This window comes from Podarcis melisellensis, assembly GCF_964234715.1.
Source record: "Podarcis melisellensis genome assembly, chromosome: 12".
Lineage (NCBI taxonomy): Eukaryota > Metazoa > Chordata > Lepidosauria > Squamata > Lacertidae > Podarcis > Podarcis melisellensis.
In genome coordinates this window covers 30,633,441-30,921,798 of record NC_138544.1, presented here as the reverse complement: position 1 = coordinate 30,921,798, position 288,358 = coordinate 30,633,441, and the positions used below count along the sequence as shown (strand labels likewise).

The following is a 288,358-nucleotide window of genomic DNA, read 5'->3' as shown; positions in this document are numbered from 1 at the left end:
TGTATAAACACTACACAAGCAATGAGGATGAATGCTCATTGCTGTTCTACCATATTTTTCGCCCTATAGGACGCACTTTTTCCTCTCCAAAAATGAAGGGGAAATGTGTGTGCGTCCTATGGGGCGAATGCAGGCTTTCGCTGAAGCCTGGAGAGCAAGAGGCTTCCCCCACGCCAGCCCCTGTGCCTGGGGGGGAAATATTTTTTTCCCCTTTATTCCCCCCACCCCCCCAAAAAACTAGGTGCATCCTATGGGGCGGTGCGTCCTATGGGGTGAAAAATACAGTACTTCCCTGCCAAATAAAAAATAAAAAATCAGAATGAATGCTCAATGAACCAGTTGTCTGGAGAACCCCACAGTGACTTGGCATCCACTGACTCAGCCCTTTCAAAGTCCAGAGGTAGGAACAGGACTTGAGAGATATAAAGGTTGTTCCACTGCAGATCATTTGAAGAAGCTAGTAGTAAAGTTTAGAGTTGCCATATTTCAAAAAGTAAAATTCCCACAAAGTTGTGTTTCCGATGCTTTTTCCATCACGTTGCCATACATCCTTGTGTTCCCTGACATTTGGGTGGCTGGGCAAAATTTCCCTCTGACACCCGAAAACCAGGACATGTCAGGAATTTTCCTTCTTGGAACCCTTCTCACCTCTATGCTCCTGTCTGGGGACAGACAGTAACTTCTGCTGGGGAACTCAAGGAAGATTACAATATTTTGGTTTCTGTTTTAACCCTGCTGCAAAAGTACATTTCATGAGGCCCTGGCGGGGGAGGTCAGGTCAAAAGGCAAAGTCATTTCAGCAAAAATCATGGGACTGCCAGTGATGGCTAATTATATATTTTTTATCTCCATAGGAAGTACATCCCATATTTTTTAGTATCGCTAGTATTTAGTGGGAGGCTTTGCTTTATTCCGTAGCTTTGCTGCTTCCATTCTTGAGGCTACCTATACAAATAAAATTAAAAGACATGCTGCCTTCTGCATTAACTTGAAAAAAGAAAAACCAATCTGTATTTGCAGTTAATCAAGTGATTTTTCCCCCCCTTCCACCATCTTTACGATAGTAGCCTAGCAACTTCCTGGAGGAAAAGGGGTGTCCCTGGTGATGTTGCAAATGATTTGATTGTTATCGCCTTTGCTTGATCTGACTTTTGCAAGTGTTTCAAAGTGTCCTTCTGCATAACTGGAAAAGTTTGATGGGAAGTTGAAAGGAAAAGGATTAGTAGGCTTGGCAGAACTCCCCCAGCCGCTCAAAAATTGTTTTAAAAAACAACTTCCCAAGAAGTAGTATAGGCATCTCACACAACACTTAAGGAAAAAACTCCACTCATATACTATGTAAAGAATGAAACTTTAACGTCTCTCTCACCCACTTTCCCCACTTCTATTTTTCTTTCTCCATTTTCTCCTCTCTCCCCCACAACCCCACATTACCTACAACAAAAATGTCTTAAACTATTATTATTATTATTATTATTATTATTATTATTATTATTATTGGAGGACTCTATGATTTGAAACAGGCACACTGAATGTAGGGCTGCCTTACTTCCGGAATTTCCTGGACACAGCCGGGATTCGTCCGTGGGAAATTGTGTCCTGGCAGAATGTTTGAAAACTGGTTAAAATGCCTGTGCAAACCCCAGTTATATGGCAGCCCATACTGGAAATCTTGATATATATATATTTTGTGAATTTCCTTTTTTAAAAAAGAGCTTAGATAGCTCAACGACTTTGGGGAACAAGCAGCAACTTGTCCTTTGCCTCAGGCAGCAAAATATGTTGCGCTCACCCTGGCCTAGACTTAGAGAGAAGAGCATTCACAGTGGCACCCTTGTCCTTGACTGTTGCCCTTGTCTTCTTCTCTAAGCTGAGCACTCTCTCTGTGGAGCTACACATGGAATCCTCCTCAGCTGCTTCAAACACGGCATGACGGAGCACAATGCACTCCTGGGGGTATCAACCTTAGCAGGAAACACCCTGCTCAAACATCGGTCCCCTCTAGAAGCAGTGCCCAAAGTGATGCAGACATAAAAGCAAGGCTATGGTTTGATTCGACATTGGAATGCAGGCAAACTCATCTCTGCAAGAGTGTGGCTAATTAAAAGGCTTTTTGGCACTGGTAAAATTTCCGAGGCCTGATTTGGTCACACTCACACTTGAATCAATTGCACTGGTTTATCTGCCTTCAGTGTCAGGGTTTGATCCACATCGACGAATGCACCCACCCTTGGATTATTTCAATTTATAACAAGCATTTAAAGGCTGCCAGTTCATCTGCTAATGGCTGCCAACTGGGACAGGGAACAATTCTGCTTTCCTTTCATCCACCTTTAGAAACCTTTCCGGGTCAGATTTTGTAGGGCAACATGGAAAAGCTTGTGCATCACTCTCCTTCTTCTGCAGGTAATTAGAAGGTGTTTTGTCTCCACTACTGTCATTTCAGCACTTTTAAAGAACACTGCATTCCCCAGGCATTCTTTTTAAAAAGGTGAGTTACATACTTAGTTCAGTGGAGGGTGGCAGGAAAAGAAATCCCTCAAGATTTTCAGAGCAAAACAGTCTTCTTGAGGCATGACTGGCTGATCCAGTGACATTAGCTATGGTACTACGAGTAGCAATGCACAAAACCATGACATGCTGATCGCAATAAATATATACTTTGCTGCACCCAGCTTAGCAAGGAAGGAAGGGGCAGGCCTTGTTGGAATGGGCTTGGTATTTGCATTGATTGATTAATCAGATCTGCAGGTACCTTGCTCATTATTAATGTTGCGAAGGAGGATTAAAGATTAAGGATGGGAGGAGAGAAGGGTTTGCTTTGCTAGATAAATAAAAAATGAAGCTGTTTGTGGCTGGTAAATGTGCTAAAGATAGCAAGGTACCACACACCTCTGGAGGAGCCTTATGCAAAACAGACACTCTTAAATACACAAAATGCATTCTCCTGAAGACAGCTGGTTAGGAGGAATCTCCCACTTTTTCTGAGTAGCTGTTCTTTTAACCTCCTTTCTAAATTGGACCTATTTATACTGCATCTGATGTGTTATATTCAATGAGTGACACGTTTCACAGCCATCTGCTGTTGCATCCCCAATGCCCACTTCTGGCAGGTTGGGAACTGATGCAGATCTAATGTTAAGGAAGGGTTAAGGAATGGTTTTGATAATGTATATTGACACATGACATCCTACATTTAACGTTCATAATGCACTATTAAAATGTGACACCCGAAGGCACTGCAGAGCAACCAGTAGTAAGAAGACATTGTTTTGATGGGGGGACGCTTTGATTTACAAGTATGCCCTGTGGCGTTTTAGAATGACATATCTAATATCGTTCTAATAATGTTAAACAGGTCAGTGTAGATCCAGCCCAGGTGTCAGATGTTGCTGCGAATCTGCGTGTGGCTGCCCCATGTGGTGAACCCCTGAACTGCAGTTACCCCTTCTTAGTGGGTAACCTTCCACATTGACTCCGCCCACCCAGACTGACCATTGGATTTTTTGGAGCAAGAAGAATAGAGGGTTCTATATTATGCCATTGTAACATGGGAAATTCAAACAGTACCCTCAGCTGGGGCTGACATTTATTTTCCCACAATGCCGTATAATGATACTATGTCAGAGGCATTATGGGGAATATAAATGGAGGGTGCTAGATGCTAAATGTTAGGGGAGAATAAAGGGAAACCCAAAGCAAGTATTAGCTGCAAGAGGGTGAACATTTTGACTCCACAACAAAGATGCAGTCTTCAATTATAATCATTCAAAAAATCCTTCTATCTAATAAACCATAACAATACATGGGAATCCCCCCCCCTGAAATCTACCAGCAGTGGAGAACAAAATAATAGGGAGTTGGCATGTAATCTGGACTTTCCTAGATAATGAACTGGAATTCCATTTCCCTTCCCCCTTCTCTCTATTTTAAACATTCATGGTGTCACAAAACTTCCACCATAAAATACCTTTTCCAGACTCTACAATCCGTGGAGCTGTAAATATTTTACAAGCATACTTCCAATTAGAGATATCCTTGTGTCGTTAGTTTGAATGGCACAAAATGTAAAACCATTTGGGTTGTAATCCTCAGAAGGGAAGGTCAAATTGGAGAAGTTTGGATGCTGTGTTTCCTCCTAAGAAGACCATGGTAGAGAGTGAAAGAAAGCTGTTATGATGGGGCAATTTTCCTGACAGTTTGCCTGCAGAAAGATGTAGGCTCACATCTATGTAGCAGGGCTTGAGCTTCTGCTTGCTCCATGGGGAAGAGATTAAGACCACATTCACTCCACACATTTAAAGTACTATGATGCCATTTTAAACAACAATGGCTCCCTCCAATTAATTATGGGAGCCATTGTTTGTTAAGGGTAAAGAGAGTTGTTAGGAGACCCCTGTTCCCCTCTCAGGGCTACAGTTTCCAGAGTTGTCTAATGATCCCTCCTTCTTCACAAAGAACTCTGAGGATTGTAGTTCTGGGTACTTTAAAGGTATGGTATGAATGTGGCCTAAGTAGACATGATTGTGATGGATTTGTCACTGGCATTTTATGAAGCCAGCATGAGAAATTATACCTGCAAAGATCTAAAACCCTGACAACCAAAAAGGATGGAGCAACTCCCTATGAGGAAAGGTTATCACATTTGGAGTGGTTTTTTTTACTTACAGAGAAGGCAAGTAAGAGGAAGCATGACAGAGGTGTATAAAAGTTTGGATATTGTGGAGAAAGGGGAGAAAGAAGGGTTGTTTTTTATCTCTCATAACCCTGGGACTGAAGGACATCCAACAAAGGTGATGGTTGGGAGATTTGGGATAGATAAAAGAAAATACTTCTTCACACAACACGGGGTTAAACTAGGGAGTTCACTTCCATAGGAAGCAGTGATGGTGACCACCATGGATGGCTTTAAAAGAGGAATGGGCAAATTAATAGAAGATAACCATGTATTACCCATGATGTTTTTCCTCCACTGTCAGAGGCAGCATGCCTCAGAAACCCATTTGCTGGAAATCACAAGTGAGGAAAGAATTCTTGCATTAGGTCCTGTTTTGGGGCGTCCTGCAGACATCAGGTTGGCCACTGTCAGAACAGGAAGTTGGACTAGATGGGCTATTGGCGTGATCCAGCAGGCTCTTCTTATGTTAATCATTTCCACCTCTGTATAGAAAGGTGGACAGGAATATGCTAAATAAATAAATACTAAGAATCCTAGAATCCTAGAATTGGAAGGGACCCAAGGTTCAAGCTTGGGTCTCAGCTAAAGCATCCATGACAGATGGCCATCCAACCTCTGCTTAAAAACATCAAAGGAAAGAGAGCCCACCACCTCTCGTGGGAGTCTGTCCCACTGCCAAACAGTTCTTACTGTCAGAATGCTTTTCCAAAAATTTAGTCGGAAACTCCTTTCTTGTAATTTGAAGCCATTGCCTTGAGTCCGACCCTCGAGAGCAGGATAAAACAAGCACGTTCCATCTGCCATGTGACAGCCCTTAAGATATTTGTAGATGGATGTCGTATCTCCTCTCATGTCCACTTTTCCAGGCTAAACACACCCAGCTCCTTCAAGCGCTCCTCGTACGGCTTAGTTTCCAGACCCTTGATCATCTTGGTTGCCCTCCTCTACACACATTCCAGTTTGTCAACATCCTTCTTAAATTGTGCTGCCCAGAATTGGACACAGTATTGCAGGTGTGATCAGACCAAGGAGTGCTGATGTGGCAAAAACACAGGTTTGTGGCCACCTATGTTCTACTCAGTGTAGACCCACTGAAATTAAGTGATTCATGTCCATTTATTTCAACGAGGCTACTGTGAATATGACTAGCACTGGATACAACCTACACGTAGTGATTATAGTATGTGTTTAGTTTGGCCTTGAAAGCACATCTACAAGATAACGCTATACAAAACCAAGAGTTGATTTAACCAATATAGCTGTATAGAAACATAGGAAGACAGAAAGATGCCTTACACCATTGGTCTAGCCCAATATTGTCTACAGTGACTGGCAGTTGAGGAAATCTATTTTAATTGTTATTTAGGCACTCTGATTTAAAGTATGGTCTGCTCCTGATATAACTATTTCAGTCCAATAAACTATGATGCACTGGACAGAGAATTATTCTACCCACAAACTTCTTCTTTCTGCAGATATAAAACCAGATTTTGCCAGTTTGGACATAGGAAACTATAGTGTAACAAATCCTGACAAGCAACCGAAGGGAGGAGGAAGGGAAGAAGGGGGTCAGGCACATTTCTACTTCTTGGATGATTGAATCATAGTTTATAAAATGGATATTGTTATACAAGAGCCAGACCTATATCAGAATACCTTAAGGGTGTTGATCTACATTATGGGAATCTTTATACATGCTCCCCAGTGTACTTTTCCAAATCAAAATCTCAGAAAAAGCTTGCCACGTTGTATGATTCTATGCTTTGTGTGTAGCAAAGGGAAATCTTGATTCTTTAGCAATTAGATTGCATGTTGAGAAGGAAAAAGAAGCACTGCAGAACCATGGACCGATTAAAAAGTTCAGAAAACAATATTCAACTTCCCCACATCCTCTTGTCTCTCCTGTCCTTTGGCGAGTTATTTAATGCTTGCTATAAAGAGCAACACTTACTTTAAAAAAGAAAAGAACACCCATACCAGATAAAGTCAAATGTTCCCATGCATTGTTCTCGTTTCATTTATTTATTTTATTTATTAATTCACAGCACAGCCTCTGTTCTCCAGCTGGTTCAAGGATATGATCAACGGAGGCATATACTGGGGGACTCTAACTGTCCTTTTTGCCGAACTGATTTATGGAGCAGCTTTCCACTTTCCTTCCACTGCCTGTAATGTAATATAAAAGGAAATATAAAATGGAGCCATAAAATAATTGATTCACTGGCATATACTATCAAATGAACCAGCAGTTCAAAAAGGCAAGGGAGCACGATAGATGATTGTCACTTCTAACAGTGACAAATGCCAAGAAAGGGTTTAGAAAATGAAGCTAATGCTAAACTTATTTGCGCAGCAGATAGGAAATATGACAGTGCCAACAAGAAGTTGCCTTCTTTCAAATATATCAATTTATTGTAGCTCCTCTTGGGTTTTATTGTCCTTGAGTCTAATAGATTCAAGTGTGGGTGGGTGCTAAGCATTTTTAGGTTGTGGCTTAAATGGATGAATGGATGGTTCATGGTTTATTAAAAGATTAGGGGTCTTTCTAGATTGATGGTGCTTTTTGCCCCACGAACCCAAACAAGGTAAGTAGAACTTCTTTGTATTGCTGACGACCAAGACCTTTAAGGCATTGCTGTGTGTAGTCATGAGAACCTAAGAGCCCATCTAGTCCAGCATCCTGTTCTCCCAATGGCCAACCAGATGCTTGTAGGAAGACCACAAGGAAGACCTATAAGCAATAGCACACTCTCCACTTCCCAGCAACTGGTATTTCGGCAGCATACAACCTCTTGACAGTGGAGGTAGTACATAAGTCATGATAGCTAGCAGCAACTGATAACCAGGTATTTGTCTAAACCAGTTTTAAAGCCATCCAAGTTGGTCGCCATCACTACTTCTTGCAGGATCAAATTCTATGGTTTTTCTATGCACTGTATGAAGAAGTACTTCCTTTTGCCTATCCTGAATCTTCCAACATTCAGCATAGTTGGATGGCTGTGAGTTCTAGTATTATGATATTGAATGGCATTCTTGGATAAGGTATACTGGAAGCTGCCTCATATTGAGTCAGACTTGGACCACTGAGCTAACTTACTTAGTTAATTTATTAAACCCAACCTTGATCCAGAGGAACTCCAGGGTAGTGTACAATCACAAGTACATAAAAACATAATCCAACATAATAGAAATTAAAAACAACACCAGACTACTGGCTAACAAAACCCCATCAAATCTTGACCCCGTGCCAAAAGGATGGTGACATAGAGAGGGTTTTTCCAGAGCTGGGATTCTGCCACAGAAAAGTTCCCCTCTGTTTTGCAAGCATAACACATTTCAGCAAGTAAAGCCCTCAGAGAAGGACCTCGGTTGAAGATTAGTGTGCACCTGGAATGGGCAGCAGGTCTCACAAATCTCAGAGATCTTTCCCAGCCCTACCACTTGAAATCAATGAATATGACTTAGGACCATTAATTTCAATGGGTCTACTCCAAGTTACACATCTTTGAACACCACCCATTAAATGGAAAGCCTAAACCATGCGGTGAATAATCAATGAAACTTTGACCAAACTATGACCGCAATAACATGAGAAACTAAGGCAGGCTAAATTTCTATGCTTACATGCTGGATTAAAACAATATCTCTTTCTATTACAATCTGTGAAGCAGCACTGTTTTAAGCAAGCTGCAGAGTTTTTCTGCTCCTTAAGACACGAGACATCAATAACTAAAGATAAGAGCTGAAACAGCATGCATCACAGATAGCACAGTTAAGATGCTAATCAATCTTTCAATAGCTGTATCCTTGCATTACTCCGAAGCCTATAAATAATAGCCTGTGCAAGTCTTCCCCAACCTTCTAGATGTTGTTGAACTGCAACTCCAATCAACCCCAGCCAGCATTGTCAATGGTCAGGGATGATGGGAGCTGCAGTCTAGCAATATCTGGAGAGCAGATGAAGGCTAGTGTATGCAATACAATAGGTGCACACAAACAAAAATCAGTTTTGTTAGCCTACCTGAAAGAATAGGCTCTGAAATACTTTTTTTATTCCTGTATCCTGCCTGTCACAATACTCAGCACAAAACATGTACTTAAGAATCTGTGTTGCTTTGTTACAGCAATATTCCTCAGGCTTTATTCACCAGTAAATATGTGACAGTTTTTGCCTCTTGATCTCATTCTGTGCATTAAAAAAGGCATTAGTACTTTTTTCATTCTCAGTCTGATTGATGAGCCCTCATCAAAGTTCTAAAACCAATTTTTAAATGTATAGTATCAGCCGAGCGAGGACAATCTAGCTGATTGTTGTTTTCTAGCCATCACTGTCACCTCTGGATACTGGATATGAGCTGATATGAACGTTCTGCATTACATTGGTAATGTGGTCCACTGTGGCATGGAAATCATCAATGGACTTTACAGTTAACAAGGGCCACACATGAAACTGTGAACCTACCCTGAGATCCTGCCATAGAAGCAGATTGGTATACTGGTATACTGAAGTAAACCAACCAAGACCGTTTTGCGCAGGACTTACGTTCCTGAGCATGTTTTGGGAATGTAACTCCCACGTAAATTGGGAGTTGCCTGTACCTCTATTATCGCTAGCGCCAACTAGTAGTGCAACTGTAACTACATGAACTTTAAAACTCAGATTCCGTATACAGTGGTACCTCGGATTAAGAACTTAATTCATTCTGGAGGTCCGTTCTTAACCTGAAACTGTTCTTAACCTGAGGTACCACTTTAGCTAATGGGGCCTCCTGCTGCCGCCACACCACTGCCACCACACGATTTCTGTTCTCATCCTGAAGCAAAGTTCTTAACCCGAGGTACTATTTATGGGTTAGCGGAGTCTGTAACCTGAAGCATCTGTAACCTGAAGCGTCTGTAACCCGAGGTACCACTGTACTGCAACACTGATGCACATAGATGGCATTTTATAAATCTTCTGCTCTTCATCTCTTAACATGTTTGGTCCAACTCACAGGACTATGAAAAGACCACAGGCAACTTTTTGCGAGGAGGGGAGCAACCTACAATAAGTCACATTCAATTTCCTTTTCTACACACACACACACATACACATACACACACACACACAGTGCTTTTTCTGGGGGGACACAGGGATACACATACCCCTAAACATTTTTTTAGGGGGAAAGCAGTGTGTGTGCGTGCGTGTGTGTGTGTATGAGAACAAATTATACAGGATATAAACTGAAATGATTTTGTAAAACTTACTGCAGGGTGCAAGACGGCAGCAACAGTGACCCTGAGAATAAAATGTCCAAAGGAACATTTCACACAATGTTTTGATTAAAAGAAACTGCTTGAGTGGCATGGGAAGGCAACAGAGAATAAACATCCTTTTAACCTCAATCACTCTCAAATCAGAAGCGTATGTGCAAAAAAAAGGGGGGGGGAGAAGAATGCCATTTGCCAGTTTATTTCTGTATTTTATGACTGTGCCCACTGTATTATTTTCCCAAACCCTTTGCATTTGCTAAAGCACTTCAGAGATTATGGGGAAAGTCAAGCATGGTGCCTGTTTTATAGTTAAGTAAATGGTAGCTGATGTGGTGGAGCAATAAAATCATGACCTGCCTTTGTGAGTTAACTTTTTACCTTTTACAAGTGCTTTCAAAACCAGCCCCAAATTCCGTAACTCAAAATATTTATACTCCGGGTGTGTGTGAAGGGTCACTGCGTGTGCATCTTCAAGGCATCAGTTACGTCCTTTGCTTCATGAACTCTCAGACTAATTTGTCTGGATCTGAAGGAAAGGATGGAAAATATAGCAGCGGAGATTGGGGTGGGGTGGGAGAAGGCTAGACTACACAAATGTGGCAGTAAAAACCGTATTTATGTAGTTGGTTATAAGATTTCTTACCCTGCCTTCACCATAAGAGAGCCTGTGGGGTGTAATGGTTAGTTTGTCGGACTGGCGCCTGGAAGACTAGGGATCAAATCCTGACTGGGTGACCTTGAGCTAGTCTCTTAGTCTAACACACACACACACAGCTTTATTGTAGTCCATAGACCCAAAATACACAGTACAACAATGGTATAAAATAAATCAACAGTCATTAAGGTGGAAGGTTGGCCTTGCTAGCCATCAGAGGAGCTTTAGCCTGTACATACTGATTTCTGGTTTTTACTGCCTCTGAGAGGAATTTTGCTTCTAAGCCTAATCTACCCCACAGGGGATTAAATGAGGAGCAAGAGAAACTAAGGTGGGTCACCTTGAGATTCTTGGAGGAAAGGGTGGGTTATAAATGCAAGAAATAAATAAAATAAGTTCCCCGAGATGCAATTGTAAAAGCAGATTCAACGGTTACAAGGATAAAATCATTCCAAATGCAACATAACAGCATAAACCTGAGTGGTGCTTGGTAGCAGTCTGTGCAAGCAAGCGGGGTGGGTTGGATCCAGGAATCACCCAGAAATGGTAGGGGAAATGGTCGTGCCAGTATTAGAGGGGGAAATGGCACTATTGAGGAGGGTGAATTAGCAACTGAGGAACACAAAATACAAAGCTGTTTTGAAAAGACCTACTCCTGAGCATCTGTCCCCCTACCAGCTACCCCTGGACAAAATATTTATTTCAGACCAAGAATAGATCTGTAGTCCAGGTGTTCTTGGACTATAACTCTCATCAGTCACAACCAGCATTGTGAGTGGCCATGTATGGAGAGGGTTGTAGCCCTGGTTTAGAGAAAGGGAGGGGGTAACTGGCATTTGGGATGGCAGGCCTGAGAGAGGCAGGAAATTGCTGGAATGACATTTCCTGATGAGGAATAGAGCGTTTGTAGTTGTCCTTACCTTCCAGGCTAAAAGGGGAGGCAAAGGAAATTACAGATCCCATGTTCCCTGGCACAAAATGATAGGCATCATTTCCAGTTCTTAAGAGACTAGACCAACCTCTCCTGTCTCTTGTGAACTCACTGTTGCTCCACAGCACCTCTGCTGCCTAAGGCAACTGCCTCATTTTGCCTAACGTTAGGGCCAGCTATGGAGATGCATTTGATTTTTTTTTATTTTAAAGGAGCCACAAAGCTGTTTAGCTCATCCCCTGGATTATATACAAATTCCAGTAAGCTGCTTTAGAAAAATATATTTAGAAGGAAAAGTACAATTCACTTGAATGAATAAATTGGTAATATCCACTTATATTTTCTCTCTGACATAGTACAGCTTTCTTTCTTTCTTTTTTGCAGTCTGCTTTGCAATGACCCTTTCTTTATGCCACATACTCATAAAATTGTGAGTCCATAAAATTGTGAATGTGTTTTAAAATCCTGCCATCGAGTCAATATTCTTTCTTTGTTTCTGCAAATATAATATAAAAGGTTCCCACATGTCAGGGAACTGCTATCAGCTCAGAGGTGAGAGGTGGAAGGGCAGTTGTCTTACAGGGAGCCTCCGAATATCTTGCGAAGCAGTTCTTCCTCTGGCGAGGAGGGAAGCCCCACCTCCAGCGGGGAAGGGGTGCAGGGATCAGAAGATGTTAGGGAGAACCTCAACACCGAGCCTGAGCAAAGTGGAGGGGAGGAAAGTCCCCCTTTGCCAAGGCCCACTTTGTGCAGTAGGTTTGCGCGCAGAGAGGGGAGGAGAAGGATGGGGGTCACACGACTGTTATTCTGGGGAAGGTATAAGGACCACCCACTCCCAGATTCTGCTAGCGACTGAGCAGACATGGACTTGCGACGCTCTGCACTGTAAAATAGTTTGTACAGATAATAAAGCCTGGAAAAGACAGGTTGGAGTCGTGCCTGTTTGCTCTCAAGCAACCACACCAGCACTTGACACCACTCTTTTCCAAAATCACTACAGTGGTACCTCTGGTTACGTACTTAATTCGTTCCAGAGGTCCGTTCTTAACCTGAAACTGTTCTTAACCTGAAGCACCACTTTTGCTAATGGGGCCTTCCGCTGCTGCTGCGCCACCGTCATGCGCTTTCTGTTTTCATCCTGAAGCAAAGTTCTTAACCCGAGGTAATATTTCCGGGTTAGCAGAGTCTGTAACCTGAAGCGTCTGTAACCTTCATATGTGACCTGAGGTACCACTATATTGTCCTTTTCCCGTAGTCTGTCTGTCAGCTTTGCCAACTCCACATAGTTCATCAGTTTTTCTTGCCATTGTTCTTTAGTTGGAATTTCTCCAGTCTTCCAATTCTGTGCTATCAGTATTCTTGCTGCCGTTGTGGCATACATGAATAATTTCCTTTTCTCTTTCGGCAAGTCTTGCCCCAAAATACCCAACAGGAAGGCTTCTGGCTGCTTAAAATTTTTTATTTTAAACATTTTTTTCAATTCATTATATATCATTTCCCAATATATTTTAACACTTTTACAATCCCCGCCCTCGCCCCACCCCTATGCTCGCCACGCCCCTGGCTTCCTCTGCCACTGACCTGACAGCTCCCCCAAGATTTCAGCACTGGTTGCAATCCAAAGGATTCCTCATATAAACTGAGATTTCTTCATCAGCTTACAGGAAAATGTTGCAGCGTGAAGTACTACTGACCAGAATTCCAGCCACTCCATTCCCTCTTCTTACTACCAAGGTTTCCCATTTCCCTCTGACAGTCACTCAGCTTTCTATGGCTACTCTAAGCATACTCAGTCCTCACTGGACTGTTTTTGTCCTCATTTGGGCTCTGGAGATCTTTTGAACTTCTGCAAGCCTTGAGTTCCCCCCAAGCCTTCTCGTACATACACATTGCCATTTCGTCTACATGAAGGAACAACACTCAACAGTCTCCATGCTGGGAATGATTGCAAAGATAGCCAGGCCCTTCACCCCTCCCTCTCCCACCCATCTTTGGAAACTCATCTCCATTTCAAAAGTGCTTTGCTATGCAGCACAGGTTAGTGCTTTTCAAACCAAAGGTCAAAAACATCATACATATGCAGAGTGAATCATGCAGTCCTTTAGACTGCAGCCAGTATCTATTAGGTTGGATATGCATGGCTCAAATGGAATAGTACAATACCTGATAACGACCATATATCATGCAGGGATCTGAACGTCTTTGTATTTTATCGTTATTAGTTTATAATCCAACTTGCAAGAACACACTGCGGACAATATCTGCCCACTGTGACATGATGTGTTATAGGAAATTAAAAGGTGTGTGCGTAGAAAAGATCTCTGCCATTCGGAGATGTTACCTTTCATGTTCCAGTACCAACGGTCATATATCAAATCTAACCTAGGAAGCCTTTTAAATTAAGTCCCCATGTCAGGATCAGACATGTGGATTGGAGAAAGCAATTCAGAGGCTCAGTAGCCCACATTTTTAATCATAATATAACACTCCTTCAACTGTCTAACTAATGCCTTTTAAATGTCAGTTTATTCATAGTCATAATTCTTCTTCTAATTCTCCCTAATATTTGAAAGACTTCCTCATGAGATTGCATAAAACTGCAAAACTGGTATGTGGCTTAAATTATCACAGCAGTTATTAGTTTCTTTTTGTGTATTTGGAGCATGCATTACATAAACTTTACTTTTGGAGGTGATGCTTTTTTATCATAAAGGAATGCAACATGTTTGGACCATTAATGTAAAACTGGAAAAAACCTCTTGCTGTCCATATTCTACTATTCATCTCAAATATGGAACACCATTGGGTATTTTATACCACCTAGTATTAAATGCTGGAAGTTTCAGGACAGGGGGGAAAGAATGTACTTCTCCAAGCAATGCATAGTTAAAACATGGAACACACTTCCACAGGAAGCAGGAATCCTGGGATGTCCCATTTTTTAACGCAAGAATGTGGCGGCCATTTTGGGTGTTGCGATCTTGTGCTGCGATCTTGTCCCGAAAAAGTGATTTTTGGGGGTGGGCTGTGATCTTGTGCAGTGCCCCAAAGCCCTTTTTCAGTGCAAGATCACAGCACGAGTCACATGATTTGCCCGATAGCATGTCCAGGAAGATGCACGTCCCAGGTTTTGACAGGAATATGTTGGCCAATATGTACTAGCAGAATGGCTATGGTCTCCCTCCATGGTTGGAGGCAGTATGCTTCTGAATACAGTGGTACCTTGGAAGTCGATCGGAATCCATTCCAGAAGTCCGTTTGACTTCCAAAACATTTGGAAACCAAGGTGCGGCTTCCAATTGACTGCAGGAAGCTTCTGAAGGCAATCAGAAGCTGTGGAAGCCACATCAGACATTCAGGTTCCAAAGAACATTCGCAAACCAGAACACTCACTTCCAGGTTTGTGGCGTTCGGGAGCCAAAACGTTCAACTCGCAAGACATTCAGGAACCAAGGAACGACTGTACTGGTTTTTGGAGACCGCAGGAGGGGAAAGTGCTCTTGTGTTCAGGCCATGCTTGTGGGTTTCCTACAGGCATCTGACTGGCGACTGTGAGAACAGGATGCTAAACTATATTGGCCATTGGCCTGATCCAACAGACTCTTCTTATTGTCTTATGTTACTTTGTTATTCAAAAATTATTTGATTTTTAAAAAACAATGTATACCTACCTTCTACATATTGAAGCAAAGGAATCGCCACAATTTGATTGGTTAAGGTGACACGCACACACACAAGCACAAACTCCCAGAAGCCTACATTTAATTCAAATTAAACCTTAAATGAATACCAGATACATGTATAAAACTAATGAATAAAAATCCTGTTTACCAATTAGTTCAATCCAATTAAAACTTAAGCTGATAATTATAAAAACCTCTGAAATTAAAAAGAAAGGGGAAAGAAGACTACAATATGTATTGGGAGATACATTTATTGGAGAAACGAGCTATTGTAAAGTGTGAAGGTGATTAGAGACTTGGAGGCAAGTTCAGCCCCCATGTTACTCTACCTTGGTGGTATGTATTGTGATGGGTTGCCAACGTAGAAAACACCCAAACAAAAGGAGAATCTCCGTTCAGAACATTTACACAGCTGTGCCCCTGGATGAGCAGATCTTTTCAAGGAAAACAAAAAAAAACCTCATTAGCTTGCTATGCTTCATGTTCAGTTTGTAAATACAGATTTCCAGTGGATAAAATGAATCTGGGTCTTGGAATCTAAGAGGTTCAAACACTGGCCAATGCAGAACTGTATGTGACGTTTAACATGGATGGAGCCAAAAATGGCAGCCCCGTATGAGATTTTTCTTTCTCCCAATAATGTTTACACACATGTTGTGATGTTGTCCTGTTGTGCATTTCCATACTCACACTCTGTGTCGAGATGGGGAAGCTGTGGCTCTTCTGATGTTGCTGGAACACTTCCCTGAACATGGACTGTGCTCACTGGTCCAACAACGTATATTCTTTAGTGATCGCTCATAGCCGAGTAAGATTGCTTGGATGGGTTTTTGGAAGATGCCTGTGCATGAATTTATGTGTGTAGATCAGTGCACAATGACCAACACAGTCTTCGCAGTAAGGCTCTATTCTGATGGCATGAGTATCACAATGACTGGTAGATTCTTATTTGCTGCAGCCTTCATCTGCCTTCACAGCCATTGTAACTTACCACTTGTTATCTTCCACCTGTTCTGCCCTTGAGGACTTCTTGGATCATTCTTTGTCTAGCTCCTTCCCTTTGACCTTACCACCTTGGGTGACCCTGCTGGGAGTACAAGACTCCCGACAGCTTCGATCACAAGCAGGGATGGATTTAGGTTTGATGAGGCCCTAAGCTACTGAAGGTAATGGGGCCCTTTATATCTCCAGCCGTCCTTTGTCAACAACAAATTGTCGCTGTCTTTTGTGTTGAATATATGCTATATGGTAATTTATGTACCTAATAGATATCTAAAGCCATTTGCACATAGAAAATAGGAGCCTACACAACACTAAACACTGTTGCTGTATGTAGGTTTTATTTTATTTGTTTTTTATCTTATATTTTGGAAATGTACATCCAGTTTTTTTCCTTTATTTTTTTGCGGGGCCCCCAAGAGAGTGGGGCCCTAAGCTATAGCTTCTTTAGTTTATACGTAAATCCAGCACTGATCACAAGAGTAACAGGAACATGCAAGCCCACTCACCACAAGGTGATGATCCAGCGAGTCAGCCAACAACGCATATCTAGAGGGCTGCAGGTTCTCTGCATCATTGAATGGCAGAGGTGGACAATCACAGAACAGAACAATGTCCCACCTAGATTGAACATAAGCTTACGTGTCACATTTAAATAACCTGGGCTCCTTATAAATAATTTTAATATAAATGTAATAAACAAATAACTAATACATACATACATAAAGTCTATGATTGTAATGCAGTAACATGCCATTGGATTTTATGAGGAAGGGCCTTAGATTTGCAAGCCTTACACTTTGTCCCCAAGCTGGACCCCCTAGCTGCACACTCGCTCTTGAGGCAGACATCCTAACCAAAACAGATTGCCTAGTTTGCTGTTCTGTGCCGAGCACATTTAGAATATATGCTTTCATGGATCTCCTCAAGCATGTCAGTTCCTACCATGGGATGCAATATTTTCCCTGCTTTCTGACTTGAATAGGGAGGCAAAGCAAACTGCAGATCCCATGCTCCCCAGCAGAAAATTGTATACAGTGGTACCTCAGGTTAAGAACTTAATTCATTCTGGAGATCCATTCTTAACCTGAAACTGTTTTTAACCTGAGGTACCACTTTAGCTAGGGACGCGGGTGGCGCTATGGGTAAAACCTCAGTGCCTAGGGCTTGCCGATCGCATTGTCAGCGGTTCCAATCCCCGCGGCGGGGTGAGCTCCCGTCTTTTGGTCCCAGCTCCTGCCCACCTAGCAGTTCGAAAGCACCCCTAAGTGCAAGTAGATAAATAGGTACCGCTTTATAGCGGGAAGGTAAACGACATTTCCGTGTGCTGCGCTGGTGCTGGCTCGCCAGAGCAGCTTCGTCACGCTGGCCACGTGACCCGGAAGTGTCTCCGGACAGCGCTGGCCCCCGGCCTCTTAAGTGAGATGGGCGCACAACCCTAGAGTCGGACACGACTGGCCCGTACGGGCAGGGGTACCTTTACCTTTACCTTTTTACCACTTTAGCTAATGGGGCCTCCTGCTGCCACCACCCCGCCACCGCACAATTTCTGTTCTCATCCTGAAGCAAAGTTCTTAACCCAAGGTACTATTTCTGGGTTAGTGGAGTCTGTAACCTGAAGCGTCTGTAACCTGAAGCGTCTGTAACCCAAGGTACCACTGTATGTCCTTTCCACTTTACAAGGAGACAGCCTGACTCTAGTGGATCTTTTCTGCTATTACCAGTCACCCCACCCTGCACACCCTTCTTCTCAGTCTTAGAAGCTGGCAGAGAGGTGGCATGAAATCAGCAGTGACTGGCTTTTTTCTTTTTCTTTAATCAGCTCTTAGCCATTATAGCTGACATGAGTTGTGGGGTGTGTCAGAAGCAACATTGTTGAAGGGAAATGTACTTTTGTGGCATTTCAGAACTTTGTGAGTAGAGCAAGGATACGAAGCAAATCCAGTGAATGTTGAATGCAGGGCCCTTTCTGCCTTTCCTTTTTAAATTTCTCTATAACTAATTGTTTCTAATCCTAGACTACACAGAAATTAATTCCTTTTCTTTTCTGATGGGCTTTTAGGCAAAAGATCCAGTAATCCCTGTTAAATTATTTTGAATGATTAGATTCCTATTCTCCAGTTTCTCAGGCATATTTCTAAGGCATGTCTGGACAGCAACGTGCCGGCTGGCACTCGGCCCACAGTAATTCCCCACAGGCCGCACGCAAACGTAGCTCTGTCCTGCTGTGCTCCTCTACCCCTGACTGACCATCTGCAATGCAAGCAGCAGTAAAGCAAGAGTCCAGTATGGGATCTGTAGTCTATGTGTAGTGTGGCCCTGTGTCCTACTTTACACAGGACAATCCTCTATTTGACAAGTCCTCTCTATGAAGGTCTGTGTAGACCAAGTCTGGTTTAAAGATCAATAACCACAAGAAGGGGCTTGGAAGTCCCCCACAAAAGTTAGCACATTGGTACTGAACCTTGTTTTCAGACTGAGGGCAACCTTCCAGTGGTGCAGTGACCGACACATACCAGTTGTGGATGGGCCCAAGAAGCATGGAGCAACAAATGTTGATTTTTACCTTTGTATAGTAGGCAAATTTCCACATACACAAAATCCATTTCTGTCCTCCACCTAGACAAGCATCCAATTCAGCCAAGCAAGAAAAAACCCAAAACAAAACTGAAGGAGGGTGCGAAGCTGGAGAGGAGGTGACCTGGGAAAGAGGTATGGCTTGTGGAGAGTCCCAAGAGTCAGTCAGAGAGACCTGAAGGGCTGCATTTTCATACACTCCAAGTGTCCCTATTTTCAAGGGACGGTCCAGGAATTATGAAAGTCATCCCAGCTTCTGATTTGATCCTGGAATGTCCCTGTTTCCACCACCAGTGCCACCACCGCTGAGCTTGGGGGTGCGGATCAGCCAGCATTTGCCCTGAGCGGTTGCAGCAGCAGTAATAGCTGTGAGGGAGCATCCTGGTGCCTCTCCATGGCTGCTGCTGCTGTTGGCCTCTTCCCTGGCTTAGTTAATAGTGGCTGCTGGCAAGCGGGCAAGGAGGAAGAGAGGCCACCACCACTGAGGCCGCGTCCCAGGTGGTGTGCTGGCTCTGAAGGGCAGGCAGAGGGCAGGGCTGCCGTGGGAAGGAAGAAAAGGGGAGTGGAGCAGAGCACAATGAGTTTGGGTATGTTTATTTTTAAAAATGCTTTGTGTGTCCATGTCTAATCTTGCCCCTTTCTAAAAATAAAATTCAGTCGGGATTAAGAGTTTTCTCAGGAGGGTGTGTGGCATCCGCCCTTCTTCTGATAGGAAATGCTTTTCAGGGCAGAGGGAAACAAAAACTGGGTGGTTGCAGAGCGTCAGTTGGGAGTCTATGAGAAATGTTCCTATTTTCATCTGAGGAATGTTGGAGGGTTTGCATTTTGCCTCCAGGCCTGTGGTTCGGCAGATCAAACAGAACCCCAGGCCAACTGCTCACCATCAACACTGAGAAGTATTGTACCACTGGTTGAATTCTAGTGATAATGTCTACATTTGCACCCATACATGAAAATTGTATGCAAATCTGTGTCCTCCCTTTCATCCTCCCTTTTGGTGAAACATATCCTCTCTGTTTTTTTGGGGGGGGAATACGTAAATGACTGCTGTATCTACGTGATGGGGGGAGGAGGAGTCACACTGGATAACTGGGCGTTCAGGAAAGAATGGAGCAGAGGAAGAAAAATGCCTGCATTTTAAAGATTACCCACATTCCCAGCTTTCTCTCTGGCACATAAGTGCCGAGCCAAGACTACAGGAAGTTTCTGCCTGGACATGTGCCAACTTAATACAGGTGTAGGCCTGTGGGCAGATTATCTGGGCGATTTGCTCAGCAAGAAAAACCGACTCTGCGGCCTCCAGCAAGGTATTACCTCTCGGAGTTGCTGCGAGGACTTACTAAATAAGAATTGTAAAGCATATTTGTAAACGGCACATGAAGGGGTGTTGTTTGTTTGTTTCTGCACTTCAGTGTTCTTGGCAGTACAGTAGTACTGACATTTTCAATTAGCATGATATTTTAGAGCTGCCAGGAGGACTGAGGCGGGAAAGAAGGGGAAATTGACAGCGCACAATGTCGCTTTGAGATGTAACAAATAAACACAGCTTCCTTGTTTTGTATCTACAAGCCCATTGACAACCATTTTGCTGCCCTCAAATGTCAGGCCTTAAGTTGACTTTTAGAATTTTAATTTAAAAGAAAAGAGGGAGAAATTCTGTTCGGCTGTTAGCAAGCCATGTAAATCCAAGAAGGTCCCGCCATAGTCGCGGCCGTTGCTCTGGATTTAATCCACAGGGTTTGACCCAAAGATCCCAGCTGCCTTGATGCAGTAATTGGGAGATTTACTATGTGGGCCATGCCCTGTATACATAACACAGTGTGTCATACTTGTTGATCTCCTTACAGATTGAGTAAGCGCTTTATGTTTGACAGAGCTGAAAACTCTTGAGGAGGGGGGGAAAAGATTGTAGGAAATTCCTCAGTGAGCAGCATTTATCAAATTTCGGCAAGAGAAAAATAGAGGAGTAATTCCTCTACCCCTGCTAAGCTGGATTGGTGAGACGGGGGGAATATATTGGAATTATTCTACTGCAAAGCGTCCGAAACAGATAACCAATATAAAGAGGATGGTTTGATCAAGGATCTTTAATATTTTCCTGGTTAGAAGCCGCAGCAGCAGCATTAAAGGTACAGAAGCACTGTGGCGAGGTGGGGTGGGGGCAAAAAAGCATGCTCACTGACACCCACAAAACATTATTGAGAGAATCTTTGTGATGTACTGAATATCGGTAAGAGAGAGAGAAAAGGCAAATAGTTCAAGAATCCCTTCCATGGAACAAGCTAGCTGAGAAATGCAAGAATAGTAGGTTATATCCAATGCTTGTCTTACTCAGAGCAGATCCATTAAAAATTATGGGTTTAACCAGTGCTATTTTTCTAGAAAAAGAGGTGCTGGAATTCACCATGAATGCCTCCCTGGTTCTCTTATAATAGCAATGGCACCCACCTGAGAGGTGCTGAGTTCGGGTGAGTTGCAGCTGAAAAAAGCCCTGAGTGTAACTAACATAGGTCCATTAATTTTGGTGGGTCTGCTTTAACATAGCTGGATAAAAGCCAATATTTCAGAAGCTTTATAAGTTGTGCAGATAAGTAGTAAAATGTTAAATAAGTTAAATGTTCTAGTTGAGGGTTTTCACTTGCTGTTAGGTGTATTGTCAACGCCACAATGTGTTAAATGAAATATTAAACAAACTCTCCAGAAGGGGAGTTTGCTTGGCTTAACCATCTTCACTTTTATAGCTAATCCAGTCCTTTGATATGTGCACCAATAAGAGGAAATGTTGGTTTTGTGTTTATGTATTTGAATGTAAACTTCAACATATTGGCTGGGGTAGAAAAAAATATTTAATAAACCAACATAGTGTTGTAAGTTCTACATAGAGTAGACCCAATGAAATTAGACCCATGGATCTAAGTTAGGTAAGGTAAAGGGACCCCTGACCATTAGGGCCAGTCATAACCGACTGTGGGGTTGCGGCGCTCATCTCGCTTTACTGGCTGAGGGAGCCGGCATACAGCTTCCGAGTCATGTGGCCAGCATGACTAAGCCGCTTCTGGCGAACCAGAGCAGCGCACGGAAACGGCGTTTACCTTCCCGCTGGAGCAGTACCTATTTATCTACTTGCACTTTGACGTACTTTCGAACTACTAGGTTGGCAGAAGCAGGGACCGAGCAACGGGAGCTCACCCCGTCGTGGGGATTCGAACCGCCAACCTTCTGAACGGCAAGTCCTAGGCTCTGTGGTTTAACCCACAGCGCCAGTCATGCCATTAATTTAAATGGTTTGCCCTGAGTGTGATTATAATTTATATAGTCCATAAGAGCTAATGAGATTTTCTAAGAACCAGCCTGGAGAGTAGGAGAGAGTGACAGAAGCCTGAGCATGCCAGTGAGAGGAGGAATCCTATTCTCATAGCAAACTGCATGATTTCAGAAATGTACCCAATATTATTGGTTAGACAGCGTGGTGCTGATATTGCCAGGGTTGCAGGTTTGATCCACATATGGGACAGCTGCATATTCCTGCATTGCAGAGGGTTGGACTAGATGATCCTCAGGGTCCCTTCCAATGCTACAATTATATGATTCAATGTTTCTATTTACTCTCACGGACAGCAGCTCTCCAAAATCTCAAGCACAAATCATTCCCACCTCCTTTTACACAATTCTTCTAATTTCAGATTGGAAAACCTTTCAAGCCCACAGGTTACATCATCTCCTAAGCAGTTGTTGGGGTGAGGAACACATAACGGTGGTGGGGGAGGCCATAGGCAAAAGTGAGGAGAGGAGTGAGTGTAAATTTTATCTTTTCTACCTGAGGATACATTCCTCACCCTTCTCTACCCACCAACCAGGCAAGCATGAGGCCTTCTGGCGCTTCCCTCACTATGAGAAGCCAAGTTACAGGGAACCAGGCAGAGGGCCTTCTCGGTAGTGGCACCCGCCCTGTGGAACGCCCTCCCACCAGGTGTCAAAGAGAAAAATAACTACCAAACTTTTAGGAGACATCTGAAGGCAGCCCTGTTTAGGGAAGCTTTTAATGTTTAAAAGGTTATTGTATTTTAGTGTTCTGTTGGAAGCCACCCAGAGTGGCTGGGGAAACCCAGCTAGATGGGTGGGGTATAAATAATAAATTATTAGTATTAAAGGATGCATCCCAGCCAGGCAAAAATGCTCAAGAAATGTGTAAGGGAGAAATGGTAGAGGATGTTGAGGCAGTCTGGAGGGGCATAAAGAGCGGCTGGGGGGGCCACATTTGGCTCCTGAGCCTGTGATTTAAGTGGACCTTTCAAGGGATTGAATTGGGATGCTTGACCACTGAGCAATGGTGCCACCCTCAGTAGACCAGGACCTTCTTGTTGGTGCCTAGGACCTTAGGCTCCCTGAGCTCTTCAGCAGTCCTGATACCAGTTACCTGATACCTGATCCTCCTCCACCACCATACCTTCCAACATTTTCCCGACAATAATAGGGACATCCTAATTAATAATAATAATAATAATAATAATAATAATAATAATAATAATAATAACCACATCCACCTGACTGGGTTGCCCTAGCCACTCTGGGTGGCTTCCAACATATATAAAAACATAACAAAACTTCCCTATACAGAGCTGCCTTCAGATGTCTTCTAAAAGTCTTATAGCTACTTATCTCCTTGGCTCGAGGGGTCGCATAATTGCGGCTCCATGAGGGGACTAAGAGTCTCCTCATAACTCTCCACACATCCTTATCCAACTACAGCTGCAATAATTCAGGGTGGGGGGAGCTATAGCTATTTAAATGGCATCAATGTGCTTTAAATGTAAATGCGGCCAAAATCTAAACTGAAAACTGAAACCCCAAGATTCTTCACACTCTGAGGCACTGATATCACCTAGCAGGATAATAATCAGTGTGACTTTTCTTTGGGGGCCCTCACAGGTGGACCGAGAAATTTTGCGACCAGGAGTCAGAGTAGCAAATGCCTCTCCCCACCCCCAAACAGTGTTGCATCACATACCCCCCCCCAAACATTTCTCTGATGAAAATAGGGACGTCCTAAATAAGGGGACATTCCAGGATCAAATCAGAAACCGAGACGGCTTCTGTAAGTCCAGGACTGTCCCAGGAAAACAGGGAGACTTGGAGGGTCTGCCCACCACCTTATTTTTAGGCATTGGTGTCTTCCGGAGGACTATAGTTTTGCATCTCATTGTCTCGGTATTGTGTCATGAGAGGTATAATTGGGGCGGAAAGAACAAAGACGGCTTTCCAGACAGCACTATGAGGACAAACACCAAAAAGAGGTGGCTGAGAGAAAGATAAAGTAACAGTCTCTTATGTGTCCCCCATTCATTTCAATGGGATTTGCAAAGGAAACATCCAACTGGATTGTGCTCCCATGTTCCTAGCAAACATTGCTATTTTGGGAGCAAAATAAAAACACTTGATTTTCTTCTTTTTAAAAAAAATCCACCAAATTATCTCCCACTTCCTTCAGCTGCTTCTTTAAAACTCAAATGCTGCTCTAAAGCTGTTTTATGTTTGGTTTCAAAGGCAACTGGTAAAATATTGGAGGACCCTTTTAACAATATATATAGGGGGGGGAATAAAATAAGAAAAGTACCTTTTCCATTTGGGTTAGAACTGAGATGAAATGAGGAATGCCTGCCACCAAGCAGAAAATTTGTTCACTTTATGTGTGCCAGTTAATTACGACACTTCAGAGGCGCTTCTGAAAGGATAAGGCAAGCTGCATAAATTTAGCTGTAATCCAGGCAGGCAAAACTAATTTGCAGGGGATGGCCTTATCTAGCTGCTGCAGCTTTCTCAGAAAATTAACCTTGGATATTTGGGCCCAATTCAGAAAGTGTTTGATTTTCCCCCTCCCCCTCTCTGCTCAGCACAGGGAAAATTTTAAATTCAACACAATACCTGATTTTTAAGAGACACCGTGAATGCTGTAGGCAATTCAGAGTTATTACTGACAAGCAAAATTATATATATATATATATATATATATATATATATATATATATATATAATCACTATATATATAGATATCTCCTTCATTCCGGTTACCCTGCTTTCTTACATGTGCATCAGTGGGTTTATTGCCATATGTACAGGGGATTCTTCCGATTTGCCAGAGGATGCAACTCATTTTAATGTACTTAGAAAAATTCATCAAAGTTCATTGCAGAATAAGTCATGCATACTGACTTGTTCATTCCAGCAGAAATGAAGAAATCCCCATAAAAATAGAAGTTTAATGAAGTGTTGGACCAGAGTCCTGCCTGTCATTCCAATTACCACTGATTTAGAATCTTCCCCGATATGCCACAATTAATTGCTCTTACTCAGCACAATTAAAAAGTTTACCTTTGGTTTCACCAGCTTTTGCCAGTTTCAGGGTAAAAGGTTTAATTAAAAACACAGCCAAATCCATCAGAAAAGCTTCAGGCACAATAATGAGCATCATAAGCGCTACTGGCTCCTGAATATTTTACACAGGGTATATAACTGGAGACTGAGATTTTATCTTTATGTGCAGGAGTTAATCAGCCTACTGTTAAAATCAGTGCATTCTGTAGGTAAGTATTCCATATAGCTCTTCTCTTGGCATATACGTACATATATTGTCTGTGGTAGTTATCCTATGTCACTATAATAATAGTCATACGTATTTAGGGATTTTTTTTAAAAAACCACACACACACCTCATTACTAGGACCAAACCTGAACCCCAAAATATCACAGTGGCATAATGCAAAGTCACTTAGATCCACTGGAAAAAATCTATCTCAAGAACACCAAGACAGATTTGGTCTTCCCACTCATCCATCGATTCTGACTTTGGCCTCACTACAGCAGATCTGGCTGAACTTCCAAAGGGTGCCTGGAACTTCTTATTGCTGAGGAGAGCATAACAATACGTACTTCTGGTTAGATGCATTTGCGCAGAAGAAGCAGCAGTTTCAAAAGCAGTAGAACAGGGTGGATACCGTTTAAACAGGAACTGAAAGATTTATCCCATTGTGTGAATATTGTGTTGTTGTTGTTTAGTCGTTTAGTCGTGTCTGATTCTTCGTGACCCCATAGACCAGAGCACGCCAGGCACTCCTGTCTTCCACTGCCTCCTGCAGTTTGGTCAAACTCATACTGGTAGCTTCGAGAACGCTGTCCAACCATCTCGTCCTCCATCATTCCCTTCTCCTTGTGCCCTCAATCTTTCCCAACATCAGGGTCTTTTCCACGGAGTTTTCTCCTGAGGTGGCCAAAGTATTGGAGCCTCAGCTTCAGGATCTGTCCTTCCAGTGGGCACTGAGGGCTGATTTCCCTAAGAATGAATAGGTTTGATCTTCTTGCAGTCCATGGGATATTGTGTAGCTAGCTGTAATTGATTCTATGGTTATGCAAATTATTGCAGCTATTATTGCATCTATGTTTAATCTCACTGTAAACAAGTGGTACAATGACAATAAAGTATTTCTATATTTCTATATTCTATAGGGGGAAATATGCATGGACATGTCCTTACTAAAGTTGTAGTCAAAAGCAATATATCCCACAGAAACCTCATGCGAAGGCACTCTGGATTACATGGGTTTTGCCTTGCAATCCATGTATTGAAGACTGGGGTGAAATCTAGACACATACAAAAAACGCTGTGAAAATGCTTTTTTGAAAAATATATTGAATTTGCCATAAGCTCACCATCACCACTAGTGTCACATTTGTATAATTCACTTAAAACGCACTTAAAACATTATATTTGCAGCTGTGTAGCTGAGTCCTGGTTCTACTGAACTATGGGTTGCAACCAACTAAGTCATACTGAGTGGAGACGCATTGAAATAAACAGACCTAAGTTAGTCTTCAAGAGCTCTACATTGTGGCACTTGCTTCCACATAAATATGTTTAGGCTTAGTTGGAAGTATCCCAACTAAGAGGAAAGATATGTAGAAACAAATCTATATTTTGGGATTGAAGGTATGAGCAATCTCATAATGATGGCCACAGAACCCTTCATATTAACTGATGTACACGCCCTGCCACCGCTGCTGCTACTGCTGTCCAATGATCAGAAAGGATCGGCAGAAAGGCCTGGCAGTTTGGAAAAAGAAAAAGTGGCACAAAGGTGAACTGGTAGACTAACCAATTAGTACCCACAGATATAATGTGAAAAATAGCACAGAGGTCAGTACAACCAATTTGTTGCAGAGAAAACATACTGAGACATGGCCATGACAAATGTTCTGACAACAGTTTCAGTTGGGTAGAGAAGAAAGAAGATGCATTAATAATAAAATACGTGTAAAAACAGGCAGGACAAATGAAATTAAAGCAAGTAGTGACAGAGGCAACTGTAGCACAACTGGGTGTGATATCTCTGTTTTCTGCTGAGAGAATATTGCAAAATTTTATATTTGCATTTCAGTTTTAACACTTGTAGTTCTCATTTCCACTTAAATTTTTTTTGGCTTTACTTCTCCCTGTGTCATGTGGATAAGCCATTAGGTAAAGATAAAGGTACCCCTGCCCGTACGGGCCAGTCTTGACAGACTCTAGGGTTGTGCGCTCATCTCACTCTATAGGCCGGGAGCCAGCGCTGTCTGCAGACACTTCCGGGTCATGTGGCCAGCATGACAAGCTGCATCTGGCAAGCCAGCGCAGCACACAGAACGCCGTTTACCTTCCCACTAGTAAGCGGTCCCTATTTATCTACTTGCACCGGGGGGTGCTTTCAAACTGCTAGGTTAGCAGGCGCTGGGACCGAGCGATGGGAGCACACCCCACCGTGGGGATTCGTACCGCCGACCTTTCAATCGGCAAGTCCTAGGCGCTGAGGCTTTTACCCACAGTGCCACCCGCGTCCCTGGATAAGCCATTACTTTGGGTAAAATGAAGTCGACACAATATTAGTTGTCTATTAATTGTGGTAGAAAATAACAAGCAATGAAAATAGTTCAAGTTTCCAGCTCTCCATCTTTGTGAAAAGGAAAAGGAAAAGAAAAGAAAATGGCCAATCTCATCTTTAACTCATGAAGGAATGTTCCAGAAAAATGTTCACCATGGAAAAGTGAATTTGGTTTCAATCCAGTCTACAAATCAGTTAAGCTGCAAACCAGTTAAGCCATATTTGTCCTGTGGTGTGCGGTGCAGGATTTGGACATGCTTATTATTGTTCTTGTTCTTCTTGTTGTTGTTGTTAGGTTAGGCTGAACAGGATAGTTAAGAACTTAGAAATCAGTCCTATGGAATAAGGCGAGACATAGGACTTATTCACACTTAGCTTTTCTTGCACTTTTTCCAGGCACAGGTCTGCATTTTAAAGTTCCATGATTGAGCTCTCTCTCTCTTTTGCCCCAGAGAAAGCCCGCTCTTTAAAGCTTAATCACAACAAACAGCAATTCAGGTTTTGCCATTTGCTCCGATTCAGCTTTAAAGAACAGATTTTCACATTTATGGAATGCAGTCCCCAGGAAGGCCCACCTGTCACCAACCTTATCATCATTTCACTTTGGGTCTCTTCCAATGGGAAGCGACGTCTAAATTTAATAAACTAAACATAAATCAACCCAGCTCAAACACAAACTACTTCACAACCCAATCCTACCTTGGCTACACATAGACCGTGTACATACCATAAATTAGCACATCCCCCCCACCCAAAGACACCTCGGAACTGTACTTTGGGATTGGGAATTGTAGCTCTGTGGGTGGTAAACTGCAGTTCCCAGGAGGAGGGAAATGTGCTTTCAATGTATATGCTGCGCTCTCAAATTCCAGGTGGAATCTCAGAACCAATGGAAAAGAAGCGAATCAGACTCTGCTGCTTTGTAATTGTGGGGGGGGGGAATCCCTATATATGTTACAGGGGGTAGATAGGGGATGAAAAGAATGGCCACTGTGTGTATGGGCAGGTTTATATTAGTGGGTTGCTAAAGGATGCTAGTTACTCAAAGCTACATTGCTGGACCCAACCAAGCTTGCGCAAAAAGGCATCAACTCAATAACTGCAGCAATGCTAGATGCTGCTATAGGGAAGACAATCCTACACATCCTGGACCCAAATGGTATGACTTGGTCATTTTGTGGATCAGACTTTTTTAAAAAAACATCCTTTCCTCCAAGCATTCAGTGACAGAAACAGGCAGTAAAAGGAATCTTACTAACAAGATATCAACACACCAAAGAGTTACTTTTTCTTTTTTTAAAAAAATAGCCCAAGGTAGAAGACTGCAGTTTAGAACTAGTGATCCTTTGATAAATTCAATTTCCCGAATGTTTAATTAACTACTATGTGCAGTTTAGTGGTGTTTAATTTGGTATGCACATGCAAGATATATTGTGCCTATTCTTTCTTTTTCTTTTTTTCAAATAAAATCCTGATAGGCTACTAAAAGAATTACTACATATATTTCTCTGTTCCTCTGAAAGTGTCCTTCAGCCTTTCCTCTCATCGAGTTTGTTTCAGCCATTAGGAAGTGGGTGCACTTACTACAGCAGTCATATGAGAAACTGCTCGTGTGCACAGACTTACCATTTCAATTAGGCCATTTCCCTCCAAATCCTTCGGATGCAGGTGGTCAATAGGAATGGGGGAGATAATTCCGGTTGCATCTAAAGGCAACCCTATATAATTTGAACTTTCTGAAACAGTACGGGAACCAAAACACACCCATCCTTTGGAATTCTCACTTCTCCAGATCTTGCAATGCAGATCTACAGCCAAGAAATGCATATGTCCATAACACACCTGTTTGTGAAAATAACATACACAAATTCACTAGGTGAAATTGCTTTCCAGAAATGTGTATTTTAGTAAAAAACAAAACAAAACAAATTGAACCATTAAGTTTGCATTAAATGCTGATGAATTTTCAGGAGGTCATTTAAAAAATGGGAAATGGAGAGAAACAAAAAAAATTACAGGTTTGCCCATCCCCAGTGATGGGCTGGTGCATGATGTGAGCAGTTCACCATTTAAAGACAACAGTAATATGTGTTCAGGTCCTCACTCACACTGATAAAAACAGCTTAATATTTGAAATCCTCCTGGTGGGGTTTTAATTTGGTCCCATACTAAGGCAAGGGTAGTTCAACTTTTGCAGACCAAGGGCCGCAATGACCCATAGTCAATACTCCAAGGTCCACTTGTTAAATTTGACACCTTGGAGGAGCCTCATAGTATCACAGTGGGTGCAGACAATTAAAAAAAATTAAAATGGAAAAATTGGAAAGGAAGAGAAGCCACACACAAAAACTACCTTAGCACCATTGCATCACAGCAGGGGCCCCGAGGCAGAAGTCAATAAGGTTTTGTGGGAAGGGATTGATGGTCTTAGAGGCACCTGGCGAAATAGGATAGCCATGCTTTCTTATGACGCAACAGTGATACTGTGGTTTTAGGAGCAATATGACGATTGAAGATAACAGACTGATTTCCCTGTTGTGCATGGAGTAGGTACAGAGAAACTTACACCTTTAACTCCTGCCCTTTACAGAGTTGCCTTTTGTAAGATTCTAAGCTATATCCATATTTCTCACTTAGTTCATGCAATTATTTGAAACTTTTTCTGCATAGCTTGAATATTGCAGGAAAGTTATTTTTTTAAATGGCTCTGACCTAACCTTAGCTACAATGGACAGATAATTATTAGCTGTCAAATTAGTATGTTTAATCAAGCTGCTGTACTTAAGTGTGCTTTAAAGAGAGAGTGAGGAATCTGAGGATGTCTGAAAGGCTTACTTTATGATGCTTTGTAATGGAAATCTATTAATGATTTTCTCTATTCAGTCATTGGTTTAATAGGATTCATTAATTGTTCCAAATTTTATCAATGTGAATTAAGACCTTATTAGTCGATGCTAAACATTCAAATACTCCATGGGTTGAAGAATATATGCTTGAATGAAATGTATGTACTGACATCACTTGCTAATTCTTCTTTCACACACACTGGCTTCTCAGTTGAGTAAAACTACTACTGCTTATAATATTTAGTTACTCCATTATCCTGTCCCTCCTCCATGGAGTTGAGGCCAGCAAAACTGGTGAGTGTCCCAAGTTCACCCAGAGACCTTCGCAGCTGAATAGGGATCAGTTGTACAAGCCATTATGTTGTACAAATCATTATGCCAAATGAGCTTTCAATCAGATTTCTTAATAGTCAGCCATATAGTATTTTTTTCTGAAATGCTCAAACCATTTCACATATTTAATCCGAAAAATAATTTCAAACAATAGCCGTGTGGGGCAGATCCCATATGATATAAATGGAGGAGGAACATGGAGGGGTGGTTATTATTTTTACTATTATTATTATTATTATTATTATTATTATTATTATTATTATACCCCGCCCTTCCGGCTGGGTTGCCCCAGCCACTCTGGGCAGCCCCCAACAAAATGTAAAAACATGTCTTCTAAAAGTTGCATAGTTCATTATCTCTTTGACATCTGACTGGAGGGCATTTCACAGGGAGGGCGGCACTGCCGAGAAGGCCCTCTGCCTCGTTCCCTGTAACTTCACTTCTCACAGTGTGGGAACCCCCAGAAGACCCTCGGAAATGGAGCTGTGTCCGGACTGATTGATGTGGGTGGTGACGCTCCTTCAGGTATACTGGGCCAAGGCCGCTTAGAGCGTTAAAGGTCAGTACCATCACATTGAATTGGTGTTTCTTGGTTTAGGGTCATTTGCTGTGCTCATGACTACGACTGCAATCCTAATCCCACTTATCTGGGATTAAGCCCCACTACTGATGACTACGGCTGCAATCCTAATCCCACTTATCTGGGATTAAGCCCCACTACTTCTGAGTAGACATGGTTAAGATTGCACAGGGCTGGAAGTGTATTTGGTAACTTTTAGGACTAGTTTTGGTGCTAACTTTCCTTTCTTTGAAAAGAGAAGTCTCTCCCCACCAGCACTGTGTGAGAAATAGAAAGAAAAACTCAAAGTAATTTATGGCTCCAAGGTGCCATTTCTTATATATTTAGCAGTTTAAATTAAGGGAGAAAGTAAGGAGAGGAAAATAATGCACCGCATGGAACTGAATATTCACTGCGAACCAGTCACAGATAGCAGCTGTTCATTTGCTTTTGAGGGAAGCAGGGTATGTATTTAAAAAGACCACAGGTAACCAAGGATTATGGGAGAAGCATTGCTGAATAGCTCTCTTTCTTTGAATATATCATTTACTTTCTGACACATCTTCTTTCAGTTACACCTTTCAAAACAGTGATGATCCGTGTAGCAAACTGTATTCTGTTACCTGAATACCCTGGAGTACTGCATAGCCAGATGTCAGCCAGAGTGCCAAAATGAAATGTCTCTCTTGCATTTTATTTTCAACCCCTTCACATGGCTATCAGGGAGGCTTGCATATGATTCAGATGACTGGATAGCAAACAGGATTTCTGTACAATGAGCAGTTGCCAAGTAAAATGAAAGCCGGTGCTTTCAAAACAGCACTGTTCAGTTCGCCATAATAAAGACTCTCTGTGGTTTCATCTAATGTTGGAGCTTTGCAGCCAGGTAAGATCATTTTGTTATTGGTGCCTTCTTTCAGTTTCTCTTAGTTTCTCATTTTTTCCCAAATCTTAAGATCAGTTTGCCAAATTTATATATGTAAAAAAAAGCCTCACCAGCATTTTAATGTGCATTTATCCTAATATACACACATTGGCAAGCAATTTTCCTTAATAAAATGAATTTGGGGGCATATTATTTTCACTAGCACATACTTTTTTATACCCATCTTCCTCTAACAGATGCATTTTTTGTACGGAATTATGTTGCTGTGTTGTTTTGTACGGAATTGTGTTGGTGTGTTGGAGAAGTGCGTTGCAAAATTTGCAAACACATGAATTTAAAAGGATAGCCACATATCAGTTTGCATATTTTTGTGGGGGGAGTGCATATTAGGTAGGTTTACCATGAAATATGATTTGAGCTGAATCTGTCCCCTCTCCCTGTCCCTCCTTCCCTCTTTCTTCTTCTAAGATGCTTCCAGCTGCAACTCATCTAAAAGTGACATCAAGGTGGCCTTTTTAGGAGTGTTAATCAATGTGAGCATTCACATTTATAATGTAGAGTGAGGAAGGAAGAAGCAAATGAACTCAAGAAATTGACATCTGAAGCAGTTCTGGCAAACTGCACACCCTCCAGTTCCTGAATTGATTCAACAAATTCCATTGTACATCTGGCATTTGGGAAAAGAAACAAAGAGCAGAGTGAAGCAGAGGAATATAGTAACTTTGTCTTATACCAGGCATAGGCAAACTCAGTTCTCCAGATGTTTTGAGACTACAATTCCCATCATCCCTGACCACTGGTCCTGTTAGCTAGGGATGATGGGAGTTATAGTCCGAAAACATCTGGAGGGCCAAGTTTGCCTATGCCTCTTATATTGACTCAGAGCTAGGGATGCTCAAGAAACAAGAGCAGAAATTACCAGTGTTCACTTATTCATCCCATCTCCATAATGGAAATCAATCTAGAAAATATGATTGGTTTTCAATGTTGGTATTTTCAGTCTGCAAACATTACGGAATTGATCATTTCCCCACATAGCACTTGCATTCTGTTTCCTTTGCACTTAAATGAATGGCCTCTGTATTGTGATGAATGGTGAGGAATAATATGATAAAAGTAATTACATGAAATTCCACCAAGGCAGACAGTGAGATGAAGAATGTTGTTTTTGTCAGAAGCCAAACTGCAGCAGAATGAAAGCAGCGCTGCATGCAATGAACACAGCTCCGAATGGAAACTGATGTTGGACAAGGACCTGGGAGACAGGGTTCAAATGCCCACTCAGCCATGAAGTTCACTAGGTGATCTTGGACTAATCACAGTCTCTCAGCCTAACCTACCAGTCTAACCGAGTTGTGGGGATCAGATGGGGAGGAAGAGAAGCTCCGTATGCCACCTTGAGTAATTTGGGAGGAAAGGTGGGATAGAAATGAAATGAAAAATGAAATTAATTGCTCTATCTCAGTTTTGACTGCACCAACCTCCCCCCAAATTCCAGGTGTTTTGATTAAAACTCCCATTGTCCTTGTCTGATGGCTATGCTTGATAGGGCTGATGGCAGTGTATTGCAGAAGCACCTGGAGATCACCAGGTTGGGGAACACAGGTCCAAGCTGGCTGGCAACGGCCCCCCAGACAGTGTTGTTGTTGCTGCTGCTGCTGCTGTTGTTGTTGTTGTTGTTGTTGTTGTTGTTGTTGTTGTTGTTATAATTTATATACCACCCTATACCCAGGGTTCTCAGGGCGGTTCACCAAATAAAATCAAGATATAAAACCACAAAATACATAATAAAAAAACAACAACCACCCAATAGCCATTTTAAGGGCATAGGATGTAAACCAGATCAACCAAAGGCCTGGTTAAAAAGGAGCTTTTTTGCCAGGTGCCTAAAGGTGTATAATGAAGGCACCAGGTGAACTTCCCTGGGGAGAGAATTCCACAAACAGGGAGCCACTGCGGAGAAGGCCTGTTCTCATGTTGCCACCCTCTAGACCTCCCGAGGAGGAGGCACATGAAGAAAGGCCTCAGAAGATGATCTCAGGGTCTGGGTGGTTCATGTGGAAAGAGGCGGTCCTTGAGGTTCTTCCCATCCCATGCTGAGGATAGGACCTGGGCCCTGACGTAAGCAATACAAGAGCTATACCACTTAGCTTTGTACCTTTGGTAAAGGAATGGAAGGGTGGGAATCCTCTTGCCCGTAACAGCTGTGGTGTGGGGTCATGGGCAGTTGAAAACCTGTTACTATATCTGCAGCAGGGTCCCTGTCTCTAGCATCCTAGAACCATCCAATCAGCACAAAAGGGGAGCCTTTTAGCCCCTGTATGCTCCAAAGCAAGCATTTAGGAGCACTGAAATCGCACGGTGCTTCAAGAGACTGGTGTCCCAGTGCTGCTATTTACAATGGAGTGCCACCCAAAAATGCAACCAAAGTCACACCGGAATAAGACATTGGAGCACTCCAAATCATTTGCCCAGCTGATCGTGCGGGAAAGCAACACATGTAGACCTGCACTGATGGTTGTAATGCATCCCTAAGTACTATCACGGTATAACCTTAGGATTGTTGTATAATCCTAGAAGGGTTGTGGCTATGAGGGGACATGGCCAGCAGGTGAAGACTGGTTTATTCTGGCAGGTTTTGGGGACCTGGCTGTTTCTGAGGAGTTTTTAATAGTGATGTGCTGTCCGTCTCCCGTCCGCTGTCCCCCCCCCCCCACTGGATTTGTTTACTAGATTTTGTAGGTTTGTTTCTATATAATTTAATTTAATTTTAGTTTAATTGCTTTTTAACATTTTTATTTTGTATATTTTTAGCTTTCTGTGTTTTATCTATGTTTGTTTAATTTTTATGAGGCACCTTGAGTCCCAGTTCTAGGGAAAAGGCAGAATCCTAGTATTAAAAATAACAATAATAATAATTCATAAATAAATAAGGGACTTGAACTTCTGAATTTGTCTACACTGCCTACACCCACTTTTTTACCATTTTGGGGTAACATGATGCAGCTCATTCAAAGTGGTGATATATGGTATTAGTGTTATATTGAACTGTGAGGCCAACTTGTGTGTGTTAGGTGCATAAAATGTATCCCTGAATAGAACAATATTGTTTTAGCACATATTTAGATAACAGTGAATAACAATATCTGTTTTTTTCGCTTGAAGGGAAAGATACAGGTTATGCTTCATAGCACCTGCTGTGGTACCAAAGGTGATTTAAATAGGATCACCCCATAGCTGATAACCTCCTGAGTAAGATTAGCGGATGTTAAATCTGCAACTGATACCCAACCAGTGCTTTCTTTTGATGCCTCTAGAATGAAAAGGCTTCATTTGCATATGGGCCTTCAATTTAAAATGATGAAGGGAGCATACATTTGCATCCCCCTCCCCAACTTCACAGCAATGGAACTAGAAGTAGACCAAAATGTTTATGCAAATGCTAATGAAAATGTAATTATTGCATCACTCACCTGAGAAACAGCATATGGCACAGAGCTAGCTGCTCACACAAAGCTTGTTAAAATGCATTTTAAAAATTAATTTAAATGCATTTGCCAACATTCATTTAAAAAGCCAGCATGTGGATGTTCTTTTCACTTTTTTTTACATAAGAAATAAATGGCAAATTAATGCACATTAGAAAATTAGATGAAAGAAAATAGCTTCAGTCAGAAATAATGGCCACCATGAGAAATGACAACATTTCTTCCAAGTCACAACTATCGCCCAGTGCTAGGTGTAAATATCTTGTTGGATCAGAGGCTTAATCCTGTGTCTTTGGCTTATACCAAAGTTGGTACACAACAAGATGAAGCAAAAGTCCAAGTACTAAACAACTCAGCTGTACGGCTGTCAAGAGTTCATCCAGAGTGGAATGTCCCTTTCTTCTGGTGAACAGTGCAATCCTATATAAGAAAACAACAAATAGTTTTTTGGCACCTTAAAGACTTACAAATTTATTATGGCATATGTTTCTGTGGACACTTGATCAGATGCATGAAGCATTACCCTGAGTTGTGGTTGCATGGATGGATGGATGGAGGGTAATTATAAACAGTGAGGTCAAAGGGAAATGTCGAAAAGTACAGATGGTGGTAATTAAGCTATTAACAGAAGCCATTCAACAACAACAAATGTCCTTGATGGAACAGACATCCCAGCATTGGTAAGCCAATAAACACATGTAATGTGGTTATTTTAAAAAATCCTTTGTTTCAGTCAGTACACAACTGATAATATTTAAACTCTTGCAGAATTATAATTCTGTGGTTTCACATTGCAGTATGCAGCTGAAATTAATTTGTCACAGTATGGCCACCTTAAGAGTATCCTAGGTGGTTGAAATCATACCCAGTGGATATTGCCATTTTTAAGATCCTATCTGTGTCCATTTATTAATTTATTTTGCATTGAGAGCAACCTGTTTGTCCCATGCAGACTGCGGAAGGACACTGCTTGCAGGCAATGGCATATGTCACATTGGAAGACGAGCAGCTGGTGCTATAGATGACATTATTAGGTCCTGTAACAGTGTGGTCATGAGGACACAATTGGCATCTGCTTCATGATCTGGTCCCTGGGTCTCTATCATCACTGTGTGGCCTGTTGTTGCTGGTCTGTATGATGAAGTGATGTTATAATAAATGTTGCTCATCTTCAAGGTGCCATAAAACTCTTTGTTGCTTTTGCTGCAACAGCCCCCCCGGCACAATAAACATGTCTACTCACAAGTAAGCCTCATTGAGTTAAATGGGGCTGACGACCAAGTAAGCAAGGCAGTCTGTTGTTTTTCGCGTGTTCAAGATATGTGCGACCATGTATACATGCATTGCACTGAACCCGGAAGTAACCCAGAAATGTCATAATGTTGTCACTGAAATGTCACTAAAAGGGTGAAACAGGGTGTTTGCAGGCCTTTTCAATGGGTTTCAATTACACACAATTTCACTGATGCACGCAGTACCTCAGAACATAACCCCCCAGTAAACAGGGGGCTGCCTGTATAGGACCATAGTCTTGGTGCTGCCAAGTATAACAGGGAGAACAGTTGCCCCTAAAAGGGGTTTTAGCTTCTCACCCAAGATATGTCTTAGAATGAGCAGGAATGGAAAAAGCAGGCATATGAATTCCATAGCTCAAGCCAGTCCTTTCCTGGTCCTGTTAGCTGTTACTGCCATGGAAGGAGGCCAAGGCAATTGGAAGCACTGATTCAGGACTCTTGTTCCCCAAAGTGAAAGCCATCTTGATGAGTTCCAAGAAATAACTTAGGAATACTATATCCAAGGGACTTAATTCATAGTCACTCTTGGCCAATACCTGTCCACCCATTATTCAAAACTTTCCTCCCCCTACAAAAGACGTTTTATTTTTTCCCCCGTCTCTCTCTCTTAGAATTTGTTTATCATTTTGGCAGGTTATGTACTTCAGCTTACCTAATTGTTGTGAGGTGCCTGTGAAGTTTTCCCCCTTTACTTTAAACATTTCCCCAGTACTTGGCAGCCTCTCCAGCTGCCTGTTTTATTCCGATCTGAAAAAGCCACAGAGGAGAAGCTTTTGTTTTAATTTAAGCACAGGAAGTCAGGGAGGCTGGCTATGGAATGCCTGAGATTGGCATGCCTATATTTTTGTTTTGTTTTTGAGAGAGAGAGAAGTCCTTCTTCTAATTTCTTTTTCTAGAAAAATAGCACTGAAAAAAGAAACAAACCATCGACAGGTGCACAGTAGGCAGCCTTTGCATCTTCCCGAGCTTAAAAGAAGGCCAGGCTTAGCAGATCATTGGGTTTGGGGAAAATATAGACACCTAAGGAGGCTGCAGATCACTGGAGATATGATTTGTAGATTGAAAGAAAGAATATTCATATTGTTAGCCCCTTCAAAAGTTAGATAAGCACACACAAAAACTTGCACCATAACAATTTGACTGAATCACACACCCCTTTGATGAATTTAGAATGCAATTCTTTTCTCATTAACTGCTGGAAAATGCTTGTCGGGGAGAAGGAAACATAATAACAGGAACCTCAGAAAACCAAATATCTCAACTGGGAGTGGGGGGGAGACACACCTAGATGCAACACACACACACACACCCCTTACAGTCCTTCTTCAAGGTCATTTTAGCACAGCAAGGTCACAGAACCTTTCTTCGAAAAAGAGCAGAGTTGTAGCAGATCAGTTGGGACTGTGCTGCTTTTCTGAGCAAAGCATCTGCAGTATCTTCCAATTTCTCACACCGTTGCTTTCATGGCTGAGGAAAGCAAAGCAAAGTGTGGGCAGGGAGCAGCAGCAACCATCATATTTAAGATCAACGCTTAATGGTTCTTTATTGTGCCCTTAGGAAGCCAGACCAACATTTCACCTCCCTCTGTATCTCTCTGTTAATGTCCCACACAGACAACTGTTCAACAAAAAAACAGTGCTGTGAGACTAAATATCTGTCTGCTATGCTGACGAACCTGTATATTTGTGCTCACATCTCTTTAGTTTGTTTATTCCATTTGTCAGTCACAATAGTAATCTGAGTGGCATGCAAAATATTCCATTGTATTTTTCATGCATTGCTTTTCCCATGAACACATTAAAGCAGGTTAAGTATACCCATAACAATACAATGTGCTGCTAGCCATAAATTACCCGAAACTTTGTTTACAGTCATATTCCAGAAACCTAAAGTATTTAGTAGTAGTAGTAGTAGTAGTAGTAGTAGTAGTAGTATTAATGCTAAAACTTCCAAAGCTACCCTCCTTCCAACAGATTCCCTGTTGATATGGAACAATAAAAAGGCAATGTCATGGCGAAACAATACAATATAATTCAAATAATAATACCTAAACTAAGAGGCAACAAAAATACGTTCACATTTAAGCAGAACAGAGACCATGCAAACAATTTGAAACACTTTGGTGATTAAAACATGTATTAGGCTGAAATCCTATACATGAGTAAGCCACACTGAAGACAGCATCTTAGGCACCTCTTGAGCTTCCCTGGGGAGTTCAAGGTATTCCAAAGTCAGGCTGCTCCCAAAGAAGGCCATCTCCCTTGCACCTACGTTTTGTTTTTCACCAGTTGTACTTGTAGAAGGACCTCTGTGATGCTTTTTCATGCTACAGCCACTTTGTGATGTAGGCCAGTTGTGCATATAGTATTGTCTAGGTATTTGATTCCCAAAATGATGCCCATGGGGCATCCCATGAGGAGTTGGAGATTTTTTGGTTGGGGGGATCTCCGTTTTGGGGGTGCTGCTGTTGCTCTTTTTGCCTGTGTGGTTTTGGACCATATTCAATATTCATGGGATCTGGACCTGGTTGGGCTGTGAATTAAAGGGGTTTGGGGTGCAATTGCTGGAGCTAAGCTGCACATATTCAGTAAGGTGAGGGCAGCACCTTTGGTGAACCAGAAGGTGAAATGACTGAGGTATTAACTACCAAAGAAATTGCTGAGCCTTTTCCTGCAGAACAGAATATCTCTACACGGTGGCCAGGTTATGTACTCCATACCCTGCAAGTGTCCTGAAAAAACTGGGACATGCTTTTTTTATTGTGAGTGCCATGCCCAAAAAAAGCACTGGGGTGTGGTGGAACTGCGGTGGGAAGTCGCATGAGATCACAGCAACCCAAATGTTCACCGTGCATTCACGATAAAAAAAATGGGAAGATAGCATCCAGGAAGATGGCGCCCCAGATTTTGGCTTCAAAGTGTTGGAGGGTAAAGTATTCCAAGGGGCAAGATGCAAGTGACTTGCTCATTTAGACCGAATGGGAGACTGGAGACAAGAGAGTAATCCTGAGAGGTGGATCAGCCTCACACCTCATTTGAAGTTCTTAATACAGAAGGGGGCTTATTATATGACACCTACTTTGTAAAAGGGACAGGAAGAAAAAAATGGAATAATTTGCTGCCGGGAGTAGCTTCTGTACCTATGCGGAAAGCTATTCAGGGGAGTTCTTCTTTTCTGAAGTAAACAAAAATGCATTTGGATTCTGGTGAAGCTGATTGGCACCTTTGTGCTGACATATGTGGATTCAGGTGGAATTATATTGGCATAAAATTGGGAAAGCATGCTGGCAAATCATGCCTTCAGGTCACCTCTTAAAGCTGTGTTATGTATATGTATGAAGAAGTGCTGGATTCTTAGATATGTTATAGGTTAGGATGAAAGTACATAGCTCCATTTATTTCAAGGCAGCTATGATGCTTCTAACAAGGTGAGGAAATAGCAATGTGGAGGGTGGGCAGTTGCGTGTACAACCATGCACACTTACGGCTAGCCACTAGTTCTTATCAGATAATTGCTAAAGAGTAAACTATTTCCCATATCTTAGTTTAGCAGCTTGCCAAGGATATTTAACATGCTCTAGGACTGCTTACTTTGAGTTCAATGTTGGGTGTTGGCATTGCAGCCCCTGTTTTTGAGTGAACGCTTTGTATTACGTGTTGCAAATAAGTATTTAATTTGCACTTCAGTTGAAAAGCATTTATTGTACATTGAGAATCAATTGACTGCTACAAGAGCCCTTTTTATGATTTAATCCATCAGAAGAAAGCCTGCTTGCTATCGCGCCATTCTCAAAATGGCATAAACAATCAATGTAAAAATTAATATATTATTAGCTGTGCTCTGTGGGTACCTAATTGACATGGGACATGATATATAGAGGAAATTAGCTCCCAATTTGCATTTTCCTAAAATGTCAATACATGTTTTAATTAATTTATTCTTTCATGAATTAATTCCAATCAGATGCCCTGATGCTGCATTGTTAAACGACAATTAAAAGACGAAAAGAATTACTTAAGCTTTCATGCGGGGTGGATGCAGTTGAACGTTCACAAAATATGGAAGCTCTGTTGAAAGGAGTTGGACTTGTGCAAGAGCAGGCGCATGGAAATCTATGCACGGCTTTCTATTTTCTTTCAAGAATATTGAGATGCAGTATCAGCACTGTATGGCACTTACAAATTTGGACTTGAACCCCAAAGCCCTAGCCTGATATAGTTGTCCAAGGACAACTCTCCTGATACAGTTTCCTATCTCGAAAATAAAAGTAATTATGCCATAAGTTCATTTTAAAAACAGATGTGCCAGCTATTTAAGTGTGATGTAGCCTCAAGTTGTCAGGCTTCAGGGAATCTGATCCCTCCCCCTCACGGCAGGCTGCCAGTAATAGATAGACAAATTTCACAGAGAGAGGCTTGGAAATGCTGGCTCTTTGGGTAATGGCGTTGCTCTGAGTAATCTTCTCCTCCCCCCCCCCCTTCCCTTCTCAGTCATCAGCAGCACCGCCACCCTTACAGTGGTTCCTTAAGGCCATTTGTCTCTTCGATTTCTACTCTCCCACTTTCACTGCCCACCGGGTTCTGGGAGAAGGGGGGTCTGGAATGCTTTCTAATGATAATGATAGCTCTGGCTCTGCTCCCCGCCTCCTCTTCTTCCATTATTTCCTAGCTTTGTCCCTCTTCTATCTCTGAGCCGTGACCTTCTGCAAACCACTGTTGTAAATCTAAACTGTCTTCCTCTTCTCTGGAAGGTTCAGGAGGAGGGGGAGGCAGTCTCTACCATTCCTCCGCACTCCAGTCCCTGACACTAGGGAAAGTTCAGCAGTGAAGGATCACCCATTCCAATTGCTGTTCTTTTGCATTCTTGCCTGAAGGGTGAGGAACAGTGCTCAAAGTAAAGATAGGTGCTGGTGGGTTGTAGTGAGATGGCATCCCACTCTTTTCAGGTAGACCCATAACACATCCTATTTTTCTTCCCTTTCTTTGAAACCACCCTACTTCCTTTAGTTTCCGCTTGTTTCTCTGGCAGGAATCACTGGGAGGCAATTAAGAGAAGAATCATTTACCAGAATGGTTCTTGCCAGAACCATTTGGGAACCATTTGGGAGGAAGAAGATGAAACAGGAGGTACAGTGGTACCTTGGTTCTCAAACTTAACCCGTTCTGGAATTCCCTTCCAAAACCAAAGCGTTCCAAAACCAAGGTGTGCTTTCCCAAAGAAAGTAATGCAAAATGGATTAATCCGTTCCAGACTTTTAAAAACAACCCCTAAAACAGCAATTTAACATGGATTTTACTTTCTAACGAGACCATTGATCCATAAAATGAAAGCAGTAAACCATGTACTGCAGTCACACAATCAATCAATCAATCAATCAGTAGCTGAACTGAGTTCCACACAGTCACAAAAACAAAACAAAGAAGTGCCGCAAAAACAAAACTGCAAAATAAATAGCAAAAACAGACCTCAGCATAACACTCAAAACAGAAGCATAACAGTCAAAATGGAGCATGTCCGGCTTCTGAAACAAGTTCACAAACCGGAACACTTACTTCCAGGTTTGCAGTGTTTGAATTCCATGTTGTTTGTGTACCAAGGTGTTTGAGAACCAAGGTACCACTGTATCTCAGGCAGCCCTGTGCAAGTGTGTGGTTGCTGCCTGGGAAGCGGCCCCTGCTAATGTCAGAAGCGAGAGCACGCATGCCAGCCAGCAACTTCACACTTGCTTCCAAGTCTAACCCTCTCATAAGACATGCTTTTCTCTCCACCCCACTCAGTTATCCCACAGTGATTCCTGCTGGGATAATTACTAGCCAGTTACCACCTACGGTTGAGTAAAGACCAAACAATCTTGATCCAGCAATGGCAGGACAAATCCATATCATTTCACCAACAGTTTTTTTCCCCTGTGTTCCCTGTTGACGCACCAAGTTGTACAATGGATAACCTAACTCCTACATTCCAGTTTCCAGGCTTCCCCTTTTAGGACAGAAAAGGTACTTATGGGGAAAAGCAGAAGTGCTGGGGTGGAGCCACAACACTAACAGAAAAGAAATGGAGGCAGTGAGAGATTTTACTTTCTTGGGCTCCATGATCACTGCGGATGTTGACAGCAGCCAACATCTCTTGGGAGAAAAGCAATGACAAACCTAGACAGCATCTTAAAAAGCATCAGCTTGCCAACAAAGGTCCGTATAGTAAAAGCTATGGTTTTCCCAGTAGTGATGTATGGAAGTGAAAGCTGGACCATAAAGAAGGCTGATCGCCGAAGAATTGATGCTTTTCAATTATGGTGCTGGAGGAGACTCTTGAGAGTCAACTGGACTGCAAGAAGATCAAACCTATCCATTCTTAAGGAAATCAGCCCTGAGTGCTCACTGGAAGGACAGATCCTGAAGCTGATACTCTAATACTTTGGCTACCTCATGAGAAGAGAAGACTCCCTGGAAAAGACCCTGATATTGGGAAAGATGGAGGGCACAAGGAGAAGGGGATGACAGAGGACGAGATGGTTGGATAGTGTTCTCGAAGCTACCAGCATGAGTTTGACCAAACTGCGGGAGGCAGTGGAAGACAGAAGTGCCTGGCGTGCTCTGGTCCATGGGGTCATGAAGAGTCGGACACGACTAAACGACTAAACAACAACAACAACATGGTAAACACAAACATCCCATTGCAGCAAGCCACTTTTGGGGGAAAGCTTGTTGGGATCAGTCCGGGCGTAGACAACTTATGATCCACAAAGTCCAATGCAACCCACCAAACAAAGATGTAAGCAAAGAAGTGCAAAAACGGAAGGAGAGGAAGTGAAGGATTTGGGGAGGTTACCAAACATGGCTGATCTTAAGCTTAGTTGTAATGGACTAGGAAAGTATCATTATTTTTAAAAATGTTTCTTCAAAGGAATTAATATAAAGATTCCATGCTATGAGTTAACCATCTTCAGTACTGAAAATAAGCTTGAGCCATGAGTTTAGGTGCAAGGAAATATTATAATTTGAAGAAAATTCTTTCCCCCCCTCCATGGTTATCCTCTGCAGACTGTAAACATTTAGGAACAAAGTATCAGAATTGGCTCATTGAAGTCTGCGTCCTGTTTTTCAATGTGAAAGCACACTTTGGTCCAAAGAGAAAAATATTAAATGTCAAGCTGTACATCAATATCCAAATCCTGATTATCACTGTGTTAAATGCCTAGACGGTGCCACCCTAACTATGATTACACAAAAGTAAATTCTGTTGAACTTATGGAGCTTACTCCCAGGTAAGCGGAACTAAAATTGCATCCTAACACAAGGAAATGTCAGCATGAGTTAAATATAATGATTACTAATATTGCTCATCTAGACTTAATTCTCTTTTGAACAGATTTTGAAGGGTCTTAAATTGCTTAGATTTTATTTTTTACTGCAGATTGTAAAACAGGATGTGGCAAATAAATACTAGATTAATTAAACTCCATATTTAGAAAATGGCACAAACCAGTAATCTGCTCTTTCTTTACCTAAAACTTTGTCTTTAGAAAGATCCAAAGGGCCTTTGAGGTTTTCCTGTCCCATCTTAGGAATGCTCTCCCCAACTCTTACTCAGACAACTTCTTGGTAACAGGCAGAGTCCAGGTTTCTAAAACATCATCGTTTCATTTTATGCTGCTTAAAATAAAAATTAAAAAAACTTTTTAAAATTGTTTTTGTGCCACTGATGTTTTGCTATTTTGGTTTACTGTATTACTTGTTATTGCTTTAGTAAAATCACATATCCTACCCTGGAAATATTGAGTGCAATATAAGTGATAAATATAAAGTTTAAAATGTCTCTAGTACTTGCATCCAGCAAGTCCTCTTCTTCCTGAAAGAAGCAAAAACTTCCCCTAAAGACAAAGCTTGTATTTTGGGTCAACACATTCCATTTATTGCAAGACACAATGGAGAAAATTATAAAGGAAGCAGAGCAGAAATTGCTTTCTTAGAAGGTGTTTTTACAGGGCAACCTCCTAAACAGAAGGTCATTTTCAGGTGGAGCTGGCTGTGGCCTGGTGGTACAGAAAGTTAAGCCGTTGTCAATTATGGGAGATTATGATAAATTAATAGTCTGATTAGAATCCCAGACTCATCACAGTCATCATTCCCTCTATTACTGATCTTCAGGCATGAGTGCTAATCCTTAAGTGCTAATCCTTAAAGTAAAATGGCACCACACACAAGAGGGATGTATCAGCAGGCTCAATGGAGTCCTTAAAGTATAAAGAATTACAAACATGCAGGGACTAAAGAGAAGTGGAAATTCTCAAATAGCCCAATGAGAACTGCTTGTGCCCTGTGCCCATGGAATGCTGACTGACTGTTGAAGGGGCAAATGGGAAATCAGATCAGAAATGGAATGGGGTATTTGTGTAGCATAGCATGGGGAAACACTCCACACAGCAACATCTTGTTACGAATCCCACTTGTAATGAAAAATTTTTTTGCCTCTTACATAGTTGAGGCATCCCATGATAATTCCAGAGCGCCAGTTTTTGCATTCTTGGGAACTTAGGTCTTCCATGCATAGCAGGAAGAAATGAGGCTATAGTTCAAGGGTGCTGAGAGAGGAGCCCTCTATTTTCCTTCTGGAGCTACAATATTCCCAGAATAGTTTAACAATCAATCTCTCTTCATGGGGAATTGTAGCTCTGGGAGGAGAGAGGGTCTCCTCTCTCAATACCCTTAACAAACTACAGTTCCCACAATTCTTTGAGGAAGCCATGAAGGTTTAAATTGGTGCCATGTAATGTGTGAATGTGGCCATAAACAGAGAAAACTGTAAAGGTAAAGGTAAAGGGACCCCTGACCATTAGGTCCAGTCGTGGCCAACTCTGGGCTTGCGGCGCTCATCTTGCTTTACTGGCCGAGGGAGCCGGTGTACAGCTTCCGGGTTATGTGGCCAGCATGACTAAGCCGCTTCTGGCAAACCAGAGCAGCGCACAGAAACATCTTTTACCTTCCCGCCGGAGCGGTACCTATTTATCTACTTGCACTTTGAGGTGCTTTCGAGCTGCTAGGTTGGCAGGAGCAGGGACCGAGCAACGGGAGCTCACCCCATCATGGGGATTCGAACCACCGACCTTCTGGTTGGCAAGTCCTAGGCTCTGTGGTTTAACCCACAGCACCACCCGCGTCCCTAGAGAAAACTGTAGGTGGCAAAAGGCCGGGGCAAAATTTCCACAACAGAAAAACTCTTTTTTGAATTGATTCCATTCACTTTGTATTCCCCAACTTTTGTCAGTCAGGCTGCGTACACACCATACATTTAAAACACACACACACATACTAAGAATCCTGGGAACTACAGTTTAAGGGTGCTGAGAATTGTAGCTATGTGAAGGGATAACTACAGCACCCATGATTCTTTAGTGGTAGGGAATGTGCATTAAAATGTCCCAGCCTTTGTGACAGGGACTGTATGCTGGGGTAGCTGACCTGTGGGCTTCTAGATGTTGTTGGCTGCCAGCCAGCATGCCCAATGGTCAGGGACACAGGGGAGTTGTAATCCAACAACATCTGGGGGCCAAATTTGTCAAAAGTTCTTCCAAGCTTCCTGTAAGAGTTGTGGGAGGGTGAGTTCTGTTAAAATGGCAGGTGGTAAAATTATCTGTTTCATCGAGGCTTTATTTTAATGGAATCTTTTAAAGTTGGCTTTTCTTATTTCCCAATAAGAAAGAAACCTGTTTTTAATAAACACATCTTTTCTGTTGCCGTGATTCTGTTTCATCCATCCTCCCCCCCCCTCCCTTCAGTTTCTATCGACATTATCGACATTAACTTATCTCAAAAGTCTTCATTAACTGGGGTTGTTGATTATTTCTTATGCCGGCCGTTCTTCTGCGTTTAGCATTTTTAATCACCTATTCCATTGAGGATGGCTTTGAGGATTTTTCTCTCCCCCCCCCCCCCCACCGCCTCCGATTTTGGGTCACACCGGGGCTATTTCTGTGAAATTCAATTAGAACCTTATAACAGTTCTCTGTAAATTTCATCACATCAAACACAAACGGTAAGATCTTGAAAGGAACACTCAGTAACTGCCAGAGAGGGTTTATTAACACTTTGTCAGAAAAGTGTATTTGTTTTAGGCAGATCAATCAAATCTACTTGAAATGACGTCCTTGAGCTCTTAATGGTGTGGGCCAAGCATTCATATTATAGAAGGGGGAGAAGGCGAGTGTTCCATTTTAGCTTAAAAGAACAAGGAGCAAGCCAGCAAAATCATTAGCTAGAAGCATTTTTCTTTCTCCTTCAACTCCAGGTAAATGAGAGGACATTCAGCTCCCCCACTATTTGCGTTTTCACCTTGTTTCCAAGCCATCAAAGCTTTGCAATGTGACAGCTTGCCATCTTTCAAACATTCATTTTGCACAGAGAGAATCTCCTCTTGCAGGCTTGGCTAATTCTTGTTGTAAATTATCTGCCAGAAAGGAGAACTGCACTGGAGCGGGGGGGGGGGGGGGAGAGATGACTAGAAATGGAACCTTGAAGCAAAAAATAAAAAAGGTTCAGGAGCAGCTCTGGTTGAGGTATGGGGAACACATGACACCCCCACCTCAAGTTTGATAGATTGCAACTCCCATCAACCTTCCTCATTGCCCATACTGGTTGGCCTTTACATAAGCTGGAGTTAGGTGCCAACTTGAATAAAATATTGGGGGGGGGCAGGTAACCCCACCATGCATAATCGATCACATGACGTGGTACATGCACCCCATTTGAATGGCAATGCCCATCAACTTTGCCCCGGCTCCCTCAGATATTTTATTGGGGAACCAAAGCCCCCTTGGCCCCTCGGAGTTGGCTCCTATGGCTGGAGGCCAGTAACTTCTGAAGGGTCTCAGGGTCTACACCCCCATTTTAAGTAGATGTGATGTCCACATTTGGAGCATGCATTAGTATCACTTCCATAATAGCCCAGTGCATACCATTATGAGACTGTTGTCTGATCACTGCAACCAAGGGTAAAGGACAGCCACTGGCTAAGGGGCAACAGGATTCCGTGGAAGCCATGCTATGCTGGCAAAATGTGACCTAGCCCACCAGAGCACCTTAGATACACTGACAAAACATGGCACTGGCTGTCATTCTGCTGATGCTCAAATGGCCCACTTTATTTCCTTAAGTAGTAGGCTTAAGAAGAACAGCTCTTACATGGATAAAGAGTTGACCAAGTACAGGTGCTTTGTTGTCATATGAAAGCAGTAGCATCAGTGTAACGTTTAAAAAAACAAAAACTTTTTTTCTTTTCTTTTTTTGAGAAGCCAAAAAGGACTCATTAAATTGCTGTGAAAACTGAGGCGAGTAATTCAAGGATGGGCTTTGGAGTGCAAGGACAGCCAAAATTCATGAACAACAGAAATCTGAACTTGCAGAATTTCTCAGACACGTCATGGACCCAATTATATATGTAAACATCCATAGTTCTTACCTTCTTCCTTCTTTTCACTTTGCTATTTAGTTCTCTGTCTTTCTCAAGGCTAAGGGACGTGGATGGTGTTGTGGGTTAAACCACAGAGCCTAGGACTTGCCAACCAGAAGGTCGGTGGTTCGAATCCCTGCGACGGGGTGAGCTCCCGTTGCTCAGTCCCTGCTCCTGCCAACCTAGCAGTTCAAAAGCACATCAAAGTGCAAGTAGATAAATAGGTACCGCTCCGGCGGGAAGGTAAACGGCGTCTCCATGTGCTGCTCTGGTTCGCCAGAAGCGGCTTAGTCATGCTGGCCACATGACCCGGAAGCTGTACGCCGGCTCCCTCGGCCAATAAAGAGAGATGAGCACCGCAAGCCCAGAGTTGGTCACGACTGGACCTAATGGTCAGGGGTCCCTTTACCTTTACCTTTCTCAGGGCATATCTACATTGCTGATTTACTGATTTAACAGTCATTCCTTCTTGCTGTGGCCATGGGGTTGGTAGTTCTCTGGTGGTGGTAAATTAAAAGATTTAACAGGATTTTGAGCACCTGAACTCAACTACATTTCCCCGAATTGAGAGAGTAGGGGGGTCCATGGTGATTAAATTAAGCATAGAACCAGTTTGTATTGATAGCATAAACATACCATTACTCTCCCACTTTCTCCTCCTCGCCCCCCCTATCTTTTTACTTCTATTTTATTTTTAAAGTTGAAGGCCAACACAACAGATAACCAAAGGATTTGTAGTTATTGCTACTGCTTAAAATGAAAGGTTGAGTGGAGAACTGGGAATGTGAGGAGTTGATTTTTATTGGATTAGACATTCTAAATTTCCAATACAAATTCCTTTCCATCTACATTCGTTTTACACACCTTTTCCTTAGTTCATACTTGCATGCATTTTTTATAACCGCGACTTTAAAATTGGCCGCTGTTTGCTGAATACATAATGCTGGCGAATGTGTTTGTGGGATGTACACAGTTTCAATGATTTCCATGTTGTACATGGAAATGTTGTGCCTGTTTTTTTTTTACACCTTAAGGTCAGCACCAACATCCCATTTTCAGTACTGACACGATGTGCATTTAATGATGCCTTGCTTGGTCCAGTAATACCCCTTATCTGTCAAGATTCTTAATGCATTTGCTGCCAGAGTAATGAAATCACAAATGGCGCTGTCTGAGAAAGTTTGCTTGTGGAAGATGTCGTGCAGTTCTGCAGGTAAACTTTGTGCTTTTATATTGCTCTACAGCAGCCATCGCCAACCTGATGCCCTCCAGATTGTTTTGGACTGCAACCTTCATCAGATCCAGCCTGTGTGTGTGATTTCAGCAGGTAGTCCGATCTCACCTGCAACACCTCACCCAAGTAGCAGCTTGAGGATATATTTGCCCATAGACCACATGACACACAGAGAGATAAATGAACCCACTCAAGCACTGGTAAGTGAATCAACTAATCAACAATCTAGTGCAGGCATAGGCAAATTCAGCCCTCCAGATGTTTTGGGACTACGATTTCCATCATCTCTGACCACTGGTCCTGTTAGCTAGGGATCATGGGAGTTGTAGTCCCAAAACATCTGGAGGGTCGAGCTTACCTATGCCTGATCTAGTGATCACTTGAAGTGTGAAGGGTTTAGGAAACAAATTGAGAATGTATAGCACAAATACAACCTGTAGTAAAATGTTGCAGTGTGGACTGTCCTTATTCCACATCCCAGAGCTTTTTTCAGGGAGAACTCACTGGAACTCAGTTCCAGCACCTCTCAGGTGGGTGCCATTGCCATTCAAAGGGAACAAAGGAGGCGTTCATGGTGAGTTCCAGCACCTCTTTTTCTAGAAAAATAGCACTGCAACTACCCAACACAATCCATTTCTCTCCTCTTCTTAGTTTTCTATCCCAACCCATGCAGAAGTCCCTCAGCATTCCAGATTCAATAAGCATGTTCAGTTCTCGCTGGAGTTCACTGTGTAAGGGGTGGGTGGGTGGGTGAGTGGGTGTCTGTGGGTTTGTTTGGTTTTTTTGTCCTCCTGCAAACCTTGGCCTTAAGCCTACTGATCTATCCCTCTTCTGCATGGATGGTACCTTTTGGGTACCCAGAGAACATGTGTTTTCTGTTTGTAGACTTCCTGTGATCCAAAGGTCTGTTCTGAAGCAGATTGATACAGAAATAAATGGAGCTATAAAACAAATTAAAGCACAGACAATCCCAATGTGTTTGTCCCTCAGAATTGCTTCTCGTTTATTCAAACACTATTTAGATGTTGTCGCCATTGGTTTTCTAGATGTGACATCTTAGACATTGTTTTGCTCTCATTGTACAGAAGCACCCCGCAGAAAACGCTTACCCTTTCCTGATTGCATTGTCATAACATATCCTGCTTAGTTATTAAGAGTACTACATATTGTCAACCACGGTACATTTGCAACAACAGCAGCGGCGAATCCTAACTTCATAAGGCTATGGGATGGGCTGATCTTTCTTGTTCCTGTATTTTGGGTCTCATCATGAGGAGGACTGAAGGAATGTCCTGGAGGTTCCTGACTTCCCCTGTTCTTGGTCCCAAGTCTTACTTCTACTCAGGGGTGGCTAATTTGCACCAGTCCCACGTGCAGCCCCATTAGGCAATGTGAGCCTGGCAGCTTTCTCAGGGTATGAACAGCTGCCAGTCCTGTGTTGTTTAATGAGGCTGCTTAAGAAGATGAATCAGCTTTGGGACAGCCTCATTAGGCAAGAAAAGCCTCAGCATCGCCTGTGCCTGAAGCTCTGACTATCAGGGGCTTGCAGCAGCTTGCCCCAAGAGATCGATCTGTCGCAGGCCTGGCCCTAACATTAGGCAGAGTAAAAGGGCTGCCCAAGACAGATGAGCTGGGGTATCATGAAAGGGCAGCAAAATGTTAGCTATATTATTTCATTATTGTTGTATTTTTACTGCGGAGAAGTGCCTGCTGGGTTTTCAGCCATAATAATTCGGCCAGCATTGGGTGTGTTGCCAGACTCTCCTTGTGTCCCTATTTTCCAGGGACAGTCCTGGATTTACAGAAGCCATCCCGGTTTCTGATCTGATCCCAGAACGTCCCGTTTTTCCTCAGGACGTCCCTATTTTCATCAGAAAAATGTGGGAGGGTATGGAGTTATGCGAACCCTGAACCAAGGAGATAGGTAAGTATACAACCTGTAGAAGACACCTGAAGGCAGCTCTACGTAGGGAAGTTTTTTATGTTTAATGTTTTATTATGTTTTTATATATGTTTGAAGCTGCCCTGAGTGTGTGGGGCAACCCAGTCAGATGGGCGGGGTATTATTAGTAGTAGTAGTAGTAGTAGTAGTAGTAGTAGTAGTATGGAATGGGATATCCCAATTTTAATTGGGAAAATGTTGGAGGGAATGCAATGTAACATTGTTTAGGGGTGGGGAGAGGCATTTGCTACTCTGAACTCCTGGTCGCAAAATTTCTCGGTCCATCTTTGAGTGCCCCCAAAGAAAGATTATTATCCTGCCACGTGATATCAGTGCCCCAGAGTGTGAAGAACCTTGCGTTTTCTATTTAGATTTTGGCCACATTTACATTTAAAGCACAATGATGCCATTTAAATAGCTATGGCTTCCCCCCAAAGAATTATTGGAGCTATAGTTGGATAAGGATGTGTGGAGAGTTATGAGGAGACTCTTATTCCCCTCACGGAGTTGCAATTCCCAGAATTCCCTGTGAAGAGGGATGGATTGTTAAACCTCTCTGCAAATTATCTAAGATCTCAGGATCGTTTATCTTTATTTCAGAGCATCCAATTTGGCTGAGGCAGTAGCATATGGGGAACGGACTAACACTTCCCACCTCATGCTGGTGTCCCAGTACACTTTGTGAACTTAATCCGTTCCAGAAGTCCGTTCTTATACCGAAACCATTCTTAAACCAAGGCGCGCTTTCCCTAATGAGGCCTCCTGCCACAGGTGCCCTTCCACCATTCGGATTCGGATTTGTAAACTGAATCGTTCTTAAACTGAGGTACCACTGTATAAACAGTCCTCTCAATGCTGATATTAGCACAGTGGGGACACGGGCAGGAAAAATAGATAGCCATGTTGTTGCCTGCCTTTCCCCCCTGCAGGGCTAATGGCACCTGAGGGGAAGGATATTGATACCAGAAACAGTTATGTGGGAAATAATGTAAGCCTCCCTCCACCAGAGCCAATTGCCCACACCCACCCCTTAAATTGACAGCGGCTTCTTTTTACAGTGAAGAATAGTACATCAGGGTGATCTGGTCAAAAATCTATCGCACAGGGCCAGCCCTACTATTAGGGCAGGTAAGGCAACCACCTCAGGCACGAAGTGCTGATGTGTTGGAGGGCAGAACTCTTATTGTAGTGGTACTAACATTAATGTAACAGCAATAATGGTGTTGGTGTACAGCTAAAGGCAAATTAAGGAGATGCCATTGAAGAGATGCAGGTTCCAGTGGCCCTTCCTTAAAAATATATTTCTCAGCATATCCAATGATCTCATCCTTAAGGATTTTTTTAGTAAAAGATTACACCTGTGTCTCCATCTGGAAGTTGCTGTTCCCTCACGGCCACGTGATACCAAACAGCGAGTGAAATACTGCAATTTTCTGAATCAGTTTCAGCTCCAGAAACAGGTTTCGGCATAATAGAATATATTTTTAGTCACTAATTGCTCCTGATTGCTATTAATGCTGCTTTTCTCTCATCTTTAGAATGTTAGTTCCTCATTTCAATATGCTTTCTCTCCCCCCCCCCACGCGCTTTCCTCTTTCTCCTCCCCTCTTTTCCTCATCCTTTAAAGAAACGAATTGCTAAAGCAAGCCATTTATGCTAAAGTAGCCATATATCATTTCGGCACTATCATAACTGATAATCTCATATTGGGCAAGAAAAGCAAAACTAAAATCCTCTTAAGCTAACCTCAGACAGAGGCATTCCACTTGAAAGGGATATTTAGGCTGGGGATTTGTTTTTGTTTTCTTGCAGAAATCGCTGAAAGGTCCGGGAAAATCTGGACGTATAGCAGCCCATTTTGGAAGTGACAAATTTCATTAAAAATAGCTCAAAGTTCAAAAACATTTTGTCCAGATTTTTGCTTTTTGAAATATGGCGACCCTATATGTGGTCACATATTGATACTTATATGGCACCACTAATCTTAATGGATAGTGCATAAAAACATATTGACAAGTTGGTACTTAAATCCTGTTAGATTATTTTAGACCTATACAAGTTATAAATGAACAGGGCTGACTTATTGCATTTCCGGTGGACTTGTTCCATGGCAAGAGACTTCTTGTAGGTGATCTTAGGGAAAATCCAGATGGTTTGAGCATGTATCTTTAGATCCTAAATGATTTATCAAATTATTTGAAAGCTGTATCTCCAAAGGAAAAAGAAACATTATTATTTTATACAGTTGCAGCAGCAGCAAGGATACTTTATGCACAGTATGAGAAGAAGAAAGAGCCTCCTCGTTCTGTGAGAACGGTACATTAAATTGTGAGACTTTGCAACATTAAGCAAGATCTCTTGGCTCTTATAGGTAAAGCAAGGCAAAAAAAAAAATGTAATGGTTTTAAACAAGAATGGGCTTCCTTTTAAATATTTTGAAATAGGAATCAAGGAGAGGCAATCTCTAATGTTAACCCTTTCTTTGTGAGAATTACAATTAAACAGATTAACAGAAAGTCAATTATTACTCACAGCAACAGCTCTTGCTTTGTGAGGAATTTTTAGGCCCCATCTGCACTACACATTTAATTATTTTGTTTGTTTGTTTGTTTGTTTGTTTGTTTGTTTGTTTTAGTTCTATACCATCCTTCACCCAAAGTTCACAGGGTGGTTTACAATATAAAAACACAAAAATACCTACCATAATAACAAAGAAAAGCAGTAAAAAAAATAATCCACACACAGTTTAAAAGGTCATAGATTGTTTAGTTTGCCAAAGGCCTGGGAGAAGAGGTATGGTTTTGCTTGGTGCCTAAATATATGTAATGAAGGAGCCAGGTGAGCTTTCCTGGGGAGAGCATTCCACAAGCAGGGAGCCACCACAAAAAAGGTCCATTCTCATGATGCCGCCCTCTGAATTATATGTGGAAAAGGCATACAAAGATTTGAAGCAGTATCATACCATTTTACACTGTATCTACATATTTAAGTCTAGATTATTTATTTCAAATTGGCTGCTGAATTGTCCTTTTTGTCTTGTTTGAATTTAACAATATGTTTTGTAAACTGGTTGTTCACTGGTGGAGGAAGAGGGGTGCTGGGGAGCACACAGCCCCCGGCAACGCAATCCCAGTGAGGTGCCATTGTGGCTCCACCCTGCATGCTGGGTGCCACGCCCCTGCAGGCAGCACGCCTTGCCCCCGGGACGCGTACCAGCCACGTCCCTGCTTGCTCTCTGCCCCCCAGTGCCGGAGCATGAAGCTCCGCTACTGTGGTTTCTCACCCCATTCCTACCCCCCAGTTCTATATTTTGATGATAGGTTGGTGTTTGTTATAAGTTTCTTTGGGTCCAGCTCACTGTGGAAAGGTGACATATAACTACATTCAAGTAAGAAAGCAGACAGGACCTGTAAACACAATACAAAGAATATAAAAACCTAGATGAATTACCCTGGATATTAATTTAAATTACACTGACAAGAGTGGACCTGAACTTGCAATGGAGAGAATTTCTCACTGTTTTCTCCACTAGATCACTAGGAAATGAGGTGCATAATGTTTCGATGACAGCTGAACCCTCTGAACATTTTAATTAAGACTTTATTAAATATTGCAGCAAAGCAACCACGTATTTCTTTTATATGTGGCATTAAGACGAGAGGACCAATAAAATGAGAGACATTCAAATGAAACTTAAAGTGTTGCTGAAATTAGCTTGAAGTTCAAAATCTGTGCATAGAAGAACTTCATGCAGTCTGCTCTTGAGGAAACAGAAATTCAGCTCCCACCCAGAGGAGTGGCCCCTTACTAAGTTGACTGTGCTTAGTTCCACTCAAAGCTATGGGGCTTCCCTTAATCATGACTCCCTTTCACATTAATTTTCATGGGACCTAAATAGGGATGGAAGAGAAATTCAATTCGCAGTTTAAAACCAAAGCTGCAAAATTCATAATACATGAACCAAAACACAACCATCCTTTGGAACTCAGCATTCTCCAGATTTTGCAATGCAGTTCTCCAGACACGTAATGTCTATAAAAATCCATATACATGGATAAAGTGTGTGTTAAAAGGCATATATTTGTGAAAATAACCTAGTGCATTATATTACGGGAAACAATTTTGCAAAAGTTTATACATTAGGCAAAAATGTATGTACTGAGATAATTTATCACTAAAATGCTGCCGGATCTAACTGGAATTAATTTAGGATGACATCCAAGGATGTCCTACTGCTTTGTGCAATGGAAAGCACAAGAAATGGGACTTCCTGATTTTTTTTCTCCTTGTGTGCATCCCTAAAATCTTCTCAGAGGGTCCTGCAACACTCCAGAACAGATACTGAGGGAACACAAGAGGACAAACACTCCCACCCTCACTGTGTTGGATCTCACCCTCTGTCTGGATCTATCTGAATGTATTTATTTATTTAATGACAAAGGCTGTGTTTATTTAAAAGATTCATAGCTGTATGTAACATATAACATGTAGCTGGGTCCTAAATCATCTTAATTCAAGCCCACGTGGGGTACAGGAGAGTTTTCTGTGCTTTTTTCCAATTTCATTTTGAATTAACTTACTCCGCTAGAAGGCATATCATATGCTTGGGGCCAAAAGTGCACTTAAATTATTTCTAACAGACCAGGAGAAGAGCATGTGTATCAGCAATATAACAGGGAAGAAATGTTGCATTTGATGAAAGCTCTCCAACTGTCACAGACCACACACAGGGAGCATTTGGACTGGCTTGTAAGAAGCAAGACTTGACAGAGCAATGTGCTCCAGTGAGCTTTTCTACATCATCCATCCCTGGGGGAAAAGAAATACTCTTGTCTAACATTAAAATCACAGACATTTCTTTGGTATCACAACAAGAATGGCAGAGATCCTTATCCACAAGTCGTCCCCACACACACTGCTTTCCAAGAGAATATGCTCTGCTGAGTTACTCTTTATTCTAAATGTGTCCATAACAGACTACAAAAAGATCAAATTCACTGTCTAAGCTATTTTTCCATGGAGGTGCATTAATGCAAATTAGACAGAATGACTTTCCCAAGTTATAATTGGGCTGAAATGAGGTGGAAGGAACAGAAAGACAATTAACTTTAGGGTTTTTTTCCCCCTTCTATTTTTTCCCCTAATCTGCAGCGGTTCAGAGTAGGTTTTAGCGCCCGATGGCGGTAGGCTTGTCAACGCTGCCAGGCAAAATTATTCGAAGACCTTCAAGGGCTTTGTTTATCTCATTTTTCAATTAACCTCTGTGTTTTAACTTCATCATAATGCCTGCACCAATTCACACCAAAGAACGAATAAAAATTCTCTTTTTCTGTCATTATTTCTTTTCCTTCTCAAAATCAAGGTTCCCCCGCCCCATAAGGGGGAAAGTATGGGGTGTGTGGAGAGAGAGAACCTGCATGAAATAAGAGGATGTAAATTTCCAATTACAAGAGACCACTACCGGTCACAAACAATTTAATATAAATTATGTTTCTGTATTAGCCTCTCACTCCCCCCCCCCTTCTCGTTTTTTATACGCTTTGCCAAGCATGGATTGTTAGAATACAGTTCTATTGTATTACAATTATTTCACATCAATGTTCAGTGCTCTCGGCAGGGAACATGTTACAGATGTTACAGATGGAATTTTAGGGCGGGTTCAGCAGAAAATGTTGCCTTCTCAAGGCAACCAATCCTAGCTTTCCCTGGATACACATTTATGTAGATAAGAAGAAGAAGAAGAAGAGTTTGGATTTGATATCTTGCCTTTCACTCCCTTTAAGGAGTCTCAAAACGGCTAACATTCTCCTTTCCCTTCCTCCCCCACAACAAACAATTTGTGAGGTGAGTTGGGCTGAGAGAGTTCAGAGAAGTGTGACTGGCCCAAGGTCACCCAGCAGCTGCATGTGGAGGAGCAGAGATGCGAACCCGGTTCCCCAGATTACGAGACTACCGCTCTTAACCACTACACCACACTGGCTCTCAAAAATGTGAAGCAAGCTACAGATCATGGAAACTTGAGAACCCTGTGTGTAGCACTTTGCAATCCAGAATGATCAGCTGGTATTTGAGGCTTGCATAGTGCTATGCCTTTGCCTGCCCAGTTTGATTTCAAACCACACATGCAAAAACAATGTCGCTGTGGCATCAGTAACCTGCCAACCTGTCAAGCTTGGTCAATGAGGTATGTGAGTCATAAGGATGTAGTATGCTGTCATTTTCACTAATATGTGCAATTTTATGCACAAGTTCCTCTACCAGACACATTGGTGCATACATTATTTGCTTGGAGAACTGCATCACAGCATTCCTAGATGCATTTATTATTATTATTATTATTATTATTATTATTATTATTATTATTATTATTATTACCCTGCCCATCTGGCTGGGTTGCCCCAGCCACTCTGAGCAGCTTCCAACACACATAAAAATATAATGAAATATCAAACATTAAAAACTTCTCGATACAGGTCTGCCTTCAGGTATCTTCTAAAAGTTGTGTAGTTCTTTATCTCCTTAACATCTGATAGGAGGGCATTCCACAGGGTGAGCGCCACTACTGGCCCTCCGCCTGTTTCTCTGTAACTTCACTTCTCGCAGTGAGGGAACCGCCAGAAGGCCCTTGGAGCTGGATCTCAGTATCTGGGCCAAATGAAGGGAGTGGAGACACTCCTTTAGGCGTAAAGAGCCAAAGCCTTTTAGGGCTTTAAAGTTCAGCACCCACGCTTTGAATTGTACTCAGAAATGTACTGGGAGCCAATGTAGATCCTTTAGGACCAGAGTTGTATGGTCCCAGTGGCCGCTCCCAGTCACCCAGTCTGGCTGTGTTTTGATTTGCCTTTTTAAAAACTGATTGCATCAGGATGGTAACATGTCAAGTTTGTGGCATGGCCAGTTTTTAAAATTATGTAAAAACTTAGCTGGCATGGTTAGTAAACAAAAATTAAACTCTCTGGCTCATAAGGTAAATGCTCTTCCAAGTCAGCAGAGAGACAGAAGTGCAATATCCTTTGAAACGCCTTTTTGAAAAAATATCCTTGATAAAGGGCTTCACTTGCTTCTGAACTGGGGCTGCATCTAAACATATCAATTTCTTCGCTGAAAACAAGTGGTAGGAGTACAAGAAATTTGCTCTTGGCTTTGTGAGCACTCCTGTCACTTGGCCGGGGCTGGTGGTGGCGGTGCGTGTATATTCAGCATACAGAGAGGAGTTTGCTGGATCAGTGAATCTTGTCTCTTTTCTGACAGGCGGCTTCTGTAAAAGTTACACTAGAACACACCACTGGTCACGGGTTCAGGGGTGTGCTGAGCAGTCATATCTCTTGGCATGTAGTGTGAACAGCTCTCTGAAAAGAGAGGTGGGTTATAAACAGAAAGGACTTTATTCTGTGTGTTGCATTTGAGAAAGTTGGTTTGAAAGTGCAGTGGGAAAGCAGCTATGAATGCTTGTTAATAAACTATGACTAGCAATGACAATATAAGGTTATTTTACTTGAAGATATAGTCATACATATATAACCCCCAGGGGGCACATACCATATATGGGATGTCACAGGCTATAGCCTATGTGAGAAGGAGTAAAAAGGTGTGCCTCGAACTCAATTGTAAATTCCTGCGTTGGGCTGTTGTAAATTCCAGCGTGGGTTCGGCTGCAGGGGAGCCAGGTCAACAAGATAAGGAAGTAGAAAGAGTCTCTAAATAAGGTTAGGTTTAGAGAGTGTAGAATGGATGATGTATTAGTACCATGTCTTTGATGATTAGACAGATTGTAAGCCAAGCTTCGAATGAAGGGCGGCAGCAATAGGGATAAATACACTTGCCCGTCCATTGTTCGGGGCTCTTCGTACCACCCTGGGACGAGGAGCCCGCCTTTGCAAACGCGTTATAATAAAAGGGAAGTAATAGACCTTATCTCGGTGTCTCCTTGTCTCATTGTAAGTCCACGTAAGAAACTTCTCACAATTTTTGGCGCCCCCCAACGTGGGGCTCTCGACGACCTGCTCGGCGGGGGCTGGGGAACGGATCAGCCGGCACTCCGACTTTCGGAGAGATCTGTTGCTCAGGGCCCGCGGTGACAGGTTCCGGGAGCTGGAAGGACGGAGAACCGACTTAAGATATTCTGAAAGACTGGTGGTCTGGGACTGCCGCAGTCGGGGACTGCCTCGCCCTGCAGGGACGCCTGCCAGTTTACCAGCCACCGAGAAGGAGGCACTAGACTGAAGGGGGTGAGTATCTTGGTAATATATCCCTGGGAAGGGGAATATTGGGTGTTGTTGGTGTGTGGTCTCTGTATGAAAGAGAGGTTCCAAACGGACGCGTGAGTGTGGACCGGGGGGCCTGGGACCCCGGCGGGAGGATTAGCTTGCGGTTCCGTTCTCCCGCGAGGGAAACGGCCAGGCGATTCCGCGTGATTGTGTGAGTGAATGAGAAAGAGACATAATAGAGTATGGGAAAGAGTCAGAGTACATGTAGAAGGGGCCCCAGTAATGGGACCAAGGACCCCATAGATCCAAATAGTCCTTTGGGACAGGTTTTGTTGGCTTGGGATGATAAGGCAATTAGACCCAGATAGAGTAAAAGGGATCATGGAACTACGACCACCTAAAGATAAAACTGATGTAAGAAGAATGTTAGGATTATTGGGATATTGCAGATTGTGGATAGATCAGTATTCAAAGTTGACTCAGTTTTTGAATAGGAAACTGACAGGAAAACAAGAGGAGGTGCAATGGGACGAGGAAGATAAGGCCAGGTGGGAAGGAATTAAGAAAACTTTAATAACTAGTCCGGCTCTGGCCCTGCCAAATCTACAGCAGCCGTTCCACTTGTATGTGACAGTGGCTGCTCAGACGGCAGTAGGAGTCCTGGCTCAGAAAAGAGGGGGGCGATATCAGCCAGTAGCTTATCTAAGCGCAACCTTAGAACCAGTGGTTAGAGGATGGCCGGCGTGCATTCAAGCGGTGGCTGCAGCGGCCGAATTAGTATTGGAAAGCAGGAAATTGACCTTTGGGGGAGCACTGATAGTGCACAGCCCTCATCAGATAGGCGCAGTACTGACAGGTGCTGCACCCACCTGGATGACGGACAGGCGCCTAGTGCAATATGAAGGGATACTCAGAACTGGAAATGATATAACCATAGGGACAGATAGAAATTTGAATCCAGCGGAATTCCTAAGAGGGGAGCGGCAAGAATGGGAACTCGAGGAGCATGATTGCCTTAAGGATATAGAATTAATGGCCAAAGTTAGGGAAGATCTAAGCGAGGTACCTCTAACGGAAGGGGAAAGATGGTTCGTAGATGGATCTAGTTATGTGAGGGAAGGAAAAAGAAGGTCGGGATACGCAGTGGTCAAGGAAGACGGGGAGACAATAGAAAGCGGGGCCCTCCCTAGCACTTGGTCAGCCCAGAAATGTGAAGTAATGGCGCTAACCCGAGCCCTGGAATTGGCAACCGGGTTAGATGTGACAATCTGGACTGACTCAAGATATGCATGGGGAGTGGTGCATACTTTCGGTCGGACCTGGAGAGAAAGGGGCTTCATAAAGGCGGATGGGAAACAAATTGAACACGTTGCTTTACTCGAGCGGCTACTAGAATCCCTGATGGGACCTCGGAAGATAGGCATTGTGCACATCCTCGCCCACACCAAAGGATACAGTTCGGAGGAACAGGGAAATGCATGGGCTGATCTCCGAGCGCGAGAAGCGGCGGAGGGGGAACCAAGGAAGGAAATATTTAAACAATGTGTCCTGCAAGTACCTGTGATTGACCCGCAGGATGTAAAAGATTTAGTGTTCACTCAAAAGGAGAAAGAATAGATGGAAAAGGAGGGATGGGAAAGAAAAGGAGAAAGTTGGGAGACTCCGGAAAAGCAAATGGTCCTTCCAAAATCAACTATGTTAAATATATTGGAGAAAATACATGAAGGAAGTCATTTAGGCACGGAGGGAATGGTGAATTTGGTGAAGTCAGTGTATTGGAGTAGAGACATGTGGCCGATGGCGCATGCCATCGCATGGAAGTGTCTGATATGTCAAAAGGTTAACAAAGCCCGGGCAAGGAAAACTGAAAGGGGTGGGCGGCCTCTAGCGGTATGGCCCTTCCAGAGAGTACAGGTAGATTTTACCGAACTGCCAGAAAGAGGGGGGCAGAAGTCGGTATGGAATAATAGAAGTCATAGACTCTGATAGGGGAACTCATTTCACCCAAACAGCAATGCAGGAGGTAATGAGAGCTGTGGGGATCATGTGGAGTTTCCACACGTCCTGGCACCCTGAGAGCAGCGGAAAGGTGGAACGGGCGAATGGGGAAATAAAAAACATTTGACTAAGTTATATCTTGAAAATGGGCTGCCTTGGACGAAAAATCTCCCTTTGGCACTATTAAGGATGAGGGTGGCTCCCCGGAAAGACACCGGTCTGTCCCCTTTTGAGATGATGATGGGTCACCCATATTTGGTAGTATTAGGAAACCCTCAAATCGAGTTCAGGGATCAGTTTATCAGGAAATATTTGCAGTCACTGTCCCAGTCTCTGTTATCTTTCCACAGACAAGGCATACTAGCACAGCGGCCCCCGCTCCTGGAGCAACAGCACACCTTTCAGCCCGGAGACCTGGTCCTGATAAAGGCTTGGCGGATGGAGAAACTCAGCCCGAGTTGGGAAGGCCCATACCAGGTCCTGCTCACAACCGAATCAGCAGTACGGACCAGAGAGCATGGATGGACCCATTACCACCGGGTGAAAAGAGCTCCACCTGAAAATTGGACAGCAGTGACTAGTCCAAATAATCCGCTGAAAGTTACGCTTACCAAATCAGGAACCGGGATCCAGAAGGGCGCACCTAGACTGTGATGTGTTTGTTTTGTACCTGTGTGTGCTTTTTCGAGTGCTGTTGCTGTCAACATTGCGAAGGGTGTGTGCAGTGTGTGCATTGTACTGAAAGGTGCAGCATCATCTTTATAGAGGACGTTATACTCCAATATTGTGAAGTGAAATTAGGAGGGGAGGTAACGTGCCAATTAGCAGAAACCCCAACGGTGAGGCAAGCTTTAATCTATTTGAACCCCACACATGAAAGGTAACTGGCAAGTATTAGGAATAGTATTAATAGGATGGGCCACTTCATGGGCAACCCAATCGGAACCCCAGTGCACCGAATGCATCCAGACAACCCGAACAGGCAATAAAATCACACAGACCCTAATGTATTATAATATAGCGCCAGAATGTGTTCAACAGTTAGATCCTTGTGTTCACAACCAAACTCAATATTATAGATGTAGGGTAAAAGGAAACAAGACGGAATGCTATGAACCCCTGGCGGTGGGACCCATAACTTCCAGTATATATGTTTACGGATATAAGGGCGGAACCGCTAATCAAGCTGGTGAGGGGAGAAGTATGTGTTCCTTGGCCCAAAACCGACAGGGTTATATAGCACATAATACAACAAGGGGAGAGGGCAGGATTATGGTCTGTTTTGATGCTTGTATCGCAATAGATAAAGGACAGGGCCCAAATGGAGGGGCAGGGGTCTGGTGTGGAAATCGTGGTTGGGAACAATCATATTTACAGGAAAGAAAGTACCTTTTCCAGAGAATAAAAGGAAGTAACGTGGGGGCTGGGGCCGGGGTATATAATTATTGGTACACAGAGGGAGTTAATAAACAGCCCACCTATAGAGGCCCTGAGGGAATAAATCTCACTAGGGGAGCTGCCTCCACCGACTGCTCCACAGGAAAATGCAACCCAGTATGTCTATGGGCGAGCGAGAGACCTTCTACTTCGCCTAAATTTGTGCACATAGGTATAGGCATTGATGGGACTGGAAAAGATCCTTATGGATATCTCATCATACAAATACACACAACTAAGGTAACAAGACAACCCATATCAGTATTCGAAGATTTTGAGGAAGAAGTACAGCATTTAAATACCCTTCCCCTACCCCCTAAAGCCCATAATATGCTCCTAAGTTTAGCTGAGACTATAGCCAAGGAATTAACGGTGAAAAATTGTTTTGTATGTGGAGGAACAAATATGGGGGATCAGTGGCCATGGGTGGCTCATGAAGTAAACTATACGGAGGTATATAAAACACAAAACAATTACACTTATAAGCATTTGGGTAACGAGGTATGGCAAATCTCTAATCACCTAGTTGGGACAGAATGCTTCACCAGGAACACCAGCCGAATAAATGGAACGCATGTGGGGACACTCCCTTGTATAGGACAATGGGAGGACAAACAGTGGTGGAGTCAAGGGAATAATAATAAAACTTGGCCCTCTCCCCTCGGAAATATTACCAATATGAGCTTTCTCCTAGATCCGGAGAACAGAATGCTAGAATGGACAACCCCCGATGGGTTTTACTGGGCTTGTGAGAGCTATGCTTACAATAGGTTACCTTTAAATTGGGTCGGCTCATGTGTATTGGCAACCTTAAGGATATGTTTGGTTCATGGTTCCCTAAATTACCTGGTCTGCAGGCCATAGTGGCCCTAATTGGGTTAATTGCGGCAGGATGCGTACTACTTCCATGCGTTCTGCCAATCTTTGTTAGAACTATCAATAATTCTTTGTCCCTCCTAGCAGAACGGAAGGTATCCACATATTTTATGAAGATGCAATATGCCTCAGTACCCACATCCGATGAGGAAGCAGAAATAACAGCCCAAGAATTATTATGTGAGTTCGAGACAAGATACAAAAAGAGGGGGGATTGTGAGAAGGAGTAAAAAGGTGTGCCTCGAACTCAATTGTAAATTCCTGCGTTGGGCTGTTGTAAATTCCAGCGTGGGTTCGGCTGCAGGGGAGCCAGGTCAACAAGATAAGGAAGTAGAAAGAGTCTCTAAATAAGGTTAGGTTTAGAGAGTGTAGAATGGATGATGTATTAGTACCATGTCTTTGATGATTAGACAGATTGTAAGCCAAGCTTCGAATGAAGGGCGGCAGCAATAGGGATAAATACACTTGCCCGTCCATTGTTCGGGGCTCTTCGTACCACCCTGGGACGAGGAGCCCGCCTTTGCAAACGCGTTATAATAAAAGGGAAGTAATAGACCTTATCTCGGTGTCTCCTTGTCTCATTGTAAGACCACGTAAGAAACTTCTCACAGCCTACATCATGAAAAGTAAGGGAGGTCAAAAAAGCAATCTATTTTTCTTCCTATTCTCACTGCTACCCCCTTGTAGTTATCTTGCCCTCAGAATGTCTCCGCTAAACAGCCCTTTAACCTTTTGATATTTAACTGGCCTAGCATATTTCCTACACTAGGTAGAGTAGGGTGGCATGGGGTGAATAACAGGGCCTCAGACCAGATTTTCCCCTAAACAAGGTATGCTTTCACTTAAAGTGTTAGTAAGGCAACAAGTTAAAACAGTTTTTTTGGGGGGGACTAGTTTTACAGTTTGAGTAGTTAACCATAAGTGTGGGTCAGTCAGTGTTAGGGGAAATATCAGTTGAATTGTTAACGTACATCATTACTGGCCACAATGCACATTCATTAGGCTTTGTGGAGAATGTGTGCATAATCTGTACTTGAAGAAAGAAATGGAAACAGTCCCCAGTCACTATATATAATTTCCAACAGGCCTTGGGGAATGTGCATATCTCAAATGAATTTTGGACCTTCCTTTCTTACTTACAAACAAACAGTACTTTCACTCCCTCTTCCAACCTTTTACCCAATCAGAAGGAGAGCAGAATGTGTTTCAAGTTTCTATTTCTCCTTAATTGCCAGATAACCAAGTCAAACTATCCTGTATACCTTTTAACCTTATTTAGCAAAAGCATGTCCCGTTTACTTTCCCATCTGCTACCTCCTCTGGATTGGTCTGTTAAATGCACAAGATGATGGAGTGCTGTGTGTCACCAAGAGTCTAAACTCAAATTCCTGTTCTGCCATGGATAGAAAACTTGGTAGCCTTGGGCAAACTTGCCTTTCTGTGCCTCTGTTTTCAATCTGTAAAATGGAAATACGAGTGAGCTGCCACAAAGGTGTGGTGGTGGTGCTGGTGGTGAATAAGTTAAAGCACTTTAAGGGTGTAACACAATGTACATTTATTAGGGAGCAAAACAGAACTTTCTTCTGAGTAAACATGGGCTACACAGGTAGTAATGCAGTGGTACCTCAGGTTAAGTACTTAATTCGTTCCAGAGGTCCGTTCTTAACCTGAAACTGTTCTTAACCTGAAGCACCACTTTAGCTAATGGGGACTCCCGCTGCTGCGCCGCCACGCAGTTTCTGTTCTCATCCTGAAGCAAAGTTCTTAACCCAAGGTAATATTTCTGGGTTAACGGAGTCGGTAACCTGAAGTGTATGTAACCTGAAGCGTCTGTAACCCGAGGTACCACTGTACTATCAAATAATATTTGAATGGTGCTTTCAAGTGATCAAAATGCTTCACATGCATTATCTACTGATAGCTTTACAACAACCCTATGATGCAGTGTTATTGTCTTCCAGACTGCAGATGAAGGGACTGAGATAGAATAGCTTGCTTAAAGACATCAAGTGATATCATTGGAGGAGTGAAATTTGAACCTGGGACTTCCAGATTCATAGTTCCCTCACCTAGCCACTAGCCCAAACCAGCTCTGACTTTGTTAATAATATTAACTCAGTTTTGTTTTCATGACAGGCCACTGATATAATTCATTTCTGCAGATCCGATGGAGTTAATACTGTTCCTTGAAGTGAAAGAGTCACCATAAGGGGGTGAAAAAACCATTCTGATTAGAGGAACTTAATCCTAATCCCTTTTCTCTGATCTTGGCAGAGAATTTTTAGCAAGAAACTATATTTAAATAACTACCCAGAATTAATCCTTTTGGTTGCTCAAGGCATGAAGGGAAAACAGGCAAAAACAAAGAATTCAGAAAAGTGTTGCAGCTGTTTCATAGAATTCCCTACTTATAATTGAAAAGATCTTTTCGTTTCTTTTTGATGGCACAAAATGTAACCTTCAACTTCTTTACTTCGTCCTTTCTTTTAACAACAGCAAATTTCAAGTGAGACCGTATATATTTAATAATTTGGGGGAGTGAATTTATGTGCTTTACAGTATGTAGTATAATACTGTATGTAGGGAGAAAAGAATATTTTTCTCTATACAGCTGGAAGCTAATTTAATCACATAAGAATACACACATACCCCTTTAAAAAAAACTTATTTGGTAATTGGTTGAATGTTCTGGAGTCATTCCCAGATAGCAAAATCTTCTACTGAATACTTATTAAAAAAGAGATTTATATGAACCACTTGCACCATTTGATTTTATTATAATTTCATAAAACAGAGCATTTTTCACCCTCAGGTCCTTTTTATCTTTATCCATTTAATCCTCTCAGTAACCTTTTTTTGGGGGGGGCAGGAATGGTTGGCCAGTTTCAAATACGCAAACACTGGGCATGTTTACCACAAGCTACGATCCTCACCACTTCGCAGTATAGTATAGACCTGAGCTTTTCCACAGCACCAATTACTACAGGGAAACAGATTTCCATGTGGCCCAGTCTATATGTCGTCTCATTTAAATCAACCATAACATTAGCCTCTTCCAGAACATTGATATTTATTAAACTTATTAGTTGCTTGCTTCCTAAAAACACTAGAACAAATACAATATAAAAAAGAAATACATCTAAAGCACTGACATGTCCATACAACAATAACAACAACAAAAACCAGCCCGCCCACCCCCAAATCAGCCATAGGAAACTTTGGCACCACACTAATCTGTAGCAACCCCTGGGTTGTCTCCAACACTGCATCCACCCTCTCCCTTGCTCCTCACCCCTCTCCATCTCAGGAACTGGCAGTGATGTCCGAACCACCAACAACTACTGGCACTAACAGTATAACAAAATCAGCTCAGTGCATTAAAGGCTTTGGGGGAAATGGTACATCTTTGCTTGGCACCAAAAAAATGTCAGTGAAGGCACCAGGTGGAACTCACTGGGGAGAGCATTCCACAGATGGAAGCCAGATGGAAGCTCCTCTCTTGTTATCGCCCTCTGACACACCCTGAGAATAGGTACCTGGAAAACAGCCCTAAATATAAGCTCGCACATGAGTTACATGCCACAACAGGTAGTGGGATCATGCCACCTAGCCTTACCTCTAAAGTTGTGTTCCTTCAGCTGGTCCCATCCATCACCTTTGTTTTTTTTTTTTTTTTTTTTTTGATATCCCGCTTTATTTTTTTTTATATATAATTTTTATTAAGTTTATAATATACAAAATTCAAATTCCAAATACATGTTTCCATAAATCTAGTGGACTCCCCCCATCTTCCGGACACTGCATTCTCTGTGAAACCAAAACCTCAGCAATTTGTTGACTTATTTTGAACATAATAATATATCTTCCATTTTATCGTGATATCTGGTCTCTAGACATTTCGATCCGAATCCATTAATTTTTAGTTTCAACACAATAAAATTATTACATTACACCACTTCTGTCTTGTTGTGCCTTATTTACCAATTCAAAGATTTACCGATACTGAAGCTATAATTTCCCAGAAAGAAGCATTTTTTAACATTCATACAACTTATAATGCTTTTTCAAATAGTCCTTAAATTTTTCCCAAACTTCCTCCGTTTCTTCTTCTCCCGAGTCTCGAATTCTGCCAGTCATTTCAGCCAGTTCCATATAATCCATCAGCTGCGTCTGCCATTCTTCCAGTGTGGGTAGATTTTGTGTCTTCCAGTGCTTTGCCATCAAGATCCTTGCTGCTGTAGTAGCGTACATAAAGAAAGTTCTATCTTTCTTAGCCACCCTCTGGTCTACCATGCCCAGGAGGAAGGCCTCCGGTTTCTTGGGTAAGGTAAATCTAAGCACCTTTTTTAGTTCATTATGTATCATCTCCCAGAAGGCCTTCACCTTCGGGCAGGTCCACCAGAGGTGTAGAAATGTCCCTTCCTCCTCTTTACATTTCCAACATTTATTATCAGACAGGTGATATATCTTTGCAAGCTTGACTGGGGTCATGTACCACCGGTATGTCATTTTCATAATATTTTCCTTCAAGGCACTACATGCCGTGAATTTCATTCCGGTGTTCCATAACCTTTCCCAGTCTTCAAACATAATGTTGTGCCCCAAGTCCTGCGCCCACTTTATCATGGAGGATTTAACAATCTCATCCTGTGTATTCCATTTAAGCAGCAAGTTGTACATTCTCGAAATTAACTTAGATTTTGGCTCAAGCAACTCTGTCTCTAGTTTCGATTTTTCCTCCTGGAAACCCACTTTTTTGTCCGCTTTAAAAACTTCCTGGATTTGAGCATAATGCAACCAATCTCGCACCTTGTTTTTTAACTTTTCCATACTCTGCAACCTCCATTTATCTCCAATTTTTTCAATTATTTCCCAATATTTAGGCCAGTGGGCCTCCATATTGAGTCTTTTACGTGCTTTGGCCTCCATCGGTGAGAGCCACCTCGGAGTTTTACTCTCCAATAAGTCTTTATATTTTGACCAGACCATAAAAATTGCCCTTCTGACAATATGGTTTTTGAACGATTTATGAACTTTAACCTTGTCATACCACAAATATGCATGCCACCCAAAAGCATTATCAAATCCCTCCAGGTCGAGGACATCGGTGTTCTCCAACAAAATCCAATCCTTCAACCAGCAGAGGGCTGCAGCTTCATAATATAACTTCAAGTCCGGCAGGGCAAACCCCCCTCTTTCTTTCGCATCTGTTAGTATTTTAAACTTTATTCGGGGCTTTTTGCCCTGCCAGACAAATTTAGATATATCCCTCTGCCATTTTCCAAAACATTCCACCTTATCCACGATCTGGAGGGCCTGAAACAAAAATAGCATTTTCGGCAATACATTCATCTTTATAGCAGCTATTCTGCCCAACAAGGAAAGTTTCAGTCTTGACCATGTTTCCAAGTCTCTTTTGATCTCTGACCAACATTTCTCATAATTGTCCTTAAACAAATTCAAATTTTTGGAGGTCAGATGCACCCCTAAGTACTTTACTTTTTTAACCACATTTAGTTCTGTTTCTTTTCTGAACTCCTCTATTTCAGTAGTTGTCAAGTTTTTTGCTAAAACTTTAGTTTTTTGTTTATTCAGCTTAAATCCCGCCACCCGACCAAAGTCAGAAATTAATTCTAACGCTCTTTTAGTACTAGAGGCTGGCTCCTGTAATGTTAACACCAAGTCATCTGCAAATGCTTTCAGTTTATATTGTTTCTCTCCGACCACAATTCCCTGTGCCAACCGGTCATTTCTAATCATGTTCAATAGTACCTCCAGGACTGAAATAAACAACAGAGGAGATAGAGGGCACCCCTGTCGTGTCCCTTTTTCAATTTTGAACTCCTCTGTCACCACGTTGTTTACTATCAGTTTAGCTTTTTGTTCTGAATAAATTGCTTCTATTCCATTTTCAAACCCCCGCCCTACTCCCATCCTTTCCAAATTTTTCTTCATAAACATCCAAGAAATGTTGTCAAAGGCTTTCTCCGCATCAATAAAGATCAACACCGCTCTTGTATTTGAGTTAATCTGTAAAAATTCCAAAATGTCAATGATGTTTCTTGTGTTGTCAAATAAATGTCTGCCAGGGAGAAAGCCTGCTTGGTCCTTATGAATCACTTCATTTAATACTTTCTTAAACCTGCTTGCCAAAATGTCTGCAAAGATTTTGTAATCCACATTTAGGAGTGAGATAGGACGGTAGTTTTTAAGTTGAGTTTTTTCAGTTTCTGATTTTGGTATCAACGTGATGAAAGCTTCTTTCCACGTTTCCGGTGCCTTCCTCCCCTCCATAATCTGGTTACAAACTTCCAACAATGGTTGTATCAATGAATCCTTCAATGCCTTGTAATATTTGGAAGTAAGTCCATCAGGTCCCGGAGACTTGCCCAGTTGGAGGTTCTGAATGGCGCATTCAATTTCTTGGGTTGTAATATTACAATTCAGGGTTGCTCTCATTTCCTGGGGTATTTTTTGTAATCCATTAGTTGTGACAAATTGGTCCACCTCCGAGCCTTTTTGTGGCCTTTGTGAATAAAGTTCTTTGAAATATCTCTGGAAACACTTTCTAATTTCCTCGGGTTTCTGAACCATTCTCCCTTCAATCTCTAGATTTGTAACTGTGTTAAGCTTTTGTCTCTTTTTCAACTGCCAAGCCAACAACTTCCCGCACTTATTAGCAGATTCAAAGGATCTTTGTTTCATTTGTTTAATTTTCCATTCCACCTCTTGATTTATCAGTTTCGAATATTGTGCCTGGAAAAACTTCACTTCTCTCAATACTTCCTTTGATTTAGGCCTGGATCTCAGTTTTTTCTCTCCTTCTCTTATTTTCTCCAAAATCTTCTCCTTCTTTTCATTCCAGAGCCTTTTTTTAATCGTGTTCTGCTGTATTAGAAGCCCTCTCATAACTGCTTTACTTGCGTCCCAGATTGTTCTTTTTTCCACATTTGTCTTTAAGTTTATTTCAAAATAATCCTTTAAAACTTTTTGGGCCTTCTTAACAATCTCCTGATCTCTTAACAAAGCGTCATTCATTCTCCATCTGAAAGATCCGGTTGTATTTAATCTCAATTCCATTCTCAAAGCGTTGTGGTCGGAGCAGGTTTTTGGGCAGATTTCCACTTTTCTGGTCTTAGGTGCCAGCCCTCTAGTTATCCATATTTGGTCGATTCGCGTCCATGTCATGTGGGCCTCAGAAAAGAAAGTTCCTTCCTTCCCTAGAGGGTTCTTGATCCTCCATATGTCAATCAAATCCAAATTGTCAGTCATTTCGAAAAAGGTTTTTGGTAGTCTGCCGTCTTTCGTTATATTAGCACTTTGCGACTTATCCATATTCACTGAGGCGACTCCGTTCATATCTCCCAACATGATAATGTTGTTATAATCCAAATAGTCCAGCATAGTCTCATGCAGCTTCTTGAAAAATTCCGATTTTCCATCATTTGGGGCGTATATTCCTAGAATTAAATACTTTTCTCCTTGTGTCTGAATTTCAATTGCCAAAATTCTACCCTGTTCATCTTTAAATACGAATTTTGGTGACAAGTTCTCCTTTGCATATATCACCACTCCTCTTTTCTTAACTTTGTCCGATGAGATAAATTCTTGGCCTAGCCTTTTGTTAATTAACACTTTTCTGTGGAGTCTTGTCACATGTGTTTCTTGCAGGCAAATAATGTCCAATTGTTCTTTTTTCAAAATATGAAATACTTTTCTCCGTTTTTCTGGAGAATTCCCGCCATTTATGTTCCAACTAAGAAGCTGTAGAGACATCCTGGTCTACTTCTTAAATATCACAGTTAGGTATCTAATTTGTCCTCCGTTCCCGAAGGCTGTGGTGCCGGTCCGCCTCCAGATGGTACGGGTCTTGGTGGTGATCCCGGTGGTGGAGGCCAAGAGTCTACAGCTCTCTTTTGGAGGTCCTCCTCGTTGTCGTGTAGGAACTTCTGGTGGTCCTCTGGTGTTTTAATTCTTACCTTCTTTCCTTTATAGGTGAATGATAGACCTTGAGGAAATTCCCACCTGTAAGGGATTGCGTTGTACCTTAACAATTTAGCCAAGTCTGTATATGAGGCTCTAAGGTCCAACAAATATTTAGGAATGTCTCTATAAATTTCTGCCCTTTTGCCTTCAACTTCCAGAGATTTTTTAAAATGTTGGCCTAGTATCTTGTCTCTTTCCTCTCTTGTTCTCAAACAAACCAAACAGTCTCTGGACTTGTCTTTCTTAACCGATCTTCCCAATCTGAAGGCCGTCACAATTTTGAAGTCTTTATCTTCCTCAACCCCCCAAAATTTAGAAAACAACTGCGTCAAAAATTCCTCTAGGTTGCCCTGCTCCAGCTCTGGGACAGCCCTCAGCCTAAGATTACATTCCTTACTTTTCAGTTCCACCATTGACAGGTAGGCTTGCTGTTCTCCTACCTGTCTTTTCAGAGGTCTTACTTCCCCTTTGATCTCCTCCACCTTTTTGCACGCTTGCTCAGCTTTTTGATTGGCTTCCGCAGCTAATTTGTAGTTCTCCGCCGTAGCTCCTTGCAATTTCTCAATAGCCTGAGTATGCTGGGAAACCTGATCTGTTAACTTGCTGATAGTAGATGTAGCTCTATCAATTTTAGATGACTGATCGTCCACCTTCTTATTCAAAAGTGCCAGTTGTTCCAAAATTTGTTTCAAGACTAGATCAGTTCCTCCAGTTGCCATATCTTCTGTTGCAAGCGTTTCAACTTCTTCCTCCTGCGCCGTCAGCACAGTTGGTACCGAGGATCTGCGTTGATGAGTCAACGTTGTTTGAACAAGCTGCCCAGCTCTCTTATCTTTTTTCTTTTCTTTAGCTTCCTCAGCTAAAGCTTCCTTAGCTTTAGATGCTCTTGTTTTCCCTGGGCCACTCATTCCCCAGCTGCCTCTGTTCAAGGTCAAATAGTCTTTCAATCCATGAGAAAGGCAAGTCCAGAATGTAAACAATTAAACCACAAAAAATCCCAATAAAGTACAGTTCCCAGACCTCTATGCCTCCGCAAATCCACTAGGGGGGGTTTCTTTCATAAGAAAGAAAGTTTCTTTTCCACCATCAAAGTTCCTATTTCAACTTTATATAGTCCCCAAGTTCGAAAAGGAGGCTTTCAGATAGTTCTGTTTCAAAATAGTGCCACAAGGTAGCAGAAAGGTTCCAATATCAGTATTAAAGCGATAGTGTATCCATCAATACAACAATTTGTACTTAAGAAAAAGTTTCAGCAGCCTGACAGTACTCCTTTGCAACACTGGCAGTCCGATAGCTCGGTTATCCCCTTCAATTCCACGTCACTTCACAATAGGGGGAAGATTCCTTAGCGCAATAGACCAAAAAAAAATTTAATCCTTCAATCTTTTTAATTTCTAGAAGAACACAGTCTGTTAATGCCCCTTCATACTAATTTCAAAGTCTCTTTTGAGCGCTTCAGCCCACATCGGGTTCTTTGCTTTGCTCTGATTAGCAGGACCGGGAGACGGACTTCCTGTTACTCGCCTCCCGTTTTCAGCCGAATTAAATGAATTTGAGTCAATCTTTAGTCAATCTTTAGTACCCCTTACTCACGGGTAAATTGCAGCCAATTCCGATGATTTTCAAGAAGAAAGGTCGACGCTCATCAGCAACAGCAGCGCGGCTTCACTTCCGCGAAAAGAGCGATGAACTCACAGCGCCGCTCCCCCTTTCACGTTCCGGAGCCTCTTACGAGGTCCCTTCCTCGTTTCTGGGGGGGCTTCTGGCACCCGCCGAGTCCCACGGCCGCAGGCTCGCTCTGCCTATGGTTTGTCTTAATGGGTCTCCGCTTTGCCGCAGCGGACGACCCTTTTTCGCGGAGCCCCTCTTCACACGGTAAAGAGGACCGCCATTGCCGTTTTGCGCCGCCTCCGGAAGTCCCCCATCCATCACCTTTGTACAGCTGAACACAAAGAGGCTTTGCATGTGTAGTTGTATGGATAGATCCATTGCCCACACACCCAAAGTAAAGACCCAAGGGACATTATAGCAGTATATAGGGGTGGGGGCAGGAAGACTGTTCAGACATCCAACAAATGTTTGTATAACGTGCTACATGATTTCATCCCTTACCACAGTTGCTCATTGAATGTTTAAAAGCTAACATAGGCCACATTCGCACATTGATTTAAAGAACTATGATATCACTTTAAACCCCCCCAAAAAATGGGGGGGGTGTAGTTTCTTAATAGTGCTGAGAGTTGCTAAGAGTCCCATATGCCCCTCTCCCAGAACCAGAGTTTCCAGGGTGGTTAAACAATTGATGCCTCTTCACAGCGAACTCTGGTACTTTAAATGTATGGTGTCAGGGGTGCCAACATGAATAAAATAATGGTGGCCCCAAATAAGCTCTGCCTACATGACGTGGTGCACGCATGCCATTTGAATGGCAATGCCCATCAACTTTGGGTGTGGCCTCCTCAAATATTTTATGGGGGGGTCAAAGACCTGTCAGCCCCTAGGAGTTGGCACCTATGTATGGTGTGAATGTGGTCATATTAAAAAGGCTACATGACTCCTTAATACATGAAACCTTATAGGATATGTTCTGTCCACTAGACCACGCTTTGTGTCAGTATAACAGCAAACTTTGTGTGTCTCTCTCTTGTTGGGCACCCTGCAAGTATTTTTAAAAGTCCTCAGACTTGGGGGATATATGCCATGACAAAGCATTCAGGGCTGCAGGAAATTCCATAGGAACTTAGAGCCCAAAAACAGAATGGGCAAACTCTCCACAGTCTCAGACGATAACATGATAGCAAATGCCCCCAGTTTGGTCAGGGGGCCATTCTATAGCATGCTTAGCATAACCGTTAATCAAGCTTGGCGGATTGGTGAATAAAATGAAGTGGACAGGACATAGTTATTAACTGCACCAAAGATATTGCACCAGTCAAGGGAAAGACAGGGTTCTCCCTGGACTTAGCAATTACCCAAGATCTTGCAGTGTTAAGTGCCAACACACTGCCCAATCGATATCTACTGCAGAGAAATGGTTTGATTTGTGTCACACGTGGCCGAGGCTGTGGCTGCCACAACATACATCAGAGAAGAGGGCCCAATTTAGTCTGCAGCAGACTTGTAAACTAATAGCTACCGAGTGGGATATGGAGAGCAAAAACCTGAGCAATTGCCAACGCAAAGCTGTTTTGACTGTCTGTGTTATTTAAGCACCAGGCATAGGCCCTAATTCATTAGAGTTACAATAAAGCATGGCGTCCACAGTTAAAAATGACACTCGGAAATATTTTCTCCTTTTCCTGGCTGACGCCATCACATGACACACTTAATGCAAGAGGAAAATAAATTCCACTAACTAGCCTCCTGTTTTGTAGTCTATTAAAGCCCAGCTGTCGGCCAGAGTTAAGGAAATGATTGTGCAGTTTGTCCCCAATTCTAATTAATAATAACCAAGGATTAATAAAGCAATTTGGGAAAAGAATGTACCAGGTAAGGATTTATGGACAAATGAAAGTTGCTTTATTGTAAATAACCCTGAATGGAATTAAACAAGAGCAAAAAAAAAAAAGGCATTTTACTGTGCAGCAGAAAATGTTCCATACATTTCTCAAGCTTCGCTTTGTTCAGAAAGACATTAATGGAGCTGGATTGGAAACTTGCAATTTTACCTAAGACAAATAGATGCACCATCTTCAGTATTTTCTTGTGCTTTCCATTATAATCTGTCAACCTGCAAACATTTTTATATTGGTAATCTAATGGTATGTGACCAGTAGCCTTAAATTAAGTTTGCTGAATGCTAAATAGACTCAGGCTATGCAAGGGGGAACACAAAGTGTGTTGTTCCTGTGTTGGGATGTTTTGCCAATTTAGTATAATAGCCTGTTTGTAACGGTGACCAGTTAAGTATATTAGAGAGAGAACAGGAAGGAACAATAGGCTGTACTTGCGGAGAGGACTAGAAACTTTGGTGCATAAGGTAGAGCTGGGAATGGCCCCTGCCCAAAATCCTAGAGAGCCACTGCCAGTAAGTTTAGACAATGGACCAATGCTCTGACTTGGCATGAAGGCAGCTTCCTAAGTTCCTAGAGCTTACATTATTATGAAGATAAGACTTGAAAGCCTGGCCTGGGTTTCCAGTTATGAACACTTTGCTGACGGACGTGGAAGAAATTTTATTTTGCTTTGTGTTGGCCATTAGAGGATGCAGAATCAGTCGGTGTAGCTCTAACCAAGAGCCTTTATGTCAGGAGTAACAAAAGTGGGAGCTCCTTCTGATGTTGTAGGATTCCACCTCTCACCAGCCCCAGCCAGCATGGCCTGTGGTCAGGAATTATGAAGGTTGTAATCCAAAAACATCAGGCTGACTACCACAGCTCTGGGGGATGCTGGATCCACTCCCCAAGTATGGAAGGATGGAAGGAATCACCTCATCATTGTCCCCTGGTGAAAAAGCCCCCTTACACATACTGCTATGGTACTTCTGAGTCACTTCAGGGAAAACCCTGTAGGTCAGGGTTAGGAAACAGGTGACCCTCCAGATGTGGCTTCAACTCTGAGCATCCCTGGTTATTTCCTGGGAGCTGAAGTCCAACGACATCCAGGAGGCCACAAGTTCTCCAGCCCTGCTGTATGCTGCTCCTCTTGTTTCCCAACCTGTTCTCTAACCTCCTGGAGCTGATGGGGGCGCCACCTCCTAACCTCTTGAGGTACAGCCTAAGTGTCTTCTGACTCTGGTCTCTTTTGCCTAGGCCCATAGTATCTGCTTGCATGCTGATGTCCCATGTTCAATGTTCGGCATCTTCAAGCAAAGCCATGAACGACTGCTGTCCAGAACCCTGAAGAGCCACTGTTAGCCTTGTAAACAGTACTAAGGTATTACTAAGCTATATGGACTAACAGTCTGGCTCAGTGTAAGGTGGCTTCCTACATTCTAAACTCTTGGTCTGGCTTTGCTTGCATGCATCCAGTCAGACCAGTTGGTTCCTTGAATGACTGAACGCTTCTGACCAGAAGGTTCTGAACATACACCATAAAACCAATCCATCCAAAGATAGCATGTGGTGGCGCACAACTGTGAGAACCCAGTTGGTCACTTGACTATTAGTAGCTAGCTGGAAAACCAAAATACTATGCAGAGTGTAGACCAGGGGTGACCAACCTTTGGGGGCCAGAGGGCACATTTGGAATTTTGAGAAAGTACTGTGAGTTTCAGTTGCAAAATGCTTGCTTTGGGGGCATGGTTGCCACATCTAAAGGTCTGGGGGACAGAGAGACAGGACCACAAAATGGTATGGGCATGCCACTCTGCCATTGTGGGGGGAAGGCATCTCCATAAGCCACGGCCATGCTGACTCACAGAAAGAAGCTCTTTGCAACTCTCCTTTGTTCAGAAGAGATGTGGCGGTGGGCATCAAAACCTGGCATGCAATGAAATGTGGCGTGTTTAAGGGGGTGTTGATTGCAGAAGAAGCTGATGCAGGGCATTCAGGAACTGAGCAGGAAGAGCCAGCGGCCTGTGGATTTTGGGGGAGTTATTCGCCGAGACCTTTCACTGGCGCCATACAAGTTACTGGCAGGCAAGATGGTGACCCTGTGTCATGCTTTGAATCTCAGAGATCATTACTCACTTTTCAGAATTCTCTCTGACTTCATTAACATGATTTGTTCTGACCTAGATCCATCTCCACGTATATAATACTTGATCTTTCTCTCGTTTGGTGTAAGAGTAGCAGCTATGCTATAAACCTGCAAAGAGCCTCTAGGAGAACAAAGACTATGTGGGCGATCAGGATATCGTGCATATGCATATTCATTATCAATAATATTTCATATTACAATGGGAGATTAGGAGCCATTATCATAAATGTTGCACAGGAGCTAAGGACAGCTGCAGACTTGGGGATTGGGGTGACACCTCCGATTGTATGTTCACAGATGCAGGGCACAGCGCTGTGGGATTCTGCTTGCTAATAATGGGATCCTAGACTTGTCTGCCGGCGCCATATGATATTATTCTTCCAACAGTCACTCCCTTTCCTGCATTTCCCATTTATTTCACACTCCTGCTTCTAAGCAGTGGGGCTTGGCCCTTCTCTTATCTCTCTTTCCCACAATGTCTGATCTCTGGCTTTGCGTTCGGAGGGAAGCTATCATTCTCTGGCAGTGCAAAGAAACTGCACCACAGGGAGAGCCATTGTAGGCACTAATTCAGCTTCAGGGGCCCAGCAACACTCAAGTCTCACATGACCAGATCTCGTTGCTCCATGATACATCCTGAATTTTCCCTGATTTATTTAGTCATCCCATTGTCCTCTTGTACCATGGGCACAAACAGCAGCTGCGACCATTGGCCACAGTTTGACATCCCCACCAACCCCACGACCTTACTTTGCTACTATACGTTGTAGCTAAATCTACATTTTTGGTCAAGCATCATTCCCTTTTCTTCCGTACGACATCTTGATCTCACTGTGAAGTAGCAAGAGGGAAGCAGCACCTAATGCTTGAAATGCAAGCAGCGGGAGAGCTGGAGGAGGCAAAGAAACATAAAAGAAAAATAACATACCCATTAGCAAGAGTAAGTGAGTACAGCTCCATCAGCCCCCTAATAAGCACTCAACGCAGCACCTCATCAGAATTTAGTGTTTACATAGCCATAACAATAGATTGGCATAGGAACACTGAGCCTTCAATCTCAGCGTTCAATATTTACTTGGGACTAAGAAAGTATAATGCTTCAGAGGAAATTTGCACAAGTGTTTCAGTTCCTGGCTGTGTCAGTTTTAGGGTTTTCTGCAGCCTACCACAGTCTAAGGCCATCTGGGTATGTGGGCTACAGCTCCCATCAGTCCTAGTGAGCATGATGGAAGCTGTCCAAAACATGCGCAATGCATTGGATTTGGGAAGGCTGAGCTACCGTGTCCCATCATTTCAGCCTTTCCTGGACAGAAAATGCTTGGCCACCATGACTCATGTGCTGGCAACCTCACACTTGTCTTTCTGTAATGCTATCTATGTGGGGTTTCCTTTGGGATTGGAATGGAACCTGCATCTGGTGCAAAACACTGTGGCCGGTTCTTGGATGATGCAGCTGGGCAGGCATGTGTTATATTTGTGCTGAGGGAACTGCACCAGCCACCAATCAGCTGCCGGTCCATGCTCAAGGTCTTCTTGTTGACACATAAAGCCCTGAACAATTGGGGACCACTTTCCCTGAAAGGCCAGCTTCATTGCAAGAACTCAGTAGCTTTAAAAAGTCCCTGAGTTTTCTTTTTTGTCTCCTTCATCCCTGTCCAGAAGGGCCTGATTTACTTTTGACATTTGTAATCTGCTCTGGGAACTGTTCACTTGGGGAAGGCTCACTTGCCTGTATGCCTGTATAAAAAGGGATGTGCCTTAACAAATGAAACCAACCCTGGGGCCCTTGATGGTGTTGGACTACAGTTCCCATCATTCCCAGCCATCTTATCAAATGGTCAGAGATTATGGCACTTGTAGTCAAACAACATCCGGGAAGCCAAGGTTGAAGAACACTGACCTACGGTTTGGAGCAGTTGTAAAAGTAGGGCCAGATGCCCTCTCGTTACTTTTTAGGTAGAGCTATAATCTTCCTACTTCTTTTCAGGTGGAGCAAACTTGAGTGTCCGGCCTAACCATCTCTCCCACCTGGGGTGCTGCTTGGGACTAATAAACACACTGGAAGTTATGCACAAAACAATCGTTTCTGTAATTCAGCTGTAGGAATAAACCTATTTTTCTAAATTATAACAATGACATCAAGATTCAGTTCTGAAAATTGCTTAATTAAAAGAGCTGGCACTACACTGTGCCCAACTCCGTAACAGCACAGTGCAAAATTTAGGGAAAGAATTACCAGGGTTGTTTCACTGAAATAACAAAAAGGAGAAAGAATATCGAGAACAATGATAGCAGTAGTAAAGAAATGCCCTTAACCTTCTTGCTTCTGCTATCATTCATGGCAGTAAACCGAACAACTGTGTTGACCTCAAAGATATTGTTACCACTTTATGGTTCTGAACTGACAGAAGAATGGAGGAAGCCAGGGCTTAATGGGGACTGGAAGAGGACACTCTGAGGAGATGCAAAAGACTCTCATCTACCTTCTGGTGACAAAATGGGGCACAGCAAAGGTTGCCAAACTATGTATGTTCTGTCAGACACTTAGAAGGGGTTCCTTCCATCTTCTGTGAAGACTTCTGTTCTTTCTGTTCTTGAAAACGGATTTCCATGTTTTGACTGTTAAGATGGGAAAGCATTATATTTGAAGTTTATGGGGATGGCAAAAAAGGAACATTTCAAATAGTGTATTTTTTCCTTTTTATTCCATTCTCATACTTCTGGAGTTTTATGGAGTTAAACAACAAAGTAAGTAAATAAATAAATAAATAAACAAATACATGAGCTACTGCATAAATGCTACATTAATTCAATAACGTGTTATCTGAATCTCAGACAAAAGCAGTGCAGGTAAATTGTCTTAACAACACAGGAGAATAGCCCTTTTGACATAAAAACAAAGAAAGGGAAGCCTCAATTTTGGAATGTATGTATGTGTATCTATCTATAGTTTATCACTGAAGTGAATACATAATAATCAATGAGAGATTTTAAGAAGGCATAACAAGCTATTTTAATTTAAGAATTTTTAAAAGTGGCTTACCATTTATTAATTTTCTTATGCAGCATTGTACTAATTAGGCAGGCATTAATGTTGGCTCCATTTTGGTGACAACTTAAAATCAGGCCTGGTGCCTGATGAAGGAAATCTTAGTTTATTCATTTGAGCTCTCTTGTATTGGGTAGTAAAGGAACAAGAAAGGCTCAAGCAAGCCTCTCAAACATAATACTTTACTACATCCATACTACATATGGAGGGAGCAGGATTGTAGCCGTAGAAGCCTTAGGGTTGTATTTTGAGGTTTTGTAGGCAACAGACTACTTCATTGGCTACATTATGAGAACTGTAAGGACTATGCGGAAGCACTTTCCGATGGAAATTATGCAGCATGGCTTTAAATAAAATTGCATATTACTGATTATTCAAAGGGTGGTGGGGCATGCTCCATTACTTCACCATCCCTGAGCCCACCAAGGTTCTTAGTTTGCTGACTTACAGATCCATTGATAAGGTACATGAAACAAAGGCACACATTTGATTTGGTAAAATGGACCATTAACAATTTATTAGAGGAAGCACAATATATTTTACTGTTGTTCAGTTGCATCTAGCCCAGGGTTCAATTGAGGATTAAATTGTGTGATGCCCCACACATTAATAATTGCTGAGACTGACATTTATGAGGCTCTTATGAAGGATGAGGCAAGCTTTCAGGGGAATGTCATTTAAAAGACTGGATTAGATGCTGACATGCCCAGGTGGCTGCTAATAATGAATTAAATTGAACTCCAATTAATTGCCACTTAGATATGAACCTTTTTATGGCAAATATTAATAAGGTAATCAATAGGCCACCCTTCGTTGCATTTAGCAGAGCATTTCCTGAGTCCCGAGTGCAAATTTAAATTATGCACAACATTCTCTGACATTTTGTGGAAGATTTGCATTTGCAAAAAAAGAAAAGAAAAAGTAATCAAAACTATCTAACTTAGGTAGAGGGGATCATTTTCTGATGCCATCCTAATGGAGTGTGTGTGTGTGTGTTTGTGTGTGTGTATAGTCGTACCTCAGAAGTTGAACAGAATCCATTCCAGAAGTCCATTTGACTTCCAAAACATTAGGAAACCAAGGCATGGCTTCTGATTGGCTGCAGGAGCTTCCAATCAGAAGCCACAGAACCAGTGTCGGACGTTTGGCTTCCAAATAACATTCACAAACCAGTACACTTACTTCCAAGTTTGCAGCATTCGGGAGCCAAAACGTTTGACTTGCAAGGTGTTCAACTTCCGAGGTACGATTGTATAATGGTGCATTCCGACAAAGGGATATTTCTTGTCTTTGATATTGATGATCATCTTCCATAAATGCACAATCATCATTTCATATGTGGATGATGGGACTGATCGTGAGTGGGGGGAGCTCAGACAAGAACATGTTTTCTTTTTCTGAATACAGTGGTTGACTTGGGTACTTGCAAGGCAAAAATTCCTCCCCCAGTCCTTGTGCTGAGTAAGGAGGTACCCAGCTTTGGAAAGGAGGTGCAAGGGCTCTGGCAGGGTCCTAGAGCCACCTCCTTCCCAAAGCTTGGAAAACACTAACTAGACTTTGGGAAGGAGGCAAGAGAACTCTAGGGCCCTGCCAGAGCATCCACATCTCCTTCACAAAGCCCTATGCCTCACTTACCAAACTTTGAGACAGCAGCCCCTCAGCTCAGTTCCAAGTACATGGGCACCACTTGCAAAGTCCTAATCCTGCCCTGGCATTTTAACAATTTGCAAAATGAAATACAGTCATCCTTCAAAATCCACACCTCCAGATTTTGTGATATAGGCCTCCAACCAAAGAAGCTATGCAAAAATGTGTGGTTTAGGGGAAGTGTACTTAAAAGTGCATTTACCCTGTGACCTAGGTTAGGCTGAGACACGATGATGGTGGTGGTGGTGATGATGATATTTGTACCCCACACATCTTACTGGGTTGCCCCCAGGCACTCTGGGCAGCTTCCAACATATATAAAAAAGTAACAGAACATTGCAGGTTGAAAGGCTTCCCTATAAGGAACACCTAGCGAGCTCCTTGGCTAAGCGGGGATATGAACCATGGTCCCCCAGTTCCCAGTCCAGCACTAGCCCTACACCACTCTGACTCCACCCCAACCCCAAGCAGGGTAGGGCAGAGGCTAAGGGGCTAAGTACACAGCCATTCAGATCTCTAGGATTACAAGAGGATTGCAATCATTACAGCCAAAGGAAATGGGTTTTGTGTTTTCATCATCCCAAATATGTATACAGCCGTACCTTGCTTCTCGAATGGAATCCGTTCCGGAAGTCAGTTCGACTTCCGAAAATGTTTGAAAATCAAGCACAGCTTCCAATTGGCTGCAAGAGCTTCCTGCACTCAATCGGAAGCCCGGTCAGATGTTCGGCTTCCAAAAAACATTTGCACACCGGAACACTTACTTCCCAGGTTTGCAGTGTTTGGGAGCCAAAACGGACGAGTACCAAGGCGTTCGAGAACCAAGATATGACTGTATTGGATTTAAATAAAAAATAAAAACAACAATAACAAAAGCAATTGTGATGCAACACTTTGCCAGCTAGTGCTGCAACAGAACAATTTTGTAAATATAAATATATATATATCCATCCTCTGGATTGAACAGCAGGCACGTAGGAAAAACCTATAGGGAAAGCAAAAAAACATATCAACAGTCCTTCTATTAATGAATGTTTGCTCAGCCTAAGCCCTATTTTATCATCTCTATTAGTTTCTTTACAGGCCCTGTCTCTGTTGAATACTGTGGCAAAGTTGGCAAAGAATGTATTACATAAAGTAATTATTGAAAGGTCTACAGACACTAATCAGGTTGGGGTTTTACAATCGGGGCACCTACCTAAGGATTTAGAGATAACAATGGTATTTTAGAGAAAGGAGCACTTTGCAGCCAAGTAGCCATATAATATATGCCGACAAGAGGAGGAGTCCATGAAAAGTGCCTGCATTCAATGTTAGGAAGAAGTCCAAAACTCCACACCATATCTGATGTGCACGTCATGTTCCCATTTACTCATTGCCCCCTTCTCTTCTAGACTGGACTAGACTTTTCTACATCCAAGTTATACATGCCACAGCCTTCTCTATAGACGTCCCCGAGATTTACGTACATATTACAGAATTGTAGAGTTAGGAGGCACCATGAGGAACATCTAGTTACATCTGCCCTGCAATGCAGGAATCTTTTTGCCCGACATGGGACTTGAACCCACAACCCTGAGATTAAGAGTTTCATGCTCTGCCAACTGAGCATGGAACAATCCTTAAGAAAATAAGAACATAAGATGAGGCTGCTGGATCAGGCCTATCTGGTCCAGCATCCTGTCCCCAGTGGGGCTGGCCACATTCCTGTGGGGTGTCTGCAAGCTGGACATGAGTAGCACAGCAGCATTACCATATGTCCTCTTTTTCCAGGACACACCCTCTTTTTCATGGGTAGAGTCGTCTTAGCGATCCATAGTTAGAAGTCAGCACATATGTCCTCTTTTTTGCTCTTCAAAATATGCCAACCCTAACATGCCACTTCCTTCTACAGGGCGGTTCACTCCAACCTGTTTTTCTTCTGTGGGATCTCAGAGGACATAGCCCCAAACTTTGGTATTAGCCATCCCAGCACTCTGGGTTTTCTTTGGCACAGTAGCTTGGCTATAGAGAGGGGAACTCACTTACCGTAATTGTTTGCTGTATGAATTGGAGACTGCCATTCTACAGGTAGGTGCCTCGCAAGTGTTTTCTTCCAATGTGATTGTCTTCCTGTACCCAGACTATCCTCCTCGCCTCTTCTCCTGGCTCTCTCTTATTTTCCATCACTGAAAGGTCAGAGCAGTGTCAAATAGCTATGAAGCAGGCATCCAGGGATCTCTATGCCTTAAGTATAGAGAGGATCAAATGGCTGGGTCCACCTACGGAGCAATTCTCAATATTGCTTGGAATAACTGAACAACACAAAAGTGCCAGGGATCCTAGATGAGACATCAGTATTTGAAGGAAGGAAACAAGAGAGTGGAGATAGTTGGTTGGACACTCCTGGAACAACTGTTATTGACCACAGTTCCTCGGTGCATGTCCACTGCATGCTTATGGACATGGCAAAGGGTCATGGCTTAGTAGCAGAGCATCTCCTTTGCATGTAGAAGGTCACAAGTTCATAGACAAGTATCTCCATTTAGGACCAGGAGAGAACCCTGGAGAGCTGCTACCAGTCATGGTAGACAATACAACATTTTTATGTTCTTGTGAGCCTTCCTGTTGCATCGTATTGCTTTTGTCACAGAAAACTGTGGGGAATGGGTGGCAAACACGGCTTGGTAATATATGAACTGGTCCTTAGTCGTCCTTGATAATTAAAACATAAGAAATGTTATGCCAGTGTGTCATGGAATTCTACTCAATATTGATCAAGAGTAGATTCCAATATATAGTTAGCAGAGTAACAACGTAAACATGTTGCAGGATTCCCCACAAAAGGACCAGAGGCAATTGTATTTCATCCAGCAAAGCTTTACTGCTACTGAAGGCAAATGAGCATAATGGTCACAAATCCAATACATTCAGGACTGGCACTGTCCATAAGAAATCCAGTTGTAGCAGACTTAACGTAAACTTACAGTAACTTATAATAAGACTAAACCTTAATACTTCATACAGAACACCACACCAGAAGGAAAGAGAGACAGAAAGAGAAAGTGAAACCCAGACTCCTTCTGGCCTCTTATTATAGTCAGTATGACCTTGACAGAAGAGATAACAGAACTAGTTTAAGCCAGCTGTACTCAGCTTCTCTGAAGGAATAACCCAAACATCAGGAACCTTCTGCTTGCTTCTTTCACACAGAGAAGCTTCCAGAACCCTCTTGAATTAAGTAGAATAGGAAAGACCTCTACACATCAGATCAATACTTTCTGCACAAAGAAATGCAAATGGACACAGTGGGCAGAGAGTTAAAAGAAAGAAGATGACAAAATAAAAACAACAATATTGTAATAGGTGAAGGAGGGAGAATTCAAGTGGGGGGGGGATGAGAATATAGGCTTTCTTACGCTTTGCCTTTCTGCAAAGGAGAAATGTATCCCACTCCACCAAGAACTGAGTTAGGTTTTGATGCTTGCCTGTTTGCAAACTGAATTACCAGACTGAAACTATCACTTTTGGGTTCTTCACTCTTTGATACGATTTTAAATTTAAGTTTCTACACAGTAACTCTACTCAGGAGGAACATTCAAAGGCAGCATTAAAATGGATTCCCACCCACCCATCTAAGAGCTGTGTGAAATGGATGGGACAATGAAAGCATATATAGAATGGAGTGCTGCCATCTTTTGGTTATACAATTTCCTAGTGTTGTTGTAAGGCAGGTCCAGCAGTGACAGACTTAGGAGAATTTGAAAGCACAACAGAAGCACAGAGTACTAATGCTATTGCAAGTATAAGATCATTTACACGACTCGCTTGGATATAATTTGCAATATTTTCTCCTGTATAAAGTGTCATTTTCTTCAGACCACTGTGAATTCATCTAATGCAGAATAATATATATATATATATCAATATTAGGTAATATAGAGTGGCTTTCACCAGGTGCAGCCATAGGACTGATGAGAGTTGTACTCCACAATATCAGAAGGGCAGCAATTTGGCAAAGGCTGATATGGGGAAGATACTGGCCAGTCAAGATGCAGGAATTTGCAATAGTATATCAAATAAATATATCAAAAGAGGCAGTGTGGTGTATGCTACCTTGAGTGCCTTGGAGAAATATAAGTGCATTAAAATACCGAAAAGATAATGAACTTCCATTTTTAAAAAATCATTAATTGTTGCTGTTGTCTTGTGGTATCCTAAGCCTTCCTGCTGCTGTTGCCTTCTAAACTACACTCAGGGTAGATTGAATCAGTAACTAAAGACCATAGAGTCAAATGGGTCTACTTGGAGTAGGACTGAATTAGAGAGCCCATGATGACCATTACTGCCATTATTATTATTATTATTATTATTATTATTATTATTATTATTATTACAAAAGCTGGCATTTTTCTTATTTTTAACTAATATGGAATGTGTGGGAAGCTCTTTATGCTGCATCTGAATATATATGGATGTGTAGAAACCTGCTGATCTTGCACAGTCATTACATATTATTAGAGCTAATTGGAAATCAAACTGCCATCTTTTAGCCATCTTTACTGCAAAGGCCAACAGTCTGCTGAAAGTACATCAGTATAAAGGCTAGGTGAAAATTACCCTTAACTCAGTTTTTAAAGACTACGTTTTCATCTAAGATTTAAGGTTGAAATCCATTGATAGTCTTAAGCACATACACTAGCCATGATGATTTGTTTTTTTCTTCATTCTACCTGACATCTAGAGAGCTTCCCTAGACACCTCATTTAAAAAGCCTTTCAGTGGACTTTAACTGATCTTCACAGGAAGATAGTCAGTTGCCTTCTGCTGAGTTAGGTCCACCTGCCTCAACATTATAAGAAAAGAGAGGAAGAATTTCAAATGGATTGATGGTTCTTGTATGGCCCCTTGGTTTCCAAACATTCTTGCACCAGGGCTACCATGACTGCAAAAATGCCACTGAGCATGTGCATGGTCCATTTCCTTCACTGCTAATTACAGCTTATTCACTTTCCTCACTCATGTAGAATTAAAGATGCAGTGCACATGGTTGGAATTCTTCACAGGTGAGAGTCCCTCTTTTATTTTACAGTTAAGCACTTCCCACTACCTCTTTTGCCAGCATCATATGCAATCTGATAACCTAGACGTTCTCCCCACAAGAATATACTCCTAGTTCCACCACCACTACCATTCCATCTCCTTTCTAGCCACTCATCTCAAAAGTACACTATTTCCTCCCACAGCTCTCTGCCTCCTGTACTATAGACATTCTCTGCTCCCAGTGTAGGATTGGGAATGGGCAAATCTGTCACTTCCAGTTTCCCCCGGTTTCTCATTTTTTCCAAGCTTAAATGCAGTTTCTTAAATTTCCACATCAGTTTGCGATTAAAAAGAAAGCATTTTAGAATGATTTTCTCCTAATATGCACTTTTTATATGCCACTTTGCCTAATATAAATAATCTTGCAATGCAGTTTCCCACTTTGTATGTTATTTTCAGTAATGTTGGTAGCCTAGTGCATGCATTTTTATAGACAGTATATGGCTGGAGAACAGCATTGCAAAATTCAGAGATGTGCGAATTTCCAAGGATGGCTGTGTTTTGGTTCTTGTATTGTGCTAATTTGTTATGCTCACCTGTAAATGGAAATGGAATCAATTTTCTCCCCCATCCCTTCTCAGGAATATACTTATGTCAGTGCTCAGTCCAGGAATCTTCCCTCCACATCCCTTTTTCCTTTTGTGTCATGTCTTTTCATGATACGAGGCCAGCTATCTGTTGATTTGTAAGATGCTCTGGGAGCTTTTGTGGCTAAATGGCAGGGTAAAAATGCTAATAATAATAATTATTATTATTATTTATTATTTATTCCCCGCTCATCTGGCTGAGTTTCCCCAGCCACTCTGGTCTGGGCGGTTTCCAATCAAGTGTTGAAAACAATACAAAATTAAATATTAAAAACTTCCCTAAATAATAAATCAATACATTTTTCTAGGGGTGGGATCTGTTTCCAGGACCAAAACTAGACCCAGAGGATGAAGGAAACACTCAGCCTTTCCTCCCCACAAAAGAAACTCCATCCCTCTCTCTCTCTTTCACCATTTTCCCACCTCCGCCTGCTGAAACAAATCAAACATTCATGCTTCATGAATATTTTAATTCCTTGAGACTTCTATGTCTTCTTTGTCTTTTTGGAACCCCTTCAGTGATCATTCAGGTTCCTCGCAGATCTGGATTTATTTATTGCATGAATTCTGCTTCCTTGCTGCTGCTGCCTCCGCATGCCATTAAAGATGCTTGGCAGCCTCTCCTCCACATGATGATTGTGTTTTGTCACTTTCTGCTTCTGCTGATGCAGTGATATGTCTTCTGTCAGTGGAGGTTTGAAGGCACATTACCCTGCTTGACAGGAATAGTGAGCTACAAGGATTTCCTGAGGAGAAACTTCCCAGATGCAGGATTGCAAGATGCAAGGCTTCTCATTTCTCAACTGCAGCATTATTATTATTATTATTATTATTATTATTATTATTATTATTATTATTATTATTACTATTATACCACTGGAGGTATAGTTAATGAAACAAACATCCTGTAGCACCATTCTAAATGAAATTGCCGGCTAAACTTCTTCCCAGATGCCTGGACTTTTGTGAAGGCTTTGTCACCGACAAATAATCCATGACGAAACCAAGGGAGTTTACACCAAGGGGGCATTCAGAGATATTTGAACATCTGCCAGTCATGAGAATGGAAAGCTTGTTCTTCTTAGCAAATGTTACTCAATGATGTTTAAACTAAAGAAGCTGATTGGGCCAGCTAGAAAAGGATAGGAAGTTTGTTTCTGTCATCCTCACTTGTGTGACAACAACAACAACAATAAGTTATATAAACAGCCATGTGTTTGACACAGCAGAGCATGTGCTGCATGAAACATGAATTCTGTAATGCAGCCAAAGTCACATAGTACATGAATTCAACTCTATGGCGAGAGGCATTTTGGCAAATGACACCAAAGCATCTTTTTACAAGCATTATTTTGGCCCATGGTTGAATACTCATATTGCAAGGAAAAGGCTGTGTTCAACTGTCACATTTGCAGTCCAAGCTATAAGCGCTTCCTTCTCCTACCTCTCCTTCTGTCCATCCATCCTTCCTTCCACAGTTGGGGACAGTAATGCTTCTGAATACCAGCTGCTGGAAGCCACAGGAGCATCTTGCTTGTGGGTCTCCCATAGGCATCTGGTTGGCCACTGTGTGAACAGGATGCTGGACTAAGTGGGCCATTGGCCTGACCCAACAGGCCCTTCTTAGGTTCTTCTGCCCAATGCTTACTTTTGAGAGAAACTCAACTTTCCAAAACACATCAAACTTTAGTTCTAGGGAATCAGGAGTGCCAACTTGGCTCTGCGACCGTGGCTGCCCAGGGCCATGGATGCCATGCACCATGCATGGCCCTGGCACATAAATTTGTGGGTGCCCAGTCGCTTCATGAGGAATTTTGTGGGTTCTCAGGCACCCATGGCCCCAGGGAGTTGGCACCTGTGTAGGGAATGGTTTCAAAGAATATAATACTACAAAGTTTCTGAAGCTAAGCAGGTCTGGGTCTGGTTACTGCCTGAATGGTCTGAGAACCTCAAAAGAAAGAGGGATATGAATGGTAAGAAATGGGCACAGCTTTCCAAAGCAAGATTTATGAAAGTGTACCCAAGCTCAGGTAAGTGCGGAGGGTGGGGTGGCAAGAGGCTAGTAGTAGTAGTAGTAGTAGTAGTAGTAGTAGTATTTATTTAATCTTTGTACTGTCCTTCATCTGAAGATCTCAGGGCAGTTCAAAGCATAAATATACAAGACAAAAACACAAAATCCATAGAAACAAAAACAAAACAATAACCCCCAACTGTTCCTCCAAACACATTTAAAAGGGTATAGGGTGCTAATCAGCCTATCCCTGCCTGGTGCCTTCAGATATTGTTTGACTACAACTTCCATCATTCCTGAGCATTATCGTCCATGCATTGGTAACCTCCAAGCTGGATTGGTGCATTCTCTGCAAGGCTGCCCTTGAGGTTGGCCGAGAAGCTGCAGTGGCTCAACTGTTCACTGGGGCTGGATATCACTCATATGTTGCTCTCCTGTTGAAAGAATTGTAGTGGCTGCCAATTAGCTACTAGGCTAATGTTATGTACTGAGTTGAATAGGATCCAAAATGCAGCAGTCTGATTGGTCCTAGAACAATAGGATCCAAAATGCAGCAGTCTGATTGGTCCTAGAACAATGCAGCAGTATAACTGGTTTGCAGGAGCCACCCAATCCAGCTCCAGGTGGAAGTGAATCCACAACCTGATTGGCCTACAGGAGAATTCTGGAATTAGCCAATCATGTGCAGCCCATTGTGTAAATAATGTATATAAAGCAGATACTTTGGGGGAACTTCCATTCCTCCTCACCACTATGAGCTGAATAAAGAGCATGAAATCCACTCTCGACTCTGAATATATTTCAGCTAAGTTAGGGTTGCCATATTTTGAAGAGCCAAAAGGAGGACAATATGAAAGCAAATAAATGCAGTTACAGATAGGTAGCCGTGTTGGTCTGCCATAGTCAAAACAAAACAAAATCCTTCCAGTAGCACCTTAAAGACCAACTAAGTTAGTTCTTGGTATGAGCTTTCATGTGCATGCACACTTCTTCAGATACCTATGAAGAAGTGTGCATGCACACAAAAGCTCATACCAAGAACTAACTTAGTTGGTCTTTAAGGTGCTCCCAAATAAATGCAATTTGTCTCAAATTTTACCCCTGAAAAAGAGGACATGTTCTGGAAAAAGAGGACATCTGGCAACCCTACTAAGTTCAATGTGCTTGGGAACAGGATACATGAAAGATTGCCTTGCACATTATATACCCAATCAATCACTGTACTCAGCAGGAGAAGGCCTCCTGCAGATATCATCTCCTCAGGAGGTCCACTCTCCACAATTTAGGAAGTGGGATTTGTGTTGTGGCAACCACCCTTTGGAATTCCCTCCCCTAGAATATTAGACAGGAGGCATCTCTGTTGTCTTTTCAGTACCTACTGAAGACTTTCCTCTTCCAGCAAGCCTTTTAAGTTGCCCGGTATGCATCTGTACCGGAATGGTTTGGAAGATGTTTTTAGGGTGCTTTCTTTGTTTTGTGGCTTGTTGTTTGCCACCCCAGGCTCCTTTGGGAGAAAGGGTGGGATATAAATTTAGTAACAAATAAAATATACATGCTGACTGGGGCTGATGGGAATCGAAGTTCCAAAGCCTGGAGGTCACCAGGTTGGGGAAGGCTACAATAGCCCATCTAATGAAAAGAGTCAATCCTGTGTTATCCCTTCTGCCAAGTAGGCAACATGTCAGTCAACTCATGAATTACCCAGCTTTGCACCAGATAATCCATTTCTCAGCACTGCAATTTCAAGTGTCTGAGTTCCGTACAAGAGAAACGTTTGCTTGCCCAGATCCTTGAGGAGCCAAGGCACCACTATAAATACTATCCCTCATACTCCAGAAAATAAAGTGGGCAGTTTCAGCCCTTTTCTTATTTGGTATTCAGAATTGTCTGCATGTCACGACAGTTTCTGAATAGGGAAAGAAAAGCCTCAAAATGTTTGAGGGCAAAAAAAGCTGGGGTTGACTGGGAGATGTCTCCCCAACTCTGATTTCTTCATTCTTGGGTTTGTTTGTTTGTTTGTTTTTTACTTTCTTCAAGCATGGATGAGGAGAAATTAATTGGAGTTGCATTTTAATGGAGACCTACCTCATTCGCACTTCCTGAACTAATACGCAATCTGGAATCTTTCAGAAATTGAACTTTCCCACTTTTTGTGATGAATAAATAAATTGGGGGAAAGTGTGTACACAAATGCTTGCATTAGGCAATGCTGTGTATACAGTGGTACCTCGGGTTAAGAGCTTAATTCGTTCTGGATGTCTGTTTTTAACCTGAAACTGTTCTTAACCTGAGGTACCACTTTAGCTACTGGGGCCTCCTGCTGCCGCCGCGCTGCCGGAGCACAATTTCTGTTCTCATCCTAAAGCAAAGTTCTTAACCCAAGGTACTATTTCTGGGTTAGCGGAGTCTGTAACCTAAAGCGTCTGTAACCTGAAGCGTATGTAACCCGAGGTACCACTGTATTAGAAGCAATGTGTACCATAATGCTTACAATCTTAAATACTTAAAGGAAAACTGCAAATTGATGTGGAAATGGGATGAATTAATTGGAAAAATGAGATACCAAAAATGACATGCTCTTCCATCCATGTGGTCAGAACTTCCAAATTCAGCTGGTTGTCTCTGACTAGTTTCATGGAAAGCTCCGTATAGCAGATGGATGTGTTTCTATGAAATGAGCAGCAATAAAGTGGAACATGCCACAAGTTCATAGGAAAGCTATTCACAAGCAGAGTCAGGTTCAATCATACAATCCTTATCCAAATCTGTGAAAACATCTCTGTTTCCAAAATAAATGATTGAACTATGATTAAACTGTTACAAATCCTATCAATAGCTTAGTTTATAGGGGATGCGAGTGTTGGGCTGAGGGAGAAAATAAAGATTTTTCTGCTAGCACGGATAAATTAATGCTTGATTTTGTGCCATTGAAGATCAATTTCCAGCCTTGTTCTTTCAGATGCTGGAGCATATGGATGTGCCCTGTGTATCCTTGTTTCATTTGAAACTGTCAAGGCACATAATCATTTCCAAAGAGGTGTTTAGTAAAAGCAGTAGCTTCCAATTCAGAGTCCGTGAAGCAAAAATAGATTTTTCTTGTAGATAATTGAGTCTCAAAAGCCACACAAATCTCAATGACCTCCGAGAAGTTCACATAGTGGAGAAGTGAAGGGCTGTGATGTGAGGCACAGAATCAAGGGATTTGGTGGCTGCATTGGGCATGGAAATGATCAAGTCTAATACTGTGCCATTAGAACAATACCAAAATTAAAAACTAGAGACTTGGGACAACAAATTGAAGGAACATCTTATATATTGGTGTGTCTTCAAAAGCCAGCAGAATGCTAGTACAGATGGGGTGTTTTATGCTTCAGCAAGGATTGCATTCTGTAACACTAACACCACCAGAAGAAAAAGCCTGCCTCTGTATTACAAGTCGCGAATCACTAGCAAAGGCTAACTAAGCTTTTTTTGTTAATGTAGGGACACGGGTGGTGCTGTGGTCTAAAGCACTGAGCCTCTTGGGCTTGCTGATCAGAAGGTGGGCGGTTCAAATCCATGTGACGGGGTGAGCTCCCATTGCTCTGTCCCAGCTCCTGCCAACCTAGCAGTTTGAAAGCACGCCATTGCAAGTAGATAAATAGGTACCACTGTAGCAGGAAGGTAAACGGTGTTTCCATGCACTCTGGTTTCCATCACAGTGTGCCGTTGCACCAGAAGCGGTTTAGTCATGCTGGCCACATGACCCGGAAAGCTGTCTGTGGACAAATGCCAGCTCCCTCGGCCTGAAAACGAGATGCGCTCCGCATCCCATAGTCTCCTTTGACTGGACCTAACATTCAGAGTCCTTTACCTTTACCTTTACCGATTTGTTAATGTTAATGCCCTGATTAGGGAGTGCAGGAGTGTGTGTGTGTGTGTGTTTGTTCGTTTGTTTGTTTGTTGGCTTGCTTGCAATATTTCTTACCAGCTATTCATCATATTAAAACTAGTTAAAACAAATTTTAAAGATTAAAGAGAACGGCCAGAAAGTGAGCAACCCTGCTTCTGAACCATGTCCTTTGTCAGGTTTTTGCCGTTTGGTGACACTTGATGCTAAGACCTTCTACTCCAACTTCCCACCAATTTGACATCAATCCTTTCCAAAAACTACATGTGTCTTGGTGCATACAATAACTGTCCACATTAACGGAGCTCCAGATGAGTCAGCATCTTAAAAGGTGTTTTGCTATTAGCTTTTTACATATTTGTCAATTTTCTTATTTTTAATTTCTTCCCTTCCTGGCTGCCAGGATCAAACTACCTCTTTTCTGTCGACATCCGGGGGTTGAACAGCCAGCTTGCTAGCCCACAGCTGGATCGTCTCCTTCCAGCCATCATGCTGCAAAGATCCCTCGACCTCTGGTTCCTACATATATCAGTGGCCCAGGTCTGCTGGCATGGGCACACTTTACTTAGCAGATCAAACTGCACAAACAGAAGAGGCTTGAGGCTGTGGATACATACTATGACTATAGGTTTATTAAACATAAATCAGGACAAGGAAACATGTCGTCTCTCCTTGCCGTCTCCTTGGAGAGAGAGTCTAAAGAAAAGCAATACAGCGCAAGTTCCATTTACGCCAGCAAACTGTGCTGGAATGTAAACAGACATGTGACATGTAACAATCCCACGTCTGCAACTAAAGATGGAATGGGAAATCCCAACATTTTCTTCTTCAGTTCTGCCTTTTGATGCAATGGCTGATTCCTTGATTTCCTTTCTTGTTTCAAAACCAATCCTTCTTTTTTTCTTCACACCACCACCAAAAGACAGCCACAAGGACACGGAAGCTGCCATGCGCTGCTTTCTCTTTCACCGCTCCTTTCATTCTCACAACAAATCACTGCAGACTTCTGGCTCACAAGGCGCACGTGGAGTTCTGCAGATGGTCTCTTCAGAAAAGGAGGTTGATACCTCTATGAGTGATAAGTCATGCAAATAAATGTGATCGTACTGGGAAAGAGAGTAATAACATGCACTTAACAAAACCACAAACCTGGCTGATCATCACATTACACTCCCAAGGCACCAAGGTGATACACTACATATGTATATACATTTCTCTTATCTTCATCCGTCATATTTATGTTTGTTGCTCCATGCAACAAGTCCAGTGGTGGTGCTATTACAACAATTATTTTTCATTTGTGTTTGTTGTTTTTTTACCTCCTTCCATGCTCATCGTTTTCACCTTATGCTTAGGTTGTTATATTTCCCTTTAATTCAAGGGTGAGGGACCTGCTTCAGCCCAAGGACACACTCCATTCCAGTGGTGGACAGGACCAGAGGCAAATGTTGGTGGAACAGTGGCATACTGTGGCAGGGGATAGAGGTGTATTTTTTTTGAGGGGGCATGAACACCAAGCACCCCAGTGACAGGCTCACTCATCAGAGCCTGGCTCCGAAGCGAAAAGGAGCTACAGAGACAGCTCCCTCACATGACGGTCCAATGCCTCCAGCCACAATTTCACTCCTGGGTCAAGCCTGACCCAGGAGCAGAGAGAGGAGAGTCGGCAGCAACACTGCCACCCACTCTCCTGGGCTGCAGCGCACGAGGAAGCTGGCGGAGAGAGGAGAGTAGGTGGCAGCTTCCCCCTCCCTCTCTTTGCCTGGGCTGCCGAGGTGGCATCTCTGATCCAGGGACAGAGAGAAGGAGAGTCAGGGGCCTGCCCCTCTCCCCATTTGGACTGTGGCACATGAATGCATCCCCCATATCGCTTTGTGATGCCAGCCAGTGTGGGCTCCCTCCGTGTCCCATTACCCTTGGTGGCATGCCCTGTGTGCCCGCTCCGGTCAGCGTTAGCATACATTCAGGGGCGTCTTACCCATAGAGGCTAGTGGTGCAGGATGCCAGGGCGCCAAGTTCTGGAGGGTGCCAGGGAAGAGGCGGAGGCTGGACATGGTGGCTCCCAGCATCAGCTCACCGCCCTCGCCCACCTCCACCATGCCGCTCCAAAGCAGCGCCGCGCCCGGAGCTTCCATCTGCCATGGCCACCGTGGCACGAAGCTGAGCAGGGAGCTACCGCGTGCAGCCTCTGCCTCTTCCCTGCCGAAGCAGCTGCCCTCCAGTCGCTGCCCGCCTCCTCCAGCCCCGCAAAGCTGGACATGTCGCTCCCTAACAAAGGGCAGCAACTCTGGGAAATGGGCAGGGGGGGCGCCAGAGGGATCTTTGCACCATGGCGCCTTATATGCTTAAGATGGCCCTGCATACATTCCACGAATATGATGGAATATCATATGTGATGCTTGCCTATGTGTATTATATTACATTCCTGCTGCGTAAACTTCAGAGACCTCTACACACACACATCCAGACAAGCAAGCAAGAGGCAATTAGGGAAGTTCACAGGCACCTCCCTCAAGGCAAACACATCCAGCAGCCAGACCAGAAGGGGTGGGGCCTGAGGAGGGGGCACTGCCTGGGAAGAGACAGAGGCTGAAAGGCCATCCTGCGCCAGAAGCTCCCTACCCCATTTCAAGGCATTCCTTACTTTGCCTCCTGTGCTTTACAAGCTAGCATTGCATTACCTTTTTGTCACAGGTCTGCAGCAACTCAGCGTAGCACACACATTATTTGGCACTCTTTTTATTGTGTTTAGTGTGTGAGTATCTATCTGTTGTAAATGGAAATAATAATTTGCCCTCCCCTTACTTCCCCTGTGGGACATAGTGAAAGGTTCCCAGCTCTAGGCCACAGCTTTCCAAACTGTGTGTCACGACATGATAGTGTGCTGGCTGCAGTGTGTGGGTGTGTTGTTTGAACACTCCCTGCACTCCTCATGGGGCTGGAAAGGGGTCAGTTTAACCTCCGGGTTGCTAGTAAAACTGAATTACTGTGTCGTGAAATGGTGCATGTCTAAAAAGTGTGTCACCAACACGAGAAGTTTGGAAAGCTTTGCTCTAGGAGGATAGTAAACACCACTATCATTTAGGAACCCACGAAACACACCTGTAATACATTTTACATGTTCAAGGCTGCAATCCTAACCCCAGTTACCTGGGAATAAATCCCATTTAATTCAATAGGACTTATTTCTGAATAGACATGGTTAGGATAGCACTGTTCATTATGCAAGCCTTAGAGCACATTCCAGGTGCATGTCTATTCAGAAGCAAGTGTCACTGAGTTCAGTCGGGTTTGGATTGCAGCCCCAGTCTGTCTCAGGGTTTTATCAGCTGTCTTGCTTTTGTATTTGTTTTATGCCCTGAAATCTGGCATGATGAAGGGTAGCATATAAAAAGATGTTTCAAATAAATAAACGTTACACTCCCTTGCAAGGGGCACCTCACATGCAGCATTTAAAAGTTTGATTTCTACCAATGCGAGCGGTTTTTTTTAAAAAAAAAAAGGAAAGGAAAGAAAGAAAAGGGAGCAACATTTAGTCAGTAAAACACCCATGTTCTCTCATAATGTCATGCATCTCACTCACAATAATTCTTTCTTATTAACTGCTTGGGTACAATTTATTTTCCTCTAGGGCTATGAAGACGAGAGCAAGTGTGGCCGGCTCTGGTTGGAGCTGATAAGCCGCCCTATAGTAGCGGCGCTGCTGGCACAGTGAGATTTGTGAGGAAGACAATATGCCACTGGCTCCAACAAACCAAGCTGTATATCAAAGCTATCGACAATAATATCTACAAAACAATGCCTTTGTGTGTCTGCCAACACCCACAGAAAGCTCTCTGGTGTTCATCTAGAAATGCTACCCTCCCCACCCCTCGAGCTCTCTTGCTCTCCCCAACCCCTTGCTCCCTTTCCTTGCTGTTGTTCTGCTTGTATAAATGGTTGAAAGCATACCTGGCCTAATTTACTTTCAGTATCTAACAAACCTGGAAGATTATTCTTGAAACCCAGCATCTGGATATGCAAAAAATAATAATACACAGACAATTGTGGTGGGGATTGTCATAATAGCCATTGTATTTGGAAAGTAAAAGGGAATTCAGAGCGCTCGCTCCCTTTCTTAAAAACTAACACCACAATCCGGTGAGCTCTGATATGCACCCAAATAGGTACAGATATTCTCCAGCTTGGGTCCCCTTTGGACCACAACTCCCATTACCCCCAGCCACCTTAGCTAATGGCAGGCTCTGTCACAGAGGAAGGAAGAAATAGGGGCACTGAATTGCAGGAACCTGGGTTGGAGGAGGGGGGTGATCTCCCCAAGGAGGAGCAGGGCTGTTGGCTCTCTCCTCCAGCCTTTCTGTGGAGCAGAGAGACTTGGTGGGAACTGAGCTGGGCTTTGAGCAGTGGAATGGATGAGACTGAACGGGAGGTGGCAGCCTTGTCCCCAGCAGCCAAGAACTGCCTTCACAGATAGAAGCAGACCTACCAAACAGAGAGAGTGTTTACAATCCCAAGAGTCTCGCAAGTGAGAGCACCACTCCTCCTCTTTAAAAGTTTGTCGAGGAAAACTTGTTGGAACGACTCCCATGCTTCCATCCAGTGCTGGCTTTCTTGTCCTGCTTTTGAACTGCAAATCCCGAACCCTGTGTTTGCTACTCAGCCTGTACCATTACTTCCCTGGATCAAGATCTATTTCTTATTTAAAAGTAGGAGACTCTACCTGCATGTTTTGGGCTGGATTTTGGGCCTCTTTCTCTCTCTCTCTCCCGCACTTCTTCGTTTGCTCTGTCTCATTGCTCAGATTTATTTCCTTGGGGCAATTGAGCATCACCCCAGATCAATCCTGCAAAACTATATCTCTTTAGCAAAAAGCAAGATGTTCTGCAAGAAACCATACGGTGTCAGGTCGTTGATGCCGCAGCCAGCCAGCAAAATTTATGGTGGAACATGGATTGAAAGTAGATCCTAACTCTGTGCATTGCAGTGTGCTGCCAAGGTACCATAATAACATCACCCAGTCACATTTTAACTTTTTTTGGGGGGGCGGTTGTCTGGCTGCAGTTAGGTCTGCCATTCCCTTTGTTTAATGTCCATGACATTTTTTTTCTGAGAGGTTTCCAAAACAGAAAGAACTATGTGTCTGGGTTTGGACTATTTTAATCAAAGCTCTTTGATGAATGTGAACTTTGCTGTGTTTAAGAGATCTATATGAGCCCCTTCGCCATTCACAGATGGATTAACCAAATGGCTTGCTCATACATCATTTGCTGTAACATCCTCTTGTTATATTTAAAGGTGGCATATTACAACCCAGAATTACGCTGCTTATTTGGATTGCCTTCTTGACATTCTGAAAAGTTCCATTCTTCTGAGTAATTGTTTCCTACTTCCTCCCCTCACCCCGCCCCCATTCATCTTCTTTCAGTGGGCAAGGGGCAGAAGTTATAATTCTTTTGAAAAGAAAAGTAGCAAAGTCTGCTGGAACAGTCAGAGATTCCAGTAACCTGCTTCTGTTCCCAGGCTTTTAACCCTCTGTTTCTCTCTCTCTCCCCCCCCCCTTCTTTTGAAATGAGATGAAAAGCATTAAACCATACCAAGTTTCTGACCTTTGAAGTACTGAGAGTGAAAACTGTAAAACTATAGATACGGTTCTGTAAGATACTCCAAGAAATTCCTCTCTTTCTTGAATATCAGAAAGATTCAGAAAAGTAAGAAGGTAATAAGAGCCTGGTGAATCAGGCCAGTGGCCCATCAAGTCCAGCATCCTTGGGAAAGCTGTGGGTTTTAAGTGAAAAAATTGGATGTCTAAAATTATGTTGCAGTTTGTTTGAGGGATCCTCAGTCAGGGTTGCAATCAACAGTGCTTTCTTCCAACTAAACCTGCTGACTTCCAAGTCTGCAGGAGAATGGCTATGGTTCGGCGTAACAAGTCACCCAAACTAAAGGTTTAGTTCTCCAGGATAAACGGTAAGTTTTAAACCATAAAACAAACCTAGTGACAACTTGTGGTTAGCTAAACCACAAGCCTAGGTTCAGCTTTGCTCCACTCAGTGCAGCAGCAAAATAATCAAGGAGAAGCAAAGTTGCTGTGATCCCTTTCCTCCAGAAACCAACATGCTCATCTGTCCATGCTAAGCCATGGTTTGGCTCCCAGGTTGGTGTATGGTCTGTCCAAATATTTTGGTTCAAAGGCCATGCTTTCCAAGGAAGGCCAGACCTGTAGCTTCAAGGAAAGTGATGAAAAGCCAAGTGATATAGATGCTCCTATAAACTATCACTAGAAATGAGTTTGTGTGAGTGAACCACTAATGTCAGGATGAAAAAAGCTGGGAAAGACCAGCACAAAGTAGCTTAACAATATTGAGGAAAACAACAACACATTGATTTATATATATAGGGTGTGTGTGTGTGTGTTTTGTATTTATCCATCGCTCTGAGCGGAGGAAGTTATGTTTCAACCTCACTGACACTGTATCCAAAGAGAGTTTGTCTGTACTATGAATTGCAAGACTTTAAAAAAATATGTCTCCCAATGTCAAGTAACATTTTTAAAGAGGATCTCTCTTAGATTAGTTTTAGACTTAATTTGTGTGTCTGTGCTGTTATAGGAGGTTGTGAAACCACACTCAATACACAATGTGATACCTACTTCCTTGTTTACTTAATACATTTTGCTACATTCAAGGGGTGGAGACACCAGACTATTTTTAAGAGAATGCTGGAAAATAAGAGGCTTGTTACCTTTACATTTTATCACTTGTTTGCTCTTTGGTGTTTGGCAAGACAAATAGAATTGCACACTGTGAGTGGCTCAGAATGAAACCTCCATATCAATCATCCACCTGGCTCTACATAAATTCTGTAGGGCATTCAGGACATTTTGCTGTCTATGAATATTTAAGAACAGAAGAATCCCTGAGAGCTTCCTGAAGGATTAAGGCAGGAAAGTGGGACTTCTTTTGTAGCTGCTTGCCAAGATGCCTCTGCTATTACGGCTCCTCAGTGTAGACCTGCCTCTTAAAGCAACGCGAGGAAGAAGCTCCATGGAATATTGCCAGCTCCTTTGATCACACACTCCTTGGGAAGTAATGAAATTAGCAGTCTACTCCTTGTGTATGTCTCCTGAAAAAGTGGCCCTATTGAGTTCAATGGGACTGACTCTCAAGTAAGTATGTCTCTAAGACTGCAGCCTTCCTATATCAATGTTGTATGAGCTACACAGAGAACAGGGAATCCCTAAGTTAACTTGGAGGTAATTAGGCTGTGTACACATTATACCTTTAAAGTACATTCAAAGCAGTTTGCTACCTTATTTTGGGTCGGGATTAAAACCATGCCTTCGAAAATTGTTTTTTTTTCATACCCTCCAACATTTGTCCAATGAAAATAGGGACGTCCCATTCCATAATGATAATTTAACTATTTATACCCCACACATCTTACTGGGTTGCCTCAGCCACTCTGGGCAACTTCCAACATACAGTGGTACCTCAGGTTACATACGCTTCAGGTTACATACGCTTCAGGTTACAGACTCCGCTAACCCAGAAATAGTGCTTCAGGTTAAGAACTTTGCTTCAGGATGAGAACAGAAATCGGGCTCCGGCAGTGCAGCGGCAGCAGGAGGCCCCATTAGCTAAAGTGGTGCTTCAGGTTAAGAACATTTTCAGGTTAAGTACGGACCTCTGGAACGAATTAAGTACTTAACCTGAGGTACTACTGTATATAAAAAAATGATAAAACATTAAGCATTTTTTTAAAAAAACTTCCCTATACAGGATTGCCTTCTGATGGCTTGAAGGTCAGATAATTCCATACCCTCCAACATTTCTCCAATGAAAATAGGTACATCCTAAGAAAAAGTTGGACATTCCAGGATCAAGTCAGAAACTGGGATAGCTTCTCTAAATCAGCAACGTCCTGGAAAATGGGGACACTTGGAGGGCCTGTGTTTTCATAGGGTGTGTTTTTTTTTCTTTGTAATTTGAAAGCTCATACAATGTGCTGTGAACAAGAGTGAAGGAATTATTTTACAATCATTGCAAATGTTTGCTGTAATGCACCAATACGGCTGTCTACTTTGGATGCAAAATTTGTGATATGCACTAATAGGGAATTATATGGAACAAAATGTTTACCATGTTTATCACTGTCTCCCTGGCTCCTCACACGACTCGTTGAAGATAGGCCCGAAATAATTGGTTTGAGAGTTGTAGGCATTTGTGTTCAAACTTCATAATTTGTTAAGTGACAAAATATTTTTCTTTATTAGCAAATCTATTAAATGGGCCTCGGCTAGTATCCGTGCAGTACATCTGTTGTTGTAATGGATATGAATTTCCTGAGCTATTCTCTCATTCCGTGAAGTACGAATAAAACAAGCCCAGCCCATTAACAAGGACTAAGCAAATGATCGTACTCTATCATTTTCAAAGGAACTGATGGGATGTGAAATGAGTTTCCTGGCAGTAAAACTGTATAGAACTATAGAAACGGAAGACAGATAGACAGATAGAAAGACAGACAGACAATTAGCACAAATACACCGAGTTAAAGCTGAGCCAAAATTTCTCAATTCATTTTTCCGAGAAATTTTCTGCGATTTCTTTTAATTTTTCTCATCCCTCCGAAAGCAGCACTACTTTGTTGAATTTCCTCAGAATATATTGTAGTTGCTACACATCCGTTCCTGCTCTTCCACCACCATTCCTTCCAGCCACCCTTCAGTCATGGAGTTGCCTCGGTTTTTCAATATAGGATTGCTTGTCTCTCCCATCCTTTCTTGCCTTCAGGAACTCAAGGCAGCTCACTGCAGTTTTCAAAGAAGAAAGAAGCAAATGGATCGACTAAGCAGTGAAAGGAGAGATGGATAAAGACCCTGTGTGTGTGTGTGTGTGTGTGTACACAGCACAATCCTTTCTTCAGAATGTATTCATGTGTCTAGCTACCTATTCAAATGTGTAGCCCACGTAAGAAAAGTCCTACTGGATCAGGCCAAAGGTCCATCTATTCCAGCATCCAGGATCTTCAGATGCCATGGTATTTAACTCCGAGTAGGTTTGCAATGATGTACAAGACTGACTCAGATAAGTGCTAGAGATGCAAAGAAGTGGAAGGAACGTTCTTTTATATGTGGTGGACTTGCAAAAGGGTAAAAGAATATTGGGAAATGACCCATAATGAATTGGGGGGGATGTTTAAAAGTACATTCCCCCCCAAAACCCAGAGTCCTTTCTGCTGGGGATAACTCAGACTAAAATTTCCAGGTGTCAAAAAAGGGTTATTTATGTATGCTATTACTGTGGCCCATGTTTTGTTAGCCCAAAAATGGAAAACACAGCAGAACAGAAATATTTAGTTATTGTGTTTTTATCCCAGCTTTTCCTCCAAGGGGCTCAAGCTTGGTAAACATGGTTGTCCTCCCCATTTTATCCTCAGAACAACCCTGTGAGGTAGGTTAGGCTGAGAGGCAGTGACTGGCCCAAGGTCACCCATTGGGATTCAAACCCTGGTCTCCCAAGTCATAGTCCAACAATATAGCTATGACACCACACAGTAGGGCTCAGCTGAGGCCTGAAACAAATTGAGAGGAATCCAGGCATGGGTTGAGTTGAATTGTGACAGTTGTAGATTGCCATGGGTTGGACTGAATGGCCCTGAGTAGTTCAGGACATTAGGGGAAAGAGACAGGTGGAAAAACCCACAAAAATGCCAGCACCTACCTGACTGCTGGCTGCATCTTCCTGAACAAAGATGAGAGCTCAGCACCATCCTATTCTCCTGACTCCCCAACCCTGAAACACCATTCCACTCAACAGATGCATTGATCATGCAGGATGAACCTTCACAAGCACCCCCACCTCTGAACTAATTTCAGAATGGGTGTGAGGTGGGTGATCCAAGAATCAGTCAGAAGGTGAATTAATTCAGGAGTTGTACTTGGGCCTTTAATACTGGAATGAATAAGCTAATGAGATATTTGTGGAGAACTGTAATCAAAATTTAATAAAGGAGGGGAGGAACGTAAGACATTCTAGCACATAGCAGGACATGGCTTCTGAGTGATGGGGAAATTATTTATTTTCACAACGTCATATTCAATGTTCAAGGTCCAAAATGTCATCTGCCAGGTGTAAATATGAGATGATTCTGTAAATCCCAGCTATTCTCTGTTCCAAATTTCAAGCCTCGCAATGCCTTTTACTTTTTGGTAATGCTATGTAAAATAAATGTATGAAAAAGCTTTCTGAGTTTTCATGTTGAAGGTGTGAAATTAGTTTTTGTATATCAGAGCATGTTTCTGATTGTTGGGGATTTGGAATATCAAGCAGCTTAACCATTGATGGCATAATTACTTCTGTTCTATTGTAGTCATGATAAAGAAATCCATATAGTAAAAAGCAGGGGGAAATAGATTGGTTATAGAATCTGCCATGTAAAATTCAACAGTGTTCTTTTTTAAGAACAAAAAACAAAAACCAGAGTGTTTGGTACTAAGAGCATTTGACGGAAATCCTTCTCGAAGGCAATGAATAGGTTTGTCATTCCATTCGTTCCTACTAATTTCCCCTCTGAGGCTCCTTTACGTCGCAGTTATCACAAATTCTCTATAATAACAAGATCATTTTGTTTACAAAAGCATAATCTTGCCAAACATTTGCATCACTAATGTAATTAAGTACTTGTGAATATGATTATGAGCACTACCTAATCTGAGGTTTAAGATTTTGCATTTCTGTGCAAGGGATAATTTTTTTCTGTCCCCCAATTTTAAGCAAATGCTTCAGGGTTCTATGACAGAGAGAGAGAGAGAGAGAGAGAAGCTTGGCTGACATTGCTGCATTCAGAGTGGTTGAGCATTCTAAACTGAAGGGAATTATTTAACTAGAAGCTGACAGACAAACAAATATATAATAAACTTGCCATCAATTTACATTTCAAAAAAAGGGGGAAATGCGAAACATAGGCAGAACCCAAGTTGCACTATGGAGCAATCTCTTATTGCTTATAGTATAGTCTGTATGAAATAGAAAAGCAACTATTTGGAATGGATTAGAAGCTTGACTTTGCTGCTGCTGCCTGTCTACCCACTATCTGCTGCTTGAGGCTATTGCCTCAGTTTGTCAAATGATAAGGCCCTACTTACAACGATCTTCTGAATTAGGTTCGGTTGATGGACTGGGCCAAAAACCATACAGTGAACAACATGGCTGAACAGGGGTTTGAACTTGGGTTTCCAAGTGGATTGTGGGGTGGAGGGGGTTCTTGTTGGCTGCCTTTGCTTTTTGCATCTTATAAAACTTCCTTAAACTCTAAACTCCTATCTTATTTGGAGACTGCAGAGTTGAGCGCCTTTTTTCAGTATATATTAAGAGTACTCCAGAAAGGGAAGACCAGAATTCTTGACCTATATACTTCACCAGACACTTAGCATACTTGACAGAAACTAAAGCCACCCTGAGTGCCATATAGTACTAAGTAGTCATCGTAATTGTGTTATTAAGGACTTCCCACTTCCTCCAATATTGAGGTTAAATGTTTTTTCCCCCACTGTGTGAACTGCCAGCCCCCAAGGACCACAAATCCTACTTCCATCAGGGACTCAGGAGTTCTTGACTGTGAACTTTCAATTGCAGTTGATTCCAGCAGGGCTGCAGTCAACACTAGCTTCAAATCCTGGCTTCAAATTAGGGCAGGGTTCAGCTCCACTAGGGAGCTCTGGCTTAGCACTACAGTGGTACCTCGGGTTACAGACACTTCAAGTTACAGACACTTCAGGTTACAGACTCCGCTAACCCAGAAATAGTACCTCAGGTTAAGAACTTTGCTTCAGGATGAGAACAGAAATCGCGTGGCAGCGGTGCAGCGGCAGCGGGAGGCCCCATTAGCTAAAGTGGTGTCTTAGGTTAAGAACAGTTTCAGGTTAAGAATGGACCTCCAGAACGAATTAAGTTCTTAACCCAAGGTACCACTGTAATGCCATTTGGTGCGAGAAGACATGGAAGAAGAAGAAGAAGAGTTTGGATTTGATATCCCGCTTTATCACTACCCTAAAAAGTCTCAAAGTGGCTAACATTCTCCTTTCCCTTCCTCCCCCACAACAAACACTCTGTGAGGTGAGTGGGGTTGAGAGACTTAAGAGAAGTGTGACTAGCCCAAGGTCACCCGGCAGCTGCATGTGGAGGAGTGGAGACACGAACCCAGTTCACCAGATTACGAGTCTACCGCTCTTAACCACTACACCACACTGGAATGATACCTCTGTGTTTGAAGGAGCAACTGGGAGTTGCTTATTCCCAATTTAAGCTTCCCAATTGTTCCTTTGCAGCTGTGTTTCACCTGGCCTGCACCTGACACCAGGTGTGGGGGAAATTTGCCTCTTTTTTTGAAATAATATGGTACGGATTTATTTTCTGCATTTATTGGCATTGTGGTTTTTTAATTGTTCTCCCCATGTTTTCCAAACTCTTACATTTATTGTTCATTCCAGAAATGCAATGAGCCATTTGGGGCACAATTTTGTGGGGAACTGGTATACAATAAACAGGCAATGTTGCTGAGGTGGATGTGACTTTGGGAAAATGGCCTCCTGGAATAAATGAGGACCTCCTGCTGGGGCTGAAGTTTCCCCGTATTGGGATCTGAATGTAGGCAAAGGTGCTCCTAATACTGACTGCCTTCCCTAAAGAAGCTCACCTGATGCCAACTTTCATATCTTTCTGACGCTGAGCTAAAGCTTTCTTATTTGCACTGACATGTTTTATAGATGCTTGTAGCTGTGATTTGAGGGTCTTTTCTGAACTTTACTGACTCTTCTGATTATATGGCTGTTGCAGTTTTGTATTGCTCTTTTATTGAGTTTTATTGCACTTGGGGTTTTTATATTATTATTTTGAATTGTATGCTGACCCAGAACTCTTGTACCAAAAGGCAATAAATAAATATATTAGTAAGTAAAAAAGGAATGGCTTCAAGACCTATCGTTGGCGTTTGTAGAAACAAAGGTAGTGGACATCTTGCTTATTGAAGCGCTATCTGTGAAACCTAGCTTCCTGGGTTTAAAAAATAAAATAAAATAAACCTTTAGGCTTAAATCATATTAATGTAAAAGCATGCTTCTTGGTCCATTAAAGCTTAAATGGTGCAGATTGATATATTTTTCTCCTTCCACTAGTCTTCTTTAGTAGGTAATAATTTCTTAAGAAGATAATATTTTAAAAAAAAAAAACCAGTGCACTTTGAGATATGTTTTTAAAAATACGTCCGCAACAAATGTGCCTTGGGGTGTAGGCACATTTGGTTCCTTCTGTTTCGAATATTAAATTCATTTCTCCACATGAAAATCTATCAGCATTTCAATGTGAATTTCATAATACATAACAGTTTTATGCATTTTTATGCATTTTATGCATTTTTGCCTAAAATACATTTTGGCAAAGCGCATTTCCCAAATAGAATGCATTTTGTATGTTCATTTCACCCATGTGGATATCTTTATATGCACATTACCCTAAGATCATATAAGCATATGTAGTATATATTTGCATACATTACTTGAAATATGGACAAGTGTGGATTTCAAAGGACAGCTGAATTTCAGTTTGTGTATTGGTTCGGAAAGTGTGGGTTTGGTAAGTTCACCTTTAGATGTGAATGGAAACAATTTTCTCCCCCATATCTACCTGTGGCTACTCTGTCAAATGACAGGGCCAGTCCTGGAAAAACAACACACAAAGATGTTCCCATCAAATCACATGCAGTCTTTGTTGGGTAGCAGTTAGAGTGTTGGACTAAGACACAAGAGACTGAGATTCTAGTGGCCATGAAGCTTGCTGGGTGACCTTGAGCCAGTCACTGTCTTTCAGCCTTAACCTACCTCACAGGTTGCTAGGATGAAATGGGAAGAGGGGAGAGCCACAGGTGCCACCTTGAGCTCATTGAAAGGAAAGGTGGGCTATCAAGTCCAGATGAAACAAAACATCACTTTGAAATGCAGCTGTAATTGTAAAAGCTTGTTCCTCTGTTATGCGCTGGGTCTGTATGTATTTTGAAAACCAGAGGATTGTCTCTCTTTTCCCTCTTTCGCCCCTCTTTCCCCATCACTTCTGTTTGGGGGAGATTCCTCTGTCTGTGCCACTAGATAACCATGCTATATTTTAAAAGAGCTCATCATTTATATAGAAAGACAAGAGTTGAAATGAAAAGGTGCAGAAGAAAACAGCACTCATAAAATTGTGGGGTGGGGGGGAGCAAAGTGCTAGATAGCAGCAAGATGACATAACATCTATCAGTAAAATGAAACAGCTGTCTTGGGCAACAAAGATAAAGAGCAAATGCCTTCAGAATGGAAGAAACTCTGAGCCACCAGATAATGATTGAAACTTAAAACACCCTCTTTGTAAAGAGAGCAAATTGAATGTTGAGCATTAAGCTGCTACTGTGTGTGTCCAGACCAACAAGATTGTTCCTCTTTCTACTATTAACTATAGTACAAGGACAGCATGCCAGTTTATGTGCCCCATGCTGGGATTTGTCATTGGTTGTACCCTATTGTATTTTACACACACACACTTTAAAGTCATTATAGAGTCTGATTGGCTGGGATAGATGCTTCTGTCATCTTGGTAATGCAGGACTGAATTTAGGGGTGAGTAATATAGGAGATCACTCAACAGCTGGAATAAATACTGCAAGCAACTCATATTTACCCATAACACAACAGTTCTATGCATGTCTGCTGAGACGTTTGTCCCAATGACCTCACAGAAAGGGCATAGAAGATTGCAACCAGAATCTGGCCATTATTGTGTTGTCCTTAAAAAATAAATACAAAAATATTTCCAACAAGTAACCTGTATCTGTAGCGCTAGAAAAATCAGTCAATGTTGTTATTTGATTCTTTTTCACTTTTTTATTATTATAATAAAGCAATAAGGTGTAAAAAAATGGTTTTTTAAAATGAATTTTATTTTTCCAAATGTAATATAAAAAGGAGAGAAATATTGTCCGCTGATATTAACAAAGAGAGTAGAGCTGTGTGTCATCAACATATTGCTCATAACATACTACACAGCTCCAGATGAACCCATCCAGCTGTTCCATGTAGATCTTAAACAGCATGGGGGATAGAACTGAACCCTGAGGAACCCCACATTGAAGGCTCCACAGGGCCAAACAGAAATGGCCCTAGAAATGGCCATCCAAGTAGGACAGAAACCTACTTAATAATGCTACAATAGTGTAACATTTCATAACATGTAAATATACATATTGGTTTAGTGTTTAAGCATAAAACCCTATGGCTGTGTGCATAGGTGGCTCTTGGGTAATTCACAAAATACAGAGTCCATTCATAAAACACAGTGTTCATTCATAAAGTAGTAACATAAATATCCATTGCTACATATTGGGTGTATATTTCAGCGGTTCAATGTACAAGTTTATGTCCATGCTGTAGTGTAGTGCTTATGCGACTGTGAATAAAAGGTGGTTGAGCTGATTGTCTCAGGGTTTGGGAGGGAAGAGGTGACAAAACTGATTTCTAATAAGTGCTCCCCTTTATTTCCATAACAAGTCCTTGAGTCTGTACTCTGAATGGTGACACCAGGGACCTAGAAGGTGCAGGGCTTGTCAGTCCAACCCCTGCACAGTCTGACCTTAAGGCAATTGGAGCAATTTGGCCAAATTGGGCCCTGCAGGCTGCTCCTAAGGGGCCCCCTGCACCAAGGCAGTCCAGATGGATTTTATTTATATCTATAAGATTTTGCAGACTTTGGCTGTGAACTGGGGCCCTACCCCCCCAAAAAAAAATCAAGTTGCACCTCACTGCTTCAAATTGGGCCCCACTGGCTAGCCCTGAGTCTAGTAGTTGCTGGGCCTGAGTTGCCCTGCCCTTGCATGAAGTCTTGGGTTTGCTATTTTGGGAGAGGGGAGACGGCGGCACTGGGGAGCGGGAGGTCTGGTGAGCCCCCCTAAACTTAGAGACCCAAGTTGCCCTGCCCTCACATGAAGTCTTGGGTTTGCAATTTTGGGAGAGGGGAGACTGCCGACTGGGGAGCGGGAGGGCTGGTGAGGCCCCCTAGATTTAGAGGCCCTAGGCTTCAGCCTACTTAGCCGGCACTGATCACAGAGTAAGAGAATGCAGTGGTGGCTCGCAAGATGAAATTAATCCGTTCCACGAGTCTCTTCGTCTTGCGGTTTTTTCGTCTTGCAAAGCACGGCTATTAGCAGCTTAGCGGCTATCAGCAGCTTAGCGGCTTAGCAGCTATTAACGGCTTAGCGGCTATTAACGGCTTAGCGGCTATTAACGGCTTAGCGGCTTTAAGAAAAAGGAAACAAACTTGCAAAAACTCACAAGACATTTCGTCTTGCGAAGCAAGCCCATAGGGAAAATCGTCTAGCGAAGCGACGCAAAAACTGAAAAACCCTTTCGTCTTGCGCGTTTTTTGTTTTGCGAGGCATTCGTCTTGCGGGGCACCACTGTGGTATCATAGCTCAGAGAAAGTATAGGCCCCTGGTTAAATCCCCAGCATTTCCAGGTAGGGCAGGGAGAGACTCTTGCCTAAAATCCTTGAAAGTCACTGCCACTCAGTGCTTCTTCTTCTTCTTTGGCAATCACTCGTAGCCAAGTAAGATTGTCTTCCATGAACACAGTTTTAACAGTGAGTCCGTAAGTGACTGTGGAGGCTGGTTCTGGATCCACATGTCCTTCCACAGTGGGGACATAGGTTTCCAGGTGGGAGTTGATCACGATGAAGGTTTGCCAAGCGTGCCTTCCTCTTAGCATGTTTCTCCCTTTCGTCCTGAGTTCGAGCGTCTTCAAAGCCCATGACACCTTTGGTAAAGGCTGTTCTCCAATTGACATACTCACGGGCCACAGTGTTTCCCAGTTGTTGGTGTTTATAATACATTTTTTTAAAGATTTGCTTTGAGAGAGTCTTTAAACGTCTTTTGTTGACCACCAGCATTAGGCTTTCCATTTTTAAGTTTGGAATAGAGTAGTTGCTTTGGAAGATGATAATCAGGCACAACATGACCAGTCCAACGAAGTTGATGTTCAAGAATCATTGCTTCAACACTGCTGATCTTTGCTTCTTCCAGTACACTGGCATAGGTTTGCCTGTCTTCCCAAGTGATGTATAAAATTTTTCAGAGACACCGTTGATGGAATCTTTCAAGGAGTTGGAGATGGTGTTTATAAGTGGTCCATGTTTCACAAGCATACAGTAAGGTTGGTAGTACAGTGCTGAACTAGGTGGACCAATCATCTTAGTCAGTATATAGCAGCTTTTTGTGTTCCTTGTTCTTGGGATGCTTGTATTCTTTCCTTCCCACATCAGTAGATCAATGATGCCAGACATGACAAGATCAATTGATCCTAGTGGTGCATTGGTGGTGTAGGAATACATTGCATGAAGTCCAAGTCCTGGTCTGGATACAAGATCTGTGTCTTCCACAACTCTTCCCCAAGTTAAACAGAGAAAACCGCTGCATGCATGGCAGAGATATCTCTTCATTGTTATCTGGTTTTTGGGTAGATTACCCATGCAGGACTGGGCACATATATTTAGGGACTTGAAATGCTTTAGAGATGGAATTACTGAAATTCCAATTAAGTCAAAATTAGTGTCAGCTCCCTGAAAGATCCCCTTTAAATTAAGTAAGCGAACAAGAATTAATGTATTGTAGCCAGGATGAAAATATAATTTTAAATGTGCTGCAGCAGATGAAGCAAAATAATCATATTTCAAACATTATGTCATTAAAGTTGATCAGCATGATTAGCTTTGATTGGGTAAGAAATGGCCAAACATGGCAAGTAATATATCTGTCCAAATAAATAGCTAAGAAATCTTTATATTTCTTAAATGGATGCTATGTACACACAAACGAGATTCACAAAAATGCCCTGCTGTCATGATGACAGGTCCCTACTGCACATCACTCCTAAAGTCAAAGCAAAATCAGTTTAGATGCCACAAGCTTTGATATGATAGCACTGGCTCAATGCATTTTCCATGTCAGTTCTGATTGGGTTCTTTTTACAAACTGAACCATTTCTGCACAGGGATGAAAGAAGGCATCCAATTTCATTCTGCCCTGTGCTCGCCACATTTAGCACTGTTTCTGTTCCGCTGCAGTTCAGCTTCTGATACAAACTACGTTATTTGTCTCATTGTCTGGGATTTACATAATTAATTACGTAAAGAATAACATTTTCATTACGTTATTCCACACCATTTCAATGCAAATGAATCGTAATGCAAATTTAGACTAAGAGATTGAGGCCTTTAATATTATTCTTTCAAATAAAGCTGTCACTCATCTGTTGTGCGAGATCCGTTTATTTATTTATTGGGTTTACATACTGCCTTTCTGGCAAGGCAGCCGTGGCAGTTTACAGTTGCCTAGTCTCTGTGTCCCTCACAGCCTCAATCCTGCTATTTGAATTCTCTTGTAAAGGTAAAGAGGTAAAGGGACCCCTGACCATTAGGTCCAGTCGTGACCAACTCTGGGGTTGCGGCGCTCATCTCGCTTTATTGGCCAAGGGAGCCGGCGTACAGCTTCCGGGTCATGTGGCCAGCATGACTAAGCCACTTCTGGCGAACCAGAGCACGAAAACGCTGTTTACCTTCCTGCCGGAGCAGTACCTGTTTATCTACTTACACTTTGACGTGCTTTCGAACTGCTAGGTTTGCAGGAGCAGGGACCAAGCAACGGGAGCTCACCCCGTCGCAGGGATTCGAACTGCCAACCTTCTGATCTGCAAGTCCTAGTCTCTGTGGTTTAACCCACAGTGTCACCCACGTCCCTGAATTCTCTTGCACTTGATTTGAATAAATGGCACAGCTTAGAGTTTGGGGCATTTTATCTGTCATATCATATCATATCCCTGGAGTGCATAACTAAAACAAGTAAAACAAGGGAAGGGACATGTATAGCATAAATATACCACAAGGATAAAAAGACTAAAAAGTCCACATTTACACCTGACTTGAAAGCTCTTTGAAAACCAGTAGTGTGTGTCATTCCTCCCCGCTACCATAATTGTGGCACTACCACAAAGAAGGAGCTACTGTAGATCACAGCTGGTGCAGCTGTGGCACACCAGATGTCAGGCTACAGGTCCCATCATCCCTGACATGCTGGTTGAGGGTGGCCAACATCTGGAAAGCCTCTGAAACCTCATTACTAGATTTTATGGTTGCTTGTCATACTTCTGACATTGGGTCCCTTGCACCCTCCTCTCAATTCACAGGGTGGGGTTGGGGAAGTAAGCAAGGGCATCATATATCTTTGTGGTATTGAAGCACGTGAACGTAAGCAGGTACTCGCTTGGTGTTAAATAAGGATCAGGCAGACTCAGCAATGACGGTGAAGTTTATTGCCAGGCAATAAGGACCCAGTTTGGAATCTCTTCCAAAAGGAACTGGGACCCCGATTGACAGAAATCCAGAGGTCTTTATACCTGAGCAGATCACAGCAAATCATAGATCATGAGACAACCATGAGGTAGTCATGATATTGCCAGCGCAAATTAGCCAATTAGCAAGCTTCTTGCCATGCTACCAGCTCCTGGTCAAGCACTGGTCAAGCACGGAGTTCTAGTTCTGCTTTCCGTTGCTTGCAGTGACGCTCTGTCTAACCTCTCCCCTAGTTATGACAGGACAGGGAGTTTGGAGATTTTGTGGTTTTGCTCTTCCTGTTCTGTGGATTAATTTAGCCTGTATCTGAGGGGATTTTGTACCAGAATCTCTGATTCACGTCTTCCCCTTGTCCAGGGTACACGGATGTTTATAGGGAAAAGGTCAACTCCTAATTTTGCTGTTTCAAGCAATATGCAATTAGCTAAGGCACAGCTTCCCTTTGATTCAAAATGGATTATAAAATACTGTAAGCCCTGATTATGTGTGAGCATATATGAATATATTGATTACTGATAACTGATTATATGGATAGCATAGGGGTAGCCCTTATTCCTTGCCTCAGTATGTGATTCTGGCTTGTTTCCGGAGAAAGAAAACTATTGGGCACAAGCCATTGCTTGTAATTTTGGGGCAGAGTTTAACCGGAACCCTAGAATAGATCAGATAAAGTAAAATATTATATTACATAAAGGTAAGATTTTGTATAGCATGAATCTCCCTCATTATGAATTACCACAGGCCATTACTACTGTTCTGCATAAAATGAAGTGGAGGCCCTACAAAGGGTTCATAAAGAATAAAATTAACAATATAAGCTGCAGGAGACAAAGTCATGTAGCCACCTGCTACATGACTACATGACTTAGTACAAGACTGAAACTGAAAGTGCTGGAGGGCTAATACAGTGGTACCTCGAGTTAAGAACTTAATTCGTTCTGGAGGTCCATTCTTAACCTGAAACTGTTCTTAACCTGAGGTACCACTTTAGCTAATGGGGCCTCCCGCTGCTGCCGTGCCGCCACCACGCGATTTCTGTTCTCATCCTGAAGCAAAGCTCTCCCCCCCCCCCCCCCAGTTTCCACATTTATTCAAAACTCATCATTTTTAAAAAGCAGCATTAAAATCCAATAAATGGTGATGAAGAGGCAGAGGTAGAAAACAAAGACCACAAAGCATCTGTATGCTAGTCTTCCCATGTGTCTTTCATTAAATTTGAATCTTTGTTCTCTTGTATGTTTCAGAAACCCCCAAAATCAAAATTTGTTTTGCTGGTCTGAAATAACTGCAACAGTGCTTGTGTTGATGAGCTTTGTACATTTTTTGTTTCTTATGGAACAGGTAGTTCATCAGCCTGATGTAAACTGAAGCAAAGTTCTTAACCCGAGGTACTATTTCTGGGTTAGTGGAGTCTGTAACCTGAAGCGTCTGTAACCCGAGGTACCACTGTACTCTTCATTTGGATTAATGCAATACATTAAGTGCAGGAAGGAGTGTTGAGCCAGCCACCGCTGAGGCTAAAACAAAAAACAACAAAAACCACACTTGGAGAAGATTCTGGAAACTGCTACAGGTTTCCAAACTTTGTCCTCCATTATATCAGACAAAAGTATATTTGACATCATTCGGTTTGCTAAAGTCTTTCATATCCTGAAGGACAATCCATTGTATTAATGTGTGATGTCGTGCAATTTATCATGCCGCAGGAACAATACTAATCACCCCTCTTGCTTGCATCAGCCATCACTCTTAATGTATCTAAATCAATCTAAGCTCATTTATATTAATCGTGACTTGTTTGTATAGAAAAATGTCAAACAAGAGTAATATGCATAGGTGCCATGCTACAAGGCAGCGCATTATAAAAGGGAGAGGTGGCTCTATGCAACTTTAAAAGATGGGGATTTTTCAGAGCCATTTAAAAATATGTGTGCCTAACACTTGCGCTATCGAGCCTACAGGGGCATCCAGTGTGAGCCATACACATGCCTGGTCTGATTCCAGGGGGTGGGGCTTAAGGTGGAGCCTGTTGAGGACCACCCACCCTCCCTCTGGCCTCTTTACAATTCCAGCATCCATAGCATCCTTCATTAGCCAGATGCCTCAGAGCCAAATTTTTCAGCTGCCTCAGAGCCGTATTTTTCGCTCCATAGGACAAACCTGACCATAGGACACACCTTGTTTTAGAGGGGGAGAACAAGGGGGAAAAAATCTCCCCCTCTCTACGCAGTGCCCCTTCAGCGAAGTGGCAGGAGAAACGGAGCCCCTTCCATTTCTCTTCCCACTTCGCTGAAGGGGCGCTGCACAGTTTTCCCTCTCTGCTGAAGCCAAGAGAGTCTTGCTCTCCTGGCTTCAGCAAAAGGAACCTGAAGCCTCCGGAGCGCAGCGGGAGCTCCTGCAGCACTCCAGAGGCTTCAGGCGGCTATCCCTGAAGCCTGGAGAGCAAGAGGGGTCGGTGCACACCGACGCCTTGCGCTCTCCAGGCTTCATCGAAAGCAACGCGAAGCCTCCGGAGCACGGAGGGAACACTCCCTCTGCGCTTCGGAGGCTTCGCATTGCTATCGCTGAAGCCAGGGAGCCTGCATTCACTCCATAAGATGCACACACATTTCCCCTTAATTTTTGGAGGGGGAAAAGTGTGTCTTATAGAGCATTATGGGCCAGGAAGCAAATTGACATCTTTTCCTTCTATTTCCCCACTGCCTACTCTGGATTGTTTTCATTGTGGTTGTTGGTTTTCTGTAGTGTTGATATAGGACATTAGTTAGGTCAGTTTGGCCACATTTGGGCAGGTAGGTGTGTGTGTGAATATGACAGGCAGAGTGAGGTAAGCATTCTTACTTACGCTTCATTGGTGAAAAGTGAGTTATAGGACCCCTTGGCTGGGTAGGGATTGTCACTGAGATCAAACACAGTTGCCATTCAGAATCTTCTCCATGAGATTCGATGTCCTTTCTGTGGTATTACCCTCTCCTTCTTACAAGCATTTCAGGAAACTCCACCAAGCTAACAGTTTCTTTCCTGAGAATACTTCCAGAATTATGAAAGAGGTGGGAAAGAGCTGCGCAGGACCAAATGCCAAGGGTTACAACTTTCAAGGAGAATGAAAGAAGTCAAAAGTTATTCAGTATGTGAAACTGAAGACTACAATAGACAGAAAGACATTTTTAAAATATCAAAAAGAGATCTTTGTATAAAAATGAACAAAGGTAACACAATGCTTGGAATCAAATGGTCTGTTGCCGGCAATTGTATAGTCTGAAACTTTCAGATATTTAATCACGACAAGTTAAAGGCCTTCCTTCCTCAAATATAGAGTTTTCAGTGTCAGTGTATCTACTTCTGTTTTGATTCTGTGTTTATTCCAAATTGGCACCGCTGATACGATGCTGATGTGACTTCTGATTTTTCACAAAGACTTTATGATTAGACCTTCTTGTATCAAACAGCCATTTCCATTACTGCATGAGGTCTATTTAAGAAGACGTAGGGGGAAATAAAGAAACCATCTAGGCCATTGCTTAACAACCACCTACAGCTCCCCTATCACTTCAAGGCCATAGCATGAAGAAACAGGGGGTCCATATGGATGTTTACCTGGAACAGTCCCCGCAACCATTATCTGCTTGGTGAGTGGTCAGTAGGGAATCTACAGTGCCACAAATAACAAATTTAATCAATGTAGTCAGCTATGAGGAGGCTGCAAGCAGAGGCAATCAGTTCCTGTCTGACATAGAAGCAGATAGCAAAATATGGAGGAAAAGAAGGAGGTGGGGGGGGGGAATGCATCACTATAACATTGTATTAAATTGTATCTTGAGTTTTCTTCTGGGTGCGATGGCAAATTGCATTTCATTTAAAACCATCTACATTATTTACTTCTCCAAACAGAATTTGTAACAGAAATGCTGATATAATGCTAAGCAAAGATATGTAAACATGATGTTCAGTTGACAAAGAATTGCTACAGAGATGTCATATCCGCTCACCACAAGTCAGTGAAACAAAGATCTTTCACCATGCAGAGGTTTTTTCCCCTGCTGAAACCTGTTTTCCATAGTCTGACATTTCATTTTTGTTTGCACACAATTTGTGTCTCACTGATTAAATAATTCCCCAGATCGCCTCAATTCTGTCATCTGCATTTGTAGCTAGGCATAACAACCAACTTGTTGTTGTTTTCTATCAATTTACATATTAAAAGCAAATGAAATAGGCTTCTTCCAAAGAAAGCAACAAGTATAGTTGTGATGTTTTTTTAAAAAAAATAAAATCAGAGGAACTAAGCACTAATGAAAACTGTGTATTTCTGTGTTTCTCTAGGGCAAGTAAGACTTTGCTTCAAGTATCATTTAAATTTGTGGGAGTCTTTTATGCATCTAAATGCATAGCAAGACGTTATTGAGACAGTTCCAGATTTTGTGTAGTATGTGGAAACACGCACATCTCTACCTTATGCTATTAAACTGTTTTTGAACATCAAGCTCAGAATTATCTACTCCAAGAATAATGAATGTGATGTCCTCAGGACATTGCTGAAATCCAACTTTCATCAGCCTCACCCTCCATGGCAAATCCAGGGTTCACGTGAACAGTAGTCCAACAACATTCCGGCTACCTGTGGTCTACTCTAACTGCCAACAGGCTGTCAGGCAGAAGTCTTCTAGTCCCCGATTCTTTCTTAATTAGAGATGCCAGGAATGGAACCTGGAAACTTCTGCATACAAATCATGTGTCCTTTTTGGGAAATGATATATAATGAATTGGGGAAAAAATGTTTAAAATAACGTTTATTTAAAAAAACAACCAGAGGCTTTTCTATTAGGAATTGTAGGTGCTGATATTCCAAGGGAGCAGAAAAGACTTTTAATGTATGCGGCGACAGCAGCACGGATGCTACTAGCCCAGAGATGGAAAGAAGATATCGTCCCTACCAGAGAAGAATGGCAAATTAAACTGTTGGTCTATCCTGAAATGGCAAAATTGACTGGGAAGCTCAGGAACCAAGAAGACCAAAACTTCAACAAGGAATGAGAAAAATTTATAATTTATCTTGGAGACTGCTGTAAGCAGATGGAAACATTAACAGGATTGCAGTAACACTTGTAATGTAACGAGTACTATGGAGGTAATGGAGTTGTAAAAAACAAAACAAAAACATGGATGACTAAAAAAGATGCAGTAGAAACAGTTTAACAACAGAACCCACAAAGGGGAAGGTGGGAAGTCCAGAGATTCAGAGGAATCTTTTAATTATGGATGTGTGTTCTGGTATTATTATAATTTTATATTTGTAAAACAAAAAGGAAAACTATTAAAAAACCAAAACAAATCATGTGTCCTACCACTGAACTATTGTCCCCACTTGCCTATAAGAGGCGTTCCTGTGCTCTGTATGGAGTTCTTCTCTCCCCCCTTGCTCCAGCATCAGTATCAGTTTCTCTTAGTGCTGGGGTGGGGAGCTGTGCTTTACTTGGCTCTTAGCTCATTTAGCCTACCTAAAGATTTGCAGTTATTTCCCCATAAAGTACCTGGTGCATTAGGGATCTTTTTATGAACTTGGAGGTCACAGAATACATACAGTAAAGGTAACACTGATTTTAAAAATCCCAGACAAAAGAATGGGAGGGAGACATTTTAAGTAATGGTTAATCTCTAAGTCAAAAGAAGAAGCTACAAAAATGTGTATTCTGAGATTAATAATAATAATAATAATAATAATAATAATAATAATAATAATAATTTATTTATAACCCATCCATCTGGCTGGGCTTCCCCATCCACTCTGAGCAGCTTCCAACAAACTACAGTAATCCATCAAACATTAAAAGCTTCCCTAAAAACATAAGAAGAACCTGCTGGATGAAGCCAATGGCTCATCTAGTCCAGCATCCTCTTCTCTCAGGGGTGGACCAGATGAAGAATTCAAGCACAAGAGTCCTCTCCACTCTTGTGGTTTCCAGCAACTGGTATTGAAAAGTATTCCTGCTTCCAGCTTGTAGCCATCAACAGCTCTCTGCTCCATGAATTTCTCTAATCCTCTTTTAAAGTCATCCAAGTTGGTGGCCATCACAGTCTCCTATGGGAGTGAGTTCCATAGTTTTAACTAAAGGAGGTAAAGGACCCCTGGACAGTTACGTTCAGTCAAAGGCAACTATGGGGTTGTGGCGCTCATCTCTCTTTTCAGGCCAAGGGAGCTGACATTTGTCCACAGACAGCTTTCCAGGTCATGTGGCCAGCATGACTAAACTGCTTCTGGTGCAACAGAATACCGTGACAGAAACCAGAATGCACAGAAACGCCATTTACCTTCCTGCTGCAGCGGTATCTATTTATCTACTTGCATTGGCATGCTTTTGAACTGCTAGGTTGGCAGGAACTGGGACAGAACAGTGGGAACTCACCCCGTCGCAGGGATTCGAACCACCGACCTTCCGACTGGCAAGCCCAAGTGTGGTTTAGACCACAGCTCCACCCGCATAGTTTTAACTTGGGTATTCTCTGTGTTTTGCGTTATTATACTCTTGGGTATTCCCTGTCTTTGCATTATTATGATCTCACCTTTGAAAACAGATTCAAAATGTGTAAGGAGAAGGTGCTGAATAATATCAAAAGTTCTGTCCAGGGACTCTTTTCATCAGCTTCCAGAGATATGCAAGAGAGCACCACTATCATCATGAAACTAGGACAACATTTCCGCATAAGGTTACCAATTATTACCTGAAGAGTATATTATAGCCCTGTTATTAAGACGAAAAGGTATGCTTCACCGTGAGCACCTCCATCTACCCTGAAAACAGCAGTCACCCTCCCTTTAGCTTCTAAATGAGATAAGACAAAGATTCTCATACTCTCATTCTGCCCTAGAGCAAAACGACTACTGAGATGGGAAAAACTATAAATCTCTTGAAAGCCTGTAACTTTTATTTTTGCCGCAGCTGCAGATTTTTGCAGTGAAAAGCAGCTGGAACATTTCCTCCCCTCTTCCAAAGATCCTGTGCACTTGAAGGCAGAAGTTAGATTATAGTTTTAAGCGGCTTTTTATTTATTCATTTATTTACAAGAATATTTATAAAATGCCAACTCGTTAAACAAAATCATGGCCATTAAGACGTTAGAAAAATTTAAATTTGTTACTAGTCAGAGCTGTGCACATGTTGTGGTCAGTACCCCCCACCACCACAAGACTCTCCAAGCTTTTTGTGCTCTAAATGTACTATATTTATTGCTTGGGACAAGATCTCAGGGACCTTCTGTGTTCCCACGATACATTGAGCTCAAGATAGCATACATACATAGTCCTCCTCCTTATCTTCACAGTAGCTATTGCTACTATGATGGCCAAGTTGCACTGAGCCCAATGGAAGAAAGAGTGTGTGGCCTAAATGCAGCTCAAAACCAGGTGAGCAATATAGTTTCACATACATAGGATTAATGTAAATATATATTACATATACCCTCAGATTTCCAATATCACTAATTTAAGGGAGAACACTATAACTGAAATAATAGGCCAGTGATGTAAGATTTTAAAGTAGAGGAAAGGTATGCAAATACTACAAACAACTGGTGGTGGTGTCTGATTTCCAGAGCCGTTTACAAACCTATCTAGTAGCATTATTTGAAAATATGTGCTTATTAGGGAAAGGGGTGTATCCAAGAAATAATGTGTGCACACGATACTACTAAGCCCATTCCCATTTCTTGCTGGGTACTGCTTTAAGGAGATTTGAAATTAACACTGAAATAACATTCATTGTGGTGAAGATGATAGAATATCAGCCAATGTATACTGATGGTTCTATTCGGAGGGTATGGAAGTTAATAGACATGGTAAAGTTAGGAGATATAGCTTGTTTATAAGAAGGAAGACAACTGGTAAACCACCCTGCAGGGCAGACATGGGGGACCTGTTCCTTTCCAGATATTGCTGGACTCCAGTTCCCATCATCCCTGACCATTGGCCATGTGGCTGGGGCTGATAGGAGCTGGAGTCCAGCAATTTCTATATGGCCACAGGGGCTGAACTCCAACAATGTTTGGAGGGCTACAGGTTCCCCATCCCTGCTGTAGAGCAATGGGCTCCATTTACACCATGTGTAAGCAAAAATATGCCCCCAAAAACCTTATCTATAATTTTGTTTTCTAGAATGGGAAAAAATAAATATAATTTGAAAGGTACAAGTAAGCATTGATAGCGCAAACATTTATATTAATAATTAAAGATGTCAATGAGGAACAAATAGCATTATTTCCTGAGGAACGCATGCTGCCCTGTGTTTAGCAGGACCAGGTTGAGGAAAGCAGAAAGAATAGACAAGTTAATGTATCTTACACACAAAAAGAGCCACCGGGCCTACTTTGGTAGGAAATCAGGAAACAGCGTGGGACAACCCTAAGAGTCCTGCTGACAAGTTGAAGATGGATGAGGTACGACGATTTCCCAAACTAATCAGCCGAAAGCCTAGAAATTTAGCTGAGGAAAAGATGTGGAAATAAGATCTGAAGGCTTGGGATGAGACTTTGGGCTATGTTCCTGTTTACCGCTAGACAGATCCACAAGGAAAAAAAATCTGTTGATTTGCTTCCCCACCCCCTCACCCCAAAGTGTTACAGTATTTCAAGCTGCAGCTTCACTATACTTCTAAGAGTCCATTTTCAACTTTGATGTGCAACATAATATACATTATTTCAACTGCCAAATCATCAGTCATTCTCCAGACATGTTTTGTTTCATTTATCTATCCCAACCCCCGGCTAATGGGCAAACTAGAATCCGTTGTGGAAGCACGACGCAATTTGGGTTGTGCCAGCTTTGGCTATGGGTCCAATTCACATGTCATGTTAAATGAGAGATAGGAGCCTCAAGTCTGGAGGCCAAGCAACCCCCCCCCCCGAATTCCCCCTTTGGCCCTTCTCCCAAGGCTACATCCCCTCTCCAGCCACACATCCCTCTGCAGGACACAACACTTAGCTGCCTAGCTTGGCATCCTCCTTGAGGTTGGAAAGTGTGACTTCCAACATATATGAAAACATAATAAAGCATTAAACACTTGAAAGCTTCCCTATACAGGACTACCTTCAAACGTCTTCTGAAGGTTACTTATCTCCTTGGCTCATGGGGTCGCATAACTCCATACCCTCCAACATTTCTCTGATGAAAATTGGGATCGCCTAAGGAGAAGTGGGACATTCTGAGATCAAATCAGAAACCGAGGTGGCTTCTGTAAACCCAGAACTGAGTAATAGGGACACTTGGAGGGTCTGTGAGTGTGTGTGGAAACTAACCTACTGAGCAAAGGTAAAATGCACGTTCATTGCTCTTACTACCTTTGCCTCTGGGTCAACTACCAGTATAAGGCGTCCAAGAAGATTGCCCAGAAGAAAATGTATTATTATTAATAATAATAAAAATAATAATAAAAATAATTGAATTTTTATACTGCCCTACATCTGGGGGTCTCAGGGCAGTTTATACCCGTCCTACACCTGGGGGTCTCAGGACAGGATAAAATCAAGATCTAAAACCATAAAATAACTAATAAAAATAAAAACACAAAAAACACATTTTAAAAGGGCATAGGATGTAAATAGGATCAACCAAAGGCCTCATTAAAAAGGAACATGTTTGTCTAGCACCTAAAAGTGTAATGAAGGCACCAGGCAAACTTCCCTGGGGAGAGCATTCCACAGATTGGGAGCCACTGCAGAGAAGGCCTGTTCTTGTGTTACCACCCTCCGGACCTCTTGAGGAGGAGGCACATGAAGAAGGGCCTCAGAAGATGATCTCAAGGTCCAGGTAGGTTCATATGGAAAGAGGCGGTCCTTGAGGTATTGCGGTCCTGAGCCTTTTAATGTGAATGAGCATGCCCCTCAAAACTCCTCAGTTCACTCCTACCTTTCTCCTTCTGTTGCCATTGTAAAGAGGAAACAAACCAGAGGCTGGCTTTGTATTATATGAGGACCAGAGCATGTGGTGCGTTTCTCCCCAAACAAGCAGAAGCCATGGTTTCCTCTTGGCACACTGTGGTTTGTTTAGGGGAACTAAACCATGACTGCTGGTTCACCAGGATACAAAGCCAGCCTCTGGTTCGCTTCCTCCTTGGAAGCAAGAGCAAGGGAGGAACAAAGCTGGGTGGGGCTGAGCAGCTCGTATCAGCAGGCTGCTCCTTCACTGCTTCATAAGGTGACGTGTGGACCAGACTACAGCAAGGCAGAGAGTGCAACTCTGGTGGGAACGAGAAAGAAACTGAATTAAGGGTGCCAACTTGAATAGAATATTTGGTGGCCCAGGTAAACCCTGTCCTGCATCACTGATCACAAGAAATCTCTCTCTCTCTCTCTCTCTCTCTCTCACACACACACACACACACACACAGCATTTGAATGGCAATGCCCATCAACTGAGGGGGCAACCCCTAAAATATTTTATGGGTGGTTGAAGGGACCTCAGTCCCTGTTGGTTTCTGCTTTCTTCTCTGTGCAGCGAAGTGCTTGTCACGAGACAGGTTGTTTACATTCCACAGAGTCTGTACTGTTGGGTTTCCCACGGGAACGGGAGACTGGATATGACGTACACTGGTTTCCTGTTTTTCACTGCTCTTTGCAGTTTCTGTTTTGTGATTCTCTCCGTGCTTTAGAGGAGAGATGACGCTTTTCTCTGCTCCGGCAGAGGGAAGATGTTTTTCTGTAACTTACCAGCTTTGAACTGTAAACAAAGTAGTATAGAGCATGTTGGCACATACTTCTCATCATTCCGCTGTGCACTGGACACTGCTTATCCCCAACATTTGGTACCGGGCCCAGAAAAACGCAGTGTTTTGAGGATGGACTCCAGAAGTCGGGCTCCTGGCAAAGGAACAAAGGAGCAAAGAGACGAAGTGCCGGCAAAGTATCGGAACAGCAGCAGAGGGACGGATCGCAAGGTATCTGCTCTGCGCGTCAAAATGATTGATGAAGGTATGTGCTACTGCTCCGGGCAGCCTGCCAGCTTCTAATTAATGGCTTTGTGGCTGGACTTTGAACTTTTAATAGCCGGTTTTTGCCGTGGCACAGGCAAAAGGCTAAAAGGGAACAATTTCCTATGCTGGGGAAATCGAAAGTAACTTTTACAAATGCTGTTGGAGTACAGCAGCTGCAGAATTCAGTGACGCAGCAAGAATTAAGGCAGCATAGAGAAAGCACTTGGGGACTTTCGCTTTTGAACTTGCCTTTGGGAATGAGGTTTGAAGCGGCTGCAGATAAGCAAATGCAAATAAACAGAAGAGAGGCACAGGCTCATAGGCAGAGGCTGTTTTGATTTTGCTTTTGGATTGAAGCAGCTGTACACAGAAGCAGCATGTATAAAGCAGCTTGATTTAAAGCAGCATAGATGACGCAAGAGGCAAATGCCAGAGTCATGATGGCTAGCTGCAGAAGGCTGGATGAGGCAAGTGGGGAATTTGATACCACTGATCAGCCAAATGCTCAACTCACAGTAGCCTGTAATACTGCCATGATTCAGAATGAAGCAGATCGGCGGGGTGCTAGCTGCATCAACAAGGGGGAGACTTCACAGTCGTCATCCCGCAGTGCAGTGGAACCACCAGATGGCGCCAAAGCTTTGAAGGCAGTGAAATGCTACTCGTGTGGACGTCTAGGCCATATGAAGAGGGAATGCAAATATCCCAGGGCCAAGACAGAGCAGCGCAGCGAAAGCTCATCGCGTGGAAAAGGCCAGAGCAAAGGCAAAGGTCCGGTGTCCAGGACAACGCAGCACAAGGCAATGGTCTCACGCTACGCTCCAAAGGTTACAAAGGTTGCAGAGGTTGCAGAGGTCAAGAAGACGTCTAGATCATTCTTCGTTGTTGATTCGGCTGCAACGCATCACATGTGCAACAATAAGAGACTGTTCGTGTCTTTTACACCGCAGGAAGGTGCAATTCACCAGGCGGATGACCACACAATCCCCAGTAAAGGCTACGGAACTGTTGTTCTTCACAGTTTGGACTTATCGATACAGGATGTTCTTTATGTGCCGGATGCGAAACATAATCTGCTCAGCGTTGGACAGCTGGTTGAGAAGAAAATTGACGTTTCCTTTAAGAACAATAGATGCATCATCACTAAGAAAAATGATTATCAATTGTATGCTGAATTTGTTGGTCGTTTGTTTGTTTTGTATTATGATGATGTTGTGCAGGATGACACTTGTTGCATTGCAGGTTCTAACAAAAGTTTGCATGCAGAATGTATTCACGATTTTCATCGAAAATTTGGTCATTTGCATTTTGAGGCAGTATCTAAAATGCCTGCCTTGGTTGAAGGTATGACTATTAAACCCTGCAGGTACCACATGAAGTGCAAGGCATGCGCAGCAAACAAGGTGAAAATGGCTGCAAAAGGTAAGGTGTCTAGTAGGCAAGCTACAGAACCATACCAAATTATTCATGCTGATTTGGTTGGACCACTAGCGCCCTCTTTGGGTGGAAATAGGTACTTCATGGTTCTCCTTGATGCATTTTCCAGGTATATTTTTGTGTACAATCTCAAGCAGAAATCAGAGGCTTTTCCTAGGTTCAAGGAATTCTGTGCTTGGTTGGGAAATGTGCATGGTAAGAAGATAAAGATTCTTTTCACTGACCGGGGGGGAGAATTCACTTCTCAGCAGTTTGAAGCTTTTCTGGCTGAGAAAGGAATTCAACACGATTTGTCTAGTCCTCGCTCGCCATGGCAGAATGGACTTGCGGAACGAGCAAATCAAACATTGCTTCAAGGGTTAAAGACCTTGCTGCATGATGCAAATCTTCCAGAGAGTTATTGGGCCGAAGCTCTCTCATGTTTCACTTACAGTTATAATCGCAGATTATCTTCAGCGATTGGTTGTACCCCCTATGAGAAGATGTTTGGCAAGAAGCCATACATCAAACACATGAAAATTTTTGGTTCGGACATGTGGGTTCACTCACCACAACACTCCAAGTTAGACAAGCGTGGATTGCATGGTATCTTTCTAGGTTATCAGAAAGGGTCTTACAGAATAATGATGACTGACTCTAAGGAAATTAAGCTCACAAGAAGTGTTGAGTACAATGCCAAGTGGGGGGAGAATGTGGGAATTTTCCAATGTTATCCTGATGACAGTGATGAGACTGAGGATAGTCAAAAGCAACCACAACAACCCACACCCACTGATGAAGGTTCTGATTCTGAGTCTGAAACTGAATCAGATGATTCAGAGGATTTCAAGAGTGCGAAAGCCTCTATGCGACCCTCTGAAAGCTCTGATCAAGAATTGGAGGAACCATTGTTCACAATAGGTCACTTTTCTCCTAAGAAGGAAGAGGAGAGTGTTGAAGACTTAAGGCTAATTCGCAGGTCACAGAGAGCCACAAAAGGCAGACCTCCAAAGAGATTTGCTGATGAATTTGCTAAGATAGCAGTAACAGCTGTTAAAAGCTCCAAGAAGGTTTTTGAACCTTCAAGTTTCCAAGAAATCCAGGATTTGGATTCAAAGGAAGCTGAGCCATGGTTAAATGCCATGAAGGCTGAGCTTGATTCCTTGGAAAGGAACAAAACATGGGAACTTGTTCCAGTAGTTCCAGGAATGAAATTGCTTGGAAGCAAATGGGTCTTCAAAGCGAAGACTGATCAAAATGGCAAGATAGTCAGACACAAAGCCAGATTGGTAGCCAGAGGTTTTGCACAGGTACCAGGTAAAGACTATCACGAGACCTACTCACCTACTGTGAGGTATGAGAGCATTAGGCTTATGCTCAAGCTAGCTGCAGAGGAAAATCTACACATTAGTCACCATGATGTGAATACAGCTTTTCTGTACGGGTCTCTAAATGAATCACTTTATATGCTTCCACCTGATGGCGTACAGGTGAAACAGGGATTTGTTTGTGCTCTGAAAAAGTCACTTTATGGTCTCAAGCAAAGTGCACGGTGTTGGCACACAAAACTCACTGAAGTATTGTTTTCTCTAGGTTTTCAGCAAGGGAAAGCTGATCCATGTGTATTTGTCAAAGAGGAGGGGCAAAAGAAACTGTATTGTTTGTTTTATGTTGATGATCTTTTATTCTTTTGGAAAGATGTCACAATGTACAATAACGCCCTAGCTCAACTGAAAGAGCACTTTGACATGAAAGATCTTGGTGAGGTAAACAACTACCTATCTCTGGAAATAGAGAGAGATCAAGATGGTAACATTCTAGTACACCAGTCACGGAAAATTGCTGATGTGTTAAGCAAGCTAAACCTGATGGATGCTAACCCTGTGGGTACACCGATGATAACAGGTTATCAGGTAGATGACACTGAAGAAGCATTTTCTGACACTACACTGTACAGAAGTGTGCTAGGCAAGCTAAACTTCATTGCCAGATGTTCAAGACCAGACATTGCTGTTAGCTGTAATTTGCTAAGCAGACAAGTCAACAATCCTACTGTTAAGGATTGGAAAGCTCTGAAACGCATAGCGCGGTATTTGAAAGGCACTATGCATTACAGACTGAGATTTAACAATCAGAAGTCTGGTGGTCTTGAGATATTTGCAGATGCAAGTTTTGGAAGTGACACTACAGACAGGAAAAGTACGTCTGGAGTTTGCTATAAGTACAATCAGGGTCTATTTGATTGGTCATGCAAGAAGCAAACAACAGTTAGCTTAAGTACTTGTGAAGCTGAACTGAATGCACTGTCTTATTCACTTAAAGATTGTGAATGGTTGTTACAATTGTGCAAAGACATGAAAATTCCTGTCAAATGTCCAATCCAGGTTTACCAGGACAACAAAGCATGTTTGGCTTTGCTGAATTCTGAAGGTTGTAAGCAAAGCACGAAGCACTTGCAATTGAAGTTGCAACATGCTAGGGAACGTATTCAGAAGGGACTCGTAACGGTGTCCTATATGCCAGGTAATGAAATTCCTGCTGATGTATTGTCCAAGATTGTATCAAGGGATCAACACTGTACCTATGTGCAGAAGTTGGGTTTGTACTGATATTGTACGAACACGCTGCCCAGAGATGTTCACAGAAAGGGGGAGGATGTTGGTTTCTGCTTTCTTCTCTGTGCAGCGAAGTGCTTGTCACGAGACAGGTTGTTTACATTCCACAGAGTCTGTACTGTTGGGTTTCCCACGGGAACGGGAGACTGGATATGACGTACACTGGTTTCCTGTTTTTCACTGCTCTTTGCAGTTTCTGTTTTGTGATTCTCTCCGTGCTTTAGAGGAGAGATGACGCTTTTCTCTGCTCCGGCAGAGGGAAGATGTTTTTCTGTAACTTACCAGCTTTGAACTGTAAATAAAGTAGTATAGAGCATGTTGGCACATACTTCTCATCATTCCGCTGTGCACTGGACACTGCTTATCCCCAACAGTCCCTAGAAGCTGCCTTCTATGAACTGAATCCCCCCTCTACCCAAACTCACTCCTCAAAAAAGTTCACCTCCCTCTCAAAAAAGGGCAAAGCCATAGATCAGAGGAAGAGCATTTGTCTTGCATGCAAAGGGTTCAATGTCTTGACATCTCCAGGGAGTCCCTGTCTAGAACCCTGGAATGCCACTGCCAGTCAGTGTAGACACTATTGAGCTAGGTTGACAGCTTTCTGGCTTGGTTTAAGGCAGCTTCCTATGTAATTCTATGTAATCCCCAGCTACCTTTTTCCCCAGTGGGTCTCAGGCCCCCACTGTAGAAAAACAACTGAGATGAAGCAGCTGGGGGGTGATGGGGCAGAGTATCATTTCCACCTGTGCTTTCCATGCTGCCCTTTGAATAGCCCCCTCTGCACCCCCTGCTTTATATGAATTTGGTGGCAACCTGACTCAACCTGACTCCCAGCTCCGCCACTGCGACATTAACCTTAGCCCTAAATTGGCCTCTCAAACGACACTCGGTTTTCTCTTCCTTTTCTTTGTCCCCCGCCCCTCACAAAAAAGTAATTTAAAACTGTTGGCAGATTCATTCTTCCTTTCTTCGTGACCTAATTCACGCTGCATCCTAATGGTACAAAAGTAAATGAATCACATTTCTATCTAATTATTGTACGCGGAGTGAGCCAGCATTTGCATTTCCCATCTAGGAGTGCGCAAGGACACGCTTCAGGAAACTCTCTTCACCTCATCCTCGGTATAGGCATACATTCCCCTCTCTTTTTCTTTTCTAATTTTTAAAGCAAATAGAAGACAATCAAGTGGCAAGTCTTCTTCTGCTATTATCTCAATTTCTTCGTTTGGACACCGTTTTCAGGTGTCTCTGGGCACAATCTTGCAAATGTTAGCTGGGCTTTAGATCCTATTGTAAGCAGTGTCTGATTGGTTTCATTTCTTACATAAGAACATAGGAAGCTTCCTTGCATTGAGTCAGACCATTGGCCCATCCTGCTCACTAGCAGTGACTCTCCAGAGTTTCAAACAAGGTTCTCTCCCAATCATACTCAGAGATGCTGAGTATGAGAAGCATACAAATACTACAACCGAGCTATGGCCCCTGGCTATGGCATATGTGTTTCTTAATTGGTAAATATTAAATGCTTTAAAAATGCATCAGTAGCAATCCAGGTTGTGATCCTTTCGGCATGGTTGGCAATACCAGTCAATAGAGTTAAGAATATGGTTTAACTTCCTCATTGAAATCAATAGGCGTTTAAATGCTTCAAGTGCAAACCAATGAAGCTTAAGATGTTCCATTTCCATAGCTTTTGTTCAGCATGAAAAACGCTCCATTTTATTTGTCTCCAAATTGCAATCCTGATTTTAAAGTTTTCTACTCGACCGTGATTACCTGTAAACAGCAGTGTTTTATGCTGCTAGGAAAAATTTGAGCTAACGAACCTTGAAGCTCTGGGTGAGGTGGAAAAATGGTCAGGTTATGGCCAGTAGTTATGAATACTTCCCAAAGAATCACATTATTACTCTTTGGCTTTATAACTTGTAATTCCTTAGGCCTTCTGAGAAGGGCAGGCTGAGCTTCAGGATCGTACAGTCAATGCCGTTGATTTCTGCCATGTTGAATGCATGATAAGTGACCAATACCTCATTATAGTAGCTGTGGAGGTTGGTCCATTAGGGTAAAGTCAGGCCCTGTGCCTCCAAGCTTAGTCTGGCCTCAGCTAGTCCTCCTTCCTTAGGGGTGGCATTGGCTGTCAGCTGTCTCAGTGTTGCCTTTGTAGAGCATCCTTGTGGAAGATAGGGACAAACCACATTTGTAGGCTCTATCCATTATCAGCTCTGGCTTCACTTGCTGCTGGCCCTCCTGTCTTCCTCCCTGCTGGTTCCAATGGGCACCAGCCTCCACTGTACAGTGTGTTACTACTAGCAACCAGAAATTGCTTTGATTTCAATATATATAGTGGAGGAGGAGAATAAAGACATTTTAAAATAAAAGGGGAGAAAGCGGGTGGGGTGATCAACCCCTGACTTACTGCATTGTGGAAAAAAAATTAATGGCCTCTCTTTTTCAAATTATCCTTCAAGTAATGCCCATTAGTTCTCATTGTCTCAGAGGAAGTGCCTCTGTCTCAATCAGATGAATTCAAAGTAATGGTTAGAATATTGAAGAGGATAAACTGCTTTGACTTCGCAGCCCATTTGAAATTATTCATAACTTGTTAAAGTGTGCTGCCTGCCTTCAGAACCCCTCACCTTTGACTTTCGAGAAATATGATAGTTCAATCCTGCTTCGATAGGGCAATCATTCAGTTTTATAGGTCATTATATAGCCATTCTTCCAAGTCACCTTTTGAGATAAGACAGAGTTAGGAAACATATCTTTGATATAATTTCTCAGATAATATTTGACAAAAGAACCTACGCAAAATTAAACGTAATTTCTTTCCCTACCAGGCACAGATTAATTCCGTTTAAACTTCCTCCTGCCTGGCAGTCTTTTGTGCTCTCCCAGAAATACAGGGGATGTAACATGCCGTTTGTTTCATTGTTTCAGATGTGATGGCTTGGAAAGGATGTATTGGCTCAATCCTAAATCAACAGAATTAAGTTTACACCTTATCACTTCCTTCTATTAAGATCAGTGAGACAGGAGGCAAAGAATTGTTCTTTTAATTAACTCCCAATGGGTGATTTTTGCTTGAAGAATAATGCAGATAGATTGTCTCTGCAGCTTGTTATCTAGGCCTAAAGGCCAAGTTTACAACCAGCAATTCTAAAGAGATCATTCGGTTTAAACTTAAGTATGGTTATAACAGAAGTTCTCTGAGCACTTTCCCCAGAAAGAAAGAAAGAAAGAAAGAAAGAAAGAAAGAAAGAAAGAAAGAAAGAAAGAAAGAAAGAAAGTCAATACTACAACAATAATAAAATCTACAATGAAAAATCCAAAAATAAATAAGGCAAGGGCCAAGGCAGCAATTTTAGAGTTTAAAGTCAAGATGTCTGAAAAAAATGGTGTTAACATCTTTACAAAGTCAAAAAGAGAGACTGTTATGTCAACCAGCCTGGGCAAGGAATAGCATAACTGGGATTCCAGTACCAAGAGATCCCTAGCTTTCATTCATTCAATTTATTTTATTTGTATGCCACTTTTCCACAAAATACTCAAAGCTGCTTACAAAAAAAAGAAAGGGGGGTTGCATTTCAAACAAACACTACAAAAGCAATTTCATATAACACAGGAAAACAATAACATAGCAAAAAAAATTATAACATAGGAAAACAAAAATTTAATAACATACAAAAAAACAGCATTTCAATAGGCAATACAGTCATACCTTGGTTGATGAACGGCTTAGTTGCCAAACTTTCAGCTTCCGAACAATTGAAAACTGGAAGTGAGTGTTCCGATTTTTGAACGATTTTCAGAAGCCAAATGTCTGGCGCGGCTTCCAATTGGCTACAGGAAGCTCCTGCAGCCAATTGGAAGCCACACCTTGGTTTTCGAATGGTTCTGGGAGTCGAATGGACTCCCGAAACACATTCTGTTTGTCAACCAAGAGACAACTGTACTATAAACATAACAAGATTTCTAGGAAAAACACTCTCTTCAGAAAGTCTCATAGCAAAGGGTATGTGAAATATATGGGAGGAGGCCTTCCTTCAGAAAGGCAGGGCCTTAAATTATAGCTACTGCATTGTGGACCAACTGAAGCATCCAAAATGGTCTTCCAAGGCTGCCCCACTTCCGATACATTGCCGTAATGCAACTTAGAGGTTGCCAAGGGAAAGATTATGGAGGCTGGATCTTAATAATCAAGGAGAGGGCACAGTCACACAAAACTAGAAAAAAAGGCATTGTTGGTAATATCACTACCTGAAAATCTAGGAGAAACATCAGATCTTAGAGAAACCCCAAGCTCACCTCATCTAGGGCAGACCATTCACCTATTCTTAATTATAGAGTCCCACAATTGATATTATCTGAGCTTTATGAGGATTTGATTTTATATCACAGGGTTTACTGACTACTCATCTGCATTGGTTTCAGTGCTGCATATAAACAAATACCTGGTAATAAGATTACCGTTTGTAGTAACAAGACTTATGGCAGTACAACACCAGTGATAATTAGTCCTATTTGGTGAATTGAAGAAATCTTTTCATAAAGGAGATATTAGCATATGTTCTATAACACCAGTAGTATTAAGCCTTGTATTCATTCAGTTCAGAGGAGAGAGGGAAATTTTGAGTGAGTTCACATTCAAAGTCAAAGACACTTTCTGGAATTGTGCTTGGAAATGTACTGGGAGCCAATGCAGATCTCTCAGGACCGGTGTTATATCAGCCACTCCCAGTCACCAGGCTAGCTGCTGCATTCTGGATTTTGTAGTTTCCAAGTCACCTTCAAAGGTAGCCCAATGTAGAGCGCATTGCAGTAGTCCAAGCGGGAGATAACTAGAGCATGCACCACTCTGGCAAGACAGTCTGCGGGCAGGTAGGGTCTCAGCCGCATACCAGATGGAGCTGGTAGACAGCTGAACTGGACACAGAATTGACTTGCGCCTCCATGGACAGCTGTGAGTCCAAAATGACTCCCAGGCTGCGCACCTGGTCCTTCAGGGGCATAATTACCCCATTCAGGACCAGGGAGTCCTCCACACCAGCTCGCCCCCTGTCCCCCAAAAACAGTATTTCTGTCTTGTCAGGATTCAACCTCAATCTGTCAGCCACCATCCATCCTCCAACCACCTCCAGACACTCACACAGGACCTTCACTGCCTTCACTGGTTCTGATTTAAAAGAGAGGTAGAGCTGGGTATCATCTGCATATTGATGAACACCCAGCCCAAACCCCCTGACGATCTCTCCCAGCAGCTTCATGTAGATATTAAAAAGCATGGGGGAGAGGACAGAACCCTGAGGCACCCCATAGGTAGGAGCCCAGGGGTTTGAACACTCATCCCCCCCATCACCACTTTCTGGACACAGCCCAGGAGAAAGGAGCGGAACCACTGTATAACAGTGCCCCCAGCTCCCACCTCCTCAAGACGGTCCAGAAGGATGTTATGGTCAATGGTATCAAAAGCCGTTGAGAGATCCAGCAGAACTAGGAAACAGCTTTCACCTTTGTCCCTAGCCTGCCGGAGATCATCAACCAGCGTGACCAAGGCAGTTTCAGTCCCATGGTGAGGCCTGAATCCCGATTGGAAGGGATCCAAATGATCCACATCCTCTAGGCATGTTTGGAGTTGTTCAGCAACCACCCGCTCAATCACCTTGCCCGAGAATGGAAGATTTGAGACTGGGCAATAGTTGGCCATATTGGCCGGGTCTAAAGATGTTTTTTTAAGAAGCGGTTTAATGTCCACCTCTTTCAGTGGGCCTAGGAAGGCTCCCTCACAGAGGGAAGCATTCACCACCCCACAGAGCCCATCGCCCAGCCCTTCCCAGCTTGCTTTTATCAGCCAGGATCAAGGAGACAGGTGACTGGTTTCACTTGTCCAAGCAGCCTGTCCACATCCTTAGAAGTAACAGATTGAAATTGATCCCATATAACATGACTAGACAGGACTCCAGCACTCTCCCGCCCCAGCACTGCTCCCATGGTGGAGTCTACCTCCTGAATCCGAGCGACTTTATCTGCAAAAAAAACTTTGCAGAAGCATTGCAGGACATCTTGGGGTTCCTACCAAGCCCCGATGACGAAGGTGGTTCCGATAGATTGTGAACCACCTGAGTCTCCTGCTGCTGTTTTCTGCAGATGCAACAGGGGTGGCGAAGAAGGTCCTCTACGTTGAGCATACAAAACTGTATATATTAAATTCATACTAGAATGCTGATGAATTTTCATGAGAACGTTTTTTATATATATATATATATATATATATGCAGGTTTTGGTGTCCTCGGGTGTCTTCCCGTGTAAAAGTTGGGGTGTCTAGGCGACGTTTCGACGAGGTCTCACTCGTCATCTACGAAAGCAAATATATATATATATATATATATATATATATATATATGCATAAAGTGATGTGGAAATGTGGAGAACTCAACTTAAGATTGAGGGGGTGGGGAAGAGACAAACTCAGAAAAACCAAAACTGACAGTTTGGCACATCCTCTCCTTTGCTACTGCTGCTATAACTGTCCTCCCATGAACTGGAGTAGTTACAACATCAACAACTAACAACTACTGTAGTGTTTGATTGCATCTGCACTTCAAAGTCACTGAGCACTACCGGTAATATTTCACTGGTGTCATAACTAGTAAGAGGTAAACTGCCCCAGCTTGTTCTTACTGGGCTTTTCTAGAAAACTTCCACGCAAGCTCTGAATTTTTCTGAGAAATCTCCCAGAGATTTATCTTTCTTTATTTTTCTCCCCCTCTCTCTGCATATTTCCTCTGAACTATGAACTGTCAGTTTCTTCTAGTGTCCTATTTTATTTTTAACTGGTTATTAATTTCTTCTTTACCAAGAAGGGATGAAAGCAGTCAAGGTGCTCAGTGCCACTGATTTTACAATATAACTCTCCAGCCTCTCCTGCTGAGCGAACAGGTTCATTCTTCTTTGCTGATGGTCCTCCTCTGATCTCACCACAGTGATGCTTCCTGGATCACAGAACAAAGCATGTAAAGCTCTTTGTGTACTATGGAAAGAGACACATTTCCATTATTGTATTAGCAAGAGCCTAGCAGCCACGAACCTAAAGGGTTAGGAGTATATTTTCCGGGCTTCACATCTGACAGCTGTCTTTGAAATTCGCAAAATGCGCGAGCCACTGATACCGTGTGAGGCTCTGCTTGCATTTTGACAATGATTACACTGTTTTGATTTGTACAGAAAGGTTTTCTTCAGCTCTTTCGGGCTCTTGGCAGTTGAGCGGAGCAGAATGAACTAGGTCTTAATCATATTTTGCTTTCATCTTTAGAATAGTGTGTGTGTGTGTGTGTGTGTGTGTGTGTGTGTGTATGACAAGGGAACGTCTGAGAAAAGAGACAAGGAAACAACCAGTTTTCAGGTGCATAAATGGTGCAAACAAAAGCAAAACATACTTCCTCACAAAAAACAACAACCCATGACTGAAGTTGTACCTTAATGGGCCGGCAGGGGGGAGAGAATATTGCTAGAAGCAATTCCTGTGAATATTTTCCTTCCTCTTCATGGTAAAAACTCAATGATTTCACGGGAAGACAATCCAGGGTAATAGAATCATAGAATTGTAGAGTTGCAAGGTTCCCCAAGAGCTATTGAGTACAACCCCCTACAATGCAGGAATCAGAGTTGAAGAGTCCCTGGCAGACGGTCATCCAACCTCTGTTTAAAAACCTCCAGTGATGGAGAGCCCAGCATATTCAGATGTAGTCTACTCCACACCACTCAACAGCTCTTAACATCAGAAAGCTCCTTGTAATGTTTAGTTGGAATTTCTTTTCTTGTAATTTGAATCCACTGGCTCAGGTCCTATTCTCCAGAGCAGCGGAAAACAAGCTTGCTCCACCTTGCATGTGACAGCCCTTCAGAAATTTGAAGATGGCTATCTTATCACCTCTTGGTCTTCTCTTCCCCAGGCTCCAACTCCCTCAACCATTCCTCATAATGTTTGGTTTCCAAACCCTTTATCGCTTTGATCACCCTCCTCTGCACACATTCCAAGATAGAGCAGGGATAGGGTGGCAATTTGACACCAAAGAAGAGGAAATACCTCACCAAAAATTAAGACAGAACACAAATTTACATAATATTTGCCCTTGCTAATTTAGAAAGAATTGCTGTAATTGAAGCAGAAATGCAATGCATCTTACCACAGTGGGGAAGATTGCGACCAAGTGACCCATCATATGCTACAACTCTTGTAAATAGATTCAGTATCTCTGGAACCCAAAGTCTTGGACTAGAAAAAGTGAAACACAATAAAATATTTTCAGAGATGGGTTGTGGAGATTGTTAAGTTCCTAGAAGCTCTAAATAGGTCGTCAATTTTACAATTCTTCTGCAAAACACACCACTGGAATTCGACAAAATTGCTCCAATATTAAGTGCAAAGAAAGGCTCTCTGATCCTTCAGCTTTACAAGATTTCAAAGCAATTTTGCAGGAAGAGCCTGGAGTCAGTAGGCGTAACTAGGGTTCAATTGTGTTTACCCAATCACAGAAAAGCTTTAGAAGAGTTAATGGGATAGTAGACTGAAGAAAAATATATAAATATATTCTGATTTGAAATCCAATGCAATATTTTTGTGGTGTTCCCACATATCCCACTCCACTTTTGCACATGTATATAATTTTAAAAGAGCCAGTGCTTAGAATAATACAGACTGGAATTTTCTCCCACAATGGATGCGTTTTCAGTAGGCAGTCATCTTTTTCAAAGAGGTCACATGGTCCAAACCAATTTAACCTACTGTCAGAGCTGCCCAAGGTCCCAGCTCACAGAGGACCAACGCCAGTTCTTGTTATATACAAAAGTCTTTATTAAGGTTCAGTTTCGATTCCAAAGCCGCGGTGCGCAGCTCTACGTCTCAACCCTAGACCGCTGAAGTTCCGTCTGAATCTCCTCCCCCCAGACACCAGTTCAAGACCCTAGCCTTGCTCCACCTCCTCCTTTGCTCCTTTCTCCTCTGGTTCCGTCTGCCCGCTGGGGTGTTGCCCTTTCTGGACTCTTCTGGTGCTGAAGAGTCCCCGGATTCTTCCCCCTGCCTCCGGCGTGCTTTAGGACCTGGCTCCCAATCCGCGCTCCCAGCTGTCCCGCGCGCCTGTGCATTTGAACTTGGCGCGCGCGCCCAACCGGCAACCTTCCTCCTGACCGTTACACTGCTCCTGTCACTGCTTCCCCCTTCAGGGGGGCTAGCTGGATCTGACTTTCCCTCTGTTCCCTCACTCAGCGATAGGGGCGTGGTCAGCCCTGACTCATCTTCTCTTTCCCCTGGAGGGGAAGCCGGTCCTGACACATGGGACTCTTCCCCCCCGCTACGCTCTGGTGGGGAAACTGGTCCCGATCTCCAGCTGCTGCTTTGGGAGGCACCGCTGGTCCCTTGCTTCTGGTGCGTCCCTCCCGGGACCCCCCTTGCTCTGGCTATCGGTGCCCCCTTCTGGGAATCTTCCGAATCACTGGACAGGCTCATGGAATCTCTTGCCCCACTGTCATCCTCACCTACGCTGCCCTCGGATTGTTCCCCTTTGCTCTCCGCTTCCTCTTTCTCCTGTGCCTCTGCTCCTGAACCCCTGACACCTACAAACAAGACTCCCACTCTATGCAATATTGTATACCGTATATAATCCACCGTAACTGCCCTTCACTAGCCCTAATTGTGTCAGAAATATTTTGAACCTAATGTGCCATCAGAAAAACCACCTTTGTGGACATGAAGGCTAAATTTGGCTGTCTGAATACTCTTCCTTTCAGTATTTCTGCAAAACCAGATGGCACCTAAGACAGATACAGTAGGTCATTTATATTCCTAAGCATGGCATATATGCTACAGTATTTACTACTTTTGTATCTGAAGTGCTTTCCGTAATTCAAATCCTGAGTGGTTAACTGAGACTCCCCACTTTCCATAGTCTAACGTAAATAAACACCTGGAAGTGCAGTAGCAAAGGGAGATAGGGTTAATAGGCTGAAGCTAAATTCAGATAAGAAGTTATTACAGTGGGGAAATCAAGCACTCTCGGATTGATGGAAGGCCATTGTGCCCTGCCTTCTGCCTTCTGCCTTTCTACTTCCCCATCACATAATTCCTCCCCAAGCTTCTAACTCACATCTCTGTATCTGTGGAATGAAAGGCCCCACTCATTTTGCTGTCTCGCACAGATTTCCTTTAAATGCTTTGTGTCCTCCTAATGGCCCATCCCCAGGCTATCACCTCACACAGGAGGCCAGCCTGGCTTAGTTAGCCCTTTACGCATGCCAAATCCAGAGGATTAGCATTGTCTAGCACACAGCTTAATAGACATGGGTCTGACCTAATGCACGTGAGTCTAATACATAGGGGACTCAGTAAACAGCTGGAAATAAAATATTTCAAGTGTGTTTTAAGTGCAATATACAATGTGACACTAGATGGTGATGGTGAGCCTAATAGAAAATTCAATGTGCTTTTTTAAAACGCTTTTTTAAAAAGCATTTTAAGAGTGGTTTTTATATGTGTCTAAATTTCACCAGGGTCGGCTACTTACTGGTTTTAACACTCCGAGCACTGATTAAATTATAACTCCTACTAGACCCAGGAATTTAGCACCCACCAACTCATAACTCTTGAGAGTCCCATGGACTGCAAGAAGATCAAACCTATCCATTCTTAAGGAAATCAGCCCTGAGTGCTCACTAGAAGGACAGATCCTGAAGCTGAGACTCCAATACTTTGGCCACCTCATGAGAAGAGAAGACTCCCTGGAAAAGACCCTGATGTTGGGAAAGATGGAGGGCACAAGGAGAAGGGGAAGACAGAGGACGAGATGGTTGGATAGTGTTCTCGAAGCTACCAGCATGAGTTTGACTAAACTGCGGGAGGCAGTGGAAGACAGGAGTGCCTGGCGTGCTCTGGTCCATGGGGTCACAAAGACTAAACAACAACAACTCATAACAATACTTTTGTAAGCTGTAGTCTGACTATTGCAGTGAATTCTGCTTTTTAGTTCCATGCAGGAGAGGCTACTGCCCTTGTATATGTTAGATGGAGGTATCCACCTAACATAAAAGATCTTGTGTGTTCTATGTGCATAAATATCTGGGCTTACAGAGAAGTGCCTGTTTCTTTAGGGGGACTTCTAAAGCTGGTCTGACATGTTTTGCAGTTCCATTGCATGATGCAAGGATAGTGCACTGCATGATGCAATGTTTGTGGCAACTAGTTCTGAGGCAGACGTCTTCAGCCGCACAATGCTTTGTTGACAACCCTAAAATAGTGGTGCCCCAAGCTGCCACTGAGATCTTCATGTTGGCGCAACATTCCCATTACCATAGAAGTGGCTGTGCAGTGAAGACAACCTGTGCCTCTCACCCTTTACTTTGATAGCTGTTCAAGTCTTGAGTAGCATCCCTCATGAGGACACTCTTTAACGAAACACACAGATGGCCCTCCACATTTTTTCAGACACAGCGACTCTTGTGAATAACAGTGCCTCTCAGCAGTTTATGAGCAAGTTCCATGAAAATTAAAGGAATTTACATATGAATAAATGTGTGTGTGAGGACCACAGCTTTGGTGTGCCAAAGCGATTCAGCCGTACGGCTAGATTTAATAATGTGTACAAAAGCAGGTGGCACGTTTGTATGATCTGATAGCTTTATGGTTTAGCTGATAAGGAACCTGTGGTGGGACATGGGCAGGCAGAAGTCTGAAAGGGATTGCCAGGGTTACAATCTTCATTTTGGATTGCAGCTTTAGGAACCTTCTCTATTTTGTGCGCTCTGCCAATTACTGTGGGGAAATATTTCCTTTTTCTTAGCATAATATCTTTGTTCTTAAAGACATTTCCATTTAAATGTGGAAGGCCGCATTAGTACATTTCTGAGGGGTGGATAATGAGATGTTTTGATGTGAGCACTGAGGCCTGTCTCCCTCCTTTGAAGCATACATACAATATGCCTGTAAAAATCACATTGTATGATTGTGTGTAATATAGCTGTGATAAGACTTCAGAGATAGAAATTCTTATCTTCCTTTATTTGATCAGCAGAGCCTAGATTGAGGTGAAAATTATGTGATAAGGAAAATACAGCATATTTTGATTCTTCGTTTTCCGCCATGCAGCAAAAGACATCAAAAAGTCCCTTTGAGCATGGGCTCATCACTGACGCCAGCACACTGAAAGAAAAATGGGGTTAATAAAGGACTTAGGTGTTACTTTGTAAAAAAAGAGAAGTAGATTTTGTTTTGCAGCAAAAGTGGGTGGGGGTGGAATCAAGTCGACAGGAGAGGGGGAAAACACCCTCAGACTATTTACTTGTTTGAGAGGGTTGTTGTTTTTCCAGCCTTGAAGTTGATGGCAAAAGGCTTCTTGTTTTTCACAAAACTTTATTGTCTCAACAAGTCACCAGTCTGCACTGGTGCTTACCTATGCCAGTTTACCAACAATGGCTTGTGAAGAACTGCCTACCCAGGGTATCAGGGCAGGGTTTGACATTGGTTAGCAAACCAGAGTTTATGCTACTAAATGTGTAGAACTGTTTATAGACTGTTTTGGTCATTGTTGTGTTTCAACAGGCTGCCACACCATGGACAACGGAGCTTCTCTGTGTTGCTGCATTGTGAGAATAGGGGTAGGCTCGTGAGGCTGAGCAGAAGGAAGATGAAAGTGCACAAGTCGCTTTAAACCATGGTTTGCCTATTGTGGATCTAGATCTAAGCTAAGGCTGGGCCTAAATCCCTTTCCTCCCACTTTAAGTACCCAGCTCACAAGCCATTAAAGTCTCGCTGTGTATTTTACATCCATTCTTTGAGTGGGTGGGCAGCAGTGCTGCTATTAGTGACCACCATTTTTATTTCCCAGATCTCACTCGGAGTGCTGTTCTATCAAGATTAAGTACACTCCTATTTCCATCAGCCCCAGCCAACATTGGATGCTATGAGTTATTGTTCAACAACATCTGGAGGACCACAGGTTCTCCATCCTTGATATAAGTGTTAGGGTGGAATTATGGATTTGTTTTAGGTTGAGGACCATACATGTAGGTGATAAACTTCCACCCAACAGGCATGATCTGGCCTATCAAGTATTTTTTCCATGTCCCACCACCAGTGACCCAACATACTACAACCACAATGCTGAACAACTCACCTCTGCTTTACCCACTGCCATTGTGGACCAGAGCTCTTCAGAAACAGGAAGGAATGCTCTGGTATATTCTTATGTTTCCTGATCAAAGAAGACTGGAGAACTCTTTCCTGCTTCTGGAACATTTTGATGCACAGTGCAGGAGACGCACTTTCTTCAGTGCTGCCACCAATGGTGAACCAATGGGTCACAGTGCCAGGCTAAACAATTTAAATCATTCCCTGTTGAGACTTCCGGAGGCGGCGCAAAACGGCAATGGCGGTCCTCTTTACTGTGTGAAGAGGGGCTCCGCGAAAAAGGGTCGTCCGCTGCGGCAAAGCGGAGACCCATTAAGACAAACCGTAGGCAGAGCGAGCCTGCGGCCGTGGGACTCGGCGGGTGCCAGAAGCCCCCCCAGAAACGAGGAAGGGACCTCGTAAGAGGCTCCGGAACGTGAAAGGGGGAGCGGCGCTGTGAGTTCATCGCTCTTTTCGCGGAAGTGAAGCCGCGCTGCTGTTGCTGATGAGCGTCGACCTTTCTTCTTGAAAATCATCGGAATTGGCTGCAATTTACCCGTGAGTAAGGGGTACTAAAGATTGACTCAAATTTATTTAATTCGGCTGAAAACGGGAGGCGAGTAACAGGAAGTCCGTCTCCCGGTCCTGCTAATCAGAGCAAAGCAAAGAACCCGATGTGGGCTGAAGCGCTCAAAAGAGACTTTGAAATTAGTATGAAGGGGCATCAACAGACTGTGTTCTTTTAGAAATCAAAAAGATTGAAGGATTAAATCTTTTGGTTTACTGCGCTAAGGAATCTTCCTCCTATTGTGAAGTGACGTGGAATTGAAGGGATAACCGAGCTATCGGACTGCCAGTGTTGCAAAGGAGTACTGTCAGGCTGCTGAAACTTTTTCTTAAGTTCAAATTGTTGCATTGATGGATACACTATCGCTTTAATACTGATATTGGAACCTTTCTGCTACCTTGTGGCACTATTTTGAAACAGAACTATCTGAAAGCCTCCTTTTCGAACTTGGGGACTATAAAAGTTGAAATAGGAACTTTGATGGTGGAAAAGAAACTTTCTTTATTTTGAAAACCCCCCCTAGTGGATTTGCGGAGGCATAGAGGTCTGGGAACTGTACCTTATTGGGATTTTTTGTGGTTTAATTGTTTACATTCTGGACTTGCCTTTCTCATGGATTGAAAGACTATTTGACCTTGAACAGAGGCAGCTGGGGAATGAGTGGCCCAGGGAAAACAAGAGCATCTAAAGCTAAGGAAGCCTTGGCTGAGGAAGCTAAAGAAAAGAAAAAAGATAAGAGAGCTGGGCAGCTTGTTCAAACAACGTTGACTCATCAACGCAGATCCTCGGTACCAACTGTGCTGACGGCGCAGGAGGAAGAAGCTGAAACGCCTGCAACAGAAGATATGGCAACTGGAGGAACTGATCCAGTCTTGAAACAAATTTTGGAACAACTGGCACTTTTGAATAAGAAGGTGGACGATCAGTCATCTAAAATTGACAGAGCTACATCTACTATCAGTAAGTTAACAGATCAGGTTTCCCAGCATACTCAGGCTATTGAGAAATTGCAAGGAGCTACGGCGGAGAACTACAAATTAGCTGCGGAAGCCAATCAAAAAGCTGAGCAAGCGTGCAAAAAGGTGGAGGAGATCAAAGGGGAAGTAAGACCTCTGAAAAGACAGGTAGGAGAACAGCAAGCCTACCTGTCAATGGTGGAACTGAAAAGTAAGGAATGTAATCTTAGGCTGAGGGCCGTCCCAGAGCTGGAGCAGGGCAACCTAGAGGAATTTTTGACACAGTTGTTTTCTAAATTTTGGGGGGTTGAGGAAGATAAAGACTTCAAAATTGTGACGGCCTTCAGATTGGGAAGATCGGTTAAGAAAGACAAGTCCAGAGACTGTTTGGTTTGTTTGAGAACAAGAGAGGAAAGAGACAAGATACTAGGCCAACATTTTAAAAAATCTCTGGAAGTTGAAGGCAAAAGGGCAGAAATTTATAGAGACATTCCTAAATATCTGTTGGACCTTAGAGCTTCATATACAGACTTGGCTAAATTGTTAAGGTACAACGCAATCCCTTACAGGTGGGAATTTCCTCAAGGTTTATCATTCACCTATAAAGGAAAGAAGGTAAGAATTAAAACACCAGAAGACCACCAGAAGTTCCTACACGACAACGAGGAGGACCTCCAAAAGAGAGCTGTAGATTCTTGGCCTCCACCACCGGGATCACCACCAAGACCCGTACCATCTGGAGGCGGACCGGCACCACAGCCTTCGGGAACGGAGGACAAATTAGATACCCAACTGTGATATTTAAGAAGTAGACCAGGATGTCTCTACAGCTTCTTAGTTGGAACATAAATGGCGGGAATTCTCCAGAAAAACGGAGAAAAGTATTTCATATTTTGAAAAAAGAACAATTGGACATTATTTGCCTGCAAGAAACACATGTGACAAGACTCCACAGAAAAGTGTTAATTAACAAAAGGCTAGGCCAAGAATTTATCTCATCGGACAAAGTTAAGAAAAGAGGAGTGGTGATATATGCAAAGGAGAACTTGTCACCGAAATTCGTATTTAAAGATGAACAGGGTAGAATTTTGGCAATTGAAATTCAGACACAAGGAGAAAAGTTTTTAATTCTAGGAATATACGCCCCAAATGATGGAAAATCGGAATTTTTTAAGAAGCTGCATGAGACTATGCTGGACTATTTGGATTACAACAACATTATCATGTTGGGAGATATGAACGGAGTCGCCTCAGTGAATATGGATAAGTCGCAAAGTGCTAATATAACGAAAGACGGCAGACTACCAAAAACCTTTTTCGAAATGACTGACAATTTGGATTTGATTGACATATGGAGGATCAAGAACCCTCTAGGGAAGGAAGGAACTTTCTTTTCTGAGGCCCACATGACATGGACGCGAATCGACCAAATATGGATAACTAGAGGGCTGGCACCTAAGACCAGAAAAGTGGAAATCTGCCCAAAAACCTGCTCCGACCACAACGCTTTGAGAATGGAATTGAGATTAAATACAACCGGATCTTTCAGATGGAGAATGAATGACGCTTTGTTAAGAGATCAGGAGATTGTTAAGAAGGCCCAAAAAGTTTTAAAGGACTATTTTGAAATAAACCTAAAGACAAATGTGGAAAAAAGAACAATCTGGGACGCAAGTAAAGCAGTTATGAGAGGGTTTCTAATACAGCAGAACACGATTAAAAAAAGGCTCTGGAATGAAAAGAAGGAGAAGATTTTGGAGAAAATAAGAGAAGGAGAGAAAAAACTGAGATCCAGGCCTAAATCAAAGGAAGTATTGAGAGAAGCGAAGTTTTTCCAGGCACAATATTCGAAACTGATAAATCAAGAGGTGGAATGGAAAATTAAACAAATGAAACAAAGATCCTTTGAATCTGCTAATAAGTGTGGGAAGTTGTTGGCTTGGCAGTTGAAAAAGAGACAAAAACTTAATACAGTTACAAATCTAGAGATTGAAGGGAGAATGGTTCAGAAACCCGAGGAAATTAGAAAGTGTTTCCAGAGATATTTCAAAGAACTTTATTCACAAAGGCCACAAAAAGGCTCGGAGGTGGACCAATTTGTCACAACTAATGGATTACAAAAAATACCCCAGGAAATGAGAGCAACCCTGAACTGTAATATTACAATCCAAGAAATTGAATGCGCCATTCAGAACCTCCAACTGGGCAAGTCTCCGGGACCTGATGGACTTACTTCCAAATATTATAAGGCATTGAAGGATTCATTGATACAACCATTGTTGGAAGTTTGTAACCAGATTATGGAGGGGAGGAAGGCACCGGAAACGTGGAAAGAAGCTTTCATCACGTTGATACCAAAATCAGAAACTGAAAAAACTCAACTTAAAAACTACCGTCCTATCTCACTCCTAAATGTGGATTACAAAATCTTTGCAGACATTCTGGCAAGCAGGTTTAAGAAAGTATTAAATGAAGTGATTCATAAGGACCAAGCAGGCTTTCTCCCTGGCAGACATTTATTTGATAACACAAGAAACATCATTGACATTTTGGAATTTTTACAGACTAACTCAAATACAAGAGCGGTGTTGATCTTTATTGATGCGGAGAAAGCCTTTGACAACATTTCTTGGATGTTTATGAAGAAAAATTTGGAAAGGATGGGAGTAGGGCGGGGGTTTGAAAATGGAATAGAAGCAATTTATTCAGAACAAAAAGCTAAATTGATAGTAAACAACGTGGTGACAGAGGAGTTCAAAATTGAAAAAGGGACACGACAGGGGTGCCCTCTATCTCCTCTGTTGTTTATTTCAGTCCTGGAGGTGCTATTGAACATGATTAGAAATGACCGGTTGACACAGGGAATTGTGGTCGGAGAGAAACAATATAAACTGAAAGCTTTTGCAGATGACTTGGTATTAACATTACAGGAGCCAGCCTCTAGTACTAAAAGAGCGTTAGAATTAATTTCTGACTTTGGTCGGGTGGCGGGATTCAAGCTGAATAAACAAAAAACTAAAGTTTTAGCAAAAAACTTGACAACTACTGAAATAGAGGAGTTCAGAAAAGAAACAGAACTAAATGTGGTTAAAAAAGTAAAGTACTTAGGGGTGCACCTGACCTCCAAAAATTTGAATTTGTTTAAGGATAATTATGAGAAATGTTGGTCAGAGATCAAAAGAGACTTGGAAACATGGTCAAGACTGAAACTTTCCTTGTTGGGCAGAATAGCTGCTATAAAGATGAATGTTTTGCCGAAAATGCTATTTTTTTTTCAGGCCCTCCAGATCGTGGATAAGGTGGAATGTTTTGGAAAATGGCAGAGGGATATGTCTAAATTTGTCTGGCAGGGCAAAAAGCCCCGAATAAAGTTTAAAATACTAACAGATGCGAAAGAAAGAGGGGGGTTTGCCCTGCCGGACTTGAAGTTATATTATGAATCTGCAGCCCTCTGCTGGTTGAAGGATTGGATTTTGTTGGAGAACACCGATGTCCTCGACCTGGAGGGATTTGATAATGCTTTTGGGTGGCATGCATACTTGTGGTACGACAAGGTTAAAGTTCATAAATCGTTCAAAAACCATATTGTCAGAAGGGCAATTTTTATGGTCTGGTCAAAATATAAAGACTTATTGGAGAGTAAAACTCCGAGGTGGCTCTCACCGATGGAGGCCAAAGCACGTAAAAGACTCAATATGGAGGCCCATTGGCCTAAATATTGGGAAATAATTGAAAAAATTGGAGATAAATGGAGGTTGCAGAGTATGGAAAAGTTAAAAAACAAGGTGCGAGATTGGTTGCATTATGCTCAAATCCAGGAAGTTTTTAAAGCGGACAAAAAAGTGGGTTTCCAGGAGGAAAAATCGAAACTAGAGACAGAGTTGCTGGAGCCAAAATCTAAGTTAATTTCGAGAATGTACAACTTGCTGCTTAAATGGAATACACAGGATGAGATTGTTAAATCCTCCATGATAAAGTGGGCGCAGGACTTGGGGCACAACATTATGTTTGAAGACTGGGAAAGGTTATGGAACACCGGAATGAAATTCACAGCATGTAGTGCCTTGAAGGAAAATATTATGAAAATGACATACCGGTGGTACATGACCCCAGTCAAGCTTGCAAAGATATATCACCTGTCTGACAATAAATGTTGGAAATGTAAAGAGGAGGAAGGGACATTTCTACACCTCTGGTGGACCTGCCCGAAGGTGAAGGCCTTTTGGGAGATGATACATAATGAACTAAAAAAGGTGCTTAGACTCACCTTACCCAAGAAACCGGAGGCCTTCCTCCTGGGCATGGTAGACCAGAGGGTGGCTAAGAAAGATAGAACTTTCTTTATGTACGCTACTACAGCAGCAAGGATCTTGATGGCAAAGCACTGGAAGACACAAAATCTACCCACATTGGAAGAATGGCAGACGCAGCTGATGGATTATATGGAACTGGCTGAAATGACTGGCAGAATTCGAGACTCAGGAGAAGAAGAAACGGAGGAAGTATGGGAAAAATTTAAGGACTATTTGAAAAAGCATTATAAGTTGTATGAATGTTAAAAAATGCTTCTCTCTAGGAAATTATAGCTTCAGTATCGGTAAATCTTTGAATTGGTAAATAAGGCACAACAAGACAGAAGTGGTGTAATGAAATAATTTTATTGTGTTGAAACTAAAAATTAATGGATTTGGATTGAAATGTTTAGAGACCAGATATCACGATAAAATGGAAGATATATTATTATGTTTAAAATAAGTCAACAAATTGCTGAGGTTTTGGTTTTACAGAGAATGCAGTGTCCGGAAGATGGGGGGAGTCCATTAGATTTATGGAAACATGTATTTGGAATTTGAATTTTGTATATTATAAACCTAATAAAAATTATATTAAAAAAAAATAAATCATTCCCTGTTATCTTGAGGAACCGGAAAGGGGCTCTATGTATATATGCACATGTGTGAGTTTGCAGTGTGTGCATGTTTGTACACTCTGGTATATATCGATCTTCAAGAGATTGTGGAGTAGTCCAGCTCCCTTTCTGGCCACACCCACTTTTTCACCACTCAGATGCAGGGCACTGTGGCATTTGGAATGGGGAGGGGGGTTATCCCCGCAATATGTACCGTATTTCCATGTCCTATACAAAATGCTTTGAATGAACATTAGCTTTGTATATTATTGAAATGGTAAAATACAGTGGTACCTCAGTTTTTGAATGCAGTCCGTTTCGGAAGCCTGTCCTGCTTCCGCAACATTTGAAAACTGAGGCACAAAGGGCGGCCTGCATTTTCCAAAGAGAAAATTGAAAAGAAACTCAGCGGAAGCCATCCAACTTCTGAGGCACGTTTGAAAACGGAAGCATTTACTTCCAGGTTTTAGGCGTTTGAAAACCGAAATGTTTGACTTCCAATATGTTAAAAAACCGAGGTACCCCTTTACTTGCAAGGGTGAGCAGGCTCCAGGCTTGTGAGATCTATTTCATCCCCCCCCATTTAATTTTTTTACAACAGCAATATCCATCAATTGAACTCTTGGTACTTGGTGAATACCTTTTTATCTTCAATGTTTCTGATTCTATGATAAATTTTAACAATGTTTATCTCTGTTCTATCTTTTGTAACTGTATTGAACACCAATCAGATACTACAGTGATAAACATGTATAAACTGTTGAAATAAACAAATATGCAGGCCAAATTGCTTCCAAGTGATCACACACACCATATACAGTATTTAAAGCACATCAAACAACCCTCAAGGAATTCTGGGAACTTTAGTTTGTCAAGAGTGATGGGAGCTTTAGCTCTGAGTGGTAAACTACAGTTCCCAGGATTCTTTGGGGTTATGTGTGATTTAAATGCATGGTGTGTGCAGGTCTGGATTAAAGCCATAGGAGGCCCTGTGCTAGGAGACCTTGGGAGGACCAAATTTATAACACCTGATCATGAGAAACATTGAAAGCAGAATGTTGCTGAAATTTTAGCATCGATAAAAAATATTGTTTATAATCTTATAACCTTTAATAAGTTTACAAAAATATAGAATTAATGAAGACATACACACAAAACAATCATAGGGGAATCTCATATATCAGTTTCGAGCTCTTTTGGATGCAAACTTATCAATTATATCATTAAAATCACCAAGTCCCAGTTTATCGTTTTCTATGCTTAGATAGTAAGCTCTGTTTTTTTTTTCTTTAATGGCAAGAGGCTAAGGACCCACTAGATTACAAGGCTCTGGGATGCAACCTGATTAGTCCATATGTAAATCCAGCACTGGGACACGTGAGCAATGTGTGTATTACATTTCCATTGATAAGAAACAGAAGTGCATTCAGATGCGCAGAATCTCCACCTCGCGGGTGCAAATCTGGAGTGATGCCTTTTCAACGGATGTAATATTGTAAGCCGAGGGCCGTGTGTTCCTCCAAAATGTAAACGTCACATGAGAAAATACTCGTGCTCTTTCCAAGTGATGACACCCATATAGCATTGTCCCCGTTATGCCTGAAAAAATAAAACTGCAAATACACTTTTGCCGTTTAAAAAAGAGAGGACTGCATGATCCTCGGAGTCCCTTCTATAAGATTCACAGGCAAGATTGAACATGGAATGCGATAGTCTAGAGAAAGAGGGCAGGGAGAGCTAGAGGCCCGGGCCGCCTCCACAATAACCCCCCAACCCTCGCCGTGCGATCCCCTCCGGCTTCCGCCGCGCTGAATAGGAAAACCACGTCCCTTTGCCAGGAACCATAGCGCGGGCAAGCCCTTCGTTCCTTCCAACGCGCCTGCGCGGCTCTTTCTGCACATGCGCGGCGGAAGCTCTCTGCTCCTTTGCGGCGGGTCGGTTCCTGCTTTTGGTTTCGGCAGGAGGGGAACTGCATCCGGGGCGAGGCTTCGCCTATTGTCTGGGTTACGGAGGCGGCCTGTGGGACGCCGCGCAGCCTCTCCCTCTCCAGCGCGGGGTTGCCGCCTAGAGGGGAGCCTGCCGGGCTCGGGGCTGAGGGCTGCCTCCTCATGTGCCCGCGAGCGGCTGCTCGGCTCCAGTGAGTAAGTCAAGGCGCCGGCGCCCGCGAGGGCTTCCTCCCTGCCCGCTTCCCTGCGCTGGGAACCCGCGGCCGCCGGCAGCGGGGCTTTTCCCTCAGCCGCTGGCGCCCTGTGCCCGGCGGCGGGCTTCGTCCAGGGGCTGCTGCGGGGCGCCCCACCCTCCCGTGGCTTCAGTTTGTTCTGGGGGTGGGCATAGACCATCCCGCCCTTGACCCAGCCCTGCTTTGCATTCCCACGACCCAGCTTTCTCTGCAAATTTAAACCCGCGTCGTGCAAGAGTTCTGAAGCCCCACATGGTTTTCCTTACTCTTCTTTTCTCCCCCCCCCCCCCAACAGCTGGTCACAAAAGAAACATGCATGCCTCTCTCCTTTTCTTTTTCTCCCCACAGTGGATCGCAGCTCGAAGAGGCGGCAGGTGAAGCCCTTGGCAGCTTCCCTGCTGGAAGTTTTAGATTATGACAGTTCAGATGACAGTGACTTTAAGGTTGGAGATGCTTCAGGTAAACGCCTTTTTTCTGCTTTTCCCGTTTTGACATAGTTTTGTGTTGTAGGGTTCTTCCATTAGTTATGCTTTATTGAATTGCTCGTAAAAGTAAACTACCATTACGTTTTAACTTCTGATCTGCTGAAAGGATGAGAACACCGGTTATGTATATATAGCACAAGTTGTTTTTGTTTTGTTTTGTTTTTGCTTTAGAAGTTAAAATTCTAATGTAGTTGAGCTTAGCAAGTGCTGAGGGGATACTGGGTGAATTGATGAGGGTGGCGGTGTGGTCTAAACCACCGAGCCTCTTGGGCTTGCCGGGAAGGTCTGCAGTTCTAATCCATGCAATGGGGTGAGCTCCTGTTGCTTTGTCCCAGCTCCTGCCAACCTAGCAGTTTGAAAAGCATGCCAGTACAAGTAGATAAATAAGTACTGCTGCGGCGGGAAGGTAAACAGCGTTTCAGTGCGCTGTGGTTTCCGTCACGCTGTCCCATTGCGCCAGAAGCGGTTTAGTCATGCTGGCCACCTGACCCAGAAAGCTGTCTGTGGACAAATGCCGGCTCCCTCGGCCTGAAAGGGAGATGAGAGCTACACCCCATAGTCACCTTTGACTGGACTTAACCGTCCAGGGGTCCTTTGCCTTTTTTTTTTTACTGGGTGAATGACTAGCAGTGTAGCATGAGGAAGCAAGGTCTTGAGGGTTGGAAAGTTGGGAGAGGTTTGGGATTTATAAATAAAGAGATCTAGGCCCCTCCCCTCTTCCCTGCTGCAAGGTGGACAGCCTGAGATCTTGAGCTCTTTGGCATGTTCTTTCAGGTAGTCTTTCCTCCACATAACTGCAGTATCCCATGTGTCATTTTCTACCTTGATCCCCGCTCCCTTATTTGGGGTAGTGAAACTGGCTATCCAGATGTTTTTGGACTCCCATAATCTCATCATTAGCCATGTGGATTGGAGTCCAACAACATCTGCATATTCCCCACCACTGCTGTGAACACAGTAGTTTGCTGCCCTGTTCCTCCCCCGCCCCCCGCCCTGTATCTGTAAGCCAAGATGATTCAGACCCAGATCCGTTTCAGCCAGCTTTCCAACAGTACAGTCATGCAAGCCAGTTTCCACTCTCTCTTCTAGTCTTCCAATTATATGATTCCCAAAATCTTTAGTTTTTTCTTGCCCAAAACCTACCCATATACTTATTGACACATTGCTAACCTTCAGGAAGTCCTGTGATCAGTGCAATGACTGACTACTGCTGGGGATAAGAAACAGTGATTCTTCCATGATGGGGATGGGGCCTAGAGCTGTATATTTGGTCATTCTGAATTCAGCAAAGAGTTGGATGCGACACATCAACCTCTGGTTGAATAGTTACAAAGTCCAGTTAAACAATTGGAGAGTTTTTGCATGTACATTTTGGAATATCTAGGAGGATTCCTTCTGTCTTGCAGACTAGCTTAGCTTTATGCAGTCTTGGTGGCGCTTTCATTGTCTCAGAACTATGCACTGAAAGTAAGGGCAGCTTTGGCTATGCATGTACTATGTCAGATTTTGCTTTTTCACCCATGCTTCACCCATTCTTCTACACACACAAAGGTACACACACAAATTACAATAGAGGAAGGACATTTTTTTTAAAAAAAAAAACCTCTGGTGGTTCAAACAGAAAACTTATTTAAAGCTTAATTGCTTTACAAGTGGTTCCAGTGCTTAATTGCATTCTCAGAGAAAGGCATTACCTCACCACCTATTGGTTGATGAGTGGAGCTAGCATGCCTTGCTCCAGCAAAAAAGCAATCGGGAACTCACTGTAAGCTCCTGGTTGTTCCTTTGAAGCCACGTCAGTATGTACTGCACGCATGACATTGCATAAGACATCAGCTGCAGTATGGGTGAAATGGGTAAAATGGCTTCATGGGCCAGATTGAGATCCATGGCAGGCCAACTTTGGCCTGCAGGCTGGACATTCACCATCTTTGCTCTGAAAGCCATTGCAGCAATTGATCTGAGGTTGTTATAAGTGAACAGTCAGATTAGCACTTACTTAAATAGCTCCGTGTTGTTACCAGCTTTGCCTGTGCAACCAGGTGTTGGCTTGGGGCAATGTCTTATGAAGAGAAGTCTGCTTCAGCCACACTGCCACTTCAAAACCATGTGAATATGCATTTATAAGCAGGTTTGTGGTGATGAGGTGGACCACTTCAAAGTTCATACCATGGGAGATGCAGTCCTTATTTCTTCCTCACCCACTGGAGAGTTTTTAATTATTCACATTTTGATAGGTATACATCTACATTCACTGTTTCAGAGCATCAAGCAAAACCTCTTTGAAGATGTGCACATGCCTAAATTATTATATAAACGCCATATTATCACATTTACATGTGGATTTGAATTTTGAATTTCAGTATGGAAGGTGGTCTTGCAAGTCGCTATCAATTTGATCTACTTTTCTGAAGCAGATAATATAATATTTTATAATATACAGTTGTACCATGGAAGTTGAACGGAATCTGTTCCGGGAGTCTGTTCGACTTCCAAAATGTTCAAAAACCAAATCACTGCTTCTGATTGGCTGCAGGAAGCTCCTGCAGCCAATCAGAAGCCGCGGAAGCCCCATCGGACGTTCGAGTTCCAAAAGAACGTTCGTAAACCAGAACAATCACTTCTAGGTTTGCGATGTTCGGGAGCCAAAACATCCAAGTTCAAGGGAGTTCGGGATCCAAGGTACGACTGTAATACAATACCTTATATAATATGTATAGAAATAATTCAAGTTTGATGTCTCTTAACTCTTAAACTTTGCAAGCTTGCATACTGTGTTGGTTAAATGCAGTTCCTTGAGTACCTCTTTTATATATTTTTATTTGCAATATTTTAACTAAAGTGAGTGGAATATAGCTTTGCTTTTTGTCTCCATAGTTGTCTGAGAATAATTGAATTGTCATGTTAGTGTATAGAGATGATGGATGTTAAAGTTTGCAGCTTTTGTTGCATAAGAATGTTGAAGTTCAGTCACATTTTAATTCTTCAAAACTTTGAATGAAAAATGCTGAATCTTACAGCTTTGTCACAATTTTGCTTATAATTGATGACACAAAGCCTTGTATTTTACTGGAGTCTTGAAATGAGACTGATAACAATAAATAGCAGTATTTGTATCACAATAAATAATAATACTTGCAGCTGGTTTACTTTGCAATACAGATTTACCTGAGTTTATTTTAGACGTTGTCCCTAAATTAGATTTCCTGGCTCTTTCAGAATCACTCTTTGTTTACTGTCCTCAAGTCATCTCCATATGACTATTGTGAGGAAACTGTACATTATGGCCCTTTGAATATTAGAGATAACCAAGATGTAAGTGTGATAAATGAAAAGCCCAAGATTTTACAAGCCCTTTTTGTTCTCTCCTTTTGCCATCTTCCATTGAAACTCTGATTTATCCCTTACAGTGCTAAGCCATGGTTTGTTTTAACCATGTTTTTTCAGCAATCTATGGCTTTCTCACAGCCATGGTTTGTTCCTCCAAAGCTTGGGTTGTTTTCCTGCTGCTCTTGACTATGTACCATCCAAGACACTCACCAAACAAACTGTTGTTAAGCAATATTGTTGGACTCATACATATGCCAAACTATAGTAAGCCAGCAACAAACCATGACTTCATATCATAGCTTGCTGCCAGAATGTTTAGTCTGCTGAGCTCAGTTCAAACAAAACACACTTTTTCCAGCTCAGTGGTTCTCAAACTTTAGGGTTAGCACCCTGGTTTCATAAACACATCCCCAGTACCCCATAACCTACCCTATAAAAGGCATCATTCAGAATAGTGATTTGCACGTACCACTAAGGAAGATAATACTGTAGCACAATAAAATTCAAAACAATAATAGTTAACTCCACTGTTATTCAAAATGCAATTAAAATTATTTAGTGTAATTATTTCAACAAAATTGATGAACTTAATCCAGTGATTCCTGCTTTTCAAAGTCTCATAGTCATTTACACCTCCAGCCCCCCATGAAGACCCCTAAGTAATCCCACTGTCTCCTGGGGGCAGTAAGCCAGCTGCTCTAGCTGAAGTGTTTTGTTTTGCTTTGCTTTGCTTTTAATGCTAGCATAGCACAAATAGGCCATGAACCTCTTTTTTCTTTTCAGTATCTTGAAATAGGCTTTCTACAACCAGGGGTATACAAATTCTAAAATTACTGGTAACTGATATCTGTAAGGATTTTTGCTACATACTGTACAGACAGCTGGTCTCTAACCCAGTCATTCTCATATGTGCACTTCTACATGTGCACATCTTCCTACAGGCACAGCATTTAGTATTTTGAAGAGAGGATAACATTGTTTAAAATCTGTTATTTGTAAGTCTTGCCTAGTGACAGGCAAATTAGGTTGGTAAATTTGTTGACAGATCCTCAGTTGCTTGGCAGGTTAGAAATGTTTTGTACATATCCAGTTTAGTTTGCATACCCAGTTTAGTTTTTTCTTCCCCACAGTTTACATGAAAATATAGTAGTTGCAGTTAAAAAAACCTAACCCCCCCGAATTACTTTTTATTGGGTTTTATAAACAAGGATCATAGGAATAATAATTGATACAAATAAATAGACAAAGTCATCTCATGTCATTTGTGTATCACAAAAAGCATAATAAATTTGCAGCAATATCTGCAACATATGAAAACCCTAAAATGTTTTAATAGCACAAATATGTACAGACATTTATTTAAGCAATAAAATATTTGTCAGTGTCAATAAGCAAGTAAAGCCAAGATGTAATAGATGACTTGTTTGTCAAGTTATATATTCATTATTATATGAATGAAATATATTTCTGTATTTTTTGTCATTGAAATATTCAAGACACTTTTTACCATCACACTTTATTTTTGTGTTGACATTTTTGGTTAAACAAAATGTCTATTTCTACTTGTTAATACAGTAATAAGATAAATTACACAATACTGTGGCTGCTTGAACAGGTGGTGTTTGGTCAGATTGAATTGACTGCATAAATGGTAGTTGTCTTACTAGCTAGATATTTTTTTATCAACATTGAGTTATGTGTCTGGGCAAGACGTGTGGGGGAGTGGGGGTGAGGGATCTTCATATTGTGCTGAGCTTTGGGCCATGCAGAAACAGTGCAATATTACCATGCTGCTTCTGTCTGCTCCAAAGTGATGAGAGAACTTTTCCCATTCCTGCAGGATATATTCAAATGGACAACTTAGTATGTGACCCAGACACTGGAAGTGATGCTCATGACTTCTCAACTACTACGGTCACAAAATTTGCTTCTATGAACCTGCAGCTCTATTTTTGGAGGTATCAGGTCACATGTTAGGTTCTTCACACAAATGAAGATTACTGTGATTAGGTTCTGCCACATGGGAAAAGTTCTAAACACCTGCAGCTGACCTAACCAAAGAAGTGCTGAAACTAAATCTATTCGTGTATGCTGCTGGTAATTTGTCAAAGATGATTTGCATATGCTCCTGGTGATTCTGAGCAAACTTGGGCAAATAGGGCACAGCAAGATTGTTAAAAGTAGTTATTTCAATGTTTATTTTTATTCTGGCTTTTGTTCCAAAAGGGCCCCCAATGAATTGTTACTTATGAAATATAGTTGAATGTGTGCTTTACTATGAGTTTTACACTAACCACACTAATGTCATATTTCTGCTGTTGGCTAAAACATGGCAGTGTGGAAGAAAATCTTGATTGGACCATTTTAGTATTTCCCAAAGTCTTTATTGAGTTAAGAGGAACCGGTGCTTTTTGCATTGATGTGTAGCTGCCTATGATGATAGGATTGCATTTCATGGGGACACAATAGATTCTTATTTGTGAGTAGGATGGCATGTAAAGTAAAATGGTGAGCAATGAATAATTATATCAGTACTCTCTATAGAATAATTTTTCATATACTGGTAGATTTGGAGTTATAAATACCTGTAGTGTTTCCCCCCCACAAAGGTAAAGTATTGACTGATCATAAAAGTATTGTACTTGCACCAGGTATCAAAAGTTGCAGGGTTAAGGTTGCAGGCAAGTAATAGTATTCATTGATATGATTTTATATTTGTGAAGTGCTGGTAGTTTCTTTTAACTTTAGGTTTCCTTTAATTATTGTGTTATTATCACATAACTGTTGTTATAATCAAAGAGTATTATAAAATGATAGCTAGTATTTAGTATTGTACTGAATTATGATGTTTAACCAAAAAAACAACAACAAAAAAAAACAAAAACAAAACCATTCTACATTTCAAAATCAAGCACCCCCAACAACATTTCGATGCCCCAGTGCTAGAACTGGAAAACATTTCAAATCCCTTGGTGCAGACACTGAATTTTAGTCATGCAAGGCTATAAAAAATAGTCATTTTTTTAAAACCACAAATTGTGAAATAACTACATTGTGGGCACAATTCTGTGTGAAACTGTGTACCCACTTTCTTTAAATCAGCTACTCAGTTTAGTGTAGCATGCTTTCATGGAGCAGTTTGGGTGTTGGGCTGAATATCAAAAAAGCTTTCCTTCCTATTCATATTATGCAGGGTAATAGAGACAGAGCTTCTTGCTGTTCTACAAAATACAAATCATTCTTCATCAGTAGGTTTGCAATACTAAAAAAGCTAATTCAATTGGAGAGAAAAAAATTGAGCCAGATGAAGAATAGGCTATTAAGGGAAGAATATTTAAGTTAAGTTGGTTGCCTCAAGCCTTTTTTTAAAAAACAAACTTCTTTTTTGGTTCATTTTGCTTTGGAACTCTTTTTTTAAATTTTCATATGCTCAACAGATTCTGAAGGCAGTGGACATGGCAGTGAAGATGGATCAAAGGATAGCGGCGAAGGCTCCTGTAGTGATTCAGAAGAACATATCTTGGAGGAAGAGCTGGCAGAAGAAGAAAAAGTAGAGGAAGAACAACCTAAAAGCTCAGCTGGAGAAGAGCTGCCCATAACGGAGAAAGAGGTGATTAAAACTGAGAAAGAGGAAGAGGAGGAGGAGGAGGTGGTGGATGGAGAAGAGAAGCCTAGAAAGAAAAAAGAGAAAGAGAAACCCTCAGAAGCGGATGCTGGCATCGATGAGCAGACAAACGAACCCAAAAAATGGAATCTGCGAAGAAACCGCCCTCTGCTAGATTTTGTTTCCATGGAGGAGCTGAATGACATAGATGACTATGACAGTGAAGATGACAATGACTGGCGTCCAACTGCTGGGAAGAGGAAGGGGAAAAACACGCTACGTAAAGAGGGAAGTGATGCAGATAACGAGGATGATGAAGATGATGGGAGCGGGAGTGAGGAGGATGACAATGAAGAGGAAGGCAATGAGGAAGAGGAGGAGGAGGAGGAGGATAACAGCAGTGCTGCTAGTGATGGCGGATCCAAGAAGAAAAAAGCGAAAGCTCTTAGCAGAAATAGTGCTGATGAGGAGGAGCTGACAAATGATAGCCTGGCCCTTTCACAAAGCAAGAGCAATGAGGTAGAACAGCCAACTTTCTATGATACCTCTGATGAAAAATGGAAATACTCTGCAGTGTGATTGTTTTGACATTGCTCCCTAAAGCTAGGTGATATTACCAGACAGTGATTGCATTAATGAGCTGCAGAGTTGTCCTTAATGCTCATTAAGATAAATGTACATCAGCCTTATGCCTGAATCCAACACCCTTTGAAGACCAGTGGGAATCTTCCATTGGCTTCAATGAAATTTGGATTTTAGGCAGTATTAAAGAAACTCTTACAATAAATTAATGTTAGGTAAGAGTCTGCACCACCTCACACACATTTGGGATGTATTGCAGTAAATAATGCATACCAGTGTTAATTAAAGATTAAGGGAGTATGATTTTGTAGGCCAAGCCTGTGACTATTGCTGGAGACAGTGCCTTCAGGTTTAGTTAGGGGTTTCTTATGCATATTGAAATGATGTGTTCTGGTATGTACTCTTAAAAGCTGTGAAAGAACACAGGTAAAATTAAGAGGGGCATAAGTGCAATCCCATGCAGGTCCGCACAGAAGTAAGTAGCACTGGAAACACTGGTTGCAATTCTACACACATACTCAGGAGTAATCTCCTTTGAACACAGTAGGAATTGCTTCTGAAAGAACCTACATGTGTAGGATTGCACTATAAAGACATTATAGAGATGTTCTTTGATTTTTGGCTGGAATGAAGTCTATGTATCCCATTTCACTTGGACATAGGAATAGATTAAGGTGTTTGTGGAGTGGGTATTTTGATTTATTGGCATTCTTAAAAAAATATTGTTTGGACATGCACTATGTAAGTTAGATATAAATGTTTAAGTACAGGCTTTTATCTTTTGGTTACTGACATGCTTGAAGAGAAGAACTCTTTAATATGAGTGCCTCTGAGTATGTACAGGGTCTTTCTTTCAGCAACACATAATATCAGTCCAGTACCACATAGTTATCTGTCATATCATTGTCTGTCACTGGATCAGTCAACTTTCCTAACCTATGTTCATACTTAATAGTTGCTCATTTTATTATTTTTACATTAAAAATATAGCCTCCGTTTCACCAACAAAATGGTTCTTATTCTCAGGCAAGTGTGTATAGCATCAGGGCAGCAGAGGTAAACTCCATTTAGTTCTTCTGAGTAATGCTGGCATCATGGTTTAAGGGAGTTTTAAATGAGAAATTGTGCTCAGAGTTTTTTTTTATATCTTTATTTTTGTTTTGAGTTCTTTGCTCTAGTATATTAGGAATGTAGCAGCAGCAGATCAAGCAGGGAATAGTAACTGAGATAATCTGGGGGCATGCTATTAGTGGTCCCTCATGCACCAGAGGCATGGCTTATGTTAGTGATGAGTCATGCCTTCAATTTAGTGGTCCAACTCTATGGAATGTCCAGTTGGCATCAGGCAGGTACCATCCCTGCTAAGTTTCAAGCACCATGTTAAAAACGGTTTTATTTCAGGAGGACATTGCACCATAAATGCTATTCTAATCTTTCATTCTATTATATTTTAATCTATGTTTTAAATTATTGTTTGTTTTAATTTTTGTAAGTCGCTTTGAGACCCAGATGTGGTGAAAAGTGGAGTGTGTGTGTGTGTATATATATATATATATATATATATATATATATATATATATATATATGGCAATACACATGCCCATCTGAAACAGGGTGGGGAACCTATGAATCTCCAGATGTTAGACTACAAATTCCATCATTTCTAACCATTCACCATGTTGGGTTATGGGAGTTGGAGTTGGGCTGATGGGAGTTTACCAAGCTATTTAGTGGCTGAAAAGCATTGTTTCTGGCAATCCCGTGATCACTGATTGAGAATGTCTTCAACTGTTTGTTTTTTAAGAATATTTTTAGTTGTTTCCTGCCACCCTAGCTCCTTTGAGAGGAAGGGCAGAATATAAATCTAACAACAACAACAACAACAACAACATATGTAGGGTCTTAGGTTCCCCAGCTCTGCTCTAAAGCCCACCTCTTTGTGAGACCATTGAGTCTAGCTTCAAAAATTACCTATCAAAGTGATAGTCTGTACGTAGTAGTAAATTATTTTTTAGGACTGAGCCTATGAACAGCAAAGTCATCTGCATGTTTACTTTAAACCAAGTCCTGCTCTGTTTAATGGTGCTAATTTGCTAGTAAAAATGTACTTTGGCTTGCTGTCTAAAAGAGTGCAGAGAAATGGTCAAAGAGAGCAACCAAAATGGTAAAAAAAAATAGAGTGTAGTGTTGCAGGGAGGGATTAGTTTAGGAAAAAGGCTGGGGTGGGAGTGTGCCAGATGATAGAAGTATATAAAATGCATGGTGAAGAAAGTGGATAGAGGTATGTTTTTCACTTTCTCTCATAATACTAGAAACTAGGGTCATTCAGCGAAACTAACGGGGGTGGGGGTGGGGGTTGGCGATGCAAAAAAACCTATGAAATTCACTGTCACCAAATATACTGATGACTGATGACTTTGCAAGGGGAATTAGACCGATACTATCCAGGATCAGAGGCACCATGTCCCTGAATACTGAAAAATGTGAATGGGAGAGTGCTATTGTGCTATTGTCCTGCATGAGGGCTTCACATAGGCATCTGGTTGGCTACTGTGGAAACATTATGCTGAACCAGATGGCCTTTGGTCTAATTCAGCAGGACAGGACTGTGTATTTTAGTACAGCATCAAACTTTTAGTACCTGATGGTAATGTGCTGGTATTAAAGATATGGTGGTGTTTCCAGTAGAATGGTACCTCCGGTTGTGGACGGGATCCGTTCCGGAGGTCCAGTCGTATCCTGAGGTTCTTGCAACCGGAGAACCGCTTCTGTGCATGCACGCATGGCAAAACCCGGTAAAATACTTCCGGGTTTGCTGCTTTCACAACCCGAAGTTTACATTACCCGAGGGTAATGTAAGCTGAGATGCTACTGTATCCATGTCTATGCAAGCATTCAGGAGCAGAGGCCAGTGGTCTAAATCAGTGTTTCCCAACCTTGGGCCTCCAGATGTTTTTGGCCTACAACTCCCATCATCCCTAGCTAGCAAGACCAGTGGTCAGGGATGATGGGAATTGTAGTTCAAAAACAGCTGGAGGCACAAGGTTGGGAAACACTGGTCTAAATACTATAGCGATCTTGAGCTACAGTGGACAGAGTTATGAAAATAGTACATCCAGGTACACAGAAGTGATGAAGTCTTGGAGTCAGTGGGACTCTCTGCAGAGAGATACATTAATTGCTGAATATCCTGGCATGCAAAGTGCATAGATATTGCGCTTTATAATCTCATCATGCGTGCTGTGAAGGAAGCTCACTCTATTACAACTGAATCCTTTGATCTTGCATCAGCAAAATTTTTATTGTGGTTCTTTGCCTTTAGGACATCTTCCCAGCCAAGTCTCGCAATACATTTTACAGATATTAATAGGTTGAATCTCTCAAAGTTTGTGCGCAAGTTGGACTGCAGTCCAAGGAAGCTATTTGCATGCATATATGCAGGTGCGAATTATGCGTGCAGCCAAAGTTGACTTTGAAGTTTTCAGTGCAACATCCATGGCCACTGACCTCACAAACTGGTTCTAATAATGAAACTGCAACCATCATCATCTACGTTTGTGATGATGAAACCTTTGAAGACAGCTCTGGCATGAAGGATCTTGCATATTAGTGCTTCGGATTGTAAACCGCATCTGTGTTCTATTTAAGGAATGAGGAAAACGAAGGCCAGGGAGATTAATTGCATTGCTAAGTGTGATGTGCTGTTCTAAGTGCTATTCTGCTAATGGCAATCAGTGCTGCATCTTTAAAGTTCAGTCCTTAGTGGAGACCTGTGTGGGGTAGAGCCAGCATTGCAATCTAGTCTTTCAAATTCTCAAGTCTGTCATCTATCACAGATCATCTATCCCTCTAGAATAGAATACTTCAGCCAATCTGTATTTCACAAACTACACTTTAAGAGTTTTTAAATTATTGAAAGTTGAATGAAAATTTATTTAGGTTAAAGCAATTAAACTGTTGAGACTAGGGATTTATTTTACTATGGTCCTTGGCCACACATGTCTCCTGTAGTTAGGTAGTCACAGGCCTAGCCAGAGGCACACACATATGTATCCATCTTACTGAAGGTAAGCTGGTCTGGATCAGATTAGTGCCTAAATGGAAGGCCAGCTGGGAAACCCATGTACAACTACCTTGAGTTTCGTAGTTCTGTTGTTTGGTTTATATTGTATTATATTCCATCCCGTGGTCCTCAGGTGAAGAGCAATCTAGAAATAATAATACATAATACATTTGGCCATTCCCTGTGGAATCATTTTCTGTTGAATATCTGAATCTATAGCATAGCCGTGACTAAACTGTCCCAATGAGTTCCATGGGACTAAGGATCAATGGCTGTATCTTCATATAAAATATACTTTGTAGTATTTCAGCACGTGCCATTATGAAAAGTTCCATAGTATTTCACTAAAGTTGTGAAGGTTTAAATGTGTCAGAAGTTGGATGATGAATTTCTACTTGGTTTCAAGCAGAATCCAAAGTACTTGGGTGGTAATTTAAATGTCTGTTTTTCATAATTAGGGCTGTTGCACAGTTTTAAAAAATCTTAGCCAATTAATCATATGAATTTTAATTGATTAAATATGCATATATGTGTGTAAGAGGAAAAACACTTGTTTTTAAGGAAAAAGGCATGCTGCACACATCTGTCACATCAAACATAATCTTAGAACGGGCATATTTTATCTCAGGAGGAAATGCCTCTGCTAAGATGGTGCTTTCATAGTAATTTATATCTTATTCAGAAGGCACATGAGACACCTTATTGAAGCTAAGTGGGTTGGGATCTTTTCAGTACCTGGAATGGGAGGGCAGCTGGGAATCTCAGGTCCACCACCTTTGAGCTCCATGATGGAAGAAAGGTGATGATGGCAAAAAGTTAGGACATGAAAGAAGAGTTTGGATTTGATATCCCGCCTTTCACTCCCTTTAAGGAGTCTCAAAGCGGCTAACATTCTCCTTTCCCTTCCTCCCCCACAACAAACACTCTGTGAGGTGAGTGGGGCTGAGAGACTTCAAAGAAGTGTGACTGGCCCAAGGTCACCCAGCAGCTGCATGTGGAGGAGCAGGGAAGCGAACCCGGTTCACCAGATTACAAGACTACCGCTCTTAACCACTACACCACACTGGCTCTCAAAAATAAACAATAAAATTAAATGTTTTAAAAGCAGTTAAAAAACCAAAATGTGCCTGATTAATTGAGACAACTTTTTAGTCAACCAAAATGTTTTTTAGCCTACAAACTATCCAATTAATTGACCAAGTGATGATTTAGTTGTAATGGCCAATGTTTTACTACGCATTGGGATTTGCGGCCACCTACCTGGGTGTTCTTGCATTTGTGCAGATGTATATAGAGTTTGGGGAGTTGCTCTAAAAACCATAAATTGTAAATGTTACAGCTGGAATTATTACATGTTCTTGCAGCTCGAAGAATGGGAGATTTCCCCCCACCATGTTGTTCCTTATTGTGTATACATTCTAATGGCAGTGATATTCTTGGGAAGGAGTGTACAGTAGTAGCATTGGTAATAATAATGCAGCAGTGGCTGAAACCTAGGGAAACCTAAATGGTTTCTTTAAGGAGCCAAACTTGAGAAAGGCACAGGAACATTATAGTCCCAAATCAGGAAACCCTGAATTAAATTCATGCATCATATAACATAGGCTGGGATCCATAGAACTACTTTAGGCAATGACTTCTTCATGGCCAGTGGAATTTCTTACTTGCACCTGTTGTAATAGTATCACAGTCTGGATTTGAAATTTCCCTCAGCTTCAAAAGTACCTTGCCACGACTCACGAGGCTGCTGCTTGGGGAAAATAAGATGTGTACAAGACAATCCTGGCTTTGTCTTTATTCAGAAGCAATTATTCCTCTATAACAAATATGCTTGTTTATTGAAAGCCAAGCCTAGCCCTTCAGCATTGTAGCTTCAACTTTTGTGTGTTTCAGTACTTAATATTCTGTAAATTTGTGGGATATTAATGCATTGTTTATTATGTTTGCATCCTCTATTCTCTCAAGGAGCTCACAGTGGTATTTTGACATCATAGCAGTTCCATGAGTTGGTTTGGGCTGACCTCAGGGTGGATTTAATTTAAATCAAACCAATTTAAATCATGATTTAAACCGTGATTGAAATCACTAGTCAGTAAGACTTGATTTAAATCATTTTTATTTATTTATTTACAGAAAGACATTCCTGCTGGTATAATCTTAATATTTACAACCAGAGGAAGGTTTCATTTTGGGAATAATAAATTTTCAGAGTAGTTTTTACAGTTATATCAAAAACTACTGATTTGGTTATACTACTAGAAAAACATAGACAGATAATTATGAAATTATTGTGAGGTTTAATAAGTTAACTGTTTATATTTGGACATCTTTTCTGCTGCACTTTATTTGAAGTAGAAAAATAATCATTTCCTTAATAACATTTGAAACTAAAACAATAACATTATAGCATATGTATCCATGTTTGTTAACTGATGTGGTTAAACTTTTTTTTAAAAAAACTCCCAAATTAGACTGAGTTTCAGCACACATGAAAAACTTAAAACAAATCCTTATTTCTTGATGAATGCTAGCCTTTGGACTATAATGTATATTAAATAGAAAACTATCTTTAGAAAGATTTTTTCCCCTCCAAAAGCATTTTATTTTAAAAATCCAATTTAAATCAAAATAATCTGATTTTTTTGAAAAATAATTTAATTTTATCCACCCTGGCTGACCTATATGAATAACTTACTGCATGATTGCAAAGGAAGGAGATTGGAGTCATTGGTTGCACTTTAGTATGGTAGAGTTGTGTAAGGTATTTGGTAGGTCCGGGGAATCTCTGGTGCCGTAGAAGTTGTTGGACTACAAGTTCCAACATCACTGACTGTTGACTGTGTTCCTTGATCTGATAAAAGCTGGAGTTCAACAATATCTAGAGGTCAAAAGTTTCCCCACCACTGGTATATGGCTTGTATGATTTGTAGGCTTAAAACCAGCAATTTGAAGCAAGAGATTGCAAAGTATAAGGAAAAGAACATGAGGTGAAACAACAAAGCTAAGAATGCCAGGCCTTTGTGAGAGTGCTTAGGGCCATTGTAGATGTGATGTGTGATGGACACATAAAGTATAACATATAGTATAACATAAAAATACCAATAGATAAGAAGTAAAGGGCTTAAGGAATCATGTTCAGAAATACACTTACAGTTCTAACATAGGTTGCAGGCTCAAAACAATGGTAAATCATGGTAATGCCTCTTCTAATATAACAAGTGTATTTTTACTTTTCAATGATAGGACTCGCTGATTCTTGAGAAATCTCAGAATTGGAGCTCTCAGAAAATGGACCATATTATGATTTGCTGTGTTTGTCTTGGGGATAATAGTGAAGATGCTGATGAAATAATCCAGTGCGACAATTGTGGAATAACAGTGCATGAAGGTAATTCTATCATGACTTCAATTTGCAACAAATAATAAAGCTTTGTTTTTCTCTTAGCAAATTGAGGTGAATTTGTTTTCACGCAGCGGCAATGGGTACAATACTTTCTACAACTGTTTGGTATTCCTTGACTTTCAGATATGAGAGATTAAATCTGCAACCATGAATTTGCATGCAGCCAAACCTGCTTCATGTTTATGAAAACTCAACTGTTAATTTGTATTTTTCCTTAGTGGAAAACAAATTAAAGCTATAATCCTTATGCCCTTCAGTTCCAGTATATAAAAGCTTCCTATATTAAATGGTTTTGCCAATAAGATCTAACCCTGATCTTTTGAATAGAAACAAAGGATTTGCCCAGCGAATCTTTTAAATTCACAAAGGCAGTTGCTCCTCTTAATATAGTGCCATCCATTTAAGAAGTAAATGCTGATAGAAGGCATTCTAATGTATACAGTTTACAATTGAGTGTGACTGATTTGTTGTAGTATATTATCATTCAGACTAGTTAAAAGGGAACATAAAAATATCTTAAAATAAACACACTGTTAGAGGTTAGATCCTCTCCCAAATACTTTGCATAGTGATTCATACTGCATCCATATGAAGTTAAGATTCAATTGCTTATCATTCCCAGCCTTAACAGTTTGCCTCAAATCAGAAGTATAGACTCTTATTAAATCACAAAGGCATGTTTGGTTGGGACCACAGATACGGCTTTCTCTGTGGTCACACTCTGGCTCTTGAACTTCCAACTAGGAAACCAAACATTGCTGTTTTAATTTTCTGTCACAGTGTGAAATTCTTTATTTACTCAGAAGTAATCTCTATTGAGCATATTAGGGCTTACATCTGAGTAAACATGCACCGGATTGCACTGTTAGTGTCTCCTTGGAGGTATTTTGGTTTTACTGTATATATTTCATCATTACATTTTCAACACAGATAAATTTTACTTGGAGGGCTCTGTGTAATATTTGCGTGTTTTAATGGGTTCGGCTTTGCTGTTCTCTTTTGTACTTGTGTTACTGTTGTTTTTTTTGTGTTGGTTTAAAGTGTAGCTGCCTTTAACATTTTGGGGTTGGGGTAGAAAGAGTGTATCAATGTTTTAAATTAATAAATAATTTGGCTGTCTCTCCCCTGGATAATGTGCAAAGAAGCTGCTTTCTTTGGTGTATCACAAAATACACATGAGCAACTCAAGAAGATAAGCAGATGGGTGTAAATATAAATCAGCTCAGTGATAGTACATGCAGATTGCTCATTTTAACTCACAGCCCAAGATACAGTCTTAACATGTATCTTTTCACATGGTGAAACTTCATAATCAGGGTTTTTGAACAAAGTCTAGATGTCTGACAGTGTCTGTTGCAGCTTAAAGGATAATATGGATTGGGGTCAAATTGGCCTTGACAATGGAGTCTGAATCCAACTCCTTAGATCCCACACTGTAGAGAAACAAGCAGCAAGCTATGTGCTTCCATTTAGCTTACCTCTTAAGCTCCAGATAGCTGAGAACTGGTGCTTTCACTTTGTTCTCTGCTGCCTGGGTTGGAGGCAGCCTGTTACGTTTTGAGCTCAGTCTAGACTTTCCTTTCTAGAAAATACTTTCAATCACAATGGCCAGTGATTGTTTCGTTGGTTTAAAACAATGGTTTCCAGCATCAGGAGGTCACTATATTTTCTTAATTCAAGACTGAGTGGTGTGCCAGGTTCAGGAATCTGAACCCAACCTTTCTGGGCTGGCAGGAGCCCCTTCTGAGAGCCCTCAATAGATGCCTGATGGTACTGACCCCTGAGGCTGACACGGTTTTCCAATCTAAATGAATGTTCACTCTTGGTGGAAAAGAAGAATGTTGGATGTTGAAATACACTTGGTGTGGGTGGCAAAATCTGCCACCTGCTCCTGATATTCAAAGGCCATACCTTCCTGCACATTACGGTCCCTCATAATAACAGAGGTTTTGCTAGATACATGTCTGGAACATTTTTTTTTTTTTAAGATCTGGGTGACAAATTTCTATCACTGCTTCAGGAAGATGTTACTTGTTTTAATTGAAAAAAATGTATATTTTATAAAGTGTTCCTTGGATAGATTTGCCCTTCTGTGGATAAATTTAAAAATAAAATCTTAAGCTCTGGCCTGTCACTTTAGATAACTGCTTTTGTGCTAAAATCTCCTTACTGGTTTGTAATAGCACAGCACCCCCAACTGGGGTGTCAGTTCTCCTGATGTACTGATTGCAGCATGTCTAAAGAAAACTGTCTGGTACATATCATTGCAGGCAATGTGGTTGTGGGTAATGCACTTTCTGACAAGTGTCCTTGCATTGGTGCTATAAATTAAAGATGTACTGCAGTTTTCCTAAAATATTTTTATATCCCTTTGTTTACTCCAATATTGGCATTGTACAGAGTGAAGAATTCATGTTCTTAAGAGTTACATGAGCTGGTGATTTTATAATAAAATAGGTGCACAGTGCAATTATTTCTCCATAGTTGAGCTTTCAGATCTCTTTGCAATCAATCAATCTCACTCTTTCTTTGAGTTTTCTATTCACCTGAAGTAAATCTAATTGTTTGCAGGAGGTGTTCAATATGTTATCTAGAAATCACCCATATGGTTAAAGGTAATGTAAAGGACCCCTGGGCAATTACGTCCAGTCAAAGGCAACTATGGGGTGCGGCGCTCATCTCATCTCAGGGCAAGGGATCTGGCGTTTGTCCACAGACAGCCTTCCAGATCATGTGGTCAGCATGACTAAACTGCTTCTGGTGTGATGATGAGTGCCAGAACGCACAGAAATGCTGTTCACCTTCCCTCCGTGGCTGTATCAGTTATCTGCTTGCACCCCGCTGTGCGGATTCAAACCGCCAACCTTTGGATCGGCAAGCCCAAGAGGCACAGTGGTTTAGCCCACAGCGCCACCCACGTCTCAAATCACCCATATAATAAGTTGTTAAAGCAGAGAATAATCATTGCTTTAAAATACTGCAGTATTTTCTGATGTCTTTTGAATTAATCCCAAATCCTCCTCCAGTAAAGCACAGTCAATTGTACAAATTACCAGAATATGACTTCCTGTCAGAGAGTATATGTAATGCTCCAAAATCAATCAAACAACCTTGCAAAATGTGACCTAATTAGCCATTTGGTAGTACCATCAAATTTGTAAAAAATAAATAAATGTAGCTTTCATTTGCCGTGGGAACAATCTGCACAGTTACAGAGAAACAAATCAAAATGCATGGGTGTTTTCTACTTACTGCTTACTAATTAGAAGGCAGATGCTTTTGGTTTTTTGAGTAGCTACTTCATCCAGAATAGTTATCTCCCTTATTCTCTCCTTATAAATAAAGCTGCATAGAGACAGCAGTTTTCCAGAAAGCTCACGGTAGTGTAATAGAGCTCTTGTGGCTGGAGAAAGTGAAGATCAGGTGTTGCTTCCAAAAACCCTGTAATTGAGACCGTGAACACACATATGTCTATTTGGCCACCTACTTCAAAGAGCTCTGTCAGTTCTGCCTTACCTACTGTATAGCTCTATGTGCCCTTGCTTTCCACGTCTTATATTAATTCTTTATTACATCCCTTGATATAATATTTCTTTGATTTAATTCATCCATTTGTATTTTCTATCTTCCTAGGTTGTTATGGCGTTGACGGCGAAAGTGATTCTATTATGAGCTCCGCTTCAGAAAACTCCACTGAACCATGGTTCTGTGATGCCTGCAAATGTGGTGTTTCTCCGAGCTGTGAACTCTGCCCCAACCAAGATGGAATCTTCAAGGAGACAGATGCTGGCAGGTTAGTTAAGGGAGCTGTCATCAGAGGGATAGGTTCCTGAAAGTTATCCTTCAATTTATTCCATTCATGTGTTTTCTTCACCAAGCCCATTCTGGAAAGTCAGGCATAACTTCCTTCCTTCTTTCCAATGGTAGATTAGACTATAGCCAGATTCCTATCGGAGAAACATAGCATTGTTGTTGCTTCTGCAATAGAGGTTTACTAGGATAATTCTGTGAATAAATTCACAGGTTCTGCTGCACCTTAAAGGTTTATGAACTACTCAGGAGGAGGACTAAACAAACAACTTAAATGTTTGGTCAGAACTGTGTACTGTGTTCTAAAACACACAGTTTAAGGGATTATAAAATTTTCACTTTGTGACACTGGGTAGTCTTCTCATAGGTTTCTGTCTACTCAGGTATTTCCCCCCCCCCCTTTATTATTTCAATTAGTATACATACTCTTCCTCTCATGGGAGCCCACTGCAGCTAACAACAAAAACTCATAATTAAATCAAAATCAATACAAAATATAATATGTGATTCAACATAAAAGTCAGCATTAAATTATATGTATGAAGCCACTCCTCTTACGTTCCAAAGGCTTGCCAGGAACAAAAGGTCTTAAGATGTTGCCTGAATTAAAATAATGTGGGGGACAGATAGATGTTAATAGGAGGTAGTTCCATAACTGGGAAATTTTATGTTGGGAAGTTGCTTGTTTCAAAATGCTTGTGTGGAAATATGCCCCATATCAAAACTTTGCAGTCTGTCATCCCATAACTGTTAAGGAATTTTTAGACTGCCTTCGAGCTGTTTAAGACACTGGAATATATTTCTTGGTGAGGCATTAACAAGCTTGCCAAACATGACCTGGTGCTTTCAAGCTTAATCGATTTCATTGCTCCTGTTATTAACACAATACCTCTGAAACTCAGCAGGACATTCCACACAGTCAAACTGAGCATGGTTCCATTTGCCCTTTTGTGCTTAGAATATCCTGAATATATTGAATCAGAAGTCCCAGCAATTTTAAACCATTCATAAATTTCTTGTATTCATGGGTTTGTATTTGTCATTTTGAATTTGGCTCTATGCTAAACATTTTCTATTGAAATGGATGTTGGCATTTGAAACCACACACAGTAGGTTGTAATTTGAGTGTTTGCATTTAAAAGAATTGCACTCCAAGCTTTAAAATCTTGGCATTTACGTCTTGTTCAATTGTCAAGTGTAAGAAAACAACCTATTTTGTAAGCTGCCCTGAGGACTTGTTGAAGCCATATTGGCAGACTATACATTAATAAACAAATAAATAAATTGAACCCAGATTATAATGAAGCTAGACTTTCAAAAACTTAGTGCTTTTATCCAGCTGTGCAGAAGTGCCTTGTAGCAACAACTCTTGTAGCAACAACTCTCAAAAACAGGATTTCCCCCCTTCATAATCATTGTCCCTGCTCTCCCTTAACAGTGAACTCAGGGTGGTGTGTACCAATATAAAGCGAAGCAAGAGGAATATATTGGCCTCTTGGTAGCGCACTGAGGTTTACCAAAATAAATAGGTTAAAATCAGATACTTAAAGACACTGTGGAAGTTAAAAACAAATATGGTAAACTTCCAGGACTGCACATGCTCAACAGCCATAGCAATGGAAGTATAGGTGTGGGAAGTGCATGGCTGGTTGGACTCCTAAACAGGAAAGATGGAGGATGCACTGCAAAGTTTTGTTTTGAGTCCCGCTTGTTCTCTTTATTACTGGACCTGGGAGGTTCCATGCCTATCAATCTGGAGCTCAAACAGGACCACCAAAAATAAGGTAGCAGTTTCTGCATATCCATACTTGACATACTTCTTAGGTATACAGAAGTATATGAGTTGTAAATTAGAAGATATTAAGAAATGACCATTCAAGAACCTATCGTTCTTCCTGGGCCTATGAAATGTTGAGGACAGTTGATCCATGGAGTAATGAGGATATCGGTTGAGAAAAAGAATAGAAAAGCAGGGAGAGAGTTGGTCTGCTTGAGCTCTAAAAGCTTATGGTGTTCTGGAAGGGGGCTGGAGTTGGAGGGATGTGTGTCATGTGGTTTTTTTTTTTTAAAAAACAACTTATATGCCATACAGGAACATTTCAGGAGTTCTAAAAGGACACATTCCTCTTTTCTCAGTCTTCAAACTCCTCATCACACTGTTATATAACATTAAAGTGCGTAGGTTCAGGACTGGCACAATGGGGAAAGATTTCAGGAAGGTGGGAAAGGGGAAAAAAGCTGTCCTTTTTTAGTTCACTCTCCCTGCCCCCCTGAAACTCCCTTCCTTGGATAAGGTCTAAGCAATGTTTGTGATTCTGTTCCAAACTGGCTGAACATTTGAACATTTATTCTAAGGGCTAGGAATCTAATACATTTTCCTGTGGTTGCCACTTGTGTGTACATGATGTCAATGTGGAGTTTTGCAAACGGCTGTCAAACCTCCTGTGATCCCAGGACACCAAATTACGTGCTACAAACAAATAACATACCTTTCCTTTCTAACTAAAAAATTGTCAGAATGTTAAACTAAACCTGTTAATATTCTCTCTCTAATGAGGGATGGTTTTCTCTGCTCTTCCCATCGAAGAGGTTGACTAGATAGTGGAATGGTTAATTTGAAACAAATCTACTTTTTGCATGTACTCTTTAGTTTCCTGAGCACCAATGTGGATATAATGTTTTGCTCTGTATATATGATATGATACTAACTGAGCTAAGACTATTGTCTTTATTTTGCTTCAGCTTTTTCCCTTCCCTTCACCAACATCTGTCATCTTAGCTTGGAGCAAAATGGATGGGGAAGTAACAAGAAAGATTATTCTTCTTTGATTACCCAATTTGTCTTAATTACAAGGTTCTCAAACATGTGCGGCTAAACAAATGAGCAGGAAAACATTTAGGCACTGGTATTAAATGCAGCTGAAGCTGCCTCAGCTGTGAACTTGACTGACTTCTGTGCTTTTAATAAAGATTCAGGATGGAGTTCATACATAGGTGGTTAAGGAAATGAGACACTTGTGTGCCAATCATACTGAAATGGCAGTTTAAATCTGTAATACTACAGTACTTGTGTGACATGTACTAAAACATTTTGAGAAGGTCAGTATGAAGCAAGCAGCCAGCTGTTGGGTTTATCATAGATAAACTCCTACAGAGTGCAGCAGCATTTAATACACCAGTGGAGCATGAAAAAACTGTGCAAATTAAATTGAGAAGCAGCTGCTTGTTGAAGATGTGTATCTTTATATTGAACTCTGCAGGGTGCAATGGGGAGGTTGCATTAAAACATACTATCAAAAATCACCAGCCAAAACCTTGGCCTTTTTTTTTTAAAAAAAAGAAGAAGATAATGTGAGTAAGAGCAACTATTTCTCTGGTAAAATTGTTACCAGTGCAACACATCAGTGGCATTTCATAAAGAGGGAAACTCTCCTAGAATTTCAAAAAACAGAATATCTTAAATTTGGGGGCTTCAATATTTGGATCTTTTGGGGCAAATTGCTAGATATTTTAGTGTTGCCTAACACCCAAATCATGGATAAAAAAAGAGTCAGAAGTGACTTCAAATGAGTAAGATCTAAGACGGGGGTAGTCAAAATAATGACTTCCAAATATTTTGGACTACAACTCCATCAACCCCAGCCAGTATAGCCAGTGGCCAGGGATTATGGGAATTGTAGTTCAAGGCATTGGAGGGTACCACATTGGCTGCCCCTGGTGAAAGGCCTTCACACTGGAAGTGCAAGACATGTACATAGATCAGAATTGCCTTTCTGCTTAAGAACAAACTAACAATTTTATAATATAAGCAAAGATGTTCAAGCAGCTTCTGCATATGGATGGATTGCTTTCAGATTCCTATTAAATAATACAGAATATAAAACATTCATATTATTAGTACACTTCAGGCTCCCCCTTCTTCCCCCAGGATATCCTCCCCAATCCCAATGGACACATCCTGGTAAAATTTTATTGATCAGCTGTTGTAGGGGAAGTGGGAATAAATTCTCTGCTGAGCTGTGCAGTTGTAAATTTTCTGAAAGTGCTAAGCTAGCACAGGGTTAACAAAAAACTATTTTGCATAGATTTCTCCAACCAGGTGCAGATATGTGTATGAAAGGCAGTTGTATAGGATGGCACTATATAGGGTTTTTCCACCATTGATTGTATTCCAGATTGGCTAAAACAGTAGGGAGACTATCACAGGTTCTAAATTCGGTCTAATCCATTCAAAGGGGAGTTGTGAAATATTGTTGAAGTACATATTAATTAATTGTTATTACAAAAAAGTTACATTCCTGTCCCATCATTTAGTTGTTTCAAAACCATGGTGACTTAATGTTTGTAGTATTTGTAGAAGCTCCCGTTAACATCTGGGTCACCTAAACTGTTCTTTTCTTGTCTAATTTTCTTAGTGCTCAGATATGAACAGTAAATGCTTTCCTCTTTTGTTATAGATGGGTCCACATTGTTTGTGCACTCTATGTTCCAGGAGTAGCATTTGGAGATATTGACAAACTGCGGCCAGTTACTCTTACAGAAATGAATTATTCCAAATATGGTGCTAAGGTAACATTCAAATGGATATATTTTGGGGATAATTTATATGATTGTAGCTTGTTTTTGTTTGTTTCCTTTTCAGTTCATTACAGCTAAACGCTCAAAACGTAGCTCAGTCGGGTAGAGCATGGTGCTGATAATGTCAAGGTTGCAGGTTTAATCCCCATAAGGGACAGCTGCATAGAGCTGCATTGGGGGGGGGGTAGACTAGATGATCCTCAGGGCCCCTTCCAACTCTATAATCTGGTTATAATGAATATTATTATATATAGTCTCATTTTTCTTATGAAACCCTCATTGGATAGGAACTATTCAACTAATTCCACAGGACTAAGGCTTGTAATTTTACACTGGGCTTTAGTTATAAAAGTACTAATAACAGGGCAGTCAAGTAAATGCAGGGCAGCTCAATTAATCCTCTACAGTACTATAAAGATTTAGCCATCAGACCACAATAATATTGATCTGAGAATATATGAGATTTCAAACAGATAATCCTCGAGTGAATTCTTGAGAGGCCTTCCCTCATCCCCAACCGTAATGTTCAAATGTGGCTCACTGAAGATCACACTTTTAACTCTTGTCTTGATGTTAAACTTTTAAATGGTATATCAGATGTAATAAAGGGGTTTGTTTGATTTTAGGACATCTTTTTCAGTATGTACGTTGTTGCTGTCTGTGGACTGGTGTGCATTACTTGGATTTAAGTGTGTATCACTTATTGCAACCTGCCTTGGCATTTCAAAAGATGGGATAGAATGTCCTAAGTATGCAAATACCCCACTCTAATAAGCCTATATAGATACGGATATGGTAATTTACATGAAAACTATTGCTGACAGTAGGGAAAAGTTGTAGTTAGGGTTGAATGTACCATCTTATATATACTTCTGGTTCCGTTTTATCCGTTTTCTCATTCCCTTTTGTTTGTTTCTTGTCTTCTTCTGTAAAATATATAGTCCATTTTAAGGTACTGTATAAAGTTACTACTTTATTCTGTATAAAGTTACTGTATAAAGGTAATACTTTTTTAATGTTCTCTCTCTCATTTATTTGCTACAGGAATGCAGTTTTTGTGAAGATCCCCGTTTTGCCAGAACTGGCGTTTGCATTAGTTGTGATGCTGGGATGTGCCGAGCATATTTCCATGTGACTTGCGCTCAGAAGGAAGGCCTGTTGTCAGAAGCAGCAGCTGAAGAGGTATGATAATATTCTGCATTAGTGAAAATAACCCAGGTGACTTTTGTTATGACTAAAACTTCAAATTGATGTGTTAAAATAACTAAGAAATATTTGAGTTGATTGCCTTACTTAATATTGATTGCTTCAGCTTTCCTGTGTTGGGATGCAGAAGGCGTATTTTGTACCTTCCCTTTTTCTTTTAACCTTTTCCCCTGAAACATGTAGACATTTTTGGCAGGAATCATCTCTCTTGGATCCATTCCATACTAGAAAGATGAATATGTGTGGGGAGAGTGATTATGATCTTCAATTCCCTTCCATCTCAATGACTTTCTAATCATACATGGTTCTGATCCACCAGCAATCCACTATTTTGGTCGGATTATTTTTTCCAAGATTATCTGTCAAGCATTTCTCCTGTGCTACCTTTGTTGATGTATACTGCAGCATTTGGAAACAAAAGAAAGTTGTGTGGCAGTGCAGAACTTGCTTAGTTGTTTGAATGAGCAGAGGGAAACAAAAATGCTCTTCAGAATATGTATGAAAATATTTTCCCCGTTCTATACAGTATTCATGTATGTAATTGCTTTCTACATTAACGCCTTTGGAAAATGGCACACAGAAATAGCTGCTTGATACTCAGTTTTTTAGCCCCTTTGGAAATGAGATTAAACTTGAAAGTTTACCTCTAACATTTACATAGATTGTAGTGATACCGCTTATGAGTAGCTAAACAATTAAAACGAATGTATCTGTTATATGTAGATAAACATGTGGCTATTTAATTTGTAAACTCTGCACTGAGTTTGAAAAGCTGAATCAAAACAAGAGTTTCATATTCTTTGTAGTGATGTTACGTTAATCTGGCTTTGGTTGGTTAAAATACCTTAAAAGCCATCAGAATCATTTTTTTCAGACCCTACCTAACAAAATTGTGGAAAATATGTGTGTGTGTGTGTGTGTACCATCCTATTTATTTATCCTATTCATTTACTTTAGAATACTTTTAGGCTGTCTTGGGGGGGGGACCTCTCAAGGTGGCTTACATAATGGCAATTTAAAATTACATGATAAAATATAATTAAAATACTGCTTTTCCTGGCTGACAAACTATTTTCTTTCATGAGCTTTTGCCTTCTTCATTTTTATTTTAATTGGAACAGGATATTGCAGACCCCTTTTTTGCTTACTGCAAGCAACATGCAGACAGGATGGATAGAAAGTGGAAGCGCAAGAACTATTTGGCTTTGCAATCGTATTGCAAAATGTCTTTGCAGGAGAGAGAGAAACAACTGTCACCAGAAGCTCAGGTAGTATACCCAAGCCAAGTTTGTATTTGTGTTTAATATAGCATACTAAATGAGAAAGATCAGGGCAGAGGAAAAAGGATGGAATTGTTGTGACTGCCAATGAAAATGCATATAGTTGTAAATAGTATGAAATGTTTGAGAATCACTATTCACCTGCTTGCAAATAATCTAAACTCAGGTGTATAAGCATGTGTAACTCTCCCAGCTGCATGATGTCTCTGTGACCCCACTTTTCCTCCAGCTCAATAAATCTAACCCCACCCCAAGCCTGCTAGTGCTCCCCCCAGTTTGAGTCTTTGTACTTACCTCTGCCACAGTCTGTTGTCAGCCTGAACAACTTCTAACTTGAGTTACCCATTTCTAGCTTGAGTTACCCAGATATTTGGGAAAGTTTGCCTGCTGATGTATTCATTCCTTATTGAGTTTTGTGAGAATTCTGAATTTCAGTTGTGAAGGATCAGCATGATGGAGAACAGAAACCAATTCTGGATTTTTCTTGAGGAAGCTCATAAATACATCTGTTTCAAACTCTACCTCTTCTAGTCCAGAGAGTATTTTAGGATCAGTTCTTTTGCACTATTAAAAGCAATCTTCTCTCACCATAGATTTGTGTGTGCAGTGTTAGAAATGGAGATTACATTTTCTAGCAAAAGTGTTTATGTGCTTCTTAGCTTTATTTTGATTTGCTTTTTTAAAATTTGTAGGCCCGAATTAATGCCAGACTACAGCAGTATCGTGCTAAGTCAGAAATAGCACGTACCACGAGGCCGCAGGCGTGGGTACCAAGGGAGAAACTGCCACGGCCACTCACTAGCAGCGCTTCAGCAATACGTAAGCTGATGCGCAAAGCAGAATTAATGGGAATTAGCACAGACATCTTTCCAGTGGATACTTCAGATACCAGTTCCAGTGTGGATGGAAGAAGAAAACACAAACAGCCAGCCTTGACCGCTGATTTTGTCAATTATTATTTTGGTAAGGGTGAAAAGATATGTGCTTTGCATTGTTGCCAGGAATGGCTAACCTTTCATTTTCCGGTTGTTGCAGGACTATAGCTCCCACCATCCTTGAACATTGGTTTGCTGGGCAGGTGGGAGTTGGAATCCAGCAAGCAGGTTAGCCACCCCAGTCTAGATTTTGAAGGGATGGTTTACAGATGAAAGAGTGGAGTTGCTTTAAACTTCAAGCCACCCATATACTCCTGTATGTGAGCACTATAGTTCCCTCGTTACAATTTTAAAGCAACAAAGCTGCCTCCAAGTAGCCAAGTAAATATTCATATATGTCGCGTTAAAATAATGTGTGGCATAGTTAAAAATGTTTTTGTTGAAATCTTTCCTATTTAAAGTTTGGAGTGCATTCTAACTCAATATTAATTGGCATTAATGCTGCTTCTTTCCTCCCTCAGCCCTTGCTATTGAGATCAGGTGCAAGCCTAGCTCTGTAAAAACCCTCCAGTAATGCAATCAGGTTTCTTTCCCTGGTCACCCTTCCTTTTCTGCTTTGCAAGGGATGAATTACTTACTAGTATTTGTTTTTTTATGTGCCTTTGATCTTAATATCCATAGCTTGGATGTTTTAGAAATATTGTAAGCGTTGTTCAGCTGCAGAGAGTGTTTCTGCATGTGACATTGAATGCGAAGAAATGTTGTCGTATGATGTATTGTTACCTACATTCATTCTGTTGCTTTGCATGCTCAAAAAAAAAAAAAAAAAAGGGAAATACAGAAAGTGCTGGCTTTTATTTTAGAGAGAAACATGCGCATGATCCAGATCCAAGAAAATATGGCAGAACAGAAGAAAATTAAGGATAAGCTGGAGAACGAACAGGAAAAACTTCATGTAGAATATAACAAGGTAAATGATGTGTTTCAAACAATGCACATCATATGCTGTATATAAAATGAAACTATAGTTAGAAAACCATTGACTTCCACTAAAACCCATCTTAAAGCAAATGGTCTTTCAGTAACCGTCTCCTGCTGCTCACTAAAAGATTAAGATGTTTCTCAGAGGTTCTCATCTACAGATTTTCTCAGTCTGGTATCAAGAGCCTGACTCTCGCTTGTTGTGCGCATCTGCTCGTGATCATGAGCATAAAAATTTGCTTACATTGAGGTGTTCCCTTAGAGCTTTAGGGTAACTGTGAGGAGGAAATCCAAGTCCTAGTTTTAATCATGGGGATGGCAGAGTCCGGGATTGCCAAATTATTATTATTATTTGCTTTACTCACAGAAAATATTCAAGCAGCTTACAGACATAATAGAAATACTAAAATGACAATAAAAAACGAAGTAAAAAGATGGGAACAGTAACATAGGTCTTGACTGGGCAATTGCCTCTTCTCACGTGGGCTCCTTATTCCTATCCATTCAGTAACCATGACTTTGGTCCATCTAGTCCAGTATTTTTTATTTGGATTCACAGTAGCTCTCCAGGATCTTATGAAGAGGTCTTTCACACCACCTGTTTATCCACTTCTTTGGCGATGTCAGTAATTGAACTTTTGTATTCAAAGCATGTGTAGTTTTATCACCAACTGTGGTTCTTCTCATACGGTCACCAGGCAGCAGCTGTCAGTAATTTTACCTAGTGAACCACTTTGTTGATCACCACATGCAACTTTAGATATCTGGGATGTTGGCGATGTGTTTTTCCTGTTGATGTAAACAGACGTTTTGATTTGAAATACCGTCAGTGGATACTTTGGGGATATTTGAGGGAAGCCTTCAATGTTGCAGCGACTGCTGTGTGAATACACACATGTATGCCACACTGATCACAAGGAATGGAAGACATGACTAGAGAATTCAATGCTACCTATTGTATTGCCGTTCTTATTTGTTCTCAAAAAGACATGGCCGTGCATTCACACACACCCCATGAAAGTAATGATAGTTGTTGGAATTGTCAAAAAATAAATAGTAGTCTGGAGGAGAGAACATCATTCCCAGTTACACTTAAAAAATGTGACAAGGCTTCATATTTTCTTATTTCAAGTGTGCAGATGTATAGCTCTGAAATCTTGATTCCCTGTGTAGAAAAACCTGGCACATCTTTACAGATGGAAATAACAGAGTGGAACTGTTTTGATGTTTCTTGACTGCCATTATAGTCTTATTGTCAGACAAAATTACTTTAGGTTCTCCCTTACTAACCAGATGGATGCCCATGTTTTCTTTCTGGTGTTATTGAATGGCTGATTAACTTTACTGATTTCAGTTGCATTGACATGAGTGAACAATTTTATTATTTAATTACCTCTCATAGAAAAGGGTTTCATAAGTAAAGAATGCCTCCTCCTGGATACGAGGTACGAAATAACTTCCACAGTATTTTTCACTGCTTTGTTTTTTAGTTGTGTGAGTCTTTAGAAGAACTTCAGAACGTGAATGCAAAGCTACGAAATGAAGGACAAGGAATATGGGCTGTGCTTGGTAGAATAATTGGGCAGGTTGGTTTTTCCCATTGTTTTTCTCCTCCCCTCTTTCCTTATATCTTATTTATTTATGGGTCATATGAGTCCTAAAAATAGGGTTTTCTCTTTGTTACTGTCACTTTTTTTTAGGCTGAAAAGATACATTTGATAAAGTCCTGGCCTTATTCTGCAGATAATGATTTCTGATTGAAATGTATATAGGGCTCTGCGCCTACCTACTGGGAAACTGCAGCCTAATTTTGTTTTTGGATTAGCTATCTTGTTTGCAAAATTCTTTCATTTGGTGTAACTGATTGACCTGTCATTTGTGATGAAGCTAAACCTGAAGCATGAGTTAATCTAACCACATTCTTTGCTACCCCCCCCACTGTAGCTTTCAAAGAGCAGGTTTTCTTAAGGTGTATTGTTTTCTTCCCCCCGTTTCCTGAATATGCAACTGAAAGCATATGTAATTTGCTATAGTTTTAAATGAATTATGCATGTGGGAATGTCCTTAATAGGAAGTGAAAAATATTAGGGTACAGCTGGGTTTTTGTTTTTTAATAGGATTACTGATCATTTTGTCAGTTGTAAAAAAGTGAATGCTGTCGCTTCCCAATTATTAAATTCATTAGCTTCTAAAGAGTACAGTATTGCACTTGTAAACCAGCAGAATCAAATATCTTGATATGGTTATGTTTTCAGCTACATTAAAAGAGCTCAATGAACACTTTACACAGTTTGGTGCCTGTTGTACAGCTGCTTCTCCCGTTCTACAAACAGTGGAAGTTACCGTATTTTTCGCACCATAGGACGCACTTTTTCCCCTCCAAAAATGAAGGGGAAATGTGTGTGCGTCCTATGGTGCGAATGCAGGCTTTCGCTGAAGCCTGGAGAGTGAGAGGGGTCGGTGCGCACCGACCCCTCACGCTCTCCAGGCTTCGCGGACCTCTTCGCAAGGAGCGGGAGCACTCCGGCTCCTTGCGGAGAGTTGCCAGCATGCCGAAGCCTGCGCGCGCTGAGCTCAGCGCGCCCAGGCTTCGCGGACCTCTCCGCAAGGAGCCGGAGCGCTCCGGCTCCTTGCGGGGAGTTGCCAGCATGCCGAAGCCTGCGCGCGCTGAGCTCAGCGCGCCCAGGCTTCGCGGACCTCTCCGCAAGGAGCCGGAGCGCTCCGGCTCCTTGCGGGGAGTTGCCAGCATGCCGAAGCCTGCGCGCGCTGAGCTCAGCGCGCCCAGGCTTCGCGGACCTCTCCGCAAGGAGCCGGAGCGCTCCGGCTCCTTGCGGGGAGTTGCCAGCATGCCGAAGCCTGCGCGCGCTGAGCTCAGCGCGCCCAGGCTTCGCGGACCTCTCCGCAAGGAGCCGGAGCGCTCCGGCTCCTTGCGGGGAGTTGCCAGCATGCCGAAGCCTGCGCGCGCTGAGCTCAGCGCGCCCAGGCTTCGCGGACCTCTCCGCAAGGAGCCGGAGCGCTCCGGCTCCTTGCGGGGAGTTGCCAGCATGCCGAAGCCTGCGCGCGCTGAGCTCAGCGCGCCCAGGCTTCGCGGACCACGGCTTGCAGAGAGCTGCCTGTTTGCGGGCTGGGGTCGGGGGAAGCTCGAGCTTCCCCCGCCCCAGCCCCGCGCCTGGGGGGGGAAAATAATTTTTTTCCCTTTATTTCCCCCCCAAAAAATGGGTGCGCCCTATGGTCCGGTGCGCCCTATGGTGCGAAAAATACGGTATATGGCACTTTGTATCTGAAAGATTGATGAATTTCGCTGGCCTTTTCTTTTAGTGCTTCCCAATTCATCCTTCATTGAGGCTTATATCTGGTATTCAGTGCAGTTAGCAGATTCCTCAAGAAAGTGGGAGCCTTTTATGTGTCATTCCAATATATAATCAGATCTTAGTTTTTGTCTGACTCCTTAGTTGGCTTTTTAAGATTATAAAATGTTAAAATGATCTTTTAAGAAACTGGACCATTGGCCAGCTCTGTTTTTTGTAATTATCCTTGGTTTTGTGCTAAGTGTTAATTCAACACAAGAATTAGCAAGGTTTTACAAAGTGCTTGATGCTTCTGTGAAACTGGCCCAGATGATTTATATAACCTGGTTTTTTATGGGCCTTTCATACCTATGGGAGTCGGAATTTAAGTTTGTTAATAAGAAGTTCATCCCTTTTAAAAAGAAAAGGGGGGGAATCAAATTTTCACAAATATGTTTCCTGGTGCAATCATTTAATAATAATAAAAACTAGTAGTTTCATTTGCACAGCTTGCATGACACTTTTTTCCAGTTGGTTGAACAGATGCAGGCCCACAGGGCCACTGAGAAATGACTTTGATAGATGGTTGCTGTCTGTGAAGCTAGCATACTGCAGATTAGTAGAAACCCGAAGAGAATCTCTCCTGCTTTGTGCAGAGTTTGGTCCAATAAGATAATTTTTCTAATTAACCTATGGAGCACCACTGTAGCAGGGATGGTGAGGAAAATAAACTGCCTCAATATTCTTTCGTGAAGTGTAGTGGATTTTTCTTTTTTTCTTTTTCTTTTTAACCTTCTAAACCAGCTTGTCCTTGTCTGTCTCTGTTAAAGCTCCCTCTGTTAAAGGGGGGAAAGTTAAAAAGCCAGGGCTTTAATGTCTTTGGTTTCTCTCTCTCTCTTTTTTGCATTGGAAAATATGTGAATGCAATTTCATTTCTCATAGGGCTCACTTGGGGACAGAATATATAGTGTAGTCATTTTTGCAGCCTGACTAAGCAGTTTTCTCTCCTAACTTTTAGTATATTGGGCACAGCCAAATTTTGATTGCTGAGCAGTAAATGAGGGGGAATGTTATGTTATATACGTCTCTCACAAATTATCCTGTATTTCTTCAAACCCAATAGAAATTGAATATACCAGCAATTTTGCGAGCACCCAAGGAAAGAAAACCGAGCAAAAAGGAGGGTGGAACCCAGAAGACCACAACCCTCCCTGCAGTTCTCTATAGGCAAGTAGTAGAAACACAGCACAATAGACATAGATTATGGATAGAGTAAGAGACCTTTATAAGTATTTTTTTTATTCCAAACAACTGAATAAAATGTCTTTACTCCTGGACACCACTGTAAGGCAGCTATCTTGATACATTTTAAATCATTTTTTTTAAAAAAACGTTATAACTGTCTTCAGAGTCTTGGCATCATTACTGAGATTTTCTCTATCCATTGGCAGCACTTCAGAAGGAAATTCCTTTTATACCTGAGATTTTAATCTGTTTTGTGATACATGGTTGAGAACCTTCAAACATTAAAAGTTTTGCATTTAAAATCGACCAGCAAGGTCTGAATGAAATTATTATGAACTTATACGATTTATTAAGCCCTAATATAACAAAGCATATTTGATCCTCAAGTCTAGTATTTTTCATAATTCAGGTTAATATATTGTTGAGTAATTGATGTATTTACTCATTGTTATATGTTTAGTTCTTTTTACCATTTACCATTATGGTTGGTTTTTTAAAAAAATAAATATTTGATACAAGTATTGAAACATATATTCCATATAAAAGCTTCTGCAAGAATAAAATACAATTATATAACAGTTAGAATATTTACTCACTGTATGGGGTTTCACCATTCAGATTGGTCATAACCCAGTGACAAAGAGTTCTTTGTAAGTGCAAGAACTGGGTTCATATTTGGTTAACCAGTTCAAATGCATCTGAAGATTCATGGAATGTCCTCAATTTGGCTAATAAAAAGTATCTCCTTAAATTTTCAGTGACTAGCAAAAATCAGTCTAGCAATCTCTAGAAGTATTTAATACCACCTTGTGTTTCTTTGTGGGGAGCATTTGACTGCATTATGTCCTATTACAACCACAAATGCTTTTAGGAACATGAAAACATCCTTGCTTGATCTGTCTCCATCAGTGACTTGCCAGATATTTTTGAAGAGCTCTCAGTGGATAATGATAGTGGTAGCCATCTCTTGTTTGTTTCCTGTATCCAGTAGTCAGAAGTATGCACTTTCTAGATTTGAATATACCCAGTTATCTATTGTGGCTAATAGCCATTGATGCCACAGCCCTCCATGAATTTGCCTAAAGCTTTTAAAAAGCCATTTAAACTAGTGGTCATCACCATGTCTTGTGGCAATGACTTCTACCTGTTAATTTTGCGTGGTGAGACGAAATACTTCCCTGAATCTTATGCTAGTTAACTTCAGTATATTTAAAATTATCCACTCTTGTCACATGGTTCACATTTTTATGAATTGCTGAATTTTCTCTGTTGAATGTTAATTTGTTCTGGGATGATGTTTACCAAATGGGGGTACCTCTGCTGGATGACCTTGCGGACTTGATGTACAAGTGATTAAAAAATGTTGCTGCTGAACTTTTTTTTACATGACTAGCATGTCCAAGGATGAGGGTGTTTTCCATCACAACGGTTATTTTTATTTTACTGCATATTTGCTTCGTCTTGATTCTGACATAAAATGTTTCATTTGCAATCCTTCATTAATTTACAATAATAATACATCCTTTGCAAAATACAAATATCATTACAATTAAATTGCATTCATTCTCCCAGCAACTATTCAAAGTAAGTGAATAGTTTAAAGTAAGTGAATTCAAAGGATATTATTTTTACCGATGAGGATTTAAGTTTGAACTATTTTATTTGCAGACCCCTGTGGTTTTCTAATAGCTGGTGAGGGATTTAAATTCAGGCCAACCTTCTGCCTTCAGGACCAAACCTGCCTCAATGTGAATAAAAATCAATATATCAGAAGTCACAAATATCTAGCAAACATTAGGGAAATATTAACGATGGCTTGGATCCAGAGAAGTGCTTAGTTTCACTTGCACAACAGGGCTTTGCCATCTCCTTCTTTCTGGTGCAGTGCCTTAATGCCCGCCCGCTCTGCACCCCCTGGCTGCTCATGAGGGACCGGAGACCCTTCAAAACATTGTGGGATGTGATGTGAAGGGCCACTGGAGTGGGGAATTAGCTGAAATTGAGGACCACCCTTTGCACAAGCGGAAATGCCTTCTGCTCATGCATGGGGTTCTCTGGATCTTACCCCATGTAAACATTGAGATGATTCAGTAAAGTATATGCATTATCTCAAATGAAACTTTTTTCCTGCATTTCCAAGTTGTGGGATTTGCAAGAAGAACCATGATCAACACCTCCTTTTGCTGTGTGATACTTGTAAACTCCATTATCATCTTGGATGTCTGGACCCTCCACTTTCAAGGATGCCAAGGAAGACTAAAAACAGTTACTGGTAAGAATATTGTAAATGCATTGTACTACAAATATGAGGGCCTCAGTCTATCAGGGGTTTTCCTATTCCCAAGGTTTTTGTTCTGTGTCTTTATCATCAAGGATTTTTTTTAATGAAAGTTTGAGTTCCATATTGATTGTTGACTATATTTGCAAAACAAATATCAACCCTTTCATCACTTATTTGTACCTTGGGTTTATTTTGTTTCCTTTTAAAAAAACTGACTGTGGACTAATGAAGGAGGAAAGACCCCTTTTCTACCCAAGGGCCTCATTCCTGCATAGGCAACTTTCCAGAGGCCACATGCCAGAGGCAAACATGGGCAGAGCAACCATTGTGAATTGTACTCTTGTATGTAGAATGGTAAAGCTGGCAGGGACCACGAGGGCCATCTGGTGCAACCCCATGCAATGCAGGGTTCTTTTGCCCAGCATGGGGCTTGAATCTACAACCCACAACCCTGGGATTAACCGTCTCATGCATTACCAGCTAAGCTGTAGACTAGGATAGTTTTTCTTTTCCCTGTTCAGGATAGTAAGGTACATCACTGGAGTTCAAGGGTTCATTATAGCTAGATAGGAACACTAAAGCAGGACTGGCAAGTGGGGCATGGCTGTGGAGGGTGTATAAGCTGGGGAAACGCCAAAAGCCAAATGAGACGCCAAACGGCCACATTTGTCTCCTGGGTCTGAGCTTTCACATCAAGAAAGGGAATTTCTCACTGTTGTTTTACTTTTACACTGTTAGGGGAAATTGTACTAACCCTAAATATAGGTAATGCTATCTAAGATTCTTGTTTTACCTAGAGTCTGAAATGAGCATTACATTGTGGTTTGAATCCCTGGCTATATGAGACCTCTGGTTAGTGTTAAAGTCATCAGTTATTTTATTGCTAATTAAGGTGAGAAGGAATTCAGTCCTCAAAAAGGCTGTGCACGTTCCCACAATTTGTTTCTAATGCTGTAATTGTGTGGTACCAATGTTGTGTCTACACTTTTCCCGGGATTTTTGCAGAATTTTAAAGATGATTGGATCATCCACATTATTTCATACACTATTTGATCTATATTATAGTGATCCAAACAGCATTCTCCCTTATTTCCATTAGGTGTTTCCATTTGGTAATTCTGAATTGACCAGAAGCATATTGCAAAATGTTGCTGTAAGTCCCAGACTCAAGACTTGGTTTAGCAATCATTTTGTGAATTCCACGTAACTAGAAACTGGTGATGTACAGATGCCAAAAACGAGTTGGTAATAGTAGCCAAATATTAACAGTTCAGTTTGCTCATATGAACTGGTATGAATGAGTACTAGGATAAAATTCTATTACAGCAGTATTTCAAGCCTCTATATAGCTTATATGTCTTAAAGAATTTTTTGAATTTCAACAACTACTAACACTTGGGAAAGTTAGTAGTCATATTCTTGTACTATTCAGGTCTTGGGTTTTGTTCTGGTTTTGTCATATTGTAAAGTAAGTGAGAAATAAGTTGAGGCTATGCGATGGTAAGTAGCTCAATTTTCAGTGGCTTCCATTACAATGTACGGAACACAATAGAGGAGTCGCAGTCTTTGACACTGCTACAGGACATCAGTTGCTTACATAGAGTGGACTGAATGTTGCAGCACTTGAGAACACCTGATGTGGGCAATATCTTCGTTCCACTTCTGACTGTGGATGTCATCTTTCTTGCACTGAGTTGCAGTATGTAGTTCTGCAATAAACACACCTCCTTGCTTTACATGGTCCTACTATAATCAAGACTATTTAGTGGTTTAAATATAAACCATTTATATTTATGTTTAAACATAAATCATAGAATTGTGGAGTTGCAAGGGACCCCCTGTTAGGCTGGTGCAGGAGGACTTATTTCCTCTTCTTTCCTTTCCTCTCCCCAGACCCTTGGTACAGCCCCCAGAAATTTGCTCTCTCTAGAACTAATTTAGATGGAGTGGAGCAGGTTGGATGGAATGAGAGAGAAAGACTAAATTCCATTCTCCTTATGGGCATCAGGTGCCAGCAGAGTTGCAGTGTTGGATGTGATTCCCTATTTCTCAATCAGTGCACCCTCTGTCATTGCCCTTGAAGATGACTTGGAAATTTCAACTTGTCCAAAGTGCAGCTGTTTGTGTTTCCCTTTAGAACCCATATAACTTTGCTTTAAAACAATACTGCCTTGATTGTGCATTTGTTTCTGGGCCAAATTCAATAGGCTCATGTAGTCCTAAATGACAGAAGGATGTTATCCTTCCCTCTCTTACAGACCCCCTCTGGTTTTATGATCAGCAGAGGGGGCCCTCTTGATAGTTCCACCATCCTCAAGAGTTCAGGAGGTGGTGACCTGGGAGAGGGCATTCTGTGTAGCAGCTCCTAGGTTGTGCATTTCCCTTCCCACAGAGATACATCTGGCACCTTTGTTATACAGCTTTCATCTTAAACTGAAGGCACATCTGTTTGCCCTAGTCTTTGACACTTGGGATATATGCTTTTGGAACCCACCCTGTTCTTTTGACTGTGAAACCATCAAGTAAAATATGTACTTTTCGGGTTAGGTCTATATATTCTGAATGAGATTCAGCTGATTAACTATCCTGAGATTCTTCACATTTATTATTTTAGTGTGCAATTGTAAATACCCTTAACTGGGAACAAGTCCTGAGTAATAGTTTGTATTAAATTATGTTTTGGACCATATATTTATCAGAGAAGACCTTGAAAACGTAACTGCATAAAATACTTGTATTTCCCTGGTTACACACACCCTTCCTCATTGTATGGTGTACCCTCTTTTATTCTCTGAATACTCTTCTTCTTTTGAGATTAGAAATGAGAGGAGAAGAGTTCCCCCCCAAAGATAACTTTAATTTAGGGATAGCTCCTGCTTTCTAAGTGCCTGGACTTTTCTTAAATTTTCTGGTTGTCCCATTTACAAATTCACTGTCACTGCATTACATCTAAGCAAGGATGACTTCCAGTACCCAGATTATTTTGCTGTTTAATCATATTGAAAAGGTTCATTTGGATCAAGAGGACATAAACTGAACGTCTCAGTGGTAATAGGTCAGTGGGAGGTAGCAAGACTTTTCTTTCGAAAAGCTGGCATGTGTTTGCTATGAATTTCATGCTTCAGCTAGACTTCTGATCACAAACTTGTCTTTCCTTTTTAATTTAGCTAGGGTATATTCAGTGAGATAGGATTCTAAAAGAGAAACGGAGCCTTATTGATTGCATCCTTTTCATCTTTAGATATGTCTTTGTAAATTCTCTTCAAGATCAGTAGAAAGAATGTATAACTATATGTGTTAAGTTCAACAGAACATTGTCCCTGCTGTTTGTAGTGCACCTGGTGTTTCAGATGTTACTCCCATTAACTCCTGGAACATCAGCTTTGTTCATTATATCTAGTATGTATGTAGTACCATTATTTTTTAATTTAATTTTTATTTTATTTTTTACTATTGATAGAATATGGGTTGGTGATAGTGGTTGTTGGTGGCAGTTTGCAAACTGACACATTTCCTAATTGGATTTCTGGGCTGGGAGGCCAGTAAGCTTCTATATCATTGCCCTAGCATGGTACATATATGATTGTAACAGCTTTGTATTGAGGAAGAATGAAAATGCTGAAATTTATAGCTGAATGTAATATGTGTAGGAAGCTCTATAAATCGTAGGATTTGTCGTCACATGTAAAAGGATTCAATGGTTTGTGTTCTCCCTTTCCTTGTTCACAGCTTCTTCTTTATTTTATTCATTTCATGCTTGCATTATGTAGCTGTAACAATCCTTGGAAACGTGGGTTTTAATATACATTTTTTAAAAAGTCAATTTAGGAAGATTGACTTCTTTTCACAGGTTCCATAGACAGCATAACTTTTCCAGGTCTCATGAATGAAAGCATGAGAAAAAGGAATTGTGTATTACATATGTGTGCATGAGAAGGCACCAGCAATGCAAGTCAAATGCTCTGTTAGCAATGGAAACTATATAAGTGGATAATACAAGAGAGCAATTCTGAGTGCAGACACAGTCGAATCGGGCCATTTTCCACTGTATTCTGTCTTTGTCATTTTAAAGAGGCCATTTCAACTATATTAGGAAATAGGTTCTTTATGCCACAGGTTAATACCAGCATAGGCCTTAATTTACTTTGTGGCAGAGAGGGCCTCAGGTTTTGCTTTTATGTTAAACTTTGATTTCCAGTTACCCCAATTCTAAATATGTTTACTCAGAATGAATATGCACTGAATCCAGTGGGGCCTACTCTCTAGGGGAAGCTTTAGGATTGCAAACTGAAGGGGTTTGTAGCAGATTAATAGTGTCTCCTAGCCCCTACAAAAAAACAAAAAAGGGTGTGATAGTTAAGGTACAGCAGAATTTCTGCTTTATTCACCTGTAGAGTAAAATGTGGACTCTAGTTGATAGGCATTATTGACATAGGCTTGTAGTCTCAATGTTTTCCATCAGTGCAATTGTTCAGAAACAATAATTGATTAACATTTGCAAATCACAGCTAGAATGCTTAAAATATTCGTTCTAAGAGCATATTTCTCTGAATTAATTTTCTTAAGTATTCTAGGAGAATTTTATGTGTGACTAAAGTGTTGCTGATAGGGACCGCCCCCAAAGTTCTTTGCAGCAAGTTCTGGATTTATGCTAAATGGTATCTCATCATTAGTCCGTTTGCATAGGATTGCTTATTTGAAGTAATTAATTGATTCCCCCCTCTGCAAAGCAATTCTGTGTCCAATGAATGTTGGCTACTGGATCCTTTAATGGTGGAAGATGGAGAAGAGTCTTGCTGAGTGATATATATCTCTATACATGTACCATGGCTTGGAACCACAGAGCACAGGACAGAGTTAAGCTATTTTCCCCCAAACAGCCCTCTTCTCTCCTCACCCCAAACACTCCTGTGCGAGCTGTTTTTAAACTTGAGTGTAAGTAGTAGCTTTTGGTATCATGGGATGTACCATTCAGAGAAGAAAGCAAAAGTCTTGTTGCATGTATAAGTCTTTCTCTTTGTATTTGAGGCTCTTTTACTCTGTAAGAATTACCCTTTTCCGTCTTTGGCTCTTGCTTTTCAGCCTGCATGCTCTTATTTTGCTTTAGCAGCTGCTGTCTTGAGTTTGATTTTTTTTTTGTCCTCCCAGGCAGTGTTCAGAGTGCGACCAAGCAGGTAGCAGTGACATGGAAGCCGATATTGCCATGGAAACTTTACCAGATGGAACTAAGCGATCAAGGAGACAGATTAAGGAGCCAGTGAAATTTGTTCCACAGGATGTACCCCCAGAACCAAAGAAGATTCCTGTCAGAAACACGGTAAATGACAGCTCGGTCAGAGCGGCACAAATCTGTCTCCTGTTTTTTAATTTGCTTTTTTTTTTCAAGTGCCAAGAACCTCTATGTGAAAGATGAATGTAATTTATTATGTTCTAGCTTTTTTCCCAAAGACATGTGAAACATGTTAGACATCAGATACTCGCTTCAGCTATGAAACATAAAATACCCTGAAGATTTTATTTTTAGGTTTATTTTATAAATCTTTGACTATTAAAGTTTGCGGAGGGTGGCAGCAAATAAGCATATTTAAAAACATTAAACTCACAAAGTGGTTCCTTATGAATTTCTAGTGGTAAGGAATAAATGCCCTTATTTTCATGTTGCATGTCCAGACTTTCGTTCTGCACATTCTGATAAATATTAACTCAACACCACTTTCATACAAGGGTCACTGCTCTGTCTTCTGAGATGGTCATGTGTCAAAAGTAGGCCATGCAAATGTCTATACATATGAATATGCGTGCTCAAAATTTACAGTGGTACCTCTGGTTACGAACTTAATTTGTTCCGGAGGTCCATTCTTAAGCTGAAACTGTTCTTATCGTGAGGCGCGCCTTCACTAATGGGGCCTCCCTCTGACGCACAATTTCCTTTCCCATCCTGGGGCAAAGTTCGCAACCAGGAGCAGCTACTTCCTGGTTAGTGGAGCTCATAACCTGAAGTGTGCGTAACCAGAAGCATTCATAACCAGAGGTACCACTGTATTCTGCCACACCTATGAATGTGGAGGAATTGCAAGACACTTTCTTCTTGACGAAATGCTTCTGGGTGAGATCCAGTGCCATACCTAGTGGACACAATGGGATTCCCCTTCCTTTGTCCATTGGCCCTCTGAAAAATACTTTGGGGCTGCTTGGGAGGCGGCGAAGTTCCGCTTGCACAAACAGGACACCACAGTTGGATATCTCCCTCTGTGCTTACATTTACTTGGCTGCGTAAGTCATGCCTGTGCTTCTTTGAAGAAGCAAATTATTTCAGAGTAGTGGGTGGATGCATTTTCAATAGAATGGGTTTGGGTGGCTGTTTGTTCCTACCGCCTCCCAAACGCTGACATGCTTGCCTGGGACATAGAACGTTGGGAGGGTTTGCTTCCCTCTCTAACGGCAAAACAAAGTTACTTGATGCTTTTGCAGACTTTGTTCTGATCCTCTCAGGCAAAGGTGTATGAGAGAATTTTTATATTTATCCAGTAAATTTGTCTTGTGGCAAACATGTTATGTATGCTGTAACTAATCTATTTTTAATGAGGTCTTACCGCAGCAGCTTGTCAAAGTTAGACAATAAACTTGAGTCACTTAAATCCCTCGTTCTGGGATGCTTGTGTGGTTTGCTTGCCTTGACAAGATTAACCTTCTCTGTGTAGACTGTGGCCTGCTGTGGGTGATTAAGTGCTATTTTATAGAAAACGTTCTCTGTCTAGTACTGTTTATATTGCCTTTATTAATGCATGACAGCATTCTGTGTTTCCGTTTAAGAAGAGGGAGTACTGTTCTGGATAAAAAAAAGCAATTTGTGTTCTACCTCTTTAAAAAACAAAACAAAGAGCAAGCCCTCATGATTAAGGAGTGCATTTTGTCAAAACAATATTATTAATGTGTGTGTGTGTGTGTGTGTGTGAGAGAGAGAGAGAGAGAGAGAGAAATATACATAGATAATTGCAAAAACACTTGCCATTTGTTCTTGCCCTAGCCAGATGAGTTAGATGAATTTAAGTAGCAAAATGCCAACTCCAGACATTGAAGTATGAACAAACTTTTCACTACAGCATATTTGTTGAAATTTCAAAAATATGTGCTTCCTTTGCTTACGTGGTATGACAACTGCTAATCTTGCCTGTACTTGAATATCTTTTCTATTTATTTCATTATATTGCAATTAATTACACAAACTGCATTTCAGTCAATTCCTCATCCCATAGTTATTTTTTGTTTCATTTGTATCATTTATTTTATTATTGCTACTTAATTTTAAGTTTGAGGTAGAAACTTTTGGTTGTAGTCAATAACAGGTTCATTAATTTTGATGTGTTTACATTGAACGTAGTGTACATTAGGCATGTACATTGTTTTCAATGAGTTTGCTCAGAGTAGGAGCAACAATCACCTCTCTAATCTTACCAGTTGTAACATTCTTTGTTAGCACTGACTTGCCCAGCCCATAGTTATCTATTTTTTTCTTCCCGAAATGGAAATAAAGTTCCAAAATTTTGATTGGTCCTGATATTGGTAAGCTGCTCAAGAACTGTTCAAGTGTGCCACCTACTGTCTATCTTTTTGATCCTCTTTGACCTGACATTTTTGCTCTTTATCATTGAATATCCTCCTTTTCATTCATAAATCAAATTTTAAAAACAATTTTTATGTTTTATTCGCTTTTATTTCACACTTAAAACAATAAAATCACCAGATAATAAATAAATATAATAGTGAAGAAAGAGCAGAATGAAAGCAGCAGTTAAAACAATTCTTCCACAGATATAAATAAGTGTCTGGGAAAATCAAAAAGTCATTGTGCGGTGCCAAAAGGACATCAAGAGTCTGCACTAGGTTGAGTCTCTTAGAGAGAACCTTCATAAACGGGGATCACAGTCAAGAAATCCCTCCTTGTAAACTCAGGTTTGCATTTCTTATTCTCACTTTAAAATTATCCTTTTAGAAACAGTCTTGGTTATAACTGGGGAACAAGTCATCAGTAAGATGCTACAAGACATAGTAATATATCTTTAGGATGTCAACCCAAGGGCAGTGGTAGATGAAAACCCTTCCACAGATGGTCAAAGTTTTCATGACGCAAGTCTGAATTAATTACATTTGATTTTAATTAAAGAAATATAAAACTACCAGGTGCTAAAACTATGACCCTAAAGCTAAAATCTAAATTGGGGCGGGGTGGAGGGTGGCAGATCAGGCTGATGAGCTTTAGCAGGTGTGAATATTTTCAGTATTTTTAGGCTGTAAAAAAAGCTGATTTTACAGCTTGCATTGCATCTTCTTGTAGCTGACTAGCAGAGTTATTTTAGATGGTCCTTCGGTTACTGATTCCCACTGGGGAAGGGATTGCTGGAACACACAAAGATCTTTTGTGACCAAATGGCTACTCACTTTGAAGATAAAGTCGCTCAACTTCAGAGTGATGTTGACCCTGCACTTCTTACGACTCTAGTTGAAGTATCCAGTGCCATTATTGAGGATGAGTTGTAGGATCAGTTTCAGCTTATGCGATCAGCTGATGTAGACAAGGTGCTGGAGGCAGTATGTCCAACTCCCAACTATCCTTCACTTTTGCATTCTAAAACATGAATGTCCTCCACTTTTCTATTCATTAAATTTCTAGCTCACCATGTAAATGCTAAAGTGGCTAAAAAGTCGATCAAACACAGCCAATAAAACAGTAAAAGGGGGGAATTCAAATTTCACCATCATATTTAAAACATCTTTAAAATGTGATTAAAGTTTAGCTAGCCATTCAAAGACCAAGCTTTAAATAAATACTTTTCACTGCATTGTAATTTTGCCAGATTGATAACTGACATGATTTCTTGGCGATGGGATTTCTTAAAATAATAAAGAAAACTCCCACTATCTTCCCAAGGAAAGGAAACCCTAACAGCATCTTTCTCAGTGGATAGGCTTTGGAGCTGTCTGAAACCAATTACCTAATTTCCTTACATATATTGGGGTTAACAGCTTGTCTCTGGCTGATTTTAGGCTTGACCAACCATTAAAAAAATTCACACCATTTTAGCAGCAGAAAGACTGTTTTATAGAGCTGATCTATGTTAGAAGGTTTACATTATAAGCAATGTTCAGTTGTCCATAATGACTTTCCAAAAAGAAGCAAAGGAGCGCTCTCTCTAATTGGCAGAAATACTGCCAGTTTGACAGACACAGAGAGTTGTGCTTGTCTGTTTGCTAATAGGACCATTAAGTTGCCACCAGCCCCTCTGTACTTGCATTGTATGGTCCTTGGAGGATGCTCCTTGATCTGCTAAAACACTATGGATCAATGTGAAATGGTATGAGAAATGGAAGAATTAGTTTTGAAGAAATCTATACAGCATTGTAAACCAGTGCTTTTTCAATGAAGAAACAACAGGCAGCACCCATTGGTATGTGGTTTTCTAAGGTTGGGCCAGGGTACTCATTGCTCACCTGTGGCTCCTAGAAGCTGTCCTCATGCAACAGTGGCCAAACCCTTGGAACGCCTTTGACTGGGCAGCTAAACCAAGTGAAGGTTCTCAAACCCTCAGTGAGGTAGGGACTTCCACTACAGTGGTACCTCGGGTTACATACGCTTCAGGTTACAGACTCCGCTAACCCAGAAATATTACCTCGGGTTAAGAACTTTGCTTCAGGATGAGAACAGAAATTGTGCGCCGGCGGTGCAGCGGTGGCAGGAGGCACCATTAGCTAAAGCGGTGCTTCAGGTTAAGAACAGTTACAGGTTAAGAACAGACCTCCAGAACGAATTAAGTTCTTAACCTGAGGTACCACTGTACATGCGAAGACAGGCTCTGGTAGATTGAGCGGATAAGACCAATTGTGAATCCAACAGTCAAGAAAGCAGCTTCTGTACGTACTGTAGAGGGAAGTGAGGGGCAGATGGGGCTCGTCAACCTGGGAAGGTCGCCCATCTAGGAGAAGGAAAACATCCTAAACCCCTGCTGCCTTGTGGGGCATCTTTGGGCGAAGAAAAGGCTAAAGAGTAAACCCTATACAAATCCAGAGTGGAGTTCCTAAGATGGTTGGGTGGTGCCTTGTATGCCTTCTTCTGGCAACTCCTGCAGCCCAGCTGCGGCCAAACACACTTCTCTGCTGTCCTTTGGACCACATCAGTGAGACTGAGTTTGCTTGTTCTAGATGGGGTTCTACTCCCTCTGAAGGCACAAGTATACATCTTAGGAGTGATCTTGGAACCATCTTTATCCACAGAGACCCAAGTGTCCTCTGGTGAAGAACGCCTCTCACCAGCTTGGGCTGATGTGTCAGCTACATCCTTTACTAGGCAGGCATAATCTGGCCACTGTGATATATACTTTGGACTGTTGTAATGCACTTTACATGAGTCTTTCCTTGCAGCTGACCTGGAGGCTGCAACTAGCAGCGTCCAGATGGTGGATGGTGCTCTTTATTGGGGACATATCACACCAGTGCTGAGGGAATTGCACTGGCTGCCTATTTTAAAACTGAGCCAGTTTTAAGGTTCTGCTACTTACATAGAAAGACCTAAATAACTGCACACCAAGTTACCTGAAAAACCATGTTTTTCTCCATTGCTTACTGATGGCATTAAGATCAGTAAGTAGAATTCTGTTTTGCTAGGGCCCTGCTGATTACAGGCTTTTGGGTGGATTTTTTCCACTGGTGAAACCAGTTTTGTGGAATATCCTCCCTGCTGAAATTCCATCAGTATTAGCGTTCTGTCGGCTCTTGAAAACACACCTCTTTAGGCAAGCATTCTCCTAAATTTGACCTTCTGATCTCATTCTTTAAATTGTTTTTTAATTGTTTTAATTTAACCGACTTGTTTTATTACAGGTTTTAATTAAGAATGTTTTAATGCTTTGATTGAACTGTTTTATTGTGTATTTTAATTATGTATGGATTTTATAATTGTTTTTATAGTTGTAAACCACTTAGAAGGCATTTGGACATGTAAACCATCATCACCATAATTTGTCTTGCTTAGTCCTCTCTACTGTGACTGGTGGCAACTCTCCAGAGTTCCCAATAGAGGTATTTTGCTTCACCTGCTACCCTGATTATTGTAACTAGTATGCCAGAGATAGACCCTGGAACCTTCTACATGTAAAGCACTTCTGTATTCATTCATGAGTCTGTTCTTAGAATCATAGAATTGTAGAGTTGGAAAGGACCCTGAGGATTATCTAGTCCAGGCCCCTGGAATCTTCTGCTCTGTTTCTGCATAAATCTGCAAATAGTGTCTTTTAAAAAACTGATTAAAAATCATAAACTTGCCCAATGTGTTTTACCCTAAAATACGCATTTTGACATATTTTTAGAACTGAGCAGTATGTCTCAAAATTTGGAAAAGTGTGAAAATCAAAATTTAAATAAGTTATAGTCCAGGAGATGTCAAGCAGGTCTGTTTACTTTAAAAAATATGGACCAAACAAAATTCTCAAGCATCCCTGGGAGAAGTTCTAGTGTGTGAAAGTAATAAATTATTTGAAATATACATTAGAATCATAGAGTTGGAAGAGACCACAAGGGCCATTGAGTCCAACCCCCTGCCAAGCAGGAAACACCATTAGGTGGGTCATTATTTTATATAATGCTAATTTTATTTTATTTTATATAAATTTTTATTATGGTTTTTTGATACAAATGCATAATTAATAAACAACTTTGATTATTTAACATCTTTTCATTACTACTTGGACTCCCTCGCGTCTTCCGCTCCCACTTACATTGTTATAAAATTGTTTCCAAACAAATTATCATTTTGATTACAATCTTAAATCCATTCATTTAAATACAGTATCTTCCTCTCTCCAACTCAAATCTAATTTAATGGTAAACAGTTATTTCTACTTTGACATCCTTGTTAACATTCAGCCAAATTACAATACTTTTGTAGATAAATCTTGAATTTCTTCCAGTCTTCTTCAGCCCTCTCCTCTCCCAGGTCTCGGATTCTGCCAGTCATCTCGGCTAGTTGCATATAGTCCATCAGCTGCATCTGCCATTCTTCCAGTGTGGGCAAATCTTGAGTTTTCCAGTTCTTAGCGATGAGTATCCTTGCTGCCGTTGTTGCGTACATAAAAAATGTTCTGTCCTTCTTTAACACATTCTGGCCGACAATGCCCAGAAGGAAGGCCTTTGGTTTCTTGGTAAAGGTATACTTGAACACCTTTTTCAGCTCGTTATATATCATTTCCCAGAATGCCTTCACTCTAGGGCAAGTCCACCAGAGGTGAAAGAATGTTCCTTCATTTTCCTTACATTTCCAACATTTATTATCAGACGAATGGTATATTTTGGCCAATTTAACTGGGGTCATGTACCATCTATATATCATTTTCATTACATTTTCCTTCAGAGCATTACATGCAGTGAAGTTCAACCCAGTGGTCCACAACCTTTCCCAGTCTTCAAACATAATATTATGCCCAATATCCTGTGCCCACTTTATCATAGCCGATTTAACCATTTCGTCTTGTGTATTCCATTTCAGCAGCAAATTATACATTTTTGAAAGTACTTTAGTCTTAGGTTCTAACAGTTCTGTTTCCAACTTTGATTTCTCCACCTGGAATCCTAACTTTTTATCAATTTTAAACACTTCTTTAATCTGAGCGTAATGTAACCAGTCTCGCACTTTATCTTTCATTTTCTCTAAACTCTGTATATAATGCTAATTTTAGAGGACCCCTCATTTTATATGCCACTGGTTTAAAACTTCTTAGATAGTTCCTTTTACTGCAATCAGGTTCTGATATTGGCAAGTAAATAGGTTCTAGAAACGACCAGCAGACCTAATCGGAAGGAGTGTCAACTGAGAGAAGGGCATAGCACTTCTAGTGAAGAACATTTTTGAACATAAATTGCCATAGTCTGGAAGTGATGGATAAAGATTGAAGTTTCATAATAATGCATAATAGTTTTCCTTCAGTGTCCAGAAATGATCTCTGTCAGACAAGATACCAGAGTACATGCACTCCTGACCAGGGTTGATCAAGCTTTTTATAATGTTGTGAAATAGATTTATTGTTCCCTGAATGGTGCTATTAATATTGCCATGTAAAAAGATTGCTCATTTATCTCAATCTGGACTTCTGGATGTGACTTGTTTGCTTGATCTGCAAACTTAAGGAATGTTGTTTTGGTTCGCTGAGCCCTTTCATGCTTTTTAGTTGGTTTCCTTTCCTTGACATTGTAAGTGTAAACTAAATTAAATTATGTTGCACCACCAATTGGCAGTGTTGAAATAGTTGCCTCTTCTGGTGTGATAACCGTTCCATCTGCTGTATGCTAGTGGCCAATGAAAGCAGATGGTGTTGCACTTTGCTGAAATATGTTGCAGATTTCCATTTTTATAAATGGGGTGCTTGAATCAACAATTTGTTTTCCATGCTTGCTTGTTTTATATATATATTTTTAAAAAGTTTTGGTATTTCCATATGTCTTTTAATGCTGATGTATAATTAGTATGCTTCAGGACTGTGTGCCAATAGCTGTTGGCATCAGTCTTTGTATGCATTTCAGTCTGCATCAATTTAAAGCTGTATAATTTGACAATAGGGCTTGCTTTAATTGCCCTAGTTAACATTGAACAATTGGAATTACCTAGTTCAGAGGCACTTTTTGCACTTAATGTCTCACTGAATTTTCAAGAGGTGCGTGTGCAACTGATGGCGTAAATTTTCAAGGCATGCGTGTGCAACCAACTATATGTGCCCTTTATGAGTTTCATTGTTAATTGTTTCATGTATAAGGAATACATTTAATCAACGTAGACATAATAATGCAGTCTCCACTAATGTTTTGTAAGCATTTTATATGTGAACCCCATGAGACAAGAGCCCACCAATCCACCTCTTTTATTTTGGGGGTGGGAAAATCATTTTATGTTGGTACAAAGTTTTTTAAAAGCCATAAATTTAGCATGTGTTTGTACTATATATACATGAGACATCTTAGGCATTGGAGATATTTATAAACTATTGGTTCTTAAAGATTGATTTGGAAAGCATAGCTTACTATTTCTGAAATAAATAGAGTATTAAGCTTTTGCAGTATAGAGGTGGTTCTGTTGCACAGTATTTTTTATCCAGATTATGGGAAGGCTACCAAGCAAATGAAATACCTTGTTGATTTTTTGATTGGAGACATGAATGTATGCATGTTGCCATCAACTGGTTGCACATCTTTTAGGAAGCATACCAAAGCTGGAATGGAGTGATAATGGCATGGAGGGATCAATGTTCTTACATCACAGTTTGACCCTCTTGTCTGTTTAGGCATATGAACTGTTTTTGCCAGAATCTCAAGGGGCAATGTACTCTATTAGCAGACAGATAATTTAAAGTGTTAATGGTTACAAAATATAGGTTGCCAGCACATCTTAGTTTTCAGATTCAGAATTCACTGCCAGATTCATCTCCTGTATCTTCCCAGTCTTACTCTAACCTAGTTGTTGCAAAACCAGATTTCTGCTACAGGCAACCCTCATTTTAGGCACGACTAATATGTATGCAGTTGCTCACACGTGCACAATACTGAACCCGGAAGTAACCCAGAAACGTAACATAAGATGTCACTAAAAGGGTGGAATGGGAGCTGGGGCGGAACAGGGTGTTTCAATTTCAGGCAAGTGCGCAGTGACCTGGAATGCAACCCCCATGGAAATCAGAGGTTGCCCGTACTATACATGTAACCTTTCCCCACTTCTTGGTTCTTTTGTTTTCCCCAAAGCAAAACTGGATCTTTAAGACTCTGCCTCATGAATCCCTGTTAGGCAGCTCTCTGCCTTTAGTCTCTTCCCAGTACAGTGGTACCTCGGGTTAAGAACTTAATTCATTCTGGAGGTTCGTTCTTAACCTGAAACTGTTCTTAACCTGAGGTACCCCTTTAGCTAATGGGACCTCCCGCTGCCGTTGCGGCGCAATTTCTTTTCTCATCCTGAAGCAAAGTTCTTAACCTGAGGTACTATTTCTGAGTTAGCGGAGTCTGTAACCTGAAGCGTCTGTAACCTGAGGTACCACTGTATCTTTCAAGTAACATTTAAGTATATGGCTCAGGCAATATGTATTAATCCATTCTTTTCTGTGTTGTTTCTGTTGTGGTATGTTAAATCTGCAAGGCTGCTTTTGTAACTTCTAAATTGTTTTATATTGGCAAGTTACCACCTTTAAACCTTTATTCATTTACAAAAAAATGTTAGAATTGCAGCAATTATTTCTGGCTTTCTTGAGCAAGCATGCTTAGGTTGGTCAGTTCTAAATCCCCCAAATTAAGCAAGGTTATCAAAACCAATACAGTTCTTTTCATGTGCATGCAGTCATCTCCAAAAAAAGTTTCAGTGAGGAGTAATACTGCTAATTCCTCAAAATTAGCCTGTAACGAATACACATGTAAGATACATGTTTGTGTGAATGTCTCTCTTAATGCATTAGAAGATCTGGATATGGTAATATTCTAGGATGAAGCAGCCACATCTTGCTCTTCACTAGCCATTCACAGCCAACTGATTCCACTTCCCCATTTTTTTTTCTTTTCCAACTTTTTCAGTGTTCTGTGGTTGCTGAGCAAACCCAGTCTTCATTAGACTGTTTTCCTCCCTCCTTAAGTTTCACCCCATAATATTTTTGATATGTCTACAATTTTGGGGTTTCACTCAAGCCTGCTGATACCTCATCTGTGCCATTGTGTCTATGTAAGGATTGGTACTCACCCCTAAATTCCACAAATAGATGAAACAACGAGAAGGTCAGGCATGCTTGGTGTCCAGGTTTGTTCTGTTCCCCTTGAATGCCATTAATTTTAAAATATATTTACTTTTAGAGAACTCGAGGACGAAAACGAAGCTACATTCCTGAAGAAGAAAAACCTGAGGTTGGAATTTTGAAAAAAATTAATTTATTTTTTCAGTTAAATTGGTGAAAATGTTGACATTTGAATGAATAATGTTGCTGAAATAAGACTTGTGCTCTTCTTCCACCTTTTTCTGTTTCCATCTATTGATAGGAACGTATTCCTAGAGAAAGAAGACAGCGACAGTCTGTAGTACAAAAGAAGCCTAAGTCTGAAGATTTAAGAACCGAATGTGCCACATGTAAGGGAACGGGGGATAATGAAAATCTAGTCAGGTAGGTTTGATGCTGTGACCTTTTCCAGAGTGGATTAAAGTTCCATCTTCATCACTTTCACATTGTGGCTGTAATGAATGACCTCTTAATACAGAACTTTTTTTAAAAAAATAATAAATAAATCTAAATTGAGGGAAGCATTGCTTCAGAAACAGTGGTTTGATCCATTTATTGACTTGCCACATAACTTTATCCTGTGGATTTAAATGTAAGTAACTAGAGTAATGTTTTCCTAACAAAAGGGATTTAATTTTCTTTTGTCAGGGTGAGTTTCCAGGATTCTATAATGGGTTACAAAGGTAAACAAGGCACCCATTTTGACAGCTATCAATCTTCACCTTCTGATCCTCTACCATGAAAGTTTTTTGAAGTTCACTTTGCTTCATTCATAAGATACAAAGATCATTGTGCCCTTTTCTTAAATATTTCCAAATGTTTTATCTTAGCGCAATCTGGAAAATGCCTCATGTTGTGTGTTCTTCTGATGAGCTGTTAAAATGTTACAGGGTATACTTTGTGATTCTGAATTCAAATCAAGAAGGTGTTGTGATTCTTTAATGAATTGTAGGTGTTAAAGAATACTCAGATGGTTTCTTCTTAACTTCATTAGATGACTCTTTGGCCTGAGAAAAAGGAATGATTTATGAAATTCTGACTTAGCTTTTGTTATGCAATAAAAATGCAGCAGCTACCAATTTTCAATTTCTCTTTAAAATGAGAGAACTTGTAAATGGGCTCTTGTAAAATATACATTGAGCAGGGAACTACTTTTTACCGTTTCTGTAACGAAACACAAAAAGATTGCTTAGTTTTTCCCATGAACTTTTTGTTAAACCATCTATGAAGGCCAGGATCTTGCAGGAGCACAAATAAGAAGCTACTGGGACTTGGAAGGTAAACGTTAAAGGCAAAGGAATACAAACGGGGAACAGACAAAAGAGACAACTTAGCTGCAAGTGAGCTTAACTGAAAGCCAAAAGATATCTGTGATCCAGTTCATACCCAACACTAAGCCAAACTCTTCTCTACCATTAACATGCAAATGTGAAAGTTCCTGGAGAAGAGTTCACAGCTCCTTTGCTCCTGCTGTTACACTGAGCCTTGGTTTGGTGTATCATCTAAACCCAGACTTGTGGTTTTATCTCACTTCAGACAGACCACAAGCTCTAGCCCAAGTTTCCACTTGGTTTACAGCTTAGGATCTGAAGGACACAAACAGGCCCAGTTCAAGAGGACACACTAAGCCAGGCATAGGCAAACTTGGCCCTCCAGATGTTTTGGCACTACACTTCCCATCATCCCTGACTACTAGTCCTGTTAGCTAGGGATGATGGGAGTTGTAATCCTAAAACAGCTGGAGGGCCAAGTTTGCCTATGCCTGCAGTTCACAGCAGTGCAGCAGTAGCAGGACTGGGGGAGAGGTAATGCAGCTGCTGTCCATGTTAAGTCATGATTTGGTTTGGTGTCACGTGCACACTGGGCTGTAGTGTTTCACTTTTCTACTGAACTATCTCAAATAAGAAACTTGGAACAATATTCAAGTACTATGCGTAGTTTGCTTCTGTTTGGGTGCAAGGTTTGGAGGGTTCTAAGAAGAATGAAGAACTATTTTGAATCCCATTGTAGTTTGCTTCTCTCAAGGATTTTAGATGCTGCAGTGAGGTCAGGCTAAATCCTCTTTTTTATTTCTTTCGTGATATCCTATACCTTCACATATTAACTGCCACAACATGTCTGCCCTTCTGAACTTTTTATTAAAAGTACCTTGATAATATACTGTGGTTCTAAGAGTTGGAATTTGAGTTACTTTTGCTGCCTACATGTTTCTCATCATAGTTTAACCAAAAGGGGAAGATTGTTAGAAGTCTTCAAACTTCTAAGAGAATCAAGTGATTCTTTTCTGCATTATTCTCAATCCCAGTGTTTTAATAAACTCCAGAAGTTTGCTCTGGGGATTTATGAGTTTATGTATAAACATTACAGCTTAAACCTTTTGTATGCTTTTTGAACACCACAGCCTTAAAATACATGTCAGTATTACCGTATTTTTCGCACCATAGGGCGCACCGGACCATAGGGCGCACCCAGTTTTTTGGGGGGGAAATAAAGGGGAAAAAATTATTTTCCCCCCAGGTGCGGGGCTGGGGCGGGGGAAGCTAGAGCTTCCCCCGACCCCAGCCCTCAAACAGGCAGCTCTCCGCAAGCAGCGGGAGCGCTCCCGCTGCTTGCGGAGAGGTCCGCGAAGCCTGGACGCGCTGAGCTCAGCGCGCCCAGGCTTCGGCATGCAGGCACCTCTCCGCAAGCAGCGGGAACGCTCCCGCTGCTTGCGGAGAGGTCCGCGAAGCCTGGACGCGCTGAGCTCAGCGCGCCCAGGCTTCGGCATGCAGGCAGCTCTCCGCAAGCAGCGGGAGCCCAGCGCTGGGCTCCTGCTGCTTGCGGAGAGGTGTGCGAAGCCTGGAGAGCATGAGGGGTTGGTGCGCACCGACCCCTCTCACTCTCCAGGCTTCAGCGAAAGCCTGCATTCGCACCATAGGACGCACACACATTTCCCCTTCATTTTTGGAGGGGAAAAAGTGCGTCCTATGGTGCGAAAAATACGGTAGTTCGTGCAGCAGTGATTTAGTCCATGTAATTGTCTGTAACACCTTGACTTATAGAAATAGATTTATGCAACGTGACTGTCTAATTTAGCCAACTCAGATTTTTAATTGACTTGTCCACTTTTTAGTTGAGACATAGGCCTCCTTTATCACCTATAAAAATCACCTCTAAATTTTCCTTTCTCGCACCTTTTCATCAGGAGGATAGTGTTTGGGACTGCAGGAATACAAGTTTGGAACAGTTGTCTGAGTAGCCCTATTATTTCATCAAGGCTTGTTATTAAATATATATCTTTTGGCCAGAAGTAAAATTCCACCATCTGTCAGTAGGGTGCCTTTGTTTTAAGAATGCACTGTTTTTTAAAAAAATGGGTCACAAGAATATCTTCTATCTCTCAGCAGTGGCTAGAACTATTATCGATTGAATTGATCTTGCTTCTCAGAAACAGACTGTATTTAAGAGGATGTATATAATCAATTCAGGTCCTTTGTCCTAAGAAGCCTCCTTGACTCATGTGAAAACTTCACCATATTGCTGAAGCTCACCTGCTAAAAATAGTTTCTTCCCAAGAAACTTTGGAGGTTGCTCTTATAAACCTAAATGCTGGTGGTTCCCAGTGTGAGACTTCTGAACTTGTGAGACAATGAGAAGATGATTCTATGTTCATCTAAAATACTAAGTGATGGTTGTTCCCTGTGTTAACGTTGTGATATTTTCATTTGTGTTTTTGTCAATATAGTTGTTGGAAATGTTATTTGTATAAGAAGGCAAATACATTCATGGTGCTTTATGTATTATTGGAGACATTATATGGGTGAGGTTGCTGAAGCTGAATCTAAACAAGGCTTAAAATTATTTTAACTGGCAGTTCTCATGACCTGGAGTGAATGGGAAGGAGGCATCTTTTATGGGGATCAGCCTCTACTGGTTGTTCAAGTATGCAGACTTGCAGTGCTTCTAGGCCCATAACTTGACAGCTAGAATATACTACAGTGGTCTCTTGGAAACAGTGCAATTATGCACCAGGTCTATGATGTCTTTCTTTAGCCCACAGAATGCAATTTAAGGTGCTAGTTATGGCATTTATATCTCAATACCAGTAAGACTGCTCTTCTCCCTTGTGTCTTGTTGCAGTCTCTATTATCAATCCAAACACATTTCAAATGTTAGATCCATATGCCAAGATTATATAAAGTGAACTCGCAGGGTCTCATTATAGGTGACTTACCCACTGTAACAGATTTTCATTTCTTCTGAAGGTTTGTCAGACTAACAAGTTTAAGCATTTCCCCTATTTCATAATTTATTTCTTTTTATTATTTATTTAAAACATTTACCACAACAACTGATTCTCATCACATTTTACATGATAGAATTGTGCAACAATGAGAACATCTCTGCAGTTTTAGCGACATTCATTCTTGTAACAGGGAATTCTTTGAGTAACTCAGAATTTTCCTGTTTGGGTTGAACTTCAGTCACTGAAACATGAATTGGGGCGTTGCTTATGCATACATTAAAATTTTAAGTTAGGAAAGAGTTGCTTTTTAAATCTATACTGTTTATATGTAGCAGTCTGAGAGTTTGTTTTGCTTCCTTAAAAAAAAAAGTGTTGTGCTGTTCTCCTTTTTTATAGCTAATTCTATCTGTCATGGGTGATATGGGTTACAAGCTAATTTAATTCAATACTATTCAAGCTGCATTAATATTATCTGTATGAATGAGTAGTAGATAGTCCAGGGATTTTGACCATCATTGCTTAAACAGGAGCATTATAGATTTTGATTATGGGGGAAAAATTATGTTGAGGCTACTACTTCAACCATCTGATACTTTATCAAAGAGACCTGAAACGTATTCAGCTGCTTTAGACAATCCCAGGGGCTCGCCTAAAATTTTGCAGAATTTGAAACCTCCCTCTAAAGAGCAGACTTCCAACCAGCACTACCCAAGCCATTTCATAAACTGCTTTCAAAAGTCCCCTCCCTTTCTAAAGTTATTTGCCCTGAGGCAAAGCAAGGATGTATGGGTTGCAATTTCAGAAACACAAATCTAAAGTCCCATTTTAGGTGCACCTGATTATATGGATCCTTGCCACTGATTTTTCATAGAAGTGTTTAAAAGCATTTTTTCTTACAAAATATTGATTGATGGTTGCCATTGCAGTAGTGAATACTGCTGTGTGTGATTAACTTTTTGACGGTACAACTTTAGGCAGGGATGGGGAACCTTTGGCTGGCCTGTAAGTCATTGCAGTCCTTGGAGCCTCTGTTCCTCGTCACCCTCCTCCTCTTTGCATTCTGCTCTGGCTGCAGAGAGGAGGAATAGCAGAAAATCTCAGGTGATAGGGGCCTGATCTGGAATGGGATCCTGGTATGGCGGGGTAGTAATAATAAATTTTATTTATACCCCGCCCTCCCCAACCAAGGCCAGGCTCAGGGCGGCTAACAAGCAATAATAAAAACAAGTTGAATGAATACAACTTAAAAACATGATTAAAATACAACATTAAAACATTTAACATTAGAGGAGCTTAAAACTTTTTACTACCACTGTGACCCTGGCACAGATCTGGCTTCTGCACCTGCAAATTACATTGCCCCCAAAGAATCCATTGCAGTGCTTGCATTCTTTCTTCCAATGGAAATTGCAAGTGCAGTAGGTCCAATCCAGACGACTGCCCCAGGGAACAAAGGTTTAACGCTCTTCTACCTCCACACCAGGGTTCCAATCCAGATTGGGCCTCTAGAGCTTTCTAATTCCATTGTGGAGGAAACTTCCACAATGGAAGATTTTCTCCAAAGCAGATTGGATGAGGTAGAGAGAGAAAATGAATGAATGCATAGGATGTGTTTGTGTGTTACTGTGGATGAAAGAAGATGGGGGGGGGGTGTGTGTGTGAGTGAGAGAAAATGAGAATGAGGGTGGGGTGGCGATGCACACCACTTCCATGCAGTTCCTGACATTACCTTTAAAGGACTGCAACCCAGTGGCGTAGCGTGGGTTGTCAGCACCCGGGGCAAGGCAAGTAATTTGTGCCCCCTAACCCGTGGATTTGCACCCCCTAACCCTAACCCCCAGATATTGTGCCCGGTGCGGCCGCCCCCCCACACTACGCCACTGCTGCAACCCCTCTGATGGTGGGTTGGGGAGGTTCTCCACCTCTTCTATATCTGATTCCCCCCCGCCCCCAGCTATCTGAAAGGGTGTGACTCTTTCAAATATACACATTAACTATTTCTTTGTTCTCTGATCTGAGAGTACTACATAGATGCAAAGAATTGCAGTATATAGTGCTACAGGGAAACTCGTAACAAAGAAATGACTAAAGAATATCTAAGGAAATAAACTTAGAGCAATGTCAAAACACCATGGAGTTATTTTAAACGAATACTGTAGCCTTGCTTAAGATAACATTTTTTAAGCAAGTGTATCCATTTTAATGGCTGTGAATAAGCATTGCTATGAATGTGTACAGCACTCCAAGGCCTTGTTTATTACTGCTGTCAACATTTATAGATGAATCATTTTGGTGGAGCATTCTATTATCATTGAGAAGTCCCTGTCCTACTGCTCATACCCTACTCTGTTTTGATGTAGCATCTACCTATGTGCTTCTTTGGTTGATTTATTTCGTTGCTGCATATCACTTTGCCAACAAAACTTGTGGAAGAACGGAGAGAGTTTTCAACCGCAGAAGGAAAACTCCGTTCTAAGCAGGCATCTCTGAACATCAGGAAACTAGATAATATAGATGTCTCTTGTTCTTTGGAATAAATACTTCTGAACAATAAATAACATATGAAATAGCTTTAATTGGATATCTGAGCAATAGGCATTCATGTAACAGGCTTCTGCTAGCTCCTGGGATGTGGGAAGGGGAAAGTGGGATTTGGATTTGGACCGTACCAACAGGTGGCATAAACAGTTCCATTATTGCTTTGGATCTAGGTCTTGCAGTATAATTAGTAGAAAGACTGTGAATTTGCACAAATGCTGGTTGTTATAAGTTTGACTAATGCAACCCCCCCCCAAGACTTTAGTTCATTTAGTAGAGTGCTTCCAGAGTAAAATTGTTAAGTTTGAATCAAGTGTGTTGAGTGTTGCCCCATAGAAATCAATGGGACTGAATTTAGCCATGACTAAGCCTGGATCTAATCCATATTTTTAAAATTACATCTGTAATAAACATAAGTAATTGAGTGAAACCTTATTGTGGCATAAGCATATGTTATGCTCGTTTTCACAGTGAAGTATAAATTTAGATACTGCCTCAAAATAGTAGGGTTAAAATCAATAATGTTAAATATAAAATCAATAATGTTAAATATATATATCTGCTGCACTTTGCTTTCTTTTTTTGCGGTTCTTTGGAGCATAATAATAAAGAATGTGTGTTATTATTACAAAATACAATTGGGGGGGATATTTATTGTATAATGAAAGTCCAATCAGCAGTATATCTAAAGGTAGGGAGTGACCATTGTCTGAAACTCTGGAGGGTAGTCAGTCTAGACAATAGCGAGCTACATGGGTCAATGTTTTTGAATTAGTATAAAGTCTTCGTGTGTTTCTATGTAATGTCAGGAGGCACATTCTTTGTAGTGTTAACAATGATGGTGTTTGATATTACCAAAAGCCTGTGCGCAGGATGTAGTGCTAAAAGAACTGCAAATGGGCATGTTTTGTGAATTGTTTTCAGTTCTTTTGAGGGATACAAATAGCTAAAATGTTATGCAAAATATATGGGAACTGCCTTTTAAGTGCTAATAGTAGTATTTGAAAGTCCAGTGCAACGAGCGATTACAGTGTATCTGGGCTTGACAGTCTTGTGTGTGAGGCATTAATGTTTTGCATCTTTTCATGGCATACTTTCCTTCTGGAGCTGCAAAAGTAGCAGGCAGTTTCTTTTAATTCCCGCTGACTTTCATATCTGCGATGAAAGTATTCTAAGAGAATATATAATGGAAGCAATGAGTTGACATTGCAGGATTGTGTAGTAAGTGACTTTTACCACTGCACATAAACAGAGCAGTTATTCTAAATCATAGCATCGGTTTCAGTCAGATAACCACTAAAATCACTGCACTGTGGTCTGCTGAAAATGCCATCATCCTTCATCTGCCACATTAAGCCCGGGGAGAGCAGGCAGCAGTAGTGCCTGCACTGCTGTGGAGAGGGATGAGCCCTGAACCAAGCGAAAAGATGTTCTGGAAGAACAGTAACCTTTCCTATGATGTGTGCCTTTTCCATTACATTTTTGACACAAAATGCTGCCAAATGATTTAACGGTGACATTTTGTTTTGCTGACTTTCCCTTTTTCTCATTAAAGAGAAACAAAAGTTGGCTTTGGGAAGGAATGAGTAGTCATGCGTTTTGAATTCTGTTACGGAAGCCTAATTTGTAAAATTATTAAATGTAGGATTTTCCTGCAGCCGAGCTTACGAAGGATTTTGTTTCATTCTTTTTATTGTGTTTTTCAAAAAAGTACTTATCTCCTGTGATAAGGTTAATTTCTATTGTCTTCTTTTCCTGTTGCAGAAATTGCACATTATTTCTAATTACTGAAACCTCCCATATTGGCCTGTGACACTCAGCTCAACACTCTCCCATATTTGATCATAATCTTATGACTATATATATATATATTCAGAAACTAGTTTAGAAAGGTGCATTGCAGCAGCAGGCATAGTACTTCCTGCCATAAAATGTGGACATTTTTTAATTGGGAGCAACCCCCTCCCCCTAATAAATTATTGTAAAGCACAGAAGCTTATATACATCTCAAATTATATAGAGTTTGTAAAGTAGGGAAACAGAAAAAGATATCTTCCCCTAATGTGATGCACACATGTATTGGCAGAATTGGATTTTCTTCAGTGCAAGCTAGTGGCACTACGGTCAGTGCGGGACCTTGGAGTCTCAAATTTCAGCGGCGCCCTGTGCAATGCCAAGATTTTGTGCCCCTTGCCTCCCATGTTCTATTCTAAATCATAGTAGCAGTGCCCCCGTAGCTCTGCGCCCAGTGTGACCGAACCAGTCGTGCCCCCCTAAATCTGCCTCTGCTACAGTTCCCTTTGCGTGTCAAGGCCCCCAAGCCACCCCCCAGGAGACTAAAGACATAAGGACGCTGAATTTAGGTTAATGTTAATGGGCAAAATTTAGGCCACAACTTTATTGGTTACAGAATGTGAGCAGTATTGGCTTAGGTGTTGGCAACAACAGACTATATCTGACTCCTGCCCCCTTTGCAGGAAGTCTGGTAAGGGTAAACCACCAGTTGGGGGAGCCCAGCCAATGTGGATCGACTCGAGCACCGCAGCGCAAGGCTGAAAAGGGAAGCCTTGGAGTTGCGCCGTGGCTTAAATTGGCCCCGGTCTTGCCCCCAAGCAACCTCATTGGCCGCCTGGCAACCTGATGAGGCCAGGGCCTTCCCCAGCGGGACATTGTCCCGCCCCCACGCTGAGGTGGGAGTCTAGGCAGCCTGACCGCACCCCGTCCCCACCCAGAAGTGGAGCCGATTTGTAATTCTTTTGCTGGTGTTGTGAGAGTCAGTTTTTTTGGAAGACATAACAGACTCTTGAATAATTAACTTTGTTCTCCTTATTTCTACCCTGATAGATTTTGGTTTTGCAAAATTAATTAAAAATATTTTGAGGTGGGAAAACAGATTAAGCAATATATTAAGGCATGCTATGGTGAAAATATCCAGCCAAAATTTGTGACATTGCGCTAGAATACTTATTCAATACCATGTCTTCTGTGGACTAAAAGGCATATCATCCTCACACTTTGTGTCATGCACAGAAGGATGACTGAAGAGTGTGTGTGTGTGTGTGTGTGTGTGTGTAATCAATTATTTGTCTCCTGTTTAATAACTTTACGTCTTTAGTATAGTTGTTTAAATGTTCATGAAATGATTAAAACACTTATCCTTCCTTTCCACTATATTGCAACACTCAAGGTGGCTTATGATCAACATGATGAAAATGTAATAAACTAAAGTCATGAACTAATATCGTATAGAAATACAGCTGGGAGTATCATATCCAAGAAAGGGAGCAGGGAAGCCATTCCAAAAGAAATTTGACACAGTACAGTGGTGCCTCACAAGACGAAATTAATTCGTTCCGCAAGTCTTTTCGTCTTGCGAGTTTTTCGTCTTGTGAAGCACGGTTTCCCATAGGAATGCATTAAAAATCTTCTGAAGGCGGGCGGGGGGGCAAAAGTCTTTGCTCCTCCCCGCCTGCCTTCAAAAGCGTTTCTCCGCTGTCCCGGAGGGCTTTTGAAGGCAGGCAGGGGGGAGCAGGCAGAGGTCCTGGACCTCTTCTGAAGGCCGGCGGGGGGCAAAAGTCTTTGCTCCCCCCCCGCTTGCCTTCAAAAGCCATCCAGGATAGTGGGAAGCGCTTCCCTGCTATCCTGGACTGCTTTTAAAATGCTGGCGGTGGAGAGCAAAGGCTTTTGGCCCCCGCCGGCCTTCCTGGACCTCTTCTGAAGGCCGGAGGGGGGGGGGAAAGGCTTTGCTCCCCACCGCTAGCATTTAAAAGAGGTCCCCGGAGATTTCCCTATGGGCTTTCTTCTTGCGAAGCAAGCCCATAGGGAAATTCGTTTTGCGAAGCGCCTCCAAAACGGAAAACCCTTTCGTCTAGCGGGTTTTTCGTCTTGCGAGGAGTTCGTCTTGCGGGGCACCACTGTAATCACAAACACATGCACTGACATTTTAAATACTATGGCTGTGTTAGCGACAAATAATACTGTGCAGGTTCGTAGAAATCGCATTCATGGTTTTCTGTTTAGTTCTCTATGGTTTTATAATTTGATATTTAATATTATGTGCCTCCACATTAGGAAATACAAATAGTGTAAATATGGTGCCCTTATGAGAAGTATGCAATTATTTTGAGTCATAGCATAAAACAATCGTCTGTGTTTGTGCATACAAGTGCAAACCTGCATGCCTCAATATCTGTAAATGATCGCCATGTTTTAGTCCACAGCTGTTGAAATTATCAAGCTTTCCTGACAAATGTGCAATTATTTAAAAGTACATGACTACTACTGAAGACATTTGTGTTTGGGAAGGCTTTACCTGAGGTGTAACCTAGTCATTTACGGAAGATCAATTTTTATATTTGATGAAATGTTTGTGTCGTTTTTGAGTTTGTCTGGATGGTTTTATTGTTTGGTTTTGTTGAATTGATTTTAATGTTCTTACACTTTGTGTTTGTTTCTGTGATTAGATTTTCCTTCACAGGAACTTACTGTTTGACAGGATGTGTTACATTACTTTAAAAGTTTGTTTTAATAGTTTGAGATAGGGGACAAATGCTCACACACTATCCTTCATTTGGCTACACTTCATCCTTTTCAGTTCTGAGTTCAAAGTTTATGTGTCATTCATCTTTTAACTATGCATGCTTATACCAAAGAATAAACTATCTTCATTGTAGAGGTAGTTGCAGTAAACTGTTTTCTAATTGAGGTTGGGGAGAAACAAAAACACAAGAATTTCATGTCTAGTGCAATAAAAATATGCCAGGAGTCATAGGAAATCATGATGAGAAGGTTATAAAGATAGCATGGAGGTAGCTATCATGTGCAGTGGGAGCAGTGAAGCAGCCATAGCAATTTGAAAAAGCTTCAGTCTTTTTAAAAAAATGAAAATCTCCTGGAAAGATAGTTACATGGCTGCTGGTCAGCATATGTGACAGATGACAATTCAGAAGAGAAGCCACAGACTACCAAAAGTCACAGAATCCATGTGGGAGCTGTCAAAAATTGATCAGAACAATTCTAAGAAAGGAGAAAAAGACATTTCCATGACAAAGCTATAGAGTGAAAGGAAGAGAACCCGACACTTGTCAGGATAAATTTCCACCTTCCCCACCGCTACGTCTTATTTATGAAGATAAAGGTTTCCCCCTCCTTTTTGCAAGAGGCCAGTACTGGATTAACCATTGAACCTAAAATACTAGAACTTAAGTATACGAACTTTGATGCTAGTCACAGAAGATGCATTACATTCAGGATGTGTCTGAAATGGAGGAAAGAAATGACTCCCGTTCCTCAGTCTAGCAGCCAGCATAGCTATCAGCATTCGGAAAACTATAAAAAATGAATTGTAAAACAGTCTAGGAAAGAGAAACAACTTGTTCAGAAAAGCATCCATGGTTCTATCTGGGCTAGACGGTACAGTGTATCTCTAAAGGCAAACAAAATATGTATTCAGAGGCATAGACATACACCTTATTGCAGATTGATTGCTTCACTGTGAAGGATTTTTCACGACAAAAATAAGTTTGTATGTTTAATTTAAATCCCTTTGAACTAGAGATGTGGAATAATGTGTATCTCCACAATTGCTTGTTGTTTAGTTGTTTAGTCGTGTCCGACTCTTCGTGACCCCATTGACCAGAGCACGCAAGGCACTCCACAATTGCTATGAGGATCATATTACCACATGGAGGGCTTTGCGAGTTTTAGGCAATGATCTGATTCTTGGCTAAATATGGCTTTAATTATCTTGGACCCCAAAAGGTAATGATACATATTTTTTACAGCAAATGTCCAAATTCCATTTGATTTAGCCCTCTCAGGCTGATGGGGTTGCTGTGGATACCAGCAGCTGTATGTTTAATTTACTAAGCTACCAGAAGTCTGGTGGAGCCCTACAGAACTGAATGGGGGTGGAATTACCAAACACCTCAGCTAATTAGAGTTCATTCTATTCCCAGCAACTTCTCAAAATCCTTTTTGGATTTCAGTTTCCTTTTTGCTTATGGCACTTCAAGTGATTGAGTTTTTGGCATAGCCTAGGTTGGCCACACACAGACATACACATACAGTGGTGCCTCGCAAGACGAAATTAATTCGTTCCGCAAGTCTTTTCGTCTTGCGAAGCACGGTTTCCCATAGGAATGCATTGAAAATCAATCAATGCGTTCCTATGGAAACCGCCTTCAGACCAGGTCCGAGGACAGTCTGTCCCCCGACCTCTTCTGAAGGCCGGCGGGGGGCGAAAGTCTTTGCTCCCCCCCCCCACCTTCCCGGGACAGCGGAGACTTCTCCCCTGTCCCGGGGCGATTTTAAAATGCTGGCGGGCGGCAGTGAAACCATCGCTGCTGCCCGCCAGCATTTTAAAAACCCCGGGACAGCGGAGGACTTCTCTGCTTTCCGGGGTGATCTTAAAAGGCTGGTGGGCGGCACCGCTGCCGCCCGGCAGCATTTTAAAATCACCCCGGGACAGCGGAGGAATTCTCCGCTGTCCTGGGGCGATTTAAAAGCCCCCGGGAAGGCAGGCAGGGGGGGCAAAGACTTTTGCCCCCCGCCAGCCTTCAGAAGAGGTCCTGGACCTCTTCTGAAGGCGGGCGGGGGGCGAAAGTCTTTGCTCCCCCCTGCCTGCCTTCCCGGGAGCGCGGAAAAACGCGCTGCGATTCTCCGCTCTCCCCGACGGCTTTTGAAGGCAGGCGGGGGTGGGAGCAAAGACTTTCGGGAAGGCAGGCAGGGGGGAGCAAAGACTCCCGGGAAGGCAGGCAGGGGGGAGCAAAGACTTTCGCCCCCCACCGGCCTTCAGAAGGCCGGCAGGGGGCGAATGTCTTTGCTCCCCCCCGCCTGCCTTCAAAAGCCGTCCGGGATAGCGGGAAGCGCTTCCCTGCTATCCCGGACCGCTTTTAAAATGCTGGTGGTGGGGAGCAAAGCCTTTCGCCCCCCGCCGGCCTTCCTGGACCTCTTATGAAGGCCGGAGGGTGGGGGAAAGGCTTTGCTCCCCACCGCCAGCATTTAAAAGAGGTCCCCGGAGATTTCCCTATGGGCTTTCTTCTTGCGAAGCAAGCCCATAGGGAAAATCGTCTAGCGAAGCGACGCAAAAACCGAAAAACCCTTTCGTCTTGCGGGTTTTTCGTCTTGCGAGGCATTCATCTTGCGGGGCACCACTGTACAGAGATGGTTTCATGGTGGCGTGATTTGTCAGACAATTCGTTAAAAATGCGGATAATGGCAGCATTTTAGAGTAATGAGCAGAGCTTGCATTGCAACCACATGGCTCACATGGCTGGGGAGAGCGCTTGAACCTGTTTGTCACATCTAAACAGCCATATATGACTCAGAAGGTAGAGGATCTTATTACATAAATGGTACTCTCAAGAAGGAACCAAATCTAAAACTACAGCAGGTGTGAAGTTAAAATGTAACTCTACAAAATAGTATACAAGTCTTCCAGCTCAACAGTTTTCTACCAATCGGTAATATGTGCATCTTGCTCACAAAATCTGATATTGTACAAACAGGGCCAACAAGTTTATATATCCAGATGGCCTCACATTTGTAATCTGAGACCTTGATTAGGTAGTATTAAAATATATTGCTTGGTTGTTTTCTGTTTTAACAAAGATGCGATCCATTGCCATCAGTTCCTTAATTTGACCAGAGTCTGAGGTAGGCAATCATTTGATTGGCTGGGGAAGCCCAGCCAGATGGGCGGGGTATAAATAATAAATTATTATTACTATTATTATTAAACCTAACTGCATTGAGTAAAGGAAGTTAGCATAACATTTTCATCTCACTCTAATGAAAGGAAACACAACAGGGGGTTGTGTTCAGTGGTAATGTTGTCCACACATTTTGTTAGATAAGTAGCTGAAGAATGAAGACACACATATCAATATGTAAAGGAACTAATCATGAAATCAACCAGTACTCTTCCATTTAGGTGGTGAATGACTTGTTGGCACAATTTTCTGACTTCAGATTTCTCAGGGTTGTCAGTGACAAAGGACATGTGGCAAGGTGTGCAAAATTGGTTTCTTAAAAGCAAATCATTTTTGTACTCATTATGTCTACTTGGTTTGATTTTATTCTATGTTTCTGGTATTGGTTTTTTGCTTTTCAATTCAAACAGTCTCGATCAAGGGCTGAATATAGCAAACAAATATATATATATACAGGTTATGTGCATATATTATCAGCATTGTTATCAGTAGATAAAGACAAAACACTTGGGCAGTTTCTCACCATTGCAATTTTTAATACGGAAAAGGTCTCATCACGTGCTGACATGTTTGTCAGAATTCATAAATTGCTTTGTATTATTGTGAGCCGAAGCAGTTATTTTCTTTTTTCTTTTTTGCTTATGTTTGCATTAAAACAATTTAAAAAACATTTTTTGACTTTTTTACATTGGATGTGGAATTTTAGTCCACACCCTCCTTTACCTGTCTTTTCTTTTGCAATGTTCATATTTAGCTCCTCATTTCTTAATATAATGGAAACCCCATTATTTGGTGTGCATGATTTAGGAGTTCTCCTCATGTCGTCTTTCTGAAGTGGAGATTGGAGAAGAATTCAGCTGATTTGCCTATTGAAATTATTTCTTGCTATTATCCATTGAAACCTGTGGCATCTTTCATGTTTCCTTTTTTACTCTGAAGTCCGATACCCACTGTCAGACTCTCATAATTCTTGTCTGAGTCTTGCTAGGTGAAAAGTAAAATATACAAGTGCCTTTCAGTTTCCCTTTGTTAGAAATTTCCGTGTTAACGCACCAGATGCAACTATCAGCGTGAGTATGTAGTTCAAGGTCCCCCCCCCCAAAAAAAAATCTAATCAGAGCACATGTAAGTTTTCCCAAAGTTTTTCTGCAGTGTTAAAAGTTTTAAATATGAAACATGATGGAATTAAGGGAAATAATGTGATTGGCATGTGCAGTGTCTGCCATATAAATGCCGTAAAAATCACAGTAAACCCGACTTGCTATATTTCCTAATAAATATTGAAAAAGCAGGAATCTGTAACTCAGAGGTCTGGATCCGCAGAGGTCTTGTGCAAGCGGAAATGCAATTTCTCTGCTGCAGCCCCTGTGCCTCATCACTGTCCCTTGACCCTCAAAAGCTTTTCATCGGTGTGGAGGCTGTCATAGGGAGGGAATGAGTCCGAAAAGCCCCACTGTGCAAGTGGAGTTCCATTCATTTGTTTCTGGATCCAGCTCAGTAACTATAGATGCCCTATTGACATTATAAAACAATTGCTTTGTGAGAACCCTGTGTGCTGCTTTGTAATTGTCAATCAGCTCCTGCCTTTCCTGATTGGACGCAAGAAGTATAGTTAATCTGGTATATTATCGTGCTATATAGTTAAGAGTTCTGACAAGGAGAAGCTTGCTCTCTTTGTATAATCATGTCTGTTTTAATTAAAATCTTTTATATAGCCGAAAGGTCACCACTCTCCATTTTCCACACCTAAATGGCAGTTTCTTTTTTTTAAGCACTGTGAATGAGGAGAAATGGATGATACTTAATGGCTAATTCACTTCCATATGCGCTTGGAAATGTAACACTAATCCTAAATTGTCTCTTTTCAGTCTCAATCTGCTGTGATGTTGAAATGTTTCATAAGTCACTAGAACCGTTAAAAATGGTAAATGTTAATCTTTTTTTTCTTATCACTTTACTGTGTAGATACTCTTCATGAGACACTACTCTGCCACAACTCATCCCCGGAGGCAGTCCTGGAAACTACTTTTATAAATGTGATTTTAAGCTGTGGATAAGACTTTCAATAGAACACAAACTAAAGGAAAACAGTGTATTTATCCCTTCCATATTCCTAGTTATGACAAATACTTGAGTTTGCTTGCCAGGTCTTGTAGAATGTAACCGATTGGTATGTTACTTGAACTGACAAGGCAGTTAATTTACTTGAATTTTTTTTTCATTGCACTAATCAGGCACATTGGTATGTGCATTTCTGGAAAATACTGGATAAATGTCTTGTCTGAAATGTTCTATTAAGTAATTTTGTCTCCCGTTGCTAGTCTTTGGCAAATGATGATGTACAGTATTTAGAGTCACTGAAGAGTGACAGGAGCCTATGGGACTTAAATACTTTATGTGATGTTGTTGAATAGGAAAAGCAATGCTTTGTCATTTGTTGGCTGCTCTACTTTTTGTGCCTCTTAATAAGCAAATTCTTATATAAATATGTTGAAGAGCTATATGTAAAAGGCTTGTTTCTGTAAAAGTGTTCAGTATAGTGGCAATCGGATATCTGTAAAAAAACATTTCATACATTCTCATGATGAAGTAAGTTTTGCTATATAATAATTGACTTTGTACCTATTAGTATGTTAAGTTGAAAGAGTCACTGAGTGAACACATTTGGCTTGAGAAGAAGGGAACCCAAATCTTGTGGCTTTGTCTCAGTGGGTTTGTGTGTTCTGGACTGGGGGTGCTTCCGTTGAAAGCCAGCAACAATTCCTATACAGTAAGCCTGCAACATATGTAGAGGTTATGTTCTGGGTGTTGTGCCTAAAGCCAAAATTGTATGTAGTCAATATACATTGTTCAGCAGTGGGTGGGTTTGCCAAACCCTTTTTCTACCTAACAGACAGTCCCTTCCCACCCTATTATTATTATTATTATTATTATTATTATTATTATTATTATTATTATGCCAAGCAGGAATAGCTGGATATGCACAAGTTAAATGTGCATAAGTTGTGGGCTTACTGCATGGTAATTTGGGGAAGAACAAAAAGCTGGTCAACCAGTGTTACTGAACAAGACATACCCAGTAGCAGTCTGTGTTTCTGTTTAAGACTTGTAATTTTTTCAGATAATTTACTAGACAGCATAAGCATTTGAAATGCTTATTTTTGCCTTTCTTTGAACAAAGCTGTTTGTGCATTTGTACCTGTAACATTGAAGTATATAAGTTGCGATCCAGCAAAGATACTCATGGGGCTGGTAGAACTGCAAGGTTCCTTTGAAATATTGATTGCTCAAAGTATTCCAGTTATCATTGTTGAAAAAGCAAGCTGCATTTTAAAGTGAAATTTGGCTTGGCTCTTCTGCAGTACAGGAAATGTCAAAGAACCCTCCCACTAGGTGGGTGTCTTCCTTATGCACACTAATCACTTTGTTGGATCACAGCCATTGTATTGAAAATCATTGGGTATATGAAAATACAGCGGTATCTTGGAGCATTTTGCAAGGTATATTTTATAACCAGAGTTATAAACCTGGAAATTAGAATAATAATAGCTGTATTAAAATAACAGGATATGATACATTAGTGTATTTTCATGGTTATGGCTAGACACTGTATCTTATTTGGATATGTTCAATAAAATAACCAGATCTCCTTGGTTATACTGTTTGAAATAAGCATTTTGTCAAGACTGTAATAACATTGTGTTCTAGATTTAAATATGCACATTAGAATCGGCTGAAAAGAGGCTAGATGCATCAAATGTTTTGGCTAAGATTTGGTATAAATGTTGGCATGTGAATATAAAACTCATTCTGCATTAAAACATTTTATATTTACATGCTTATTTACCTCTTTAAAAGAGTTTTTTCTCCAGAATGGCTGGCACAAGAGAAGGTGCAAGATGCTGGTATAGTTCTTGTGGCTGGTTGTACAGCAGACTACTATAGCCCTGATATTTCCTGTTGCAAAACAGGCTTCCACTAGTGTTGCACTGGATATCATATTAAGGAAGCAGTATTCTTGCCTTTACACTAGCTCAGCAGCCCTTGAATTAGTGGTCAGAGAACATTGACTCTGGGCCAGAAAATTTATACATTTTTTTTGTCTTAGCCTGAGTAGAGCTTAAATAGTATATATTCCTATTTAATATAAGAAGGTTGTTAGTAAATATTTGCTTAGTGATCAAGAATAACTGATATAAAAACAAATACATTAAATTGTGGGGGGGAAAGGGTGTATTGATTCCCATGCCTCAGTCCAGCCATCCAATACCAAGTAGTATGATTTTCACTATGCATGCGGAATTTACCTCTGCCTGAATTGTGTTTGTGTATTTTATTTTACATTGCCTTGGGCAGATTCATAGGAAGCAGTTGGTTTTTCTTAACATAAATACATAGATTTTACCTTAGGTGTAAGAGCAGTTGTGTTTATGTGTGTAAAGTGTTATTTGTTCACTGTGCATGTTGAACTATTTATTCGGGATGAATTTGGGAAATCATAATTAAGGTGCTTACAGACTGACCTTATATATACACACTGCTGCTTGCCTTCAGTTTTTAGACTTTGTTTCTCAGTTGAGCTTCAGAGCCCTCTTTCATAATACAGTCGTACTTCGGAAGTCAAAAGGAATCCGTTCTGGAAGTCCGTTTGACTTCCAAAACGTTTGGAAACTTAGGTGCAGCTTCCGATTGGCGGAAGTTTCTGCAGCCAATCGGAAGCCGCATTGGACGTTTGGGTTCCAAAGAATATTTGCAAACTGCAACACTCACTTCCGGGTTTGTGGCATTCGGGAACCAAAACGTTCAACTTGCAAGGCGTTCAGGATTCAAGGTATGACTGTAAAGAGGAATACAGCCCTTTCAGTTAAGAGAGATTCCTTTGACTTCATGAAAGATAAACACTGACGTTGGAAGCAGTCAAACGTTACATTGAATTCTATGCCCTCAGAATATGACTGGACTCTTTAAGTTGGACATTTTGCTCATGGCTAAAACAGGATGGCCTTAAGGGATGGCCCTTAAGGAACAGGGTTGATGCTGAAACATTTTTATGGGTTTTTTAAATGGGTGTGTTTTAAAATTCATTAGTCAAAGGGTTTGGGGGTCATCAATACATCTTTTGGTTAGCATTGTTGCTAGGTCACTACACACAAATGTTCTACAATTTTGTAGCATTCAGCAACTAACGAGTGTTACTGGACTGTAAGAAACATTGCACTGTAAAACATTAAATGCAGGTACTAAGTATCTGAAGATATATTTCTATGTAACTTTTCTTTCTGTTTCTCTTAAATTAGACTGGATTTGCTAGTGTTGTTATAATCAGATACTTCTAAAGAAAACTGCACTATTCTGTGTTGAGATGCAGTAGTGTCATTATTCAACAGGACAACTTGGGGTGTATGGAGCCAAACTGATATGTATTTGTATTGCTATTTGCAACCACTACTTGTGTAATTCATGGTGGGCTGCTAGACGTATGTTACTGGATGGGCATATGACTTTAATGCTGAAGTACAAATGCTGAAGTGAATGATGAAAAGGTTGAAGAGATCCTATGGTGTCAGGAAATAGGTGTGTTAAACTTGAAGAAGTGGTTCTAGAAATGTTCAACATAGAACGAATGCTTGAAAATTTAACAGCTGAATTCATATTCTGTATTAGAGTATCAGTAGTGGGGCAGTTTTACTAAAGAGATGCTTAGCATTCATCTTGCTTTATATCTGAGCTATCTTAATACTAACTTAGGCTTGAACCAAAAAGAAAAATTATACACACACCTGTCCAACTGCTGTCATTGCTCTAAAGCATATTTTTAACTAATATGTAGAGATGGATACTGGTGGCATGGAACAGTACTCTTGGGATCTGTGCCTGAAAGCATCTGCTTCTTGTTGCTGCATTTTAAAAGAGAGCTGGTCCATAAATTTTACGGTGGTGTAAAATCCTAAACTGGTTCAACTGTTTAAAGACATTCCAATTAGGTATTCAGATGCCCATTAAGAACAATCCTTTACTGCTTCATGTTGTGGAAATTTTGTATATCTTTTTATAAAGTCACGATACCTAGCATTGCCAACATGTATACAAAATTTACTTGTTTGCTGTTTTTATATTGTATGCTATGTGAATAATTCTGTGGGCATTGTTCCAAGGTACATGTATAAGTGAGAGAGGTTTTTATTTAACATTCTGCAAAGCAACATTTGTGAAGTTTTCTTTACAGATTAAGTTTATTAATAAAGAGTTCTTAGGAAATTACTTTGAGAGCCAAAGATGGTTGTAGCTGTCTTATGAATGCAGGATTCTTCTTTATATATATATTATTCTTCAGAGCTTAGATTCTCTGCAGTGACTTACAAATATGCAAAAAAAACCATTTTTCTTTAGCTCTTCATTTAGACAAGCCCAGGTCCTCCTCCCCACCCCCATGTTCATTGTAAGACTTCTGCAGGCCAGCTGATAAGATTCCCTCCTCTGCAGGTAGGCACAATGTAATGAAATTGGACGTGCATGCTAGGCTTTGTAAATAGAATGAGATTGACCCCCAGCCATTATCTCATTTATCTGATTTACATGGTAAAATCAGGATCTACAGTATTGATTAGAACATAATTAGCTAATTATGAGCAGGAAAATACAGACTTATGTGGGGTTTAAGCACAGCAGGCTGAAGTGCTGAAAGATTTCCAAGGGCATGAGCAGATGGAGATCACTTTATTAAAGAACAAAACAGACGTGTTTCAGGTATGGAAGTGTCTAATCAACTTCCCCTGCTGTGCCGAGATACTTGACCTCAATTCAGTATTTTTGTTTGTGAAAAACTATTTTCTGTCAGCTGCTAATTTTTTTAAAAAAATATTATTTAACCTCTCAATCTGACTGAGACAAATAGTAGAGCTGTTTCTACTTCTGTTTCTCTATCCAGTTTACAGTGTTTACAGGGCTATTGCTTCCATAAGCCAAGGTGAGCCTCTTGGCTCAGTCAGTGGCTTGGGAAGGGTAGTGGATCATGCCCAGCCACCCCTGCTGCTAGGACATCTCCAGGGCTGTCCATAGAGATATGTCTGCATCTCTGCCATTGTGCACCAGCTCCATCCAGGAAAGAAAAGACTAAGGTTGGGCTTGGGTGTGCGTGCTAGAACCTGCCATCCGGTTGCCGTGGCAAATGTAATAGAAGTTTTAATTTATTCATAAGCTTTAAATAGTATATTTGCTGCTGCAGTGAAGCACCCAATGGCAGTCCTAGAGGTGTCCTTAGCTGTTTTGCCCAGTCTTCCTAGAGGTTCATTGGGAGGAGATGACCACCCAATAAGCTTGTCAGAGCAGCTGTGCTGCCACTGTATTGGGGGTAGGGGAGCCACAGTGAGGAAGATGAGGTCATAGTGCCATTTGCTAGTCTGCCTCAGACATCTTGGGCTGGTTGTGGCTGTTTAAAACTAGAATTTAACAACTTGGCTGACTATCTGGCATTAAGGATAAAACCGATTTAGTTCTGATTTACAGTATCACGTTTAGTAGTTATTTAACCAAATACATCGTTTTAACATTTTCATCTCAATTTTTTTTAAAAAAATAAGAAACAGAGGGCTTAAATCTTGTAGCCTGAACTTAGCGCTTGCTATGTGTCAACTGCAACCCTAGCAAAATGCCAGAAGCAAGTTACATTATCCTACTGGCATTAGTTAAACACAATCACAGCAGTATTTGAAATTAAGCTGCCAGCGTTCAGACATTTGAGGTTTGCGACTCTCATAGAATAGACTCCTGTCTGCCATGCAGCTAATGGCCTGGACTGCGCATTACAGTAAGCCATGGTTTGTGACAGAGGTGGGGAACCTCATGCTCAGTGGCCAAATGTGGCCTTCCAAGTCCCTTGAAAATCTCCCCAGGCCATAACCTTCACTGACCCTGCTTCTCACCCTTAGTGTTTTTGTTTGGCTTGAATTTAGCCTTGAACTCTGGCAGCGCCTTCCTCTTGTCTGTGTGAAGGACAAAGAGGAGGAAATTAGCCTACTGTACAAAGCTAGAATTTTCATTTGTTGCTCTGCCACCTTTTCCTGTGGTCCCATCCACCACTGACATGTGCGTAGCAGGAAATCTTGGTCTTGATTTGAAAAATAAAATAAAAAATCCCACCCCTGATTTATGGCTTACTGTGAATGAACAACCATCACTTCTGCTTCTGGCCAGGAGAAATGAGCCCTGGTGGCAAGGCTGCACTTGTGACTTGTTTCTCCCAAACAACCACATGCAGTAAGCTAGTAACAAAACAACAGACACTGATGTTCCTGCAATGCTAAGCTAGTTTCCTTCTCACCCACTGTGACAACAACAGAGACAGGGGAGAAGCTAAGCGGGGATTTTCAAGCAGTGTGCACCAGCACTTTGCTCATTCACATTAATTTGACGTGCAAATCAGACCATAGTGGGGTGAAAAATGAAGCACTTTTGGGAGCAACCTGTGCTTTTGCCCTTCAGTCGAAAAACATTTCTCCTCTGGTGCATTTCTTCCAGTGGGTGTTACTCTCAGGGCCCTACCATGGGGAAAAACATCTGAACTGAAGCAGCAAGTTGTCTGGGTGACAGAAATTGTCAGGAAGAATGTGGGTTCAACTTTCATCTTTTCTACCCATTCACTCAAAATATCTTCTGCCCCATCCCCTGCTTCATATTAACTGGGCAGAAGAAATTGCTTCGTATACCAGGGGCAAATATGGCTGTATCATTTCAGATTTTGTAGGCATGGTTCAGACATAACTGTCTCAATCTAATGAACAATGGCTGTGAAGACAATAGGTTTTTTAAAGCCATAGTTTCTCATTAAATCAGACAAGTATGGTTTAACCTCTTGAGTGCAAACTATAACATAAATGGGGAATCTGATCCTGGTTCACACATTATGAAGTGCAAGGAACGAGAGGTGGTGGGGAGCATGTTCCTGATCAAATAAGCTATAATTTTTTAGACCAAGAGAGTTATGTCTGGTCTGTGCCTATGGTGAATGAACATGGTATGATGAAGCTGCCATTGCCCATGATGTTCACAGTAATTTCTTTGTCCAATTTTCAGGTTTTTGTAGTTCTTCAAAAACCTATTTTCCCAAAGAGAACAAGACAGGAAAAAAAATAAGCCTGTGCACCATATGGGCAGCGATGGCTCTATCATGCCACCTTCAACTCTCCAGGAAAGAAGCCTCCAGGTCCTTAATTTATTTTATGTGTTTACTTCAAATGTCTTGTTCTCTAACGTATAAAAGAAACTGGTTGAATTTGGAAAATACACCAACCTTACCAGAAAACAAGCTAGCATTTAAAAACTGGTGGGTGGGAGCTAGTTTTCAACTTTAAGAACTTTATATATAAATAACCAGCACCCTGCAAATTCTGATTTGGAAATTGTCTAAAGTCTCCACACTTGAGTAATAGATGCCGCTTTGAAACCATGCCATAGTTAGCTTTATTATGTTGTTTGTTATATTTGTGTTGAAAAAATATTATGTATATTTACAGTTTTCCCTTTACAAACATGAATTTCGTTTGTTTCTTCAGCAGCTCTTCGGCATTGTTGTTCAGTGTAAACTATTTCTTTCATTCTTTAAAACATTTTTTATTGCATCTTTTGCTTGTAGTCTCCATGATGACTTGTTTTTACCATACTTGGTAGTGATAGTTATTACAGCAGATATTTCAGCTTTCTACAGTCTTTCTAACTTTTCTGAGAAAGGATGACTTCTGGGGAATACAAGTGCTTTGTAACTTTGGCAGTTCACATGTGTCATCAGAGTTTAAAAACAAGCCATGGTTTATTGTGAAATCATACTAAACCATAGTTTTTTAATAACAAGGGTATACAAACCACACTTATATTTTGATTTGCTTATACTTTTGAATCACTTTCCTTCTTGTGGTGGCATCAAGAGTCATCTCGGCGGGAAAAAACAATATTGTGAAGTTGTATATTGTGAAGTTGTACCACAAAAAATGTTTTCTGCGTGGTTTAATCTGAGCCGTTGGTTTCTTGGAGTTTGGTAGCTGGGAAGGAGGAGTTCCCTTCCACCAGGTTGGCTAGTGATGCTTTGTAAGCTAGCTATTCCCTGTACTATGCACCCCTCTTGTTTCCCCTTAGAGGTATTTGCTCTGTACACTTTTTCATTAAGCTAGCTTCTCCAGGTGATGAATAATCAGAACCTTTGTATAAGCAGAACAGTGGTGCAGTTAGGCCACTTTAGACTTTGTCTTACATGATACTGTGTATAATTTCCCTTACTTTAATATGTGGTAAGCCAGGCATCTTGCATTGCGGCCAAGGGGAGGGATGGACGGATGGGGCTTCCTGCTCATTCTTCTGAGTGGGGATTTCTCTCCCTGATAGTACCATTGGTGCATCAATAAACAACATTTTTAAAAAGCAAAGGCTCGCTAACTGGGATTTTGCCCTTCCCAACCATTGTTTGACATGTAGAAAGTACATTGCTAGTCCCCTTGTTCAAAATTCTTAGACTTATTCTCACATAAGATAAGCAAATCTTTTTGTTCAAAGGTAATTTAAAGGAGCGGGGGATCTATTCTGTTAGCTTTTCCCCCTTACAGTCTCTGTCATGAAGTACTTACTTTAATATATGTTGAATTGGGTTAATCTGTATATAAATGTGATTTCAAATGCTATCTCTCGGTGGTATAAAATCAAATTGACATTAAAAAAATTTTTTTTGCTAAAGTATCAAACCTTATGTTTATTTTGCTAGTTCTTTATGTGATGAAATGGAATTAAATCAGTTTTGAAAATGCATGGTGAAGTGAAGGCAGCTACTTGTGAAAAAATATGTCTCAGTTCATTGTACTTTTCTTCCTGTTAGCTGCTGCCATGTAGTTTACTTATATTGTATACTGTAAATGTCCTTTGACCTAAGCAGTGCAGTTTTACTTGAAATAAGAGTAACAGAGATCAATGGGATTTATACCCCAAAACAGAGCCCAGGATTGCAGCCTTTTGACAAAACAAACACACCACTTCTTATAAAGGTGGTTTTTTCAGAGGTATCGAAGCAGTCTTCAACAAGAAGAACTAGGAAAACTGTTTCATTATTTTCTTCGTTCTGGCTTATTTATTTGTCATTCTTGTTTCCTACCCATCCTCCCGTAAGGGAGTTCAGGGCAGCTAACAGCATAATTAAACAACACAGATAATACAATGCAATTAATAATCTAACATCTTCAGAAAAACAGCAGCAGCGAAAATTTCCAGTATAGGTCCTAACACCAATGAAGCCCAGTGGGTTTTCCCAATACTCCTAAGTGTGGTCCAGGTGGTGGACTTGGGCGGGAGTTTATAGTGCCATCACTGAAAACATCCTCTCTTATGTTTCTGCTTTTCTCACCTCTCCAACAGGTGGGATGATGAGCAGGAAGCATCCTACAGATTGTAAAAACTTAGCACAGAAAATAGCTAAGGTTGAATTTTAAAACCTAAAAACATTTGAAAGCCTTCAGAGTGCAAATTATGTTTCTGTAAATACTTCTTTACAAATTCAAATTGAGGGGGGAAATAAGTCAACATACAGTAAACAAAGTACCTGAATATGTGAGGGAAATGCTGCAAGCACTTATGTCCTTATCCAGAATCTCATGTGTGCTGTGATACTTATTTATTACATGTCAGGGGCTGCATGGCATCTTTACTTCATCATTACCAAATGGTTTATTCCAATTAATTTAGAAGTATGCAGTCATACCTTGGATCCCAAAAGCCCTGGAACTCGGACATTATGGCTCCTGAACTCCACAAACCCAGAAGTGATTGTTCCAGCTTGTGAATGTTCTTTTGGAACCTGAACGTCTGACGGGGATTCCGCTGCTTCTGATTGGCTGCAGGAACTTCCTGCAGCCAATCAGAAGCCGCGATTTGGTTTCCGAACATTATGGAAGTCGAACAGACTTCCAGAACGGATTCCGTTTGACTTCCAAGGTACGACTGTATCACCACAAAGCATTTTAATCTTTCACTACGCCATCTACAAGATTTGGCCTAAACAGTCAAATCTGGATTTGGACACTTGAAATCTGTCATAGACTCTATCTAGAGTGAGTCTACAACGATTCCCTTCCTGTTTGAGTCTCCCTTCAGCATATTCAGCTATGCTTCAATGTATTACAGTTCTTGGAAAACTTTTAATGCACGAAGCAGAATTGTTTGCAACATTTTTAGCTGCTATAATAGTCTTAATACAAATAAGTTTCTGGACTTTGCATGTTCTGGTTGTGTTGATAACCCTTATTTTATTTTCTATGGATTTGAATTTGATACTGAATATTGAAGAAATGTATCTCTTTCTTATGTAGGTGCGATGAATGCAGGCTCTGCTATCATTTTGGCTGTTTGGACCCTCCCTTGAAAAAGTCTCCGAAACAAACTGGTTATGGGTGGATTTGTCAAGAGTGTGACTCTACATCCTCCAAAGTAAGTTAAAAAGTCTTGTGAAAATGCAGAAAAAGTGAATGTTTAGAAGATGTTTTTCACAACTCATTGCAGGTTTATATATGAATAAGAAGGTTTTTTTTTAAAAAAAAAGAATAATAAGGGCTTACTTCAATCTGTTGCTGTTATTCTGTTTTACTATTTCAAGAATAGGAAACTGCATAGCTGATTGGTTTGATAAAGAGTAATTCAATGTTTTGAAAACTATTTTATAGTCCAAAATTATTCAGTTTTGTTGTACAGTCATTTAATTGTTGACTATTTTACACTTTTAACATTTAATGATTGTTTACAGAGCATAGTCCAATGTTAATATTACTCTGATGTTACAACGAAATCGATGGATTAATGTAACTTGTCCATTCAGTGGATCTGCTCTAAGTATGATTTAGTTAGATATTGCTCATATGATATTGCTATGCCATTTTAAACAGTCTATGTTTTATATATTTTAGTTCATAGTTAATCTGCTTTCTTCTAATCTGTAAAAACATTTAAAGAGACAGTGGACATTTAATTGGGAAAATGTGAATATACTTTTGCTGACTCTACTTCAGAACTTCTAATATGTGTATGCAATTAGATGGCCAGTGTACAGTTTATATAAATGGTCTGTATCCTGAAAGGGAGACTTGGCCAGTATACTGTTTAAAAAGATTTATTTACTAAACGTATTTGAATCAGTAACCATAGAAAATCCAGAAGGCAAAAATGTGTTTTTAATTTGCAGTTTTCTTCTACAAATTAAAGAATAATTAGTTTACTGCAAAGCCAGTTATTAATAAAATCAGTCTTCCTTAAGAAGATACAATTTTGGTATAGAATCATTTAAAGCTCACTGTGGCTTGCACATCTGAGCCTTTAAAAAGGCACTTGAAAGCAGTGTTCAATGTCCGGATGAATTAAAACAGATATACAAATCTAGACAGCCCTTAAACCTGAAACAGTTTTTCTATAATATGAATTTAAATTCTCTGTTAGTCACTGAGGACTTCTTCCTAAAAACATTATATCTTGAAGACAGCAGAACTTTGATATGACAAAACTGTAGATTGTTGCATTGCTTTCAGCGTGGGCCAGTTTAACTACCATTTAAATGAGCACACGGTACCAGAAAAATTGTCTTATGAGGACTCCTTGTGGCTCTGTATAGTTACATCAGGGTTGTCACTTTAAGGCAATGTTTTAGTCATTTTGAAAAACCTCGTGATCTTCTGTACAATCTGCCTTGCTGAATAACACCTTACTTTAGATGAAAGTTGTTTTGCAAGAGCTTAGGAATTTTTTTAACGGAGCCTTTTAGTACATCTATGCATAGTGTACCTTTAATACCTTTTGGGTGCTTGTGAGTTCTGCAAAGGCTTGTGCTTCCTCCAGAGAATGCTGTTACCACAGGCACACTGATATTTCTAGCTGGGTTAAAACCAGGGGAGGGGAGCGGGGGGGGGGGGGAGGAAACACTGGATCTAGCAGGCCAACTCAGTGGATGGGGTTCAGCTCTTTCCTATCTTGCTGCTGATGCACAAGTCTCTGCTTTCCAGCCCCAAATGGCAAAGTGAGAAAGTGAAAGTAACACCTTGCAGGAAACCACCTATTGCCTTTGCCCTTGAACTTCTTTAGATTGCGGTCTTAGCATAAAACTTACTCACATGCAAGCACAGGAAGTTGAGTGGCCTTATGCATTTTCCCTGAATGACTTACAAAAGAATTGCAAACTACAGTTGCCAACACCTCCGCTTTCTTTCCACCTGTAAATCCTATTTTCAGTAAGTGTCATTTAGGTGCTAGAGCAGTGAAATAGCACTGGGTTTTTAGGTTTAGCCAAAGCAACCTTCTCCTTGTCAGCAGAGAAATCAGATTTGGAAAGTATCTTTTCCTAAATGAAGATCAAGAAGGGAAAGTTAAATGTCTTCTCTTTCATCTAAAGCACTAGCCCAGTGGTGGCCAAACTTGGCCCTCCAGCTGTTTTGGGACTACAGTTCCCATCATCCCTGACCACTGTTCCTGTTAGCTAGGGATGATGGGAGTTGTAGTCCCAAAACAGCTGGAGAGCCAAGTTAGGCCATCACTGCACTAGCCCAATGTAAAACGTAATGTAAATTAACAAATACTAACAATTTATTGTTAGAATAGACTCATCTCTGACTTTCTTTTGAATGGAAATCTGTATCATTCAAGAAAAAGTAAGCCAAGACTTAGTTACCAAAGGTTACCCTGTCAGGAATCTCTCCTATACAAGTGTATAACTAAAAAGGGTACGCATATTCTTTAGTACAATCTGTAGCCCTGTATTCATGATGAAAATATCAGTATCAGTCAGCCACTGATTGTTGCTTCTGTCTTGATAAATTTAAAAATGTGATTTTTCAGATAAGGACAAATGCTTTTTATTTAGAGGCGGTAAACATTATTAAATGTTTATATTTTTCACCGATATAGACGGCATACTTTTGTTCAGAATATGCCATGCAGCTCTCCTGCAATCTTGTCAAGTTATTTCCCCACCAGCATAACATATTCCCATATTACCCCAGCTGTCAAATAATGACAGTGACTTTGCTTGAGGGCATGAGGGCAGCATCTTTTCTGCTAGCAATACCGTCACTTTTATGGAATGGGTGATACTTACCACAAAGGTCTGACAAGCTTTCTCATCTCAACAAAGTTGGAGAAAATGTGTTTTAAAAAAGAAAGGAAAAAACCCCCGAATATATACATTTCTATAACTTCCCCTCCCTTTCTTTCAAAAAAAGAATACTTGGTTTTTACAGAGCTGCTAACTTTCAGTGTTCTCATGATACTGAGTAGATGATATATTTGCTTCCCTTTTAAGAGCCAGTTCATTTACTTTCTCAAGCATTTGTTGTCAAACGTGTATATAAATGGCAGAGCTGTCTTGGAAATAAGTTCTACTGTGTTCAGTGGAGTTACTCTGAGGTAAGCCAGCCACTTCACAGAAAACTTCTAACACAGTGTTAAGTGCTAAAGGAAAGGCTCCACTTGCACATGTATCTGTCAGCAAGCTAGAGTAAGAGAGAGTATTTATGTATTTTTGACTGTGTTTTAATAATTTGCCGTTAATTTGCCTCTCCGACTAGCTGCCTGTATGTGTAACTATGCGTGGGCATCGTTCAAAAATAATCTATTATAGCTAAGCAACTTCATGGAGAACTAACTGAAAACCCATTGAAAAATTAAGGCATACAGTTTTTAGGAGGAAAGTAATATTTTGATGGGTCTTGCAGAGAGTACATTATAGATCCTTATCAGACTTGTTGCAGTCCACATGGCCAAACACCTAGCCCACATTTGGGCTGCTAAAGGGCACATTGCTCCAGTTATCTCTCTTCATCCATTGGGCACAAAACTGGGCCCTGCCAGAAGGTGGGAAATTATACTTAAGGGGCTAGAAATATATAACTTGTCAGTCAAAATTAACATTGTTTTGCATTCATATTTGAAATTATAAAGCAAATTATAAAGGGCTTTTCTTGCTATTTAGTGCAGTTTACACGCAGCATTGATTATTTCACTACACTGTTAGAATACATTTAATTGGCCCTCTATTATAGGTGGGTAAAGATTAAATATTTTATGTATCATTTGTTCTTAGAGTATTTGTGTTAGAAGAACTTAGGCATTCTTGGTTTTCTGGAATTTGTTCCAGTGTATTTCAAATCTAAGAACTTAACTTGATAGACAACTGTGAGATGTGGAAAGCTTTTAAAAGCACAGGCTGTATTGCACACGTTTTAGTTTTAGTCAAACTCTACAGATATGTAGACGATGCTATCCAGAACTGATGCTATCTAGTACAGATTTTATAAAACAGCTAAAAAATTGAATACTAATTGTATGAAGTTCCGTGGATGGGATAATTGTGTCTTGGCTGTTTGTATGGTGGGCAGATGGGAGAGTACTACAGTCACCGCACTTGTTTCCTCTGTTGTCTCTCTGCTGTACAAAGAGCTTTGTGGTGACAGCCAGATGCCTTGGAATTGGTATATGGGTCAGTTTCAATATCACATCCAGCCATAAGGTGTTGCACATGGAACTTTTGGTGCCATGGGCCATTCAAACTAGTAATCCTTATTGGCAACAAAAACCTTTATAACAAAAACAGCTTTCTTACTGAACTCCTAGCACAGGGATGGGAAACATGTCCTCCAGATGTTGCTGGACTACAACGCCCATCATTCCTGACCATTGACAAAGGACACTTAATATTTAAAAACTTGTATCCCCAGATTACATGATTTCTGTGTGTCCAGGATCTACAAGGCAAAAGTTGTCTCCAGGCGCTGATGCGAGTAGTCCTAGGAATGTAGGGACTTGATTTAACCTTGCTGCCACCAAAACAGGCACTTTAAAAAACCCACAATGTTCAGTAGTTCTAGTCCCAGTGGTTTCTGGTGTTTCTTCCTTAATGGGGTACCTCAAAGAAGTCAAAATTTTCGTTTAGTTACTCTCTATCTGTTCACTTTGGATCTGACTGAGTACAGTGGTGCTTCGCTAGACGAAATTAATCCGTTCCGCAATTCTCTTCGTCTAGCGGTTTTTTCGTCTTGCGAAGCAAGCCCATTGACAGCTTAGCGGATTAGTGCTAGAGCTGTCAAGCGGCTTCCAGTGATCAGCTGTTAAGCGGCTTAGCGGCTTAGGAAAAGGGCAAAAAAAGCAAAAAAAAAGCCGCCAGAGGACGCAAGATTTTTTCGTCTTGTGAAGCAACCCCATAGGGAAATTCGTTTTGCGAAGCGCCTCCAAAACGGAAAAACCCTTTCGTCTAGCGGGTTTTTCGTCTTGCGAGGCGTTCGTCTTGCGGGGCACCACTGTAACTAGTGTGCTGTTTGCAAAGCTCTTTCCCCTTAGCCTTAAGACTTCAGATATGTAGGTCCTGAAAAGAGCGTCTACTAAAAGGCTGGAGCATCTGAGCAAAATATACAGGGAATAAAGAACACACTTGCCTCATCCCTTGGGATTAACTGGACCCATTTTATTCTGTAGGTGCACAGTGGTAGAATTTTAACAAATTACTGTAGTCCAACTGATAAAGGCATTTGAGAGGACAACTCTTTCTAGCTCACTTAATAAATATGGCTGGCTTGATGATATACCTGAATGAACAGAAGGCCTATAAGACAGCATTGTGTCCAGCTTGGTCTCATATTCCACAGTCAGTTTCAGCTCTGATTCCTAATAAGGGAACATGCGTATTCAAGCCCTTGGACTGCAATAACCTCTAAAATAAGAAAGCAATATTGCTGCTTCCAGAGCCAATACAGACATCTCTTTGACAGAAATACTTTGATTCTCCCCTTGCCATATCCTCCTGGAATTGATCATGAAGATGCTCTGTTACCATCTTCATACACGCCAACCTGGCATGTTGTTGTTTGTTTTCAGCAGTTACGCCTATCTTTTATTCTGTGTTTGGTTTTTGGCAAAAAAGAAAAAAGATACACTTCTTTGGTGGGCACTACTTTCTCACATCAGCTGATAATCTTTCTTTTTGTGAGTAAATAGTAACCTTTGCTATGACATATTAGGATGAAGCATTCATTCTCTTCCTGTTTCTTTCCTGTAGTCTTCCACAGTCTTGGAATCTTGATATTTTGCTCATAGTTAACAAAGTGTGTGCTTACCTTTCTCCCATTGAAACCAATGCAGCTTAAAAGTGCTTAACTGGATCTTGCACTGTGCTTTTCATTTCTACTAACTGCAAAATGCCTTATGTGTTAAATATAGGGTGAAGTGGATGGAATGAAACACAAGTATCAGGTAACTGTTAAAACATGTAAAACCAGATCTCTGTTATGCACTTCAAATGATAGTGGTTGCTGGAAAAGATACATACATTTACTTTAGCATGAATACTTAAAAACAGCTTTTGAAATAATGCTAATGATTTTGCATTATGGTATCATATGTATATAAGAGCACATATCCTTAAGATAATTGTGCGTGCAGTGCAGTGTGGAGCCAGGAGAGATTACATTGAGTGGATATGAAGCCAGGTATATCTTTTATTACTGGCACAGTCATAACATTTTGCAGTACAAAGAAGCCCGTGCCATGAAATGAAAAGGAGCTTGCTTCAAGGAATAAAATAGGAGGAGCTATTGTAGGGCAAGGGTGAGCACACGTCTGTGTCTGCTACACATGGGCAAATCCTAAGATTTGTGGCTGCAGCCCCTTTGCTTGCAAGATGCTGTTGGTCATTGCAAAGTTTCCTAAACATTTCAGGCAGACTTCCCTCGCACCCCAAGGCTCATGAGTGATTTACCATACATGTGCATCAAATATGGCTGCATCCTTTTGCTTTGATGTACCACCATAAGGAACTGAAATTCATTAACCGGCTAAGCTTCAGGTTTTCAATCAGATCATAATCCCCTACATCCCAAAACTGCATGCCTTCATTTCTGTAGAGCATGTGTTACTTGGGGAATTAACTTATGAAAATGCCTTCACTGAGACACATGACCATTTGCACGGCCTTGTTTACCATTAATCATATTTCATCAACTTTACCTGGTGGGGGGAACTCTACCTAGGAATTGTGATTCTCCGTGCTATGTACTCTCAAGAGTCAGACAAAACCAACCGAAGCCTAGTACCTTGTACCTGGAGGGAGATATTTGATCACATAGAATAGACCCAGCTGAAGCACAGTATTGTCTATGTCCAGCTATGGGTTTGTGCTAATGAGCAGACATTTGAATAACTGCTAAACTGCCAATCTTCCAAGTGTTCACTCAGCTTTCGTTGTGCACTGTCTGACTTGGCCTTAACCCCTAAGTTCTGTGCAGTAATGATGCTTTGAATGTATACCCACAAACACATGTTCAGTGAGTGCTCTTGTGAAAATCTTCACAAGTAATTTTGACCTAAACACCAGTAAATTTTTGCACCAGGGTCCCTTTCCAGGGACATGGAATGTTGACATTGTAAAAATTCAAGTGCAAACTTCTGAGGGTCTGACATCCTACTATGGTGTCAGACTGTATCCAGAAGGGTCAGTGGTGTCCTATTCCTCAAAGAACAGCTGGCAGTTCTAAACTATTATCATAATGGAAATGGATCCTCATATTGGAAAATTCATTTAACCAAAGTCAAACAGCTACTAGAATATCAAAGTGTTCCAAATACTTAATACCATAGTTACCAGCAGCGCTCTGATGAAAAATGTCAAAGTTCTGCCTCCTCTCTTCCCCTAGTAATGTGATTCTCTGAAGTGTGATGCAGCTGCTTTAAAAGTGAATGAAATCTTAGATGTCATCCAGTGGAAGTAATAGTTCCTGTCTATTCAGCTCTGGTCAAGCTGCATCTGGAATATTGTGCCCGGTTCTGGGTGCCACATGTGAACAAGAGCAGTGAGAAACTGATGTGTGTTCCAAGAAGGGCATCCTGGATGGTAATGGATCTGGCAAGTCCTATGGCAGGGGGGGTGGGCGGGAATTGAAAGAGTTGGGTAGAAGATTGCAGGTAGCCATGATAATGATCTTTAAATATCTGGAGAGCTGCCATGCAGAAGAAGAAGCAGATCTATTCTCTGTTGATTCTCAACTTTTGTATATACTTAAAGACATGTGGGTGGTTATATTTGTAACATCATTAGCCTTTGTCTCCTGTAGCAGGAAAAATTGAAGCCCCCCTTGGGCTACTATTTTAATTTTCCACAATGCCCCAGAGAAAGCTAAATCAGAGGCATTATGGGAAGAAAATTGTAGTGGAGGTTTTAAATTGCCTGTTGCTGACCGCAGCATAGCTGCCAACTACAAGATAAGTAGGGATGCGTGTGGTGCTGTGGGTTAAACCACAGAGCCTAGGTCTTGCCGATCAGAAGGTCGGTGGTTCGAATCCCCGTGATGGGGTGAGCTCCCGTTGCTTGGTCCGTGCTCCTGCCCACCTGGCAGTTCGAAAGCACCTCAAAGTGCAAGTAGATAATAGGTACCGCTCCGGCGGGAAGGTAAACGGCGTTTTCATGCGCTGCTCTGCTTCACCAGAAGCGGCTTAGTCATGCTGGCCACATGACCCGGAAGCTGTACCCCGGCTCCCTTGGCCAATAAAGCGAAATGAGTGCCGCAACCCTGGAGTCAGTCACGACTGAACCTAATGGTCAGGGGTCCCTTTACCTTTAGAAGATAAGGTCTCTGGGACCTGCTGTCGTAAAAGAGGGCCCACAAAAGGGCACTTTTCCAGGATTCCCTAAAATCTGAAGCCAGCCCTTTTCTCACATCCTGTTTTGCTGGGCATGTAGAAAATAGATACAGCTGTTTTGACTGTCAGCAGACACTCATTCCCACTTTGAGCAATGAAGGATCGAGTGCCCTTTGCAGCAAATGCCACCACCTGCATAATTTAGAAACACAGGTGTGGCGGGGAGAGAGAGATGGTACAGGAAGCCAAGTTTTGTCACAATGCCTCTAGTTGGCGATCCATTTCTAGATAGTACTCATTATTTCTAATCTTATTTAAATTTTCATTTTTTTTATGGATTCCTTCTCATGTGATATACACAATATGTGGGCAGCTCCTTTGCTTTGGTCCCATAGTTCAGGAAGCCAATTTTTCCAGAGCAGCAACACCTTTACAGCATTTTCATTTATCAAGTTTGATAGCTAAAACATGCATTTAGATTCACTTCTTTAATCTAATTTACTTGCTTGTAAGATTCGTTAGACTACATGTTTTTAAATGAGTGTACTAATAATTAAGGTCTCATGCTGACAATAGAATTATAAGCAAATTTGCCAACAAATTGTAGCTCACCATTACTACTTCCTATTAGCAACCTGTGATTGCAAAGTTTGGTTATTATTTACTTAATTGCAAGAACCCATATTAACTTTAATAGAATGACTATTGGAAAAATAGATATGGCTCTTTTACTTAGAACCTTCCTCATAAACTGTTAAATGGCTACAAAACTTTGTATTTATTTACTATGTAGAACACAAATGGCAATTTCAAATAGAGTTTTCCAGAAAGGAACTATTCCCTCCCCCCCAAAAAAATAGTGGTAGATGAATATATATGCTGCTAAGGTTTTCCAAAAGTTTAGCCCTTGAAAAATCGAGCAATTATCCAACAAGCCTTGGAAGATGATATATTAAAATGTTTCAAAGACCTCATTATAATGAATTTTTTATTTAAAAAATGCAGTTGTGCACATTTTTTGGACGACATTTTTAAATGCATCAGTGTGGAAATTTGGATGTATTTGTTTTCTTTTTAAAGACATTTAGCATGCACTAGTGATGGTGATTCACAGCCTTTTGTTTGGTATTTAAAACAGCGGCAGGATGATTGAGTGTAAAGGAAAGGTCTGGATGGAGATTCCTTGGTGTGGGAGATGAGCCATTATAGTGATATCTCTTGTGACAATCCCAGAAGGAAGAACACTGATCCATGCAGCTATAACCTCTGGCAAGAAGTCTGGAAGTTGCAACAAATTGGATTTGAAAGCAAGATTGTTTTATCATACCATCTCATAATCATTTTTACCATTGGCTGTCGTCTTTGTGTACTACATAGTGCCTAACAGCTATTTCCTATTCCTCTATCATTTTTTACATGAAATTGTTTTTTATCGTACTTAACAGTTTAGTAGGAGATTGCAGCAGATAAGACTTCTTTCTTTTTTCTTCTTTTGGCGATCACTTGTAGTCGAGTAAGATTGTCTTCCATGGAAACAAACTTAAAAGTGAGTCCATAAGTGACTGTGGAGGCCAATTCTGGATCCACACATCCTTCCACAGTGGGGACATAGGTTTCCATGCAGGAATTGATCATAGTGAGATTCGCCGAATGTGCCTTCCTCTTAGCTCGTTTCTCCTTTTTGCCCTGGGTTCGTGCTTCTTCAGAGTCCACAACACCTTGGTATCCACACCACCACATAGTTTACATTAAAAACTTTTGTGTTGAGTTGGTATCTTCTCATTCCAGGGATCAAATTGGTAACTTCTGATGTCTGCCTACTAATCAGGGCTGTCTTAAGCATATGTGACACTGGGGTGCAAAGATCTGCCTGGCGCTCCCGCCCCCCGGTTGCCCTGTCCCAGGCGCGCAGGAGGGCAGAGCTGGCCGGCCGCCTCAGTGCCTTGCTGGCTCGGTCGCTCCCGAACTTGCAGCACAGAGCCTCCGGCAGCAGAAGAGCCTGCCACAGTGCTTCGGCCGACGGACGGGCTCTTCCCAAGAGTCAACTCTCGGGCTCCAGACTCGGCCTGGCACCCCCGAGAGCCCGGTGCCCGGGTGCCCCACACCCTTAGCGCCTATGGGTAAGACAGCCCTGCTACTAATTCAAAATTATTCAAGGGTTGAATACAGAAGGATAAAGAGACACCAATATTTGTAACTCAAGTAGTAATAATAGTAATTTATAATCTGCTTTTCTGAATGTCCACAGTGTAGCCTGATCATAAAGGTACAGCTGTCTACTAGTTTTTAAAAGCAGGTAACCAATAATATATAATATAACCAACAGATTAAACAAAGCAAAGACATTAACATCAGATGGTGAATGTTGTATAAAGCTTCAATTCTTATTTGAGACTGAGGAGAGATTACAATGAATTTCCTTTTTATTAAGAAACATTTTCACATAGCACTAAAAATGTAGTTTGACTGTATAAGATTAGGTAGTACTAGAGAAGGTTAAGTGTTGCACTTGAAAATAAAAATAGACTAAATAGCATTTACATCTTTGCAAAAGATAGCAGGGGATTTCTGGATTGTTCCTATTGGTGTGTAGAAGGGAAGAGAACCTCAATTACTCTACTTATACCGTTCTTCCAGTTAAAAGTTACTTCCTAAAATTGCTTGCACAAATAGTTAACAAGTGAATATAATTCTAAGTGCATTATAATTAACTCTCCCTAGAGAGTGCACAATTTTTTGTGATTGTTGTAGCTGACTTTAAAAAATATCTTCTCTAAATCCTGAAGACGCACTTGCATTGTTAAATTCTGGCAGCAATTAAATTTATCTCTAGCTTTTCACTAAACATATCTTTGGTAAAGGATGAAAGTGATTATGTGGTTCAGTGGTTTGAAAACTCCTTTGGGTATGTTTGGAGAGTCTTGCATATTTTGCATCCTCTGCCTTGAAAAGTTTATATGCACCAAATAGCTGCAGAAGCTTTGTCATATTTAGCTACCAGAAGTTACTAGCTGAGCAGCTACTTCCTTAAGAGTTAGCTTGATTAGCAGATTGAAGTAACAAGTACTTCAGCAAGATGTCTGTAAACTGCATTCATTAAAATATGTGTAATTTTGCTAAATGCATCTAAAATACTTTAGCATAAGTGGAGCATATGCAAATTTGGTCAGCTTGTATTGTAGTAATTAGGATTGGCACCTCAGGATTCAATAAGTCTGAAATGGACTTCAAATGGTAAATATTAGAGGCCTCCTTGATTATGGGTTGCCCAGAAATATATATTAGTCTGCTTTATGTACTGTTCCCTCTGCAAATATCCAGTAATAATAATAATAATAATAATAATAATAATAATAATAATAATAATAATAATAGAATCTGCTAAGAGGAAATTTATATTTTTATAGCCCGAACAACAGTATCCATACACAAATGAGAAAACCCACATATTTGAAGAAGTACTATAGAAACATTAAAGATGTTTTATGCAGCAAGCAATGTCAAAGCAGAAAAATGTGACGAGAGAAGGTCCATAAAATCACAGGTTAGTAAGGCAAGCAGAAAAAGTAGGAATAAAGAATAAAGCCTTCAGAGTGCAGTAATGGGCATATCACAATAGATGAGAAAAGGTATTGGAACAATGTATAAGGTTACTGCAGATGAGGTCAGGAGTTTCACTTAGAGATTAGAATGGTGTGTGTTAGGAAAATTAGAGCACATAGCAGCATGGCACCAAGTTAAAAATGGAAAATAGTAATAGATGGCAGAGACAACTGGCAGAGATGATCTTAGTGATAGAAAAGCGGGGGGGAACTGGCATATGGGAAATCGTAGAATTGTGGGTAGATGTGGTCATCTCAAGTTTAGTCCTATGTAGCTTAGTCACCCCTAAACATGTTGATGTTTCTTGGTTCTGTATGAATGGGCAACTACAGCATGGGACCATCTCAAACTCTAGTTTAAGAAGAACTTAAGACATTCCTTTCTCTTTTCTCGGGAAGATTTTTATGTGAATATTCAGTGGGTCAAGTGAGTGGTTGCCTATATTTTCTCCCAATAAGGTTCCATACAAGGGTGCAGAACAATGCACAATGTTGTTGAAGTGTTGCGTTATCCTAGGTCTGGACCACTATCATAGGGCTATTTTTGCAAACACACTTTAGTTTTTTGTCTGGAATACAAAATTCATCCAACAGCTTAAGTGGAAATGTATTTAAGATTGTGCTAATCCGTAGAGAGACACATAATAAAAAAGAACGGTCTGAGTTCTCAGATTCATTTCATAGATATAACCTACGTAGCATGGATACAACTGTGGGCAGAGCCCATCTTAAAGCATTTCCAGTGACTTTAGCAGAGTAGCACTCCGCATAATTTTCAGTGCCTGTAATTTACAAAGAGTGAAGAATTTCTGAGCTTTTGAAGCCGCACTAGTTTTGACCTTTCAGTTCCTGTGAGCTCAGCAAAAGGTTGCTGATTAATTTTGCCCCTTAAACTGTGGTAGCTGGGTTCTTCATTCCTTTTTTAATAAACAGGCCCAATTTTAATGCTGCTGACTTAGATGTAATAAAATATTCTTTGTGCTAGGCTTCCACTGTATTAATAAAAGGATCTGTATTAGCAGTTTACAACTAAATGGCATTGGAACATTCAGCTAGCTTGCATTAAATCAATTTTATAGGACGACTGCTTTGTCTTGTCTCACACCTGGTATTTTTCAACCTTATGGGACAAACCTGTTTCTAAATAAGCATAGAAAGAAGGGTGTAAGTAACACGTTTTGGAAGACCTTTCCACAGAAAGATCATTTACTTCCAATGCTTGTTTTTATTCTTAATACCGTAAATAAGTGTGACAACCAGAGTAATAATAAAGCTGTTACCCGGTGTGGAGTCAATTTACAGCAGCACAGTAGTACTCTTTTCTTCTTAATGAGGCATAGTCAAAATGTGCAACAATAAATTGAGTGACAAGTGCTGGCATGTGAGCAGTGGCTGAGAAGGATGAACCGAAGTCCTACAGACAATTGCACAACTTTGGCATATCCGTTTGCTATATGGTTGCAATGTCTACTTATACTATGTCATTGCCACATGTCAGTTTAGCATACCTCATGTGCAGGCCCATACAAAACTCCTTATTTGTGGCTTGAAGAAGCATCCACAACAAATCGGAGATCTGTGGCTTCAAGTTTGGTTGCATATGCAGGTCATTAGGTCTTCATCAGAGGCTCACTTCAGAGCACTTCTTCCAGTAGAAATACAGAGGGTGGCTGCAGGACAGAGGACCATTTTCAGTAGCCCATTACGGAATACTTTCCCCAATGAAGCAAGCCCTCTTTCTGGCACCAGATCATGATTTTTCTTTATCCCCAGGCATTTAATTGTGGATGTTTTCTTGTCTGCTTCTTGCTGTTTGCTAGTTTGTTTTTGATAGTGGGTCATACTGTAGTCATGTGAAGGGTTGTAAGTTTTAACTTTCTAGATATTTATGTATGACTATTCTTAGGTAGTTTGACTTTTTGTTGTATGTATTTTGTATGCCTTTGTTGTATTGTAGTAGTAGTAGTAGTAATAATAATAATAATAATAATTTATTTGTACCCTGCACATCTGGCTGGGTTTCCCCAGCCACTCTGGGCGGCTTCCAACAAAGATTAAAAATACATTAAAATATCACACATTAAAAACTTCCCTGAACAGGGCTGCCTTCAGATGTCTTCTAAATGTCAGGTAGTTGTTTATCTCTTTGACATCTGATGGGAGGGCATTCCACAGGATGGGCGCCACTACCGAGAAGGCTCTCTGCCTGGTTCCCTGTAGTTTTATTTCTAGCAGTGAGGGAACCGCCAGAAGGCGCTGGACTTCAGCGTCCGGGCAGAATGATGGGGGTGGAGATGCTCCTTCAGGTATACTGGGTATATACAGGTATACATGTGTCTCAAAAACCTTGTGGTGTATGGTTATAAATGTATAAAGGAATCATCATCATTGTACTATCCAAACCTACAGTAAGTGTACTTACTCAGATGTGTGGAGGAATATAGCTTGCTGCCATTGGTTCATCCATCACAGTATGGTCTACAGCAGGCATGGCCATACTCAGCCCTCCAGATGTTTTAGGACCACAATTCCCATCATCCCTGACCATTGGTCCTGTTAGCTAGGGATGATGGGAGTTGTAGTCCCAAAACAGCTGGAGGGCTGAGTTTGGCCATGCCTGGTCTACAGAGATGGCAGCAGTTTTTCACAGTTTCAGAGAGGAATTTTTCACAGCCCTACCTAGAGATACTAAGGATTAAACCTGTGACCTTTTGTATGCAAAGTGATAGACCTTTCCTTGAAATCAATCATACAGTGATAGTTGAAAAATTGATTGGCTTCACATGATCAACACATGTTTGAACACTGCGTGTCTAGCAGATATCTGGAGACTTGCCCTTTTAATGCTATAGTGGAACTTTCCCAGGGGTAATTCAATGATGAACTTGCATATCGCTTCCAGTCAGTTTCCTCTTTGGACATTACTGTGGAACTACAAAAAGTATAAATGTAAAGCATTTATGTACCTGCTGATTATTTCTTCCAAAACCTGAAGCCTCTGTCAATCTAGTTAAAAAAAACTTTTTCCACAAAAAATTATACCATTTGATATTAGGGGGGGGGATCTCAAAGCGGTTTACAAATTTTAGTACTAACTGCTTCTTTTTTGTTCCACATATCTTAATAGAAGGAAGTCCAAATAGACCAGTGCTTCCTCATATTCATCTGAACAATTTTGTAATAGTATACAGTAGAAAAGGATTCTCATGAATGTCCTTCAAAAATTATGTCAGGAACTGGGAGCAATAGAGTAGGCTGTAAAATGAACTTTTAGAATATTTTAAACTGAGATAACTAGTGCTAAAAAAAAGTGGTAGCTCTTTTTCCATTATCCTTCCACTTTATAAGAAATGGTTTCATGCCATTTCTTTCAAGAAAGGACTTTTTTCCATTATGTGATTCTAAAAACGAACTACAGTCTTCAGCTTTGCTGTTTTTAAAAGTCTTTGTTAGTAACTTTGGTTCCCAATTCATTACTGCAGTCAAGTAGTTCAGAGCCTGGTGCAGGAGATAAACCCTTTGCAAATGAAGACAGCATCCATTTTCCTTATACCTCAGGCCACACTGAATTGATTGCGGTAATAAAATGACAGCACCTTGTAATATACTGACGGCTTTTTAATTTGAAAACTAGCTCGAGCCTGATTCAAAGCTTGTTTAAAGCTAATTTATGGCTTGCGTAATTTTCAGCCGAATCCAGGGTAAAGGATGATGTATGAAAACTGATAAGAGTTAACATAATATATTCAAATGTATCATGTTGCAGAGAGAGAAATTTCCTTTTTTCAGAAGCATCATTTTTTTTTTAAAAAAAAGTATGTTTTTGTGCTATGTACAAATATAAATGTAAACAGTAATTGGAAATTTCATAACGTTTATTTTATATGTATCATTTTTATGTTTGTAAGACCTATACTTGTGGTGTACATATACATTATTCCTTAAAGAACCATGATTGCACCATCAAAACTGACAAAGGTTTAGTGCTTTCTTATTGTCATAGTCATTAGAAATGGTGGAGGCCTAGCACACTTAGAGATACACCAGGCAATGTCTCCTGCCACTCCCCCATTTTCTGCTCCTTACTATTTGTGTCCCTTTGTGTGTTTGTGGGACCTTTATATGGGTTGGTTGGTTGGTGGGTGGATGGTGGTGTCTATGAATGTCAATATATTGGTCACAGTATAGTGACTCTTTGTTATGTAATAGTGTTGACTTGATATTGAATAAAACTTACAAATTTAAAAATGCCCCGGACCCACCAAAACGAACAAACAAATAACTTCAGTGTTATCATACATCCTTAGGTTTGGGCTGACTTGTATTGTCTTTTAATGGACCCCTCAGAGCCTACTCACTAAGTTTTCTTGCTATGCGTCCCGTTGCTCTTTCCCAGCTCCTGCCAACCTAGCAGTTCGAAAGCATGCCAGTGCAAGTAGATAAATAGGTACTGCTGTGGCAGGAAGTAAATGGTGTTTCTGTGTACTCTGGTTTCCGTCACTGTGTTCCATTGTGCCAGAAGCAGTTTAGTCATGACCTGGAAAGCTGTCTGTGGACAAATGCCGGCTCCCTCAGCCTGAAAGTGAGAGGAGCGCCACAACCCCATAGTCACCTTTCACTGGACAACCATCCAGGGATCCTTTACCTTTTTACTGTGACCTGAATAGAGGTGAAAGGAGTATTGTAGCATGCTATTACTCTTTTTTTCCAGATGCAGTTACCTTGAGAGCTTTACGGTTTAATATTACTTAGCACTTCATACATCCAGATTTTATTTTCTGCCTGCAGACCGTTCAGGATTAATTTCACATTTGTTGTCTTCCATTGATCATCAGCACTTCTCTGTGTTATGTATTTGAGAATTCATTCAATCAACTTGCATGGAGGCTTTTCTATTCCCTTTTTCCGTTGCATTCCTGTCCCTCCTAGAAAAGTAGCTTCTGAAGCTCCAAGGACGCTGTGTGGTGAAATTCAATGATATATGGGGGGTGCAGCCAGAAGGGGAAAGGTAGCAAACCCGAAGTCTTGGGTGAGGTGGAGTGGAGGAGCATTTTTGCACGCACACAGAATCTTTCGCTTACTTTTGGTTAGCAGCCACCAGTGTAGGCATTTGACACTCTTAAAAAGTTGCTAGTTATATGGTTTCTAGCTAGCAAACATTTTCAGGCCATAAAAGTAATCCATAGAGTTAACAATATTCTGTGTGGCATAATCACCAAGAATAAATTTACATAGCTGTATTCCACTTGTTTTTTGTGTGCCTTGTTCCGTACTGGGTGGCGTGCAAGGAATGCAGGTCTGCACTGGAAATAAGGCCTGCAGAGGTTGTTAGACGCAGGAGAAGAGAGGCTGCAGGAACTCAAAAGTGGTAGCCTGAACTCAAATAGGGGATGCTAAGATGAGATCCAATTTACTTTGAGTGAAGGCCGTAGGACAGTGGTAGAGCAAATAAATTGTATGCAAATGGTCTTTTTAGTACCTCATCTCTCCAGGAAGGGCTGAGAAAGACTCCAGTCTGAAAAATCTGCTACCAGTCAGAGTAAACAGCATTGAACTGATAGACTAATTTCCCCCGAAATATTTTCTACATTATTCTGTGTTGTTCCTGAGATGTAGAGGGGTGTGCAGTGCACTTGTTCCATTAGTGCAAGGATTTGCACTTGCACAACAGAACTTCTCTCCACGTGTGCCTCATGCCCTTCTCAGATCTGCTGTGGAGGATTAGGAGAACATCTGTAAGGGTCATACAGGGGATGAGAAGGATAGAATGTTCCACTGTGCTAACAAATCCTTGGAACATCTGCATAGCACTCTGGATACAACCCACAATTTTTTCTTGAAAGGTTAAAACTCTTATCCTGTAACAGCAATATCTTCTATTAAAAAGATACACGGTAGAAGATATACAGTCTTCAGTATGCTGCTCAGAAAATATGACTCTCTCTTGTAACATTACGTTGTTTAAGCAACAAAACAAATAGATTGAATAATTATGTAAGGGATATTTCCATATACAAGTGAGAGTTTTGCCATAGAATGATGCAAATGAAAGTATTTGTATGGTACTAAAGCTATATATTTATGTTTATAAAATTGTCCTATACTTTTAGTAATGCTGGTTTAGCTCCATTGGCTGAAAGGAAGTTAGTGGGGTTGTTGATGCTCCCCCTGCCTTAGCTCCCAAGCATGTACGAAATCCATACAAACAAGCATGAATGCTGGTGGTATAGTTGTATTCCATGTATAAATTTATGTATGTTCCATGAATGAGATTTGCTACATTGGCTCTGTGCAGACAAAATTAGCATCCTAAGATTTGGTTGGGAAAGAAATGCAAAGGATTAATTGGATAATCCTACATTTTCAAATAGCTGACAAGACGTGTGGAACGAGAAAGTGTTTCTGACAGTGTTGGTGTTAGCAAGAAACAGATATCTGTAACTGCAGATCCACAGGCAGCTGGATCTTCTTATGTGTGTGGATCATTCTGCTTCACTTTCATTTGAAGCCTAGTTTATGTGTGTCACAGTTTGGTCGAAAACAGTTGATTGAACAGCACTGTCATTAAAACCTGCCTTTTATTTTCGGAGTTGATTCTTTATGGGAAGGGGGAAAGCTCAGCAATGCATCACCTGATTTCTTTCTAATGAATGACTGCATGGAAGTAAAGTGATTAATCACATGTGCATAGCTTGCATTCTTTGTAATGGCATCTAAAACTTGGAAAGGACCAGCGCAACAAACAACCGCCTTGTCGCAGATTAATATTTTTGTTCCAGATTTGAAGTCAACCGAGGAAGCAGAACTGTTAAAACTCTCATTTTTCTTATGCACACTGCAGCTGGATGTCTATAGCAACCAGTAAGCTGCAAGAGCATCCTACTAGCATTCTCTCACCCAGATAATTCCTACATTTCACTCTGCTTCCATTTAAGGGGCTGGGGGACTTCATATAAAACTCTAAAGTGTTGAAGTCTTGTACATTTCTTACAGGGCGCTTCTTTCTGAAGATCCTGTTTCTAGTAGAATATACTGGTATTGCAAACTTTGCATGAAGAAATTCAGGTCATTAATAAATGCAGAAACTATCAGGAGGCCATTAAAAGTCTTATAATGGTAACTAGAAGTTATATTATACTTTTGAGCAGTAAATCTCAGAGGTTTCCAATTTCTTTACAATCATGGAACCTGTAGCAATAAATTGACATAGTAGTAAAGTTCCCCCCCAGTCCAGTTTTTTCCCCTTGTGCCTTCAGTCTTAACATGGAGTGTTAGCCACAAGTACAGCTTGAGTTCCTATCAAGTTTTATTTCTATGGCCAATTCAGATTTCACTCAGAAACTCTAGAACAATTGGGGGAATGGATTCTTCTTAATATCATTAAAGTAATATGCAACATTTAAATACCATGTTTGTTCAGTACTTCCTTGAAGTTACTTGTTGAACTATGTATTTGAGGTTCAGAGGGAAAATACCTAATAACTATATTCTAACTATACATACTGTATTCATGTTCCTTATACCACGGGGTGGGATGCAGAATTCCCATGTTTCATGCGTAATGCTTTGATTAAACAGTGGCTAAATGGTTTCAGTTTAACAGAAAGGGGGGAAATGAAGCTTAGAATATATTTTCAAAATATAGAGATTTGTTGTGTCCATACCTTCAGTCACCTCAGCACACTACTGAGGAGTCTATTTGTCTCTGTTGCACTCAGGACTCCGAGCCGTCAAATGAGGTGGTATCAGAGGCCTCAACTAATGTTGTACCCTCCACCTCAAGAAGTAGCTCTGAACAGCTGGTATCGGTGGCACAGACATATCCAGAAGAGGTAGGACATCCCGTGTCTATTCTGTTAATGAACTGACTATTGGACTCTTAAGAGGTTTTCTCCTATTCTTATTCATTATTTATTTTTGTATTGGTTTGATTCTGTTTCAAGAAAGCAGTGAAACTAAACCACGTGTCAGGCTTCCCAGAAAGTGACTATCCACCTATAAAACAAGTTCATGTGCTGCAGTAAAATTGGGTGAATTCTACCATTTAGGAAGGCTGTTCTTTCTGCTCTTTCTCTTCTCAGGTATCCAATTTTCCAATACTTGGTAGCATGTAAAATCAATTTCTGATGTCCACAGTAGTCACATAGGTTCACTCATATAATGTTGCTTGAGTAGACCCGTTTTTGGAGATGAAATTACATGTCATGAAAAAGCTAGCTCAGAGGATTTTACTTAGTAAATCTATCCACATAGATTTCAGAATTCTGATGAAATGTAAGCTTGGCAATGACTTCTGGCTCCCATAATCTTCTCACTTAGCCAAACTCTTAGCTTTCAAAGTATAATAAAAGAAGTCACTGAAATAATGAAACTTCAATCTATAGATTTAGGGCTAAAATGCGCAAGTAAATGTGCTAAAACAAATTGAGCACCAAAGGAATTGTTGAGTAAGAAGGAAGAGCAACATTAAATAACTCTAAAATTCCTTCCAGTAGCACCTTAAAGACCAACTAAGTTAGTTCTTGGTATGAGCTTTGGTGTGCATGCACACTTCTTCAGATACCTGGTCTGAACAAAGACATTGGATTCTTATTTCATTATACATGACAAAGCCATTTTTCACCTTCTCACCCCTTGCTTTTTCCTGTAAGACCTATTGCAGTCGTTAAGAGTCGTCAACAGGCTCATCACAGCTATCTGCCAATCACCCATTCCTACCACCCTTCTGAGTAATACCCCTCCCCACCTTCTCACTATATAGAAGGGTCTGGTAACTTCTGTTTCAGTGTATCTGAAGAAGTGTGCATGCACACGAAAGCTCATACCAAGAACTAACTTAGTTGGTCTTTAAGGTGCTACTGGAAGGAATTTTTTTATTAAACTTTGGTTTTATAAACTGGAGTGGATTAACTGGATAGGTCTCTGTTGGAAGTGAGGGTTTGGGTTGTGCACAGGGACTTTTGTGTGCAAGCCGTCTCACCTACACTCAAGCTTGTCTGGATAGAACTGAATAGGAACTGACCTTTCTACTCTATCCTTAACCTCTCTCTACTACTGTTAAGTGTTTGGAGCTATTAAACAACAACAACAACCCTGAAGCCACTAAAATGCAGTTGCTGTCCTGTCCTGTTCTCTCCCTTCGCTAGAGGTTGTATCATTCTCCTCATTCTAGCTCTGTCTGATGTTGGAGTTCCTTGTACACGGAAAGCTGGAATTGGCAATTGCTGCCTATCATCCTTTAGGCTTGTGGTTTGGCCTCCTTACATTTCCTTGTTTTCTCTCCAGGACTATAATTGAAAAGTTCCTCACTTAAAATTCTTACCTTTGAGAGACTAGAAAACAGGCCTTTACACTGTTGGCCTTCATTCTTTGTGCTTAGTTATAGTTGTAGCCGTTAAAGCTGCAATATTGGATGGATTCAACAGGTTATTTTTCAAGGCAGAAAACTATTTTAAATGCGTGTGGTGTTTTCTGTGTGCAAATTAATGTTAAAAAGAGCAATGCAACTAAACACCCGTTGCCAAATGCACAGATAAAATCTTTACCCCTTCCAGTGATCATATGCCCCAGCTTAGTCTATTCTACCCTATTGTCCAGTTAACAAAATAAATGGGTAGAGAAAGCAACTTCTGCATGGAACTTTTGGTGTGCATATCCCTGGATTCAACCAACCCATAGAATTTAATCTTCTATTTCACAATCGTATATACTATTTCATAATCTGCATAGCTGCATTGTGAAACAGAAAATGACTGCATTGTGGAAAACTGGTATGCATATGCTGTTATTTTGGCTTTCTGCATGCAACTTTCATATACAAGATCTGTGCAAAACATGAAGGCTAATCTAATGGGAAAGTATCAAAGTATATTTTTGACTCTGTTCCTGGTCTAATAGGCATTCCGTGCTTGTGGCACTGCAACCTCTTCACAGCAATAACGGATTATGCTTTTTAATGGGTCATCTTCCTAAGTTAGCACAATTAAGGGAAAGTAGCATATAAATAAACTACTATTGCTAATAATGATGTTACGCACTCCGCAAGCAGCTTATAGCCCAGTCCTGTGCTGAATGAAGCATGCCTCAATCCGTTGAAATCAACTGGGCTTAAGCGTACCTCCTTCTGCACAAGGTTTGGCATATTTCCTTTGAGACATTTTATCTCTTATATTAGCCTTTGAAAGAGGTGGAAACATTTGGTTGCATTATTGCAGATATGGGCAAATATTTTTTAATCTGTATGTATAGATGGCAGCTGTTTAATTATTTTATTTTAATTTTTTACCACTTGTCACATCTGTTCCTTAACAATCAGAATGTGTTAAGCCTCCTTTGCCTTGGTGATATTTACAGCAGAAACCAGAACTTGCATTAATAGATTTTTTTTATAAAAAAATTGAAGACACCAAACATTATTTTTTTACTTGTTTTAAGTATTGCAGTCATTAGACTGCTTAAATTCATACTGCAATTTCTTCTTTGACTGGCCTCAAACTTTGGGCTACTGCAAGGACCTGAGATGTTGATTAAAATGGTTGAAATAGATTCTACTGTGAATAAAGAAGCCATAAAACATTCAAGATGGGAAATGTGCAAATATTGGTATATTGCAAATTAGTGTGTCCTACACTTACAAAGGTTTTCAAAATAATACAGTGAATTCTGCATGATGCCTTCTACAGTTCTAGTATAATAATTGTTGCTTTGGAGAAAGTGTTTTTGACGGCTACTGTAAGATTCCTTTATTTAGGGTTTGCCAATGGTTATAATTAGCTTATGGGTGGTCATTTTTTGCATTCTTGGAGCATTTTCTGATTTGGGCTGCAGCCTCCAGATACAACCTCTGGTGGTCATTTTCTCTAATTCAGTTGGTAGCACAGGGCTGGGGAACCAGAGGCACTTCAGATGTTGCTGGACCACAACTCCCATTATCCCTGGCTATTGGCAGTGCTAACTGAGGTTGATGGGAGTTCTAAATCTGTAGGTCTACAGGTTCCCAACCCCTTCTGTACTAGGTACCATCAGGGTGGATTTGATTTGATTTAAATCAAATCGATTTAAATCATAATTTAAATCACTAGTCAGTAAGACTTGATTTAAATCACTAGTCAGTAAGACTTGATTTAAGTCATTTAATTTTTTTTACAGAAAGACTCATTCTTGCTGGTATAATCTTAATATTTACAACCAGATGAAGGTTTCATTCTTGGAATAATAAATTTTCAGAGTAGTTTTTACAGTTATATCAAAAATTACTGATTTGGTTATATTATTAGAAATACATAGACAGATAATTATGAAATTATTGTGAGGTGTTCTTTATATTAAAAAAATACCTCTACTGGGTTCTATATTTCATTAAAAGGTTTAAATGCATCTGGAGATTTACGGTTTAATGAATTAAAGAGAATCCCATGATTTTTCCAGCCATTCTAGTTTCAAATATATATCTTAACGTTTCCAGTGGTGAGCATAAACCAGTCTGGCAATCAGTAGAGCATTCCATACCACATTGGGTTTCTTTCTAGATGCAAAACCTGGTATAAAATGAATAAATTATGCACATAGTTCAAGCTATATTACAGGGGTCAGCAAACTTTTTCAGCAGGGGGCCGATCCACTGTCCCTCAGACCTTGTGGGGGGGCCGGACTAGATTTTGAAGAAAAAATGAACAAATTACTATGCCCCACAAATAACCCAGAGATGTATTTTAAATAAAAGCATTTATTTAGAAGGTGATTGGGCCAGTTCTGGGCCCCGGGTCTTAGTTTGCCTACCCATCCTATATTAGCCTTTTTTGTAAAATGCTTGGGTTTTGGAATATATGCACCATATGAGAAAGAAGTGTACAGTACAGTGCAGATCAGTTTGGTTTCAGTACAATATGATAAGTTACTGTTTCCAACATTATAGATCTTATTTAATTTTTTTAAGTGTTTAATCCCTTGCCCCCACTCTCTCCCCCTCTCTCAACATTGAGCTCAGCCTTCCAGTTTCAAAAAAGCAAACACCAAACTTTTGGAGAAATTTCCCTCTGTAGATCCTTTCCCCAGTTTTGTTGAGAACATTTCTCATCTGCGGCCTTAATGTGTATTAAAATAGAATATATTTCAGATAAAATCTTTGTGACTTGATACAGAGCACACACTAAATTTTATATCCCATTTCATGGCTTGACCATCATGTGTTTATGATATTCTTTAACTGCTTGCAGTCTGCAAAAAGCCAACATTCCCTTCTTCCTTTAAGTTATGCAGTTTTCCTGCTCTTCTCTTCCTTTCCATTAATGAAAATGTTAAAAAGCAAACACAAATCCCAGCTACAAATCCTTGCCCCATTATTTCCACTGTAAGGCCAGAACACTAAATTACAAAAACTAATAGAAAGCTCAATAATGATTATATTTACAAAATGACTTTTGAAAGCAGTATCTGTTACGTTCTGTACAGCATGATAACACTTATTTCTTGTTGTAATTTCTGCTATTGTTTCATACTGTTTTAAATATTCTTCTACACTGGTTTATGGGTGTAACTAATTGCTACATTCTGCTGGTTTGATTACAATCACTGTGTGCAATTTTACAATTCTGGTACCAGTACTGGAAGATGAAGGTATTTCTTTCTAGTATTGAGTGGAGAATACAAATAGCGCTGTACTGCCCAAACTTGATTTTACTGTGCGGTTCTGAATATAAATTTTCTACATCTGTTGTGGTAATATTAGAACAGATCACAAAAAAAACTCTATAGAAGTGATTGGAAATTGGAAGACTTAATTTTTTGGTGTCTACACTATTTCCCCCAACATGCAAATTACACACACTACTCATGAACATTACTCTCTTAGCACATTGATAACCACAGAATTCACATGTGCTTTCTTGACAATTCACTGCTGCTATGAATCCCTTTCTCAGCTGAACCTGTCAACAGCCCCATAGCATGTCAACAGCCCCATAACTTAGAAACCAAGCTTTTTAAAACAAAAAACAAAAAAACATAATATTCCATAATATCTAAGCAACTGAGCTAATAGCTAACAAGGACCTTTAGCATTCATATTATTATTACTAGGGCCTGTGCCCCTGCTTCCTTTGTTCACTAACACCCACATTTCTGTAGACCTCGCTAAACACCCTACCCCCTCCCGTAGACCTTGCTGTGGGACAATTTGTGGTTCACTTGTGGTTTGCTACATAAACCACAGCTTAGGGTTATATGCAAACTTGACCTTGTCTGTCCTCTTTATCTCTCTCCTTTAACCCGTAGGAGACTGGCACCTAGCATAATCTGTTAAAATCTGAATAGACATTATATGGTTAGAAGTCCCCACTGGCCTCTTCCTTGGTCCAAAATGATTATAACCTACCTAGATTAATCTGTGATAAATTGATAAGAATAAATGTTTGCCTTGTCAGCTGCACAGTAATAAGAATTATGATATTAACTTGACAAGGTTTGTAGTCAACTAACTTTTACTCAGGAGTAGACCCGTTGAAATTAATGGGCCAAAGTTACTCATGGTCATTAATTTCAATGGGTCTACTCCTGAGTAAAAGTTAGTAAAAAAAGTTAGTAAAAGTTATTTACAATAGACAGAATATTAAGCTCTATATAGGGTTTAACCAGTCACATCAACCATAATCCAGTGACATGGTGTTCTTTATATTAAAATATGCCTCTACTGGGTTCTATATTTCATTAAAAAGTTTAAATGCATCTGAAGATTTACGGTTTAACGAATTAAAGAGAATCCCATAATTTTTCCAGCCATTCTAGTTTCAAATATATATCTTAACATTTCCAATGGTGAGCATAAACCAGTCTGGCAATCAGTAGAGCATTCCATACCACATTAATTTCCATGTTTCTACTCTGAGCAAAAGTTAGCACAAATATTATCTGCTCTGTTAATTGGAATCAGCATTTTAAAGGACATTTGTTTCCACTCAACATTAGTTTCTCAGCCATCCTGGAAATGTTTATTTGGAGGGCTGGGTATAAATATATTGAGTTACTATATAACAAGTATTTCTGCCTTCACACATCAACCCTATTTCTATCACTGCTGTATCTTCTATTCATGCATTATGGTACAGTAAGGAAGATGGGACTAAAATTGAGCCATGAAGGGCCAGCCACTAACCGTAGATGGATTTCCTGCCCTTTCGACTTGCAGCTTTTAACTCATCTCTCTGCCTGTAATGAATTAAATTGCAGTTTGGTTTGGTTTAGTTTGGTTTTCTTAGTCATGTACCTCTTCTTAAAAAATCAATTTCCCTCTTCCCCCATTTAGAATGCTGTTGTGTTCTTTTTAAATGATAAAAAGCAACTCGAAATTGTGTTACAGCAATCATTTAAATAAAAAATGTATGAGAAAGCAAGAAAAAACAATATTGCCTTGCAAGTTAATTTATTAGTATGCATGTTTAAGCTGAGGTAGCTGAATTGGAAGACTTCTAGTTTAAATATGAATTACTTCTGTTAAAACATTTTCACAAATCCGGGGCATTTGTCTTTATTTAACCTTTTCACAGTCTCTGCCTTTCTTTAAAGTACACTTAGTCCAATTTCTTCTATTACTCAAGGAGGTATTTAATACATGACTTAGTGTCATTTGCATTATACAAGAAGATTAACTTTACAAGCTGCGCTATTAATCTGAGTAGCTCTACATATTGACCTATGAAAGAGCATAATTGTTAGCTTAATTAAGTTAATTAATTGTCACACTCTGATGAACTTAGTATTGAGAGGAAATTAAAGGCAAATAGAAATTGGCATTCATTGGTTAGAAATCATATTTCATGGAATGTTATAGTGCATTCTATTTAGATGACACAAACATCTATTGTATAGTTAAAGCTATGCAGGCAATTTAGAATGTTAAATGCTAATAATTTTGGAGTATTCTTTCTGATTGATAGTCTGTCAAGTTCTCCTGGATCAGATAAAGATATGCCTTGGAAAATTTATACTAGAATTGTCTGATTTCTCATGTGTGGTCTGATAATGAGAGAACTTGGAATGAAAACACAACCATTCTTGTTTTCCTTACTGTCTCACAAGAATTTAAGTGAGCCCTTCACACAATGAATGACTTAACCGGTGATATATATATGAGAGAATGGCTCATACCCATCCATCTACATTTACTTTTCTGTGGGCTGCTTGTAAAGTTACTGTTATTGTTGCTGCTAAAAAACCCCGCAAACCATCTGGAGACATTGTGGGGTTTAAAAAATTATGCATGGGGAAAAGAATGGATAGTGTTCCTCTCTCAGAATACTAGAATTCAGGATTATGTAATGAAACTAACAAGCAGAAGTTTAAGAGCCTCTCCCACACCTGAAAGATCATTATTGTCAGGAAGCTTGTAATCAAATTACGAAATTCATTCCCACGTGAAGTGATAATGGCCACTAGGTTAGATGTCTTGAAAGAAGGGGATTAGACAATTCATGGAGGACAGGTCTATACATCGCTGCTACTGAAGATGGCTGCATCAAACCTTCAGGATCAATAGAATTTTGTCTCTGAACAGCAATTACTGGGGGCAACAATGGGAGAGTTATCTTGTGCTCTGCATTTGGGCTTCCAGGAAGCATCTGCTTGGCCACTGTGGGTAACAAGATTTGGTTCTCGAGTACGAAATGTAAACATGATGTAACTCCTGGTGCTGAATAGGACCAAAAAAACCCTCCCCTTAGTTGGTTCCCCTCTAGCAAGTCAGGGGAATCAGCATCCAGAGATCAATTTATGCAATCCAGTATGCCATACAGAAAGATCTTTGCACAGTAGATAAATCTGGTTGGTACAAGTAAGTGAGCCAAGAAACATGCCACAAACCAAACAGGAAGTCAAAAAGTCCTTCCACTGGCCACACCTGAGGAAAGATGAATGAAAATCACAAGAGTTGTTTTAAAAATATTTTATTGAAATTTTTCAGTGGACAAACAAGGGAAAGAAATGAAATCCAAAAAAGCAAAAAGAAGAAGTTGCTTGAAAATGTATTACAATACAATATGTAGGTATGTAAGTAGGTCTTCCACATCACCTTCTAACCTGTCCTTTTACCTGGAGTTGCCAGGGATTGAGTTTAAGAGCTTATTCATGTAAAACATGGCACTCTCCCACTGAGCTATGATTGTAGCATAACAGTTCCAAGAAAACTATCCCAGAGCATTCTTGATAATAAATAAGTTCATAATAAATAAGTTTGCTAACGTCCAGTAATGTCTAGACGTTAGTTCTGGTACACAGAGTGATATCTTTCTTCTCTGTAATGGCATTGTATCCTATGTCACTTGTTCAACATGTGAATTAAATAACTCAATTCCTGTGCTTTTTAGAGTTTCATTATGCTAATACTATCATTCTAGTATTATGAAATTATTGCTGTTTTGTTCAGTAATCTTTGGTATCTTCCAATTAAAAATGGCCAAATCTGTTATGCCCTTTGTTATTCTGACAATGGCATAGGTAACAATTACTCATCATCCCATAATGAATCATTTTTATCAGAGTCTTGTGTCTCTTCTATATATATAGAATAAATATTTATGTTTTCTCATTTTTCTGAAGTAGAAGATACAGACAAAATAGGTTTGAAGTGTCAGCTATAATTCATTGCTCTCAAGGAACGGTCTTATTCTGATACTGCATGGAAAGAAAAAAACCTATCTAAATCATTTCACTGGCAAAGCTTATAACCAAGATAGCATCAGCATTTTCCTCCTTGAAAATATATCTGCCATAAATTAAATGAAATCTTCAGTATTAAAATGTCTGTGACAAGTTTAACCCCACCATTGCCATATATGTGTTTAGTAGCAAGGAATTTATGTATAGCTTTAAAAGAAAGGACAAATGAAAGTTAAAATGGATCTGTAGTGGGATTTTCAGTTGCTCTGTTAAAATAATACACCGAATCCTGCTAGAAATTGAATAAATAAAGTGTTAATCCCTTTTCCAGGCAGGTTGAAATTATAAGGTCTATGTGAGTACAGTTATGTGGGCACCAACATCCCTAGACTTGGTGTATCTTTCATTTTTTGTTGGGTTTTTTAAATGAAATGTCAGTGCTCAGGTTTATTTAGAAACTATGGCATAGCTGTCAAGTGTCCCTTATTTGAAGGGACAGTCCCTTATTCCAGCGCCATGTCCCGCTGCTGTCCCTTATTGATAGATGTCCCTTAAATGTCCCTTAAATGATGCCCCTTAAATTCAAAGGAAGCAGCTCCTCTCCCTCCCTCCCTGCCGGCCAGGGAGGAGGGAGGCTCCAACTGTGTTGCTTGGCTGCGTTGCTCACCCAATAAGAAGTCTAAGAACGACTGGGGGGTGGAGCTTGCATGCCTTGTGTGTGGCTAGTTAATGCAAGCTGAGGGGGTTTTTGAATGCTGGACGCCATTTTGTTGCACGTGCTGCTGCAAACTTTGCAATGCAAAGCCAGGCCGGGGAGCCATCTTAAGTTGAGGCTGCATAGGCCTTGTGGTGCATGTGATTCAGATTCTATTCAGTTGAACCTCTGGTTACAAAGTTGGTTGGACAGTGTTCTTGAAGCTACCAGCATGAGCTTGACCAGACTGCAGGAGGACAGGAAGACTGGAGTGCCTGGAACAGGTGAGACTGCAGGTCCCTTATTTTGGCTGTTGGTCCCTTATTTTCAAGGCTGCTGGTCCCTTATTTTCAAATCTGTAAGTTGACAGCTATGAACTATGGCAACATCCAATATTGTCAGCTCATTTGTAGAAAAGAGATCTATGCATAGGACAAGACTTCCCACTTCCTCTCCTGTCCCCTGCAACCTTCGATGCCCCACAAGGTTGCAGATTTAGAGGATCAGAGGGGACTAAAGGAAGGAGTTGAAGGTAAAGTCCTGCCATGCATGTGGAAGTCCACTCCCATCTCCATGGGTATCACCCTGAGTCGTACCTCTTCAATGGTGAGAGAAAGTTATGGCACACTGCAGAGATGCAGACAGAATGCCCTCTTCACTTAACCAGCAGTTCTAACCAAGACATTTTATGGGAGGATTAGACTTCTGGGCACAAAATGGTGGGCTCTGGTTGCAATTATGCTTTAAACTAAAGCTACTTCTGTTGCGGTTCTTGCAGGCTGCTTTATCATTACTGTTTTATTTTACCATACCTGGATCATGTTAGGGACGTGGGTGGTTCTGTGGGTTAAACCATAGAGCCTAGGACTTGCCGATCAGAAGGTCAGCGGTTCGAATCCCCGCAACGGGGTGAGCTCCCATTGCTCAGTCCCTGCTTCTGCCAACCTAGTAGTTCGAAAGCACGTCAAGTGCAAGTAGATAAATAGGTACCGCTCCGGTGGGTGGGTAAATGGTGTTTCCGTGCGCTGCTGAGGTGTGCCAGAAGCGGCTTAGTCATGCTGGCCACATGACTCGGAAGCTGTATGCCGGCTCCCTTGGCCAATAAAGGGAGATGAGCGCCGCAACCCCACAGTCGGCCACGACTGGACCTAATGGTGAGGGGTCCCTTTACCTTTACCTGAATCATGTCTTCCAAGGGAATGAGGGTGTACGTTCTGATATTATTCATTCATTTTATTCTGTTTTCTTTATCTCAGTGCCTGGCATCAAAAGAGCTTATTCACGTGCACCCAAGGATTAGATGTTACCCGACCAGTTAATTGTAATAATGATATGGAGTGGTATTAATTAATCCATAGTCAGTGTAGGCAGTGTCAGTCGGTGGCCTCTGATAAGGCTATACCATTTTTTCTTCAGGAACTGGGTTGGCCTTTCAAGGTTCATGATTTATCACCTTTCTCACCCTCTGCTTTCGTAAGACGTTGACTGTTCATTTAATGAAATTTTGCCTGCCAATAATACATCTCGGCACCCTTTCAGCCTTACTCATCACAAGCATCATTCCTGCTCTTAGTGAAATTTACCAATGTAATTAATATCCTCAGGCTGCCTGTGATCTGTGTTTGCCTAAGAAGGTAGTACTATCTTAATTAGCTTCTACAATATTAGGTGATATTTTAGCTTGACAAAAATATTTGAGAAATAAGTATTTTTAAAAATTGAAAAATTCTGCTACTTTCTTTAGGTAGTTTTCACAATGTATCTGCTTTGGAAAATACACAACACTTTGAAATAGTGCCCATCTACAAGCATTGTTTGGTATTGAAGTAACCAGCAGCGATCCAAATGCAATGGTACCAGTCTTACTGTAGCATTAAAAAAGAAGAAGTTTTGTGTCTATGGTGTCAAGAATAATATAACTGATCATGTGGCAGTTTCTGTTTTCAAACTGCATTATCATTTCAGTAATGATAAGAATACTATTAATGTGATGCAGAAAAATTAATTACTATGATAAGGCAATGAAACTTGTTTAATAGAGCATAATCAGTAGCTAAAGTTTTCAGCATACATTTTTATTTCTTCTTAGAATAAAAGAGGGCTGTGTCACTCCCTGTTTAATAGTGAATAAATCCATTTTAAGGCTATATATGAGTGAAAGAGTAGTGGAACACCATTTATTGTTGAGGGAAAATAGTTCTACCTCTTCAGATCTCTATTGGTTTGCCTGGCTTTGCAAGGGATGTTCTGAGCTACTTTTGCTTCTGTGAAATGAGTGTCTGTGATTCTCACGGCAGTTCTTTAGATTTCCAGATGTACTCCCCAAAAGTCTCAAGTCACCCATGTCTATATCATGGCAAAGTATCATCAATAAGAAGTGTTCCCATTAATATTGGGGAGTATTGTAACCTAAGTGAATCCAATAAATTGGCTGTTCTGTGCAGAACACTATAATAATTATTGTTAACAGATAACATTTAAAACAAAACTAAAACCCTGACAAGTAGATACTTTCTGTAAAGACTCATTTATCCAGCTGGGAAAACTTGTTGGAGCGAATATGTCTTTAGTTCAGTGCAGATAGTGGGCATATGCATATCTCAATGGGCGTGCTATTCCACAGAACAGGGGAAGCCACACTAAAAGCCCTGTTGTGAGTTATTGCAGAGTGGGCTTCTTTAGAACTTGCCAGCCCACAGTAATAAAAAGCAATCCTAGTCATCAAGGGTACCTGCACCTCCAGTGACAGAACTGGATCCAGTTTCACCTCAAACTTCACACTTTGTTACTTCAGGGAGAGTGAAACCACAGCCAGGACAGGCGACTTACTGTCCTACCAGATCTGGGGATATTTTGCAACTTAGGGGCGGCATAGTCAATAAATACAGTCGGGTCCAAGATGTTTTGTTTTTTGGGAGTGGCTGCACTATTGCCTCTTTCAAGGCAGCCAAAGCTACCCCACACACAGGGATTCATTCACCGCACCCTGAACCCGCCCAATAGTGAAAGGTAGTCCTTTGGAAATAGGAATGAAAAGTCATTTCAAATTATTATTATTTTTCTGATGTGGCCAAAGCTTCTCATTCATCCATGATTATTGTCACTTCTTTGGAAGCACCCCATAAGAATATTGTTCCCCACATGTATACCTTACATGTCAGAGAGCATACACCTGCCTTGATATCTATGAACTTGGCACACAAAGTGCATTTCTGGCACAGGGCCACTTTCAAACAAGCATACATTCCACTTTAAACCTCTGGCAACACCCGTGCTATTTTCTAGAAAAAGAGGTACCTCCTTTGTTTTCTTATAATGGCACTGCCCCCTAACTGAGAGGTGCAGAAATTGCGTTCCTGTGAGTTCCTGCTGAAAAAAAGCCCTGGAATGCTGTAAAATTAGAGAGCTGTGGCATGTTACCTGTACTATTATTTTAATTGACCCTAAGATTCATCTTTGTTCTATAGACAGGCGCTCAATAGAATAATAGTGCTACCTGCTGATAGTTAAAGCTTATAATTATACCATGATACAAACAGTTTAAACAACTCTGCATCAACAGATTTAATATAAAATCATTTAGACTCTTGAAATTATGTACACTTCAAACCTTGAGTCAAAAGCAATTAATGTGTCTCCTTAGTGATACCACCTATGCTTATATAACAAACAGTAAAAGACCATCAAGTTCCACAACAGAGAGGACAACTTAAACAAACACTAAGCAGCCAAGTTGCTGCATTGCTGTTGCTGTTCCTAATCAGACTTTTGTATTCACTTTGTGTGCTTAATAATTACTCATGGCACTTAAAGACCTATACTGGCAGTAGGAGCTATACTGCTTTGATTCCTTAGAATACTGGGCACGTTGTAAAGAAAACATTGACACGTCTTTGCAGCATCGTGTAATGTATTAATAAATAAGGCAGAGAGATACAAAACGCCTATCTTGCTTGTCTAAATTCCATCTCTTTCAACTTTCCATTTTTTCTTCTAATTCGTTTAATTTGCAATAAAGTGCTGTCATTTGATTTGTTAAAACCTCCCTCCCAAAGCACATGTGAATGCAAAGTGATAGGAACCCATAACAGATTAAGACCAAGTAAAAATTAATGCATGCATTTAACCATAGCGTTCACCCTTCACTCAAAGGTTAGGATGGGTCATGAATTTACGCTTTGGATTTGAATCTCACTTACAATATATCAAGCAACAGCTAGGTGAAAACTTCAACTGGTTCAAAAAGCAAGAATGTTAACTGGAATATTTGAGTCAGTAGTCAATTAGTTGTCTATATCCTGTGAATATGTTGTGCTCTTACTGTGTTTTATTATGGCTTTTAATAGTACAATAGTCATATATTATACTAGTAAACAACCTTGTAGATTGTATGGATGAAAAAGTAAACAATAACATGGCAGAATGCCAAGAGTTTGCAAACTTAAGTGCATTCAATAGTCTCAGTGAAGCTAATAAAATCTCGAGTTTATTTTCTTTTGGGTCCAACACATACCTGGAAAGCGCTTTGAAATAGTTGATATTACATCTGTTGTGAAAAGTGAGCGTTTTTAGTGCTATAGGTATAATATACTTGTTCTGTCATGGAAGTGCATAATTCTAGTAACAGCGAAATTGTATTTACCGCTGGATCCTTATTTAGATTTGGTATCATCAAGTCACATCAAACTGCATACATAACCACCCAATCATTTAATTTGTGTTATTAATATATTGTTTGCATCCGCATGTAGTTACTGAAAACTGTACAAAAGCATCAGTAAATAGCAGTCTTAATTGTAGTGGCTGCAAGCTAGAGAACATTATGTGTAGCCAAGTCTCACTGGCTGTCATGGAAAGCCAAGAACGGCATACGCAAGCCATTGAATAGCTAACAGTGGGGAAGCACTGGCTGTGCTTAGCAGTGCTCGCGTGCTGGATCACAGCCAGTGTCTGTACTAGACCACTGCCTGCTCTTTGGCTTTGACGCTTCAGCAGGAGGTTTTTCAGTTAAATCAAAGATAGCACTTGGGTAGATTTTTCTGAAAGTTTGCAATTTGGAGATATATAACACTTACTTTTGTTTCTGAAAGTAGGTCTTCTATTTCCACAAGTGATACCTGCAAAACCTGTAATCATTTCATGCACTCAAAATCCACAAAAATACAAACGCTGCAGTTGTTTCTTCCTTCCTGTCAAAATTAGATCTTATGATTCATGAATATCTCTGTTCTTAGGGAAGCTTTCTAGCCTGCCATGTTACACAACCATGTGGGACATGACCACATGCATAAAACCACATATGGGAAAGTCACCCAGAACCCCAGGATGCTCTTTTTCTCTCTAGAGAGGGACCGGTGATTGTATCTTCCTTCTAGCGGCCTATCTCTTCTCTCAGCTAGTTGTGGTTGAACTTATTCAGTTAGAATCCTGAGCTTGCACTGTAGAACTAAAGATGCTTGTTTGGACTAGAAACCCCATTCTGATGTCAACTGTTGGCAACCTACAATTTTGGAAAGCTCTCTGTTCTCTTTGGAAAGCAAGTGGGCATTGCTTTTGATCCACATTTTCTTCTTCTAAACTCCATGTGAGGTTTTTTGGAATGCTTCATTGCTGAGGCAGGGGAGCTGGAGAAAGAATGCCATGCCATGATTAAAGTGAAGTTCATTTTGATATTACAAGGTCATTATATAAAACTGTAGATCATAAGCCAGCTAATCACATCAGTGGAAAGTACCTTTTAAAAATGGCAGCTGTTTGTTACACAGCAACCTACAAAATTCTACTTGAAGTTGTGTTTTCCCCCCTGAAAGTAAGACAAAAGTAAGGATTATATAACGCTGCGTTGGAAAAATTTGTTTGTGAATGGATTGAGTTCTGTTACACTTCTGGGTACGAAGATCAGCCTGAAATTCAGTGAACCCTTAAAACTTATGTCACAGATGAAGTGTCAGGCAGGCTCCCCTGAGGGTTTTTGTCTGGAGACTAGGAAAGAAATTGAAAACACCAAGAATTTTGTTAGTGTTTTTTGGAGCATTTATTGCATGTGACATTTATCCTACGTGGTTTTAAGTTAGTCAGTGGTACACTATATTGTACCATACTTAATTTCTGTTGAGGTTTCTAATAGCATCATAGCCAGAAAAAATAAATAAAGACCAGCTGAATTGTTCAGGTCATTTAAAAATGGAATGAGCCATTATTTGAGAATCTGGTGATGAAGTTAATGCATATTTATTAGACAGGAGGAGTATATATTCTCTGTGACAGATGTGGTCTCCTGCCCTTCTTTCTTCTCATTCAGCAGTCACAACTTCTTCGCTATCTTGTTCATTTATCAGTTGACATAAAAATGATACTCTTGGGACTGTCAAGGCCACTTTTGGAAAAAAGAATTCTCACGAGAGCTCAATTCTTCTTTTGATCAGTGTTCATTAAGTTGACATGTGCATGCTTGTAATCTTTTGGGATTTAACAAAATTAAACACCAGTATTCTAATGAAGTATTTTGTTGAAACCCAAGAGGTAGGAAAGAAGGGGAAAAGGAGAACCTTTCTTTTGTTTTTATACAAAGGATGTTCTATATGTAGTGTAGCCAGGACTTCCGGAGGCGGCGCAAAACGGCAATGGCGGTCCTCTTTACCGTGTGAAGAGGGGCTCCGCGAAAAAGGGTCGTCCGCTGCGGCAAAGCGGAGACCCATTAAGACAAACCGTAGGCAGAGCGAGCCTGCGGCCGTGGGACTCGGCGGGTGCCAGAAGCCCCCCCAGAAACGAGGAAGGGACCTCGTAAGAGGCTCCGGAACGTGAAAGGGGGAGCGGCGCTGTGAGTTCATCGCTCTTTTCGCGGAAGTGAAGCCGCGCTGCTTTTGCTGATGAGCGTCGACCTTTCTTCTTGAAAATCATCGGAATTGGCTGCAATTTACCCGTGAGTAAGGGGTACTAAAGATTGACTTAAATTCATTTAATTCGGCTGAAAACGGGAGGCGAGTAACAGGAAGTCCGTCTCCCGGTCCTGCTAATCAGAGCAAAGCAAAGAACCCGAGGTGGGCTGAAGCGTTCAAAAGAGACTTTGAAATTAGTATGAAGGGGCATTAACAGACTGTGTTCTTCTAGAAATTAAAAAGATTGAAGGATTAAATCTTTTGGTTTATTGCGCTAAGGAATCTTCCCCTTATTGTGAAGTGACGTGGAATTGAAGGAGATAACCGAGCTATCGGACTGCCAGTGTTGCAAAGGAGTACTGTCAGGCTGCTGAAACTTTTTCTCAAGTACAAATTGTTGCATTGATGGATACACTATCGCTTTAATACTGATATTGGAACCTTTCTGCTACCTTGTGGCACTATTTTGAAACAGAACTATCTGAAAGCCTCCTTTTCGAACTTGGGGACTATAAAAGTTGAAATAGGAACTTTGATGGTGGAAAAGAAACTTTCTTTCTTATGAAAACCCCCCCTAGTGGATTTGCGGAGACATAGAGGTCTGGGAACTGTACCTTATTGGGATTTCTTGTGGTTTAATTGTTTACATTCTGGACTTGCCTTTCTCATGGATTGAAAGACTATTTGACCTTGAACAGAGGCAGCTGGGGAATGAGTGGCCCAGGGAAAACAAGAGCATCTAAAGCTAAGGAAGCTTTAGCTGAGGAAGCTAAAGAAAAGAAAAAAGATAAGAGAGCTGGGCAGCTTGTTCAAACAACGTTGACTCATCAACGCAGATCTTCGGTACCAACTGTGCTGACGGCGCAGGAGGAAGAAGTTGAAACGCTTGCAACAGAAGATATGGCAACTGGAGGAACTGATCCAGTCTTGAAACAAATTTTGGAACAACTGGCACTTTTGAATAAGAAGGTGGACGATCAGTCATCTAAAATTGACAGAGCTACATCTACTATCAGCAAGTTAACAGATCAGGTTTCCCAGCATACTCAGGCTATTGAGAAATTGCAAGGAGCTACGGCGGAGAACTACAAATTAGCTGCGGAAGCCAATCAAAAAGCTGAGCAAGCGTGCAAAAAGGTGGAGGAGATCAAAGGGGAAGTAAGACCTCTGAAAAGACAGGTAGGAGAACAGCAAGCCTACCTGTCAATGGTGGAACTGAAAAGTAAGGAATGTAATCTTAGGCTGAGGGCCGTCCCAGAGCTGGAGCAGGGCAACCTAGAGGAATTTTTGACGCAGTTGTTTTCTAAATTTTGGGGGGTTGAGGAAGATAAAGACTTCAAAATTGTGACGGCCTTCAGATTGGGAAGATCGGTTAAGAAAGACAAGTCCAGAGACTGTTTGGTTTGTTTGAGAACAAGAGAGGAAAGAGACAAGATATTAGGCCAACATTTTAAAAAATCTCTGGAAGTTGAAGGCAAAAGGGCAGAAATTTATAGAGATATTCCTAAATATCTGCTGGACCTTAGAGCCTCATATACAGACTTGGCTAAACTGTTAAGGTACAACGCAATCCCTTACAGGTGGGAATTTCCTCAAGGTCTATCATTCACTTATAAAGGAAAGAAGGTAAGAATTAAAACACCAGAGGACCACCAGAAGTTCCTACACGACAACGAGGAGGACCTCCAAAAGAGAGCTGTAGATTCCTGGCCTCCACCACCGGGATCACCACCAAGACCTGTACCATCTGGAGGCGGACCGGCACCACAGCCTTCGGGAACGGAGGACAAATTGGATACCCAACTGTGATATTCAAGAAGTAGACCAGGATGTCTCTACAGCTTCTTAGTTGGAACATAAATGGCGGGAATTCTCCAGAAAAACGGAGAAAAGTATTTCATATTTTGAAAAAAGAACAATTAGACATTATTTGCCTGCAAGAAACACATGTGACAAGACTCCACAGAAAAGTGTTAATTAACAAAAGGCTAGGCCAAGAATTTATCTCATCGGACAAAGTTAAGAAAAGAGGAGTGGTGATATATGCAAAGGAGAACTTGTCACCAAAATTTGTATTCAAAGATGAACAGGGTAGAATTTTGGCAATTGAAATTCAGACACAAGGAGAAAAGTTTTTAATTCTAGGAATATACGCCCCAAATGATGGAAAATCGGAATTTTTTAAGAAGCTGCATGAGACTATGCTGGACTATATGGATTACAACAACATTATCATGTTGGGAGATATGAACGGAGTCGCCTCAGTGAATATGGATAAGTCGCAAAGTGCTAATATAACGAAAGACGGCAGACTACCAAAAACCTTTTTCGAAATGACTGACAATTTGGATTTGATTGACATATGGAGGATCAAGAACCCTCTAGGGAAAGAAGGAACTTTCTTTTCTGAGGCCCACATGACATGGACGCGAATCGACCAAATATGGATTACTAGAGGGCTGGCACCTAAGACTAGAAAAGTGGAAATCTGCCCAAAAACCTGCTCCGACCACAACGCTTTGAGAATGGAATTGAGATTAAATACAACCGGATCTTTCAGATGGAGAATGAATGACGCTTTGTTAAGAGATCAGGAGATTGTTAAGAAGGCCCAAAAAGTTTTAAAGGATTATTTTGAAATAAACTTAAAGACAAACGTGGAAAAAAGAACAATCTGGGACGCAAGTAAAGCAGTTATGAGAGGGTTTCTAATACAGCAGAACACGATTAAAAAAAGGCTCTGGAATGAAAAGAAGGAGAAGATTTTGGAGAAAATAAGAGAAGGAGAGAAAAAACTGAGATCCAGGCCTAAATCAAAGGAAGTATTGAGAGAAGTGAAGTTTTTCCAGGCACAATATTCGAAACTGATAAATCAAGAGGTGGAATGGAAAATTAAACAAATGAAACAAAGATCCTTTGAATCTGCTAACAAGTGCGGGAAGTTGTTGGCTTGGCAGTTGAAAAAGAGACAAAAGCTTAACACAGTTACAAATCTAGAGATTGAAGGGAGAATGGTTCAGAAACCCGAGGAAATTAGAAAGTGTTTCCAGAGATATTTCAAAGAACTTTATTCACAAAGGCCACAAAAAGGCTCGGAGGTGGACCAATTTGTCACAACTAATGGATTACAAAAAATACCCCAGGAAATGAGAGCAACCCTGAACTGTAATATTACAATCCAAGAAATTGAATGCGCCATTCAGAACCTCCAACTGGGCAAGTCTCCGGGACCTGATGGACTTACTTCCAAATATTACAAGGCATTGAAGGATTCATTGATACAACCATTGTTGGAAGTTTGTAACCAGATTATGGAGGGGAGGAAGGCACCGGAAACGTGGAAAGAAGTTTTCATCACGTTGATATTAAAATCAGAAACTGAAAAAACTCAACTTAAAAACTACCGTCCTATCTCACTCCTAAATGTGGATTACAAAATTTTTGCTGACATTTTGGCAAGTAGGTTTAAGAAAGTATTAAATGAAGTGATTCATAAGGACCAAGCAGGCTTTCTCCCTGGCAGACATTTATTTGATAACACAAGAAACATCATTGACATTTTGGAATTTTTACAGATTAACTCAAATACAAGAGCGGTGTTGATCTTTATTGACGCGGAGAAAGCCTTTGACAACATTTCTTGGGTGTTTATGAAGAAAAATTTGGAAAGGATGGGAGTAGGGCGGGGGTTTGAAAACGGAATAGAAGCAATTTATTCAGAACAAAAAGCTAAATTGATAGTAAACAACGTGGTGACAGAGGAGTTCAAAATTGAAAAAGGGACACGACAGGGGTGCCCTCTATCTCCTCTGTTGTTTATTTCAGTCCTGGAGGTGCTATTGAATATGATTAGAAATGACCGGTTGGCACAGGGAATTGTGGTCGGAGAGAAACAATATAAACTGAAAGCATTTGCAGATGACTTGGTATTAACATTACAGGAGCCAGTCCCTAGCACTAAAAGAGTGTTAGAATTAATTTCTGACTTTGGTCGGTTGGCGGGATTCAAGTTGAATAAAAAAAAAACTAAAGTTTTAGCAAAAAACTTGACAACTACTGAAATAGAGGAGTTCAGAAAAGAAACAGAACTAAATGTGGTTAAAAAAGTAAAGTACTTAGGGGTGTACCTGACCTCCAAAAATTTGAATTTGTTTAAGGACAATTATGAGAAATGTTGGTCAGAGATCAAAAGAGACTTGGAAACATGGTCAAGACTGAAACTTTCCTTGTTGGGTAGAATAGCTGCTATAAAGATGAATGTATTGCCGAAAATGCTATTTTTGTTTCAGGCCCTCCAGATCGTGGATAAGGTGGAATGTTTTGGAAAATGGCAGAGGGATATGTCTAAATTTGTCTGGCAGGGCAAAAAGCCCCGAATAAAGTTTAAAATACTAACAGATGCGAAAGAAAGAGGGGGGTTTGCCCTGCCGGACTTGAAGTTATATTATGAATCTGCAGCCCTCTGCTGGTTGAAGGATTGGATTTTGTTGGAGAACACCGATGTCCTCGACCTGGAGGGATTTGATAATGCTTTTGGGTGGCATGCATATTTGTGGTACGACAAGGTTAAAGTTCATAAATCGTTTAAAAACCATATTGTCAGAAGGGCAATTTTTATGGTCTGGTCAAAATATAAAGACTTATTGGAGAGTAAAACTCCGAGGTGGCTCTCACCGATGGAGGCCAAAGCACGTAAAAGACTCAATATGGAGGCCCACTGGCCTAAATATTGGGAAATAATTGAAAAAATTGGAGATAAATGGAGGTTGCAGAGTATGGAAAAGTTAAAAAACAAGGTGCGAGATTGGTTGCATTATGCTCAAATCCAGGAAGTTTTTAAAGCGGACAAAAAAGTGGGTTTCCAGGAGGAAAAATCGAAACTAGAGACAGAGTTGCTTGAGCCAAAATCTAAGTTAATTTCGAGAATGTACAACTTGCTGCTTAAATGGAATACACAGGATGAGATTGTTAAATCCTCCATGATAAAGTGGGCGCAGGACTTGGGGCACAACATTATGTTTGAAGACTGGGAAAGGTTATGGAACACCGGAATGAAATTCACGGCATGTAGTGCCTTGAAGGAAAATATTATGAAAATGACATACCGGTGGTACATGACCCCAGTCAAGCTTGCAAAGATATATCACCTGTCTGATAATAAATGTTGGAAATGTAAAGAGGAGGAAGGGACATTTCTACACCTCTGGTGGACCTGCCCCAAGGTGAAGGCCTTCTGGGAGATGATACATAATGAACTAAAAAAGGTGCTTAGACTTACCTTACCCAAGAAACCGGAGGCCTTCCTCCTGGGCATGGTAGACCAGAGGGTGGCTAAGAAAGATAGAACTTTTTTTATGTACTACAGCAGCAAGGATCTTGATGGCAAAGCACTGGAAGACACAAAATCTACCCACACTGGAAGAATGGCAGACGCAGCTGATGGATTATATGGAACTGGCTGAAATGACTGGCAGAATTCAAGACTCGGGAGAAGAAGAAACGGAGGAAGTTTGGGAAAAATTTAAGGACTATTTGAAAAAGCATTATAAATTGTATGAATGCTAAAAAATGCTTCTTTCTAGGAAATTATAGCTTCAGTATCGGTAAATCTTTGAATTGGTAAATAAGGCACAACAAGACAGAAGTGGTGTAATGAAATAATTTTATTGTGTTGAAACTAAAAATTAATGGGTTCGGATTGAAATGTCTAGAGACCAGATAACACGATAAAATGGAAGATATATATTATGTTTAAAATAAGTCAACAAATTGCTGAGGTTTTGGTTTTACAGAGAATGCAGAGTCCGGAAGAGGGGGGAAGTCCACTAGATTTATGGAAACATGTATTTGGAATTTGAATTTTGTATATTATAAACTTAATAAAAATTATATTAAAAAAATATATATATATATATGTAGTGTAGCCAGCATAGTCCCAAACTGGTTTGAGTTTTATTTAACTGCAGCTTTTAAGTTACCGAGAAAGAGAGAGGGAGGGAGAGAAATCAAGCATTCAGAGGAGTTGCAACAGGGACAGTGCTATAAGGTTTTTCTGTTGCTTCTGTTAGTATTTTTGTTTGTTTCTGATATCTCCCAGCCTTCAAATACATGACCAGAGTTCCTTACAGTATATTTAAATTACCATAAAATAACTAATACATTCAACTAAATGAAAAACATCAATCCTATAAAAGCAGCATTCAATTGAAACAGATCAACAACATTTTAAGAGCTAAAATGAATAGGTCTTCACCTGATACTGTAAAGACATCACAGTTGCTCAGTGGTTGGAATTCTTACATTTTGGGTTCTAACTTGAGCCCTGTTTGTCTGTGCTTAAAAACTTGTTTCACATTTATAGCTGAGTGCCTGAGCCTTAGTGGTGAAAATGAGAGCTCCAGCACTAGCACTCAGTAGTGTTACTGACATCAGTGTGTAATGTATGTAACTCAGGATCAGAAGAGGAAAGCCCAGAGCCCAGCACAATGGTACCAGTTTCGTTTTAACGATTTATTAATTTTCCCTATTCAAGAGCTCTCAAGATTTACACATGCATAGGCTCTGAAGGGATGCAGCAACCAAAGATAGTTGCTCTGTCTAATTAGATGGGCAAATCTAGCAGCACAGAGAGGTGGTTAGAGCTGGATGATTGGTAGAAGCTTCACACTGCCACTTGAGGTGCTGCAGAGGTTTTTACCAAAAAAATTCTGTTCCCAGAGATCTTGTACTCTTCCTGCCTCTAGTTCTTCACTCCACACAGCCTGTTTTGTCTGTTCAAATTTACGGTATATGGCAGGCAAGTTGCCATTATGATTACAGGGGTCGCCAGATTAGTCAAGTAGCTGTTGTATGGCTACTACCTTGACTCTGCAATTTCAGCCAATTCATGCCTTGTTAACTTTTAACGAAGGTAGCTCACTTCTTGGTTTTTAAAGACAAAGTCCTGTTTATTTGAGAGAACCGTCAACGGCTCTCAGCCATTTCAGCAGAACAAGCATTCATTCAAACATTCAACCATTCATTTAGCTTATGATTGATTGCATTAAAAATAGCAATATTTTACGTTTGACAGAGTATGCATGAATACATGGGTATATTCACAAGACTTTAAGAGACAAATTTTGCATAATAATATTTGACAACTGTGTAAGCACTGTGTGAAACTCCCATACTCTTATTCTTTTCTTGCTATCTGTATTTCGAACAATTCTGATTCTTGACTAGAGGAAAGAGTATACATGGGTGTGTACATGAGTCCTTGGTCACTGAAAGTGTTTGCACTAGCTTGAGTGCTGGCAGGAATCTTGGAAACAGCTATATTTCTGCACTGCACTAATTCCTTCCTAAATTCCTTCCATTAATTTAAATGAGTATCATGCAGCTAAATGAGAATCGTACAGTTCAGATTTGATACGCTGCCTTAGTTGCTATGCAACTGGTTTTACATTTTGGAAAGCCTGCTCTCTACCTGGTATTGATGATTCAGCAGTGCAACTCCTAGAATTGGCATTTCAAAAGCAAAGGAATTACTTGAAGCAGCTAATGGCACATGAACTGCATTTTGGAGTCCATTTTGCCTCTTGCCCCTAAAACGTCAACTGAAGCTGCCTGCTTTTCTGTCTGATTCCTTGGCCAGCTGAAATGTTTTTAAAAGCTTGATTTCCCAGTCTCAACCCCTTCCCACCTCTCATTACCCTTTTATCTGTTTCTTAATTTTTCCTCCTTCCATGGTTAAGGACAGGATAGCAAATATTCAGTCATTATGCAGAGGCCCATGTTGTTCCAATTTTAATTGTTCTCTGATTCTGCAGTTGTTACAGATAATGAAACTACTCAACAAAGTACTGTTATATCTCTTCCTATAAACATTAACAGACAGTTTTCAAATTAAGTCAATTCCCCCGCCCTAACTTATAAGTAATAAAATGCTGATCTGAAAATAAGCATTATTACCTTGCATTTTTGAAACTTAATACCATGGCAATATTACATCATATATTCATAAGGATACATGCTGTTCATTTCCTTCACTGTAAGCCAACCAGGCTTGTAGAAAATATACTGAGGACCTTTTAATGTATTGTGGATTTGACTAGATAATAGATCTGCATTTAAAATTAATCTAGATTTCTTCCCCATTGGAAAGTGTTTAGTTAGAAATTGAATTACCACCAATACATTATTTTTAATTATTCTAACTGATAATTCTAGTGGCACAAGAATACCTTGCTGTTCCATCTCATACATTATGTGTATAACAATAACTAAAACAACATGATCTTAAACCACTTGTTCTTAAATAGAAACTGATTTAAGAGCAGTTTTCCCTGCTCGCTATTTAGTTTTGCCCTTTATTGGTTTTGCTAACATGGTGAAGGCTGGAATAAAGGGAAAAGATGGTAGTGTCTGGTGAAACTGAGGTTTTTTTTAAGGTCTTCCCATTCTCTGACTCCTTTGGCCTGTAATGGCTCTTGCAGTGTCTGCCATATTTAGAGTATAAGCTCTTCGAATAAATATATTTCAAAATATTTCACTGGCCCCCACTGCATGTTGATTAGAAACTAGAACTTTTATTTGTTTATACTCAGTGCTTTTTTCTGGGGGGACGCAGGGGTACGCATACCCCTAAACATTTTGTGAATCTTTGTACTTTTGTCCATTTACTGTATTTATTTTTCCCGATTTGAACTATAAAATGGTGATTTTCTTCAGACAAAATGCGAGTACCCCTAAACATTTTTCTAGAAAAAAGCACTGTTCATACTCATGAGGCTATAGCACAGAGGTTACTTTTTAAAGGCTCAACACTTTGTTTCAAGCACACACTCTAGGCAGAGATTTTTAAGATCTTCCTTTATGCTTTAAACCTGTCACTGGACAGATCAATTCTTTCTAGGATGGCCGTTGTCCTACACTACCTATAAAACACAGTCCATTTTACAATCCCAGGTAGATACAGCCTTGTCTGCCTACAGAATGTCCCTATCTTTAGAATCATAGAATAGCAGAGGTGGAAAGGACCACAAGGGTCATCTAGTTCAGCCTCTATCAATGAAGAAATCTTTTGTCCCAGGTGAGACTCGAACCCACAACCCTGAGACTGAGAGTCCTCTTTTCTACCAATGAAGCCATCCCACTGAGAGCCAGTTCACTATCTGTCCCCACTGACAGATAAATCCTATCTGAGTCCTTTCAGATAGCCAGAGACCCCCTTCTGCCCATCCCTGTCTCTCATCACAGGTCCCTTCTAACCCACAGGCAATCCCTGCCTGCACTGTCTCAGACAGTCCCTATCAATCTGTTAAACTGTCAGCATCTAACTTAAATTCCTCTCCTGATTGGCTGTTAGACTCACCAGTTTCCATTGGTTACTGGGTCAACAGGAGGTAGACTCAGGAGCTGTCCATCACAAGTTGCTCTAAATTTATTGTACAGCTTCAACCTTTATCTTATTTAATAAAGGGAGGTTTTTCCCCCCGGTACAAAAAAAAATCCCCTACAGTTCTTTTTACAGTAAATTTAATGAAGTGTTTCCAGTAAGTTCATTTTGGCATCTATCATTGCCCACCAAAGTGGGAATTCAATGTAGAATCGTAAATTAATTGCCCTTTATAGTAAATGAAATAAGAATTCCAAATATGCAGCATCAGGACATTTAATTGTGTTCCTCAATTGCTTATCCAATGCATTGGAAAACTGAATCAAGAAAGACAGAAGAAAGCAGCCAAAGGTTGCTAAATGTAGCGCGTAACACAGATTTTGAACTTTACTTAATGATCTGAGTGTTTATTACTATGAAATAAATGCACCATTTCAAGAATTATGGTGGAATTGTAAAACATTAAAATTCTAATTAATTTTGGTCAGAGCCATGCACTCTGCATATTTCCCCTATTTTCTCCCCTGGTATGGGCAACTTGTTTAATAATTGAGATAATTTTATATTTCCTATGCAGTGCTGTCCCCCTTTATACTCGGAAATGAAAGTGTCAATTGTGGTGGAGTAGGATTCTGTGCTGAAGGTACAGACATAGAATCAATGAATTATAGAGACCTTGAGGGTCATCTAGTCCAACCCCCTGCAATGCAGAATTCCTGCCTGCAGCTGTCCCTGCTTGCACTAATGAGCTCCGCAACTTTGGCTGCCCTCCCCAACAAAAATCCTGGCTACACCCATACATTAACACATCGCGCCAGTGTGGTTGTGATATAGCAGACTAACATAGCATTCTAACATAATTGCAGGTGGACATTTTTAAAATTTAAGAATCTCAAATATTGGGGAACAGTGTGATCAAAGCAGCCTGCACACTCAGCATCAGTGCCTTTGTACAGTTTCTGGCACCCCAACTCTCTCATACAAGCGACCATTTTAATTTCCCACATTTTAATTTCCCACAATTCCCCTGGTGTTGTGTCACCCCAGGACACTATGGGAAATTAAAATGACCGCCCATCACTGCAGCTTAATACCCACCATCATTTGAAGGGCTCCATCGGGGCAATTGACTGACTGATTGCAATCTTGCAGGGAAGGTTTTTAGTTCGACTTGGTTTTTCAGTGTGATAGATAGCATCTCCCTTAGGCTCCCAGCTTCAGATTCTTTCCCCCACTTTTTCACAGCAGCAGGCTCTCCCTCCCTTTCCCATTCTTTAACACCATCTTAGGCATATAGAAGGAAGTGCTCAGAGGGTCGTCCTCTAGAGGGGAAAGTGCATTCTATAATCGCGAACTAACTGCAAGCACCAGAAAGAATACTCTACTAGCAACAAGAGGAAAGGAAATAGAGTCCCACATTCTTTGACATGGTTAGAGGGTTCTTGGGTTCTTTTGCTTGTTTTTGTTTTGTTTTGTTTTTACAATCAGTTAGTATATTAATTTTGTTAAATAAATGAATGAAAGACGAGTTCATTTTTTGTGAATTCTAATAAAGAGGGACCTGATCTGTTCCCTCTAAGGGAATCCTTCAGGTCCAAGAATAGCAAGTCAGAGTAATCCAACCCTTAACCCATACTCATAATTAGTAGAGAAGGGAAGGAAGTTGGAAAGGCAAACCAAGCTCTTTCTTGCAGAGTACTGCCTCAAATGCATTCTACATGTGCTTAGGAACGTGGTAGCCTAGGACACCTTGCAAATCTCCAAGACTGAAAAGATAAAAAGCTCTTCCAGATTATCTTTCAGCAAATCCATTTGTCATATTTCATGATTTTTCCATCCATAACACGTATTTTTCCATCTATAAGACACCCCCATGTATAAGACGCCCCCTATTTTGGTGGACTCAGATTTAAGAAAACGGGGGAAGATGGGACAGAGTATAAGACGCCCCCTAATTTTTGACATTATTTTTAAAGGAAAAAAACCTAGTCTTCTACATAGAAAAATACGGTATTTTGTAAAGATTTAGGAAGTTTGAATTTGGTACTACAGCATAATTCTTTCATTTAATTAAGAACACATTCTAGAAATGGGTAGTAATATTTGGATTAAGAACATTATGGGTGAGTGTTTTTTACCATTATAGGTCAAACAATGAAAGTCCCTATTCTGATGAACAGAATATTACATCTTAAAATATTTATGGCTCAATCTTGCATTTAAGAACAGTGTGGTGTAGCAGTTAGAGTGCTGGACTAAGATGTGGAAGAACTGGGTTTAATGCCCACAGACCACAAGGCTTACCTAATGACACTGGATTCAGGTAGGTAGCTGTGTTGGTCTTGACGCAGTCGAAATAAATTAAAAAATTGTCCAGTAGAACCTTAGAGACCAACTAAGTTTGTTCTGGGCATAAGCTTTCATGTGCATCTGAAGAAGGGTGCATGCACATGAAAGCTTAAACCCAAAACAAACTTAGTTGGTCTCTAAGTTGCTACTGGGCAATTTTTAATTTTTTTTTTTACTAATGACTTGGTGTCAGTCCCCATCTTTCAAGACCAATCCACCTAACAGAGAGGAGGATAAAAGTGACAGGAACAGGTATGCTATCCTGGATAAAAATGTAATAACATTTTAAAAGGCAGGTATACTTTCTGGGTGTGCTTAGAAATACCAGTGAAAATGTATAAAACACATTTGACGGTGAAAACTAAAAGTATTTCAGTGTCAGTAAGAATTATGACCTTTATTTACATGCAGGACAGTGCTCTCTATTTGATGCGGGTTTCATGGGCCGATAAGACTGTTTCAGTGGTGATGACGCATTGTTGCCTCTGGAAATGGCTTAAAATAAATATATTCATACCTTCACCTGTGCAGATATTTCTGGCACGGTGTACCTTAATCCCTCCTCCTGCCTCAGTGCACAAGAGTTAAGCTTAGAAGAGACTTCTAGGAAACTTCCTTCTCCGCTATGACTTCTTGCCAAATATTCCTATCTAATGCCTTCAGAAGTGAGCAAACAACATTTTCCCAACTCCCTCCCTCTCTGCAGATAGACCTCTACTGTATAAGCATCTTGCTCCTAAGGCAGAACTTTGTGCTTGCTTCCAAGCACCACCTGCCCAGCTGAAAACCACAACTGCACTGGCAGGCGGCCAGAAGGGCCACTCTGTGGAAAGGCTTCCTTCCTACTAAGCTTAAGCAGGGCGGGAGAGAAACAGATGGAGACTTTGAGAGCTGGCATAAAATCCTGCCACTGTAGTGAGCGGTAAATGAAAATTTGGCTTTGAGGAATCTGCAGTGGTACACATACCCCTTTCGTCGGAATTAGAAGGCATGCAAACGGAAAGCACAGAATCTGGCAGACCCATTTTTTAATCCTTGAAGTTTTCATATCGGTACAAATTAAAGGAGTTTGTTTTGAGATAAACATGCAGGTGTTTATAGACCTTAAAATGCTATTTGTTGCTTTTAAAATAGTAATGCTGATAGGCCTAATGCGGTCTTGCATTGCCATCTAGAGTGCTGTGTCAGAACTACATGATTTTAATGCTCCCTTTTGGCTCTCCCCCCGCCCTCAGCTTTTAAGGCTACCTCTTTGTGCTTGAGCAAAATTACGGTGTGTGGCTGCAGTCCATTAATTGAGGTCAACTCTTGCTTGCATTAAAAGGTTATTTTGCTCATAGTCTCAATTTTTTTTTATTAAAAATAAACCCATCAGGTCTGGAAAGAGACATTGTTAGGGAAATGGTTGCGTTTTGACAATGAGAAATAATGGAGATGCACACTGAAAGGTAAGGTTGTCAGTTTCCCAGTGGCCCCAGAGGGTGCATTTTCCTGATGGCTGGTTGAGAATATTTCATGATGTAAATGTCAGACTTGTCAAGCTTGTCACTATGAAAATGATCCATGTAGTGAGGGTCTCCTTTCCTTGGGAAACAAACAGCTGCCTTATCGCTAAATAGATGCAGTGACAGGGAACCTGCTATCTATCAAAAGAAATTTATATTTGCTTGTAATATCCAGTGCTAAAGGACTATTCCAGTCATACGCCATATTCCCATATTGTGCTTCATTATCAGGTTTGTCAGTGGCACATTTTGAAGGAGACAGCATGAAATAGGAAATGGCCCTCGTGCACTTGAAGAGTTCAGTGGGCTCTCCATGCTGATTTAACTGTAGGATTGATTTATCTCTGAGTCTGTTGCCCTTTAAGCACACGTTCCTTCAAACTTGGCATGTTGTGTTGAACAGGTAGGAAATCACAAAAGGAAAAAAAGTAGGATGCAAAAGCCTCGTCCTCTGTGAAAACCCTCAAACATATTTAATAAGGGATGACTGACGTGTCTATTTTGCAGCTACTGGAATACATTGTGAAGTTGATATATATATATATATATATATATATATATATATATATATATATATATAGGCTTAGAAATGCGTGTTCATTATTCCACATTTATTTTGATTTTCAAGTATGACATTTTTAATAGTGCCATGAATCTCTGTGGTGGGTTTACCATTTTGTTTGTAATTAATGCTCTTCATTTTCTACTATCCATGCATCATTTAAATATATAACATTTCCTCCCCATGAATCTGTACATTTTTGTCATCACCCCACCCCAACCAAATTGCTATCCAGCATTGGTGCAACTTGTTTTCCATTTGTTGTACATACCTTCCTTGACATTTTTGTTGCTGCTGCTTCTGCTGCTGCAAGGATATTGCATTTTCAGTCTTCAAAGCAGAATATTTTGTATGTGGAAAATGGGTAACCCTATGCAGATAATGCTTTTTTAATTGCTGTTGTAGTTGCTGCACCAAATGCGGTTGCACAGGCGACTGTCACAGGCATCAATTGGATGTTATTTGCAACTTGGTTATTGCGACTTGGTTATTGGCAAGTGACAAAGATCTCTTTTCCTTCAGGTTTTCTATCATGCTGTGAATCTTTGAGGTTACATTTGGGACTCCTTTCATAAAATTATTCTCTGTTCCCTATTGTCCAGTTTCTGCATGAAAGCAGTCATGTTGCCAATAAATAGCAGCAATGCTATCCCACTCAAAAATGCTTGCGCTGTTTCAGGATTATTTTTATTTCATTTTCTATTATTCCAGTTGGTTGGGGTTTTTTTAAATCCTCTAGAAATGGTTCAACATAAGAGGTTTTTTTCAAAAAAAGTGGCAGATAGTGGCACCCCAGTTTCCCTGAAGCATCTTTGTTCTTGCTGTCTCTTACACACCAACTAGTCTGCTGTGTTTGTGTATTGTACCCCAAAGCTTTTGGTTGTTCTTGTTCACAATTCAAGACATACCATGGGTTGTCTATAACATTTGTGATGAGAAATTATCTGTCTCCAAGTAATAATAATTTATTATTTATTCCCCGCCCATCTGGCTGAGTTTCCCTTGCCACTCTGGGCGGCTCCCAATCAAGTATTAAAAACAATACAGCTTTAAATATTAAAAACTTCCCTAAACAGGGCTGTCTTCAGATGTCTTTTAAAAATAGGATAGTTGCTTATTTCCTTGACATCTGTTGGGAGGGTGTTCCACAGGGTGAGCGCCACTACCAAGAACGCTCTCTGTCTGGTTCCCTGTAACCTCAATTCTTGCCATGAGGGAACCACCAGAAGGCCCTCGACGCTAGATCTCAGTATCCGGACTGAACGATGGGTGTGAAGACGCTCAGGAATACTGCACCAAGGCCGTTATTCACAAGTAATATTCACTTGTGAGGCATGACAGATTTATCTCTTGATTGATTGATTGGAAGTGTACCAGATTAATGTGAAGACGGGAATTTGATCTCTTATACAACTGCTAAGCGCTATGAATACTATATAAAACCAAAAACTGACAAAGCGGGCTTGGTAGCTAGTTGAGCCTGTCCCCAGAAAAACCATAAAATAAGCAGGGGACACTACATGGGTCCAGGTGTAAGTTGAGTGAGAACGTAGGCTTCTTCACGGGAGTTAAGTCATTTTAACTTCTGAAATCGACTTTTGCTTTGGTGAGCATTTAACTTTTAAGCTTCCAGTTTCACGTACTTAGAAAAGCAATTAAGGTTACAGTAGAAAAATGAACTCTGAGTGATATATATGCAGCAGTATCTGATTCCAGAGGCTATGGGTAGTGGAGGAAATGTCTTCTGGTCTTTGGGGCATGCTGACCTGTTGGGTCCTATCACTCAGCACCATACTATGGGGTGGCTCTGGTTGCAGAAGGTGCCTCTGTCCGTTTTATGGGGAACCTCTTCCCTCCCTCCCATCCCATTCAGCAGAGTCCCTTAACTGTCTGGAGGTTGCGGGGAAATTCTCACAGGAACGTGGAGACAGAAAAACGGGCTTGTGCAAACCTTTTCCCCGTGGCGTTTTCTCTGGATCTAACCAAGAGATAGTCCATGATTTGCCAGTTAAAGCATTGGTCTGTTGCCATCTCAGTTATCTAGCCCTTATCTTTAGCTTTTAGCATTAAGGCTTGACATAATACATCTCTACCCCTATTCAATGTCAATGCAATATATTCTACTTTTTTCTCTTGCTGCAAAACCTAGCAAGGTAACATCACTCATTATCCTTGGCCCTGTGCAATCTGCAATATGCCTCTTATGCTGATTTACACGGAAGGGCAAATTATAGGTATGGTTTATTACACATATCTGTACGATTGGGTTCTTACTAGCATTATGAATTGATTGATGTATGATCTATGTATAGAATTTTCTCTTTGTTCCTGTAGAGATAATAATTGTCTGCCACTTCTTTCTTTGAGACTACATGTTGTCATCTGATATAAAGGGGGAAATTTGTCTTCTCCTGTACAATGGAAAGTTAAAAGTGAATGTTCAAACCCATCTGTTTGGTTCAGGTCAATCTTTCTTATCTTTCTCCTGGCCTTTTCTGCTCTCCTCTCTCCCCCCCCCCCCAGCACAGGGACATAGAGCAATTTGTTTTAATTCCTGTAAAACATTCCTTTTAATTTCTGAACATTATTTCTACTCTAACTTATTTTAAGTGTTTCTTCCACTCTGAAAAAAATTCATGGAAGTGGAATTCTACTCATTCTTTTAGCTGTAGGGGAGCTATAACCTATAGCCCTATGTCAAGCTGGGAAATACAACAGGAAGCAACTTTCTAGCCATAAAATCATACTCTATGGAAGCACTGCAATACATTTGTAGCACTAATCAAAACACAGGATGTTTTAAAATTATTTAATAAAGTTGGACAGGTGTTTTTATTTGTATTTGTTGTTCCGTAAATCTTCCAAAAATTCTGGCTGCACCTGATTGCCTCACTTAAACTGACTTCTTAGATGTTTATAGAGAATGTCTATAATTTCAGAATTGGCACATATGCAGTTTGCGTGCCCTGTCTAAAGCAGCATAAAATTTTCTTTAGACGGATAAGCTAACCTTTCCTTAATTCTATGATGGTTCTTTTCTTCTTCCAAAGGGCATGTATAAGCATAAGTTCTGCAACAAAATATATGCCCTTTAAGCACAAAACTGGGTTAGCGGAAACTAGCAAGGACTTGAAATTCACTAAGACCATAATCGTATGCCCGTGTTTTATTGGTAGTGACTTCCTTAGTCACAGAGGACTGTAACTGACTAGTATATTTACACCTGCCAATTTTATTCAGTAGGATGTGTGTGAATGTGTGTGTGTGTGTGTTGTTTAGTTGTTTAGCCGTGTCCAACTCTTTGTGACCCCATGGACCAGAGAATGCCAGGCACTCCTTTCTTCCACTGCCTCATGCAGTTTGGTCAAACTCATGTTACAGTAGTAGCTTCCAGCCATCTCGTCCTCTGTCATCCCCTTCTCATTGTGCCCTCAGTCTTTCCCAATGTGTGCATGTCTGTCTGTCTGTCTGTCTGTCTCTCTCTCTCTCTCTCTCTCTCTCTCTCTCTCTCTCTCTCTCTCTGAAAGACATTAGAAGCATTGAAACAAGGCTTTACTTGACCTGTCAGTTTTGCCGGGGCAGCAGCATCCCAAGTGAGCATCTACTTGCCTCCCTTCCCTTGCCATCCAAGCCAAAAGGGCATGTGTGCACACCAGCACAGTTGCACCTAGTAATTCTTTTTTGAAAAGCAAGTTCTGCAGTGAGGTTGCAGAAAAATGTCCTTCTCATGCACAGATAAGGAAGCTTTTTAAAAAAATCAAAATACAAAATAAAAATCTAATCCATGTGCCACCATTGCATCAGCATCCGGGAAAATTTAAGCCAGAACAACAGCAGTGCTGCTATTAGTGCTGCTCTGCAGCTTGAATAAGGTCAATCAGAACTGTTAAAACTGGGGATAATTTGGAAGCATCTCTTCTCTCCCAAAAAATCAGAAAGCAAGAGGTCAATAATGCATCCCGTAAGTTTTGTGGACCGTTCTCATGATTCTTCACTGTACTTTGGAAGTAACACAATGGAGATGAGCGCTATAAGACACAGCCTGCCCCAACCCCCATCAACACCGTTGACCCTCAGACAAAAGAAAGGGATGCAAAAGTGTCAGCGGCCTCATCTCCCGGCCTTCCAAGTAACCCTTAAGATTAAGTGTACCGGGTTGTAATCAGCCTCAGTCTGTTCCTGTCAGAGCCTGTATTAGTGAAGATAAGGAGAAACATACAATTGGGGCCAGTACACACACATGCGCTCTTGACCTTCCCTCGCTAAGCATTTGAAAGAAGAAATGTAATGTGTGAAGCAGCAGATTACAGATGCAGATTCAATGGCCAATATCCTAGCAAAGATAATTTGGACAATTCCTTAGCTGACCACAACAGTGATATGCTGGTCCATATCTTGTGTGCACACTGGTGTTTCCCGTTAGCAGATATATGGCTAATGGGACATTTGTCTTTCCCAAGCTAAACTTTGACTAAAAAGGCAGTAGTTTAGAATCAGCCTCATCTGAAATTTAATTGGAATGTAGACTAGGTAGTTCCTCTCTGCCACTCATGTTCTCCCCTGCAAGATTTCCTGTTTTTGTTGCTTAAGTAAACAGCAGTACTTCTGTCATGGCAAAATAATTCTATCATGGAAATATCTGTTTTCCAGCAAACTCAACTGTGTGGGTGAACAAAGACCTGATCATATGAGTTCTTTTTTTAGGCTGCAAAGTTATATTGAATGTAGATGGTAATTAGTAAAGCAAATACATTAAACATGTTTAAACTTCAGTCTGTTCAACATCATTCCTTGATAATTAGCCTAAATAGCCCATTTAGCTGAAAGTTCAAACATTGCTAATGACTCTAGAAACAGTGCCAGTTTTCTGCATTCAGAAGAACAAATACTTCCTGAACTACAATGACAAATGTCCAAAACTGCACTGCAAAACTTTTAAGATTGCAGTCTTGTACAACTGAGGTGCCTAGAGTTACAAACTGACAGCATGCAGAATCATGTTCACTTCTGAGATTCCCCATGGGGAAAACATATTTTACAGCTATTTTTAAGTAGATAGATACTATATTGTAATGATTTTGTGAACAACATAATGCAGATTTATGCTAATATTATGGGTAGTGAAGAAACACTTTAAAAGGTTTTGATTTACTGCTTAGTCTGTGTTGGTTCATCATAACTCATTCACACCTTGTTCTAATTATAGCATTCAAATAGGTATTTTTATAGCCTGCATCAGTGTTTAAAAATTCAAATAGAACAATGTGCACAATTAATGCAGCCACAATCTCTTTATCAGAAAGTGTTTATAAGGAGTTGCCTGAATTTTGTGTTCTGGCTTCCATAGTTAATTCTTTAAAGGTCATCACTTAGCATTGGGTATAAGGTACTATTCATGCCCATGGTTGCTGCCATTATGATGTCACTTCATTCATTCAGGATGTTCCAGAGAAGCTTGCCATGAATTATGGGCGCAACTCCTAGAACTGAAGCTGTAGAATATTGTAAGCATGCTGTTGCCTGACATGCTCATGTTTCCTATTTTAGACCTGACTGATCTTCAGATAACATATGGCAGTACAAGTAATTGGAAAATTGGCAGACCTGTCAAGAAACCTTGCTAGATGGGACAAAAATACGATGCTGCAGCACATAAAGTGTCTCTGAAGTTAAATTTATTGTCTTTTATCAAATGGTGAAGAAAACATATCTGGTCTCCAAAAAATGAAACACCTCTTTCCCAGTGGCAGATGCTGTTCAATGCTAGATTTTAAATACAAGGGTGGGTCTTGCATTTTAAAAACTATGCACAGAAAACAGCTAGTCAGTGTCTGAGGAGGTATGTCAAATCTTGTCTTTTTCATTTAATGCTTTACCAGATTTCCTCTTCTGGAATTTCTAAAAAATAACTAATAAATGAATTGATCTTAAGCATAAAATAGGCACAGCAACTAAATGATACAAGAAAGTGGAAATGTTAGCATTTACATCTTGTGGGAAGTTTAATTGTGAATATGTTGTAAATGCTGCTGGAACAAATACCTGCTCGGCCCACTCTCTCCTAGCTAGTAGCAGTTTGCCACAAGTGAGTGGTGGCCTTGGTCTAGATCAGAGCTTTCCAAACTGTGTGTTGCGACATGTTAGTGTTCCGACTGCAGTGTGTAGGTGTGTCACGCAAATGCTCCCCACTCCTCCCGTGGCCGGAAAGGGTTTAGTTTAACCTCCGCTTTGCTGGTAAAACTGAATTACTGTGACACGAAATGATGTGTGTCTAAAAAGTATGTCACCAACATGAAAAGTTTGGAAAGCTGTGGTCTAGATGATAGCAAATGCCTCCTTGGTGAAGAAAAAGATGCCAATTTACAGCTGCTGCAACACTCTTGGTTTCTTCGTTTTGTTTTTAAACTTCTCTGGATCCAATTTGTAGGCCACTTTTGACCAGGCTTTTCTGGATCCATTTCAATCTAGCTTTTAGTCGTGTTTTGGGTCTGAGTGCTTTGGTCACCCCAGCGGACAATTTCTTTCTTTACCTCTCAGTGGCTTTCGGGCTGTCATTCATTTTCTTCTCAATCACCTGGATGTGTTGGAAGAAACTGTTTTGCTACGGTTCTGTTCTTACATCACAGTGAGATTTCAAGAGGTGGTGCTGGAGAATGAATGTTGAACTCAGTGGCAGCGACTATCTGGAATTGTGAAGTGCGGTGTTAGCAATTGAGGAAATGGTTTGGCATTATAGGGTGAGATGTAAGCAATATGCTGGTGACATCCAACTCTCCTTCCTCATCAGATGTAGCACTGAGGACTCTATGCTTTCTGGAGTGACTAATGGACTGGTGAGGGCAAAACTCAATCCAGTTAAGACTTATGGTTGGAGCCCAGGAAAGTAGTGGCTCTATTTGTCCTGACTGGGGTTCTACCCCGTGAAAGAAAAGATTTGCAACTCAGGAGTGATCCTGAGCTAGTATGCCTCATGGATCAATCAATAAATCAATCTCCTTTATTGGCATAGGAAAGGTGCATCGTATACATGGATCAGAACACAACACAGTTAACGAAACATAGTAGGAGATACTTTAGGATAAAACTGTCCAGACATTGTGAGGTACGAAAATGGCTCTTAGGACCTATGGTGATGTAATTTAATAGCGTCACTCATAAATCTTGCCACATTCTCCACAACATCATTAATACAATTGTTCAGCATATAAGACACCCTGGAAGAGTCAGTGCGATAAATCCCCTCCTTCAATAAGGGGGCCAAGTACTTATCATATTTTTTTGCATAAAATGGGCCATAAAATAAAACATGTGTGATGGATTTGACCTGTTTTGTGCCACAAGGGCAGTATCTTTCACAGTATGGGATTTTTGAGAATCTACCTTGCAGAACTGCAGACAGTAAGAAGTTAAGCCTTGCGAGGGAAAGAGCTCTGCATAGGTGGGGATTGTAAAGCTGGTGTAAACATGGAGTGTCCTGGCCAAACAAGGGTGGAATTCCCAACCTCATGGATAAGGAAAGGGTATCAGATAGCAAAAGGCTCTGATGAAGAAAGGGAAACCTGGTGGGCCTCTCCTTCAGGGAAATCACACATCTTGTATATTGTGCCATCAGAATTCATGTGGATGAAGTACAATCCCATGATTCCCAGCACCAAACGTTTCTTACCTGGAGGAGAGGCTTGATGGAACTTTTGCCACTTGCCAATTCTTCTCCAAGGTTAAGCTTTTCTTCCATAAGGGAAAGAAGACTTCTGTGCAGGGCTAGCATCAGTTCGGACCCTTTCAAGCATTCTTTAGCCTTCACATCTCCCATTGAGGAATGCTTGAAGGACCTAAGTGATTTACAGGTGAGCATCAGGCCACTTGCCAGTTTCTACTTCGCGATGCCCCAATAGTGGCTGTAGGTAGGAGCAGTTTCACCAGCTTCATCAGTGTCCCATCGGTGTTGTTCTTAGGTAAGGACCTTTCTTTTGCATGCTCTGGCAACATCTTGTGCATCTTGACTACTATAATGCACTCTTAAAGGAGCTACTGTTGACCATTTTGGGCCATTTGAATTTTCAGAGTCATCTGGGACCATATTCTAGAGCTTGTAAGACCAATTATTCCAGAGCTCCACTGGCTTCTAGATTCAAAGTGCTAATTGTAACCTGGGTTCAGGATATTTGAAGGCACACCTGTTCTCTTGTGACAAGGCCCTGTTACCAGTTCCATGGGGAAGATGGTCAAGTAACATGAATAAGGCGTTCCTGATGATGGAGCAGTTTCTCAGAGCAACCAAACAGATCTGCAATGTTCACTCCTTTAGAGTACAAGGAAAAATATTCTTAGTCTGCCAGAATGTTTTTGTTCTTGCCTTTTTGTCATTGTTCTGTTGATTTTATTGTGCTGCATGTTGGTTTTATTTGTTTCATTATTTTATTGCTTATATTTATAATTTTGTTGTTTAACTTTTATTCGACATTGCTTTGAGAACCGCAGAGTTGAACCTGTAAATTTGCAGAAATAAGTAAGTGAATAAGGATCGTAGGTTCTACAAACTTGCCCAGAAAGGTATATTGCGTATATAGGCAGCAAGGAGTAATGCATTTTTCTTTTAAAGATTCATAAAAGATCTCATTTTTTGTTTTGCAGGAGGATGAAAATGAAGCAGAAGAAAATTCACCTCAAGAGTCAAACATGGAGCAGAAAAATTCAAAAAAATAGAAATTTATTTCCTCTTGGAAATACTTTCAAGTCGTGCCACAGTGATTAAAGTGTCCCATTGTAAAAATTACAGAATGTTGTCAATAAATGACACAGGAAAATAAAATATACATTGCACTGGGGAATTGTTTAATTGGGTCTTGGTGACATTTATGGTTATATGAAAACATGAATTTTCAGCACAAGGGAAAAAACTATTAAGTGTATAAAAGCTTTGGAGTTATGAGCGGAAGAGCAGAGTTCTCATTACTGTTAATTTTTGCTATGCAAAGTTGTTGAAATTCTTCACTGCATTATTTAATGTAACTCCTGAAAGGCCAAATATCCCTCAGCATTGATGCATGGCTTTGCTACTTAGGAATTTGAATAAGTATGTAATTACAAAACATACAGAAATATATGAACTAAAATTAATAAATAGGGAGGGCAAACCAGTTTCTCTTGATAGTGAAAAAACTGGGCGAAATCTGTGTATCTTTTGATCCATTCCAAATACTTGGCATTTTCATAGCATGAACCGGATTCTCCACTGTCAATTATCTGCTCTTACGTGGGGTGTTGCAGCTTCCCCATTCTTCCTTTCATGATCTACCTAGCATTTATTTATCCCTTAGCTTAGAAAATGTTTTATTTGATCTATCCTTACTTTATATAAGGAAACCTGATCTGCAAAGCACTCTCTTTCGTGTGTAGCTTTGAGTTTTTTAGTAGGGCTGTAACTGAATGTTAACAAATTTTAATTGATTGTCAGATTTTTAGTTTACTTTAATCTATTGATTAAATTTGCATATTCATAAAACTCCCCCCCTTTTTTTCTTTTTGAAGTTTATTGATTGAACATGCATACATCTTCTCACTGTGGAGTGTGCTTTATGGTTCTATCATTCTTTGTTTCCTTTTAGCAACAAGTATGCTAATAAAACCTGTTAATCAAAAATCACACAAAGGTCCAACAAGGTACCACATTGTATTTTCATCCAGGGTCAGCCAGATAAATTCCCCTATTTCTATGTGCTCCCAACTACTGGTGTTCACCTGATGTGATGTGTGTGACCCGGGGAGGGTGTGTGGCCAGAGTTATGGGAGGCAGATAGAGGTGCACAGAGGGCCACATTTATACCCTCCAGGCCCAAGATTCCCCATCTCCACTGTTTATTATATCTGTTTCTTTACTGTTTCGTTATTTAGGATGAGTTAGTATTAATTCAGTGTATATTATTTGGACATGGCCCAGACCTTGATGAAATATGGTTTTAGGATTCCAGACATCAAGATGAAATTGATACGTAAATGTTGCTACTTATAATGCATCTGTTATATATACTTTTTAAAAAGTGAAATAGATCACTTGTAGCAATATCTTTCACAAGCCCATTTGCATTTGTTTGCAAATTATTTGAAAAGACCAGTCATCCAAGAGAAAAGAGGCAATCTGAATTGTTTATTTTAACTTCTGTCTTTGTCCTGAGTCCCTGGTAAAATCCTATACTTATTCCTGTTACTTTAGTTCACTCCTGCATCAGGTGGAAAGGGACTACCAGCTTGCATAAGTTTCATACTATGAAAAGTGAAGGTTGATTACAAATTGCCTCCATTTCACATTGACCTAAAGAAAACAATTTTTACATACCAATGACTGAGCAAGTTCTGTTACCTATCCAAATGGCTCTGGTGTGCCATCATTGCAGGCCATAAATATTTCCCCGTGGTGAATTCGGTGTGGGTTCTGCAGCGCTGTTCTCTGGGAAAAGCAGCAAAATGCTGAAGGCAACAGCATGAAAATGCACGCAACTACGGCATAATTCTGATTTGTTTTAGAACGATT

General features: G+C 40.9%; 1 protein-coding gene across 9 annotated transcripts; it reads left to right on the top strand.

Annotated features, from left to right (window-relative positions):
- The first annotated feature begins 150,039 nt into the window (after positions 1-150,039).
- PHF14 (PHD finger protein 14) lies at positions 150,040-286,639 on the top strand. 9 transcript variants are annotated; one of them, XM_081882809.1, is made up of 20 exons: positions 150,040-150,265; positions 150,656-150,766; positions 157,560-158,245; positions 165,615-165,759; positions 169,408-169,567; positions 174,042-174,153; positions 175,207-175,344; positions 176,490-176,636; positions 177,341-177,611; positions 178,387-178,493; positions 179,995-180,090; positions 182,915-183,018; positions 185,177-185,308; positions 190,466-190,634; positions 201,182-201,232; positions 201,365-201,486; positions 227,919-228,036; positions 233,797-233,829; positions 247,532-247,645; positions 286,462-286,639. In XM_081882809.1, coding segments are annotated over exons 1-20 (2,889 nt in total). In that variant the 5' UTR covers positions 150,040-150,264; the 3' UTR covers positions 286,534-286,639. The 9 variants fall into 9 exon arrangements, with proteins under 9 accessions (XP_081738935.1, XP_081738939.1, XP_081738934.1 ...); XM_081882808.1 differs by having other exon boundaries at positions 150,085-150,269; XM_081882813.1 differs by lacking the exon at positions 185,177-185,308 and having other exon boundaries at positions 150,083-150,269; positions 182,915-183,022; positions 190,470-190,634.
- Positions 286,640-288,358: the final 1,719 nt, after the last annotated feature.

What these genes read in the sequence shown, in the direction of transcription:
- PHF14 (XM_081882809.1), top strand. An exon ending in ATTCCAAATATGGTGCTAAG is followed by an intron (nt 174,154 to 175,206) that starts GTAACATTCAAA and finishes TATTTGCTACAG; the next exon opens with GAATGCAGTTTTTGTGAAGA. An exon ending in GAATGAAACACAAGTATCAG is followed by an intron (nt 233,830 to 247,531) that starts GTAACTGTTAAA and finishes TGTTGCACTCAG; the next exon opens with GACTCCGAGCCGTCAAATGA.